The sequence below is a fragment of the Centroberyx gerrardi genome, chromosome 8 (genome assembly GCF_048128805.1).
Source record: "Centroberyx gerrardi isolate f3 chromosome 8, fCenGer3.hap1.cur.20231027, whole genome shotgun sequence".
Classification (NCBI taxonomy): domain Eukaryota; kingdom Metazoa; phylum Chordata; class Actinopteri; order Beryciformes; family Berycidae; genus Centroberyx; species Centroberyx gerrardi.
Window position 1 is genome coordinate 4,507,457 of NC_136004.1, and position 285,651 is coordinate 4,793,107.

Genomic DNA, 285,651 nt, shown 5'->3' on the forward strand with positions numbered 1-285,651 from the left:
CAGTTTGTTCTGACAGTCCTACACTGATAAGTCTTTGCATCAGTATTGCATGATCCACAGTATCAAAAGCTTTAGATAAATCAATGAAAAGGGCTGCACAATGTTGCTTGTTGTCTAAAGATTCAATAAAATAATTTACTACTTTTAAAGCCGTTGTCACTGTGCTGTGTTTTTTCCTAAAACCTGATTGAAAATCAGATAAACTATTGTTAGTAGATAAGAACTCTTTCAGTTGTTCACTCACAAGGGATTCCAGAACCTTAACCAGGACAGACAATTTGGAGATGGGCCTGTAGTTGTTTAGGACAGTAGGGTCACCCCCTTTCAACAGGGGAAGAACAAAAGCAGATTTCCATATATGGGGAATTTCGTTTGTGTCCAGGGAGAGATTAAAAAGATGTGTCAAAGGTGGTGCGATAAAATCAGCTGCTAGCTTTAAAAAGTAAGGCTCCAGGTTGTCAGGACCTGCCGATTTTCTAGTGTCTAAAAGTTTGAGGGCTTTACGCACCTCTGAGACTGTAACCGGACTAAAACTAAAGGCTTGACCCACCGTAACATGACCGTCAGAACAAACAGCAGGGGAATTTCCATGGGCAATGTTGAGAGAGTCGAACAAGGAACCAGAGGCAATGAAATGCTCATTAAAACAACCAAGCATTTCGGCCTTATCAGAGATTTTATGTGAGTCCTTAACAATGCATGGGGGAAGCTCTATGCCGTTTTTATTTCCAGCTAAGGATTTAATAGTCTTCCAGAATTTCAAGGGATTGTTTAAATGATCAGCTTTGGCTTTTCTAATTGCAACTGTGCATGCGTTGCGCAGTCGCCTGAAAAGCAGCCAGTCTGAATCAAGACTTGTTCTCCTGGCTTTTGCCCATGCCACATTGCGCTCATGAAGTAAGTTGGATAAATCTGATGTGAACCATGCATTGTTTTTCGGCCTTTTACTCTGTACTTTCTGAGGGGAGCATGCTTGTCAACAATTTCAGTAAAACCATCATAAAAGAATTTCCAGGCATTTTCAACATCAGCAATGAGGTTAATTTTCTCCCAATCAAAGTAAAACAGGTCATGAAAAAACCCTTGCTCCATAAAATGTTTCATGTCACGCTTTATAATGATGCGTGGCTTGGTTTTGGGTATTTTTGTATTTCTAACTGTGGCAACAACACAGTGGTCACTAATGTCATTTGCAAAAACAGAAGCATCTGTGTATTTATGAGGAACATTGGTTAGGATTAGATCAATTAGAGATGATTTTTCAGGACATTTCAGATTAGGTCTAGTAGGACTATCAACAATCTGAAAGAGATTTAGCGAATCACAATAAGCTTTAAAATCATCAGATACTGGTTGTAGCCAGTTCCAGTTTAGATCACCAATAACAACAATTTCATTAAATTAAATCCCGATAGAAGCTGCATTAAAGAGGGTAGAGCACCACTGACAGCTGAAGGTGTCCTATAGCAATTACCAACGACAGTAATATGGAGAGTTTTAGAGACCTCAAGATCAAGAGCTAAAAATTCGAATTGCTTACCCACTGACGTAGAGAGAAGCACATTCACGTGAAACTTACTTTTGATAAAGATTGCAACACCCCCGCCCCTTTTGGGTCGGTCAGTCCTATATACATTATAACCATCAATTCTAATATCCTTGTTCAGAACAGATTTGCTTAGCCAAGTTTCAGATATAACAATTACATCAGCATCAGTTGAATGTGCCCAAATACGGATCATATCCATTTTAGCGATAAAACTGCGTACATTCAAATGGATGAAACCAAGACCAGTCCTCGATTTAAAATCGGCAGGAGTGTTAAAACTTATAGCAGAATCTGGGCCTGGATTGGGTTGCACATTCCTGGAAATCAGCAGCAACAGAACAATTAGACACCTCTGCTTAAGTGGTTTAATGTTAGATTCTTTCTTAGTATTAACTTCTAATAAATAGTCATGAAGACAGCTTAAAGAAATGGTAAAATTGTCTTGTAGAGCCATGACACTGATCAGACGGGCCAAGTCCACAGAATCAGAGGAGAAGAACAGAGGCAGGGGTAACGATTTGACGCCCGGCGGACAGCCAGATGCGCACGTTCCCCGGCATGTTGCATCCGGATTTGAGAGTACTGCACGGGAGTTGTCGGTCCCGTGGAGGCTACCACCAGTGCCGCACAAAATTAACAAAGACAGAACAGCAAAGAGCAGCGACATTGTACGGTTCAATCCTGTGAATCGGGGTAATCCAATAAGAGCACCAGAGATTTAGGCTGCCCAAGAGAGCCAACTCCAAAACCCAACCAGGCGCCGAGTTTCAGACCACCACCACACAATGCAGCCAAGTTTAGCCTCGTCAGCACACAGTCAGATACAGTACAGTCAATAAAAGCAAAAGAGGTGCTGAAGGAAATAGGCTGAAGATCGGCGTGTGGTAGGGAGCAGGTATATTGAAGAAATCCAGGTCAGTGCCGTAAAATCCGATCGGTGATTTTTCGTCCTCCTGAGTCGGCTGATGTCGTTGCGTGTCATCACACGTAAACAGGAAATCAAACCCAGTGAAGCAACACTTTATCATGAGAAGTTTTGGCCCATCAAAATTAAGCGGTGAGTCGACATCCCAGCTCCGCGAGGTGAACAGGCTCCATGGTCCAGACAGACGGAGCGATCCAGGTCCTCCAGAGTCGGCGAGAATGTAAGCCACACTTCACATAAGATCCAAGTTAAAATCGAAACAGGTGTAAAGTGGTGGTATTAGCCGAACAACTTGCAGAATTGACCGGTAGTTTTTCAGAAACAGCGGATATCACTGTCACACTAGAACAGTCACACAGACGTACGGACAGGTAGAGACAGGTAGAGACGTGCTGACATGCTGCCATCTTGGGGAGGCAAGGTTGATGTTGTGTTCCACGATTTGAATATATGAAACTTTAATTTATATAATATTCTGTTCCAGCTTCTTGAGGAGAACATTGTCACTTTTGTGAAGAATGAGCTGAAAAGGTTCCAGAGGGTTTTGAGTCCAGATTACACAGAATGCTTAGAGAGGCAGAGGGAGGATGAGGAGGTGGTGGATGGTGAGGAGGAAGAGCAGAGGAGGAGCAGCAGAAAGGCTTTTCTGCAAATCACAATCCACTTCCTGAGGAGAATGAAGCAGGAGGAGCTGGCTGACTCTCTGCAGAGCAGTAAGAGGCTTTTAACAGGTTTAACATGATGGAAAGGGTGGAAAAATGAGAGATGTTTATATTTCCAAACTCTGCTGTAAATAAGCTGTATACACATAGTCAGTTTGTCCGCTACTGATGAGCTGAATAGATATCATGGAGTGGGAATATATATACAGCCACACTGAAATCCACTCATTGATTTCATTTGTTGTTTGTTCATTCAGAAACTCTTGCTGCCATCTGGCAACATCAACTCAAATCTAATCTGAAGAAGAAGTTTAAGTGTGTGTTTGAGGGGATTGCTAAAGCAGGAAACCCAACACTTCTGAATCAGATCTACACAGAGCTCTACATCACAGAGGGAGGGAGTGGAGAGGTCAATGATGAACATGAGGTCAGACAGATTGAAACAGCATCCAGGAAACCAGCGAGACCAGAAACACCAATCAAATGTGAAGACATCTTTAAACCCTTACCTGGAAGAGATCAACCAACCAGAACATTGATGACAAAGGGAATGGCTGGCAACAGTCTTAACACAGAAGTTCACTCTGGACTGGGCTGAAGACAAAGCCAACCATAATATACAGTTCACATTTCCATTCACTTTCCAAGAGCTGAATCTGCTGAAAGGGAAAAAGTACAGCTTGGTGGATCTTCTTCATCACTTCTTTATTGAGACCAAAGAAACAGGAATCTGCAGGTTTGACAAGTTCCAAGTTGTTTTCATCTTTGACGGTCTGGATGATTGTCGACTTCCTCTAGACTTCCAGAACAACGAGATCCTGACTGATGTTACAGAGTCAACCTCAGTGGATGTGCTGCTTACAAACCTCATCAAGGGGAAACTACTTCCCTCTGCTCGCCTCTGGATAACCACACGACCTGCAGCAGCCAATCAGATCCCTCCTGAGTGCATTGACATGGTGACCAGTTGATTGGGGACGGCTTGTGCAATTGGGGACAAAAGCCGTATCCCCAATTGGTAAAAAGCTGATTTTTGGGTCAGTGGTTAAGGTTAGGGTTAGGTTAAGGTTAGGGTTAGGTTAGGTTTAGGCAAGTAGTGGTTATGGTTAGGGTTAGGGTAAGTCTCCAGGAAATGAATGTAAATCTATGTAAATACCCCAAAAGTGACTTAAGACTGCACGTGTGTGTGTGTGTGTGTGTGTGTGTGTGTGCAGGCTGTCTGCTCACAGAGGAAGGCTGTGCTTCTCTGGCCTCAGCTCTGAGCTCCAACCCCTCCCATCTGAGAGAGCTGGACCTGAGCTACAATCATCCAGGAGCCTCAGGAGTGAAGCTGCTCTCTGCTGGACTGGAGGATCCACACTGGAGACTGGACTCTCTCAGGTATGGAGAGGCAACATCTGCTAGAAGACACATATATATAGTCACACTTATTTTCTCTGTCACACTGAGAAGATGAGGGATACTGTTTAATGTTTAATGGTGGACATGAGTGATGTATGGAAAATCACTCATATGGAAGATTATGAAGGTTATTTGTTTTCATTATCAAAGAGATTATGCTGGTCTGATTTTATTTAACCCCCCCAGTGTGGACCATGGTGGAGCACAGATGTTGCAACCAGGTCTGAGGAAGTGTAATTAGTGTATTTAGCTTCATTCATGAAAACAAAGCAGCACACATTCAGTTTATATTTAAATAGAAAGCTCATGTATGTGACATCTCTGTATTCAGTTCCTACTCTGAAAAACAATGGCTGACAAAATGTGTCATCATGAAACCGTGAAGAAATCTGTTAATAAATCAACCAATAATAAACATAACCGGTGTCTTGGATAAAAATCTGCTACCTGTATTGAGTCTTGTTCTCTCCATCAGATGCCTGTGAACTCACACTGGACCCAAACACAGCAAACAGAAACCTCTTCCTGTACAGGAGGAAAACCAACCCACCGCATCATGTTATTTTACACTAGTTGGCTACACCACACCACAACTATCTTATATCACATTTATGATGCATATTTTAACCAGCATGTTCATATCTCATTAGGACATGGACAAGGTGAATTACGGCTGTCAAAAGAGCGCCACATAGCTTTCAAAAAAGGTGCAAATAAAGCTATCTTAAAAAAGTACATTTCAGGATTTAGCTTCCCAGCAAACGTTTCGACGTCGATCAGAGGTCTAATCAACATTGGTCCTGGAGGTCGATACGACGTCTAGTGGAGGGGCTGATATGAAAGTTTTTCTGACGTCGGTCTTTCGACCCACGTCGTTTCAACGGCACATAGACGACATCAATCCACGTTGTTTCAACGTTTTATAGATGACATTTCAACCTATATAAAATTTACTTTTAGGCGAAGCCACTAAATACCCACATACTTATGAAAGAAAATAGAATTAAGCTAAATTTCACATCTTTCTATGATACCTTGTAGTTTTTTTTTATGGAATACTTTAAATCTTTAACCCATTTAGGGCATAGACAAAGCATTAATACATTACATAATTCTCTTCAACAAAAGACAGCATTCAGGATATAAAGAAAACACAAAAAACATTTTGAAAATAATGTTGCATTTGCTTGTTTATTGAGACAAATCCCAAACCCCTTCCCCCCAGTCCTTGCTGGTGCAAGTTTCAGGTGAAGTCCTATGGCTGCTTTTTTGTTTTCTGTGGCCTTCAGCTTCTCTTCACAGCAGCTGGAAAAAAGGCACAACAAAAAAAATTAATATTCATCTTTCCAGAGCCTCTTCTGATGTTGGAGCATTTTTTGACTGTCAACAGTGGAGGCGCCTGTCTGCGGCCAGGTCAGCGTTGCCAGATGTACGATAATGATCGTATTTGTATGATAATTTTGCCCTCTGTATGATGTACGATCAATAATGCCAAAAGTCCCATAATGTACGATAATTTGATCCTTTTGTGACACTTGTATTAGTAGTTGTAATCAGTCTATGCTATCGGATAGTAAAATATGGATCCTACGTCTGTGTTTACACATCTCTTCTCACGTGACGTCTTTCCAGCCAATCATGCTTGTTGTGATGATGAATGTGAGTCCCGTGATGTGAACGTGAGTCACGTTCATCATCACAACAAGCATGATTGGCTGGCTGGCTCGCTCATTTGAAGAGAGTTTACGAGGGACACATTTGTGTAACGGTAACAGAGTAACATGTGATGTGCCAATGAGTAGAGGTCCGCTGTGAATCCGTACTGATGCCACAGCCCAGAGTGACTGGAGAACGCTACCCACTAAGAAATCAGGGTTACAGACACATAGAGTAGCCTATTTGAAGATTGCACAACGGTAGGCTCTTGTTCTCTTGGTTATGACTCGCGTACAATAATTTTCCTCAAAATACGATCATTTTAAGCCTCTGGTACGATACTTTAACATTTCCCATCTGGCAACGCTGGGCCAGGTCCTGTTGGAAATTAACACCATCTAGTGCCTCAGCCTAAAGGGCTTTCTGTCGGCTACACCAAGTCCATTTAGCTAGCAACATCAGAAGCTACCACGCTATGAATAAAGACAGGAAAAATAGAGAAGAGTGGGTCCTAAAAATAACTAAAAACTCACAGGATTAATGCATGGGAAAACTGCTGTGCCACATATGCACGTGTTTAATTTTCCACTACATAACACATAGCTAGCATGCTAGCTGTGTTCCCCCCCCCCCCCCCCCAATTCTTATTTACAAATACGAAAACCAGCTATCTAGAAAAAAAGCCATGTAGCCTTAATCTCAAAAGTTTTGAATGCAAAAGGTAAAAGCATAACACGTCTTTGCAAATACATTTGCATTTTAAATCTAAGTGCCTTTTGTTAACTCACCTGACCAGTTCGCCTCCCCTGTGGAAGTGGCTGATCTCACCGTTGGCGCATGCGTCGGAGGCCGAAGGGATTAGTGTTGATGCGCAAGGAAAAATAGTTCCTATAAAGGCAACTAGACGAAATGTGTTACATATAGACATATGTTTGATGCCTGTTGTTTAGTGACACCTAATAAAAGTTACCAGACTGAAACATGGTGTCAGAAGCGGTTTAGCTCCGTCAAATAAAACCATGCCATGGCGAGTATTAGCCGCCTCAGCCTTGCTGAGACGGCTAATGGGTAACGAGTGCCGTCATATTTACATGCATAGCCTCACATTGACCGAGGAACAAAAGAAAGACCCAGTTGCTATCTTGGATGCTTTGGGGGGGTTACTTCAAGCTGGCGAAGAATGTGATTTACGAGAGATACACGTTTGGATGTTGCAAACAAGAAACTGATGAACCAATAGACAGCTTTCTAACGAGGCTAAAGGAAAGCCTCATCTTGTGTCTAGCTAAAGGACGAACTGGTTCGAGATAGGCTCGTGCTAGGCATTGTAAGTGAGGGCACCAGAAGGCGCTTGCTGCGCGAACGAGACCTGACGTTACCTGCGGCAGTAGAAATCTGTCGGCTTGCAGAACAGACAGACATGCATGAGAATCGTCGAGGGCCCGCAGGCACAGACAGACAGTGTGAATGCCATGGACAAGCAAAGCAAGAGGCGCAAAACTCAAGGGAAAATGGCGGGGAGAGATCCACAGTGGAACTGTAAATATTGTGGAAACCACAATAGTGGAAGTGGAAGCCACAAGCGGGGCAGAGAGCAGTGCCCAGCCTACGGTAAGACTTGCCGAACATGCGGCATTTCAAATCACTTTGCCAAAGTATGTCAGGCTAGCAGCAAGTCCGACAAAATAAAAAAAGTGAATGTACTTGAAGATGTCGAGCAAGGGGCAGGGGACTCAGGTACAGACGATAGACTGTTTCAAGTCACTGAATGCATTGGTACTGCGAAATCCCAGGGGCGCAAATGGTTTGTGCACCTGCGTCTGAATAAGAAAAGGCAGCTATGCCAGCTAGATACAATGTTATGGGCCGCAAGATCAAAGAGAAGCTATCACCCAGAACAGTGTTAAGCCCGAGCACCCTTATGTAACTCCGGTACAGTGCGCACCACGGAATGTTCCAGTTGCTTTGAAAGCAAGAGTCAAGGAAGAACTGGACAGAATGTCAGAGCTGGCAACATCACACCGGTAACCGAGCCAACAACGTGGATAAGTAATATGGTGACTGTTGCAAAGCTAGAAAAAATAAGACTCTGCATTGACCCAAAGCCTTTCAACCAAGCACTGCTGAGGTCTCACTACCATATGCCAACACTGGAAGACATGTTGTATAAGCTGCCCAAGGCTCGCATTTTTACGTTGGTGGACGCTCACGATGCCTTCCTACAGTGCAAGCTTGACGATGCAAGTAGCCGTCTGACGACCTTCTGGACACCGTGGGGCCGAATGAGATGGCTCAGTAGCGCCTGAGATCTATCAGCGCAAGCAGCACGAACTGCTATCAGGCCTGGCTGGCATCGAACCGACAGCTGATGACATCCTGGTGGTCGGGTGTGGTGATACAGATGCGGAAGCCGAACTGGACCATGACAACAACTTGGGTGCTCTCATGGAACGATGCAGGGCAGTGAAGCTCAGACTGAGTGAGCGCAAGCTGCAGTTCAAGCTCAAAGCTGTACATTTCCTCGGTCACATACTATCCTCGGAAGGTCTGAAAATCGACCCTGAGAAAACACGGGCTGTGTTGGAGATGCCGATGCCCATGGACGCAAAAGCGGTGCAACGCTTCATTGGGTTCGTCACATACCATGCAAAATTCCTGCCAAAGCTCTCAGAGATCTGTGAGCCACTCCGCAGGCTCCTGGATAAGGGCACTGAATGGCATTGGTTGCCCAAACATGAGGATGCGGTGCGTGAAATAAAGCGGATGGTCACCAGCACACCTGTTCTCAAATACTATGACATCACGAAGCCTGTTACGATCCAGAGCGACGCTAGCATGACCGGACTGGGGTGCTGCTTGTTGCAAGGGGGGCAACCCGTGGCTTTTGCCTCAAGAGCTCTGACACAGACAGAGCAAAACTACGCCCAAATAGAGAAAGAGTGCTTGAGCATAGTTTTCGCCTGCCAGAGATTCCACCAATACTTATATGGCAGGGAAACAATCACCGCAGAAACAGACCACAAACCACTGATCACTATTTTCAAAAAGCCCCTCCTGAGCGCACCAAAACATCTCCAGGGCATGTTGCTGCAGCTGCAATGTTACAATCTCGATGTTGTGTACAAGCCAGGGCCCGAGAAAGGGCCACGCCACCGTGCCACGGGTCTGACACCCCATATGTGCGACATGCTGTGTGTACCATGGACAGCACTCAGACTGGGTACTCACAGCTAGACCAAGCACAACACCTGGATGTTACGGCCTTCAGATTCCGCCAAATTGCGCAGCACACAGAAACGGATGATGTACTTCAAGAGCTGACATCTGTGATCCTCAGTGGGTGGCCTGATTTCAAGGAGGACACCCCACTGGCAGTGCGGGAATACTGGCCCTTTAGGGATGAGCTGAATGTTCAAAACGGGGTGCTGTACAGGGGGCAGTGCGTCATTATTCCGAAGGCCTTGAGGGCAGAACTGCTCAAACGCATACACACTAGCCACATCGGTGGGGAGGCATGTTATAGACGGGCCAGGGATACACTTTTCTGGCCAAACATGAGAGCGGAGATAAAGGACTTTGTGGCAAACTGCTCCGCATGCAATGAGTACGCACGAGCCCAGCAGAAGGAATCTATGATGTTGCATGATTTACCAGTACGTCCGTGGCATACGGTGAGCATGGATGTCTTTTCATATGCTGGCAAAGACTTTCTCATCCTTGTGGACCAGTACTCAGATTTCTGGGAAATCGACCATCTGCCGGATCTATCAGCTGACACGCTCATCACGCGCTGCAAAGCCCAGTTTGCGCGTTATGGACAGCCAGACAGAGTGATCACTGATAACGGCCCGCAGTTCGCTTGCGACCGATTCAGGAGGTTTGCAGCGAGCTGGGGATTTACCCATGTCACGTCCTCACCCCGACATCCAAAATCGAACGTCAAAGCCGAGTCGGCCGTTAAGATTGTAAAATCACTCTGCAAGCGGGCGAAATTGGATGGCACGGATGCATGGTTGGCCATCCTTCACAACACACCCACAGAGGGGTTAGACAGCAGCCCGTCCCCCAACGTTTAATGTCACGCATGCTCAAAACTTCACTGCCGGTCGCGGACAGTTTGCTTCTAACACGTGTAGTGGACGGAGTGACAGAGAAGTTGCGGTGGAAACGACGGCTTGCGAAATCATTCTACGACACATCTGCCAGGGACCTTCCAGAGCTGAATGTTAGAGATCACATAAGAATGAGGCCTCTTCCAGGTGATCGCACAGGACGATGGCGACTAGGCCAATGCCTGCCTTTGTGGTGGATGTTGACGGCACACTTTACAGACGCAACTGAGTGGATCTGCGTGTTGCGGAGCGCTCAGCCCAAACACAACAGTTGGGACTGCCAGAGCAGAGCAGTCCTGACCAGGGTCATGTCACCGTGGAGAGATGACCTCAGTCGAGACGAGGCGTGTCTCAGGTCAGGGCGACGCAGGCGAAGGGGAACCTCCTCACACTCCAGGGGCACCGGCGCAAGGACAATGCTTGACGCCGGGGAAATCCGTATGCACGACAGGCCGTGCCGTCTACTCACGTACAGCACATATACAAAGACAATGTTTACAAAAGACTGCTGGACTGCTCCTTATTCCTTGTGAAAAAAAAAAAAAAAAAAAAGACATACATAATCTGTAATGCTATGCAGTTTCTACATTGTGAAATGTTTGCATGCACTTTAGAGAAGTTAAAAGGGAATCGTTTATAAGTTAAGCATGCTAATATTTCCAACAGCTAAAGGAAAGGAGATGTTACATATAGACATATGTTTGATGCCTGTTGTTTAGTGACACCTACTGGTGCTTTGAGAAAGTACATGTTGACCAGGATGTGATTGTGGGGGGAGTTCAAGGCCCCGGATACTGACATGTAGGCATGCGCAAAAGCTGCGTTGTTGTTGTTGAATAAAAGTTACCAGACTGAAACAAAATGCTGGAATAAAAGATAAACCTATTTTAGCCCCTATATTGGCCATATAGATGATAGCATACTGCATTTAGAATAATAATAGGGCAGTGGTGGCCTAAAGGTTAGAGAAGCGAGCTTGTGACCAGAAGGTCGTCGGTTCAATCCCCTGGACTGGCAGGATAAATCTGGGTGGGGAAAGTGAAAAGCAGCGCTTTTTTTCATTACCACCACTGAGGTGCCCTTGAGCAAGGCCCTTAACCCCAACTGCTCCAGTGGAGCTGCTCAGTGGCAGCAGATCAGACTGTGGTTGTACTGGTCAGCTTCCAGGTGTGAATGTGATCAGGGCGTTCCTGAAAAAGAGAGCATTTCTCTCAGTGAAACTCCCCTGAATAAAGGTGAAAAAAAAAAACCTTTGCGATTCATATGTAAACACTACTGTTCGCACTCATGTTACAAAATTATATCCTTGTAATTTAATACAGTGTTTATTCGGTTACACCACTGTAAAACAAGTTTTCCTCGAAATCACTATTTCCCTAAGATTATATGCTGTCATGTCGGCAAATGGTCGAAATAAAGTCACGTTGTGACTTGACGTCTATTAGACTTGCTGGCCTCGACGCAGGTTGAGAAAATGTTTGCTGGGTTGCTGACTCAAGTTCGTCAAACACTGAAAATCAGAGATGAACACCGCACCACAACTAATTTAACAGTTATATCACATTCTATCATACATATTTTAAGTTGATATCTCATTAGGACGTGAACAAGGTGCAATACAGACCGCCATTTGAGCTAGCTAGCTAATGCCACCATTTCACCGACTAACATAGAGCATTAGCAATATTCAGCTAGAACTGCAACATGCATGCTGAAAGTAGTACTGTAACATTACATTACAAATACTACTAACTGAAAAGCTCTGCAATTACGTTCAGTTAAAATATGCTCACCTGCTCCTTGAATGCCGTCAAACCCAACAGAGATTTCCCACGGTGACATACACCTCCATCATATTGGAATTGGGCAACACTGACTGGATGATATTCAATTGTTATATAAAGGCCAATATCAGCTCAATATATCTCCAAAACCAATATATCAGTCTAACCCTAGTCATGGATTATCAATACTTACGAAAAAAGACCTTTTCTGCCTTTCTCTTATTTGTATATTTTAACATCTCCATATCCTTGTAACTCCAGTCTTGGTGATTTTCAGGTTTTAACTTCATTTGAAGGATTATGCTCCTGTATGGGTTGAGAAAATTCTACCACACTTGGGCTTATGAAACCCTTTCAAAAAACCCCTTTGGATAAACACAATAATGCATGGTGGTCAAGCTAAAAACCAGGCTTTTTCTCAGTTCCTGAATAGTTGACATTTTATGTTACGTCTCTTGTCTGGATAAATGCAGCTTTGACCTTTGCGTTCCCTGCTATTGATTGCTTATAATATTTGCGATCAAGGAATTTAGGGGTTTTACTGTTATTGTCATTATTTTACTGTGATTCACTATGAATGCAAGGTTCAGCTAAATGCCTAAAATGTTAACTGTAAATGAAATGAACTTTTCTGATTTGTGATTCACTGTCTGCTTTGTGTTTGGAACACATTACCATATTCAAAGAATATTCCACGGGTCAGCTAAGAGGCATTATAAAGATCTGTTAATGTCTTTCATTTATGTCAAAAGTTGTATGTTATCATGTTGTTTTTCATTTTATGTCAGATGGTGGGGATAAACCTTCCCATGGGCCAAGTTGGATACACACAGTTGTGTAGTATTGTGTATGTATAAGGCTTGTGTGTGTGTGCGCGCGTGCGCGCATGTGTGTGTGTTCTTGACTCATCTCAGAGACAGAAATTTTAATAGACCTAAACATAGAAAATAAATATTAGAACAACCCGCAAATATTAAACAGATGCAATTATTTTCTTTCAAGAGGTGAAACTGATGTGAAGACATTCTTTACACATTTTTACGAGGAGCCTACGAGGAGCACCTGAAGGCAGCATTCACTGACGTCACGTCAAGGGGCGGGATGGAAAAGTCGTAAACGTGCGTGCTGCTGTTTGTGCGTACAGGTGATACTCGGCCGACCGCGGTGGCCTGGTGAAGATGGGGAAGCTTCAGGAGTTCGAGCTGACTTTTGACAACAATAAAGTCGTGTACAGTCCAGGCGAGTCCATTTCTGGCACCCTGAAAATCAAAGTGGCGCAGTCGTTCCAATGTAAAGGTAAGGGTACCGAAAATAGCGCATTTATTTAGCCGTTTTTGCGCACCTGTGCGGAGGACGTCGCCGTCGCCAAACAAGGAAGTGGAGGATTTAGCTAAGACTACATGGACTGTAATGTAAGCAATTGACGCTATGATGTTAACTAGGGAAATATGCCTGTGTTCAAATCACTGTAATGTTACTATAATATTCCAATAGCGACATATGTATTATTTAAAGTGACCATATGGTACTTTATGGTATTTTTCTTTATCTCCTGCGGTGTCACTATAATATTACTATAGGGACTTACAGCATGTCTGGTTCACAATAATGAGTTTAAAGTGACCTAATTGTCATTTATAGTATTTTTCTTTATCTCTTATGGTATCCCTATAATATTCCTATAATATTCCTAGGGACTTATTGTGTGTCTGTGGTACTCAATAGTGAATTTATAGAGACATTTTTGTACTTAATGATAATTTTATCTTCTATTGTATCACTATAATATTCCTACAAGGAGTTCTGCTGTGATATTTGTATTGTTGTCATAGTGTTTAAACATTTACTACAGGACTATAGATCTTTTTTTTTTTTAAAGGTTGTTGGATTTTCCCATGATCTGCTTTAGTCTTCTGTTAGTTTGCAAAAGTCTTCCAGCTGTCTCATGTGTCCCATGCTCTATGGACTGTGAATAAGAGGACAAATGTCGTTGGAGACGGTTGTTGTTGTTGATGTGGTTCAGTTTCAAATATGCCACATGTTTGAGATCCATTCTGAGTCTTGGATCAGATATCTGACAGGTGTTCACCCTCACCTCCAGCACCAGGACAAAGGGACTTCAGTTCCTAAAACTCATCGATCCACAGAAATTCACACGTTGAGATGAAACTTTAATGAGTCCCATGGGGAAATAGGGACTACTTTACGTCAAAACTAACGTATATCCTGATATCAAAACAGTTGGAAAAGGAGGAGGAAAAAGAAAGTGAACCATCCTTCCATTTCAGAATAATGCTATCTCATCATCCTGTTCCTGTTGTGAAATACAGATGCACACTTTCCTCTCATAAAGTGGTAAAGGAAACCGGTGTCAGGAAAAAGGAAAGTGTGACTGGTTTAGAAAGTCACACCTTTCCTAACCGACGCTCATTCACTCAGGGGAACATTCCAAAATAAAACCATATAACCAGACAAACCCTTGGCATTGTTCTTGACAAGTCCTGCAATAATGTATGGGCCGCTTTTTGTCGCTTTTAACGACACCAAGATCCCAGCTAGGAATGTCGCAAGTGTTTGCTATCTTTCCATGGGGAATAGAAGTTTGAAGAAGCTCAAAAGCACAAATTCATCTTCTTCAGAGACTTTTTAGTACCATTTTTCCCCCTGACATTGTTCCTCCACAAGATCATTCCCAAGTGGAAAGAGTAGCTCTCCCTCCTGACTTTGCCGAAAGCCGCTTTTGTGTGGGTTTGGAGTTTCTGTTGAGGAGCCTGTCGGGCCTCCGGTCTGTTTACATTCCTCTTCAGTTAAAGCTGGTTGGACTGTCAGGCTTCACAATGTCAATGCTGCCTGCCAGGGAACACACTCTCACCGGCAACAGTTTTAATCACTGATGGATTATGAAGAGGGTTGGGCCTCTCACTAGGCTCCTGAGATATGAGAAGGAGGGTTAGACCGATATATGGGGCCAATATTGTTAAAAAATCAGATGCGGTCCAGTCAGTCGTTCACCTCTGATATGATGGATATGATGCAGTTTGATTGATTATATATTTATTGTAGAATTGATCAGTACTACACTGGTTGTCTATGGGAAGACCTTAACCTGAATTGATTCTAATGAGATGTTTTGATCAGATTCCACACAAGTATGCATGAATATGTTTATTGTTATTAGCAGCAGTAGTAGCAGGAGTAGTAGTAGTAGTATTATCCTAGGTTTCAGTGGAGAGTTTTAGTGTCCCATGAAGGTCTAATTGCTGCTTCAGAGGCTTTCCCACCCTGACAAGAATAACATTCCAGAGGAAACCCTCAATCTCTGTAATTTTTTTGTATTTTTTGGCATGAATGGTCATGGTCAATTTAACTTGAATATCAATCCAAAAATATCAGTATTGGTCTTCAAAAATCCTTATCAGTCGAACCCTGATGTGCATTTTCAAACTCTTCCCCAAATTTTGCACTTTATTAATTTTTTAACACTGAAAACAGTTACTGGTATACTGAGGGTTTTTTTTCCAATACAGAAAATTACAAAAATATAACCTATTGTACATATAGCTTGGGTGAGGGTGCTTTAAATGATATGAATTAATGATCATAATCTGCTGTCATCATAATTGTATAGAAAATGTTTTGCTGGCTATCTACCCCCCTGTCAGGTTTATGGTCCTGTTTTTAAACTCATATTGACCCAGGCAAGTTCACTAAGAACACACTGTTATTGACAGCAGTAAACAGCCTGCGGGAGGAATTCCAAGAGGAGGAAGATACACTGAACATACTTTCACTCTCTTTTGCACTTTATGGCAAACCTGCTTGGTTCAAAGCACTTGATAAATCAACCACTCAAGCCCCTCATTATATCATGTGTATCAGTTTTTTTCTCTCACACGCACACTTTTTTGTCTCAGTATGTTCTATTGCTATTATTGTGCACACACAGGTTACATGCTGTAATTATTTTAATCCTTCCCATTCATATATTTCTACTTAATACGTTCTAATGATGGAATTGTCAGTTATGTTTAGTACTCTCCACTTGTTCTACTTCTACTATTTATATTTAGATCTTATTTTTTCTTTGCTGTATTCTATTATTATTTGCTGCTGCAGCAACCCGGTTTCTCTATGGGGATCAGTAAAATTTCATCTTAACTCTCACATTTCTGATTTCTACCCAAATAATCTCATTGGTTGAGTTACACCTTGATGGGTGGAGCCAAAGAACCACAGTTTTTCAAATCGGGAGTTAGCTAACTGGCAAACTTGAATGACGAAGGAACTCTGGTCAAAATATTTAGAAATATAAATACTAGCTTACTACACAGCTATAGGCTAGTATGGCTAGTCTGAACTTGGAAGGTCAGCTAGCTAACTAGCTAACCTAGATAACTTAGTATGGTTAAGTTGCATTTTTTTTAGTTAGCAGCAGAGCGCTAGACTTCATATTATTAGCTTCCTCCTCTCTTACCTCTTGTCTTTTTCACTGGGCTTCAGTCTAACGTTACTTAGCCAGAAAAACTGTGGTTCTTTAGCTCCGCCCACTGAGGTTTAACTCAACCAATGATGTTATTTCAATGTCTGAGAAATGTTACTGTAACTAAAAGTCCAATATATTGTCTATGCATTCTCTGCTGCAGCAATCAAGGTGAATTGCAACGGTTTCTGTGGCATCACCAACAAAGTGAACGACACGGCGTGGACGGTGGAGGAGCAGTACTTCAACAGCACCGTGTCTGTGGCGGACAAAGGTACCGGACAAGTCCCAGATCACACAGATCACACATTTAGTCCACAGTATTAAACTATTTGGACATAGTGTTTGAGCCAGGTGTGGAGTTTGATAGATCTATCCTGCTTGATAGTCTCACAGAGCCTGTAACAGAATAGAGGGCCTATTGACTTTCAGATACTTCCTTGTGATTGCGTTAGCTTTATGGGAGTTGTCTTATTGTGCCATGTGGTATCAGGTGCTTAAAATAGGCCCAAAAATAACCACATTAGGCCCACAAACTTTTTTTAATAACATTTAGTCCTAGCAATTCATATGGGAAATTTTTGGGTTTAATTTGGTATTCAATTGGAGAATCGTCTATATTGTACATGGGAAGATAACAGTGGTGAGAGTAAAACCCTTGATTAGAACAGTCATTCTTGTTTATTACTTTCTCTAATTGGGACTATTTCTAGCAACAAATTATAATTAATTTCAACTATTCCTCATGTTTCTGGGCGATCCTCTTTTACTGCAGCATTTGATGAAGTCCTTTTAACTTTACACTTTCTAATATACTGTTTTATACTTACACTTTTTAGCTGTTCTTATGTCTCTTTAATGTTGGAATGTCTGGATATTAAATGTGCTCTCTATACATTTGACTTGGGACAAGCATTTTTCCCATATTCCTCAATGTGGCCCCATGAAGTGATTGTGTACACTGTAATTAGCATACGGCCCCGGGGCAGGTCTGGCTCTCGGGAAACAACAGAGCCACTGTTACTGTTTTCCACTGACGGCTGCTTATCTGTGCTCTCTGTGTCCCAGGAACCCTGAAACAGGGAGATCACTGCTTCCCCTTCAAGTTTCTCATACCAGGTAGGATCGCGGAGTGACGGGGGATTAACACCTGTCGCCGCACATTCTTTCTTATGTGTTTTGCCCTCGCATGTCACCGCTAGACAGACATGTCCCGGCATGTTCCTGTTTACCCTCCTTCTCCTACGGTACCTCTACGAACCAGTAATCCCTTAAAATGACCTTCACACATAACATTCACCCCTTAATTCATGCAAAATCCCCTTAAAATGAATTAAGGGAGTTATTAATGGAGGAGATCCCATCCAAACCTCCTTAAACACCCCCTTAATCTTGACTCCTTGCTTTCTAATGTAATGTAAAATTCAGGGAGACAGGAACTTTTCCATTAATTTCCACTTAATAACCCTGTAAACCAAAAGGCATGAAAAGTCCCTTAATTACTAGTGTCTCTACGAACAAATCCATAAATAAATCCGTTATAAACCCATGATACTAACCTTACTTTTTTAAAGCTGTTATTTTTAATGGATAATTAATGTTTATGTAATGGAGAAATTAAGGACATTTCAGGGATAAAATGAAGGGGTTTGGTTTCTTGGTGTACAGCAGCATGTAGATCATAACATTTTTTTTTTTTGCATTACTCATTGTCTTATCTAGAGCGACTTAAAAGGGATTGAACGCGTGACTTTCCAGATAAGTGTAGCATCAATAAATCATTACCACATTCATTTTGAGACATTAGTATAATTACTGTCAACAAACAAGATCATTGCTGAGAAGATTGGCAGCCTCTACTGGCCTCTACACTGTATTTTACATTGTGTGCCACCGGGTCAGATTCAAGGAGTCTGCTGGATTGCTTTACGGCACAAAACAGGAAGCGCTGTTCTTCCACAGCAAACAGAGTTTCTGGCAGATGGTGGAAGGAATGAAAGGAAGATGGAAAAATCTCTTCCAACATGTTTATCTTCTTCAGGGAGGGGGAGGTGGGCAGGAAGCAACAGGATTTATGGGAAATGTAGTCTTAATTTGGAGAAACACTAGAACTAACAACACCACTGGTGTGAGATAGAGGTTACCAGTCGTCTCCACCATGGTCTCATTTGTTTACGGGAATTATACCAAGGAATCACAATGAATTTGACGATGATATATTGATGTTTAAAATTAAGGGACAGTCTCTCTAACCAATAGGCAGCACTGCCCCAGTATTATCAGTGGTATGGTACTTCAGGTGCATATACAATCTTTGTGGCAGCTATACATATACAGTATATATCCATGTATCCCACATGCATCTACAACATAAGATAGTGTGAGAAACACTGCAAATGCCATAGGAATGTCTTGTGTCTGCATTGCATTCTGGTCTCTCTCCTGCTCCTGTGGGTGGAGAAATTGGTCTCTCTCCTCTTCTACGATGGATTTCTCCCTGTATGATTGTTGAACGTCTCTTGGTGCAAAATGGCGACTCTAGAAAGAAGCCCTCACTCTTTGATTCTGAGGTACTGACACCAAAACCTGACGTTTACCACTGATGTTTTAGATCCTGAAACATTTTCTGCTATCAAACTCCATTGTAGCTGCTGAAAATACCTCAACATGACATCATATTGTCTATGTTTGGCCAGATAGCTAGGGGAATAAGAAAAATCCACCGCCAAACAACAAAAATCCACCCTAAAACATTTCAACACTGTTAAAAAACTGCTACTGCGATATACCTTGCATTCCTACATCCATTTTAGGGTGGAATTTTCCATTAACAGTGTTAGTGTTTTAAGGTGGATTTCTCCTTTAAGTGCTTGATCACTGCACTTAGTAACAATTTTAGAGCCTGGATCTTCAATATTTTATCGACACTGAATGAGAAACTTAGGTAATGACTTTTTCAAAGTGTTTTGGAATAGAGCTCTTAAAGTGAAAGCAGAGAAGAGTGTGTTTCTGCCGGTGAGATCCTCTTCTCCTCAAGATTTCCATCTGCCACCGCTACCTATCACCTGGTGTCCGTAGAATAGTGTCAGTTTGTTCCACTTACTCACTATAAGGCAAACATGTCGATTTTAAGTGTCATTCAGTGTAGTATTTAGTCTTAGATTTTAATTTTTTCTTAAAACAAGTGAAAAAATCTGATAATTACACTTGTTTCCAATGCAAATCAACTTGTTTTAAGAGTTTTCTTGAGTCAAGTGTCATTTTCATGATAATAGTGCAGTGATTCTGCCTTGTTTCAACATAATGACACTTGTTTCTAGAAGGTTCCAGAAGTGAAACAAAAACTAGTGAGACTTGTTTGTATTTGCATTGGAAACAAGCATTGGACTGAACTCATTTTTCAGTTGTCCTGAGTAAAATAAGGCTGAATATAAGACTAGAACTGTACACAAAAGCCACTGACTCACTAATTATGATTAAATAATTTCTCTGTTTATTCATCTTTTTAAAAAATATTGCGATATTTCCTGCTTATGAATGGATAAAAGGCCAATCAGCCGTCTGGAAACATGGAGTCACCACTCCTGCAGGATCCTGATGCACAAAAAATGAACAAAAACATTTCAGTCAAATGAAAGTGACGAGTAACAAAAAGAACCGTACAGAGGGAAACTATTGAATTACCAGACAGTAAGAAGGACTGTTCACAGGGCGGCTGTGTTTACAAACCGGTAGAACCGCTTTGCTTTCCATGATGATTTATTATATCAGCCATATCATATTTATGACATCATTATTAATAAATGTTTGTCACATTTCCAGGCCATTGGCCCGCTCTGGCCTCCTGTTGCATATTGAGTGCGCTGAAACTCTTTCATGGATTAGACTATTTTTATTGTTTGATTATTATTTTCTACCATTATTATTGCTTACATTTATATTCTAGTTGTGTGCTTATATATTTCCTTTTCCCTGCTGAATCATATGACTTTGGCCACTGCAATGACCTAATTTCCCTAACAGTTTCATCTTACCTTATCCAAATCGTTTGATGTGGGTCTGTCCATGTTGCATGTGATTTGTTATGTGTTACAAGCCCCGCCCTCTTTCATGTGAGCGTGCTCATAGCTGATAGGTAGATCCTGCGCTGACAGAGCCAGTTGATAACCAGCTTCATGAGTTATCTGGATCAGTTATACATATTCCTGTAATTATAAAGACGCCCCAAAGACATTGTATTGTAGTAATTCGCATTGGGTCTTGAAATCTTACGCCTCCTATGTGTACTTTCCACTACTGTGGATCCTAACAGCATAAATGACCTGCATGTATTCAAATCCAGACAAGGGTTAGGCTTGCTGCATGTAAATATTAGAATATCAGTCGCCACAGACCTGGCCATGTAAATATGCCTCTACCCCGAGCTGACCCTGACAATAAAATCCAGGAACACAATGTTAGGCGATGTATTGTCAAGACTACAAGGGTAGGATGTGTTTCATCATAAAATTGCCCTGAACATCGATTAACAGCTGAGTTTAGGGTGTGAACCCCCTTTAAATATTGTTAAGACCAATGGGATGTTTTCTAGAGCTAAGAATATTGATTACAGTAGATTCCATATTTACTCTTTGGCATTTGGATTGGTAACAAACTTGCCTTCAAAGCTCACATTGACAATCTTGTTAAACAGTTACGGTCAAAACTAGGCTTGGAGCCGATATTCGATATTATCCCGCGATATTGAATATCGTATATCGCGATATTTTGGCGGGACAGTATCGCGATATAAAAGTTTGGATATCGCCCAAGCCTAGTCAAAACGAGTCAAAAGAAGAGAATAGTCATCAGTTTAGGACTATGGTGATGTCATTTATGGACATGCCCCATGCTACCAGCCTTAAACCTGTAGATGCTGTCTACCACTCTGCACTGGTTTATTACTGGTGATAACTATGGCACGCATCATTGCCTTCTTTAGGATAAGTTTGGCTGACCCTCTGTGTCTGTGAGGTGTGACCAACATCTATATCTCATCATTGTTGTTTGGGATGTTAGTGCTTATCATATCCGCTCTTACTCATACTTCAGGTTCCTCCATTTAAATCTGAACTGTGAAAGACTGAGTTTTGCTTCTTCTTTCACTTGGAATGAACTATAGTGCATTTTGAAATGGACTGTGTTCTCCCTCCATGTGTTCCCATGGTTTAAATAAAGTGAACCCACCCCAACTATTATTTGTGTGCTGCTCTATTAGGCCACTAGCAGGTGGAGTTAATGTTCAGTCTCCACAGTGTGACTAGCAGCGGCACAGAAACTCAAACCAACCCAACCGGTCTTTTTTTTACTGTTGTGAATCTTAATCTGTCATTTGAAACGTGCGCCAGCGTGTGCTGTTACCTTCTGAATGCCTGCACGTCTTTCTGGCTGAAAATGATCTGGAGCATTGCAGACTTGTTTGCATGGACAGCAGCGCTTATAGGACAGGGTTCCTACGCCTCCAGTGAAATGAAAAATGAAAGATGCATTTGTCAATTTCAAATTTATGTTGAAGTTTTGGAATTGGTCAAGACTGGAAAAGGTATGGCAAAGTATGATTTTGAAGTTTCTGACTTGCTGTCATTCATCTTTGTTGTGAAGAACATTTTTCACCAATGGAGTAATGTGATCTACTTTCCATTATTCCTATGCAGGCCTTGAAAGTCTGTAAAAATACTGAAATGAGTTTGTGCAATTTCCAAGCTATTCAAAATCTGCAAATGATCAAAGTCTGGAAAAATGTTGTTTTGTCCCAATATACATGAAGTCATATTTTATGTAGTGGTGGACCCATTGTCATTTTACATATTGTGATGTTGTTGTGAACAACAATCCTATAATGTGATATGGCCCAATCGACAAAATGGAAAACGTACAGGAACCCTGTTATGACAAACCAGTTAGTATTGTATTTGTTCTTTTTGTGGTAAAACTAATACATATTTGACTCCTCCCCCACAGCCACCGCTCCTACGTCTTTCGAAGGCAACTATGGGAAGATCATATACAGAGTGAGGGCTTTTGTCGACACGCCGCGATTCGCTAAGGACTATAAGGCAGAAAGACCCTTTTACCTGCTCAGCCTCCTCAACCTGAACGAAGTGCCTGACATACTGGTGAGAAAGACCATGACTGAATCTTCTCACCAAGATCAGTGTGGTCCACCTCTAATATGATGGATATGATGCAGTTTGATTGATTACATATTTATTGTAGAATTGATCAATACTGCACTTGTTGTCTATGGGAAGACGTTAACCTGGATTCATTCTAATGAGACATTTTGATCAGATTCCACATAAGTTTGCGTGAATGTGTTTATTGTTATCACTATTACTATTATTAGTGGAAGTAGTAGTAGCATCCTGGTTTTAGTGTCCCATGGTCTAAATGCTGTAATTCTCTTTTTATTCATTTTGAAATACAAAGTGATTTAATATGACACTAGCGGTACAAAATGATTGCATCAAGAAGACATTATAAAATAACTAAAAATAAAAGTAAAATAAAACCACTTAAGAGGGAGGTCCATAATTACAATAGAAGGTACTTTCTTCATGCAAAGTATTTGTTAATACAAAATCTGGTCTTAAGGTGTAACATATTAAGTCACCCATTTCCTCCAATTTTCATCAAATTTGTCTTTCTGAATTCTCAAATTAAAGGTTATCTTCTCCATTATAAATATACAATACACTAAATGAATCCAGTCATTTTCACTGGGTATTTCTGACAATTCCTAGTTAATGACTTTTTACATGGTATTCTTAACAGATATTTATCCCCCATCTCCACTCAAGTCCCTCTAAACACTGCTTCAAAGGCTTTTCCACCCTGACAAGAATACAATTCTGGTGCAAACAGCAGCTTCAGTCCAGATATATCTGTATACTCATACATCTGTATGAGTCTTCAGAATCCCAAATATCAGTCTGACCCTACCTTTCTCCGCGCAGGGACCCAGCTCCTCTGCGGTGACCCGGCAGTTCACCTACCTGCTGGTGAAGACGGGTACGGTGGTCCTGCAGGCCCAGAGCGACATGAAGGGATACACGCCGGGCCAGGTCATCCAGCTGACCACCAACATCCACAACCAGTCTGGGAAGACCACCGGCACCGTGGTGGCCAGTCTGATGCAGGTAAACACACTGCTGTTCCATATATTGAGATTATATTGAAATTCACTATATCGCGATACATAAATGTGACAATACGTATCGTGGAGCAGAAAAATTAAGCTCCATTTTATTCTGCTGTATCACAAATGAGACGCTTGACCATCACAATTTCTCAAGCTCTCCATCCAAATTATATTATTGTCACTTTGTAATGACATTTTTAAATTGTTGTTTACATTCTAGCGAGCCAATGCCATAGCTAGAAAGATTTGTGGCTCAGAAATAAACATAATTCTGCCCAGTCAGACTTTGTTGTCATTGAACTTTTATTTATTACATCATATCCTGGTTGTATTGAATCATGAACCTCATATCGCGTATCGAATTGTATGGTGAGATAAACATATTGTCCCATCCCTAGAAATTTTGCAATTTTTTTTGCATTGGCTACATTCACATGATGTTTCCATGCCACACTAACCTGTTTAATATTGGAGTAAGACAGTTTTCCCATAATCAGAGTATGATATTACTGTGTTATTCTGACCAAGTTATGATGTTTATATGCATCGACCCAAACGCACGTTACTTGAAGGTTAAGAATGGGTTTTCCATTCATGTAAATATGACCAGTGTTACTTGAGTTAGAGTTTTACTTGGTCCTTTGTGGGCTGAGCAAGTTTCAGAACCCAGCGGTCAATGAAACCCATTCAAAACACTTTTGTATCATTTAATAACTGCGTCAATGTTACAATGTTTTGTTTTTTTCTGTTTTACTTTTTTAAAAGTTAACATTTTGGAGATGCGTGGTTTTCATCCGACAGCAGTGAAAACAAGAATTGTTGTTTTTTAAGGCAAAGAAGTAACAAATTATTTCCTGCCTATTGAAAAAGGCAGAGCTGTAATTATTTTTGATAACATAGACACTTAGTGTAATTTAATGATATTGACTGCCTCTGTGTAGACTTTTGAGATGTTTTTTTTTGCATGATGTTTGCGTTTCAGAGAGTGACCTACGAGACCAAGAGGCCCACCCACGATGTGAGGGCAATAGCTGAGGTGGAGGGTGCTGGGGTGAAGGCCGGCAAGGAGGCAGAGTGGAAGGAGCAGATCATCGTCCCTCCTCTCCCTCAGTCCTCCCTCTCCGGCTGCGAACTTATAAAGATCGAATATTATATCAAAGTAAGAAGCACTTCTGTCACATTGTCAGTTATGATTTGTTTCAAGTTGACTGGTCATGGTGTTGATGCCAGAGTTGGGGTCAGTTCAATTCTGAAGAATATCCACTCCCTGAATTAATTGGGATTAAAGAGGATCGACCCCAACACTAGACTGTGGGTGTAAATATGTTTTTCCACAATAAACTTGACTAACGTTCTCTTTGTCTCTGGATGCCCAGGTCAGTCTAAAATCTCCTGAAGTCATGCTGACGTTACCCATCCACATAGGGAACGTCTCACTGGACAAAAGAGCACGCGCTTCCTCCAAAGCGGCTCCTTCTACCTCCGCTCCGGATGGAACGACAACAACTTCTGCCTCAGCCACCGCCGACGCCCCCACCACCCCCACCATGCCCCCTCGCCCCGCTCCCAAGCCAGCGCCGCGTCCCGCCCCTCGCTCCAGAGTCTCCTCTTACATCTCCCCCAGCGCTCCTCCGGCCGAGGACCACGAGGGAGCCGTGGGCGGGACGACGAGCGAAGCCATCCCCACCAAGAGCCACTCCCAGCTGGGCGCCTCGGGGCCCCACGCCGCCGTGTCGCCCAGCGCCTTCAGCTACGCCCCGGGCCTCACGTTCTCCCAGAACCAGCGGCACAATGGCCCCGCCGCGGACTCCAGCGGGCCTCTGTTCTGCGTGTCCACCGGGGCCACCATACCTTTCTTCTCTGAGAGCAGCGCCACCCCCATGCCAACCTCCTGCCCGCTCATCCTGCCTCCGGACTACAGGAACTCTGCATACCCGCAAGGTCAGTCTGCACCATTCAGGCTGTTGATGAATGCACAGTAGACTGTATTATATACTTAGAGGTAGCAGTAGTAGCTGTAGTAGTAGCAGTACTAGCAGTACTCCCAACTCAGTGTCCTCTTTGAAAACACCTTTAAAACACTTTTTTAAGGCTTGTGTTAACTTGATCGCAGTCTGCATTCTGTTATTCTTATTCCAGTTATTCTATGTATTTGTCCTTTTGTATGTTATTATTCTTCATGTACCACCTCTGTCACAATACATGATAGAAACTTCATACTGACACCACAGGTTCCCCCTATAGAGTAGATGATCTGATTTAGATGTTGGAACGCCTTGCTGCATACATTTGCATATTAATGAGGATAAACTGATTTTCTTGAAACTACTGTAACACCTTAATGCTTGAAGATACAGAGTTCATATTAATACCACTAATCTGTGAAGAAAAGTATGTTGAAATATTTTCTAATTACTAATGACCTCATTAGCATAACTGGTTATGTTTAATACTGTACAGTATATCATGGTGATTCTGGTGGGACAGGCAAAACATGCTGTTGGAGAATCAGAACAGTACTTTTTTTTGCAGAAAACGTTACTTCAGTCATCATCATATCTGTTAAGTAGGGTTGGGTTTGGTTTGTTTCTCCATTTCAGTCAGCTTTATGGGAGTCATGAGACTAAAATAGAGAGTGTGTGTGTGGGTGTGTCTACATTAGCTGGAACATGAAAGCTGCCACTCCCCAGGCTGATACGGCTGTGGTTGTCTTTCTCACTGATGACATAATATGTGGAAATTGGGATATGTAACTGAGTGAGTGTTTGGGTACATTGAGTAATACTGTAACTCTACTCCTGTCTGTTGCAGAGGCGCCTCCCTCCTACGACGAGAGCTGCAACACATGAGCAGCGGGACGGAGAGGCAGAACCCGCCCAGCAGGACGAGGGTTAGCACACTTTGATTTCAATCGGTTCACGATTTAAGCTGAAAACTCATGTCAAATCGGAGCATTTCCAAAATAAGAGTCCCACCATTTTGAAAAGTGTGACACGAACCGAAAGTAAAACTCATCATTGAATATTAAGTTATCAGCTAACTTCAGCCCTTAAAGGAATAGTTCACCCAAAAATGAAAATTCAGCCATGATCTACTCAGAGTAGATCATGACTGAATTTTCATTTTTGGGTGAACTGTACCTTTGACATGGACACACAGAGGATAATAAGATGGCAATCTTCAGCAATGAGCATGAGGTTATATTTGGAAATGAGAAAGCGTTCAGTCATCTAGTAGATTGGGTGAAATAAACTTAGAAGCTTTTCTGAATCTTGAAAAAAAAAATCACCTTTTTGAATTGAACTGAAAGTGAATTGACCCCCAGACCTGCCGCCCAGCGAACAAGTAGATACACAAATCACACTGGACCAGCCATGGTCAATCCACGCTGTATATTTTTTAAAATTGTTTGGAACACCATTTTAGCACTTTGAAAAGAAATATGCAGAATTTTATTTGCCGTTATATGTATACTGTATATATGTAAGAGGAGCCACGTTTTTAGCTTTAGCGTTTTTTAGGTGGCATCTGTGATGTCAAGTTTGGAAAGTGTTTTTATGTTTGGAAACCTACACAGAAAAAACTATCCTTCACAAATCATTTCATCATTTCAGATTTACTTGTTTCAAGAACTTACATTCTTGCAACGAGTTGATTTTCACTGGAAATAAATAGAATTATTGTTAACCAGCTGGCATATTTTTGACTGGATAGTAGATGGAAATGGTTTGTTAGAAGGGTTTTTGTGATGTGAATTTGCCTTTGGTGACACGTTAGGTTTTTTTTTAATATAATGATCCTGTTTTTGTTTCGGCTCTCAAATGATCTCTGTAGCGTTTGATCATCTGTTTGACACTGACGGTGAATCTGTATTGTATTGATTTGTAGGATTGCTTAGAGAAATAGTGTTATGTAAGGTCAGAGGCATCTAGAAAGTGTTCTGCACCTACTGAATGTGCATTTGTACATGTGAGGTATCACTTCCTGGTTTGATTTCCTTTACCTTTTTTTTTTTTTTTTTTTTTTATTACTGTTGGAAGTTAAAAAGACATTACTGTGATTCTGACTTTTATTCGGACCATAAATAAAACTGTTTTGATTGTCTTGATGCAGTTCACCTCATCCGGTCATGCCATCATATCCAATCATAGAAAGTTTTGTGAAAATGTTTAATCTTGCTTACATGTAGAAAGGTGAATGTTGCCTGTATTTATTTACTGTTTTGACTGTTTGCCAATCGTCAACTTCTGCCCGGTATCCTATTAAAGCCATTAAACATAATCAATTTATGATTGTTTCGTATTCTTGACTCAAGCAATTTGTTTCTAGTCTTATTTTAATGGCTTTCAGTTGAACTGAGCATTAGATTGTATTGTGCATAATCTAATCTTTTACACTCTTGGATTTTACTTGTTCACAGTAAAAAAAGGAAACGTAATAAGCAGGTAGAGAAAATTAACACATGGTTGAGATGCCAGAGGTGTTCAAGCAATTTCAATTAGACAGTATATAATTGTTATTGTGACTATTGGTTGTCTTGGGGGAAAAAAATCCAAACTGCAATAAAGCCACTGATGCAGCATTGAAATACATTTTGCAAAAACAATGTCCAGGCAAAAGATTCACATTTTGGATGATTTATTCCATCATAGAAATCAGACAGACAAAGTTTCAGCTGCCTATCTCTGCTGTGTTAAAACACCATTCAAAGCAAATCAAATACTCTAATAAGAAAGAAGCTAAATACGCCCTAAAATTATAATATTTGCAATTTATTATAATTTCCACTAAGTAACTGTAAAATCATGCACAAATGGAACAACTTTGGAAGTACAAAACTATAAACACACAATACTTTAACCAATCCAAAGGTATTTATATAAAGTTGTTGTTCCATATCCCAAAGCTGAAAGTCAAAGCTGTGTACTCTATATCCAAGCTGAAGAATTTCATTCATATCAATAGTGTATTGGCTAATCCTTTGCCAGTCCATGTGGCTTCATTCCTATCGTAAAGCCATCACATTAATCACAGTGAATGGTGCCACTTACTGGTCGAGTCACAGCACTGCTGCTACATGCTGGATATAAAATGTCACACATTTATTTTATTCCTGTGAGATGGTACATTACTTCTGAAAATAAATAAATAAATGAATAAATAATAATAATAATAGGCATGTCTATAATTTTATAAATACTTCATACAAACCAAAACTTTTGGAAAAACTACCAAAGTTTGCTTTTCTGATAGAATTTGAATATTCTATAAAATCAGTACAGATAGTCAAAAATAATAACACTGGAACCTAAATTCTTTAATGAAACATGCATTGACAGAAATTGAAAGAAAGCCTATTTTATTTTTTTTATTTTATTTGCACCCCTGCATGTTTGCACCTTAATATTATGGTGATGTTTTATGTACTTCATGCACCTAGGTCCACTTGGGGGTCTGAATTTGCCTTAATTGTGAAGCACCTCAATAAAAACAAACAATGGACTCACTGCGCATGCTCCCGCTCAGCTGTGAAGGTACCAGACGAGGCAAGAGGTTTCACTGCCGATTACTTCCGTTTTCGCTTAAATCCCATAAGTCAAAACTAGACCGCTTCTTTCTTTTTTCTTTAGAGCTTGTGGTCAGTGAAAGTCTTAACTTCCTCCGCATCTTTGTTTCTGCGAGAATGTTGAAAGTTTTACTAAGCTACTAATGGCGTTATGAGCCCTACACATGACTTTATATTAGTAAAAAACTATTTTGTTTTGCCAGCGCCGCTGTTCTGCTATCAATAATGAATATTCATGAAGGTTCTTGCATAATAAAGCTGCTGTATGTATTAGCCTAGCTTCAAGCTAGCTAACTGTTCATTAATATTCTAATTTTAGGCAGTTGTACGCGTGTGCGAGATGATTTCCCGCCCTGTGCTGCCTTCATATGCTCCACGTAAGCTCCTACTTCTACTACTTCTCATGTCGTAAACAACAGGTTGTGCATTCAAGTGCTTTTGGTCAGAAATTGGCAGAATGAAGAGGAGAAAATGCACCCAAGGCATGCAACAGATTCTTTTTTTTTTTATTAAAGTAGTGAAAACAAAAATGGCTGCCACGGGTTTAAAATAGTACAACAAAGAGTGGAATTACAACACACAGCAATACTTATTATTTGCAAAGAATGTCAAACAATAACATACCGTAACAAAATACATACATTTTACCATCAATTGTTGACACGGCTTCCATGCTCTCCGCATCCTAAACGTCAAATCAATGGAAAATATAGAAAACATCAACTTTGCTAGCTGTATTTACCACTTGTTGGGTCGATTATATGCGCTCAAGTCGTAGTTTCAATATTTCCGACAGCACACGAAAGCAGCGAAATCCGGAATCTTTGCGCTAACCAATAGGAAGCGGCCTAGCGTGTCACATGACTAGGGCTTCGCGGGTGGGGGCGGAAGTGGAAACACTCGGCTGTGTCGCTTCCTCCCACCCCCCCACCTTCACTCTGTGCTGCTACACCGACTGGAGCTGGTAGGATGGAACTCTGCTGATCTAACTTTTCACCAGGGCCTCGTTTTCGCTTTTCTATCTGTTTGCAAACTGTTTACTCTGTCTGCATGATTCCTCTGACGTCCTTCTGGGGTTGTTTGCCTTGTTTGAGCTTTGTTTTGCTTTTCTCCCATCTTTAAACCTCACTTGATAGTGAAAGATGTGGTAGTTTTGTACTGATGCACTATTCATTGTCTCACAAGTAAGAAAGATGCATATGTGTACTGTGTAGAGTTTCTAAGAGGGTTAGTTTCTCTGAGAGGCAAACTGTTGTGTGCTTGGACTCCAGATTTTAAACAGTGGAAGTCAACTTTTTCCAAAATGTCTAAACTCCTCAGGTGCTGTTGAGGCCCCCCCAGAGTCTCCACGAATCAGCCCTACAGACGAGCCATGGATCCCAGTGGAGTCGGCGAGGGGCCCGGACCGGGCAGAAGACCCTCCAACCCCAGCCCCAGCCCCAACCCCACCCTGGGGACACCCACGGGAGCCAAGGGCGGTCAGAGGCCCCACGTCAAGATCACTCCCTTCCACGGCTCGCCCATCGCCAGCAACGGCGGGTTTCCACGCAACAAGCGGCCAGCAGCGGCGGCCGGGAGGGCCCACACGTCTCCCCGAGGTCTGTTCTCGGAAACACCTGGAAGCTCGCCTGTCGCCACTGCTGGGAGCTCGGAGGAACAGACTCTCAGTTCAGCCTCCCTGCATCCCACACCAGTAGGAAAGGCCAAGGCTATGAGCAAGACTGCCCTAAGTCCTCCTGTTCTCAAGGTAATCTTTTATAATAGGGTTAGACCCGTGTGGGTTTTGGAAGGCCGATTTGACCAGGTTCAATCAGTGTTTTCCCCCCAGAATTGTATTCTTGCCAGGGTGGAAAAGCCTCTGAAACAGCATTAGAACATTATAGGACACTCAAACTCTTATTATAGCCAGGATAATAATAGCCCCTTTTCCCATTAAGGAACTTAGTGGAAGCCCAGGAACGAATAATGATAGAATCAAATAATTAATGAATAATGATAAAACATATTGATGAAAACTTGTGTGGAATCAGATCAGAATGTCTCACTAGAATCAATTAAAGGTTTCCAATAGACAACCAGTGTAGTAGTCAGTCTAACCCTACTTCATACCAATTACAGTGCGTATTGATTTAATGACTGGATTGTAATTGCCTTCCTTTTGTAATATATTAATTAAAACCGCCATAAAGAATGACCTGGTCTTCTTCCCCCCCCCTTCCAAAGCCCGTGGGCAGGAAGGCAGCCAAGTCGAGTTCGGCAGACGCACCGAAGTCCGAACCGCCTTCTCCTCATGCTGCAAAGCTTCCTCCGAGCCAGAACGGCAAAGGCAGGAGGGCCGTCTCCACCAAGCCTCGGCCAGGTGGGTCGCTCTCACGGCGCTTTCAGTTGCAGACTGTATTAGATTGGATGAAACTTTAATGATCCCTGAGGGCAAACTGGGTCGGTGCAACAGCAGCAGAGAGGACATGGATACGAACAGAGCAAATACAGAGCAGTGATGACAATACAACAAGCAATTACAACAAGAGAACATGTTGAAAACAGCATCTTCATTGACAGATTTACAGGTTAGAAACGGATGTGCATCGTTGGCTGTTCACATTATCAGGTATAAAGAGGGAAGAACCTATGAACAGAAATGCGTGTAGACATGAAAATGTGCATTGTAAGCTCTTCACGTTATCAGAAATCACCAATGGAGGGAACTTAAGTACAGAAATGTATCCAAATTTGTATTGTCAGCTCTTCACATGATCAAAATAGAGCATATAAATATAGAAATTTGTCCGCTATATACAGAGATATGTACAGATGTGTATTTTTGTTATTTATAATGTTTATTATTAATACATTTCCACTTCAAAATGTCAACTGTTTAAAGGAGAATTGGTGTCATTTCGAGTTCTAGTTGTTTTTCATGCTGTACAAGAATGAATGGCAGCAAATGGCTTCTTCTGAAGGGAGGAAAATGAACCCTGATATCTCCGACTGTGTGCAGACAGCAGCAGGAAGAATGGAAAGGAGAGGTGCAGCCTAGACCACTGGCATAAAAAAAACACTGGTATTATCCTTTATCTTACCTTACTCAATGTGCTTTTCCCAAGCTGTGAAGAGGAAGAAGAGGAAGATGGGGATGTACAACTTGGTCCCGAAGAAGAGGGCCAAGGTTCTGAAAGAGAAGCAGGAGAAAGTAAGTCCGTCCCTTTACTCCTCCATCTCAGACTTCCTACCAGTCACCTTTCAATGACTCAGAAGAGCAAATGAATGCCTCAAACAACATGTTCAGCCATCAGGAGATGTTTCATTTAAAGTACATTTACATGTACATGTACATTTATCTTGCGCCCTTACCTACAGGGTGTCTGAAAAGTCAGGAGTCATAGGGATCAGTAACAGCATATATTTTTAGCTGTGACCACCAGCTAGTATAAGTCACTCTGTCAGTCTGTCATCGACATGTCACTTTAAAAGATAGCATTTTCCCACTGAGATACTAAGAAAAACATTACATCACACACCAAAATGAATCTTTTAGTTTGATAACATCGATTGATGTTGCACCCCATCAAGAATAGGCCCAAATAACAGATCATTGGCATATTCTGATATTTGTCACTGAAGAATAATCTTCATCTATAGAGTGAATGAATGAATGAATAAAATTTATTTTTGTGTCTTGTCTTACGACCCATCCCTTACGGGATTTTAAGACACCAAAAACATAATTAAATACAATCACTTCCCAGTAAACAATAGCTGCACGGCAAACATAGCTTCCAAAAAGATAGATCAAGGAAATAATACTAAAATACTTGTAGATTTAAAGATCCCATGCTTTCTCTAGGTAGACGGCAAATGCGAATAACTTGTGTTCAAAGAGCCATTTGATATGTCAGAGTTAGTGGAGACAAGATTACTATCTGCGTAAACCACAACGAACAACAAAATCTTCAAATCGAGAAATTAAGTTCTGGAAAAAGTATGAAATTTTGAAGTTGAAACTTTGTAGGAACCCTGGGATTTGGGTTTGAATCCCACTTCCGACAACCAACTGTGATACTTGTTTAGAGTGACTTACAATGACTGAGCAGGTAGGGGTTCAATGTCACGCTAAAGGACATTTCAAAACAGACATATGTAGGCTATAGCAGGGTTCGAAGTTCAAACCTATGTATATGTATTTAAATTCTCTCCATCTTCTCCGATTAGAAAGAGGACCCGGTCACCAGTGTGGAGACAAACCGAGCCGCGGCAGACCTAAAACCAGCGATCCCAGTAGAGACTCTGAAGGCCACGGAGCCGACGGCCGTCAGGAATGAAACCACGACGGCGGCGGAGCTGGAGGAAGGCAGCCATGTCGAATACACCGAGCTGGCCTTGGACTGTCTAGACCTGAAAGCCCAGGAAGAGCTGCTGTCGCCTGCCCTCTCAGGTGCCTGATGGATCTGACAGCATCTCACACATGTATACTAGGATAGTTTCCTGCTTTGAACTGTAACTAAATATTGGGATGTGTGTGTGTGAAGGTTTACTGGCGGACTCTGAAGCGGGAGAAACAGACCTGGCTGAGGAGTTGCCACTGTGCTGTTGTCGTATGGAGACTCCTAACACTGGAGGCAGCATCTCCACGCCGGATCAGACCTGCATGGCCACGGAGAGCGTGGATGGAGTGGTAAGCCTGGCCTGGGTTAGTGCTAGGGTTAGACCAGTATCTCGGTTTGGCGATATCCAAAACTGAGATATCAGCCAGTCAGTGTCATCCACCTGTGATATGATGGAAGTTCTTGACCAGAGGAATCATTCCAGTGTGGTGTGGCAGGATTTTACTCAAAAGTCTGTAAAAGCTGCAGTGAAACCTGCCTCACCCTGCCTTGCCATGGCAATCAGTGAGACTTTGCTGCCCCATAGCATATAATGACCATAATAAATATATGATAAGGTGCTGATAAGGTTGTTGATCAATACCAATGACTCAGTGATTACTTGGCCAGCTGCTGAGAGTTCAATTTCTTTTCAAAGCTCACTTTTCCACTTGCCAGTGACTTGTGTAAGTGGAAATAAGTTCTAGTGATGTCGTTGCAATACCTACTGGTCGCCAATAGAGGTTGATAGAAGTCATAGGTTACTTTAAGGAGCTGCTAATCTAGAAGAACTTCATTAGTAAACTAAAACCTGGTTCAGAGGCTTTTCCATCCTACCCGGAATAGTCAGGGAATAAATAATTATATGGGAAACAATGAATCCTTGTAATTTTTTGGGCATGAAAATGGTCAAATTTAAAAACATTGAATATCAGCGCAAAATACCAGCGATTTAATTCCAAAAATATCAGCATTGGCCTTCAAAAACCTGTATTGATCGAGCCCTAGTTTCTCCATAGGAGCTAATTTCTAAATATCCCAAGGGATAGTTTCATCGTTTTTCCACTTGTTTCTCTCCACAGGTGAGTCGTTGCCAGCGTCGAGTGATGAAGCAGGAGATGATGCGGCCCTCCAACACCGTCCACCTCCTGGTCCTGTGCGAGGACCACCGGGCCGGCATGGTCAAGCACCAGTGCTGCCCCGGCTGCGGCCTCTTCTGCAGGGCGGTGAGTGGAGGCAAATCACACACACGCAGTAGGCATAATATAGAGCTGTTCAAAAACCCACATGGGTCGAACCCTAATGTGAGGGTTTCCCGGTCTCTCCCGCAGGGCTCCTTCATGGAGTGTCGGCCGTACGGCAGCATCTCCCACCGGTTCCACCGCGGCTGCGCCTCCATCTTGAAGGATCGCAGGTTTTGCCCCCACTGCGGGGAGGACGCCAGCGGGGCCAAGGAGGTCATGGTGTCCAAGCCCGATCAGCCGCCCTCCGTCCCCAGATCGGAGCCCGGGCCGGCTCTACCGGCCGGACCCGCTGTGCCCGCCCTGCCGTCTGCACCCGCCACGCCCGCTGTTCCACAGATACTCAGGGCGAAGAAGACCAGCGAGCCGCAGAGGACCAGAGACGACAGCCCCAACATGTAACACAGACATGCTGCTGTTTAGCTTATCTCATCATCATTTCTCTGTCCCGCTACATAATGCTGCATTCGTCATATGGGAAAGATGGTAGATACGACTTCCTACAAGAAAATACTGTTCTCCTCAGCTTTCAGATTGTAAATACTACAGAAAATACTGTTCACTCAGCTTTCAGGTGTTAAATACTACAGAAAATACTGTTCACTCAGCTTTCAGGTGTTAAATACTACAGAAAATACTGTTCACCTCAGCTTTCAGATTGTAAATACTACAGAAAATACTGTTCACCTCAGCTTTCAGGTGGTAAATACTACAGAAAATACTGTTCACCTCAGCTTTCAGGTGGTAAATACTATAGAAAATACTGTTCACCTCAGTGTTCAGATGGTAAATACTACAGAAAATACTGTTCACTCAGCTTTCACATGGTATATACTATACATGGTATATACAATACTTGGGAACTAGTGGACTCTCTTTTAAAATATCATGGCAGGACACAACTACTTGCTGGATTTTTGGTTTATTGTTGACACTCCAGAGTTTGTTTTGTTTTATCATCACTAACTTCATGTGTGTTGAGTGTGAAAAAGATGATCAGGGCAACCAAAGTCTACAGACAACTACAATCATGTACAATGATGTGAAACAATGGGTTTAAACCCATTTGAAATGAGTGAACACTTCAAAGTGGATGTTTTGAATCAAGGTGTTCCAACAGTTATTCCCATATGACATGAATGCAGCAGCGTAGTTTATTTACCTTTGTCAAATATTCAGAAGGAATCATTCAGGTTCATTATACGTTTTTATCTGTTTCTACATGAGAGTTCTGTTCAAATTTCTGTTACACTGATCCTAATCATATCTACATCCACATTTTAAGCTTTTAGCTGAGTTATCCAGAGCAGTTTATAATTAATGCAGCAATAGAGTAAGCTTAATTTCCAAAGATCACAGACATCACAAACCACCGATAGTAGGGTGTTACATGACTGCAACATAGTTAATTTGCTAATGTCCAATAGTCAAATCCTGTCTGAGAAATTCCTGTCTGCTGTCTTGCTGAAGGTTGAAGGGAGACGCTCTGAGTGCTGCAGATCGACTGCCTAAAGAGTCACTGGAGAGCATTCTGATGGCACTGGATGATGAAAAGTAAGGCTGCTCACGCAATCGTTTGGCATCAGTTTGCAAAAATTGCAGCGTGGGATCAGAGTTTGCACTTTGATAAAAACAACTTCTTATTCTTTTTAGCTTGAAACCAAAAAAAGTGAAGTACCCCACCAAGCAGCTGTACATCTCTGCAAAACAAGGAGAGCTCCAGAAGGTTATTCATCTTTTAGGTAACGAAAGCATGACTCAGCATTTTTTGGGTGGGATTGGGACCCCTAACTCTGGCTATATCTCTCAAGGTGTAATACACACCGCAGGCCATAACACACACCAACTGCCAAACCTCTGTGTATTGCAGTGGATGGCAAAGACCCCAACTTCTTGATGGAGGGACAAAACAAGCGCACCCCTCTGCATGCGGCAGCCGCTGAGGGCCACCAGGAGATCTGCCACATGCTGGTCCAGGTATGGAGATCCTGATCCCGCAATAGATGCTGTAGCTCAGATCTGTGCTTCATTCAGTTTGGCAGGTCCAGTGTTAGAAGTAGTGGCTCATTATAGTTCTCTCAATCATCAATCAATCATATAGACAGTATACAATAGCTATAAAACGTAGTCACCCCTGTTTGACTTTTTGTGCATTTTCTTGTGCTACAAAATTAGTTCAAAATACATTTATTTGGGATTTGAGATCTAAAAACTACAAATTACTCTTGTCTAGTGTGAAATGTGAAAGTATATAAAATTGTAAAAATAAAAGTATTACTCATTTGGGGTATATTGTCTCACTGGAAAAAATATTTCCTAACATAGATTATTCATTCTTCATCTTTAGGTAATAGTGAGAAATACATACTTTTTTGTTTCCGAATTGCTCTAATTTGACTTTTCTTGGTAGGAAGTCTTACCCCAGGTTCCTTCAATATATCATTGGGAGTGTGTAGTGTGTATTCATAATGTGGAATACCTGTCACCCATGGAGTTAATGCATTTGATTCCAGTGTCTGGGCTTTCAAATGAAAAATAAAACTAAACTTAATAAAACTTGAAATCTAAATCTAGTGTTTTAAATGACTGCAAATGCCTGTGTGTGTGTGTGTGTGTGTGTGTGTGTGTGTGTGTGTGTGTGTGTGTGTGTGTGTGTGTGTGTGTGTGTGTGTGTGTGTAGGCCGGCGCCAACCTGGACACGTTTGATGAGGAGCAGCGAACGCCGCTGATGGCTGCCTGTGAAAACAGCCATCTGGATACAGTGAAGTACCTGCTCAGAGCCGGGGCAGCTGTCAGCCACAAGGTTGGCCAGGAGATAAAACACCCTAATGAATACATCTGTCAGTGTTACCTGTCATATCAGCCCAACGCGGGCTTTTGTCTGAAAAACTGATGTGAATTTTGCTTCTCCATCCACGGTTCAATAAAATCCCATTCTATTAACCACAGCCACAGAGCTCAATGCTTTTGTGCTACTATTTTTAAAGTCACAATGAAATGGAAAAACGACTTTTTCGTCTATCTTGTTAGCTAATTCTCCACATCCTAATATACACCTTAGTTACTTCATCGCGTACCAGTAGACATCCTGGTGGCTAATTTTATTCATTTAGAAGAATCTGGAATTTGTGAAGCTCAAGATTAGGAGCAAAGCATTTTGAACACTTTTGAACATTCCCTGTCCGCGCCAAATTATGGAAGCAAGACGCCGTCAAAAATGCAATTTCCTTGTGACTTTTAACAGTAACGGAGGTAGAGTGTGACGTTGTTCAATGTGAATCATGTTGTCATCCCAGGATATCAAGGGTTCCACCTGTCTGCATCTGGCAGCTAAACTGGGACATTATGATATAGTCCATCATCTGCTCGCCAAGGCATCCAAATACATCAACTGTCAGGTACACACGCATACCCGCTCACCTGCTAACCGCTGCTTCACTAACTGACTATGTTCATTTATCAGGTGCTAATGCTGAGTTCCATCAAGTAAATATGGACAGCTGAGAGATTTTCTTTGCCCAACTTAAAGTACTGTTCCCCATGCCACAGCTAATGTTACGATATTTGGCAACGTTAGCTAGCTAGTTAGCATAGAACGTTAGCAGCTGTAAGTGCATTTCAAATGTATATTTTGAACCGTTTACCTGGTCATGTATTAAACAAAGTGTATTTTGAGCATTATAACATGTTAAAGTAATGCTGTGTAGTGTTTACAGTGTATGCCACCATATTGATGTTGATGCTAACTGCATCTTGTAAACCTCTAGGTTGAGAAACCTTGCCTTAGCATTTCGACTTGAATGGGCGTTCCACTGCATTTTCTGGCATCTCTGGAACGCAGCATTAAATCAATGATGTGTGACTGACCTAACTCCCTAAATGTCCAATGTAGACCTAGTGAATGTAAATGAAGGATCAAGCATGGCTCCATTGTGCCGTTTCCCAGCTAGACAAAGGCATTAAGGTGCTCAACTTAGAAAAAGAGAAAGAGAAAAAGAAAGAAAAAAAAAGAAGACTTAAATCATTTCTGAGGTGGACGATATTGACTGGCTGCTATTTGTTTTTTGGCTTCTTCTTTTTCTTTTGGAGTATTGAAAACCATGAAGTACAGTAAGCTTTTACTTAAAGTTGAAATAATTGAATCTGTGTGCAAAAAGCATGCTAAGCTCTAAGCGCTGTAAGGAATGTGCCACACCGCATCTTTTCCATCCAAAGTAATGCAAACGGAAGCTACTGCTGTCGGGAGAGATTCCTGGTTAAAATGCAGCCTTACTGAAAGTCAAGGAATTGTACAAATGGGTCACTTTACAGGAATATAGAGTGTATTTTCCAGTTTGTTTCACACATTCATTGCATTAGATGGTTTTCAGCCCAACTGGAGTGGAAACCAGAGTGAAAAACATCATTAACAAGACTTTCTAGATTTAAGTTCTTTTTTGATATGAATGTAACCAGGCTCAGTAGGGGATTCTCAGCATGAAGCTTTGCATCAGTTGTGTGTGTGTGTGTGTGTGTGTGTGTGTGTGTGTGTGTGTTCCTCTGCGCAGGACGACGGCGGATGGACTCCGATCACCTGGGCCATCGAGTACAAGCACAAGGAGCTGGTACATGTGCTGTTAGCCAGAGGAGCTGATGTTAACATCAGAGACAAGGTCAGTGCCGGAGACGCGCTGTTCACTGTACTACACACACACTTTCACACACACAACCCCATAACACGCACACACACACACACGCGTCTGTTTTCACACCCCATACAGGGCCGCAGCCCGTCGAGGTCGACCCGCTGACAAGTGTGATCTCATGGGATGCATAATATTTTTTTTGTACCTCACCTCTCAACTGAGTGAAAATTTAAGTACAGTGTGTGTGTGTGTGTGTGTGTGTGTGTGTGTGTGTGTGTGTGTGTCTGTCTGGGAGGGGGGGGGGTTGCTATAACACCCTGAGCAAGGAAAGAAGTAGCCCTCACTTTTACTTGATTAAATATGATTAGAGATACTTATAACTATGGCAGACTTTACTAATTGCATCATTTTATGCAGTTTGCTATTCGGTAATTATGTCACAATACCATCTATTGTCCTGAATGTAAATCAGTTTGCAAAGGCCAACGCTGAAAACATAATGTACATCAGCATATAACATATAAAACAACATTAATCAGCTTACAAACTTCACAGTATTGATATCAGTTCTTTTATTGATCAGAGAAGAGATAGAGTGCCTTGGACTATTTTTTGAGATTCCCTTTTGATGACCTTTCTATGCATATTCTATGGAGCCCAATTTTTGTTGTTTCCTCCTGAATTGACACCCACTTTCCAAAGAGCACCTATCCTTCCCACACTGCAGCGCTCCTCACCTTCTGTATTTGCTTTAAATTGGTTTCCAGGAAGAGAACGTTTGCCTCCACTGGGCGGCGCTGTCGGGCTGCGACGACGTGGCCCAGGCGCTGCTGGAGGCCCGGTGCGACCTCGGTGCCGCCAACGTCCACGGAGACTCGCCGCTTCACGTCGCCGCCAGAGAGAACCAGCTGGAGTGCGTGATGTGAGTCTGCAGTCTAGCAACACGGTTAACTTGGGTTAGACCGATATAGCAGATCTGATCCACCTCTGATATGATGGATATGATGCAGTTTGTTTGTATGTGTTTGTTGGATAATTGATCAGTATTACACCAGTTGGCTATCTTGACCTGAATTGATTCAAAAGCAGCATTTTCTTCCTCTTCCACTCTTCCTCCTCCTCCTCCTCCTCCTCTTCATCCCGAGTTTCAATGGAGAGTTTAATGTCCCATGGTCAAGAATAAAATTCCGGGGGAAACACTGATACATTTTTGGCATGAAAATGATAAAATTTGAAGATACTGAATATCAGCGCAGAATATCAGCTATAGGCATTGGTTGATCCTTATACTCAATGTTCCATGTGGATCCACCTAGATTGGTGCTGAAGACATCAGTCTAGTGTATTGTTAAGCTTGCACTATTGTCATTGTTGTTATCCTTAGACATTATTTATCCGTTCATGTCACAAAAATTGCATTGCATAATGGTGTAAATATATGGTATAGACAAGGTAGCATAAGCATACCACAAATAAGTTGTCTGTGTACGGGACCACATGACATTTATATTGACATTTTTATGCAGTTAGTTGACACCAGAGTGACTTACAATGAGTGTGACAGTAGAATAAGCTTCCTTCCTTCAGTCGATCACCAAAAATGACAAGGAAGGTGCTATTAGTAATATTACTGTCTCCGTATGGTGATCATCGAAGAACAAAGTGCTAGGAAAAGAAATGGAGTAAGAGCTAAGGAGGGAGACCATATCATGAAAACTCCCTTAGATGAACCTGACTCGCGGCCTAATCCCCAGACTTTCTAACCTCAGCGCCGTCCGTGTCCCCCGGCAGGTTGTTTCTGTCTCGAGGAGCTGACGTCAACCAGAGGAACAGGGAGGGAGAAACCGCTCTGGACTGCTGCGTCTACGCCTCAAAGGTCTGGACGGCGCTCAACACCAACAAGAAGCTGACCGACGCCAGGAGAGGCAGGGATTGCCACGGAGAACGAGTCCTGAGCAGGTAGACGGAGGGGATGAATTCAAAAATGCATTGTGATCAAGCGAAAAACAAGGCTGTTTTCAGGTTTCCCACCTGTCATGGAATTTCTGGAATATCACGGAATCTAGAGAGGTGTATTCCAGACATGGAAAGTCAGGGAATTTGCTAATTTCTCTGGGGAAGTCAGGGAGTATAAAAGAATTTTACAAATGGGTCGCTTTACAGGAATACAGCAGAATGTGTTTTCCAGCTTGTTTCACACATGAATTGCATCAGATGGTTTCCAGCCCAACTGGAGTGGAAACCAGACTGAAGAACATTAACAAACCAGGAAGAAAGAACATTTTTAGGTCATGGTAGTGTATGGTGTGTTTTCTTAATTCCTTGACATTTTGGACAATAGAGGTTTTCACCCAACAGTGTTTTCAATACTTTTATGTGTGATATGCATTTCTATGGGTATTTTACGGTCATAATTCTAAACTTTAATCTCAGAACTCAAATACATTTTTCACATGTGGCCCTAATCCTCTTCCGTAGTATTTACTTCTTTTAACCAAAAATATTCAAATCAAATTAAAAAAAATATGCTTCCTTCTCCCTAGGGACATCTCTCGAGGGTACGAGGCGGTTCCTATAACCTGCGTTAACGCCGTCGACGGCGAGCCCTGCCCAGAAAACTTCAAATACATCCCAGACAGCTGCGTCACCTCCCCGCTCAACATAGACAAGGACATCACCCACTTACAGGTCAGACTCCACCGCGCTCCCTTCACTCCAAAACTGTCTAGTCTAGTCTAGTCTTGTTTCTAGTTTGAAAATTATGCCGTCATAATACTGTAATGTTATGTTCTTTGGATAAAAGCGCTCCACCAAATGCCGTATGTTACCTCTCTTATGACAATGCGCTGTTTGTTCATGATGGTCCCCCTCTCTCATTCAGCACTGTGCCTGTACAGACGACTGCTCATCCAGCACTTGCATGTGTGGTCAGCTCAGTCTGCGCTGTTGGTATGACAACGTAAGTTAACACACACACACACACACATACATATATATCACAAAATGTATCTTCAGTTTTCATTTGAATGAATTGTCATTTCACCAAAAGAAGCAAATGGGACCAGCAGTAATGTTGGTTTTATTTTCTTATGTTGTATTACATTACTTCATTTCCAGTTGGTCACAGTAAGTTTGATCCACATGCATGTCCACTCTTGGATGAATACAGAACAGAGTTAATACAACATACCAGACATGTTTTGTTTATCACATTAACTAAAAAATATAATTAGACTTCATGTACCTTAACAATTCATTTCTTGTTGTCCTTTCTTATATTTCCCATTTATAGTTTCAGAACTAGTTTCCAGATCTAGTTTTGCTGGCTTTGTTTCTTTATTCTGATTATTTTTAAACCGGTAATAAATCTAGTTCCAGGTGTCATTAAAAATGTCTTAAATGTAGCTTTCTGAAAGCTGCAGATACCCTGAGTAAAGAGAAAGGATGTCCTGTTTTTATCTGTCATAGCATACGGTAACTTTCTTCTTCTTGTGTGTGCAGGAGGGTCGACTGCCACTGGACTTCTGCCAGCGGGAGCCTCCGGTACTGTTTGAGTGTAACCATGCCTGCTCCTGCTGGAGGACCTGCAGGAACCGAGTGGTCCAGAACGGACTGAGGTGAGTCCATAGTCCCATAAAACCATAGTCACTCAGAAAAATTGTTTCTATTTGCAAAGTTTACGCATTTCAATTGTATGACAAATTCCCGCTAAATTGGATTAAGTTGCGCTAACTTCAAAGTATTATCATTTGTGGAACTGACTCAAATAGGACTAAAATACATTGACTGAATGAATTCCAATGGATGCAGTTTATACTCATGATGCCAATACATTTCAAATGTGTTAATTTCATTAGTGCCTTAATGACAAATAAAATAATTGAACACTATGTTATCGGATCAAATAGATCCAATTGCATTTGAACACTTTAAACAATTTTAGTTCATTTTATCCATTTCAGTCTCATTGATGGTAAACTGATACGACATAAGAAAGCCACAGCCTCAGACGTTCCCCTGAAATGACCTGCTGCTGTCAGCTGCCAGGTTAGCTGGAGTAATGGCTGTTGCGCGGTTGTTGTTGTTTGTTTCAGAGCCCGCCTGCAGCTCTACAGGACGCAGAAGATGGGCTGGGGAGTGCGGGCGATGCAGGATATTCCTCAAGGAGCGTTCATTTGCGAGTGAGGACGGCCTCTCCTAAAAGAAACAACCTGAATGTAATGTTTTGCGTCATGAAATATTGAACGGCAGCCGAGCTCTGAGCTTTCCTCTAACCCCGTGCTTCCACAGGTATGTTGGGGAGATCATAACGGATGGAGAGGCCGACAAAAGGGAGAACGACTCGTTCCTCTTCACCCTTGACAATAAGGTGATTTAATTAGTCTGCATGAATGTTTATTGATTTAGTGATTTTTTGGGCAAATAGGGTCTCAATTAGTGGGAATGAGACGCTCTTCTCTGTTTCAACCCCACTTTGTGATTGAGGCTGGTAAGATGGCTGGATTTTTACATAAAAAAAAACTTGCCTAGTCAAACTTGTCTGATGCAATAACATCAATGACATAGGCCTATGACACTGCAAAAAACATCACAGTAATAGTGATTCAGCGCCTGTGCATTCACTTTGTGGTCACGAGGTGGCGCTGCAGAGTTGCTCAGCCACACACTGGGCAAGAACGCATTGGATTGGCTTTCCTCTGTCAGCATTATTCATGGTTTTATGAATTTTGATTGATTCTTTTTATTTATTTACAGATAGCCAGACACATCCATTCATACCTATGGTAACACAGATAGACAGACACTCCCATTCATATCTATGGTAACGCAGATAGACTGACACTCCCATTCATACCTATGGACAATTTAGAATCTCCAGTCTACCTGACTATGGGAGGAAACCCAGGAGAACATGGGGAGAACATGCAAACTCCACACAAAAAGGACCCAATAGATGCCTAAAATGTAAATGTAACTTGTAGTTCTGATCTCTCCTGACTGCTCAGTCCACTAACTGTGTGTTTGATCTGCAGGTAGGCGATGTGCACTGCATCGACGCGCGGCTTTTCGGCAACGTCGGCCGCTTCATCAACCACCTGTGCGAGCCCAACCTGCTGGCCGTGCGGGTGTTCACCATGCACCAGGACCTGCGCTTCCCCCGGATAGCCTTCTTCTCCAGCAGGCCCGTCAAAGCTGGAGACCAGATAGGGTGAGTGGTGGAAAACCGACATTAACAGGGTCTTAAAGACTCGCAGAGACCATAAGGAACGTTTTTAGCCGTAGAAAATGTTAACGGACGAGTGAACTCTATCTGAATGACCAACCAGATGACGTCTCTTCCTCTTTATTCCGCTGCCAGGTTTGACTACGGCGATCACTACTGGAGGATCAAGAGCAAGCACTTCAGCTGCCAGTGCGGCTCTCCAAAGTGCCGCCACGCATCTGCTAACAGATAGATGCAGAACTCACTGATGACTGTTCTAGCACTCCCCCTCCCTGTCTCCACACACACACACACACACACACACACACACACACTTATGAACTCGCTCACAGATAATAGCAGCGCTTTGATTGAGCAACCACCATCAGATATTCAGATATTCACTCTTAAGATAAGTTATTTGTCAGTACTGATTGATCTATGTTGATCTTCCAATCCAATTTTGTGAAGCAAGGAACGGAAGCCATCTACAGCTGAAAAATGTTACATTCTGCCATCTACCAGTACAGGATCTAATTTATTTATACACTTAGCAACTGAAAGAATGCATTAGGTCATTTTACCATCCGAACCGCACTGCAGCCTGCCTTGAACCAAGGAAAATGAACAGCAGCCATTGGTATTGACCGATTTTTAAAGAGTGAAAACACAGTGATCAGAATTGGCTCAATCAGAGAATTTTAACAGATCATTTTAACCCTCATGGACTCTCACTGTAATAATGCAAAGTGTCACGTTAGTGGATTAATGAACTGAAATCATGTTTTTGGTAGACTGTGTTCTGTTTTATGAACCTCCTTTTTGAAAAATGAACTCAAATTGTCCTTTGTGGCAAACTCCACCCACTGATTAATTAAACAAACCAGAAACTACTGATTTCTCTAATGCTTTTTGACCCAGGTCTGTTTAGCACAGGGGTTCTCAACGTTTTTATGTCACAGACCCCCAAATAGACATGGACCTCCAATTAATAAGATTTTGTCCCAGGGACCCATATGAGGAGATTTTAGCTGTTTAGATTTAGCATTGGGCTGTAGAACTGTCTTGACTGTATGTGGAGAGGTAATAGTGGTCAGACTGAAACCTTACATCACAATAGTCATTTGTTAATTGGGATAATTTCTAGTGAAATAAATGATAGTAAACTGTTCCCCATTTTGCTGGGGACCCCTGGAATCTCCTCAAGAACCCCTGGAACTCCCTCAAGAACCCCTGAAATCCCCACACAGACCCCTGGAACCTCCTCAAGAACCCCTGGAACTCCCTCAAGAACCCCTGAAACCCCCTCAAAGACCCCTGGAACCTGCTCAAGAACATCTGGAACTCCATCAAGAACCCCTGGAACTCCCTCAAGAACCCCTGAAACCCCCTCAAAGACCCCTGGAACCTGCTCAAGAACCCCTGGAACCCCCTCAAGAACCCCTGGAACTCCACCAATAACCCCTGGAACTCCCTCAAGAACCCCTGGAACTCCACCAATAACCCCTGGAACTCCCTCAAGAACCCCTGGAACTCCTCAAGAACTCAAGAATTTGTTATTAATTAAAAAAGAAAACAGAAAAAAAAGCTTTAAGTACTTTTGATAACACTGTGCATAGTCAAGTATTTTTTATTTGTTCTCCCTGAAATGGCGTCCATTTACATTTCTTTTCATATTCTATTCGTCCTTGCCGTTTCCTATTAAACTATTACTAGTATTTGCTGGGCCAACAACCCAATTTCCCTGCGGGGCTCATTAAAGTTTCATCTAATCTTATCTAAAAAGAAACGTTGCAACAGATGTGCGTCAACAGAGACTCTGATTTTGAAATGCTTGAACGAAAGCCCGGTTTGTTTTATTGTGGCTATTTTGATACTTATATTGCCTATCACACCCCGCACCCACCCATTTGGTATATCCTTAGTTATGTTCTATTTTCGTTGTTGTATCGTATTACTATTTGCTGTTGCAACGACACCAAGTCGCGTTAAATAAAACGTTGCAGCCCTTTCGTAAATAGCGTTTTACTTTGAAAAGTGTGTTCGGCCGTCCTGTTGTTCCGGCTAGCTTGACACTGGTGTGGTTCTCCTCCCTGTTGCTATGGGAACAGGGCCGGTCCAGGTGGAGCCACTGGCTGGCGTCTCCTGGGTCACGTGGGGTCTCTCCATAAGGAGCAGTGGAGAAAGTGGTTTCATTAGACATTTACATTAACGGTGATTCAACGGACGAAACTTGTGTAGCCCTGCAGTTTCCTCGCTCAAGTGAATTAAAAACAACTGACCGAGACCGAAAAAAAAAACCCCAACAAGACTCATTTAACGTTCAAACCGCAACGGTTAAAACGAGTCTAGGCGGAGGGGAACATGCACTGAAACGATGCATCAGTTGTTTTTGGATCTTATAGACGAGAAAATGTATTTTGAAGCCACACTTTCGCGATTCGCGAGGTTACCTCTGCGCAGTCTTGTATGTTAAACTGACTGGGGGCTTTTCAAGGGTTTTGGTAAAGGCATGGACTTGTAGCGGCAGTACATTATATACCAGAAGATAGGAGCAGTCAGCCGGAGGAGGAACACCCATGGAAAATGATGCATCATGGAATCTGAAAATATAAACTTTGAGCAACATTTCCATGTCGGGGAAATTGAAAGCATGGGAAGCCAGAGCGAGGAAGAGATAACAGACTGACGTTGATGAAGAAGAGACCCTCTTCTCTCTTGATGGTGTTGTGAATGTTTGACTCTTATTCTCTTGGACGTTACACACACCTAAAGGAACTGGTGGCCGGGACGACTGTGTGTGTTGTGATGCTTCTTCTCCATCTCTTCTCTGCTGTCAGTTTTGGTTTCTCCAGCAAGATCCGCGCTATCCGAGAATGGCTCGCTTTGAAGACGAACTGTCCAGCCGGTATGGAGGCGGCTGTCCTGCGGGCCCGGCCAGAGGGGCCAGCCGGCAGACGGTGCCTCCGGGGGGCCAGAGGATGTACAAGCAGACGATGGCCCAGAGAGCCAGGACCATGGCCATTTACAACCCCATTCCCGTCAAACAGAGCTGCCTCACCGTCAACCGCTCTCTGTTCATCTTCAGCGAGGATAATATCATACGGAAATATGCCAAAAAGATCACCGAATGGCCATATCCTTACAGTCCACCAGTCTACAGTCTAGCCCCTATACGTGCCGTTCTATCACGTATGGTGAGACCGCCACGCCGAACTCCATTCAAAATCTAGCCGTTTATTGTTGTCTTGCTTACCGGCAAAGGTTCATACCCAGGACAACATGACTTAAGATCTTTTACGAATCATTAGAAGGCACACTTAATTTCGGCATACATGCAATACATAAAGAAGCAATTATTTAAGTGCAATTTAAACTTTTATATTGGTTCGCCTGTTGTTACCTCAATCTTCGTCCGCCAAAATATACCGTGGATGGCGACAGCGAGCAGCCTAAACCACTTGTAAATTTAAGATTTTATTGTGATTAAGAACTCATTGGTCGATATTCTATAGGCCGAAATTACTAGTAGCTCTTCATATTTCAGAAAAGCTCTTAAGCCATGTGCTACGAGGTATTTACGTTTGTCAGTAACAAGGTGACAATAAAGTGCCAGATGTTTTTTTACAGAGTTCCGCGTGACGTTTTCGCTTTACAAGAGAGAACGGCTGGGATTAATCGTCGCCTAAAGGTAGAGCCGTTGGGCAGAATGTATAACATGTTGCGTGTGTTTCAGTGCACTGTTTGACTTAATGTCGAGATAATTTAAAGTTGTTTTAAGTCGTCAAGTTTTTTCATGTCCAGGATCCCTACATACATATACACCCCCATTTGATATAGGTTTTATCCCAGGAATCCTAATCTGAGAGGATTGTTGTTGTCTGTCTCTACAGCAGGTGCACAGATTGAAACCACTGATTAGAATAGTCATCATGCATTCTCTCCTTGTGCTAATTTACAGTAAATGCAGGAATGCTGAAAGTAAACTAATCCTCATTTTTGCTGGGGATTCTCTGGAACCCAGATACCATATGAAAGCCACTGCCATAGCAAATGCTGTCAGGATGGTGGCCCTCCTATGCAGTCTGTAGCTTGCACAGAGAACAGGATTAGTTTCAAAGTTGATTTATGGACTTTATGTTGCCAACACCTTTCGCTTTGTTTTGGAAGGCCGCTGTCTGACTCACATTTGTCTGAAATCCTCTTTTCTTGTGCTTTCAAGTGTATTTTGCATCTTTTTTTCTGAAGCCTTGTCTTCAGGAGGGTGCTGTCCATGGTGCTGAACTCTCAGCAAACAGCAGGCTGGCGGCAATCTGCATGGGTGTGACACCAAACAAACAAGCCATAACAATAAAATGCAGGGGGATGCATGTTTAAAATGACTCACTGGCACCTTTTGATTTGATTCGGCTTGCATTACGTGATTATGTGACAGTGGATGCCACTTGTTGAGTTTTGTGTATTGACTCACCAGCAAAATGTTTTGCAGATGTGCAGATTTGGATATTTTTTTGAGGAAAAGTCAGTGGTGAAACACTGTTTCTCAGTTAATGAGTGCGCAAGGTGTTGCAATTAATTCACATTAAATTGTGTAATGGCTTCCATTACTTAAGTAACTGGTTGGTTACCCCCAGTGCTGAGCAAACATTTATCATGCATTGACGTAGCAGTGCATTACTAAGCCTTTTATCCCGATGCAGAGCAATCATGGCAACACTGCAGAATGATCCATTATGGCCCCGAGCAGCTGGAGGCCAGCGGCTGTAGTCCATTGGCCAGCTCGCTCTCCTGAGGTCTTCCTCCTCCTTGCAGAGCTCACACAGCCCCTGAGGGGAGCCTGGGGTGGTAGCGCTAATAAACAACAGCGGTGCACTGCAGGGAGAGCAGCTACCCAATAATCTTTGCAGATACATGTACAGTTTCTTGAAATTGTCAGAGCCACTCCTCTTGCTCAGTACTGCAAAATTGCTATCTATTGTTAAGGGGAGTCCCAGCAGGCTTTTGACTGTGGCAGATTTAGTGATTACTGCTGTATTTGTATCACTCTTAAAGGAAGAATCCACCCTGGGATACTCTTACAGTTAGATGTCATCAATCTGCGATGCTCAGAGCATTCCAGGAGTTATTTTGTGATGAAGTGCTATAATTTGCTTTTTTGGTGACCCACTTTCCCTCCACCTGCCTCATCTACTTCTACTTCAGTTAGTGATTTCCTACGTTTTTACAGAATGCCTAGAGAAGTGGTTCCTTTCAATCAAAGGTGGGCATATGGCCGTATAAATTTAACTAGCCAGCTAACTAGTTTGTGAACACTGGGGCGTGTCTGTGATTGTGGCCGAGCCCCTTACTCAAAACACAACATGCCCTGTGGCTGCATTGCATTCTGGTCTCTCTCCTGCTCCTGTGGGTGGAGAAATTGGTCTCTCTCCTCTTCTACGATGGATTTCTCCCTGTATGATAGTTGAACGTCTCTTGGTGCAAAATGGCAGCTCTAGAAAGAAGCCCTCGCTCTTTGATTCTGAGGTACTGACACCAAATCCTGACGTTTACCGCTGATGTTTTAAAACTCCATTGTAGCTGTGCTGGAAATATCTCAATGTGACATCACCAATTACCTGACAGTGTTAGTGTTTTAGGTTGGATTTTGTCTTTATATATTCCCCATGCTTTGTTGAAGTGGTCTAACGGTGTGGTTGTGTTTGCATATGTAGCAATGTATGCATTCCTTTTCCCACAAGTCTTCCTTAACAGTCTCACTCCATTTGAGTACATGATCCTGGCCACCATCATAGCCAACTGCATTGTGCTGGCTTTGGAGCAACACCTACCTGCCTGTGACAAGACGCCCATGTCAGAGCGCTTGGTAAGTTTGTTTGAGTAGTTATTTACAAGGCAGAGGAAGTTTCATGACCATAGGGCTTTTAAATATCATTTGTCAATCTGAAACCAAAGCTATTTTCCCTACATTCCTGAAAAGTTTTTTAGAAATGCAGGATTTTGAACAGACAGCAGGAAAACATTTCTTTTTTTTTTACCCAATGGCAGAGCAGATCCGTCCTCCACAGTTGCTGCGGGTTAAGCAGAACCCCCACAGAGCCGCCTCTGATCCCCCTGTGTATCATCACCTCAGGTTCCCCCGTCCCCTCCCCCCTCCACCCAGCTCTGTTGTTAAATCCTTCCATTAAAGAGGCAAGTGCTGTGAAGCCCCTCCATCCAATCAAAAAGCTAGTAGGGCCGTTTTTAAGAATGAAATGTCACTCCCTGAGGCAAGGAGCCTCCCAGCTGCCCATTTCCATTGATCCGCTCTCTCAGACGGGCAGAAGCGCCGTCTGACACATCGCTGTGTTCATGATGATGTGAAGCGATCAGATGTGTCATCACGACTAGGCTTGGACGATATCCCAAAATGTAATATGGTGATACTGTCCCGCCAAAATATCACGATATACGATATTATTGCGGGTTTTTTTTGTTTTTTCAGCTTTTTTTTTTTCAGCAATTTTATTTTATTTCTTCCAAATTACATCAAATTTCTAGGCTATAATAATAATATTATTAACAGCCTAGAAATTTGATCTTACTATTCAAGCATTGGAGGAAACAATGGTCATTTGGTGTAATTTGCTCATTCCTGCTATTTCCAGAAAAACGGGCTGATTGTGGAAAAGGGAACCCACTTGAATTAAAAACACAAAAATGTTCACTTCAAGTATGATTATTTTTGTTTTTTTACTATCCTACCACTAATAGATTGCACAGATGACACAGATGTTTATATAGCATTTATTTCTTTACTTATGTAGGACTTGAAGCTTATTCTATAAGACATAAAAGCATTAGCTCAGTACCTAGAACCTAAATTAGAAATTGCTTGATGGCTTCATCTAATCCAAGTCCAAATCAAATTTTATTTCAATTTTATTTTATTTCACATTTCATACAACAATGTAATCCAATGTGCTTTACAAACATGGTTATAACAGTTCAGAGGCATGAAAAAGAAAGCGAATAACAGAAACAAGATAAAGTGACACAACAAGAAAAGTAATATTTAAAAAGTTAAAAGGTGTCTGTCTTCTTTTTCTTAGTTAAAACTTACTTGAAATTGATGAACTTCATTTTTGGATTGAAGCTGTTCTGAAGCTTTTCTGTGTTTCCCCCAGAATTGTATTCTTGCATCATGGGACATTAAAACTCTCCACAGAAAGCCAGACTAATGAAACTCTTTTAGGTCAGCTCTTTAAGGCAGGGTGAGGCAAGCTTTTACACACTGACATCCATGAAGCTGTTGAGTAACATCACATCCTCACCTCCATCATATAGGCTGACAACATTGACTGGCCAATATATAATATTTTTATTGAAAGGCCAGTGTATCGTAAACTGATCTATCTGTCTAACGGATGTGAGTCTGTGATTTCTCTCTTCTCTGTCCCAACAGGATGACACAGAGCCCTACTTTATTGGAATATTTTGCTTTGAGGCCGGCATCAAGATCATCGCCCTGGGCTTTGCCTTTCACAAAGGCTCCTACCTGCGTAATGGCTGGAATGTAATGGACTTTGTGGTGGTCCTAACGGGGTGAGTAGCGCCAGCCTAATGGTTAATACAGCTGCTAACTGACAGCGCTGATGGTCAGCGCCGATTAATGAGGGGAGAACAAAGCTAATGCGTGTGTGTGCATGAGCGTGTGTGTGTGTGTTGTGTTTCTAATGATGAAGACGCAGTAGAGCCGAGCCATTCCAGATGGCAATGTGTTCTCACCCTGTCTGAATAAACGGAGTCTTGATAAGGTGGTATTGTCTGTGTTAGATATGTGCAGGGAAGCAACAAGGAAACCATTTTGTACACATTTTGCAACAGGGAAAACGTACTGGCATCATGCTGATTTCCACATAGCATAGTGATGACTTTACTGTGCTGTGTATCATGTGCCATGTGTATCGAGGCTTATGCCATAGCAATGCAATAGCAAATTAAAATTGTTACTAAACCAATTCTATAGAGGAATAGGAGAGGGTCCTGTGGAGTGGGATGAGAAAACCAGTGAGGTGGTGTTGGTAGCGGGGGTGGGAGGGTGTGGAGACGGAGAGAGGATGGGAGTCGGGGGTTGGAAGGGGAGGGAGGGGGTGGGGGGGTTAGTGACGAGGATGCTGTTACGCTGGAGAAAGTCCCTGGGTAGTTTGCCGGCAGCGCCAGGGGAACGGCCTCCGCTACCTAATGGCTCAGAGATTTATTTGGCCCATCTATTGGGGCTTACGTCAGAAAGAAAGCTCATCGCAATAAACAGAGCCTCCTCCACCGCCACCAACCCCCACCCTCCCACCCCACCCACTAGGAAGTCACTGGGAGTCACAAACCTTTGTCGTTCCTGCTGGCTGAGAGAGAAGGGGAAGCAGGCGGTGGGAAATGTAATAAGTGGAATGAGTCTGGTTTTGCTGGAATGGTTGGAGAGTGTGGTGTGTATGTTGTATGTGTGTGTGCATGTATGCAGCATCTGATCCGCAGCATGTTGATGGGTGGAGGTGAGGCTTCTCGACAGGTTGTCAGAGCCTGTGTGCGCTTGCAGCCGGAGCCTCCTCTTCCAGTGTGTGTGTGTGTGTGTGTGTGTGTGTGTGTGGATGGGAGCGGCCCATGCAGGCAGGCGGGCCTGATTGAATTGGGGCTGAGCAGGCTGACATGATAACCATAATTGAAGGGCCGGGGCGGTGGATGGAGGGGGGTGCCATTACTGCGGCGGTCTGGACATCTTATCACTGCCGCGCTACACTGACGGATTGAGCCGTGTCGTCAGCCCCGGCCCGGGCCAGATACCGGATCGCTAGTACGGGCTGGAAGACACGCATACACACTTAGTCATGCATGTGCACACACCCCCACACACACTAAATACGCACAACAAATCACTGCCCCGTGATGTGGCCATTTCCTGCAGGATGTGCTGTGTAGAAACCCATTGCAATTAGTCATTAGCAATGACTCATTGATTATCAGCATGGACCTCAGTTATATGGATGACAGGGAGGTGGAACACAGCATCACTGTCAGCTACCTGTTTGTTTGTAATATGGCATCAGAGTTTCCCTTACCATTGAATAGGTGGGTGGGTCACCCTGCCTTATAGGAAAGATCCCTCCTCAGGTTGTCTTGCACTGTTAGATGTCATCAATCCATGATGTTCAGTGCATTCAGGAGTTATTTTGTGATCAAGTTTTGTAATTTACTTTTTTTGGTGTACCCACTTTCCCACAACCTGCTTCGTCTACTTCTACTTCAGTTAGTGATTTCCTACGTTTTTAAGAATGATTTTCGACAAGCCACAGAGAGAGAGTTCATGAACTTGTCGCATTCAGCTGTAGGTTGTACAGTAGAGAGAGCAATGGCGAACGAGAGATATCCACTCTCGAAAAAGTGAGACCCAAGCATTGCATTCTGGTGTACTGAGGCTACTGTTGGTGGAGACATTGGTATCTCTGCCTCTTCTGCGTTGGATTTCTTTGATTTTGAGGGACTGACACCAAAGGCTGACGTTTACCGTTGCTGCTTTAGATTGCTGAAACATTTTCTGCTATCAAACTCCATTGTAGCTGCTGGAAATACATCTAGGCTATAATAATAATATTATTAACGGAAAAAAATGGAAAAACATGTTACATCGTCTAAGTTTGCCCACTTATCCACAGGAATAAGAAAAATACACCACCAAACAACACAAAGGACTCTGAAATGCACGATACTTCACCAATAGCTGTAGTGTTAAAGTGTTTTAGGGTGGATTTGTGATTTAAGGAGCTGCTAACCCACCTAAAAGAATTTCATTAGTATGGATTTCAGTGGAGAGTTTTAGTGTCCCATGATGGTTTAAATGCTGTTTCAGAGGCTTTTCCTCCCTGACAAGAATAACATTCTAGGGGAAACACTGATGGACTGATGGACAGAATATAGGGCTAAATGTGTGAGGCAGTTCAGGGTGTGTCTCGTTCTAACGCCATTACCGCTAAGAACATGCCATCAATTGATCCCGGCGCACATCGCACACGTGTAGGGTCTCGGGACATGGGGCCCGGGTCATCTTTCACGGGCTGCTAATCAGATCTGGTGGGCCGTGTGAATGAAAGAGCTCGGATTTAGGTCCCGCAGGCCGGGCCAGACCTCTAGCATGTTCCAATAAGACGTAGGGAGTTGCTAATAAGAGCATATATCTGCCTCCCCGCGCTCCCACCCAGATCAATAGCGTATTGAACCGAACGCACAGGGAATAGATTCACTTCAGCGCTCCTCTTTATAGCTGGCTGGATCAAAGCAGCAGCAAGGGCTGGATCTCTGCAGCGGCTCGCTCCTATAGCCAGCCCCCCACACACACATGAAGATAGTGTTGATTGGTTGAATGATGGTATGATATAATAAGTACATTAAAGGGGCCCTATTACAGGAATTCAGATTTGCTTCTATTATATATGTGTTTATATACAAGGTGTTTAATGAAGAGATTTTTTTGAGTAGTTAAATTTACAGGCAGATTCAGACTCCAGTAAACGCATCACAACTGGACTTGGTTTTGATTGCCTCCGCTCAGCAGTTTTACCTCATTAGATTAAGAGGGACTACTGTTGTCGGCCAATCAGGATCCAGTATTGTGAGGACTTAGTCTTCACAATGATTCAACATATGCCTTTTAACTAAACCATATTTATTTGCGAAACATCATTATTCTGATCCTGAGTCATAGTAAACAAAATCATGAAAACTGAATCATATGGAACCTTTAAATTCATGGTTGACTAAATGAGACAATTTTACAGATCTTCTATATTTTAGAGATAATGATGGATATTACATACATAGTGTTTTAAAAATGAAATTCATTGTTGTTGACATTGCATTCCGCTGGTCATTTAGGGATAACAAACTGTCCCAGCTGGGAATAGTCAAGGCTTTTGTTAAAAGTTGTTTTCAGAAATGACATCAATTATTAATACTTTTTCCTGTATGCAAATTCAGAACGACTTAATTAACGTGATTGAGGAAATATTCGTACATGTTGTTTGTCTAGCAGCTGAGAGTACTCCCTTGATCCATTCCTACTCAAATCAATGTCTTATTGTGTTCAGCGTCCCTGTACTTTGTTGCTATTTTCATGTTATACATCTAATAGCCTTGCTCTATTTTTCTACCCAAAAGAAATAGATTTTTTTCCCACAGTGGCTGCATTTCTTAAAGCAATCTCCCACTTTCTGTCCCTTGCTCTATTTCCAGACCTGAGAGGAGTGTATTATTTTGCTGCTGCACCCTCAATGGACGTCTACTGTCAATATTGTAATAGTCCTGTAGAGTCATTGGGTTGGATAAATCCTGGTGAGATGTTATGTTCCATAGGGAGGCCAATTTTCACCAAAAACTATAAAATCTCCACAGCTGTGATCTGGGTTTCCTGGGAAAAGGCTATTTTTCGATTGGAGACAAAACTGTAATAGAATAATTCTCATTCTAGAAGTCCCCCTCTGTTCTATTTCATCACCACCTGCAGTCTCAAATGCACCGTGGAGCGCCACAGCCTTAGCGACGGGAATACTGGTACGATTATGATAAGAACCGGTCGTGTGTATTTGCTGTGTAAATGCCTTGCGATCAACAGAGGATCCTGGCTCTCTCTCAGCAGCATCCACACCTCCCCCTGAACCAACACCAGGGACTGGTGGGTCTCCATGTTTGGCAAACACTCTTACCCGATGAGGCTCAGAGTGCCAGCGGTAGTAACAATGTGTGATACAGCACCGTGCTGCAGACCCTTTGTAGATGCATGCGGAGAGGCGAGGCTGAGCAGAAAAACAACAAGAGAAAACAGAGCGTAGTCGGATACTAATGAGAGAAGAGTAGGAGCGCACTAGGGTTAGACAAATATGGGGTTTTGAAGGCTAATACTGACATCAGTATTTTTATATTGAAGCTGCTGATTGCCAATATTATAATATAAGTGATATCATTTTCATGGCCAACTAAATTACAGGGACAGTGCAGATGGAAAAGCATCAGAAGCAGCATTTAGACCATCATGGGACACTAAAACTCTCCATTGAAACCCATAATAATGAAATTCTCTTATGTGGCTTAACTGCTCTTTTAGGCACCTATATTCAATGGTAGCGGAAATACATTTGGAATACATTTGGCCTTTTAATGAAGCATTAATTAATAAAAAACATTATTGAATGATTAAATGATGTTAATAAAATGTGCAAAGAAGATAAAATGCCATTGCAGGTTTTACAGGCTGTTTGTTTTATGTAGCTCTGGTCTGGGAGGAACCTCCATCATACTGTCAGTGCACGACATGGACTGGCTGGTAATTAATCTTTCATAAAAGGCCAATAATGTCCCGATAAATGTCCCCATCCAAACCATATATTTTAAATCATCTGTGAACCAAATGTATTTTGTATTTTGGCTAGAAAACGGCAAGAATTAATAACTTTGTGATACAACCATGCAGGGCGGACTTAGAGATTTGGGGGGCCTAGGCAAAGGCAAGCATGGGGCCCCCTGAATCCCCCCTGAATCCCCCCTGAATCCCAACTCTCTTGCTTTTTAATTCATACTTTCTATATATAAACTTGTGTAGCTTTGCTAAAGTCAAGTGGCAAAATCTCACTAGAAGTGGAATAGCCCACTATAGCCTGACTGAGTAGGGGAGTGACCATCACTCAAGATTGTAATAATTTATTGTAACCAAAAGAGGGGTGTAAATTTCTTTTAAATTCATTCAAATAAGTTTACATTAGTTGTATTCTTGTCTTTTGTGGGGCCCTCCGGCTGCGGGGCCCAAGGCAGTCCCCTACCTTTGCCTAATGGTAAGACCGCTCTTGCAGCCATGCATAAAGCCAGACTGAGAGCCTCACAGTAGCTGTGCGATAGGCATCTGGACGTCCCATGTGGATCTGTTCTGAATGCTGAACACCAATATTAGCCAATCAGGTGTTCTGGCTCCAAGGCACTTCCTCCCTGATGTAAAGAGGGTTATTAGGATCCAGACTGTGGATATCGTGATGATGGCTCTGCGGTCAGGGCTAATGCACACAGCCCAGCACATATCTCTACAAGAAGCTCGACCGTGCCGTTTGTACGGTGTGCCTTTTGTACAGTGGGATCCTTTCTAATCAGCCTCTCTCTGAAGAGAAAGGCAGTGGAACAAATAAATGAATAATTGATTAGGTTTCACTGTAGATGAATTAGCCCAGTTAGAGAGAGTGTGCATTTAATCCTCTCTGAGAAGTACTGTGCAGAGTATTGCTACAGTATACTTTACCTGAGGCGTATTATACATTCTACAATAAATATAGTGCTATAAAGCATCCGGTTTTATTTGACACTGTGTATTGAAATAGTAAAACATGTTAACAAAGAGCATTTAATACAACCCCCCTTCCTTTTTAACCCTGCCTGAGCAAAACATTCCATTTGCTTCTCTTCCTATGACGTTCTTATGCAAAACGACAGAACTGTGTGTGACATAACAGTAGAACTTGCACTTTAAGATGATATAAACACAATGTGATTACTTTAACCGAGAATTATCAGATCTTAAAAAAACACTAGACATCTTAAAAGCAGCCTAAAGGCAATTCTGTCTGAGAAAACTACATTGTAACCGGCGTTTTCTGGTCAAATTAGAGAAGAACTTAGAATGTGCGGAATGGAAGGGGAGGGAAGGCAGAGGGAGGGAGGGAGAGAATGAGCAGAAGAAATAGAGCAGTGTGTGTGCTCTAGGTTATACTGATATATCGGTTTGGCCTTTTGCCTCACCCTAAGGAGCTGCTAAGTTTCATAAATTCTTGGGGAAACACTGAATACTTGTAATTTTTTGGAATCTTTTGGATATGAAAATGGTTCAAATTTAAAGATATTGCATATCAGCTATCGGCATGTTCAATCCTAGAATGTTGGGCTAAAAACCCATATCGGTCAAACACTATTGTACTCCTATCCTCTCCTCATTTGCTGTGCTCAGTGTAGCAGTGAAGAGGAACAGCAGGGAGGTGCTTGACTGGCAGCTTGACCAGCAGCCGTGTTGTGTGTGACTCTCCAAACCATTTATTGAAGTGGGTATTATTCTAGGGAAGTGAACAATTATACTGGGAAATGTTCGCGATGCCTTGATTTGATTTTTATTCTGCATTTCTGTATTTTGTCATATTTATGAAGATGGAGTTATGGTGGAGTTGATAAAGCATTACTGGAACTTTTTTTGCTTTTCAACCCTTTGGTATTGATACCTTAATGTGACATTAACACCAAAAAAGGTCTTTTTATGGCTGTCTTTTGATGTTGTCTGCTGTTCTGTGACTTGAATAATGATGGCCAGGCTAGGTATCATCATTACAAATAAGGACAAAGGAGGCAGGGTGCCCTAATGGTTAGAGAGTCTGTACTTAAACCAGAGGACTCGGGTCATGAAGCCCCATGTCGACAAGCATCTGCCTTGCTGAAGTGTCCTTGAGACCCTACCAGCTCCAGGATGCTGTACTGTAGCTCAACAAAGTATCACGTTATTATATTCTAAGAAAGAACTTGGTAAGAGCAATAGAGTGAAAAGAACTTTCTCATAGCATAGCATTCCATTTGGATCTTTACTATAGCCAAGCCTCAGTTGTGAATAGCAAAATGCCTTAATCATGATGATTTTCTATATTTCACATGTATGGAGTATGGTTGAATTCCCCCAGCTTAATCCTATCCTCAGGTTATTAGACTGAAGTTCATGTGCAATGCTTCGTAGGAGGCGCGGTACCCTGCCGATCCCTTTCCTTCCTGACGAGTGAGTCCACGCCTGATCAGCCAGCTCGCTGGAGTGGAGAAAGAGTTAGTGATTTTGCTTTATTCACTCCTATTGCTGCACGGCCTCGTCCCGCCACCCAATGAGCAGCGCACTGAGGTTTTTGTTACAGAGACTCATTGGAATGGCAGCTCATATTTCAGCGAGAGCTGCTGGCACACCGACGGGCAGCTGGCCGCTTCGGTCTTGCTGAGTGGCGATCCCGCAGCGACACTGGCAATGCTCACCTGGACACTGGCCTAGTGGTGAGGAACCGAGTTTGCTTGACTCCTAGGGCGTTGTCACACGTAGTTAGTTTAGCCCTGGAGCGGTTTCCCCCTAAGTTGCATTCATTTGGACATATGAGAACACAGCAATCGGACCGAGACCTTGTTGAGAGAGCTTCTTTGTAAATTTCCAAACCAACCCTGGTGTTTTGTTTGGACTGACAATGTGATCAGATGGTGATGGGTGATGGGATGTGATGGGTCGGATCATTTGTCACTCCAAATGAAGCTGATACTTATGCTCCATGCTTGTTTACTCCAGATGAAAGTTGCTTTTTCACACCAATTTCTGACCAGTGAAGGAAATGACTGCCCCCACATGGTTTTGTTGATAAATTAGGGTTTGCTTGAAATTCTGCCATGTCAAACACAACAAAACCAATGCTGACACACAGCAAAGTAACAACTCGTCACACTTGCCAAATAATAATAACTTGTCAGTCATCAGTCATTATTCTATTATACCATTGTTCCCAGAAATGTAGTCTATTTATAAGCAGGTTTTTAAGTTTTGATGGCAAATGACTTTGGATAGGGTTTAATGGATTGAGTGTTAGCCCATTTTGAGAACCACTGACCTAGGACAGTAGCAACCTCTTTTCAGGAATTAAGGCTGGATCAGTCATGAAATCAAGAATGTATGATCCTCACCTACTTTGTTGATCACAATTTTTGGCCTGTTTACCATTGTGCTTTTCAAATACTCAACTGTTACAGCCCTCTGGATAGCAGCATCAGCGAAATGCATTAAAATGTAAAATATAAGTTACGAGGTATTAGGCCTAAATGCAGAGTTAGGAAATGCCAGAAAGGTCCTGCATTATGCATTAGTATTAGATAGTGTAAGTGGCTGGTATTTTTGGGGATGAACCAGCCGCTGAGGCCAAAGGACAAAAGTCTCTCTGCCCTAAGACCTATACATCAGTCACTTTGTTTCAAAACAGGGTCTCACAGCAGTGCAAGGCATCCGTTTGGTGCTTTTGTGCACAGAATCTCATCAGGCATGTCAAAGGAGGTGGGAAAAAAATCAATTTTGATTGAACTTTGGACCATTTCGGGGCACGTCTGGAGCATTTCCAGTCTGTGTTCCCTCATTACCGTGACAGGAGGGATCTCCTGCCACTCGACCGGCCTAACCGGCCTCAGCCTCTCTCAGCCCGTCAGATGTTCCCAGGAAATGGATGAAGTAGAGAATGAGACAGAGAGGACAGGAGGCAGACAGAGAAGCTGTGTGTTGATGTGTTTTTTTTGTCAGAGTGATGTGTCTGAGACAGTAGATCGATGGCCCGGGATGTGTCTCTAGCCAGCCCCCCCCCCCCACCCTCCACCTCCCTCCCACCCCCAGGGAGCTGATTGATCTGAGAGCTGGTTGTCAGGGAGGGTCGGGACCCCACAGGGAGCCAGGCGCCATCTCCTCTCAGCTACTGGCCGTGTGTCTCTGCACGCTACCTTGCTTGCACTCTCATCTACAGGGGAAGCCAGCCAGAGGGCATGCTGGGAAATCAGCTTGTGGCTGAGAGCTCGCATGAATGCGACTGTGTATATATGCAGTAGGATCAAATTAACCCATACGTCTAATGTATTTTGGCAGGGTGCCACACCCAAATTGGAAATTTTAAATAGGCTCTTTCCAGAATCTGTTATTTTGCCCCGTTCAGCCATGTTATCTCTTTGTCTAGATGCCAAGCGGTGATGAGTGCAGTTTATTGAGCGCGGCCTGTCATTATGTTAAGCTGATGTCCATTACATGACTACTGGCATTGGCCTCAAGCTCTGACTGAACTCAAAGCATTGATTTGCACTTACTGTCCATCACAGAGATGGTCCAGTCTCATTTTATAGCATCAGCACATAGGCCTCCAAAGGGAACCATATGACCTGTTTGATCGGGGAAATATTGTGGTCCTGTGCAGTTCAATGGCTAGAGCATGGCACTGGACACACTCATGTGAGAAATGAATGCACTTGTGGTACTGTAAAGCACTTTGGATAGTCCATCCACCAAGTGACAGATGTTATGTTTTGTTATACTCTAGTGTTGTGTTGTCTTGTCTGTTGTCTTGTCTGGCATGCAGTGTGTGCCAGCAAGGGTTCGGTGTCAAACCATGTTTGATACTATTTGAATTATTGACTACAACCAGCGCTTCTCTCAGGCCCAGATTCACTAAAGGTTTGCGCAGGGAGAGTTGATCACACTCGTCTGGCTTGCAATGCTACTAACTATGCATAATGAGTGGAAAGTGTGGCTAGTAGCACTGATCATAAAAGAAAGCCACTTTGTGCCTGCTATGGTCATAGCTGTGTAAATTATATGTAAATCTCATTATTTTGCCCACATAATATTTATTTGAGGAATTGAGATTCCACCAAATTCACAACACTTCACGGTACCAACTCACCCCAAATTATTGTAGAGTATATAAGATCCTTTGAAAGGCACAAAGAGTTTGTCCGTTCAGTATGGCTGCTATCATCTCTGCAGGATGCAGGCATCATCACCAGCAAGTCACACAGCACAGGAGAGAGTTTTCTGTCCCAGAATCTCAGATCAGATGAGGGAACGCTCCAATTATAAAGGGGCTTTAGGGCGCAAGGGTGCTCGGTTAGTGTTACAGCTGAAGCAATTTGTGCTTGCAATTGGTGATGAAGGGGGATATTTGCTTGCTTGTGCTCTTTTTGAGGGCTTAATTGTGCCACAACTTCATCTGCATAAATTTCTTAGTCAATACGAAGAAAACTTAAAAGGCGTATTGCTTCGCGGTCATTACCTTTCTCGCCGTTCACGTTAGCGGTGAGAGCGAGAGCAAGTTGAGGTTTACATAACCATGTGTCAAAGGTATTATTACAGGCACTTCATCATCTGTGAACCCATGCCATGCCCCCCTCCCACCCCACTCCCCCCTCCCCCCTCCCCCCAGAGATTTATTTGTTGCCATGGAGACAAGCTGGGATGGTATTCAATATGGATGAAGGCTTGTCTGGGTTCAGCGTCTATGGGTTGGTTGGTTGGTTGGTTGGTGATCGGTTGTGGAAATTTCATGGGTGATTTCATTTTTGCTTATTGACAAATTGCACCTATCTTGCATCTACTGCACACGTATATACACATACTCTAGCCCCCCCTCCCCTTCACACACACGCACACAAGCACACACACACACACATATAGGGCTGCAACTAACGATTATTTTCATTGTCGATTAATCTGTCGATTATTTTCTCGATTAATCGATTCGTTGTTTGGTCTATAAAATGTCAGAAAATGGTGAAAAATGTCATTGATCATTGATCATCATGATCATTGTTTCCCAAAGCCCAAGATGACGTCCTCAAATGTCTTGTTTTGTCCACAACCCAAAGATATTCAGTTTACTGTCACAGAGGAGTAAAGAAACCAGAAAATATTCACATTTAAGAAGCTGGAATCAGAGAATTTTGACTTATTTTTCTTAAAAAATTACACAAACCGATTAATCGATTATCAAAATAGTTGGCGATTAATTTAATAGTTGACAACTAATCGATTCATCGATTCATCGTTGCAGCTCTACACACATACACACACAAAGATATTGTACACAGTTTTCATGTGGCTGCATGCACTGTATGCCAACTTAACCACAACCAGCACTTGCCCCAATCAGAGTTAAAGTTCCTGGTAGATTGGGAGCTCTCTCTCTCTCTCTCACACACACACACACACACACACACACACACACACGCACTAAAAAAAAACACCCATGACAAGATGAGATCACAGAGCAGCTACTGTATAAAAGCAGTTTGCCATTCCACTCAGGCAGACGTTCAAGATATCTCATGTTTTGTTTTAAGCTAATTCTGGGAGAGAAGCAGCTACGGTGTCAGACACTGTGCAGCAACAAAGGCACATTGTAACAGAGTCAATTGAAATGGGAACTTCATGTCATCGCACTGTCTAACTACAGAGATAAACAAGTCAAATCCAGGAGCAGGAACTATCTCTCTCATTTCCATTCAATGGCTGCTCTGCTGGCATGACACAGTGATTTCACACATTGCCAAAGCGCAAGGTGACAAAATGAAAATTCGCTACAGAACAATAAAAATTAAATACGAACAGATTATATCTACAGTGTTAATCTATATTCAGTACTGTTGCCACACTTCCCCTTCATGTGTGACAATAATCTTATTGTAAAAGTTTTGCATTACATTTTAAGTGACTCTAGTAAGTAAATAGGGAACTTTTTGATGAGTCTTTCTCTTTGTCTATAAGGCAATTCACTTGGTTTTATTGGCATGGAGCCTATGTCGGCAAAGCAATATAGTAGCAATGGAGGTAATATTCTAAACATTAACAGATGGCTAGTAGCAGTTAAACAAAAATCAATAATTATCAGCAGTAGCACAAGAAATAAGCATTCAATAGCAGTTCCAATCAATTCGGCTGTTCCATTCAATTAATCATAATGACCTCCCTGTATAGATATGTTGGATTGGGGATATATATATAATGGATATAGACACAGAGTCTATTCTCTCTCTCTCTCCTCATTTCACTATCTCTCTCTCACCCTTCCTCCCTCTCTCTCTCTCTCTCTCTCTGGTGCATCCCAGTCTCCTGGCTGCTAGTCTCTAATGAGATCAGTGGAGCCTCCTTTGTTTCTATGGCGACGCCTCCAGTCGTCTCTGCTGTGGCTTCCCCTCCCTAAGCATCCCTCCCTCCCTCTCTCTCTCTCTCCATCTCTTTCTTTCTCTCTTCCTATTCTCTCTCTGCCTTATTGTCTGCCTTCCTCGCCATCTATCAGAATCAGAGCGGCTTTACCAACAAGTCTACTTGCGTTGCCAAAACACTTGTGGATATGTATAAGAATTAATGAGGGATGTAGTGGTAAATAAAAAGGAGGGTAAACTATGACCTCCAGTCAGTGATCGTCATAAGAACAAACAACCACCAATATGAACAAACATCAAGTAGCCTATATTTTAAAAGCAATAAAATGTGACTTTTTTCCCTTTAAGGGGCAATAAGAACGGTTTTTACTGCCCTCCATAGGACAAAATGACCATAATATATGTGTGGGGGTTGATAGGGTTGTTGATCAATACCAATGACTCAACCATTACTTGGCCAGGTGCTGCGATTTCTGGCTTCATCATTCGCCCCCACCCCCCAATTTTGCCAATGTTGTTGCAATCCAGTAGAGATCAATAAGATCAATAATAGTCATAGAATACCTAATGCCCCTTTAACAGATGTTATCCTCATGTAACTTCCATCAGTTTGATACCACTTACTATGATGCCTACAACAAATCTATGTTATAAAGATTTATATTGGCCTAAAAAAGGTGCTAAACTCCACTACATCCCTGGAATTAATATAAAATGCATGCAAATAAAAGAAAGTCCATCATGCTTACATTTACCAGCAGAAGAAAATGAATCAAAATGGACAATCATACCAAAACAAGTCTAGTAGCTGAATGGGTAGTGCATGGCGCTATCACTGCTGAGGTCGGGGGCTGGATTCCCACTGGGGGCCGCCCGTGATGTAAGCACTCACGGCGCTGTGAGATGCTCTGGAAAACAGCATCCAACAAAATGGTATGTAATGGTATCATACCTGTCAGGGATTACAGTGTGGTTTTTCAGCAGTGTTCTGTTAGACTGGTAAATCAGATGGGATGATACGCTTATCTCACGATTCACGATACGCGATATGCGATACACGATACACGATTCAATACAACCGCGATACGATGTGATAAATAAAAGTTCAATGACAACAAAGTCTGACTGTGCAGAATTATGTTTATTTCTGAGACACAAGTCTTTCTAGCGATGGCATTGGCTGGCTAGAATGTAAACAACAATGTAAAAATGTGACATGAATGCACAAAATCCGCAGTGGCATCAGTTGTACGGCTCTCCTCACTGAATACATGTTTTATCTTTTCTTTATCTGTTAGGACTTGGAAGGCCTTGATTCTATCTGAAATACAAGTCTCTGATCGGCAGACGTTTAGGGGAAACGTAAACGCATCTCATCTTCCATCTCGTTTGTCTGCCTCTCCCCCTCTCTCTCTCTGTTTCTCTTTCTCTTTTCCCCTATTCTTTTTGTCTCCCTGTCTGCCCTTCTAGCCATCTATCTCTCAGCGGTGTAATCTAGTTTCCCCCCTCGCTCTCCTTTTCACGCCTATCCCTCTCTCTCTTTTCCTGCCTCTCTCTCTCTCTCTCTCTTTCTCTCTCCACCTTTCTTTCTTTTGCCTCTCTTCCTCTCTCTACCAATCTCACACCGCAAAGAAGAATATTCAGCGGGGGTGGGGGGGGGTGAAAAAAAAGAAGCAAACGAAAAGAGAAGCACAAAGCAACAAAGGCAGCGTTTGCGGTGTGAGAAGGCAGCGTTAATCTGATTTGTCACCCAATCTGAACCCTAACCCCCCCCCCCCCCCGTTCTCGGCCCCGAGCCAAGTCCGAGAACGGTGCCGCCATGAATATTCAATTGAATATTAAATTTCGGGGTCAGTCTGATCTGAAGCTGCAGCATGGAGCGATTCAGCTCTGCAGAAATCACAACACCGCATCAGGCTGCATGGGATGTTTCGGTCGCACAAGAGCCTTGGGGGATCGGTGAGGGGCCCGATCCGTCGTGGAGTTTGTGCCCTGGCAGTGAAATAACAGCAGCGTTCCGATGTACCCTTTTTCTCCAGACATGAATTTCTCGACACGAGGAGAAAATATTGAAAATGACAGAGATATTACAACTTCATATTAAGAGTTCTATTCCTGAATAAATCATTACCTGAAGTTCAGCATTCAATATTGCTAAAATCTGGGGGAAAAAGAACTTCAGTTACCTGCTATCCTTTAAAATACATCATGTATTTTCACTTGCACAATGAATTAGTGGATTAAAAACAAATGATGCTCTTTTAAAAATGTGCAATAGTTATATTTAATAATAAGGGGAAAAAAATGACAAAAAGTAAAACTGAGTATTATAATACGATGACAATACAATATGAATTTATACAATTACACACTCATTTTAAGTTGTTTGAAACAGTGATGGCAAAAGCCAAACATTAAGTTGTTAATACTCTGTTTACAAAGTAAGCAACACTTTCCACACATTTTTAACACTCTGTAGTCAATCCTAAACCTCCAGCCTGAAGAAGTAATGACAACAATAGGGAAACCATCAATTCACATTTGGGTTCAGCTGATATGGGATTTTAAAAACAGTCAGCCAGGTTAAGGTCTTCCCATAGACAACCAGTGTAGTATTGATCAATTCTACAATAAATATGTAATCAAACAAACAGTGGATGGCACTGACTGGCTTTAATAAAAGGCCAATTTTGGCAAACTGATATACTGGCAAACATATTTAAGTTGCTTTCTTCCTAGAGATTCTTTGCCTGACTCCAGTTCCATTTCCATATGTGGGTATAGACGTCTGTATATTTATGACAGTTTGCCATACGTTATTTGTTTGCATATAGAATCTGCTGTGTGTGTCAGAGTTTGTCTGGTGGAAAATCCCGTTACCATGGAGACAGGACTGACCTATTATGATGTGACACTGAAGTCATAAACTTCTATCATCCAGACAGCTGCTTATTCAGCAAGATTTGGAAAGAAATAGTGGAAAACAATTGTGTACAGCAGTATTCTTAACAAAGTTATCAAGTGCTGTTAAATAAAAGGAAACATTGACATATACTGGATATGACTCTGTAAATATTGTCATATTATTCCTCCATACCAGACTCAACACACATCTTTGGAGGTTTACTCAAAATAGAACAGTAAACACAGTAGTATAAATTATCATTACTGTTGAGTCAGTCTAATGCGCATCTGAGGAGAGTGAGGAATAGCAACTTATTATTCACTGTCACATTTTTTAAATAAATAAGGGTTCAGAAACATCTGATCTTATTCATATACAGTTGAGATAATTAATTCATATGATCCATGGCATGAACTCAAGCGCACCTTAACGGAATATTTATGTATTTGTATGGGTGAAAGAAATAGAGGAAGATGGAGTGTGCTGAGGAGTCATACAGATATTTAGTGTTATTTGTTGCCAGCCAATTGAAACTACTGTATTCCTTTGTATAAATATTGAACATCATCATAAACATTATTATATGGAAATCTGCATTTATCTTCATTGAATTTATTATACAAAGGCAGTCATAAATCAGGGAGCAAACCATGAAATCAATTAAAATATGCCTATAATGAAGAGAGCTTATGATAAATAAGGAAATGGTGATAGAAACATGTTTTTTTTCTCCAACTTGAAACCACATCAAGGGTATGGTGGTAGAAATCCTTGATTTCATGCCATCTTAAATGCCTTGTCTTATATCCATCGTGCTGATCTGGGTCATTGCTTTCAATACCTATTCTCTAAGTGTCAGAACAGCATTAAAGAAGTGTCAAAATGGAATCAAGATAATGTTACAATAGCATCAAAATAACGTCAAGATGGCATCAAAATAGTGTCCAAATAATGCCCAAATAGCATCAAAATAGTGTCCAATTAGTATCCAAGTAGCGCTGAAATAGCATTGGTTGTGCATTAGCCAAAATCACGTCAAAATAGCATCAAAATAATGCCAAAATAGAGCAAATATAGCTCAAAAATAGCGTCAAAGTGTTACAAGCACAGATCCTGTACAGACCCATGGCGGGAGACTTTTGGATTGAGTACAATTCTATTCGTCTGCTGGTCTGGGTTAGGGTTAGGGTTAGGCTCATTAGAGATCGATTTAGATTAATTTCTATACATTGACCAACTTTTGATTTTGTGGCGATGTAAGGGAAACACTGCATCTCACAGTTAAAGCTGCCCTCTAGAGGCCATCTCATGAAACATTCACTGACTGACTGACCTGAATTTGCCTTGTGATGCCCTCGGCTGCGCTGTGGGAAAATCATGTCAGAATAGCATCAATTAGTGTCAAAATAATGTCTAAATGGCATCAAAATAATCTCTAAATAGTGTTAAAATAGCATCAAAATAGTCATATGTATACCATACCTTTTTCCACACTTCTCCAAACTTTTTTGCCCAATTCCCAATTTTTTTAATACCTTGAACTTACCAAATTCTCGTTGCATGCATTTCCTGACTCATACCAGAGCTGTATAGGAACCCCGGAGAAGGCTTGCCACCCCTGCTGGGAGTCTTGCTACTGTAATGTACTGTACTGTAGTCGTGAATAAAACAGGGGCAGCTCTTTGCTTGGCTGCACTCATCCTTCACCTCACACCGGGCTGATTTCACACCACGGGACGCTCGCTCAGGTGCAGCTGCCCTGCCTGGCCGTTCCTCCCAGATCTCAATCATTCTGCTGTGAGCTTCTCTGCAATATGGAAGTGCTGGGATGCTCCGGCAGTGTGTTACCAATGCAGTTTGAACATATGCTGCGAAAAAAAGGCCTATCGTTGTGTTTAGGTTTAGAATAGACCGATCATGTGAGCTGTGTGTGTGTGTGTGTGTGTGTGTGTGCTCTTGTACTTCTAGGGTAAGGTTTAAGGATAAAGTTAGTTTAGGGTTAAAGTAATAGTCTGTTATTGTCTGCTACTCTCTATGTCTGATTAATATAACACAATAGTGTTTCAACCTATATCCAGTTCATGAAAGCTTTTCCACTGTCTGTTCTAAACAGCCGGTGTCTGGTAGCTCTTTCCTGCGAAGGAATGTTTGGAAGTTTTGGAAGTTTGTTTGGAATAAACAGAAGAAGAAGAACTGGGTAGTTAGCATGAGCAGTGATAGCCACCATGGCTGAACAGACAAAGAAAAGAGAAACTCAAACTGCATCAACAGAAAGTCCAAGCTCCACCCCCACACTGTTTGACTGAGAGGTGATCTGTCTGACCTACACCATGCTGTGTGTAATAGGCGTCGTATTGTAGTTGAATGAAATATCATAGTATTGTAGTTGTCTAACAACTTTCAGTGCTTGACATTGACTTTAAATCTTTGTTGTTCTTTTCATCGACAACAAAGATCAGGTTTGAACACCAGCTTGCATCATGGCGCCCCAAATGAATCTACGACAAAAATTGACATGGGTTGCTGTTAACTTCCCCGGGCGTGCATGCCTGTATGTGTGTGTGTGTGCAAGCTTTACGCAGTTGAGCTCTATCTCTCCTCTCGGCATAATTGGCTGTTTTCCACTTCACCTGCTGCAGCCCGCTGCTAATGGAGCTCCCAGGTCGGGCTTGTGCGGGATGACGCCGGCTAAGTGTGTGATGTGATGTTCTATTCTGGAGTCATCTGATTCAGCTTGCCTATATTACCGCCTGCCTGCCTGCCTCGCTGGGGTAGACGGGGTAGTGAGGTGTGTGTGTGTGTGTGTGCGTATGCATGTGCTATCCTCAGAAGTCAGCTGCGAAGCTCACGGCTGTAATTACTGAGTCAGTGAACCTCCGCTGGAATGCAAATAACGGACTTGTAATTCATGTTGAATGAGCTGTTGGACAAACTGTTGCAAATGAAATCTACAATGTGCACCGTGTTGAGCACCTGTACGCCGGGGCAAGCGCTGTTGTGTGTATCAAAGCGTTGCGTGAGGTAAGGGCCTTCAATGGACTGTGAAGGATGCACTCGTTCACTAGAGGTGCTGTAATAGGCAGCGGTAGTGATGAAGTGGCTCGGCGTCCCAGGACAAAGCTCCCTGCTCTGATGCCGGCAATAAAGCTTATCACTTCTCATTGTGCGGCTTCACATCTCACATGAGAAAGTGGAAATTGATGATATTTCCAATATCTACTGAAATGACTTCTCCCCCCCCCCCAATATTGAACTTTAAGATAAGAATTTCTCATTGGGAGGACACTCTGCTGCTTATAAAGATCTACGTTTGAAATAGTGAATATGTGACAGATACAATCTGGAATTTATTGGGTCGTCCGACTTTTAGCTAGCTTTACAGCATTTTTACTACGAATGCTTCCAAATAGTATAAATGTCAAAGTTTGTAGGGCATCAGAATGTCTTGTAAAACTCACTTTTAGCTATCAAATACTGTCAGCACAGGCACACACACACACACACACACACACACACACACACACAAAAGAGCTGAAATGAAACGTACACCCTTGATTGTCAACCCCCTTGTATCAAAAGCTGAGATGATAAAATTCACTGGCAAAGAGCTATCTCAAATGTAATAAATCTCTATATGCAGTAAACAAAGTCATTGTAGGGGCGACAGCATTTATGGATTGGGCCTTTAACCTGGAATGGGCAAAAGGCTCTCGGTGAAACGGGCCATAGAGTTCCATCTCATACAGTTAAGTATTACTAATTATTCAGTTCCTTAGTACTAATAGTATTTCTAGTCATACAGCACAGTGCCATTTGAGTGCGCAGCAAGCCTGCCATAAGCACACTTAGGCAGTCATTGGGAAATGTATAATTCATCAACGTAGAGAAAGTCAATAAATTACAAAGCAGTGACTTTGTCAATTCTCTAAAACCACGCTCTCGCTGGCATTGCATTAATTGCAGAGTATGCTGGCACCGCACTCCTCCTGGCCTCTCGTTCTCCTATAATTTGTTTATGATTGCGGGGCTCGTATCGGGTCCCTTTTGAGAAAGCGATCTCCGACTCCTGCTGTCGATGGTGCTGATGAGTTGCGGGGATCCTCCCCTCTCTCCGGTCCGAACGGGATGATGGATGGATGGCTGCTCGCTGTTTGAGGGGAGGGGAGAGGGCTGGTTATTACCTGCTGCTGTAAACTGTATGGCGGGAGAGGAGAGGGTGGTGGGAAGACTGGGAAGTGGAGTAAACAGGCATAATTTAATGGAGTTAGCTATGTAGACTCACATTGTGTGTTATTATTGATAGTTATAGATTATAATTATAATTATAGTTTTGCGGGTACTTGCGAGTACACCTGTTAGCATTACAAAAAAAGCCAACTTTCTGTCGCCCATAACTCTGTCTGTGATCACTTATTTTGTGTTTCAGCATAACGTATAACACAATACAGGTGTTGTCACTGACATATCTTTCTGTTTCTGTTGTCAGACGACTGCAACACTATAAAAAAGTGATTTATCGAGGGTCACAAAATGCTAACAGCTAACTGCATTAGCCTTGGTTAGCCAGTTAGCATTTTGTCACCCTCGATCACAGTTACTTGCACAGTCGTCTGACTTGTGACAACAGAAACAGAAAGATATGTCAGTGACAACACCTGTATTGTGTTATACATTATGTTGAAACACAAAAAAAGTCATCACAGACAGAGTTATGGGCGACGGAAAGTTGGCTTTTTAACATTGCTGGCAATGGTGAGAACCGAGCTATAATATAGGCTATATAAGTACAGCAGCCATGTTTGTGAAAAGGTTATAAAAGAAAGTCTCAGATGGTGTCTGGGGCGAGTTGGACTCTCCCATCTGTATCTGCTGACATGAGCGGATGTCAGTGCAGACAGATTTTTATCGCCAGTACGTCAGGCAGCTACATGCAGTACAGAGCAGCTGTCAGAAAGGTTAGACATGTGGACAAGAATGTCCTTATTATAATCACACCAGCAGCACAGTACCCACTACTGTCTATCACAAGCTCCACTGAAGAAATGTGACTCAGTCTGTGTAGAGAACCAATGCGGCTTGAATAGTATTCACATTGAATCCATCATTTTTTGACACTTATTTTTGGAATATGACACCTTTTACTCTTTTTTTCTGCATCTGCTATGAAATTCATTTGTTTTTGTTTTGTTTTGTTTTTCTTGATCCTGCTCTCCTCAAGAAGATATCTGTTGTTGCAGCTTAATCTTCATAATTTCTTCCCCAGTAATATTGTTTCATTCCAAAGTGAGATATCTAACCATCTGAAAAAAAAAAGTGACCCCTACTCATATAAAATGATTGCTGAGGCGATAGTGTACCTTAATTTGCAAAAACATATATGTATGATCCTGATGTGGCAAACTCCACCCATCTGGCACTCTGAGCAGATGAAATCAAACGAGCACTGCTATGAATTTCTTTGGCCTTGTGGAAGAGCACTGATATTCCCCACACAACCTTCTTCAGGGAGGAGCTGTAAACAAACAGCTTTTACTAATTGATAACGGAGCTAATTTGTTTGACTCCTACATTTCTTTCATGTCATCTGAGTTTATGTATGCGAGCACGCTGCATTATTAGGCTGCCCCGGGCTCGCTCTTTGATAAATGCTTTTGTTGTTACATATTCAAGTCGTCTTCCATATCTTCCTGAAAACTCATTTAGCCATTTTCGCATGGATTAATTTCATTTTTCTGAAATTTCAGCTACAGCTATTTGTCAGTATTTTATAGTCAATGTCACGGTCCATATTTTCTCTGCATCGTCCATATCCCTTATGATCATTTCTCCAGGGAAGTTAAGCACTTTTCGCTTTTTCGGCAATTCCCTGCTTCACATTTGTACGGTTTTTCACATTCACAACTGGGAGCTGCCCAGTACAACCTGTTTACCAGCTGAGTATGTTGGCCACTGACAAGTTGTGCAGTAGGGAGTTAAATGCCTTGCTCAAGGGCAGCTTGACCTCATAATTGTTGAAGGAGAGTGATACTTGCTTGCCCCTTTCCCTAATCAATGAACCTACATTAGGTGTGGTTGTTTCATTACATTTACAACATTTAAATGACAATCTAATCCAGAGTGACTGGAGAGCTGGTTGAAGCTGATTTGGGTTCAGTGTGTGTTGATCAAGGACACTTCACATATTTGTTTTAGAAAAACAGATTCTCATAAATGACTTGTGGACTCTACACGAGTTTCAGTGCTGACTATAGAGAGACCTCTGCTAGTTTCTTATAGCTTTGGCAGAAACTGGCTGCATGATTTTGATTGGTGAGGATGGCTTATTCTCCCAATGACCTGCAGCTCCATTAGCCAGCTAATCTCCTATGGCAGAGAGATGGGCCTCTCTCTCATCACCCCAGATGCTGTTATGCTGCATTCTTGTCATATGGGGAAGATGGTAGATGTGAGCTTCCTACTAGAAAATACTGTTCACCTCAGCTGTCAGATGGTAAATACTACAGAAAATACTGTTTACCTCAGGTTTCAGATGGTAAATACTACTAGAAAATACTGTTCACCTCAGGTTTCAGATGGTAAATACTACCAGAAAATACTGTTACATTTTCACAAAGATGTTTTGCATTTACAGTTTCACAGCAAGACACACAATCATTGGGGAAACTACGTTGGACCAATCAAAAAATCTGTTCAGGGGCGTTTTTAAATAAAACATTAAGTAAATATCATCAAGAACAAATAAATAAAATCAATGATTAATGAAGACGTCATATGGACGCATCATATGAGCCGGCGCTACTTGCTACTAAGTATATGAAACGTGAAACTGAAGATGGGTGGGAATTTCAAGCAGGACCTACAGTTCGTGCTCACAAAATACTCCCTTGGATGGATATTAAGGCATCTCCGCATTTTTTCTCACACGTTCGGCAAATGCCTGATACCTTCAATTCATAATCTCTATCTTGTTATTTTTTCCCTACTGTGGAAATATGAACCGAACATGAAGTTGAAGCAGCTGAAATATTTAGCTTCTAGTACTTTCATTCAACAACGTGTTGGTCATGGAAATGCGTTGTGTCCATGGAAACGCAACAGGAGACAATTAACACCAAGCGAAAAATATGTCTCTGTCCACAGAAAAAATATTCAGTTTACTTTTCAGATAATTTATCACTGCATAGCTCATAAATGTTCGTTCCAGCGTCACACATGGTTAATATGTCATATCATTAATATATGCGCAAAGCTAAGTAAATGGTTACTCAGGCACTTGACTCTATGTCAAACAGACATAGAGCAGTAGCTGTAGTAGAGGGGACAGAAGCAAGCAACAATACAGTCAGATGCAGCCTGCATTAGAAAGTGAAATTACCCTTAAAAAGGTAGCCAGCTGGAAACGACTTAATAGTCGGCTATCTGGCTGGCAGCCGGTGCTTGTGGAACACACAGCTACTTCACATGCTCTGATTTGTTAGGGAACACCTAGAACACAAAGTTTAAAGCTTTATTACAGTGATCCATCAAAGGGGAAACGGGACACGAAGACAAAAGCCTATAACGGCCCGCTCCTGACTTTCTCTCTCTCTCTCTCTCTCTCTCGGCAGTCATATTTATAGGGCCGTCTGCACGTAAACAGGATGCAGCCTGGCCAACACCCCCCCTTTAGGCCACGTCGTGTTTAACTTCATCATTTACTGGAAAGGGCCGAGTCGAGGGTCAGGCCGACCTGGCTGCGTCCCACTGTTGGAACCCTGTCAGCCGCTAATGACCAGCCAAAGGAAATACTACATATCAGAACATAGATGAGGAAAACAAATGATAACAAACGGTAACAGAAACCAGATGATGACTTGGAACAGTAGGCGCCCCAAAAAACTGAGCTAAGGTCCGCATGGAACTCACTTGAATTATACAGGGAATACATTGCTTCACCACATGAACAGTCTGATGTCTGGAATGTCATTGCTTCACCGCTTATCATTTCAGATTTTAGGAGTGTACACAGAAAATTTGTTTTCATAAGAAGGGTAAAATCTCACTTGCGCATCGATCATGTAGCAACACAAATCAATAACCTTGTGATGTATAATTTGTTTTTACCTATTTTAAAACAAATGTTTTATCTATTTTAAATTGAATGGGCTGTATGTTTTCTGATTTTGACACCCGGAAGACTTGTTGCATCAGCTAATGGAAGATGCTTTTTTTTTATTTTTATTTTTTTATTAATAAATATACACAATATAATTTTGCCATCACTGTTTTATTTTGCGTTCAAGTAGGCTGATTTTCATCTGGAAAATCCGCTGAGCTGTGTTTGTTTGAGGTAATGTAATGGGAGGTTGGAGGATTATGTTTCCTTATGTCAACACAGCAGAAAAACCTAACATCAGGCCAGTAACAGTGGCCTGGGGTGCACTAATGGGACATTTGGCTTTATCTGATGTCCTCTGTTATTGGGACAACATGTGAAGAAGCTGGATGGACGGTCCTCAAAAGCCCCAATCCCAATGTCTCAAAAGACAAATAAGATGCTCCATGCACAACAAGTGAGAGAAATCCATTTCCCTACCAGGAAAGGATTGTAAGGTAGAGATACGACTAGAAACAGGCAGTAGTTTGATATTGAAATTGAAAAAAAGTAAGGGAGGTCGGAGGTGGCGGATACATTTACCTTCTTACTCTTTAAATCCAAACTCACGACAAGTTGGAAAGTTTTCATATTTTACCATGACAACATCTTAACCAAATTGTTTTAGTTGCCTAAACCTAACCCTAACCTTAAAGCTGGAATCCGGGATTTTTTCCCCATTAATAAATAGTTATTTTATCCATCTGGACCATGGAGTCATGATACACAATACCAATTGGCAGTATTACCATGGTTGGAGACGCTCTCCATAGACTGCTATTGAAATTTTTGACCAGGTAGGGTTAGGGTTAGGTTTGCTAACTATCCAGCTAACGTTAGAACCAAGTGCTGCTAGCTAGTTAGCATACTAGCCTAGCTTACACTGAAAATAATTTTTGCCCAACCTGACTGCTAGTGGTAATAGTCATAATATTTACACCATCATAAGCGATGTTATTGTCTAATTTCATTCCAAAAGTTACAGTAATTGAAAGTCAAATGACCTGGTCCGGGGAAGCCATTTTGACTGAGGTGGGAACTGTTTACTGAGCGAGCTGACGGCACACGAGTGACACTGACTGCTACCTTCTTTGATAATACAATACTTCCGTGGTTGTTTGGTTGTATTCTGAACATCATTTCAAATACTTTTTGTAGCCAGACGGGGAGACCAAGCGGGGAAATCAAGGAAATTTCAGCTTTAACCAAAATGTTTTACTTGCCTAAACTTAACTGTTGCTAACCTTTTCATGTGACTAACAGGTGAGAATTGTGTGCCCAATTCATACTATTGTCACATAATCCTTTCATGGTGGAGTGCCTACTTTGAAACACTGTCGCCTCGCTATTGGCTTTGTTTCATGAAGTGTTGCATTTGATTGAAGGGATTTTTTCGCTCTCAAAGTGAGTGACTGAGCTTTTGATGGCAGCACCGATAGTATGTCAAACATGCAGTTAAACGTGAGTTGTGTGTGCATTTTGAGGCTGTAAAAGGTTTGCTCACGTTTACTATGTTCACATGTTTGTGAACATAGTAAAACAGAGTTGTATTTCGAGTTATGATGGTCTGTAAAAATGAGCAAAGAGCTTATTTTTCATTGGCAAGTCAAATACTTCAAGAATCTATGCAGAACAGAGTTTTTAAAGTATAGTAACAGAGTTTTTAAAGTATACTTTGGTAACAGAGTTTTTAAAGTATGGTTGAAGTCCTTAGTTGACAAAATGGTAGCACTTTTACAGACTGGATGTTCTGGATTTTTGAGAAGTTGAATGATGACCGCCTGTTGTGTGTCTGTGTGTGTGGTTGTAGTTGTGAAACCAGCAGCATCAACAGACATACTGTCTCCTAGCAGGTCAGTTTATGGTTGGGAAGGGAATTAACTTGACATTTGCTTAACATTTCTTTATCTACATTACATAATGACATCCAAAATATTACGTCCGCAGCCAAGCATTTACAAGTACTCCCTGCTCAGTGGCCAAGAGTATATGACTGTGGTTGTACTGGGTAGTTCACAGGTTTGAATCTGCATGTAACTCCCTCAGGCTGTTGCTGTATATAAGAATGTTTAGAAAGAAAATCATATACTTCTTTTTGCTGAATGTCGTTTTTTCCTACACATTAGATTGGAAAAGCACACATCTGAGGACAAAACATCATTCAAAGATATGGGTCAAAAATCATTACCTGAATTTCATCATTTAACAGTTCTAAAATATACAGCATCCATCTTTTTTTTGTGTCAGTTAAGGACTTAAGTGACTTACTGTCCTTGAAGAAGTACAGTAATCTGTTTTAACTTTGTGCTGCCAGTCATTTTCTAAGAGTAGGTATCAATTTGTTCTTTTTTTGGAGGATTAATTTTTTCGGTGGATTAATTCTGATTTTGGAGCGAAACTCTTCAGTTGTACATGCAGTGTGTCTGTCCCGCTCACTCTCTTTTGAGCTGTAGTAGTAGAGGGAGTCTTGCATTACCTGAGGCATGCAGTCTTATTTTCTGCTCAGCGGTAGAGCAGCACAAGGCTGCAGCAGAAGCAGGGAAGGAAAGAGAGAATCTGGGGAAGCTCATTTTCTAAGCAGATACAGTTGGTGATTTATATTTCACAAAGCCAGCCGCAGGTCTGGAATACATGCATACATACTGTATGTGCAGATGTGAACAGCTTGTAATGCACATATGCAAATCTGCACATCTGCACATCCTGCACACGTTATCTAAATTTGTAAACTGAATAGATTGATATGCTGACTAGTTTTTACAAAACACATTTACGTGCCCAGACAATTTATGTACAGTATATCTATGGACTTCTGTTAATGTGAATATGCTGCACATGGTTAATGTGAAGTTAACACACGTTTTATACATCCCGTATGCTGTAAATTCATATATTTGCTTTTCTAAATCCATTTTTTTCACCCGATATATGTTGCATATATCTTGATATTTTTTCTGATTTTTGAATGTATTTTTTTTTATACATACATATTTTTCATTTATTTCTTTGCATTAGTATGCTCTGCTGCTGTCAGTTTTTGTCGTTTCATACATGCTGTTATTCACATTTTTCATACTTTTCCTTCATACATTTCTACTTAAATTGGTATTAAGTAATTTATGACCTTTATCAACCACTGTTGGACTTATCTCCTCTTACTTAAGTTAAAAAAAAATCATACTTTTTGCCCCTTTAATACGTTCCAGTGTTGTAAATGCTGGCTGCGGTAAGTTTAATACTCCTCATTTGCTCTATTCTTTTATATATTTTATTTTTCTTTGCTGTATTACTACTTCTTTGCTGCTGCATAGACTTCATTTCCCCACAGCTATCAGTGAAGTTTAATTCGATCTCATCTCATCATGACAGCAGACAGCAGCATTTCACTGATTGGCTCCAGTAGCTGTACGTCGTTTCTGTCTGTCAACAGTTAAGGTGTAATAATACCTTGAATCTGACACAGTTAGTCATGATGAGGTGTGTGTGTGTGGGGGGGGAGCAATTCCCTCCCCTCATTCGGCTGTTCTTCCTTCGCAAGCGAGCCGGCAGGGAGTGTCCTAAGCCAGGATTAATTACCAAGCAGCAGAGGCAGAGAAGGGAATTTCACTTTTAGTGGAATCAAATGCGTTAATTATGTGCTGCTGTGACGTTACACTGACGAACACACGTGTTCTTGAGGGATTTGGAATGGCTCATGATGGGGAATGAGTTCATGTTAAGGATAGCCTAGAAACAGAGATGTAGTAGAGGGTAAACCCATCCAAACTGTGTTTACCACTTGCTTATATGCAGGATAGAGTTGACCAACTTTTTAGGCCATTGTCCAACTGATGTATATTATTTGAAGATGGGGTCTTTTAAGGGAAAAAAAAAAGCATAAATCAGTGCTTTTCTGAATTATATTTTGATTCATATTTGGTGGTTGTTTGCCTCATGATGATCAGCACAAAGCAGATTCTTCTTCTTATTCTATTGTCTGTTTGTGCAATTGTGTGCATTAAGGTTAGACCGATATATCGGCTTGTCAGCGCTGTCCACCTCTGATATGGATATGATGCAGTTTGATGGATTACATATGTAGAATTGATCAATACTACACTGGTTGTCTATGGGAAGCTACAGTATGTGCGCACATACTCTAAGATGCGTCTTTGTGAGTATGTGTGTGTGTGTGTGTGTGTGTGAGACTAGTCGGCCATCTGTGGCTGTAAACACTCAGCTCCAGCGTGGTTGCGCTGGTCGCTCCCTGTGGAACCGGGCGGCTCACACCAGCTCCATTTGTGCAATAGCAGCCAGCCAGAGGGAAGAATAGAGCCGGCTGATTGGACAGACACTGGCTGTGTGGCGCTAAGTGTATTAATGCATATCCACCCTCCCTCCCACCCCCCTCTTCCTCTCTTTCTCCTCCACGTCTCTTCTTCTCCCCCACCCCCATACTACTTTCTCTACTTCCTTCTCCATCGCTCCTTCTTCTTCTGCTGCCTCATCTTCCTGTTTCACCGCCTCTTTCTTCTTCTCCCACTCCTTCTCCTTCATCGCTCCATCCTCTCCTGCTTCGTCTTCCTTTTCCTTCTCCTCCATCCCTACTCCTTCTCCCGCTTCGTCTTCCTTTCTGCCACCTCCTTCTACCCCCTCCTCTCCTCCGTCTGCTTCTCCTCTCCTCATCTCTCTCTTCCCCTGCAACCCATCTCCTCCCTCATCTTTCATTTTGCATTTTCTGCATTTAGCGGACGCTTTTATCCAAAGCGACTTACAGTGAGTGCATCAGAAGAAAAGGCTTCATTTCCTGGATTACCGGAAAGTAGAAGCAACCAAAAATAATGAAGGAGGTCAAAGGTCATTCCTGATTTTTTCCCCTTTAAAAGACCTATCCTTATATGACTTCCATCAGTTTCATACTTGCTATGAATTTCATGTCGTAAAGGTTTATGTCAGGCTAAAACAGTGGGGAAAACTCTTACTCCACGCTAAAAAGTTGGGTTAAGCGAGTTCAGGTGGGTTTGCCCTCCGTTTCATCCCCCGCTGCTCGGAAAAGAGAAAGCGCGAGTGAAAGAAATCTGTCTCCTCCTTTCCGTCCTCATCAGTGTAAAAAGGCTGAAGTGCAGGCAGATGGTGGCTAACAGGAGGAATGGTGGATTTTGGGCAGAATTGTCTTGATTATGCAGAAACCCCCCTAGGGGAAGAGAGAGAGAAAGGGAGAGAGAGAGAGGGAGAGAGTCACGCCAGGCTTATGAAGAACTTCTGGTCTGAATGATTAACATTTACATTCGGAGCTGCTGTCCTCCTCCCTCCTCCACACTGAATTCCGACCCTGCATACCAACATGCATGTGGGATCATTCCTATTCTACATGCTGTGCTCCCTGGCTGATAAGCAGGACTGTATTAGTACTGGATGACTGTCTGTTCTCTAATGTGAAGTTCCGGTGGAAGCCTGTCTGTCCAGCTGACATTGGTAGTAGTAGTAGTAGTAGTAGTAGTAGCTTTGGTTTCAATGGAGAGTTTTAGTGTTCCATGATGGTCTAATTGCTGTTTCAGAGGCTTTTCCACCCTGACAAGACAAAAATTGTGGGGAAAACACTGAATACTTGTAATTTTGGGTGCTTTTTTTGGCATGAAAATGGTCAAATTCAAAAATAATCTGTGCTGGAAATGTCAGAGGGAGATAGGCACACTATTACATTTGGGAATGCCAAAATATCCAGTTGTTTTGGAGGAAAGTTTTGGAATGTTTGAGTAATTGGCTCGGAAAAGTATTACCAGTATCGCCAAGGTTATGTTTATTAGTGGATAGAACGCAAATACAAAAAATATCAAATGCGAAATTTTCTATAATTGTGGTACCACTACTGCCGCCAGAATATCACTTAGATATTGGAAAACACCAAAAATGCCAGAGTTAAGAGAATGGGCCAATACAATGACAAAAACAGCCTCATATGAGTCAATGCTTGATAAAATGAATAGTGGAAAGAGGAAAGAGGCACCATCTTGGGTCGATTTCTGGAACTATATTAAATTGACAAACTTATAATATGCCTTACGTAGATGGATTTCCTTCCTATTCATTTATTCACTTGTTTAGTTGCTCTCTTTTTTTTTTGAGATCTATGCCATTGGAATTTTCATTTGTAATGTAAGAGACAAAGGAATGTATAACTGCACTGTCATGTACCATACAAGTTGAAACAATAAAAATTTTAATAAAAAAAAAAAGAAAATGTCCAAATTCAAAGATGTTGAATATTTGTATAAAATATTGGCTATTGCCAGCTTCAATCAAAAAAAATATATATACAGGGCCTAAATGTCTGTATCAGCCTTCAAAAACCCATATGGGTCAAACTCTACTTAAAACTTGAGCAGGTCACTGAACCTCTACCTGCTCTGTCTGGATAAAAGCATCAGCTAAATTCCCACTACTGGCATTTTCTTAACTTTTGTTTTCACATGGCATTGGATCCAAGATGTCTCTTTCATCTCTGAAATGTGTTGGCTGAGCTTTGGATACACTTTCTGATAGCGTGTGACAGCTAAAAACGAGTCTTTTATTTTGAAGCTGTAAAAGATGTATTTCTATTTTGTTTACACAGATGATGGTGCAGTTTGCACGGTGCAATATGATGTTTGCCGAGGTAAAAGGAAGCTGATGAGTGTTTATGTGTGTGGGACTGTGTGTGGAGGGTGTGATAAAGTCTGATATTGCGGTATTTCCCAAATGGTATCGTGCAGTTCTATTGACACCAAACACTGATTGCTTTCTTTTATAAATGAAACATCACTTGAAGATGCTCAATGTCAATGATCTTGAAATGACCAAAAAAATTGCATTTGAAATACTGAGTGAATGGATATTATTTCTGTTTTACTGCCCCGGAATGGAGAAGAAACTTGACAAATACATCCCAATCCCCACTATCACACAACAATACATATTTCATCACCTGAAGCATAACAATATTATTGTATCATTGCCAGTGTTGGATATCATTGGACATTGATGGCGATACCAGTTATGAAACAACACTTTTTTCAATAGGATTCTTTGTTGCATTATTTTCTGTCCATAATGTGTTTTTTGGACTCAGACCAGGTTTAGTTCATATTTAAAGAATACAACATTTTGAAGCTTCTTAATACTTTCTGGTACCTTAGAATTGATGTCATTATCAAAATTCAATATATCGCGATACAAAAATGTAACAATACATATCGTGGGGCAGAAAAATGAATCGCAATATTAGCTGCATTTTATTCTGCTGTAGTAATCACAAATAAGACGCTTGCCCATCACAATTTCACAAGCTCTCCATCCAAAATATTATTTGCACTTTGTAATGAGATTATTAAATTGTTGTTTACATTCTAGCAAGCCAATGCTATTACTAGAAAGATTTGTGTCTCAGAAATTGAATTTTTATTTATTACATCGTATCATGATTGTATTGAATCGTGAACCCCATATTGCATCAAATCGTATTGTGAGATAAACTTATCCCTAGTATGGAGTAGTCTGTTGTAAACCGCTCATGCTATTGTATGCTATTATTCTGTTAAAAAACAGCAGTGCGTCTGCAAGAGTCCAGCCTATCCACATCCAAATCTATTACTGCTCTTCAATCCGTACTGTTGTTGTGTGTGCAGGATCCTGGCCACCGTGGGGACCGACTTCGATCTGAGAACGCTGAGGGCGGTGAGGGTGTTACGGCCGCTGAAGCTGGTCTCCGGCATCCCCAGTGAGTCACCTCACCAAAACCTCAATGTCACATTTTTAGAGCTTTTTATGGCTTTTTGTTAGTCTATTTTAATTTTTTTTAATGGTTAACTCACTTTGTAACTGTTTTGAAAACTGCTACATTACATTTCCTCCACAATATGTAGAACATAAAGTTAAACTGCCAATATTTTCCCACTTAACAAACTGTAATTTGTGTGTCATTATTAACATCTTCAACCATGATCAGTCATGTTTATTTTCTTCTGAGTAATCCAACAAATCATCTCCTATTTCTTCAAAAAACATCTGTCGTCTGAGCCAGCTGACTGAGATCTCTCTCCTGTCTGTGTCAGGTCTGCAGGTGGTTTTGAAGTCCATCATGAAAGCCATGGTGCCTCTGCTGCAGATCGGCCTGCTGCTCTTCTTCGCCATCCTCATGTTCGCCATCATCGGCCTGGACTTCTACATGGGCAAGTTCCACCGCACTTGCTTCAGGACGGACACGGGTAAGCAAGAGGATGAACCGGGGAGGAGGTGATAACGGGGAAACAGTTTGATCCACAGCTACTTAATATTATTGGATATCAGCCAGTCAGCATCATCCACCTCTGATATGATGGATATGATGCAGTTTGATTAATTACATATTTATTGTAGAATTGATCAATACTACAATGGTTGTCTATGGGAAGACTTTAACCTGAATTGACTGGGACATTTTGATCAGATTCCACACGCAAGTATGCATGAATATGTCCTAAAATTCTGCTAGAATCACTGAATATTTGTAATTATTTGGCATGTAAATGGTTAAATTTAAAGATAGAATATCGACAAAAAAGACGAGGCGATAATTCAATATTATGGTTTATCGTCTTTCAGTGGAATCATATGGTGATGATATGGTGATTTTGGGATATCGTGACACACAATTCTGCTGTCTGAATTGATGATAAGAAGTACATTTTATTTAAAAACTCAGACTAAATGAGGTACGGTAGGAATATTATCTGTTTGACATCACATCTAACATTACCATTCGGTTAAATAGGATGAACATTCATTTAATTATTCAACATGCGATTTTGCATATGTGAGCCATATCCTGATGTATATAAAAAAAAATCCTTATGATTATCCTGATATTGATTTCAACCATATCGCCCAGCCCTAATTGTAAGTCACCTAAAAATGGGATATGTAATGCAAAACATACTGCACTGTAATGTAGTCATCTTGTGTATCGTTTTACTTTAACCCATATATTATGCATATGACTGCATGTTTTCCTGTATCTCATCGCGTATGCTACTTTTACATAACGCGTCCCCAGCCTATTCTAAAAATACCCCGGCGTGTTTGTGTGTGTTTATGTAAACGCGGCTCTCTGTATACTGTATTTATGTTTGTGTGTGTTTGTCGCTGTAGGCGAGCAGGCGGCAGATTTCCCCTGCGGTCAGGAGGCCCCGGCCAGGACCTGCGCCAACAACACCACCTGTCAAGAGTACTGGATCGGACCCAACTTCGGCATCACCAACTTCGACAACATCCTCTTCGCCGTTCTCACCGTCTTCCAGTGCATCACCATGGAGGGATGGGTGGACATCCTCTACAACGTGAGTCCGCTTATATTACTCAGTTAGCGATTGCATCTTCTCTTCCCTTCCAAAGTCAGGTTAAGTCAGGTTTTTCTCCTGTGAACGATCAGGAAATCAAGCGGTGTTGATGTCCAGTGTTTTTGTCGTCTTTTACTGGATAAAATCAAAGATGTGGGAATACTTCCACCCAGAGAAAGTCAACTTTTCTGCTGTTCTGCTTTCCCATCAAAGTAGTGGGAATACTACAACAGCTATTTATGAGCAATACCAAAACATGGTGGCGATGGTAGAGGGATATACGTTGCCAGTCACAGAAAAGTATATCAAATTAAGTGTCAAATATTTCCTATGATTGTCCAAACCATCTGGGACTCATTATATAGTCCTATGTGGCAAACCTCAACCATCTGGTATTCTAAGCAGATTAAAGAAAACACTTGGCCCAGGTCTAACCTAAAACCATATGGAATTAACGTAATCAAAAATGCTCATTTTTTTGTTTTGTCTCCATCTTTGTTGCTCAGCATTCATTGCTGTGGTGTTTCTGCACTGCTCTTCCCAGAGATCACTTGTCAATCAAACAGTATGTCCAGTACTGTGACATCTTTTTCCTTGGAGTTTCTGTTGATGCAGTTTGAGTTTCTCTTTTCTTTGTCTGTTCAGCCATGGTGGCTATCACTGCTCATGCTAACTACCCAGTTCTTCTTCTATTTCTTCCACGCAAACTGTAGAAAACTCGCTGTCATGAGTTGGGAATTGAACCTGAGTCGCATGATGCTACTTTGACCTGAATGATGGCTTTTTTCCCTAGCCACCATTAAGAGACTCCTGTTGGTGGCTTGTTATTATTTTATTCATTCGAGATGTTCAGACTCGGAGTGGCAAGGGAAAAGACAACAGAGCCTCTGTGGCTGCGTTATTCGTTTGTTAGTTCAATTTTGTTCAGTTCATCCACTCATTTAGGCCGTTCCTCCTTAGACAGCTATTATTTATTTTGTTTTATGATATGATATCTACTGACATTCATGTTTAATTTCTTCTGTGCCTGAAATGTGAGTCAAAGTGAAGGAGTAGTCTAGGGACACACAGTCATCTTGACTTGTAGGCTACTTGCCCATAACATTCAAACAAATGTTCACTTTATCTTTTGGGGGTGCATTTTATTTATGGATTAATAGATTCAACATTATTATGCTATTTTCTGGTTAGTGTTCCTGTGTCATGTAGGCAACTGCTATTAAGCTATTGGCTATTATTAGGCTATTTCAAAAGCTATCCTGTTCATGTTGCTTTTATGTCTTTTCAAAAATAAATAAATAAATCACCATGGTAGCACTTTAACAAGGCAATAAGTGCTTATGATCATAGCCCCGCTCCCCTATGAAGATGTAACATTAGTCATAAAGCATAAACATATGGTGCTACTTTGACCTGACACAAATAGAATCAGAAGCAGATAGATGAAGATATGGGTTTTGATTTTTATTGATACGCTGTGTATTTGCACTGTATCATGGGAGGGACTCCAGGTAGAGTTGCTGTCCAGAGCTGAAGTTTGTAAGCCTGACATTTACTTACATGAAAATGTTGCGGATTATTCCTTTCTAAAGGAGTTAAAAACAACTCTCTGGAAAGCGTGTCCCTGTTGAAGGTCCAAGTGAGCGTACAGTTGCCGAACAGCGTCTGTCCTGCGCATCCTACCGAGCCGCTGTGCTTTTTTCCCCCTGACTGGTCCGTCCCCTCCCGGCCTTCCTCGGGGGGATGATTAGAGGCGAGTGTAAGAGCCGGCCGATGCTTCTTGCCGGAGGACGACTCACGCAGCCACGGCTCCCATTAGGACCACAGCGCTACTGGTTTACTGCCGGCGTGAAACGAATCACAGCTGTCCGGCATTTGCATAAGAGTCGAAATTATATCATGCGAGGGAAAGGATTACGCAACGGGGTAAATTATTAAAACGGCTGTAGTGGAAGAGCGAGTGTGAGTTTCTTATTGTAGGGCTGAGAGAGAGAGAGGGAGTGAGGGAGAAAGAGAAGAGGTAGAAACAGATCGATAGTTGTTTGGTTGCTGAGAGCGAGAAAAGGCGGGGTGGAGGATGCCGCTTTGATGCTTCTTTGATGTCAAATAATTGTTTCCCCACTGTAACAGTTACACAAGTATTGGACACAGGAACATGGACAGCAGGGACGGAGCTACAAATGAACAGACTTTATTCCCCTTTCGGGAGCGACTGAGTGAAAGTGAATCAAGCGCCGCGAGTGCTTAGGCCAACTGACCAAGTCCACTGCACTGTCAGAAATAAGGGTACAGTACAGGACCAGGTACAGGTCCATTTCCAAAACAGTTATCATGAAAATCTGCACTAGTGGTCCTTAAAGTATTAATTGTATACCTTTGTCGCACAAAATGTCAGAACAAAGGAGAAGCCGCACACTCATAACTCTGATGCGAAATTTTTAATTCAATTATAATCTACGTTTTGGCACATAATGCCTTCTTCATGATTGAGAAATCACATAATCTCAATGACATATATACAGTATATATACACTCTACAAATCGGGTGTTCCAAATTAATGACATCACAGGGCAATCAGCGTGAGCCTAGACGTAGAATGTCTAGAGAGGCCATTCATAGCCAAGAAAGGCCATTCACTTCCCTATGTCCATAGTGTTCAAGGAAGCAGATTCAGTATAGAAAGACACAGAGTAGGAAAAACAATAGACACAAAATGACCATAATATATCAGCGAGGGTTAGCAAGTGTCAGGTCAATGCCAGTAAACAAGCAGTCTGCTCCGTACTCTCTGTTTTGGTAGAAATTCTCCCCCCCCCTTTTGGTTCTGAACTTCTTTCAGTTTCATTTGTTCAACCATGGAAGAATGTACTGCAATGAAGGTTAAAAAACCAGCGGCACTTTTGAATGACTATAGAAACACTATAGAAAACATTAGAGCCGATGGTGTTGTAGTTCCTATGGCCGCCATAAGATGTTACTAAAGAGTCCGTATTACTGATTATTCCTTTAAAAGGTATGCAAATATTTCTGTCCACTTTAAGATACAGACTGGCTTGTTGCTGGGGTGGTGTCCCTGCAGGGCTATACTGTATCTGTAGCTTTTCAAATGGTACATTTCTGTACCAAAGCACCACATTTTATCACAGTCTGTGGGTAATAATTGTCCAGCATACAAATATGGACCACGCCTAAGGCCCCAGTGACAAGCATTTGTACCCTTTTAAGTACATTCCCCTACCTTGTTTTCTATAGTGAATCTCTTGCCGTCTGCCCAGTAGCTCTACAGGAGAGAATTAATGAGGTTCAGATGCCGCTTGTTGTCCCATTAGGTCTCTCTCCTCCTCCACAGTGACACACAAACCCCTCCCCAGCTCACCGCACCCACATTTTCTCTGGCAAGTGCTTCACTGCTCCCTTAACATGCTCCTCATAGGGACCTACTTCTGCGTCCAGCGGTTGCAAATATGACATGTATTCAAGTGCTTTAGGTGGGAAATATAAACAAAATGGACACTGTAACAAAAGTAATTTTTTGGTGTTCCTTGAAACTGAAAAAAATATGCCAATGGGGTGAGGTCATTTCACTTAATTCCAATGCAGTTTTACCCAAGTTGAGACATTTCATGAAACAAGTGACAATATCCAGAAATAAATTGCTCTCACACTAGTATCAAGATGTCACTTGATTCAAGAAAATTCTTGAAATAAGTTGATTTGCATTGGAAACAAGTGAAATGAGCTCATCCCCCTGGCAGATTTTTTCCACAGATTTTAACACTCAATACTAGATTAAATGACTTGCATCGACAGATGCGTTGGCTTTTGCTGGGATCAGAGTCGGGACCTTTTGGTTACAAGATGATCTCTAACCAGTAGAACCACCCTGTCATGCTAGATACAGGGAACTGTGTTGTGTTAATGCTGTAGATCATTATTCACTCAAAGGGATGATGTTTGTGAGGCTTATTGAATGCTAAATCATAGGCTGCTACGGTCTGTCATACGCCTTGTCAGAATCTCTCAAAGACGGCCGTCCTCCGCTCTAGTCTAGTCCTGATGGGAGGCAGCATATGCCAGTCTGCTGGTGCCCACTGTGCCACGCTCACTTCAGCCTGCTGAGAGACAGGAACTGGAAGAGACAGTGGGGGAGGCTGCCAGTTTAAGGGGATGGGAGGATCCTCTTCAGTAAGCCACACCTCTTGACTTGCTGTAATGACACTGTAACTGAATTTACAGTATATAAGTCAATAGTAAAAAAACAACTTATTTGAATTTGATTTGATCTTGAATTTTATCATTTTAACTGTATTTTTTGATGCTCTGTTGTACTGTTAAATGTCCTGATTTAATATTACTATAATTTCAAATTACATTATAAATCAAAATTCTGAATTAATCATGCAAGGCAAGCAATGGTGAACAAAACTACATTTATTACAACAATTAATCAAATTCAAATTCATTTTTTATTGATATACTTGATGCTGCCCATTTTATTCATGTAGCAGTCAGTGCCAGCAGAGACACATTACTGATTGGGACTTGTGATGACTCTCTTGGCCAAGGCATTACCACAGATAGCCAACTGTTACAGTTTCCCTGCTATCAAAACATCATAAATCAGTTGCTGTAGAATTATGCATTGATGTGTAACTTTGCCTTACATTTGTAACTGTTGACATCAACTAGCCTGAAACCACCAAGGTTTTATCTAACAAGAGTAATTTATCACATTTCCATATCAATTAGTGAACAGCTGCCTCACAGCACCTCCAGGAACACAGTCAGCATCTGAGTCAAGCAGGCGCAGATAGAAGAATTTTAGGCTTCAAATTTAAAGCCTAAAATCAGGTACTTATAAAAAAACAAAACATTTTGGAAAATAACGTCAATTGTATGTTAATTTACAACATATTCCTCCTCAAATGTATTCTTATTTTCACATTGGTACTTGGCATTACTTAAAACCCGACATTTCAATAAGGCTTTTATTTTGAAAACTGTGACCGGAACTCCTATTTCTTTTACTCTGGCTGATTTGACACTGGTACAGTTAGTTTGCCTGAACACAGAATCAAACCCTGTAATACTAATGATATTCACAATATGGATATGACTTGAATAGAGCATCAATTCACTTTGAATTGATTTAATTCAGGAAAAATTTAAAAATATGTAAATATTTTGCCATAAACAGTTCTTACGTCCAAACCATAGAGAAATGCTTGTGAATGAATGCTTCTTTGGCACCTATTATGTTAATTGTGGCTTTGATTTAGATTTTGAATCAAGAGAACTGAAAGTGAATTGATCACAACCACGATGACAGAACTTGAAAGCATAGGTGTGCATAAAGCCCCTCTCATTTCAAACGCCTCTAATTCAGTTGAAGTGATTGACGTTGGCTCTCTCTTCATCGATTTGATAGGGGTTCTCTTGCTTATTGACTTGATGACCCTACTCGTAATCTCGATCCTGGTCCACTTTCTAATACTGCCCATTAACATCTTCACCTCCAACGGCACACCAAGATTTAGCACCTCGGCTCCGTCGGCATTAGACCGCGTCATCATTCACATGATGAATAATCCCCATTAGACCGAGGTGTTAATCCAGAATTAGTCCATATGGGAGGCGAGGGGGCGAGGGGGAGGTGGAGGGGTTAAGATCACGCCTTCATCTATCATTAGCGAGCTGTTTTTCTTCTCCTCTCACGGATCGTTGACAGACTGGTAATGCGCTCCGACCGGGGGCGGGCCGAGGGTGACGCTTTGGCGCAATGTGATTGGCGGGTTTTCTGATTGAATCGTCGGAAAGGAGGAGTGACGGCTGTCTCATTTCCCGCCGCTCCGGGACCCGGCTGCGCCCTCTTCATCAGAGCGGTCATCCATCATGGCCTCGATGAGCACTCGTCCGTCTCTGCCAAAGCAATGACGCTCTGATGGGGACGGAGGGCAAAACTCAGACCATCAGTTCCTCATTAGGAGACCCCAAGACCCTCTTAGTCATAGACTCTCTTGTCTTTTTTATGTTAGATTTTGTACACATAAAGTGCCATTTACAACTTGGGGGTTGTAGAATCAATATTTCTTCATGATAAAAAAATGGAAGGAGTGAGCTAAAGAAGAGGACAGTACCCTAAAGCTTGTGCTGAGTCATCCACAAAGTAATATGGATTTCACATCAAAAGATGAGACAAGAAAACAGACATTCCACTTTTACGTATGGGTCTTACTGGTCTCCAAGTTAAACATGTTAAAACCATGTCTGGCAGGGCGCTTCAGAGGAAAAACAGACTTGAGACAGCCATCTTAAAGAGACTGCTGTTGATTGTAGATATATAGTCGCTGAAAATCACTTGATGGATATAAATATTCAGTTGATTTGGACATGTCTAAACCATTTTGACGTGATGCTTCCTCTGCGTCTCATGCTTCGCTCTGTAGCATTGTGGGACGTAAATTGAGAGAGACAGCTGTCAAAACTGAAAATATATCCCCTTGGAGACACTTTGTTTATTGAGACTGGGCCAAAATGCAACCAACTGCCCCTCTTGGCTGATGCTGGGTACACACTACATGACTTTAGGTTGATTATAGCCATGATTTTGCCATCACAACTGATTTTGGACAAAGTCCTTGCTTTTCAACCTGGGCCTGCTCTCCAATACACACCCAGAGGCCAAGCACAATCTCCAACAGTTGAATCCAAAAAGTGATTAAAACACGTCGTTTCAACACAGTCACACTCACACTGCAGTAATACATGTCTTTAAACAGCTGTGATTGAAACACGTCATATTGGAAGAAGTAGAAGAACGGGCTTTCATTGCTTCAGCTTGAAAGCTTTTTTCTTGGAACACCCACATCCAAAATCATTTGTATTAATGAATTTAAAATCAACCATAAACAAACTGCAGCTGATATTTCTTGCTTTTCATAAGTATGGTTGATTGTATTAGGTGTGAATATAACTGATAATGATTATTTCTAATACCTTGGACTGCCAATTAGCTTACGCTAGTTAAAATAACATATCTAATACTGCAATATAATTAGATGTAGGCAGGTCCCATTGCAGTGTGAGTGTTATTGTGTTGAAAGGGCATGTTTTAATAGTTTTTGGGGTATAACTGTTGGAGATTGTGTTGGTCCTTTGAGTGTGTATTGGAGAACAGCACTCGCCAGCGAACTGCAGGTACATAAAGTTCTACACTTACTTCACTGTAGAGCCTACAGTAGACTTGGGCGATATCCAAAATTTAATATCACGACACTGTCTCGTGAATATCATGATATTTCCTGCGATATTCACAACATATCGAATATCGGCCCAAGCCTAGCCTACAGTGAAGTAAGTGGCAAAATTTTGAGAACAATCAATCGTCATGATGGCAAAAACTAGGAAAATACAGCCCAGGTCGAAAAGAAAAAAGAAAAAAACAGGGCAGCTGGTGGCATCGCTACCCTTTCCCAGCGCTTGTCAGGGCTAGTTAGGGTGAGTAGGGTGAGTTTCCCTAGGTGACACAGTATCCACTCACCTGTAAACAGCAGGTAGCATTTCAGATGCTATCAGACTGAGTCCTGGCTCTGGGGAACAGGATGTTTACAGGCCTGCTAGAGGACAACAAGAATCAGATACAGAGGCGGCCATTCAGCGCCACTTGTCATCCGGGATAGCTACACTGCTTCTGCTTCTCTCTCTCTCTCTCTCTCTCTCTCTCTCTCTTTCTCTCTCTCTCTAGTCTATTCAGCTCAACTCACACAGTGACACAGTGATTCCATTCACTATGGAACAATAACAATTAACAATTTAGCGATGTATAGTGTTATTTCTGATTCAGTATTCTGGTCAATATAATGGGTTGATATTGGCCTTTTATTAGCCAGCCAGTGTCATCCACCTCTGATATGATTGATATGATGCAGTTTGTTTAATAATAATGTTACTAATCTTAATTATTTCTAAATTATTAATCCATATTACACTGGTTGTCTATGTGAAGCTCTTCTTGGATAGAATTGATTCTATCCATTTTAACTCAATTATTTGATCAAATTCCACACAAGTATGCATTCTACACAAGTAGACATAAATATGTTTGAATATTAGTAGTAGTAGTAGTAGTAGTAGTAGCGGCAGCAGTAGAAGTAGTAGAAGTAGTTAGCAGAGGTATTAGTATTATTATCTTGGGTTTTAATGGAGAGTTTTAGTGTCCCATGGTTTAATTGCTGTCTCAGGCTTTTCCACCCTGACAAGAATACAATTCTGGTGCAAAATTCTTGTAATAATTTGTATTTTTTGTAATGTAAATATATTGAATATTTCCATAAAATATCAGCTATCTGCATCCTCAAACCCAAAACATTGGTATTAGCGTTCACAGACCCATATTGGTCTAAACATAATACTGTGACAGTCATCTTGTTAGTATAAGAGTTGATATCTGTTATTTCATAGCCTGTCTACAGCCTTACGAAGCCCTCTCCTGGGCTATGTAGGTGCGGTGCTGGTGCTGAATTGATGGCTGTCCTCGGGCTAACCGTTTTCGGGGCAGAACGGGGCTACTAATGGCTTTTCTATTGCCTTGTGTGCTCTCTCCGGTGTCAGCCAAGGTCTGAGGCAGCCTCACCCTGACACCAGCTAATGCACCGATACACCCAGGCCTCTGCAGCCACTTCCAGCTGAGAGCTACATTATGACAAATGCTTCCACCGTTCTAATACAGTGCCTTCTTTAAGGGACTCACTGGCACCGAGTTCAGCGTAGATCCTTCACCCGCATCCTCCACCGCCCCGCCTGCACTAACCGATCTTCCTTGTCAATAGAAAAAATATCCACGTCCCAGTTCTGACGACTTCAATTTGCAAATCGCGAGAATACAGCGTTTTATCTTGGAGGGAAATGTGTTTCAGACAGCTTTGTGAACAAGCTATTCCTGGCATGCACAACATCGCCTATCAGAGAAAGTCTTTCAACCTCTCCAGCTCCAAATCTTGACATCGTTTTTATTCAACTTGAGGTTTTTACCGGTACACAGTATCTTACGTAACTCTCCCTTGTGCTATTCTGGATGGATGAGCACCTATGTAGGAACCTGGCTTGGGTTTAAGAGGGGTTGGGTGTGTCGACATATAACACAATTCATATTATCACATTCATTTGTCAATACGATACAGCCCTGCTCTTCCCTGGTGGGTGTACTGTAGTTTTTGCAGTGAAGTGCCCCAGTCTTAGATCGCTGATTGGTCCAGCTCTGTCACCCTGCACTGAGCTCTGCTGGTCTGATTGCACTATTGATTAAAGACTGGTTAAAAGTTTAAAAATAGCCCTTTGGGGAGCAGAGATGGATGATGAAGCCTTTCGAGGCCGATTCTCTGTCTGGGAGTCTTTGAAATTGGGAATTCACACAAAGCTGCCTGCTGCGATCGGACAGAGAATTCAGATTATGTTTAGTATTCTGTTTTGGGACAATACACAGTTGTGTTACTTTTCAACATTGTTGATGTTATTTACATAACATTTGTTGGAATTTTTCTTTCTTTCTTTCTTTCTTTCTTTCTTTCTTTCTTTCTTTCTTTCTTTCTTTCTTTCTTTCTTTCTTTCTTTCTTTCTTTCTTTCTTTCTTATACCTACCTACCTGCCCTCCTTCCTTTCCTAATAGTCATAGCAGCAAATGTGCAGTTTCTAGTATTTTAGTTGAAACAATTCAAACAGATGTGTGTATGAAGTGTAGCGTGTTGTCCAAATGAATGAATGTGTGGATGGAAAGTGATCCTTGTGTACTGCCAGGAAGTTGCTGTGAGTCAGAGGCAGCGATTCCTGGATGCTATAGCTCTGTGGTTCCCAGATCCAGGACTCTCATGTTGTGTGAAATCCCATTTCCATCCTGGCCCTCGCCTCTGGGGGGGGTTACAGACACTCAGATCTGGGAGCTGCCCAGTACAACCATAGTCTTCTACAGTTTGTTATTGAGCAGCTCCACTTGAGCATTTGTAGGTGAAATGCCTTGCTCCCAGCTGGCGTACGAATCTGCAGCCCTCTAGTCGCAAGCTTTGCTTTTCTAAACATCAGGCTGCCCCCGCCCTGATTAGGAAGAGGAATAATCAAGAAGAATGAAAGCTGCAGAAGGGGAGTGATAACCAGGAATGGCAACCCAATCTAGGCCCCTGCTGCTGCAGCCATAATCCTGTTATCCTGGATGCTAGAAGTTTGGGTCAATAAAAATGCAAGAAAGTGGGTGTGAAGAGCGTGGGAGAGGAGGGGTGTTTGGGATTGGAGTGTCTCAAATCTACCTTTATACTGAACGTCATTTGGTAAAATGACATATAGTTTATGACCAGCGTTGTTGTATTTCATAAATACATAATACTAAATACCAGTTTACAACTCAAAAAAACTTGTTTTAGTATGCAAGTTTTAAAACAAAAGAAAAAAAAAATCTTCTAATAGGGTGAGAGAATGTCACTTGAATCAAGTGTCATTTTCTTGACACTAGTAGAGTTATCTGCCTTGGCAAGCCAAGACATTGGCTATATTTACATGTACAGAGAATTCCTGGTTAAGATGCCTGTCTTACTCCCATATTAAACAGGTTACTGTGGCATGGAAACATCTTACTGCTTTCACTTTTGGGTTGCACTGTTTGTGCAAACTCGCACAGCATTACGGGTAGATTTTGATTGGTAATTTTGATGAAAAGAATTGCTTGGAACATCAGGTTATTTGTCAGTAGCATCAAGTAGATCACACAGATTACTGTCTACTAGTCTCAGTCACAGGGTATGAGAGAGAGAGAGAGAGAGAGAGAGAGAGAGAGAGCAGAGTTAAATATAACATTTATAGATGTGCGTCTTAACATCCTTTTTCTGCAAGCCTGATTTTTATTCTAGCGTGAGTAAATAGCTTTACATATTGTCACCATATCGTACAGTAATGTGGGCATAAGAATAACGCACATCCGATCATAAATTAGACCTACTCATGTGTGATCAATCAATAGGCTGTTATGGCTCACAATATATAGCAATGCATAATGGCTGTGTGTAATGATACAGTGTCTGCTGTGGCTTGAATTGAACAGTTTTATGTGTCTGGCCCCAGGTGATGCCAGCTATGGTGTGTGTTTGTGGACAGCAGCAATGCTGACTTTAATATGCCAAATACAGGAATGACCCTCAATTTAAAAAAAAAAGTGCAGTTAGCCAATCTACCACAATAACTTAGCCTATAGGCCATCATTATGCCTAATTTGTAGCCTAAGATTTTTCACATACTATTCTTTTAGCAAAACAATTTTAGCAAAACAAATGCACCCTGGCAACATATAACAACCAACAGAGAGAAAGGTCTACCTGAAGATTGTTATGGTGTGGATGTAGGTCCATTCTGTGACATCAAGTAAAAGGAAGATTTGTTTCCTAATTTAGGTTACTGTGGCACAGTAAACTGTCTTGTCTTTAGCTCTACTCCAAAACTCTGACCCTACCCCTAACCCTTAGAAGGGTCAGCTCAGTTAACCTGAACAAACTGTTCCCTAACTAGCCAGCAAAATAATTAGCAAAGCATCCAATGTTAATATTAACATGCGACTATTAGCCACTAACACTAGCTTCTACTAAATACGTTACTATGCAGATACTATGGTTGCTAACAAGCTGACATTATCTAAACACTAAATCATTCAGATATATCAGTGATGAAATGATCAGTTCCCAGTCATAAACAGCACAGAAATGAACCATGTTTACTCAATTCTGTTGAGACGGTCAAGTCGTTGTGAAATGTCACCTGAAAGAGCTTTAAACTGCTTCATTGTACCGCTCATACTCCATTTAGTCCAGCATTTTAGCTTAATAATGATAAGTGGGAAAAAAATCCCAAACACATTATAACTTTATTTACTAACTTATATTGTACCATAGAACTAGTGAATGTGCATTGTGCCTTTCTCTATTATTTCAGTACGATATTTCATAGGAGAATGGGGGCAAAACATTTGACAGTAGCTCTGGCAGCATGCTATTTTGTTGTCAGGCGTGTCTGCAGTCGCTCTGCACTAATGCCTCTGTGCTTCCTAAGTGGGAGTATGGCAGGAGTTAGGCTGGATTTAATTAGGAGTGACCTGTTTTTGTAATCTACTGCACTCTACTCCACTGTATTGCACTGCTAGGTCAGACGATGCTTGATGCTGTTTCTCACAAGTCAGAAACATCTGAAGGGTTTCTTTTTACCCATTTTAGAATTTCCTGGAGTTCATTGCTCAACAACTCCAAAATCCAAGTTATTGCATTCTCTCTTTTGTTAGCAAAGGTCCTTTGCTAATATTAAAGAGTTTTATTTTCGTGTGAACTTGTAAGAGGTGCTGTCACATTTTTTAAATGGCTGATATCTCATTTTTACTTCGAGTTTTTTTCTCTCTGTACTGGTTTGATGCCTCTTGGTTATTCTCCTGTCAATGTGATTTGTAGTGGAGTGTATTTCCATGTCTTGCATGCCATGTGTAAGCATTTTACCCTGTAAGCCAACTCTATAATAGCTCTATTGTGTGGAAGGAGCTATTGTGCTGCTCAGTTCAAAGACATTAACAAGACTATTCCCTCCCTGTGAGAAAACAATGAACAAATCCATAGATGACAAATGAGAAACGAACGACTGTCACTGGTTAAAAGTGTGACCTAATGACTGATAGGAAGGCATTTTCACAATGGCTTTCAGTGAGATGAACGCACAGGCACTCATCCGCCCAGCGTGTTGAGCCTAATTTCCAGCAATCAAATCATCCTCACAAAGCAATAATGCGAGTGTGAATGCCCGCTGTAAAAAAAAAAGACATAAACGTGAATACATAAAGCCCTCCGGGAGGTTGGATGGCACTCTGACATACAAATCCAATAGAGAACAGAGGCCACAGACTGTGACTTGAGCTGCTGCTTCTGCCAACACTGCTCCAATGACAGACCACACACACACACATATGCAAACACACCTCTCCTCCCCACCGAAGCCCATACCCATTTTATTGTCTGGTATTTCCAAAGGGAGCCATTGATTTTGAAGGAGAGAGCGAGCAAAGTGAGGACAGTATCCATTACAGCAGTAAAGCCTGGCATTTCTCTCTTAAGCCCTGCGCTCAACCTCACAACTGAATGGAAAAGGCAAGAAAGCCGCTCAGCAATTGGCTCCCGTTAGCACTTCTGTGATTATGGGTCCTCAGAGGTGTGGACATTATCTTCAGACCTTAAAGACGCACAGCTGTAATGTCTTCACTCGCGCTAAGCGGGATATCTTTATCAATAGGCTTATGGAGCTGAGTAGAGTGCAGCGGCGACCATGTTATGAAGTTAGTTGTAGTGAAGGGAGTGATGCCGTCACATTGTTGACTCACTGGCTCTGCAAAATAAATGTATATAATGTATGTATACGTATATATATACAGTATATATATATATATGCACCTCCCAAATAGGGTTTGACCGAGTTTTTGAAGGCCGATACTGATATTTTTTTGGATTGAAGCTGGCTTATGATGGCTGCTGATAGTCCGAATTTTATCTTGCATATTAAAGGTCAACTAAATCCACACAATCCATAACCGAGCCTCTAAACGAGCCGTTTGGACTTCTGTAACTTTGTGGCGTCACGATGGTTCACTCATTATCTTTTTTGTAAGAAATAATAAACTAAGTGTTTTTTTCAAAGCGGTTGAGCGGTTGCCATTGTTTCTTTACCGGAGAGTTTTCCCTACCTGTAGCTGCCGGGCTGCGGTGTCTCACGTTTCACTCTTGAAACGGTTAGCCAATCAGAACAGAGGGTCGTTAATATTAATGAGCCTTAAAGACACAGCGACAGAAACAGCCTGTTCTTGGTAAGGCTCAGAGAGATGCTGGAAAATGAACGTGTAAAAATGGATTGAGAGTGTTTTTGGTACATGACACCACACACACAGCTTTGAATGGACCTCAAGACAGAAAATAAAACACTGGAAAGTGGAGAATATGGGACCTTTAAATTCATGAAAATATATTAATTCAGCTGTATTTACTATGATCTTTTTTCTACTGAATGTTAGTTTTACTTCTGCTAATAGGTAATATGGTAATAGTTCATTTTATAATGCCTGCTGATTACTCTTACTACTATGCAAATCTTTCATGCTAAAAGACTATGCTGATAATGCAGTCTATTGTTATGATCTATAAGTTCCTCTAACAGTTTTAAGATGTTATTTAGGCCTAACAGATTTCATTTTTGTCCTCCTTTCGTCCCTTATTTCCTCATGACTAAACAGCTAAACTGTTCCTGGCCGCCATATTGCCGCTTGCAGCTATATTTAATGAAGCGAAGCCTGCGAAGCTATAGTTCAGGCAGACAACTCGAGTTGCGCTGCGGTCACGTGACACACGACTCATGCAACTCTTATCAAGCGCCCCCCTCTCAGTAAGGCGGTCTATTTAAGCTTCCTGCACCTGCTCACTCTCTTTCACATTGCCATGCTGCTGCTATGCTGCTCAGACTGCTGTTAGGTGTATGCTCGCAGAGTCAGGATCAGAGTCTAGACACCATACTAAACTCTGTATCTATATACGTGAGTTGGCAGACTGAAATAAGCATTCACGCTGTGTTGCAGCAACACAGTGGCTCTATTTATATCTAACTCCTATGAGTATTTAACTCTTGTGATTGTATAGTGTCTATACAGTGGCTGGAATAATTCCAGTAGTCCACTCTGTTGTCCACTCGGGGGCCGGGACAGAGGTAGCGGACTAGAGGGCGTTTTTGACTGTGAGATGCAGTGTTTCCCATACAGAGGCACAAAATCAAAAGTTGCTCACTGTAAAGAAATGGATCTGAATCGATCTCTAATGTGCCTGATGTGCGCATCATGTCATGTCTGTAATTTGGAGATGCACAGACAGCAGACCAGCAGCACTCAACTCAATCCACAGAGTCTTCCGGTGTGAAAACAAAAGTGAAACTTAACATTCCACAGTCAGTAACAGGATTTGCAGACAGTAATTCATCTTTGCTGCCCTACAAACCTTAACAGTAGGTGATGTCATCTTGTGGTATTTAAGTAACGTTAGTGGAATTATTTGTCATTTAATCGTGTCGCAGTGTTTCAGAGCATAGAATTGAACACACACGCCATGGGTCTGTACAGAATCTGTGCTTGTTTCAAATACCATTATCCTTTCGGTGGATTTAATTATATGCTGCCTTTCATATCTTGAACTCCTTGGACCCCTCTCCTTCCCTTGTTTTCCTTCATCCTGTGAATTCATGCCTGGACAATAAACTCACACTGTGTCCAGCCGCTCGCTGCTGACCGTCGCCAAATCTTGGTGTCCTGCTTGTGCTTAGGCCTTTGCTGCCACCAAGTCATGGATACAACTTTTGACTCTCATGCTTTGCTGCTGAGAACCAGGATGTTTAGGTCCAGATTGTAGCTTCTGGCAGACAGGTGTCTGAGTGAAAATGTAGAATGTTACATGTAACTGCTGACTTGCAAAAGCAGACATTCAAGGCAGCTTCCCCAACAATGCTTATTAATAGTAATGTTATAGCATAACTCCAAATTACAGTAATGCTTTACCCTCAACACTGGCAATCTTTCACCTTCTGTGTTCACAGCACAATGCAGAGAATCAGCAGTTTAAAGCAATCACCTCACCGACACACACACACACAAATCTAACACCAAAGAACAGTATTTTTAACACCACTTCTATCTTCTATCTATAATAGATGTATCCTAAATGTGGGTGTGCTTGTTAGTATTTGTTGCAGTGAATCTGAAGCAGAGATACGCGATCTGCATTGGAAATTCCATAATCAGTTGCATATGAATGAAAACAGCACACTTAAACCATTTATTAATCACAAAGACTTTATTTTTTTAATGCATAAAGCTACTACATATAGGCCATAGTGCTCAATTCTGATTTTTTGCTCAGATGTGATGGATTGATGGGAAAAAATCAGAATTGAGACTTTCAGCTGCAGTGTAGCTGTTACTCCTCGGCACGGGAACAGAGACGATGGAAGGCCTTCCTCACCCTGGAGAAGAATCGCCGCATCTTTTTAACAGGTCTGAACTCTGCAAGATAAGAAAAATTTGAAATTTTAGTAAAATGATCACCCTTCACTCAACATTAGGAAATATAATATGAAGCAGAAATAATACACCTCTACAGATGAAATTTGGACTTGTATCTTACTTTTTTTCTTGACCTCAGTGGGAATAGCGGTCGAAGCCTCGTCAGCCGGGTCAGTGGGAACAGAAATCTTGTCAGCCGGGACAGGGGTAGTGGATGCCTTGTCGGCCGGGACAGAGGTAGCAGACGCCTCATTGGCTGGGACAGAGGTAGCAGACGCCTCGTCGGCTGGGACAGAGGTAGCGGACGCCTCGTTGGCTGGGACAGAGGTAGCGGACGGCTTGTGGGCCGGGACAGAGGTAGCGGACGCCTCGTCGGCCGGGACAGAGGTAGCGGACGCCTTGTGGGCCGGGACAGAGGTAGCGGACGCCTCGACGGCCGGGACAGAGGTAGCGGACGCCTCGACGGCCGGGACAGAGTTAGCAGATGCCTCGTCGGCCAGGACAGAGGTAGTGGATACCTTGTCATCCACGTCAGAGCCCAGAGGCCAGTAGGGCAGGTAAGATCTGTTGAAAACCCTGACAGCTGGGACAGAAGTGACTGCAGCCATGACTGAAGCGCTGTCTTCAGAGAAATCAATCACATCTTCGACCTCGTAGTCGTCTTCTTCTTGGCTGCTGGTAACACTGTGGGTTGTGTTGATGTCCGAGTCCCACAGTGTACAGACGCTCATGGCCAGGAAAGACTTTTGCACACTGAAAGAAGTATGACAATCAAACAATTAATCCATCAATCAATAAATCAATCAATCAATTATATCATTCTTCCCTCCATCCACCAATCAAGCACCTGTCCAACCATTTGCTTTGTCTGTTAACAGCGTTAACGTCTACACACACACACACACACACACACACACACACACAACAGACACACACACGGACACACACACTTACTGAGGGCTGATGGTGTAGAAGGTCTTCAGGTGTCTCATGGTGATGAAGTCATGCTCCAGAGCGTCACTGGCCGTGATCCTTTTCTCAGCATCAGTTTCCATCATCTTTTGCAGCAGTTTTAGGAACACAAACACATCTGTAAACTGAACCGCTTCACTTCCTGGTGGCCTTGGGTAGAGCTGGATTTAGAAACAAAGTCAAAGACAGGTTAGTCAAATTCACTTCACAGCTCATGGAAACAGAGCAAATGAACACTATTAACTAGTGCTATTATCTGTCTATCTGTCTGTCTATCGATCTAATTAATTGGTAATCATAGCTTGCATGTTACAGGACTTGTCAAGTGCCAAATGAAAGGGAGAAAGGAAGGAAGGAAGGAAGGAAGGAAGGATTAGTCTGTCCATCTGTCCATCGTGCACCAGTTCGTCCTTCCTTCATTCCTTCCATTCATTTGTTACTTGACAAGTCTTGTAACATTTAAACTATGAATACCAAATCAACACTGGCCTTGCTGTGCTGCTCACATACACACACATACAGAAACACTAGACCACTACTACTACTGCTACTACTGCTACTACTATTGCTGCTGCTACTACTACCGCTGATAATGCTAGTACAACTACTATTGCAACTACAACTACTACTGTTAATGCAACAACAACTACTAGTAGTAGTAACACCCTGGCCACCATTAGTAATTACCAAGGAGCCATAAAACTTTATGAAGTCAGCTTTCCATTTCATTTCATTCAATTGCGTAAGCTCCAATTAATCAAATTCTAATGCATTTTTAAACTCTTTCTAATGAATTTGAATTTTTAACTTTCAAGCTGACGCAAGCACACAGAGTTTCTTCAGAAAATTGAACATTTCTAGTCCTTTTTATACAAGAAAGGTGGTACTACTTACGTGTATCATGTCAAACAGCGAAGGCAGAATGTGAGTCCTGCTCTCTCTGGACTTGATTCCTGTTTCGCAGGTGAACTCCTCTGGCGTCTAAAGAAACACAGAATATATATGAGTTACTTCTTCATACAGTTTTTAAAAATTTTAAAAGGATTGTTGAATCTTCTGGAAAAAACAACCTGTCCAGACAGAGCCAAGGCAGGAGGGTGTTACAATACCTTCAGCCTCCAGACATCTGGGTCCCGTCTGAAGTAGACGTCCGTATAGAGACCAGCATCCAGCCGGTGCTGGTCTGGGAGTCCCTGCGTCTCCACGATGAATCTTATCTGGAAAGACAATACAGCATCACATTAGCCTATATTCTACATCACATCTCCATATGGGTTTGAGACTTGTCTGTGGTGGAAACCACCTGGTGGTCTTAGAGTAACTGCACAATCAAGTATTGGTATGTTATGTTACTTACTGCGTCATATTCACTGGTGGAACTGTAGATAGGGGCGCCCAGGAACATGTAGGCCATGATGCAGCCCAGGGCCCACATGTCGATGGCCTCGGTGACTGGGAGGCCCAAGAGAACCTCTGGAGCCCTGAAGGTGGAAGACAAGAGCCAAACATAAGAAATGTTAGAGAGACCAAGAATACAACATCTGACATGGTACCAATGCAGACACAGGACCACACTATATCAGCACTAAATATCAATTACAGTCAAATTCAACATTTTTCCTAGTAGCTACAGAGGAATGACAGAACCTCAACTACTCATTTACAGTAGTGCTATGAAACTCTTAATAGAACTTACCTGTACCACAGTGACTGAAATGTGTCCCCAGGAGTCACTCTCGATGCAGGGATGGCCAAACCAAAGTCAATTAGCTTGACTTTTAGTGGCTGATCCACACAGTTCACCAGCATGATGTTATCCGGCTTTAAGTCTGTGTGGAGGACACCAATTGACTTCAACCCCTCAAAAGCAACAGCCAGCTGCTGCACAATAGGTCTCATTTCAATGAGAGTCAGGGGCCGGTTTCGCTCTTCCACGAAATCCTGAAGACTCTTGTCCAGCATCTCAAATACCAGGCAGGGGTGTCCTCTGTGCACGAAACCGTCGTGCCAGTTCACCAAGTTGAACATGTCTGTGTCCAACACATTGACAATATCCAGCATGGTCCACTGGGGAGAGAAAATGAGATGTTAGTCAGGTTCATTGACAGTTAGGTATAAACAGTTCATGTTACACATTTTAATAGACCAAGCAAAATTTGAAACATGTTACCCAAAACTTTCATGAGCATTATCATCAAAAAGAATAAAATGATCTTACCTCTCTTTCGTAACTCCTCATGGCAGCAGCCCCAGTCCTGAGGACCTTCACAGCCACTGTTGTTTCTGTGTCCAGGTCCAGGCACTGGGCTACTTTGCCAAAACACCCCTCCCCCTTGAACACCTGGACCAGGTAGTCAGAGATGCTCTCCAGCACCTCATTCTGCACTACCTGGAATTCCACAGGTTCCTCAGGTGCCTGGGTGAGAGGTGGGGTCGTGATGCTCCAGGGACTGGATTTCTTCCTCTCCTCCTGGACTACCTGGATCCAGGATGAACCAGGATCCAGGAAGGTGAACTCACGTTCCGGAGGGAGAACTGGTGAACCTGGGGAGAATATTTGTAAAAAACGTTGTTAGTCAGAGTCATGCAGTCAACACAACACATACAGACACATAACTAAACCATTAATTATGGGCTTGAATTTAAATGCTTGCTTCTCAGTCTGAGACTATATGAAGTCGATACATGTATCAAATGCAGAAGATACTCTGAGCATTTTAATGAGGAATATTCCCAAAGAAGTCTCTGTGTGTATATGAACATATGTGTGTATGTTAAGTAGGGCTGGGACCACTTTTCGATTTATCAATAATTATCGATAACAGGTGGGAAATCGATAAGTAAAGCATATCATTTTTTTATATGGATAAATTATAATCTGCACGCCGATTGGTTATCCAAACTCTCAAGCCCTGGTTTTCCCTAGTAACTGTTGACAGCAGGCCTGTTCTGCTGTGATTTGCCGCTTAGTGAGCCACATTGTGACTGAGCCTGTAACAGCAATCAGTCGACCTGCTGCACAAGAAAAATGCCACACAGCATGCGTAACGTTTGCATATTGTTGCGGCCCACTTGCCGCAAATTGATTTATTGCTGCAACACCAGCATTCTTGTTCCGTCTGCGGTTTGCCCGTTCTGTTGCGCTATCTGCATTTTACCTATGGGTAAGTGAACACAATTATCTAGTTTGCTTATTGCTCCATAAACAACTGTACCGTGAGGAACATAAATATACCATATACAGTAGCCTGCTTGCGTAACTGTTTTTATAGTATAGGCGAAATAGCCTAATAGAAGGCTTCTCAGCGGCTCCATAGAAAACCTCATCTCCAACATTTACATATTGGTTCATGTATCCTGTATTTGGTTTACTAATATGGTGATAAATGTCTGCAGTAAACAAAATCTTGCATTATACATTTATATGGCTAAATACGGAACAAGCAGATTCGCAGTCCGTCTAAAACAGAAGGTATGCGCAAACGAACCGCAACGGTTCGTACTGTGTTGACGGAAGATGGAGGAGCGCCCGGACCACCTGTGTCTGGGCTAGCAAGCTAGCGCTAGCTACCTGGAGTTAAAGACGAGATTAAATGAAAAATGCCTTTTTAACCCTTTTAGATCACATCCCCGGTCATACTGTGCATTTAACAATAGATGCCAAAAAAAATACCAAAAATCAATTTCATTGTATTCTTATATCAAAATTCAATCATGTTTTCTTCCTGTAAAACAAAATATGCCGTGTGCTTACGTAAGCATGCCCGTAACTAATTTCACCCAATAATATCATGACATCCACCCATCAATCAATCTTCAACTTTTAGCGCACAGAGCTAAGTCACGATACGGAAGTTAGATACTCTCGAAATGCCGTTTCATCTCGACTTTAAGGTAGCGAGGCACCAAGCTGTCGTGGCTCCGATCCGGCTCCGGTTCAGAACCGGCAGCGTGTTGTCTGCGCTGCCAGTGCAGCAGCTGTAAACAGCTGCGTAACCGACCCAAACGGACAGAACAGAAACGCAACCGGTGTAGCCGAGAAAGCTGTTGGCATGTCTGCTGAGTTTATGTTTATGTTTAAACAATTTAATTTCTCTCTCTCTATGATAATGTTAGGTTAAAATCAAGCTGTTTGTCTCCTCCGTGAGCCCAGCATTGGTTACTGAGAAACGAGTTATGTTTGTGCAAATAACTGTTTTACATGGCGGTAGTTTTCGCCAAATTTGTTCTCTTTAATTGAACGAGTCAGGACATTTAAGGAGATTTCTTTATTTGTTAAGCTGAGACAGTTGAGAGATTTCGAGTGTTTAGTCGCCGTGACTCAGGCTTTGTCGCCTCCCTCTGGCGAAAATGAAAACTGTCCTAGAAGTAGACTACTGAAAATTGAACTCTTGTTGACTACACTCTAAAAATAATAATAAAAATATTGATAACTATCGATAATTTTGTCCCAATATATCGATTTTTCAAAATTGCTTATCCCACTAATCCCAGCCCTAATGTTAAGTCTCACTCACCTGTCCTGCTCCAGTCCTCCGAGTCCTGCTGGATGGTCCATGGTTTCCACATGGTCCATGCATGTTCCTCCACTAAGTCTCTACTTCGAGACATCCATCCTGATGATGATGATTGTTTGTTGTGCTCAGCTAGTTCTCCTGAAGTCTCCATGGCTCTCGGTCTGTCTTGTCGGTCGTTGTTTTAGCAGTATGACCGGTTTCCACCTCAACGTCGGCTTATAAAGAAATCTGCTGCTGTGACTCCATAATGAGCTGTAGAACCTTACCAGCTCCATTCTAAACGGGCTACCATAGAGATAAAGCGGTCTTGCTTTATCTCTATGGGGCCTACCTACAGAGTGATTCTTGTCCTAGAGCTCTTCAGTGATGTCATAATCTTAGGTGTGAGCTGTGTCCATTTGAAATGAATGGGGTTTTCACATAATTGTCCCTGTGTTTAATGCAGGATTTTTAAACTTGGATGTTTTCATCTACGTACGTTCATCTCTCTGATGGCACTGGATCCGTTGACTTGTGTAACTGTTTTCGAGTGTGTGTTTGTGTCTGTGTGTGCCCAGAATTATAGAGCATACAACACGCATACATTACATATGTCACTCTACCAAGGATGTATGGCTGTATGTGATCTATTCCATCCAAGCACTATTTATCGTCTCATTCCACTTGAGTCATTGGATTGCAGTATTTACTTACTAGTCAAAAGATAATTTCTCTGTGTAAAAATTATAGTTTTACAGGATCTGAACTACAGTAAATCCACCCTCAAGAGAAATGTATTTTTGTTAACAAAAGTTACTTAGAAGTACTTCAAACTATGTAAAAAGGTTTCTTTTGTATTTAGTTTCCATCACTACATGTTCAGTCAGACATCTGTCTGCCAGAGACTAGTCTGGACCTAAAGCCCAGGTTGTTCAGCAGTGTGAAAATCCAAAGTTTTATCCAGGAAGTAGTCTTACCAATGCATAAAAGCACAAGCAGGACACCAAGACTTGGGTGACGGTCAGCAGTGAGCGGCTGAACAGTGTGAGTGTATTGTCCAGGGAGCCTTCACAGTGGTCACAATGAAGGAATAAATAAATACATTTCTTTTATAGCCAAAAATAGTCATAATGTAAAAAAAAAAGATAAAACAGTGAATGAATGAATGACACTAATGAAGTTGAATTACCACCAAGTTGTTGTGAAACGTAGTTAACCAACAAGACATGTCCATGTGATGAAACTCCTCCCCAACACTGCTGAACTGAAATGGGTCTGGTTGGTTTGGAGTAAAATGGCAAAAAAAAACTTGAACCAAAGTTCCTCTAATGGCTGTGGCCACTGGTCTAGTTTGTTTGTTCCATTTAGTAATGCAGCTTTAGAATATCAGTTTCTCACCTGAATCCAAAACACTTAGAGCACTATTTTCATGATGAGGCTGGGGATCAAACCCGGGACGCTCACCCACCACCCCGACCACAACACCCTTACTTTCGTTGAAATCACATCCTCTGTGGCCAGAATGAAAGGTCAGGAGATGTATGTCCATACAACATCCATGAGACATCCGACACGCCCGTATTATATTGTCAAGATTGTTCCTTTTCAACTGTAGGCTTATGATCATGACTTCTAAATGTGGCCACTCATCAGAAAGATAAAGACAAGATCACATGTGCCACATCAGATGTCAGTGAGACCAGAAGTCATGCTCACACAGCTGAAAAGGACTCGTGTCAATAGAAAGTACACAATGTGTTCAAAGTCCTCTACTATGAACGCTACAGATTAAATTCATCAAGACTAATTTCACTTCAGTTCAGTTCAATTTAAAGTTCAGACAGTAAATAGTCCTGTACCTGTTTCCAGTTGCTCCTAGCTACTGGAAGAACCCACTTAGCTTTGAGTTAAGCATATAAGTATACGCTGACAAAGACAAAAGCTGACAAAAAAATCATATTTTAATGATGTAACAAAACAATGAGGAGCATGTCAGTCTGTCTCTCTCTCTCTATATGTCTCTCTCTCTCCAATATGCTCTTGGGCCACTGTCACGGTGATGCCCGATGCCCTATATTAACATACACCGCCAAACATTACCTGCATTAACTTTCATTTCTTTACCATAGATTACATCTTGGCGCCACTAAGAGATGTTAGTTAAGTGTTACTGTGTTTTGGTTTTGATTGTTAGATTCTCGCATTTTCATTGTAGTCTGTGTCTCACAGCAGTGTTTCAGCCATACTGGGAGGCCTACCGGCATTGGCGTTATTTAACATTCCCGCCTGCATTGTTGACGTAATTCCGCAATCTTTACACATTATATAATTCATTCAAAAGTTAAATAAAGAAGCGGAGACATTTCATTATTTATCATGTTTAATGAAACAGTTTGCAAATTACTCTTACCCCGTGTATTTTTCTTCTCCTGCACTTGGCAGTTCCAGTTTTAGACCCAGAGTGCGAAACTGAGGCGGAGGAGTCCAACCTCATTTGTAGAGAGGGGTGGCAGTGGAATGTGCCAAGTGTGGTTGAGTAGAGGGGGGTCCAAATTGATAAAAGTATACATCTATTTTTTTATGCATCAGACTGATGATAGGGTCATTGCAATTTATTATGTTTGTAACGTGGTTATATCAATGTAATAATAATTGTATTGAATCAGACCCTTGATGTATTGTTGCATTAATTGAAGACTAATTATGTTTTGTCTTCATAGGAGGGGCTTAGAGTATATAGGAGGCCAGCACCCATGGGTGCCCGCTCACTCTGCCTTGCTCCAGCCAGGAATTGGGACCAGGACTGCTGGCCTAATAGCATAGGGCCCACATCAGGGGCTTAGCCTATGTTTTGGTTTATAGCTTAGTTCTGCCTTTGTTCTTTTTGTAGTTTCCTTGATTCATTATCTATTTCTTTATTTTTCTTTCAAAACATTTTGAGTATTTTTCATTTTTGTGTTTTTTTACAACTCATCTTGTAAATACTCCTGGTTTCTCCACAATAAATCCCACGTGGTGATATTGAAGCCTGCCTCGGCCTGTGCCTTCCTCTTCTACCCACTCGCCATCCTAACAGCCACATACACATCAAATGGTAACATCAGGCACCTGGAGTGTTTAGGGGGAATATACAGATTGTACCTTCCCCCAAACTGATAAGTCATACATAAAAATGTCAGCTCTGGATTCAGCTTTGCAGAAGACACTTGCAGCTCAATAAGATCAGCATGAGAAGAATCATATATTTGATGACACTTTTTTCTTCTTTTTGTGATTTTCTATTCTCACTATATTCAGTTGGCTAAGTAATGTTTGTTCATTTTACTTTATTGACAGTGCTTATTTTGCATACACAGCATTGAAATGACTAAGTGTTCCGCCTGATTTTTTTGATTACATTGTATATGATTACATGGTGTGATCACTACGAATGATTATGTTGTTTTGTTTCTTAATGATTCAAATTGTTACTAGAGCTAATAGATTTTGTGTTATTCCTCCACACTATGTTAGAGGATTTGCTGATTAGATGTCTGACCAGAGAAATCATTCCAGCTGCTAACCTACCTAAAAGAATTTCATTAGCATGGCTTTCAATGGAGAGTTTTAGTGTCCCTTGATTTTTCCTTTACCCGTTATCTATACATTTTCTTGGGTTTCTCCTCCTGAGTGAGTTTCTGTTGCCCAATGCACTTCTCTCTTTGTCATCTTGATTTTTTTAAATTTTTTGTTTTTTCTTTCGGGATGAGATGTTTTCATAAGCCCCTTGAGGTTTCGTTTTCTCACCTGGACAGTGTGTATGTCTTGTTCTTCTGCTCTGCTTTTATCGGATTTATCATGTATGTATATGCAAATAGTGTTTTTAGGTTGACAGTAATGGCATGAGGCTGAGCAACAAGTGTGGATCAAGTTTTGCAGTCAATTCATTCACAATTCAGTCAATTCATGACTTGGTTTTTCTTCAGAGTTCAAACAAACAGACGTCTTTTGCACTCCAATGTATAAAGAACTTCTTGAAAATACTGGCTCTATTATCATATCAGCAGTGTCAGTTTGTGAGTTTTGAATTATAAGGTTCTATCTGGGTGCAGTTCTAAGATACTGAGCATCAAAGATTTGAAATACCATGTGGCAAAACTGTTATGTACTTTATAGCTTTTTAAATATTTAACCCCAAAAGGTTCTTTGAGAAAAAAAATAAAAATAACACCACACAAGCATAAAGTAACATTCCAAGATCATGAATATGGGGATAACTCAATTTTGATAAAAACAAAAACCTTATATAAACATTCTGACACTAGATTTTACATTTTGAATTGAGTGAATTTAAGGTGATTCGACCCCATCCCAGGTTTGTGGATGTGATTTTGTTCCCAATGTAATTCAGCAGTAAAAATGTGTGTGTGTGTGTGTGTTTTTTGTGCGTGTGTTTAGGCCAATGATGCCTCAGGGAACACATGGAACTGGCTGTACTTCATCCCCCTCATCATCATCGGTTCCTTCTTCATGCTCAACCTGGTGCTGGGCGTCCTGTCTGGGTGAGTACACACTGTAAACAGGGCCAAAGGGAAGGGAGTCTTTCCACTTTTCCGTGGTGTGCGCCACCTCTTAACCGGTCCTGTCTGGTCACGTGACAGCGGCCTTTGCCCGGTAGGAAATATAAAATATGCTTCGGTAGTTTCCCGTCCTCAGTCTGTTTACTTGCACGCTGCATTCTGAGTAAGAGCTCATATATCCCTTGCAAGGTGTTATTCGGGATAAGCTGTTTCTATGCACCTTCAAATCTCACTCCCTGCATGCATGAAGCAACTGAATATTCTAAATATTACCATGGAAACTGAGCGTAAGCAGACCGCCTCAGACTGAATGCATGCCTCACTGTCCTGGTTAATGCTGGTGGAAGCCGGGTATCTTCGCTTTCTCATAGTCAGGATAAAAGGTGATCTGGCTTGAAGTAAGCAGCCTATAATGTTTACATGCAGCAGCTCAAAAGTGGAATACATGTATTCCGAGTGAAAATGGCATGTTGGTGTGCATGTGTATGCAGTTGATGACAAAATTATTGGACAATATACAATAAATAACATATAATTGACAGGAATGTGCTTTTGTAAGTATAGGAACTTGTTGCTGTGTGAATGTTGGAAATCAAAATAGCACAAAGTGGATCTGCACTGATTTAAAGGATAAGTTTTGTGATTTTGGACCTCTGTATAATTTGTCTCTTACATACCTGTAGTACTTGGACCCGCAGAGACAATAAGTCCAAATGGGGTTTGTCAAAATATCCATGTCCAAAATCAATGTCAAAAACTGGGTCCTGAAAGACCCACAAATCCAATGAAGACTACATGCAAAGGGAGCTCACATTAAATTTTTTATGTTTAAATGCAAACTTTCCAGTGAAAAAGTGCAAAACGTTCATCATAAGCCAAACAACCACCAATATTAAGAGAAGTCTATCATACTTTAAGAAAAACATCAATTTATAGCAATATACTAAATTACTATAATGTTTAACATAAAGAAGTTTTGTCAGCCTAAAACAGTTAAATATAAATAAAAAAATATAAATAAAAAGGTGGGTAAACTGAGTTTAGTCTCCATTACAGACTTTGTAATGGATCTTTTCCAGTGATTATGGAGTAACTCAACAACGCCACTTTACTGGTGAAATGTAGAATAAAATGTAAAACTTGCATTCATACATCATCTTAGAAGTTTTTCCTACCTCCCCTTGCATCTAGCTAATACTGGGAAATTCCATGTCTGTGGCTGCTATAATGTAACATTTCCAGTCTATTTATACTGCATTTTCTCTTCGTGTGTTGCTTGTGACCGGACGGTTTATTAGAACACAAATTCAGCCTTCCTCCCCGGCACGCAGAGCCTGTTAGTGTAATCCTGCGGTACGCTCCCTCATTTAAGGCCGTACATGACAGAATAGAGGAACGAGTGCATCTCATCACCGTCGAGAAGAGCGTCGCGGGAGAAGGCTTGGCGCTTTTATCGCCGTCTTCCGCTCGTGTGCAAGGTGGAACGCGCAGTATATGATCCATACAAATCGAATCCCTTACTGTCAACTTGATCGCCAGTGTTTTGTAAATTAGAACTAAGTTTTTCGGCTTGTTAATTGGTTTAGGGAAAGGCCCCCCCCTTTGTGCACTCACTCACACACACACACACACACACACACACACACAAAGCATTGATGGGAGCCAGGGGATCCCCCCACCCTCCCCCACTCCAGGGTTGAGTGCTCTGTGGCGTACGATTCCGTACTCTCACCACTATCAATCCCTCTATTTCTTCTCGGAAAGCTAATATAATTCTCACCAGCCTCTTCCACCAAATGGTCTCGGCTGCTTCCTTTATGGCGTTGGGCTGTGACATTAATGCTCTTATTACCGCCACACTCTCTCTCTCTCTTTTTCTTTGTTGTGTCTGAGCTAACTCCTCGCTTATTTAGATCTTCCGCAGAGCGATTACCTCCCCCTTGAGCCTGCGGACGCACCCCGTTGTTTAACGTTAAGGTCGTAAAAATTTTTTCCCGAAAAAGAAGCCGCGGTTGCTCTAAAGTTTCGGTCTGTTTGCTCTGCCCTCGCCGATAAGGTAATGTCTCTCTCCGGCGGTGTGAAATCTATTCCCTCAGCGCTTCTTTTTGAGCTCAAGGTGAGAGACCGTCCCTCAAAGACTTAAAGTCATTTGTGGAATATCTTGGGGTTTTTTTTTTCCTTCCAACCTTCCAACCTTAATTCCCGCGTCTTCTGGTCGGGTAAAATAATGAGTCGCAACTTTTTCTTGTTTACTTAATTTTAACAGTAATTAATTGGCCGCCGTCGGGAGAGGAGGATGATGACTAGAATGAACTACAAAGTCAGCAGAGGCATTAATCCATTAGTCCATCATTACGTGTCCGTCATTTTCCTCTCAAAGTTTTTATCTAGATTCCCTCTTTCATTTAGGCATTTAAAGGAAAAGTTTGGCGATTTTGGACCTATATATAATTTGTCTCTTACATACCTGTAGTACTTGGACCCACAGAGAATATTGACTCCAGAGTCAGCTGTCGGTTGGAACAGCGAGCTCCTTTGCCTCTTGCTGCGTCCAAATGTCGATTGAAACGGCCTCTTGCTGTTAACAATGAGTCCAAACGGGGTTTGTCAAAATATCTCCAAAAAGCCATTTGTAGGCTCCACAGGGGAGTTGAGAGTAAACGGAACAGTTGCAAAATGAATATACAAAATTAGCTCTGATTTCATGACACAGTTCCGCAGTTACGCACACTTTCACAAATCAGAAAATCACAGAACTATTTTTCTCTGCCGCAGCACATACTGCTGTGGGGTGATCTAGTTTTGGACGGTCAGGTCAGATTGTAAACAGTAGAGTTTGGTAGGAGTGGTGCGGAGTCAATATTGTCTGCGAGTCCAAGTACTACAGGTATGTAAGAGACAAATTATATACAGGTCCAAAATCACCAAACTTATCCTTTAAGTTGATGCTTTTATCCAGAGCGACATCCAATAGAGTGAAGGGTGAGGTGACTGATATGGGTTATTGAAGAGTGATACAGATATCTTTAAATTTGAGTATTTGAGGTTTAGGTATTCAGTGTTTCCCCTAGAGTTTTATTCTTGTCAGAGTGGAAAAGCCTCTGAAACATCCACGTCAATAAGCTAGCATCAATAAAAGATGTACAAAATGAGTGTAAACCCACCATAAATATACATATCACATTGAGAAAATGGACATATACACATCTTATAGAGTAACTATACCTATAGCATGGTGAAAATACACATGAACACACACGCACAGGCAAGCATACATACACACACACACACACACCCATATATACACAGTGATAAGAGCTAAGTCAAAGGCTTTGGAGACCAGATAGCCTTTAGCCGCCCCCTCTGTGGCTATCTTGTCCTCCCTGCTCCCTGATCTCTCTATAGAAGCTGTCAGATGGCCTTAAACTTACTGGGGAGGTGAAAGGTCACTGATGCAGTCTGGCAGGGCCGTGCGGGGGCCATGTCATTGTTTAAAGGCCACGATCTGAGCTTCAGACCGGGCAGGAAGGCAGATACATGCAGGGTTTAGAGGCTGCAGACCCCCGGGGGAGATCATGGGAGGGCTCGCTCAGCTTTTATCCTGTCGGCGTGGGATGAAATGTGGCGCTGATCAAAGATCAAACCCCCCCCTCCAACCTCGCAATGCACATCTCCAGGTTTTCTAGTTTGTATTTTTACCATACCCGAACTGACATTGTGTCTCACATAAGGTTTTATTTATCGGGTAGAAGAACTTGGTTTGTCTCCGTTGAACAAGTTTCAAGATGTCGGCCATTTTGAAATGTGCGTGTTCCCATATGCTCCGTCTTTGTCTCGGGTTTGCTGCCTGGGATGGGAGGGTCTGGCTATGTTAGCTTAGCATAAACAGTTTGGTTTGTTTCTTTTTTAGAGTTTTGACAACCGCATCGATACTGCCAATAATGCTAATGCTAATAATGCAGCATAAATAATCAGTTTGTCAGTGATTTGCGGTAAACCATAGTAATATGGTCTTATCCATGTAAGTTAGTAGTCTTTTATCAGAAGGTAGCAGTGCTTGCTAGCTTTAGCTACTATTGAGAAATCAGAGGTAGAGTGGAAGTGTTTATTTAACTTTCAGTGTCATGGGCGGCCATATTTGATTTAAGTCATATTCAGGCTGGGACACACAATCGCAGAAGACACCGAAGCAAATGGCTCACTCAACCAGTCTTTGGACAAATTTCAACCAAAACTATCCTTTGATATGAGTCCAGCTGGAGGCCAAATTAGCCAAGAAGGTCCCAATGAAAGGATACAGCAACTGGATTGAACAGAACATGATGTTGAGGATAAAACCTGTTCGCACCAGGTTCACCTATCCATAACTTAAGCTAGTGTTACCAGTCAGCTATTTCATTTTGTTAACGATATCCAGTTTTTAATAAAAGGTTAATATCGGTCTAACCCTAGTTTCTTTACTTGAGGAACCAAGCCAAGCCACTGAAAATGCATGGTAAAAAACTGAAAAGCTGCCTTTTTGGAGATACCAGGTTACTGCAGGACGCTATGTGGTTTCAGCAGAATGAGCCAAACTGTTTATTTTCTCCTAGTACAAGATCTAACTCTCTGTTTTTCTCTTCCCCGCACACGCATCTAACCTTTGTTTCCTCTTTGGTTTACTCTGCCCTTCTGCATGTCTGTGTGTGTGTGTGTGTGTGTGTGTGTGTGTGTGTGTGTGTGTGTCAGGTTTACATGCACCTTTCCAGTGGGAGAATAGACACATGCACCTTATATACATATGCATTATATGAAATGCTGTTGTTTGATGAAACAGTACCACAGATTGTTGAGGAGGGCCAGGGTGTGTGTGTATGTGTGTGTATGTGTGTGTGCGCGCACAAGTTTGTGCCTTTATCTAATTTTGTGTGAATCTATCTCTGTATAATGTGTAGTGTGTGTGTCCATGTGTATGTTTGTGCGTATGTTTGCATGTGTATCGCTGTGTGGGTGTGTGTGTGTGTGTGTGTGTGTGTGTGTGTGTGAGAGTGTGAAAGTGTGGATAAGTGAAGCTGCAGCAAGGCTGGGAAATCCTAGCTGCCACAACCCCTCCCGGCCCCGCCACACACACACACACACACACACACACACACACACTGATACACATGCACTAACAGGCACACATGGACGCACACACTACACATTATACAGAGAGATATATACACACACAATTAGATTTAGACACACTTGCGGGCACACACACACACACGCACATACACACACACACACACACACACACACACACACACACACACACACACACACACAGGAAGGCAGGCAGACAGCCACTGCAATGCAGGATAGAGCTTCCCCCGGCGTTGTGTGGGAGACACACCAATCACTGAGCTGTGGGGGTGGACTGGAGATCCCTCACTCTGTTACTTCAATAGTCTCTCGCTCTCGCTCTCTCACTCTCCCTCTGTCCTTCTTTATCCGTCTCTCTCAGTCTCTTTCGAGCTCTTCTTTTCCTCTCTCATTCTGCCTCCCCCTCTCTTTTTTTTTCTCCCTCTTTTCGCCTCGTCTCTCGCCCATCTCCTTTCCCACTCGATTCAAATCAAATCTGCTTTATTGGCATGACAGGACAGAAACCTACTGTATGCTGGCAAAGCGATATAGTAGCAATGGGGGTGAGGTTATAAACATTAAGACATTTCTAGTAGTAATATAACACAAAATCATGAAATATCAGTAAAAACAAAACAGAATCAGCCCATGTTATCAGTAGTAATATAATAAACATTCAATATTCTCATAATAATCAATTTAACAATTCAGCTGTTCCATTGCACGTACACATAAACACATTTTCTTTCTATCTTTATATCTCTTGTTCGCTGGCTTTAGCCACAGTGGAGATGTGACTGGAATAGGGGAAGTAAATAAAAGCATTGTTGTCAGAGTCTCCATCAATATACATGCAAAGAGATAGCAGCGCTGTGTTGCATCCTGTTGCACAGCCGGTTAATGAAGGTTCTGTCATTTTCCGCAAAAGGAACAGGACACAGAACTTGAATGGATTGAACGTTCATTCCACTGTTTGTCATGGTAATTTGGCTAGTACAGCATAATATGGCGACTATGGAATTTTAAGGGTTAGTTGCTATGGTGACAATGCAAGTCTGGTCATTTGCTTGAGAACTGTGCAGATGTGTCTGTTGTATGAGTGCTTAGCAAACTGTCAAAACTCAACTGAAAGCTGCTGTTTGCGCTGAGGTTAATGTAGCTTTATCAAAGATTGTGCTTCTCTCGCTAGCTCTTCCAGTCAAAATCAGCATATTAGCAAACCAAGCTGGTAAGCATCATCAAACAGGTACCTTTAACTTAATATAGCCCCTTAAATGCTAGAAAGTAACGTAGCTTAGCCTACCTTTAGTGGAGAAGAAAAGTTAGCATTCGCTAACTTCAAACAGCTAGCAGACATCGGCTGAAACTGAGATTAACTCAACTATAAACACTTCTACTCACTGTACAGAGATGTCAAAACTTTTGACCTACTTAAAAAGACAGCAGCAACTAGTAAAAGGCCACCACTGACTGACTGACAACTTAATTCAGATGCCATCAATGCCATTTTCTCACTGCTCTGGTCCTTGCTGCAAAACCTCTCGCCTCTCTAAGTCGGTTTATACGGAAGCTAGTCCAAAGGTTCACATAAAAATGGCTGCCGCTCCGACCGTCCAGGAACGTTGATTTGAATGGAAAGAACATTCTATGCATTCAAGTTCTGTGGAACAGGATCTATATTTTTTTTTGAGAGAGTGACTTCTGTCTCAATAGTTAAAGTGATGCTACTGAACCAAGAAGTGGGTTCACTTTTGAGGAAGAGTGCTATCTAGACCAGTAGTTCTCAATCCTGGTCCTCGGGTCCCAGAGTACTACTAGTTCTCTATTTTAGTCAATTACAGTTAATTGCCTTCATCTTGCATCCCAGGTGTAAATCAGTCCCAGATTAGATGGCTGGAACACTACAAACAGTACAGCAGCTGATTTCACTAGCTAGTTCCTCCTGTCTGGTTTATTGTGTGTTAATCAGTGAAATCAGCAGCTGTAGTGTTCGGTTGGAACGAAAACCTGCAGACTGGGTCACGATGGCACACGACGGAAAACCAATGTTGTGTTTCATGCAGTGTATTTGTATGCACTCTAAGGTGTATTGGTAGACTAGACTGTATAATGTTAAACTGTAAATTTGGTTTGGACTGAATTGAACTAAGGCACATACTATGTGCTTGTGACATGTGCCTTTTGTGGTTATTGTGTTATTAGTATTAGTAGTAGTAGTGGTAGCAGGAGTAATAATGTTAGTATTAGTAATAGCATTAGTGTTAGTTAGGGCTGCCCCCAAATAGTCGACCAAGCGTTAGTCGACGAGAAGAGTCTTGGTCAACCAAGTTTTCATTGGTCAGTTAGTCGCAGAAAAAAACAAAAACAAAAAAAAACCAACCTCAAATTCGGGAGCTGCGCCTTGTCGTTAAAAAGTTATTAGACCAGGGTTGCACTTGGCGGGTGTATTACTGGGGACCCAAGGATGTGTAGTGTCGGATTTGGTGCAATTTGGACACGCGACACGTTCAATATTAATAAACTTTGAATAAACAAGTGGACAGCGCTCTGTGCAGCAGCGGGGCTCAAAGCAAGCGACTAATAGCCTACGCCTATTGTGTGTTTTTTCCCATGAACCAGAGTGTATTTCACCGGTGTTTCTGACTGCTAGAAGCCGCAACTTGGGTGTGTTTTTTCCTGTGAACCAGAGTGTATTTCACCAGTGTTTCTGACCGCGAGTAGCCGCGACTTGGGTGTGTTTTTTCAAAAAAAAAAAATTAAAATAATTAAATTAACATCATAAACGTGCTACGACTAGTCAACGAATGGCTTGAACTAATGACTACTAGTCGACTAGGAAAATCTTTGGTTGGGGGCAGCCCTAGTGTTAGTATTAGTTGCTGGTTTCAATGATGAGTTTTAGTGTCCCATGATGGTTTCAAATGCTGTTTCAGAGGCTCTTCCATCCTGACAAGGTTAAAATATCTTAATTTTAACCAAATATAATGATTATGATATTGGTGCAAAATATAGAGTACTGGCAGTTTCAATCCAAAAATATCAGTATTGCCCTTCAAAAACTCATATCAAACCCTAGCTATTTTCTAGGCAAGCATTCTCCTTTGCAGCATCGCCCTGCTTCACACTCATTCACCTACATATGTTCTCCATCAAAGCTATTGGAGGTTGAGTGCCTTGCTCATGGCCACCTCGACAGTAGTTGTTAAGAGAAAGTACAGAGAGCCTCGTTCACTGCCACCACCCAGACAGTCACAAGCTTGTCTCTCTAAGCGTCAGGCCGCCCCTGCCGTTGACAGTGAGTTAAGCTTTCCCACAGTGTGAGCAGACGCTAACTCTGTCTTACCTGCTGCAAGCCAGCCTGCTGTATACCTGTCAACAGTGGATTGCTCCAGGGCCTGTACATTTGCCTGTCAGATCCAATAAGCATTTGTGTGTGTGTGTGTGTGTGTGTGTGTGTGTGGTTTCTACAGGGAGTTTGCCAAGGAGAGAGAGCGGGTGGAGAAGAGGCAGGAGTTCCTGAAGCTCCGCAGACAGCAGCAGATAGAGAGAGAGTTGACCGGCTACCTGGAGTGGATCTGCAAAGCAGGTCAGACCCACACACACTCCTGTCAGTCAAACCCTGGTGTTATGATATATTGACCTTCAAGGATCACTACACTTTAGGCATGGAATTAATACTTTTATTGAGAGGGTTATGGGTTAGAAAATAAAGCTGTAGGCCTATAATTTAACTTATTTAGTCATTTAACAAAATACTTCAACATTAAATATTCCATAAATAACAGGTGTACCTGGAAACAGGACAAATATTTAATAATACAGTGAGTATTAATAAAAATGTATACCTACCTTTGAAACACACACACACTACAATTTTTTTTAGGGTGTCCATTAGCATTGCATCAGGAACTGTTGTAATTGTAATGTAAATTGCATCAAACCTGCACAAGCATGAGGAAGAGACGTTAACTAACTGTAACATTAAATGCTCAAATTTATTCATGAGAGTAGCCTAGTTAACATTAGCCAAAAAACCATCCATCCAGCTACAGTATTATTGGTTTACATTAGCCTAGGTGTTCGCTAGCTAGTTGGCTAGCCTTACTAGCTTGTTGGATAGCTGGTGGAAAACATAGTAATGTTACTGAATTTTGGCGATAGACATTTTCAGGTTTTTTGTGTATCACAGATTGAATAATGACATGAATTTTCTTTAGAACGTTCAATATAATATATAACAACATGTGCAATATCACATTAAACTGTCTTTTACTCGAGTATATTTTAAATGAGCTGCTTTTCCAAAAGAGTTTTACAACAGTAATTTTAATTTTACTTGGGTAACATTTCAGCAAAGTAACAGTATACCTCTGCTTGATAAGATTAGTTGATTTAGTATTCTCTACACTGTTTGTGGGGAGATAACAGTGATGATCTCTCATTGGGATAATTATCTAGTGAATTACATTATAGTGAAATTAAACTATTCCTCATTTTGCGTGCGGCCCCCTTAAGGACCCCTGGGGGTACCAGGACCCCAGTCTGAGAACCAGCAATCTAAGCTAATTTTGTGTGTGGCTGCGTCAACTGAGGGGATGACAAGTAATTCTAACCAAAATGAATGGGGGATGGGTGGGATATAGTTTTTGGATAAAAAAATTATTTAGAGGGAGTGAAACTGAAATGACATTACTGTGTTTGTGTTGCAGAGGAGGTGATGCTGGCTGAGGAAGACAAGAACGCAGAGGAGAAATCTCCTCTGGATGGAGCGTGGTACAAGAGGAAACACAATAACTCTGGTGAGAGGCAGAAATGAACCTGGCATCCTGAGAAATCAAAATATTAGCAGATTTCAATGTGCATCATTTTACAAGTTAGCTAAACTGTAACAACCGCGTCAGAAAATCACAGATATCTAAGAAAGATACGAGTTATTAGAGCAGTTCCACATAGTCATGTTATGGCTGAAAGTATTCTTGTGTTCTGTTAATGTAGATTTGTTTCCAAATTTAGGTTACTGTGACTTGTCTCTTTAGTCCTAGCTCTTTTAGCCATAGCTCCTTTAGCTCTAGTCTCTTTAGCCCTCAACCCTTTAGCCCTCGCCCCTTTAGCTCTAGTTTCTTTAGCCCAAGTCTCTTTAGCCCTCGTCCTTTTAGTCCTAGTCTCTTTAGCACTAGTTCCTTTAGCCCTAGTCTTTTTAGCACTCATCCTTTTAGTGCTAATTGTTTTAGTTCTAATCCCTTAGCTCAAGCCCCTTTAGCCCTAGTCTCTTTAGTCTTGGTCTCTTTAGCCCTAGTCCCTGTATCCCTCATCCCTTTAGCCCTAGTCTCTTTAGTCTTGGTCTCTTTAGCCCTAGTCCCTGTATCCCTCATCCCTTTAGCCCTAGTCTCTTTAGCCCATGTCCCTTAGTCCTAGCTAAAGGACTAGGACTAAGGGACATGGGCTAAAGAGACTTTAGCCCCTTTAGCTCCAGTCCCTTTAGCCCTAGTACCTTTAACCTTAGTCCATATATACAGTATATATATATATGTATATGTATATGTATAATTTATCATACTATATATATACAGTATATATACAGTATATGTCAATTATGTTGAAAAAAATGTATGTATGTCCAAGTGTTGGGCTTGCTCCATTCTGTCAGACCCACCCACACAAACATCTTTGCATGAGCATCTCCATAAGTGAGTGTACAGTATGTAGCTGAAACAGACTTAGTTCCACTGCCTTCCCCCTCTGATATGAGTGTGTGTGTGTGTGTATGCATGGCTGTGTGTGCACACACTCTCCTCTTATCAAGGCCGTGCTGCCTCTCGTCTGTAGTCTCACCCGGGGTGACACCCACAGTGATTATGGGTGTCAGGGTGGCGGGGTAATGAGATTAGGACCGAGCAGAGAGTGTGAGGCTCACCAGAGTTCAGAGGCAGCGTGGGAGTATGAGGGCCCTTCGCTCCAGTCTGAAGCTCCGCTCAGTTAACAAGAGCTGAGAGCCTGAGAGCCGGCTGCGTCTTCCTCAGCTGTAATGCATTCAGATTGTGGCTGGGAAAAAGAAAAGCAATACTGATCGGCATCCCGGGATGTTCTTTCAACCACAGCGGCAAAGTGCCTTCTTGGTGCCAAGGGGATTTTGATAAACTGGTTTGACCATTCCGTGTACACTGATACAATAAAAAACGACCCATTAAAGCTGCACTAGGCAAGATTTTATATGTATAAATGCACCTGTCTTATCAGTCTAAATCACAAAGTGGGACTATAACAGAAAAGAGCGGCCCATCCACCCCGCCAAGACGCTGTTTAATGAAATTTTGGTGTTGGGTATGTTCCCCCATAGGAAGTGCCAAATCGGAATTTAAGAGTGAAATCCAAACTGTCTCCTAAACAGCAGCGCTCCGTCCAGAGAAATTTGGACTCACCAACGTAATATTTTCCTCTCTTGTCTCTTTGGTATCCTTTGGTATAAAGCATCACAGAGCGGCTGGGTTGGTAAGCACTGACCTCACCTTATATTGCTGGGTATTAAAGTTCAGATTATTCAAACAGTTGCCTCTTGCTTCTATTTGGAGCCGCCAGTGTGCGAAGTTGCCTAGTACAGCTTTAAATAGCATTGTGTGACTGTTCATTTTCAATATTTCATTTGAAAATAGATTACATTTTGCATGTTATTAAATATTATTCCCACTCTAAATGAATATGAAGCGAAGCAGGTAATTGGAAGAGCCCAGCCAAACCAAAATTTGGCAGTACATCTTTTTCTTCTGGATGCTGACAGGCAAAGAAAGCTCTGTGGTTATTCACTATTGTATTTTCTTGGAAGAGGAGGCAAGAAGAGTAGGTGGAAAAACACATGGATGCATAGATTTTTGTTTTTTCCGCATCTGGTTTGTCTTCACCGTTGTAGTTGAAGGCAAAAGTTGGGAAAATCCAACGTTTGTTGCGAGATTGCGTCTGCAGGTGTGGCAGGTGATAGCACAGGTGGTGGTTCTTTTCAAAACAATGAACATCTGGTTTGCTGTCTACCGCATACCGCCACAATGTGAATGCAGCTGAACTCTCTGTATTCATGCCTCAGTCAAAAATCTCTCTGTCTCGTAGAAAATGCAGCAGCTAGGATTCTTACTGGAACAAAAAGACCAGAACATATCACCCCAATTTTGGGATATTTACATTGGTTGCCAGTTAGTTTTAAAGCAGGGATGGGCCTGGCACCAAGCTATTGTGTGAAACAAGAGATTCCTATTGGCTGTTCCACAGTCTCGCTGTGTGTGTATATATACTGTATATACGTATATAGACTGTGTGTATAGGTCTGGATAGTAGGCTTGGGCCGATATTCAATAGTTATATTCGGAGTATTTTCTGTGGTATTGAATATTGCGCTGGACAGATAGATGTTCTTGCCTTGCTTTTACAGCTTTTGCAGTCAGTTTTATCTGGTTTGGCTTCTTTTACTCCTTTGTAAAGTAAGTGTTTTGTAACTGTTTTGAAAAGTGATATAATAATGATAATGATAATAAAATTACTAAAATTGTTGTTGTTGTTAACTAGATGTAATGTGAAGCACCCAGGTCCCTGTAAAACTCAGGGGCTGGGTAGCATTCAGTACCTTCTCATCACTACACCTAAAATTAAAAAAATAAAAAAATAAAAAAATCATCCACCTAATAACATTAACAAATACGTCATAATCTCAATTCAAATCAAGAGTATCTGGTAATCCTGCTTCATGTTTTGTATGTTTTTTCCTCATATTTGCAGTACTGAAAAGAGCCAAGAAGAGTAAGAATGACCTGATCAACGCAGAGGAAGGCGAGGACCATTTCACTGACATCTCATCAGTTGGTGAGAATGATACCTGATACAATATCTGCCATGTTACTACAACTCACTATACTGTCCAACCTGCAAACTCCATTATGTTAAAGGCAGCACACACATAAGTGCTTCTCCACTCAAGCAGTCCACAGCAATGGCTGGACTTGCTTCTTATTGGTCGGTGAAGACCCTTGTCCCACCTAAACTTTCCCATAATTCATTGCGCAAGTACCAATCACTGCAATCTGATGCTCCCTCCTCTGCTCAGACTGCATTAATTGAAAAAACAAGTTTAAAATCTCTTTATCCAAGGAGAGGGGCAACAAATTAAGATTTTAGAATATTGCACTCAAGTTTCTATTTTTCTATTTTCAATTTTGAATTGGAGTGTTACATTGATACGCTTTACATGGGCTGCGGCTGTTTTAATAAAGTCTCCCAGTGCCGCCTGTCTTTGGTCCAGCCCCATCACTGGTTATTATTAGAGCCCAATAAGGCGAGCGCCGCTGCACACGATCAAGATGAGACATGGGGTTCAGCCCTGGAGAAGAATCTGACCAAAAATGTTTGATTAAAAGATTGAGAAAATAGAGTTTTAGATAGATAGAGATGGAGGGATCAGAGAGCGGTAGGTGGATAGAAGAAATAAAATATATAGCAAGAGAAATATAGCAATCCAATAAGAAATTTAAGAAGGATACTAACCAGCAAAACTATCAGTCCCCATAGGATATGATACCATGAGAGATAAAAATATGCCATAAAGTATGATAAGGTCACTATAAACCTGCTATTGGATAGCACAGACACATTATACGTCAATAGGACAATTATAGGAATATTACATTGACATCACAGAACTATAAGAGCACTATGAACTCACTACTGTATCATCAACTCACTATAAACTCACCACAGACACACTTTAAATCCCCATAGGTAACATAGGTAAGTTTATAGAGTGTGAAAGAGAGGTAGAGACAAACAGAGAGAGAGAGAGTGTTAGTGTGGGTCGTCAGGTTATAGGAGTCAGATGTCTGGATTAAAATAGACCAGGAAATGATTAGCCCACTCGTCTTCCTGCGCCAGTAATGAAATGCTAATAGAACAATTTTTCTCCTTTCTTTTTTCGTCCAGCCCCACTTGACATTTGGGCTTAATTTAAGTTACAGAGGGTTTAATATGGCACAGGCAGGATGGGGGGGGGGGGTTACTGCACTGTGCTCTAATGGTGCCAAGGGCTTCACTTTGGCTCTGACACAGACAAAGCTCATCAGAGTATGAGAAACCTTCTGTTCAGAATTTATAAGTTAATTATATCCCATTCAGCCAATTCATCCTGCAGCCGCGGTTCTTCGTAGCCATTTTTTTTTTTTTTTTAACTCTGTGCCGCCATTATTCACCTTGACAAAATGTGCACCCCCTGTAAGCTGGGCCATGTGCCAGTCGATTTAATGATAATCATAATAACATAATAACTTTATTTTATATAAGATTAGATTTGATAAAACTGTATCGATCCCTGTGGGGAAATTGTGGTGTTGCAGCAGCAAATGGTAATAGCAAAGAAAAATAGAATATAAATCAGAAAACAGCAAAGACGGTGTTAAATATAACACACCCAGCAATTCCAACACTATTTATATGTAAAAATATAAGAATGGAATGTATGAGAAAGAGCATGTAGAGCAAACTGGGATACAGACCCGAGTTAGGGTAAGAGGTGATGGGGTTATACCAACAAAGCAATATAGTGGAACAATAATGGAAAGATAAACATCATCACATGGATCTATATCTTTTATGCACAGTGCATAAAACTGCACTGTGCTCTACATGTGTAGAAATACTTCCGAATCAATACCATAAATAATACTACTGAATAAATATAACATAAAAATTCACCCGTAGAAATAGATGTAGTAGAAGTGATGAGAGCTTAGACAGTAGACACCAAAATTATAGGGATGGACGAGTTCACATTTTTTGGAGTCAATTCCAACTCCGACTCCTCGTAGTGAAATTGATGAAAATGAAAATCAACACAAAAATTTAAGTTGTACAACAAAACAAATTTATTACATTACCACAAAATGGTACAAAACTTGGTACAAATGTTCTGTAAAGTCTGGTTAGCTCAACAAGTTTTGTAGCAACTGTCCAATTGATGAATGAATTAATTACAAATTTGTTTAAATTAAACAGTTTCTTCGATTCCAGAGTTTGGAGTCGAGATCGCAACAGGAGTCGACTCCAATTCCATTTATTAGTAGAATTGATTCTCAGAATGGATGGGATGGAATCGAGAATCAACTCTTTTGGAGTCGACTCTCCATCCTTACAGACTCATCACTGTGTCCTCTGTAGATTGTTGGCTCCAGTGCTCCATGTTAACACTATGTTGAGTGATAGTAGGCTCCATGCTAACAGTTTAGCATACACTATGTTGAGTGATAGTAGGCTCCATGCTAACGCTTTAGCGTACACTATGTTGAGTGATAGTATGCTCCATGCTAACACTTAAGCACTTTAGCATAACGTTAACACTTTACCATCTCTGCGCCATTGAAAAAGAGGTTTCCAACCCTCAGTGTGTCTTCCGAGAACTAAATAAAGGTTGAATGAATGAAATACATTATATTGAGTGATAGTAGGCCACTAGCAATATCTAAAAAATGAGAAAATGAGAACTTGTAGCAGCTCTGAAGCTATATGGTAAATAATCTTAAATGATATGCTGCTAAGTCTGGCAGTTTTGATGTTTGTAAATTGACCAACAAGACAATCTCCCAAAAACTCTGCGTATTCCTTTAAGACTTGAATGTGCCTTGCTGTGTGAGGACTCTGTAACTTTATCGCCACTTTGTGCATTTTGTCCCAACTGCCCCCCCAGGGTCGCCGTTCGCCCGGGCCAGCGTGAAGAGTAGCAAGAACGAGAGCTCGTCGTACTTCAGGAGGAAAGAGAAGAGGATTCGCTTCACCATCCGCCGCCTGGTCAAGGCCCAGAGCTTCTACTGGACGGTGCTGTGTCTGGTCGGTCTCAACACGCTGTGTGTCGCCATAGTACACTACGACCAGCCCGAGTGGCTCACCTATGCACTGTGTGAGTACATGTTGTGTAATTAAGCACACTGTAATGCAATCAGTTGAATCAAATACAGTATTAATGTTTTGGATTGAAGCTGCAGATAGATGGGTTTTTTTTTATTATTTTGTGTCAATATTAAACATCATATTAAGTATTCAGTGTTTTTCCCAGAATGTTATTCTTGTCAGCATTTAGACCATAATGGGACACTAAAACTCTCCATTGAAAGCCACACTAATGAAATTATTTTAGGTGGGTTAACAGCTCCTTAAGTATGGAAGTGCACAGTTAACTTGATTCAAATGTTAATGCAAATTGGAAAATGAAAATGCAGTCCCACAATAGCATTTTTCCACTTCTGCATGCATTATATGGGTCAGAATAATAATTTAAATGCAATAATCCAGTGGTTCTCAATCCTCCAGTAGTATAGCCCTGCTGGTTTTCTATCCTACCTGGTAGTCAATTCAATTCACCTGGTGTAATCAGGGGCTGAATGAGAGCTGGGACACCAGGTGAATTAACTACCAGGTAAGATAGAAAACCAGCAGGGCTGTGGTACTGGAGGACCAGGATTAAGAACCACTGCTAATCCAATTTGTATTTGAATTTTCATTCTAATATGCACATTTGCTGACAATTATTAAAATGTCAATGAAAAAGCCACTGTCACAAACAATTCATGAATACATGAAACATAGTCCCGCCTTCAAAGAATGACTGACAGTTCGGTAGACCATGAAAAAAAAACAAATTAGGGAGACGGCTTAACAACAAAGCGGGTCAAGTCTTTGAAAATGAAATGTCAAATGGCTTTTTCATTTGCATTTTCAAATTGTCCGGTTACACATGACAGGAGCATGAACAAAGCAAATGCAATGGGATTACTGAATTTTAATTTTAATTATGACTTAAATGTTTCACACATGAATGAAAAAATAGGTTGCAATTGTTTTATTGCAGTTGAATTTTCAAATTTGAATTAGCATTTGAATATTGTTAACCATTAAAGGATAAGGCTGGTGTTTTTTAATGCATTGCTTACCGTCAACAAATCCTATGAAAATAACAAAATCAGCAATGATTTTGTTTTGCCAACAAATCTCGTCCATGTAGCTGATGCCCAATTGAAGCCATGTCCCAGCAGCCATAGAACTCCATTGTATTAAAAAAACGATTAAAAACACATCACAGAGCCATGCCGTTTCTCTGGCAGCATATTTCATCATCGCGATGCACCGGGCCGGCCGACTTTTTCCTCAAACAACTTAATAAGCCGGCTGTAAACACTTTGCGATCTCAGGAAAGTAGTTCCGTAGCACCGAAAATAGTCCCCGGCGTAATCAAGAATTTGTTCCCATTTGAATTTGATTTGATAATAACTACAACAGCCTGACTTTTCGTGGTGACAGTTAGCGATTTTTAAAATTGAAACTATGTCTTTGTGAGCTGTATTTCAAGGTTTTTAGCTTACAATTGGAGCCAGTGACTTCCGGGTTGACGGCTAAAAACGGTACGTGGGAAGTCAGAAAGTAACGGGAGTAGAGCAAACGCATTGTTGATTTTGTTATTTTCATAGGATTTGTTGACGGTAAGCAATGCATTAAAAAACACCGGCCTTATCCTTTAAGCGGAGCATGTCTTTGAAAATGAATAGCTGAATGTTGAATAGCTTTTTCATTAAAATATTAATATTATCAGCAAATATGCATTAGTAGTAATAGTAGGCTTACATGAAAATTCAAACACAAATTGGATTATTTCATAAAAATTTTGACCCAAATAATGCGTCCAAAATGGAAAATGAAAATGCTATTGTGGGATTGCATTTTCATTTTCCGAATTTGCACTGAACTTAACAGTACGCTTCCATACTGCAGGATCAGGCAGTTTTCATAATAATTATAATAAAACATACCTTTATATTTGCTGTGTTCCTGAGATTTACCTCCATCATATCAGATTATATGACTGGCCAATATCAATTTTTTCATAAAAGGTTAGCCTACCCCTGTATATAATCTAAGTCTAACCCTGTATATAATATGCCTGCACTATGGATCCACATATGCACGCAAACTCATAAACACACCCATGTGCAAATATACATCACATACAAATGTAGATTTCACGCGCACACACGCCAACACACGAGTAAACACTCATCTCACACACTCCACCATGGGAGAAAACAGCAGTTATTTCTTCAAACAATAGACTCTATCTCTGTCTATTTGCTGTGGGTGCAGCTGAACAGGCAGCAGTAGCCCGGCCCTACTGAATTGTGGGAATCAGCGGGGAGGCCCTATTTGACCCGGGGCATTGATCTGTGTGTTTTCTCATTCTCCCCGGGCAGACCTGGCGGAGTTTGTATTCTTAGGCTTGTTTCTGACCGAGATGTCCATGAAAATGTACGGCCTCGGACCCAGGAGCTACTTCCACTCCTCCTTCAACTGTTTCGACTTTGGGGTGAGTCGTCACATTCCGCCGGGAGCCAAATCAATCCACAGCGGCAGAGATGGTTTTGAGAGTGTGAGACGGTAGAGTCATTCAAAGGTTTTACTGTGTAGGTCTGGAAAGTCTGTAAAATGAGAATTGAGTTCGGGAATTCCACAAAAATGTCCCAATGCACATATGGCCACACGTCTAGTTGTTGCACTCTCATTTCATTTTATTTTGAACTTGAAAATGTGTAGGAACCCTGACTTCAGAAGAGTGTGTTTGCAGGTGATTATCGGCAGTATTTTCGAGGTGATCTGGGCTGCCATTAAACCCGGGGCCTCGTTTGGGATCAGCGTCCTGAGGGCCCTGCGACTGCTCAGGATTTTCAAAGTCACCAAGTGAGTGAACCTGTCAAGTCCCAAAATACATCGCTGTACTCGGAACTGTGGTATTTATGTATATATTTATGTATATGTGTGTGTAGGTACTGGAACTCTTTGAGGAACCTGGTGGTGTCCCTGCTGAACTCCATGAAGTCCATCATCAGCCTGCTCTTCCTCCTCTTCCTCTTCATCGTGGTCTTCGCTCTGCTGGGCATGCAGCTGTTTGGTGGCCAGTGAGTACCTTGTTTCACCTCTATAGCTTGTTGTAGAGAGGTCAAACTAAAGCACATTGGTTGGCTAGATCGACCGTTTCCAAAGTGGGGTCCAGGGACCACCAGGGGTCCTTGAGGGGTTTCCAGGGGGCCCCATGCAAAATGAGGAATAGCTTAATTTCATTGTTATTTCACGTTCTATAAGATAGCATGGTGAGGGAATGCATAAATCGGACTATTTTTATGACAGGTTTCACTGTCCCTACTGTTACGTCCCAACCTACAGAATAGACAGTTATGTAATTCTGTAACTAGTAATTAGACCTTGCCTTCCATAGATCCATCAGTCTGACGAAGGCCTTCTTGGCTGAAACGTTATGTTTCTAATATTCTCTAGTTAAACAAACATCTATTAATGGAGAGAGTGTGGAGCCCATCCATTTTGTACAAGCAGCCACATAATAACAGTGCACATGAAGATTAACGATACTTGTTAAAATATAACAAACAGTGAAAGATAAAAGTGTTGTTAAATTAAGTGATATATTGACTGAGACAAGAAAACTACATTATTGTGTTTAAAAGCGCTTAGAAATATGTAAAATTTGGATTCTGGGAAAACTAAAACTGTAAAATCCAAAACTGGGAAAGAACCCGTACAGCATTTGGCAAAAATTAAAACAGATTTCACAGGCTCCTGAAAATATTTGTTCATTCCCCTGTCTTCTTCCTCAGTGTGTCCACTAATGAGATACCGACTAAAGAAAAGAAACCAAGGACTTATAGAAGGCAAGGGACAAATTCAGTTGCCATTGGAATCCCCTCTATCTGCCTCCCTCACATTGTGGGGAGATGTAATTAGGTCCCAGTAGATACACAGAGAGAGATACAAAATGTCAGCATTAGCACAACTCATCCATTTGAGGAGAATAAACACTGAGATCAGCCATAAGGTCACACAGACTAGGCACTCAGAGTGCTAAAATGCACTGGGCATATATTGCACTGGGATAATATGGTGCTGTCTGCACCAGCCTAATGGACAGGACGAGACTGTTCTCCGTTTTACAATAGCTGGAGGAGCGAATGTGACTGTTGCGGCTCGGGAAGCTGATTACCTTCAAAGAATCGGGTTTGTTTTCTCCCCGCAGGTTTAATTTCGAAGACGAAACGCCGACAACAAACTTTGACACGTTTCCAGCAGCGATTCTCACCGTTTTTCAGGTAAAGGTCAACGCCGTCACGCTTTTTTTTTTCTTCTTCTGTTTTAAAAGAACACTTCTACTGAACTCGACTCACAAACGCCTCTCGTTTCTCTCATCCAGATCCTAACCGGGGAGGACTGGAATGCAGTGATGTACCATGGGATTGAATCGCAGGGGGGCGTTCACGGCGGAATGTTCTCCTCCATTTACTTCATCGTTCTCACTCTGTTTGGAAACTGTATCCTGCCCTATTGATCGGAATCGATTAACCTTTGTGGCTGTCGGGCAGCGCGACTCCACGCCGTATACCATATTGAAATGATTTATCATTGATTTCAGAATGGCAACGAGAACTGCCGCGAGTGTAAATATTGATTCTGTATTTATCGATTCTTTTCCTGAGACCGCAAAACAACCAGACACTCTCCTCAACGTCTTCTTGGCCATCGCCGTTGATAACCTCGCAAATGCCCAGGAGCTCACCAAGGTACCGTATTTCTTTACACCCCAAGATGTCTCGGCTCCATAGGAGTCTCTACCGCAGGAGCCGGTGGAAGTAGGAGAGCATTACCCAGAGCATCCATCAATAACAGTCCCTTACCTTAAATTACACGCCACATGCACACTTCATCCCCTTCCTTTACGTCTGTTGAATAAAACGATGAATGTCCTTCTCGGGACATACGGTACCTTGCTTTTATCGGTTTCATAATGCCGTCCTCTGTGGGGGTGGGGGGCAGTTGTAGCGTGACTGATGTATGGCCTGGTCAGTAACTCAAGGTAATGAACCGGCCCAATCGTTTGTAGGATTTGCAGTTGTTAATATTTCACCGCTGGGGAAGTACCTCGCTGCTTGTACACACTGTGAGCAACGTGCTTGATGGGTCGCTCTATTCTGACCGATTGTGGGCAATGCGAGAGGCTCCGTTTGCATCTATGTAGCGGTCTTGTGCAGCTACAAAGCCTAGCTAGCAAGCGCTAAGCAGGTAGTATTAATAAAAAATAAACAGAAACAATTTAAGAAAATGGATTAGGGTTAGGGTTAGAAAAGAAAATTCTGTCAGAGCTTACCATCGACCCCAACAATGGTTGCAAGCATTCTCCACGCATCATTTTTGAGATCTTCATTTCATTCCTGTCTTCTTTCAAATAAAAGTTGGAGAGAACATGCAAGCTTTGAATGGCTGTAATCATCTTCTTGTCCATTTTGCTATTGTTCATGAAACAAAATCATATCAAAAGGGAAGCAAGGAAGCACAGAAAATTCTTCCTGGTTGCTCAGGTCTACAAGAAATGACTTCTGGTGACTTGGTGATCATGTTGCTCACAGTGTAGAAGCACAGAAGTATCTACCGCAGTCAACCGATCAAGGTCATCGTCATGCATGTATGTATGTATGTACGCATTTGCACATACTCTCCAGGATGAAGAGGAGCAGGAGGAGGCCATCAACAAGAAGCTTGCCCTGCAGAAGGCCAAGGAGGTAAAGGAGGTCAGCCCCATGTCGGCCGCTAACATTTCCATCACTGCGTAAGTCGTAAAGCCCGTTCAAGTCTTTCACTTTCCGACTTGCATGCACACACCCGCGTAAAGAGACAACATCTAACAACATGCTAACAGTCTCTTTTTACGCCTGTTTCTGTGTAGCCCTGTCTCTCTCTGTGTATTTACACACACATACAATGTAGTCAGAATATTTGTCCGGCATTCTTTCTTGATACGTTCGATGCATGATCTCTATGTTTGATTTAGCTGGTTATTTGTTTTCCCTAGAAGACCACAGGATGTAGTACTGTAAATCTGAATGTAGAAAAATGTAAAATGTGTTGACTGAACTCCTCAGAGCGAATGTCCCAGTGAAAGTTGATTTTAAGCACACTGCCCACACATTTATATATTCTTTACTCTTTCCTTTTTAAGTCAGATCCCCATTCGCTGTCTCCCAAGTGGCTGGTACAGTAGATTTCTGCGGGGTCCACAAGAAAAATCATACTTTAAATAGAGACAAAATACACTGATATATAGCACAAATTACTATACTGTAGGCTCATATCTTGTTTTCTTAAGTACAAATACAAATTTGTTTTCTTTACTGTCTTTCTCCTCTTTAGTCAGATATACATGTATGCATATATATTCAGAGTTGCCAGAGCACAGTTCAGCAGAGTGACCTAGTGGTTAGAGAGATCGACAGCCAGTGTGTCCATGATATCCCATTTTATTTTTTATGTTTTCTGTTTCTGTTTTTTTCTTTATTGAGTGTTAAGCGCAAAGTCACAAATTTCCAAATATTTTTTTGCTATGATGAACTATGATGTGCGCTGGCTCACAGGTGCAAATGCACTACAATAGCCCAAAGCAATTGGACTAAGAGAAACGCACTGCAACTTAAGAAACGATGCAAATTCAAAAACACGTACGAAAATCCAAAGCAAATACAACAACGGAAACCCGCTGCAAAAGAAGAAACGTGCTGCATAATGCCAAAGCAAATACATGAACAGGAAACATGCTGCAAATTCAAAAACACATACAAACCACGAGAGCAAATGCAACAGAAAGCACTCCAGTCAATACAACAATACAAGGGAAACACTCCAGGCCTCAAGGGGAGCACTAAGTGGAATATGTTGATTTGTGTTGACTGGATATGCAGCGCTTTTCTGTTGCATTTGTTTTCGTGGTCTGCATGTGTTTTTGACTTTGCATCATTTCTGAAATTGCAGCTCATTTCCAGCTAATGTATTTGCTTTGGCATTCTGCAGCGCATTTCTTATTTTGCAGCACATTTCCGTTGCTGTATTTGCTTTGGATTTTCGGACGTGTTTTTGAATTTGCATCGTTTGCAAATTGCTTTGGGCCCTCGTAGTGCATTTGCACCCATCGGCCACCGTGATGATGTGTCATATTAGAAACGCTGAAGAGAAACAGTAACATTTGATAAAGTTCCCTCAAAGTTTTTACTCATTTGAAGCGGAATCTTTTGTCTGTAAAGAAATCCACATTCAGTCCATTTGTTTGGCATGTGATAGGAGGTTAAAGGACAAAGACGAAACAGAGAAATGTAGAATGGTGTCTGGCTGTTTTTCTCTGACTTCATTCTATATGATGTTCCCCCCTTCCCCATTTTTGTTTTGTGCATGTACAGTTTTCTAACGCGCAGTCGAGGTAATGCGCACTCTAGCAGCTCATCCGTCTGCAGCGTTAACTCACTGTGAGTTATTACCTCTCTGTTACAATTTATACCATCTAAATCCTCCCGTCATCCTCCTCTCTCCTTCCTCTCCTCTTCCAAATCCTATCCTCTTCTGGTCTCACCATTACGTCATTCTTGTGTGTTGAACTGTAACAGAGGAACATGGCAGCTCTTTCTTGTCCATACCTCGTGATAGAGCTGTGTACTTGTTTCAATATTTTCCATCTCTGTGTTTTTTTAATTATTGTCCTGTGATTGAGTGATTGTGTCTGTGTCTGTGATCATGGTAACCGACTGTAATTGACTTCCTTCTTTTAGAAAAGTGATTTTCCACTGACCGTACCTCTCCTTTTCCGCAGATCCAGAGATACTTCATGTCATTGCTCATATTACATGTGCGGTATATGTACAGTATATTTGCAGTGGTGATTGAGTTTCCCAAGCGGGTTGTAAACATGCAGCATCTTATTGCTTCCTTGTTGGCTTCAGGCCTGTGTTGTACAGATGAAAGACAGAGATTGAAAGAAGCTCTGCTCAGTAGAACCAGAGGCAGACGCTGGGTGACTCAGCACTTAGAGACTGTTGAATGACCAGCGTTTCTCCTTTATAGGGTTCGACTGCTGTGGGTTTTTACAGATGCTGTTTTTACAGATACCTTTAGATTGAAACTGATGATAGCTGAAATTCAATAATAGAACCATTTACATGCCAAAAAAAAAATTACAAGTATTCAGGCACAATTTCACTGGGTGCTGGGGACCAAATCAGAATGCTTTGCTATTCACTAACCATGCACAATGAGTGGAAAGCTGCCCAATAGCATTGACTGCACCCAATTCGGTAATAACCAACTCCCCCAAATGCATCGTCGCCAGCAAGTAGCAGAGCAAGGGAGAGGGCTTCCCATCCAAGAATCTCAAATCAGATCAGACAACGCTCCAATTATAAAGGGGCTGTAGGGCGCGAGGGTGCTTGGTAGATTAGTCTTACAGCTGAAGCAATTTGCACTTGCAATTGGTAATGAAGGGGGATATTTTGCTTGTGCAGTGCTCTTTTCAAAGGCTCGCTTGTGCCACAACTTCATGGAAAAGCCTCTCAAACAGTGTCTCAGTGTTTAGACTATGGGACGCTAAAATGCTTCCTTGAAATCCAGGCTAAAAATAAGAATAATAATGTATCAGCAGAACAATATATCAGTCTGACTGTACCCCTTTACATTGGACATCTGTAGAGTTCAGGAACATGTAGTCACACACATCAATATCTTTGTCTCCTATCCTCATTCTTTCCCCCCCTTCCTCTCAGCGAAAGCAAATTCTTTTGGGTTTTTGTTGTATCATTTTGCATCTCTACTGTATGTGTCTCTCCCCTTGTCAGTCTCCTGAAGCTTGTTTTCCCCCTTTGTCCTTTGTTTGACTGCTTACCGTAACCTGTTTCTGTCACTTTGAAGTTACTTGCTAGTCTCTCGCTCTGTTTGTTTCAATGTTGCTCCCTTTTATGTGTTTGTAGGAGTTATGTCTGCACCCCAGTCCATCACTACCTGAGGTAAAGCCAACCGCCTGCTAGCGAGGTGGTCGATGATGATGATTACATGCGTAAAAACATTCATGTCCTCATAATCTACATTCTCGGGACAAGACAGCATAAGAAAACAGAGCTGCTCCCGCATCCTTTGCCATACACTCCATGTTGTGGACTTTTCTGTTCATTCAGTGACTCCAGTTCCACCTTTCCATCCAGAAGCTAGAGTTCTTATAGTGTGCTTGTTGCTGAGATCTTTACTGTAGAAGGTAAGGAACAATATGTACATGCATCGCCAAGTTGATGGACCGCTGAGAACATGCGATAATCAAGAGCGACCGCATATTTTGTTAATAAGCAGCGGAAGAAAGCTAGTTTCTCTTCCTCATTGATAGGGTAGAGTGATAAAGGTCTCTGATGAAATGTCACATGTCAAAAAGAGACAGCATGGTTTCCAAAGCATATCAAAATTGCATGCGTTCAGCCATTTCAAAGTTCCGTATTATGTCAGACATTGACGGGGCAAAAGTAGCATGTCAGAGCATGGTCATGTGGCCATGCTTGGCTTCCGTTCAGGTCCATCCATGGACGAGCTCTCTCCACAGTCGCGAGGGTCCTGAAGAAAGGTCCCAGTGATGTGCTGTGTTGAAAGCTTCATTGCACCTTGGTCATACTGTAAATCATTCAGCATGTAGGGATTATGTGTCATCATGAGGTTTGAAATGGTATACTGCTGGTTTTATATGCTACTATACTGTAAGCTACTGCCATTAAGGCATGAAGTATAAAGTACATACTGAATGTTTTACACCTCCAATAAAACACTTTTATCCTTATAGAAATGACAAACTAGTAACTGCTGAAAAAAGCGGACCATGTAACAGTGACGCTGACCTGAGTAGTGAATTTAGAAAATTAATTATAGGGTGTTTAAAATTTGCTATTTCAAAGTCCCGGCGATGTTGATTTGTCCGGTTCTTCTACCCCACCCCCAGTAAGGAGCAGCAGAAGTCGATGAAGATGATGTCGGTGTGGGAGCAGCGGGCCAACCAGCTGAGGAGGCACAACCGGGCGAGCTGCGAGGCCCTGTACAGCGAGCTGGAGCCCGAGGAACGCCTCCGCCTCTCCTCGGCCCTCCACATCCGGCCCGACATGAAGACGCACCTGGACCGGCCGCTGGTGGTGGAGCCCCGCGACGGGCCCCTGCTTGGCGGCCACCAGCACCACCACCACAAGTCCTGTGCGCCCGAGGCTGAGGGCGAGACCGCCGACGACCCCGCTCCTCCGCCTCAGCAGCCCCGCCGGCATCACCGCCACAGAGACCGGGACAGAGACAGAGATAGGGAAGAGATAAACGATAACGGAGAAAACGGCAAGGACGGGAGGCACCACGTCCACCACAGCCGCTCCAAAGACCACGACGGCAGCCGGGGCAAGGAGGGGAAGAGCGAGAGGTCCCGCAGCCGAGAGGGAGGCAGGAGGCACCACCACCAGAGCTCGGTGGATGAAGGTGGAGGAGGAGGAGTGACAGGCGAGAGAGAGCATCGGCATCACCATTCGCACCGGCAGTCCCGAGAAGGCAACGGGACGGTGAACAGCGGGGGGAGGGGTGAGCGAAGGTCCCGCCATAAAGACAGCCGTTCGTCCAATAGGGACGGGGAGAGGAGTTCCAGGGGAGAGAGCGGGGCCAATGGGGAGAGGAGACGACACCGGGCTCATGGATCCAGGGGCCAATCCACAATGGAGGGAGAGGAGCCCTGCGAAAGAGACAAGACCCACAGTAACAGGTATGAACTGAAAAATGTTTTTGCCCGGCCATTAGTGTGAGATATTTGAGTATATTATATATATTAGTATCTAAGATATTATCCCTGTTCCTGGGACAGGTTTGGTGACTCGGAGGGGGACTCCCTGGCCATCTCCCCCCAGCAGGGGGGGCCAAACTGGCCTTCTGACAGACCTGAGGACTCAGACAACCAGAGGAATGTCAGACGGACCGGCCAGACCTCCATCCACATCCCTCCTGTGACCATCACCTCCCCGCCTGGAGAGACCACTCTCATACCTAGTCAGTATCAGCTGATGCACATTTAACACTTTACATTTTAGTTAAATTTCAGGTACTTAGCTGAAGCTCTAATCCAGTCTAATCCACTAATCAGTGAAATCACCTGTAGATTTCACAGTAAAAGATATTGTACACACAAAACTTGAGAAGTGCGTACAAACAGAAATTTTCACCAATTGGGCGGTCTGTTTAAGCTGTCAAACTCACTTGCTCATTCTCTGCTGCTGCTCGCCCTGCTGCCACTGTTGCTGCTCCTGCTGCCTATGCATCTCACACCCCACCACCGCTCCAGCATCCATCTGTGAGCTGTTTCTTCATGGTTCCCCATGGGGGTTGCAATTGATCTCTCCCTGCTCTCGCTTTTGGTTGCCTTTTTAAATTGCACTGCGCAGGAAGTCATACAAAACAGAATCTTGACACCAAAATCTGTTTTTACATATTTCTGTATTTGTATTTATTTATTTTTTTTTTAACTTTTTTAGTGGGTGCATGAAACCAGTATTTTTGTGAAAATTAAGGTAAAGATGCTGTTGGTGAATTTATTGAACTTTTAAGGTGATTAGCCAACAGTACAAACTGAATTTGAAGTCACCAACGTGGGTCTTTATCAATACAGTATTTTACATGGTGATATGTTACTTCTTCACTAGACGTTTTCTTTGAATCTCTCCTCTAATTAGCTAGCTCACTCCTCTCTATTGTGGAAAGTTTATTTTTTGTGTCGATTACAGGCCATTGTAAGCCAAAAGTAAAGGAGGGTTGGAAATTATTACAAATACAAGACCTCCCCCAGAACTACTAATCTAGTTCGAAAAGGACTTACATGAAGGTTTCAGTGTCAGTAAAGTGTAGGTGTACTTTAGTTTAGTATGTATCCGCTCAGTGTTAAGAGTGGGTAGAGTGGAGGTAGAGTTTACTGTTCAGCCTTCTGGAGGTGTTGTGGGCCTAAATTAGGATGAAGCATCTGCGACGGGATTGATAACTCATCCACCTCCCTTTCCTCTTACATCCAAGTCTCTGCCGGCACTCGTCCTAAATAGCACAAGGGATTGTTACATGAGAGCCTGTGTATTTGTCAATGTTAACAGTGCTGTAATCGAACCATCTGCCTTCACAGTGAACAGTATCGACTCCGAGATGATGCCTATGAATGAGAAGACTCTGGAGGATCTGAGCCAGTGCGGACCCAAACCTATCCTGCCTTACAGCTCCATGTTCATCTTTGGACAGACCAATCCGTAAGTCAACTGAGCCTCCTCCATCCACTGATGTACCTCCGTATAAGACCTACATAACAAGCTATGGAAGTGACACTACAGTACGTTTAGGCGAGATCAGTTTTTTCATATCACGAGAGTGTTTTCATATTTTACTTGGGATATACAATTTTATCACAGTACTGTGGAAATAATATCCTGGTGATAGTTTGTCTTAAAGAGTAACTAAACACCAAACCCAAATCTGTGGTGAAGCCTGAAGACTGACATGGCCATCTGCTATTGGCTGATCTTAGGTGCCCTCTACAGAGTACGACAGGTGGTGACGTCACTTGGCACCAAAGATCAGCCAATAGCAGATGGCCAGTTCAGTACCCAACTTTTCATTATTTGGTGTCAGGCTTCAGCACATATTTGGGTTTAGTTAGGCTACTCTTAATGCCTTGTTTATATCATTCTAGATGCTTCCTGCTACTGTATATCATTCACCGTGAGAACAGATACTGTTTTCACATTTTTTGTGTATCTAGTGAGCCAAAACAAGCTTGGATAAACCACGATGTGAGATGTAAATAGGCTGGGAAATCTAAACATGCCCAAACATAATGGGGCTCTGGCAGAGCAGTCTTACTCCAACAAAAAAGTCTAATACAGGCCACTATACCTCCAGGTTTCTGGAGACAAGCATGTTTACTTTGTCCAGTGTGAACTGTGTGTTAGATTTGGTCAGTACATTCCCTGCTGTATTGAAGCAGCGTCTGTTGCAGAAGTAGTTTTGTATGACTCTGGCCATTGGATGGAAAGCGCTCTGCATTTACTTGTTGTATTTCCAACCCTTGCTAAAATGTTGTTCATGCAAAACTACATACATCTTGATCCAAGATGTTGAGCTGACTTTCTGATATCATCAGACTTGAAGCTGAAGAACTGTTAGACAGCTGCAGTAGCATTTCTTTTTCATTTCCCTCACCTTCCCCCCCCAGAGCGGATGTTTCAGTGTTAGATGATGAATGTTAGATGAGAGGATAACAGTGTGTTTGTGCTGCAGCCACAACTACTAGTGAGCCCTATTTTCTTGACAGCACATGTCAGAGGTTATACGCTGGCGAAGTGGTATTTTCATCGGGTGCACACAGGTTTTTTCTCACCTGCGTCCTTTTGATATTTTGGTGACTTCCGCAAACTTGACTGTGCCGAAGTGGGAGGAGAGGCACTCCTAGGGGGTGTGTCAGTAATGATCAAGCAGTGCGGTGCAATTTTGGTGTCAGTGATTACCAGGATTTGCACTACCGCCTCCCACTTGCTCAGTTGAGGGAACAGATCCTATTCAAAAGTTTACCAACCGTTTCTGTGGATGATATGTTGGCCAATTTGACTTTGATGTTGTATAGGGAACACTGAATCTCGCAGCCAAAGATGTGAGGCCATCTCAGGAAGCGTCAGATGACTGACTGACTGACTGACTGACTGACTTGAATTTCTGTGGGAAAAAGGCTCCTCTGAAACGGGCCAATCAGTACATGGTCAGGTTGTGATGTAGAAAGTTGACTTGGAGTCGACCAATCACCTTATGTTTGGGGGAGGGGGAGTGGACGGACCTCTATTACTTCCAGCCAATCAGAGGAGTGTCTCTTTCTGGCTGCTGGAAACGCCGCCAAAAAAGCCTGAAGCTCTTCAGGTGAGCGAGAAGCTCTAGAGAATAAATTACTAAAAATAATCAGGAATTATTTTCACATTAAAAAAAAAAAACGTAGTGTGTTGCATACAAATGTGTAGAAAAAGGAACGTAAGTGATATCACCCTGCATGTAATTACCATCTGTCCACCGAGCCCCCAGGAAAAGCTGCAATATTTAAGTGCACTTCCTCAAGAGAATACAGTAGCGCTTTCCTTTCTGCCTCTCACTATGTCCATCTCCTCAGTGGGCTCGTAAACCTTCACATAAACCCACTGTCAATTAACCATGCGCACACACACACACACACACACACACACACAGCATCCAGTAGCCGGGCTATATGGCAGACATTAACAGAAACAGTGTTGACTCTGGGTGATGGCTCTCTGGTGGCATGTGTGCTGATGGGATGAACTGTGTTTATAGGGTTAAAGTATGTTTGTGTGTTTGGCTGTACCAGGAACAGAACTGCAACATGGAAATACAGTAGGTGTGTGTGTGTGTGTGCGGTTGTGTATCATATCTATCTTTACTATAGTATATCTATCTATATCTACATACCTAGACACTCTCTGTACATAGTTATGGCCCTGTGTACACCTGTTAATGTGAATACGACCATTTTGCACATTATGTACAAATATGTTCACATATTCGTTTTCTTCATATTCCCATATTCCTCTAATTTGTTCTATATTGCATATATTGATATTTCTTTACATTTTGTCACTTGTTTCATACTGCATGTATTTTATTTTATGGTATATTATCATATAACATTCATTAATTTTTCTTCGTGTCACTATGTTGGACAGCTGATTTTTTTTGCGCACCCACATATTGTTGTAGTTCATATTTTCTTTATACATTTAAATTTGACTTTCTACTTAAATTGTTCTTGACATGTTGGAATCTCTCTCTCTCTCTCTCTCTCTCTCTCTCCCTCTCTCTCCCTCTCCCTTCCAGGGTGAGGCGGCTGTGCCATTACATAGTGACCATGCGTTATTTTGAGATGTCCATCCTAGTCGTCATCGCGATGAGCAGCATCGCTTTGGCAGCAGAGGACCCTGTCTGGGCGGACGCCCCTCGCAACAACGTGAGACACACGCTGTACATGAACCTTACACACACGCACACACACATAGTATACACAGCTACAGTTTGACCGATGTGGGAGGCTGATACGGATATCTTTTAGATATATTTTGATATTTTCAATATCTTTAAATTTGACCATTTTCACGCCAAAAAATTACAAGAATTCAGCGTTTCAGTGCCGAGAACTTTATTCTTGTCAGGGTGGAAAAGCCTCTGAAACAGCATTTAGACCATCATGGGACACTAAAACTCTCCACTGAAACCCAGCTAATGAAATTCTTTTGGGTGCGTTAGAAGCTCCTTAAAGGAGGTTTTGGTCGATTTTCCTGTTGGTCAACTTTCCCGTTAAGTGATGACACTAAAATCATCCAAGTGTCCCTCCTGTGCTCCATGCTAACACTTGAGCATGTGGTGCCTACGAAAGGAAACGCACACACATACAGAGACTCATACGCATGATTACTACACACACACACACACCAACTGTTCAAAGGCAAAGGAGAATAATTAGTTTTGCTTCACTTCTCCACAGTTTGTTTCTTTACTTTAATCTCTCTGTGCAGGTGCTCAAGTATTTGGACTACGCCTTTACGGGCGTTTTCACTTTTGAAATGGTGATCAAGGTAAGCGGCTAGAAGAACACATAAGAGATCCCCCATTGACTTTGACTACACTTTTTCTTCCTGAGCGTTTAACTATGATGACTGTGAACTTAACTATACTATATCAGAATTGATTTGCTGGTGTTTTCTCTGTTGTTCCTGGTGGTGAGCCACACAACTCATTCGATTTTCCACTTACTGAAAATGCTTTAGTGTGATGAATGGGGAGAGGACAGTAAGGCAGTCAGAGTCAGAGCCTCGCCCTCACCATGACAGTCATGGTGCTTTGTGGTGCACTTAACCTTCCATTCTGGCAGAAACTAGAAGTAATAATCCACAACATTTTCATTTAAATTACTGTCTTTTTTGCAACTATCTATTACAAACATCGGTGTCTGGTAGGTCTTTCATGGGAAAAATCCAACAGAAAATCCAAGGAAAAAGACAGTAGTCACAGTACTGGACACACTGTTTGATTGACAGGTGATCTCTGGGAAGAGCAGTGCAGAAACACCACAGCAATGAGCGCTGAGCAACAAAGATGGAGACGAAATAAAAAGGAACTTGCTGAATCGCGTACCAGTCTCTCTTTTTGAGTTTTTTAGTCGGATCTTCATCAAGATTTCTACAAAAACATTTATCTCCAAGCTCAGTGTTTCTTCTTTAGAACTTTCAAACAGTTAAATAACACCAATTTTATTACAAGGCTGGAGTCTGGTAAATTATTATATTCTGTTTGCCCTGTCATTAGTGGAATAAATGACAACAGTGTTCTACTGTGACAGTGTGCGAAAAGAAAAATGCTATTTAAATTAGTCTGAGTAATTCCGTTTCATATTTCTGTCTCTAATCAATGAATAAACAAAGAATTATGAAATGGAAATATTAATTTACTCATCTCCTTACCATTTTATGAATTGCTTCATTCTTCAACATTAATTGCCTCATTGAAATGTAAATTTAATAAATTGCTTTACAAAATATAGTTTATTTATATGTTAATCAATAATAATTAATTACCAAAATATTCTATACAAATTCAGTGCCACACTCCATGCTCCGTACATTCCATAACAAAATTAAGTTAAATTAACATAAATAAAATTAAATTGAATAAATAAGAATAAAATAAGAGGTTAAAAAATGAACAGGTTACCACAGCATGACAACGAATGCTCCGAGTTTCCTGATTGGCAAGGCATTGTGGGTATTTCAGTTTTTGTTATCACAACACAGTTGAACTTCTTGTGCAAATTTATTTTTAAAAATTGATAGGTTAATAACTTGTCCATTTTGATGTGTGTTTCAAAGAAAAGCATTTTTAAAGATTATTCAAAGAATCCAAAATGGTGCCAAAACTTTTTGGCGGACATTGAGTCCTAGAGTCAGAAATGAGAAATGAGGAAGAGTATGGTATAACAGTGGTGTGTTTGGTGCAGATGGTGGACCTGGGCCTGCTGCTTCATCCCGGTGCCTACTTCAGGGACCTGTGGAACATTCTGGACTTCATAGTGGTCAGTGGGGCGCTGGTGGCTTTTGCATTTTCGTAAGTCCAATAACTCAAACACTTTTCTCTTAAAATGAGCAATGGTTGTGTTCATATTTCCAAAGTTCTGGTTGGTTATCCATTATTGTAATTCAGCTATCTGCCATGTTTTACTGTTGTATTAATGTTTATATTATACTTTATAATTTTTATGTTGTGTTTCAAATGTGTATGAATGTGATGAGAGGCTCTGTAGTTTTGTTAAATAATCTTCTACACTATGTAATTTAGCTACCAGGGTTATTAAGGTAAAATGTACCATGATTTAACAAAACAAGGACTCCTTCTGAATCAGTGAGTGCATGCAGTATGATGAAGGCTCATTTGTAGTGTTTGCAAGCAGTAACATGTTCTATTAAGGGTGGTAATCACATTAATGAATTTCTATACTGTTAATATGTCTGATTATACATGTGAGTATGTGCATATCTTATGATAAAGCAGGGATGTGATCAACACAAAAAAGCAGCAAAACGATAATCTTCCATTAGAAGTGAATGGGAGGTGAACTAAAATCCTGAACAAATCCTGGAAGCGAGATGTGTGTGTGTGTGTGTGTGTGTGTGTGTGTGTGTGTGTGTGTGTGCGCGCGCGCGCGTGTGTTGTTATGTTGTGCTGAGTGTGTTATTGACATGATCCTCTCCCCCGTTTCTGTGCTGGGATCGTTTTGAAGGAGCTTCATGGGGTAATGCCTCCTCTCCCTCTCTCATCTTGCCTGTCTATGTATCTGTGTGTGTGTGTGTGTGTGTGTGTGTGTGTGTGTGTGTGTATGTGAGAGAGAAAGCTAACATGGCTTACACTGCAAAAACAAGTAATTTCGTCACATATTAATTCTTAAAAAAGATATTTTTTGGTGAAAAATAAGTGTGAAAATTAACCAACGGGGTGAGATAATGTTACTTGTCTCGACTTTAAATGGCAATGTCATGAAATAAGGAATGCCACTCCACTGGTAACAAGATAACGTCATTTGTTTCGATAAAATCCCTGAAACAAGATAGCAATAATAGATATTGGCCCTTTCCCAGTTGGCTCCCTACCCACTACCACTTCACCGCAAAGTGTCACTCCAGATGAAGTCACACTCGGAGCTGTGAAGGGCCTTCCTTACTAAGGATTGGGGTATAAATGAACTGGTAACTTTGGGACTGGAAGCAGGAAGCAGCCTGCTACCGATGGCTACCAATGGACGCCTTGATCGCCCAGCTGTTGTTATCAATGGCTTAGTCTTGTCGACTGTCCCTGCAAATGCATGATATCAACAAGATAATCAAAGGTTATAAAATGAGATTTGTGTTCTTTCAACTGATGCGTGCGTATAGGGGCAGAAGATATTACTATTATTATAGACGGTTCTAACTTGAAAGTCAGGATTCAAATTATTGTCATCACATTCCGTGATTTTGTTTAAAGTCACTGTTAAGTGCAAGGAAAAGGCTGCAATACATGCATTAAAAAATCACAGTCGACAGGGAACTTAGATTCGTAAGATGCTTCTTTGCCATTACACTTCCGTTGTCGTAGGGGTAAGTGGCGTATCGCAGGTCCGCATCGATGCACACTCGCTGTTGGAGGCTTCTACAGTCTACTTCCCCTCCCCGCTAATGTTTGGGATTCCCTTCAATATGCGCTTCACATGAAGCATTTCGAGTTCATGAAAACGGAGGCGGAGTGGAAAGGATTTGCGAAAACGGAGTTCGCAAAAACGGAATTCGCAAAAAGAAGCGGAGTGGTTAGGGTGAGGGCGTAGGGGATGGATTTAGACGGAGCCATTATCTCACCTTCCTTGGCAGATTTCTAACTTATTTTACTTATTTTAAAGGAAAAAGCCACCCTCAGATACTCTTACACTTACACTCTTAGAAGTGTAATTTGCTTTTTTGGTGTACCCACTTTCCATCAACCTGCCTTGCCCACTTCTACTTCAGTTAGTGATTTCCTACGTTTCCCAGAATGACCCACGCCCCCTCCTCAAAACCCAACATAGCTTGTGGCTGTATTGCATTCTGGTCTCTCTCCTGCTCCTGTGGGTGGAGAAATTGGTCTCTCTCCTCTCCTACGATGGATTTCTCCCTGTATGATTGTTGAACTTCTCTTGGTGCAAAATGGCGGCTCTAGAAAAAAGCCCTCGCTCTTTGATTCTGAGGGACTGACCTCCAAACCAAACCTGACGTTTACCGCTGATGTTTTAGAAGCTGAAACATTTTCTGATATGAAACTCCATTGTAGCTGCTGGAAATATGTCAACGTGACGTCACATTGTCTACGTTTGGCCAGATATTCACAGGAACAAGATAAATACACCAAGCAAACATAGATGCATTCCCATTAGCTGTTCAGTTTTTTAACAGCATTGAAGTGTTTTAGATTGTGTTTTCCTTTAAAATAAATTAGATTACAAGACTTATATGAGGTGAAATTACTTGTTAAGATGGGTGTGTTTTTTGCACTGTGTACTGTTGTGCCTGGGACACATTCACATCTCGTCGTCCATCTCCCACCTTCCCACGTCTTAACCCTCATTTGCTTGGCTACAGACCCTCTTTTCCATGCTCCCCTCCACCATAGAGGGGCATGTCACCTCCGTCTGTTCATCATCCTTATCTTCCCCCTCGCCTCTGATGGGAGGCATTTTCACCAGCGCCTCGCCTCGCCGGAGTAATGGATGTGCTGCTTGGACTGGAATGATACCATCAATTTCACATTTTCTATTATTTATTCACCAAAGGCACACTAATGTAGCGGCCGAGCTGCCGCCGGAGGGCATGAGTACACTCCCAGTGAATATCGATCTCCCCTGTTGATCCGAGCATGCCCATTAGATTAGACTGTTTGACATGTATGCTGTCACCCGTAGGTTTTTAGCGACTGCTCTATGACCGTACTGTCACATAATTTCCATGTATGTGCAGTATATGCTACACTACTTTGACCTGAATCTGTCAAACTCAGTGTCACAAATAAGGATGTATATGGCTTGGTTCCAAACCTGTGCTGAATAGCGTTTGTGAATTATTTCTGTGGTTTGTTTTAGTCCTACTTGCGTGCCAGATGGGTGGGGTTTGCCACGCACGGCAGTATCACGACTGCCAGAAAGTTTAGACATTCACAGGAAAGTCAATTTTGCGACTCACAATCTACCCGACACTGTCTGAATTGTTCCGATGCGGTAAACTCCACCCATCCGGTTCAAACCAACCCCGAGGAGTATTCGCAAATGCTGTTTGACCCCAGGCCACGCCCATATCGGCGGTGACAGACAGGAAGTACTGTTTGATGGACAGCCGTCACTCATCCTCCATGCATGTCTCCGGAGCCCGTTCCGCCTGCCATCCATTCGACTGACTTGCCTGTGGCGAGGAGGAGGACGAGCCACAGCGCAGAGTCTGTGAATCTGCGTCATCTCCCCCCTTTTTTCTACTGGAACCGCCGGAGGGCTGAGCTCCGTCTGCAGCCTTTCCGGACGCGTTTCACATTTCGACGCCGCAAACTGCAGAGCTGCCTTTTCACGTCAACCTCAGATGCTAAGCGGCAACCTGTTTTTTGGGGTTTGGGTATGAAAATTGAGATTTTTTTTCCAGAAAATCTCCCCCAAGAAGCCTGTCATTCTCGCTCTTGTTAGGCATTTGCTCGTCTCCCCCTGATATTTTGGTTGAGACCGAGAAGTTGTAGCAAGAGAACAAGAGCTGAGCAAGGAGTAACAGACAGACTTGATTTGTGTGTTTCTTCAATGATAGGCTACCTCCAAAAATAACAGGCACATTCAGCATCCAATCACCCTTTATTTTCTGTCATTATGGCCTAATATAGTTTACTCCGTGTTGTCCGTTCTCTACTGGGGCTTAATTCACCCAACTGTGCTACCGATCATCATATATCTCTACGCATATTTTTACATCTACTGTCATCCACAGAGACTATTATGGTGTTTTGTCACTTGATGCAAACATATGCTTTATTTTGTTTGTGCGTACGTGTGTGAAGCATCCATAAATGTGCTGTACCTTGTGTTTTACCACTGTTTTCCCCCAATTAGATCGCAACAAGGTGTGACCAGGTGGGGAACCCCCCTATGCCGCCCCCCTCCCTTACCCCCTCACCCCACCCCATACCCGACCCCCCACCTTACCTAACCCCCACCTTACCTAACCCCCTTTCCCCAACTCCAATCCCCTCTATCTCTCATTCTTCTTCTGCTTAGATCAGGTTCATGTATAACAATAAACCCATTCTGCAGTGAATCACATGCCTTTTCAACACAACAGGAACCTTTGTCTGACAGCTTTCAACTGAAACCTGCCTCTGTCAAACCCTGCCAAAAACATTATAAGATTTCAACTGTTTTATTCCAAAATGCAACAAAGACATTTTTTGGCATGAAAAAACAAAACACAAGTCTTAATATTTGATGTCCTATTTAATCACTTAAATAATAACCAAAAGGTCCAAAGTGGGTTTTACATTCATGATTACATTCATGATATCCCATTTTGGAATGAAACTCTTCATTTGATAAGCAGAGTCTTGGAAAAAAAATATGGTCATTCTATTCACCAAGTGTCATAGACTATCCTGATCTTCCCCCACAATAACCAGTTACAGCAGAAGCGTCTGTTTATATTTCATTTCCCTCTTTTCTATCCGTTTCACATAAAGTACTTTGTGCTACAGTATTGAAAACACACTTAGAATTAGAATCTATTAGATGCTTTTAAGCTTGATGATAGATTACCTCTATAGGGAGGTGGACAAAATAAGGGAAACACCTAACAATCTATGAATATGAAGTATCTAATAAGCAGGAGGGCTAACCTTCAGTCCGACTACTGGATACTGGACCTTTCTTCATGAAGGAAAGTAGGTGGAAATCTACTTCCCATAAAGGCTCAATGATGTTTAGAGTTTGATTCATCCTTCATCCTGGTGCTCATTCTTGAATTGGTTTAGCAGTGTGTATGGGGGCATTAACATTTTGGAATATCGGAACGTAATAAGGGAACAGTGCACCCTAGGGTGCCCCTCGTTGTGTAACATGGCCTCATATTCTTTGGCTGTTATACGACCGTGTAGAGCAATCACCAGACCTAATGACTCCCAGTAGACACATTAATATGATTTGCCTGTAGCTGCCTTTGTAGTTGTGATTTAGGTACCTCAAAATTAAAGGTGAAGTACAATTTTTCCCGCCCCATGAGACAAAATGACCATAATATATCTGCAGGGGTTGATAGTGTTGTGGATCAATATCAATGACTCAATGATTGGAATCCATTGGAATTTCAAGACACTTGGAATCTTAATCTTAATGTCCCTTTAAAGTCCTTTTTCATGTGGTGTTTCTGTTATATTGTGCACCCCCTGTAGCGTTCTTACAATAATTAAAATACCCTGAAAACAGAACATAAAATAAAACATTTGGTGTCAAAGCTGAATTTACACCAGCATCAAAGGCATTGTTCGTTTCTTGGGGTTGCGAGCCGAAAAGGTTGAGAGCAACTTTTCTGTAAGGCAGCTGGCTTGCTGCGCAACACAATCCATACTCACCTAGAGAGAGAGAGAGAGAGAAAGAGAGAGAGTTTGGAGAACAGTGGAGATAAAAATAGAGCAGTGCTGAGACAGTAGAAGAGGGATTTTATTTCCAGGGCCCAGCTCTCTGTTCTTGTTCCAGGAAGATGATGAACAGCCTTGGCCTCAGCCACCTTTGAAGCTGATGTCCTTATTATCAATTTAACCCCCCTTCCCTCCCCTCCCCCAGCCTCTTAAGGAGTTTTGTCACATCTCAGCCCCTGTAGAAAGCCCAAACCACACTCCCGGTGTTACAGAGGCTCCGCGTCACCTTGCGTGTTCTCCTCCTTCAATCTACCTGGGGGGGTTCTTTGAAAGCTATCAGAATGTCTTGTGTGGTTATTCCCCCAACTGTGCGACTGTCTGGCCTAAAAACCTCTGGCCCTACTTTACTGTGAAAGCATGCTAGACTAATGTGCATCAGAGCATGAAGCTGCTTGCATGCGGGTGTTGTTAGAGTAGAGGGATCTCAAGAGGGCCGCAGAGAAAAAACAAGAGACTGCACGGTCACATCACACGGATGCCATGCTGCTTTGGGAATAGCCCGCAACTAAAGGCCCTGACACACCAAACCGACTTCAAAGAACCAGCGACAACGAAGGCCGACTGTTGCGTCGCCTCACGTCGCCGGCGTCTGGTCCAAAAAGTTGCACTTGAACACACCGCAAAGACTACACCCGACGGCCAACTAGCATGTACGTTCTGCGCCTGCGTGAGGGGAAATAACTCTCCATACCTTATGTCTGATAAGAAGTTGCAAATGGCACTGGCGTTGTCAGCCCTTGGTCTTTTGGTTGTGGAAGAAGAAAGGAAGAGGCGGAGGCGAAAAATAAGGAGAAACCGCACTAAATGGGTGAAATCATGAATAACATTACTCCAGCCACAGGCTCAAGGGGCTTTCCCGAACCTGTGTCGAGAGCTGGAGATAAATGAAACCTCCGATTTTAAAAATTTCGCTCGGCTCTTTCCTGTTCAGTTCCACATGTTGAAGGAATTTATCAGTCCAATCATCCAGAGGCAAAACACGAACTACCAATCAGAGTGATCTCTCTCACCGACGGCTCCGACGCCGATTCAACATGCTCAATCGGCCGAAAAGACGCCGACAGGGTCCGACTAGTGCCGACAGTGCGGGACACACCGCAAAAACTAGGGACACCGACGCTTACCGACGACCCGACATTGCCCGACGGCCGACCGTCGGCCTGGTGTGTCAGGACCTTAATAGGCAGTGGTTCTCAAAGTGGGGTCCAGGGTCCTTCACAGGACTCCAGGGGGTCCGCAGCAAAATGTTGAATAGTTTCACAAGAAATGATCCTAATTAGAGAATATATACAAATGACTATTCTTTGTATCACATATCTTTATTGATTTTGAACTCAAATGACTATTCTAATCAGAGGTTTCACTTGCATCACTATTATCTCCCCATGTACCGAGTAGACAGTTAGGGTGCGTTCACACCAAGCATGTTTGGAGCAGTTTGTTTGAACTCTGGAGCGATTACACCTTTAGTTCAGAAAATGCGGGTCTCAGTCCTCTTCCAAGAGAACTCTGGTGTGGTTCATTAGAAGCGAGAATGTAATCCGAATACACGAAACAACCCCATAACACAAGGGTTTATGGGTATAAGGAGATCTGATAGCCAGCAGTTCCTCATGCTTGAAAAGCCACGCATAACAAAATGAACCAAGGGCAAAGCTCAGTCTGGACTGGTGCTCATATATAGCTATTTCTTCATGTGTTCTTAACTAGTAGGAACACCAGAGAAGGTCAGTTACGGCAAATAGGTTTCGGCAAAGTTTTGACCAAAATCTCTAACCTCATGGGACGTCAGGTCACCAAAACTCTGTCCAATAAACAAGCTACTTGTGAGTCCATGTGACTTTTGTTTACAAGCCCTGGTTCGATTGCAATTGGGCCGTGTGAACCCAAACCAAAAACAAAAATTTAGAGAACAGGGCTTTTTAGTGCTGTGTTGGAGTATGAATGATATCAGGGTGTACACCAGTGAGAGACATAAAACAGGAGTGATTTACTGATGGGAGTTCTGCGGCTGTATTCTGTCAATGTTCGCCTTGTTGGCTTCATATTTCTGTCATCTTGTGACATGCGGAGATGCTTACAAGATTGTTCATCGAACAGCAGACAGGAAGCACAGACTGCAGCGTTTAGCTGATTTATTGGGACAAGAGAGGACAAGAACCGCTCCTGTAAACTAAGATGTTGCGGGTGATTGACTCTTTATTGAAGTGTGGCTTTTATTATATGCATGGTATTAATGTAATTTTATAAGCCCTCAGTGTCTTTTGCTTAGGGTGTTTTAACCGCAAACCTCATTATAGCTTTTGCCCCCTTAATGTGAGATAGATAGTAAGACGGGACCTGTGACATTTGCTATCTGCATGTTCTATTTTACCCAGAGTCTCTTCTATCCTGCTGATTCAGCAAAGGCACATCAGAAGCTGTAGGGAACACTCCCGTACATTTTCCGGGAGGTTATTAATGAAATTCTGCAAAGAACTCCGACATGTTATTTCAGAAGATTTTTGGCTTATCCTTCCTTTGTGGTTAGGATTTCAGATTCTGCTCCTTTTTGTCATTTGTCGTTTAAGACTCTCTGTCCTCTATGTCTGACATCCTCTTTTCCATTTTACTTCTTTCGTGGTTGTTTCCCATCCCAGCTTAAAGAGGAACACCGCTCAATTTAAGAATTCACATAGGTTATTCCTATGGTCTGTACGGTCCAGTAGTGTTGTCAGTTTATCCCGTTTCCCATTCTTACTTTATTCTGTTTCCCATATCATTCTCTATGGAGCAATTCCAGATGGGTTTTGTTTCTCTTGTTTCTGGCTTTGGGAGAGACTTGTTCATGCTATTGAGTGGACTGTCCTAGACCATAATGACATCTAGGAATTCTTACAGTATCTTGACTGGTGGACTTTCTAATGGCTTAGACTAAAGGGGAGATGTTTATGAAAACAACATTGGTTCCTTCTGAAAAGAAACATTCTGGTTTCTTTTGAATCGCTGATTATAGGTTGTAGCAAAGAAACCTTGACTTGAATGCATAATGCTTCAAGGAAGTACTGATCTGGGATCAATGAGTAGATCAAATGGTTAAGGTTTGGAAAATGAATTTAATCATTTCCAGGTCTTAAAAAGTTAGTGAATTACACAGTCTAGAAATGATGGGGAATGTGTTGTTGTTCAGACTTGATACACATATTACTTTAGTACTTGATACACATATTACTTTAGATTTAATGTAGTTGTAGACCCATAGTTATTTTACGTATTATGGCAATTCTTTCAACTACTGTATAGTGCAGAGGCCTTGAACACTAAACAGAATCTTAAAATGCAGTCAAGGAATTAAGGTCTGTAAAAAAAAATGTGTGCAAAATGTGTGGGAATCCTGAATTCGGGGCAGGGTTTAAAAAAGTTTTTCATAGGAAAAATACTTGAAAGTCAAGTACACTCTTCTCTGATTAACAACTCAAAGGAATACATTGACTTTTTGACAAATAAGCTTTGATGAACTTTATTGTGAAACAAGGAGATTGGTAGCACGTTCACCGCTGTTACCAGGATTGAGCAGTCTCCGGTGGTTTTCATGCGGCACTTGCTTGTATTGTTTGAACAGTGTGCTGAAGCGTTAGCATGCCTCAGTGTGAAGTAAGACGTGGCCAAAATATATGCGAGTCTTGAGCGCAAATTATGAAAACATTGGGGGGGGGGGAAGAGAAGAAAAGAAATGTAAACTGTGTGAGACAATGAAATCCTGAGAGGCTTATTAAAATATCTCACCTGACTGCAAAACTCAACAAGGAGGAGAATGGTGCAGTTCAGAAAATATATGAATAACACATAAGTGAATTAAAATGAAACCAGATAGCCCTGATTAATTTCTTGAATGTTATTTACAACAATAAGAGATAAATAAAGCTAGTTTTATTTCTTCATCCTCTTGTTTTTTGTTGATCAAATGGCTTATTTCCCAAAAATGTCTGTTTTCCTTTAAGTGGCAACTTGATCTCAGATCAGCACTCCCATTCAAAGCTTCTTTATGATAAAGAGCCCTGATGCACAGTCTTTAGTGTGACCATATTTGCATGCCGTGTTGAAACGGAGCTCACGTTAAAAAAAACATCTTTCTGTGAACTAACCACTTGATTTGCATGTGCTAAATTGCAGATTTCTGACCGAACGGTTCATGTAATCCAGGATTACATGATACACATAGCTAGATGGTTAGGAGAGGCATGTCCCTGTGTGAGTTTGTTTCTATCATGGAGAGCGTACTGCTTGAACAACAATGTGCAGCATAAAGAGTAGTTCTACCCACACTTCCAGGTACCTTCATGCTTACCGTGCAGCATACAGCAATGCTCATGAAATCAGTTTAAACATACAGTGCTAAATAATTGAAAAGAAAGATAATTTTACTCAGGTTCTTCATCTTACTCTTTTACACTACAGTGGCAGGGGTGGATTAACAAAATATAGTACACAAGTGAAAGTACTGTTACGTGGCTAAAATTTGACAAGTAGAAGCAAATTTACTGGTGTAAGTAGCTCATTTAAAATGTACTCAGAATAAAAGTTACTTTAAAAAACAGACATTTGTTACATATGATCGTTCCTATGCAGTGTAAAAAGGACAAGAAGTAATGCATGAATCAACACGATATACGATTACGAATGGCCAGTTTCTGATGCAATGCTTATTGAAAGCCTGCAAGATTTATACTCCGTAATGGATGCGATTTAAAATGTTGCGAGGTACAATACTTCAATAGTAAAAGTAAAATTCCTAACTTAAAAATATTTCTCTAAAGTACAGGTGCACAAAAAAGCTACCCTATTACAGCAACAAGAGCAATTGTAATTATCTACCATGCGTTGCTTTGTTAGAGTCTACAATAGTGGGTAAAGTCATGGATTGTTCTATGGATTGCTCTGTGACTATTCTACTGAACATATTCCAAGTGAACTTTTCAGTAGCTGGGTTTCCATCCAACTGTTTTTTGCAAATTATGATGTATTGTATTAGAAAAACTGAATGTGGAAATTACAAAATGAAAGATGAATTTCCTCAATATCACAAAAAAGTTTTTATGCTTGCTTGAAGTGGATTATAAAGAAATGATGTGATAAATAGAAATGCATAAATGGAAACACATTTGTCAAATAAATAATTATGTAGCCTTGGTATAATTGTCTTATAATTGGATTCAATTTCGTTGCAAAACTAGCCTGGCCCCAGACTCCTGAATCCCGCCCACTCTTCAGATTTTGTCGAGCGATTCAGAGAGTCTGGTGTTGCTCTTGTCAGTGGCTTGTTCTTGCCTGCTGTACGAGCGCACACTGTATTTCCCATATGCAGGGCTCTTAGGGCTCTGCGTGGCCTAACTGTGCATACCATAATTCCCCTAACCACTGTGCATTGCAAAAAGCGTTGCGCACATACGAACCAATTTTTTGCTACATTTCAAAAGTTTGCAGAAAAGTCACTTGATAGTCGGATAGAAACATAGCAAGTGTCACAAAATGTATGTTGGCTATTATATCAAATTCTAGGCTGAAAACGAATTTATCCTACTTTTACAGTTCAACAATATTAGTAATACAGGAAAAGATTTTACAAACTGAATGCTCTCTGCAGATGACATCAAGTAATTCTTTGTAAGGTCTAACTGTGTTTGCTTTTCACAGGGGCACCAAAGGCAAAGACATAAGCACCATCAAGTCTCTGAGGGTTCTCCGAGTCCTACGGCCTCTCAAGACTATCAAGCGTCTGCCAAAACTCAAGGTTCTGCCTGACGTCCACCACACAACAGCACTACACTTTTAGTTTGATTTTGAGTTATTTAATCTTTATTTAACCAGGTTAGTCCCATTGAGATTTAGGGCACTGTTTTCATGACTGCAGATGGTGGGGCTTTGCGCCAGTGAAGTGTCATTTTCGCAGAGCGCACTGCTTTTAAAGGGAAGGAAAAGAGTTGATTTGATTGGTCATGACTAACACCAGCCCCTACCACACCTATTGATAATGTATTACTCCTAATCCCACCCTGCCTTGCCCCTTTGACTGCACTTTGTGCCATGCGCAATTGATTCACGAAAATAGAACCCATATGAGTCTCTTTTTGAAGGGAGACCTGGACAAGAAAGCAGCATCGAGACAAACAGAAAAGTTGCCTCAGACTCTGTGCTCAGAGCCTCCAGTTTATCCCTAAAACAAATATGTGTGTGTGTGTGTGCTGGTCCTCAGGCGGTGTTTGACTGCGTGGTCAACTCGTTGAAGAACGTGCTGAACATCCTCATCGTCTACATCCTCTTCATGTTCATCTTTGCCGTCATTGCCGTTCAGCTCTTCAAGGGAAAATTCTTCTACTGCACCGATGAGTCCAAGGGCCTGGAAAAGGACTGCAGGTTGGTCCCCACACTGCAGTCTGAAATCCCCCATTTCATGATGTCTTACCTCAGTATCTTTTATCTTGTAAACCATGTCTAACCATGTAGTGGTTAAAACCACCCCTGTGCCCCACCCAGGTACCCCTACTGGTCTAACCCTTCTCAACTGTACTATTTCTTTGCACAACCTCACTGATATTGTTTCCCATATGTGATCATCATCCAGTCCACTAGATGTCTTACCCACATCTTTCCTTAAACAGGTAATGGGTGATATTGATCCTAGCCTTCTGGTTATTGTGAATAGCTCCCTCACATCTGGCTGTGTTCCTGATTGTTTTAAGCAGGCCATTATTCAGCCACTTCTAAAAAAATAACGGTCTAGACCCATCACCTCAACATTTTAGACCTATTTCTAAGGTTCCCTTTGTATCTACGGTTCTAGAGAACTCACACCTATCAAACAGAAACTTTTTAGTCTCAATTGGTGACTATGTCTGATGTTGTGCTCCATTAACATGTGGAGTTCCCCAAGGGTCTATACTTGGCCATATTCAGTTTTCTCTCTACATGCTTCCCCTGGGTCATATTATTTGTTGTTCTGATGGTGTCTGTTATCGCTGCTATGCTGATGATACACAGCTTTATCTCTCATTCCAGCCAAAGACCTCAACTAACTGAAAACTCTTCATGACTGACAGAATCTTGAGAGAGTTATTCATGCTTTTGTCTCCATGTCTTGACTACTGCAATACCTTGTTTTCCTGCCTTAGCCAACCTTCAGTGGCCCAGCTCCAGTTGCTGCAGAACGCTGCAGCAAGGCTCTTGACTAAAACAAGTCGCAGGTCGCACATCACCCCAATAATGGCCCCCCTTCATTGGCTGCTAGTTAAATATAGAATTGACTTTAAAATGATTTTAATCACCTACAAGGCATTGCATGGTTTAGCACAATAGAGCTTTTAACCAAATACGAGCAGCCACGTACTCTTGGGTCCTCTGGCAGAGCTCTTCCTGAGGTTCCAAGGTCTAGAATGAAAACGTAAGGTAATCACGCACTTGCTGTAAAGGCACCTAGACTGTGGAACAGCCTTCCAGCCTCTGTCAGGATGGCATATACTGAAAACCTACTTTTAAAATCTTGCAATATTATAAATATTATATATATTATATATATTTCTCTATATACTTTACTGCTTTTGTGTACTATTTAAATTGTTTTTGTTTGTGTTGTGTTATCTCATCTTACTATTGTACAGCAATAGATTACTGTGACACAGGAAACTGTCTTTCGGTCTAGCCTCTACTCCAAAACACTCTGGTCCAGATTTACAAAGATTACCTTGCAAAGCCATTCTGCTAATTTTTTGCACCTCAGTTGCTTGAGCTAAGAGCACAGAGTTTTTGTCTTATTCACTAAGAAATGTATGCAAATAAAATTGTCGCTAAACTAGCTTGAGAAGAGTCAGCTCAGTTAACCTGAACACGCAGTTGTTTTTTCACACAGCTAGCTAACTTAGCAAAGCAACTGATGTTAATGTTAATATGCAACTACTTGCCACTACTAATGCCAGTTTCTACTAGATACTTTAGGTAGTATGCAAATGCTTATAAGAAGATGGTGATGGCTTGCTGGCCAGATACTGTGGTTAGCTAGCTAACAATCTGACATTATCTAAACACAAAATTGATTTGATTTATCAATGGTGAAATTAGCAGTTTCCAGTCAAAAACAGCCCAGAAATTAACCATGTCTATTCCGGATTGTTGAGATGGCTGAGTTGTAGGTATAGAAACCTAACCAGCTGTTCTCAGTCATTGCTGCTCAAAAGCTGAGGACCTCCAATATCGCCACCGGAGGGTGTGTTGTGGTACCTGAAAGGTACCTCTGGTAAAATAAATAAATAAATAAATAAAAAATCTATGGGTAGTGAACTGCAAACTCCCCTTACAAAAAACAAGGTTAAGGCTGAGATCAACTTTCAGTGGCAGTTTTCCTGCATGGCTTGCAGCTTTTTAGAAAACTGTGAAGACAGTTACTTTAACTTATCAGAGAGGCAGCCCAAAGCTGCTCCATTTCATGTTGTTCTTAGTTCTATCAAAATGTTATATGTATAATATCATAGTCCTTGCAGTCTTCATTCCAAGTTCCTATTCTTCTACTCTTATAATTAATCCAGAGGGCAGTTCCTGGACTACGACAAAGACGAAGTGGCCGCCATGCCGAGGGAGTGGAAGAAATATGAGTTCCACTATGACAACGTGCTGTGGGCCTTCCTCACCCTCTTCACCGTGTCCACTGGGGAGGGCTGGCCAACGTAAGGACAGCTATTGGCCTATCCCAGACCAGCACAGATAATAATTACATTCTATATACTATATCATACGGAGACTCTTGCAGAGTCTCTTACAATGAGTGGTCTCTATAGCCACTTGTCCATCCTGCCTCTCTTATTCAGGGCTTGCCGTTCTTTCCCTTAATTCTGTCAGTAGATGATTTGCTGATGAATGATAAATATGCTGGACTGGGGATTCTTCATGTCAGAAATGAAAGTCACGTCTCATAACCTGAAGGCTTGTGTGGCCTAGCATGGGGTTGCTTTTGCTGTAAAGACTATATTAGCTCTGTTAATGAAAATAAGCCTTCATATCTCCAACGCTGAATGTTAATCTCATGCCTGTTAAGTATTCACAAAAGAGTATTAATTGTCAATCTCTGCTTTTAGGGAAAGAAACTTATGCCATGTCATCATTTTGAGTTTAGTTGTATAGAACATACTCCATAATGTTTTTTGACCATGTAAATATTGGGTCTATTCACATATGCTGTTAAAGAGATTGCTTTGTCACTGGTTAAAAAGCGTTTTAACATTCTAAAACTCATGCTTCGCAGAATAGATTGGGCCTTTAAAGTTATTGTAGGTTACTGCGGGTATTGCGGTTTTACTATTTTTCACTATTAAATTATTATTACATTACATTATTATTATCATTATTACAAGCTTAGAACATTATATTAAAGATTGCATACTATTTATTCCACTGCTAAACTGTTGTGTCCTACTGTGCCCCTCTCCTTCCAGTGTCTTGAAGCACTCTGTGGATGCCACCTTCGAAGACCAGGGTCCCAGTCCAGGCTACCGGATAGAGATCTCCATCTTCTACGTGGTCTACTTTGTAGTCTTCCCTTTTTTCTTCGTCAACATTTTCGTTGCTCTGATCATCATCACCTTTCAGGAGCAGGGAGACAAGGCCATGTCCGAGTGCAGCTTGGAGAAGAACGAGGTAGAGCAGAAGAAATTACAACCAACTATGAGTTTTGTGGCTAACATCATGTCCGGCTGATGAAAATACAATACAGGTCTCAATATGTGGTTTGGATAGGAATCTGCGAGTTTGTATCCAGCCTGGGTATTTTCCCCACTTAGCCTCACCTACTGTACCGCTGTGTATCTATTGCCCTGTTCAACTGTGTAACATTGAAAAGTCAAAAAGGGTCCATTGTTTTCCTGGCCTGGAAAAAATATGGGAAATCATACATATCCTGAAAGTTTTGTAAATTTCAAGGAAATATGTTCATAATCATCATCAATCATGCTGGTTGATGTAGTTACCTTTGATGGAATAATTAACCCAAAGCACTTCCCTGATTACAGATGTCCTAATTCACACTGAAGCCAAAACAAGACTTGGTACATCTGAAGAGAGATGCTGTCAATTATTAGTCCAATTGAACTTGATGTCATGGGACAGTCATAGAATTTGATTAGATAAAATGGGTCCCATCCATCCATCTATCTATTCATTCATTCATCCAATCAAGATTGCGTTTGTCTTCGTTGCAGAGGGCTTGCATTGACTTTGCCATCAACGCCAAGCCTCTGACTCGCTACATGCCAGAGAACACCCAGTCATTCCAGTACAGGATGTGGAAGTTCGTGGTCTCAGCTCCCTTTGAGTACTCCATCATGATCATGATTGCCGTCAACACCGTGGTACTCATGATGAAGGTAAGCACTTGTTGGATCTTTCCTAACCCATCATAACTGAAAATCCCGGTCTATGTTCCTCATTTTTACAGCCTCTGAGTTTCTGTAGGTGGTGTAGTGTCTTTTCTTTGTCTGTTCAGCCATGGTTCGGCCAACTCTAACACTCTGTGGGTGAAAAGTAAAAAAAGGTCTCTTTCCCTGCGTCTTCCAGTTCCACGGTGCTCCGGACTTCTACGAGGCGATGCTGAAGAACCTCAACATCGTCTTCACCGCCCTCTTCTCTCTGGAGTGTATCCTGAAGATCATCGCTTTCGGTCCACTGGTGGGTACAATTTGATAACAAGATGTTACTGCACTGAATAATAATAACAACGAATTTTGAATCTGTTTCCTCCCCCACCAGAACTACCTGAAGGACGCCTGGAACGTGTTTGACTTTGTGACAGTACTGGGGAGCATCACTGACATCCTGGTCACTGAAATCAATGTAAGAGCACCCCCCTCCCTCCACACACACACACACACACCCCCCTCACGTCCCCCAAGGCTGAACGCATTGTATCCATGCTACCCCCGAGTTCGTGATAATGAGCTAGGGCAGTGACAGCGAAACACAAAGCAGCCTGTACACCACGCTTTGTGCAGACACGCTAACTAGCCGTATCAGCAAAGACGACGACTTGGCCCCAGTCCAGAGAGCCTGATAACTTAGACGAGGAGAGAGGGGGAAGCTGGGAGAGCGAGGGAGGATTGCGAAAGAGACTTGCGTTGATAGCATCGATCTATCCCCCAGGTCTGATATAGGATTTGAGGATGGACGGCTTCTTTGAATCCAGCTTAGAGACTAATCAAGGCTATCTTTTATATGCTGTGTAGAGCAAGGCAGCATGCTGTTGTGCTCTTTGTGTTGTTTGATACTGTTTTCTTTATTCAGTCAAGGCTGTTCTTTATAGTGTATATGTGTATAAATGTTTGTTCCGACTGATTTACATGTGTGTATATTGTATCAGTTTATGTTGTGCAATATGACTGTTACTGTTTCTCGCCTTCCTCTGCTCTCCTCTACTCTGCTCTTTTCTCTCTCTCTCTCTCTCTCTCTCTCTCTCTCTCTCACTCTGTCTCTGTCTCGCTCTCTGCATTGTCATCTTGTTGATTGTCCTCACCGGTGTTGCCATCCTCTGGTCCAAAACGTCACTAGACTACGGTGAGTGACTTTCCATTGTGATTCTCTGCTTTTAACTCGCACATTAAGATATTCACCATGTCCTGCTCTCTAGAGAACTGTTAGGATCCTACCATCCTACTATCTTGGGTCCAGATTGTGTTTGGATATGATTCAGCTGGATTACATTTACACCTGACTTTAACATGCATCTCCGGTATACACACTGAAATCTGATTTCTCTTTCCCTCGCCAAAATGCAGACTGTTGTGCATGTCACTTTCTCTTGTAATACTTACATCCTTTGAAATTGACAGTAAACGCCTCATCTTGCTCGTTCTCCATTCATGAGAATCCTGACAATCCATTTTTGACAAGGATGTTTATTATCCAAGTTACTTGACTTGTGTTTGATTTGTATTCAGTTTCCATTTTACATAGTTGCTATATGTGGATTGGAGATGTGTTGCATTCACAAACACTCTCACACACATTAGTGAGGCCAAATGCATCTGGTTTTGGTGATCAGAGTGGATCAGATTACAATCCAATCACCCAAGATGCACGATAAAGGGGGTCAATATGTCGCCATTGCGATGGTGTAGATAAGTGGCAACCAATCCAGTGACTGATATTTGAAATAATTAGATGCTGATGAGGGTGTATTTATTAGTAATAGATAAGGGTAGCTGATTGGTAAATGCTTGATGTCCTAACAGGACAGGCTGTTGAACCTGAGCTTCCTGAGGCTCTTCAGAGCCGCTCGGCTCATCAAGCTGCTGAGGCAGGGCTACACCATCCGCATCCTGCTGTGGACCTTCGTCCAGTCCTTCAAGGTACTCACACACACACACAGTCACACATATTGCATGTATGCACGCATCCACATGCACACATGCTTACACATATATTAGTGTGCACATGCACAAACACCTACTGTATATGCACACACAGGCCCACACTTGCACCCACACACACAGCCACATGCACACACACACTCACACAAACACCCTGGGCTGGAGTGATTCTGAATGAATATGAATAATTAAGTGTGTTTTGGTTTCCTATTGTTCCCTTTAGGCCCTGCCCTATGTCTGCCTGCTGATTGCGATGCTGTTCTTCATTTATGCTATCATTGGGATGCAGGTGGGTGATGCCTCTCTACTTTGGTCACATAGGCTGCAGTAGTCCTACAGTGGTGCACCATTAAAATGGAATGGCGTGAACATAAATAAAACATCTATTGCACATTAATTAGACAATAAACATCCCTTTACCTCATTGTGTCTCCTCCCCTAGGTGTTTGGCAACATTGACCTGAATGAGGACACGGCAATCAATCACCACAACAACTTCCGCACTTTCCTCCAGGCTCTCATGCTGCTGTTCAGGTACAGGCACTGGGCACATAAGGTCACGGTGGCCAAATCCAAATCCAGTTTTCTATCAAAAATCGTCATCATTCATCATCATCATCATTGAAGTTTGTTGTAAATTAATCATGCTCAGTCTGTCCTGATGATGTCACCTTCAATTTTATCCCTTCCTGAACCTTCACAGTATGGCAAATATCCCAATATACCCATATCACCACCCACTGGATCTTTTTCAAATACTCTCAGATATAGAACAAGAAGCACAACCCATTCGATTGCACCAGGCGACAATATCTTCATGTAGTCTGTCTCACACCCTATCACTTCACATCAGCCTTACCCTGCATTCACTTCTGGCTATATCTAACTGATCTCTATGGCCGTGACCATACCAGATAACGTTAGTAACTACTAGCTAACAGCTAACTTGTTAACATGGTCCGCAAACTGTTACACCTGAGCACTTGTCTCTTTCTATTTAATAGGAAAGTGAATAAATTGTGAATGAAATACCTACAAATAAAAAACATTTGTGTTAGCTAACTTACCTCTGTCTTTGACTTTGTCTTTCAAATTGGCCCACCTCCTCTCATTTTTGATTGGTCGCCTGATTGAACCAATCATAACAGTTTCTGCCCTGAGAAGATGTTTCAATAAGCAAAACTACTATCTGCGCATGTGGTCATCATTAAAGCGTGAGAAGCATTAATGTCTACATAGGTGGACAGCATGTCTCCGTTCATACAGAGCTCACGCAGATAACATGAACCAAGCATTTACCCCTAGTCCCTTTCTTCCTAGCTCTTTTAGCAGTTGTCCCTTCTCTAGCCCCTTTAGCCTTAGTCTAGTCCAAAACACTCTTGAGATGTAGCTTGAGAGAAGTCAGCTTAGTTAACCTGAGCAGTAGTTGTTTTTTGGCTTTGTTAGCTAGCTAACTAGCCAGCAAGCTAATTCAACAAAGCAACTAATGTTAATGTTAATGTGCAGCTACTAGCCAGTACTAGCTACAAACAACGTAACATTTGCCATTGTGCAAATCAGATGTGTTAGAAACAAGACAGTGATGGTTAGCTGACCAGATACTATGGTTAGCTTAGCCAGCTAACGAGCTGACATTATCTAAACATGAAACTGATCAGATGTACCAGTGATGAAATGATCAGTTCCCAAAACAGCTCAGAAATTAACAATGTCTATTCCACTGCTGAAATGAAAGCCATAATTGTAGAGAGGCAGTCAGCTTTTCTCAGCTGCCGTTAGCAAGAACTGAAGACTTCCAATATGGCTGCCAGAGGACATGTTATGTCACCTGCAAGCCCTCCATAGTCTCTTAGCTAATCTATCTGTCTGTCTGTCTATCTGTCTGTTGGTCTATCTGTATCAGGAGTGCGACTGGCGAAGCGTGGCATGAAATCATGTTATCGTGTTTGAGTCGCCGAGCCTGCGACGAGAGATCAGGATCCCAGGGGAAGGAGTGCGGCAGCGATTTTGCCTACTTCTACTTTGTCTCCTTTATCTTTCTCTGCTCCTTTCTGGTCAGTGCTATAACATGATTTACTGTTGCCTCTGTAACAGTTGGCATGTGAATTATTCAGACAGTCCAGGCGCATTGGCCGGGAAAGCCAATGCTCAGATACATTTGATTTGTTAGGATTGTTAATAAATGTAATGTGAATCTTGGATTGTATAGCCTACCCAAACTGGGTCAAATAGGAACTCGTCAAAATCTTGAACTCTCAAACTTTTTTTTGTGTGTGATTTTCGTATTTAAACTTAAATTGATGGGTTGAGAAAAATCCTATTACCCTTGAGTCTATGAAACCCTTTCAAACCCCATTGCATAAACTCAAAAAATGCTTGATGGTGAAAAACAAGGCTGTTTTTCTTAGTTCCTGAAAAGTTTACATTGAAGATGTGAGACAGAAAACTTTGCTATAGTTTGTAGTTTGTTTTAGCCCACCTTGGTGCCAGAAAGGTGAGGTTTGCCACATAGAACAATACAATGAATATATGTATTTGAAAATGATTTTACTATAGGCTACTACTATTTTTGTGATTGGCAGTTGCTTGACACTGTCTGGATCGTCCTAGTGTGGTAAACCCGCCTCCATCTGGTACTCCAAAATGATTAAAAACCATGCTTTGCGACTGCCGTTTGGCCTAACTCTGGACTAAACTCATCCCGTGTCTCTGTTCCAGATGTTGAACCTGTTTGTGGCTGTCATCATGGATAACTTTGAGTACCTTACCAGAGACTCCTCTATCCTGGGGCCTCATCACCTCGATGAGTTCATCCGGGTTTGGGCTGAGTACGACCCGGCTGCGTGGTATGTTCATGCCTCCTTCTGGGTAGCTGGGCCTCGGAGAATAGCATACAAAGTAAAGTGGAGGGAATAGAGGCCCCCTAACTTTATCCCCCTCTGCCCCGTTTGTGACTATGGTGACTGAACGGGGCCTCGTACAGAGGCCTCGCTCTTATACCTTGTTGTATGCAGTCAGCCCACTGATGATCATTGTTCTTTTGAAGCTGTCCTGAACGTGTTTATTTATGTGCTTGTTCTTTTTCACAGCGGACGGATTTCCTATAAGGATATGTACAATTTGTTACGCGTTATCTCGCCCCCCCTTGGCTTAGGAAAGAACTGCCCTAATAGGGTAGCATACAAGGTTTGCAACCACCAGACATCTCCGTCACTAGGGTGCTTTGTGTACCTCTATGCCAAGAGACTTTTAACTTGAATGGCTGTGCACCAATGAACTCGCCTATACACTAGCACCCGCCCCTCCAGACTGACTGGCTTTGGTTGATGATGCCGGAGTGGAAACAAAGCTTTCAAAGCCACGGCATTGTCCCAACATGCCGCCTGCCATGCCTACTTTCCACAACTGTCTCTTATGTTTAGACAGTGAACACATTCTGCTTTGGACCTTCCCATTTCTAAGACCCATCCAAATGTTGAGTCATGAAAGAAAACTGATCGCTACATTCAGATCGTGAAAAGATCTGAATCAGATCAAAGGGCCTTACGAGGCTTGTGTTTCGGACCCCGTCTTTTTTGGGAAGACGTCCGCCAGAGGAAAGGAAGGCTATGAGTGAAAACCCCAAAGAAAAGCTAGGGCTGGCTTTGAAACCTTTGTCTCCGTGCAACCTGGTTGAAACACCAGTGGGATGTCTGCAAGCATGCCGAGGCAGACATCCCCCCGTTACGATGCTGTCATTTCTCTCCCCCCCCTCCCCATCAGCATCCTGTGTGTTGGGTCAACCCCACCTTCCCCTCCCTCTCCTCCCTCCTCCCCCGTACCACCGAACTCACTCTCTACCATCCCATGTTTCCTCTCAGGGGTCCTGAGTTCCACAGCGATGCATCCCCGCGCCCCTCCCCCCCACACAGCGGCCGAGGATGGCATCCACCTTCCATCTCACTCTGGGAAATCTAAATAACAACAGATTTCTGTTTTTTGTTCTCTTCCTCTCCATTCTCCTCTGCTTTTTTGTTGATTTCTTCCCTTTGTTCCTCTCCTCCTTCTCTAACTCCCCATCCTTCTCTATTTGGGTTTCTGTTTTTTTGTTTTTTCTACCCTGTGAAGTGGCCGTATCAAGTACCTCGATATGTATCAGATGCTGCTCCACATGTCCCCACCCTTAGGTTTGGGAAAGAAATGTCCGCCGAGAGTCGCCTACAAGGTAGACCCTCCTCTTCCTCCACCCTCCCCCCACCCCCTGTGCTCCACAACCTTTCTCCCATTGGCGTGAACGCAAGCCAATGTCTGTGCTCTGCAGTGTTCCCTCGTTTCTCCACTTTGTTTTGCTAGCGCTCTGATCTTTTTGGTGTAAGCCCCCTCCCTCTTATTCCTCCCCTTTACCCTGTTTCTTTGGGCATAGCTGCTTATGTGGGGTAATACCCAAGGTAGAGCTTAACTCAGAAAACCTACTGTATAGTATTGTGCTCTCTTTTGTGACAAACCCCAAGTAAAGTAACATGTACATAGTATACATAGAATACACTCAACTACAGCGATCACTGATTGTTTATTTACTTCTTTGTAGAAATGATAAGAATATTGACGTACTGCATATATAAGTAACACATAGCGCGTTTGTGCAGTCTCTAAAGATTTAAGTCGTGTTAATTACAACAAACAAACATAGTATGTCTATGGAACTTGCTCCCTTATGTCATTATTTCCCTTGAATGGTATGCCCTAGTTGGGGGGTTTATTTTGTGGAGCAGTGTGTGTGTGTGTGTGTGTAGCTTCTGTTGCTTTTCTGTGGGAGAAATACTTTCTGTGTATGCTTCTCACTTTGTGGTTCTGTCTTCGCTGTCCATTCCCTTTCATCCTTTCTCTCATCTTCTCTGTCTATCCACTGGTAGAAAGTGTGCGTGTGTGCGTGTGTGTGTTAGGGCTGCACAACTATTGACAAAAAAATCATTCTGTGATTTGTTTTTGTGTTGAATATTGATCGCAATATGAATTGCAATCCATGTGGACAGATCTTTTTGTACATATTTCCTTTATTAGCATGTAAAAATTGTTGTTAAAAAATTCAACAGTTATATTTTATTTTGTATACAATAAAAGATTTTCTCCAACGTTAAAGTTGATTTTTTTTTTTTTAGATAAACATTCTATCTAAAACAGCTCTCCCTAGTTGTCAATATTCTAGTTGTCAAAACTGTGATTTTGTTATATTTCTACATTCATTGTGCAGCCCTTGTGTTTGTGTATATGTATCTGTGGGTGAGTGTGTGTGCGCACATGCAAATGGGTGTGTGTGTATTTGTGTATGCATGTATGTGTGTGAGTGTGTGTGCGCGCCTCAGCCCTCCCTTCCCCGCCTCATTCAGACTCTGGTCCGTCTTACTTTTTGCACTGCCACTGATAGTACATGTAGGTGAATGCTTTTTGTGTTCAGGGGAGCTCAACTCTTACAGCAACAATCACACAGCATCATGTATGCATGTAGTGGTGCCATTAGACCTATATATGAACCAAGTCTTCCTGCTAAGGCTGCACAGGCTTTGTGGAATGGACACTCTCCTTATCGATAGCTTTGCACTGTAGATGCTACTGTACTACTCAAGTTGACGATTTCTAGGATGGCAACCACAGAGTCGAGCTCCTGCGATTGTTGAGGCACCTCCATGGTTATGCGTTACATGCCTTCTCTCACCTTTTTTTCGGTCAATGTCAGTCTTGCACCGGTGCACTTTGACTTGCAGCATAGTGCATACTGTAGCCAATAGCAGTGAATGTGAATGTCTAGTTTGTCTCTTCTGTATGTACTTTGTCGAGGAGGCTTTTTGTGTGCTGAACCGAATCTCAACTGAAGTTTTTTTTTACCAATGTGGCCAAATTTACACATATTCATCCAAATTCGTGAAGCAACTCACATGCATGCTATCAGAGTGAATATAGTTAAGTATTTCAATACTTACAATCCCAACAGCACACAGATTGATTTCTCTGGGTTGACTTGTATGTTCTGGATTGGGCTCTGTACTGTTAAGTCGGTCATCTGACATCTGACCCCCTGCCCCCCCCCCACCCCCCACCCCCGCCCCCACTTCTCCTCTCCTCAGCGGCTAGTCAAGATGAACATGCCCATCGCTGATGACAACACCGTCCACTTCACCTCCACCCTGATGGCGCTGATCCGCACCGCCCTGGAGATAAAGCTGGCCTCAGGTCAGAGACACGCACCTCGCATCATCCTACAATAGAATAGATGTCAACTTATCTTGCATGTAAAGAGAGCTCCATAGCATATGAAGGAACAAATAAATATCCAGTAACACTTTCCTTGAAGTGGTGCTCATAAGGAATCATAAGCAGATTATAAGCACATTGTGAGTACATGTTAATTATTATAATCAGAGCATGATATAATAAGTGTGCAAAAGATTTAGGGGGTTGAATACCTTATGGGGCATCTGTGTAGTTAATGACGTACATTAAACTGCAGTTTTCTGATGTTTGTCTGATGATTATATTGTAAGTAACATTTATCTATGCTTTTAATGGGCTTATAATCTGCTTTGTAATGCTTCACAATACGCTTCAAGTGTTACCCTAAAAACTATAACATGTACATATAGACTACTGCATGAAAATTAAAGTTAGACTGAGGCTAAGCCACATCAAGACAAAAAACTAGGTTTACTACATCAGAACTAAAAATGAAGGTTAGGTTTACAGTATCAAAGACAAAAAACTAGGTTTACAGCATAAAGACATAAAAGTAGGTTACCAAATATCCAATAACAAAAAATATTCCACCCTATATTTGGAGTATAAGTATTTTATGTGCTGGGGTGGTGTGCATAATGGAGCACACAACCTCAAAATTTCCACTCAAACAAATCAGAATGTCACATTCAGCAGCCAGAGATTCCCAGCCAGAGTGACAGATGTGTTCAGGAGCCAGCTGCTAGCTTTTTGTTCTCTCTTCAGAGCTGGAAATGAGTAAATATGGGTCCCATTTGGACTCATTAGAAGGCTTTGTGCTGCGCAGGGGGCGTGTCTGCTGGATCCTCTCTCCCGGCTTCACCGCCTCGATCTGCACTTTTAATGAGGACTTCTCTTTTGTGCCTCACCTCAGGAGCGGACTCATTTACTGCTTTGCTTGCTTGGTGTCATAAATCTAGAATTAACCGGTTAGGAGTTTCTGTTTTTGTTCTCTGTGTGGATGTACAGGCATGGTGGCCCAGCGTCTGTCTGATGCTGAGCTAAAGAAGGAGTTGTCCACAGTGTGGCCCAGCCTGTCTCAGAAGACCATGGACCTGCTGGTGACGCCGCACAAACGTAAGCATTTCATTGGTCCAAAGAGTTTGACTCCTAAACATGTTTGCACTTTCTGGCCAAGCTGCAAAGTTAAAAATAGCTCAATCTCCTAAAATCGATGATCACGTAAATTCATCTAGGATTGGATGAAACTTTAATGATTCCTGTGGGGAAAGTGGGTTTTTCACTATATCACTCCTTTACACACTGTCAAACTCGTATTTGAGAATATCGTTTTCTGCAAATGACGTCTTTTCTTAACCGAGCAGTATCTAATTAACAAAAGGAAGTTGTATTGTGAAAGTTTAACTATGAATCATCACACCTCATTCCCACAATCTTCTAATATTCAGAAAGAACTATGCGTCATCGCCTCAAATGTGTCATGTTGCTGGACACCATCTGGACTTGTTTCATCTCTTGTTCAGGTTAGGGTTTAACATCAGGTTGGAGAAAAGTTGGGACTTTTCATATACCCAAGAATATGAATGAATTATCAGAAAAGAATTTCAACTCTAGGCTTGGAAAAATGGATAAAATCATCCAGCCAATGAAAGGAAAATATTTGACAATCTGTGGAAAAATTACACTTTTACAGTTGCAGTTTACTCATTTGGCATTGCCGTCTCCCTCTGAGCATTTTTTCTAATTATATGAACATAAAATATTTAAATGTATCTGGAATCATAAACCAGAAACAATTTAAAGAACATGTATTTACAAAAAGGTGGGACTTATAAAAAACAAACGCGCATACCGGGAATGCGCATCCGTCTCCGGAATTTATGACCCATGTGTCCACACATTTTGGACACACTGAGAAATGGAGACTCCTAAATGGAAATGGAGGCTGCATATCAAATTACACAGACTTATAATAATAATAATGAGGAACAACCAGGCCATAATCATTTATTTGTTGCTTTAGTCTAAAAAGCCGTCAAGTTCCGCCAAAAAGCGCCTCCCTATTTGCAATGAAATTTTATTATGGGCTCATAAGTTGGTGTCCCAATTAAATGTGATACATTTAAGGCGTTAAACAATTGAACTGTCACAGGATTATAAAAGGCTTGTAATGATGGTGCATAATGATGCCTTCTGGCTACTTTCATGGCACATGAGGTGCATTGGCCACCTGTTCACCACCAGTCAGAATATGAAAATAAAATTTGTCAAGTCCTCCCTGTTCTTAAATCTGTTATGCATTTTTTTCAGTCAAATCAAATGAGTGTGAAATGTTGAATACATGGTTAGGTTCACTCTTTCCAAAAACAACACGGTCTCATCTGCCTCTGATCTCATGTCGGAGTCGCCTTCTTTTTCTGGCAGATGCCTCTAATTAGGGCTTTTCCCATTATCGAGGTGAGACAACCTTTATATCAGACCATTCCTGTTTTTTTATTAATTTTAATAAAGTGTCCGGCTCTCGGAGCTCACAGCATTAACTGCTGCTGTGACATGTTGCCACTCGTGATACGTGATAACTAAGATTCAAAAAAGGAGGGAAGTCGGCACTACCAAATAAATTACAAATGTTTATTATAAGCAGACCAAAAACAAATGCGTTTCAGCACTAAGCCTTCATCGGCGTTCCCTCCTCTTTTGAATCTGTATGCATCTCACCTCACTTCGACCTCCCAAAAGGCACAAATTTCCCTTTTTAGTCTTGCGCTCCGAATTTGACATTTTCTCACACAGAGAAAATAGAAGGACAAGCACATTTGAATGCATATCACTATTCACGAAGGGCATTTCATTAACCATTTATGGCTCATTGTGGGAGTTCACGTACGCACTTTCTTTTGCACGTACGCAAGCTTTTAGTGTGGAATCTACACACAGTTTTATAAATGAGGCCTCGGGTCTCTAGTGAGGTTCATGTTTTTAGGGGACATTAGGGGAACTTTTTAGTTATTTTTTTCCCCACCTAGACAGGTGGGGAAAAAAACAATAAGTAGGGTACACACTCATCCCCAGTTTATTATTTATGTTTTTAGTTGTTGATGAACCAAATCTAAACATCAATTTTATATATTTGTTGACCTATTATGTTGTCAACCATGTCAACTTTTACATACTTGGCTGTTTCCATTGTAAACGGATTGTAAAATGATAAGAATTAATGACTTTGTAATGTTAAAGGGCAGAGAGAGAATGTAGCAATGCTATTGAGTTAGCTGTTTCTTGGTTGTATGTGCCATCTGCTGTTCGTAAGTGTTTGGAGTATGTGTTTTTACTGTCTAAAAACTGATATAAAAAATCTGAGATGAGGCAAATTTCTTCTTTATGCATCGCTGTTAACAAAACAGGTTTATAACTAAATGCTTTACAGCACAAAAACGGACATAAATACAGATTTAATACAGTTATACCTATGGGTTACATTAATGTGCTGTAAATGTCTACTTACAACAGCTTCAATACATTTGTTGAAAAAAAGAGGGAACAAACATCACTAATTTTAAGATACAGTATTAGGCTGGAGTGTGTGTGTGTGTGTGTGTGCGTGTGCATGCGTGCGTGTGAGTTACTGTGCAGGTGTGAGCTTTGCCTTTGCTGCCATCTTTTGGTAGGAAATGTGCACCACCTGACTGTACCGAGCCATTTCCAGGCAATCCTGTTTTGATGCTTCTTTTGTTTACCTTGAAAATCTATTTTAATTACTTAGCATGAATTAATCAAATCATCCACTGTAAGGAGTTCCTTTCTTAAAGCCCAACCACCAGAGAGACAAGCCGGCAAATAGAGATGAATGGGGGGGATGAATGAGTCAGCAGAATTACTTCTCTCCTCTCTCTCCCTCTCTCTCCTCCTCTCCTCACCTTTCCTCTCCTCTCCTCTATCTCCTTCTCTCCTCTCTTTTCCTTTCCTCTCCTCTCTCTCCCCCTCTCTCCTCCTCTCCTTTCCTCTCCTCTTTTCTCCTCTCCTCTCCTCTCTCTCCTTCTCTCCTCTCTTTTCCTTTCCCCTCCTCTCTCTCCCCCTCCTCCTCTCCTCTCCTTTCCTCTCCTCTCCTCTCTCTCCTTCTCTCCTCTCTTTTCCTTTCCTCTCGTCTCTCTCCTCCTCTCTCCTCTCCTTTCCTCTCTCTCCCCCTCTCTCCTCTCCTATCCTCCCTCTCCTTCTCTCCTCTCTTTTCCATTCCTCTCCCCCTCTCTCCTCCTCTGCTTTCCTTTCCTCTCCTCTCCTTCTCTCCTCTCCTCTCCTCTCCTCAGCCAACGAGCTGACGGTGGGGAAGGTGTACGCCGCCCTGATGATCTTCGACTACTACAAGCAGAACCGGGCCAGGAGGCTCCAGCAGCAGCAGCAGCAGCAACAGAGCGCTGCGGGCTCCCAGGTATAACACACACACTGTAGATGCATGCACACACACACACTCACTCACACACACTCACAAACATGCACGGAAGTACCCACGCATTAATGCAGCAGTGCAAAACCTGCATGCACGCAGCCACACACATTGATGCTTGCAAGTACGGAAACACACGGTTCCTGTATACATGCATGCATACGCACTTTCAACCACCTTCACAAGCAGCAACAGGCAATTCAATACAGCGATTGGTTGCCTGCCAAAGTGGCTTGTAGACTAGGCAAACTTACCAGCCACAGTCAAAGATTAATCAGCATTTGGCTGGTGGTAATTCGCCACCTTACGCACCTTGTACACTTTGCACAGATGCATGTGTATGCCCCCACATGCACAAGCGCACACACATACACGCAGATATACATAAATGCAAGCATGACTGCGAGAAGATGAATATTCCGGCCCGAGTCTCCACGCGTCAGACCCGGGGTCCGGCAATATTCTGCCTGCTGCCTCTGAGCGTCTTCAGCATGGTGCCATCCGTCTCTCCTCCACAGAGCAAGGTCGGGGCTCTGTTTAAGCCATTGCTGCCTCTGACTCACATGCAGGAGAAAGACCTGCCCATGATGCTGAACAGCGTGGAGCCTCCTAGCATGCTCCAGCCGCAGCCCAAGTCCCACGCAAAGTCGCAGCCGCAGACCAGGCCCAGCTCCAACTCCCTCAACAACGGAGGCACTCTGTAAGTTCAGCGCGTCGGGACTTAAGACTGAGGTCGGGTTTACCGCATCGAGACTAAAAAATAAGGTCAGGTTTACCACATCAAGACTAAAATTGGATCTTCGAATGATGATTGGATACCAAAGTAGAAGAGTAGACAAGATTGGCATTAGCGTTACTGCATTGGGGTTTAGGTTAATTTCACTATAATTTAATTCACTAGAAATTGTACCTGTTGGAGAATGTATAAGGATGAATATGAGAATCATAAACAACACAAAGTGAAAGTGAAAATGTTTGATAACCCCTGACCTATCAGACTTAAATTGTATTATTGCAACGGTGTCTGGGGGCTGCTGTAACACTCAGGCCAGGTCACGAGCACAACATCAAGGCGTCGTCTTCCTGGGTGACGGAGAAGCCCAAGGAAGGGCCCCGAGCCAAGACTAAGCGAGTCCTGTCCAGGGGCCCGTCGGAGGACACCCCGGACACTGCTGCTGTTCAGGTACCGCGGGTGGAGATATGCCTAATATGTAGTTGTGGTGCAGAGTTTTATTCATTTTTATATATATTATCATTTTTACAGCACTGTTACATACAATGTAATGTAACAGAGAATCACGTTCTCTGGCTGAGTCCCGTTCAAAGCTCTTGTAAAATACCCAATAAACTCACACCTGAGACTAAAACAGGCGAAAAATGACCATAAAATTACTCCAAACAACTTGTGCAGCACAATCCAAGTGTTCTGAAGCCAAACGACTACACTGAGTCCAAAAGACCTGTCAGTCCAGTCTATTTCCATTTGTGGTCTACTTTTTATGAACCCGTTTGTGTCTGTGGATTGTGCAAATATACTATTTATCCAGCTCTTCAGGTGGTGGCATGGGCCAATCCAATTGCAGCAAAGGCTCTTTTCTTTTGTTGGCATTGCCTGACATATCCCACAATTACAGATTTCCAGTGTTTGCCGCTGCTTCGTCTGTCTGCCCGAGTTCCTCGCCCGTATATTCAGGTTCAAATAAATACGGTTGGGCAAAGAACTGTTGTTCAAAGTCATCAGCAGAGACCCTAACCCTAACTCCAGTGCAATCGTTTGGCTTCAGAACATGGATTATGCTGCAAGAGCTGTTTGGAGTAATTTTATGGTTATTTTTTTTTGCCCATTTTGGAACTCTAAAGAACTAGTTCCCAGCCACTTCAGTTGTTTTGGAAAGAGGCCGGCATGGAGCTGCGCTACTATCTCTCTGTATGTTACGTGGACATAAAATCTTCACTAGTGTTTTGACTGACATTAACATGAGTAGGTAATGACAATTTTTAAAATTTGGAATTAACTATTCCTTTAAAGTGTCATCTTATTCTAGGACGCATATTTTTTAACTGCTGTTGAAGAACTATTTTCCTTGGCGGAAGAGTACCATTTAATTATTATTAACTATTATCAATTACAAAGAAAAGATGTATTGAACATTATTGACCTTTCTTTTTTGATACAATGGCATATTACTCCTGTTTATTAAAAGTCGACACGGTGCTTTACCGTGATTTTAGAAGAGGTGAGAGGGTTTTAGGCAACAACAACTGTAAAGCAAGGCGTCAAGTTGTTTATTGCTTAAGATTATTAGGCTCTGTGTTTGCATTCGTTGTGCGTTCATTGGTTTGTGTGTGTGTGTGTGTGTCCAGGAGTCAGTGGAGATGAGGAAGATGGAGACCAGTGGCGGCGGCATGATCCCAGCGCCTGGCTCAGGTCTGGAGAGCCAGGGCCGGGCTGTTTCCATGCCCCGGCTCAACGCTGAGCTGCAGGTAGCCCAGCTCTCCACCATGCCTTCTCATCAAATACAGCATGTCAAATATTGTTCTCTTTCATGCTTCATTACAATTCATCTCTAGAAACGAGTGGCATTATCTTAAATTACGGCAGATCACTCTTCCTGTTGGAAGTATTTCTTGTGTAGAACCTTGTGAACTTGTATCTCACTTAAAGAAAGTAAGACTTCAGGTCTCAATACTACCTTAAGTGACTTATGAATACTACCTTAAGATGTGTTTTTGCAGCATGTTCCAGATATTTATCAGGTAGAGAATCTCTATTTAAGAAGCAGGGAGGGGCAGGGGCTCGCTTCCCTCCACTCTTCACGCAGCTCCGGCTGAAAAACTCAAAACGAATCCTTCACTCGGTCCCAAGAAATATAATCAGCTCCTCATTTCCTGAGCGATGTTGATGCTGATCGATCGGCGCATTTTAAAGTGCATTCCTTTCACGGCCCAATTGGAAGCGCCGCTGTTGATCCCGCTCTTAGTGCAGCGGAGAAGTCCACAGTAATCTGATTAGACCCTGGCGGGCCGCCAGCTGTTTGTCCCCGGATCGTTTTTCCTCCCACTGCCAAACCCAAAAAGATGATAGTGTCTCAAAATGGCTGCGGGCCCAAGATGCGGCGGGAAGAGGAAAGAGGGTAATTGGGTTACTATAGAGAAGAGAAGAGAATTTGGAGTGGGGGATTAATGAAAGGATGGATGGAAAGGGGGTTCCAGCCTTGTTGACTTGCTGTCTTATTTTTCTCACCTTTCAGAATGGAGGGGCAGGAAATCCTTTAGCCAATGCAATTAGCGCTGCCCTTTTTGGAAATTGCTCTGCGATTGCTGGAGCGCGATGGGAACCGCACTCGATGCCGGCAGTTTGTTTTTCACTCCTGGCAGATCGCTTTTCCATTGCTTCATTCGAGCCGAGCTTGGCCATCCCGGCCAAGCTCGGAGTCGATATCTCTCCCTCAAGATCCTCCTTTGTGATGAGCCCCCACAGAACGCTAAGCCCACCCTCCGTCCCTTTAACCCGGCCGATATGGGGCATTAGATGCTGATTTTGCAGTTTCATCGCCCTTTAATATGTGCACAACCCCCTTTTTTTTGTTATTTGCCGGGCTTTCCCTCGCTGGCCCTCGTCCAGATCACAAACTTGGCAGGCGAGAACAGAAGAAATCGAGACAGATGTGTTCTCTGAGATATCTCCGAATGTCACAGAGGCAGAGAGCGGAGATGTGCTGAAAGAGGGCGGGGGGGGGACAGACGGACAAACTGGAATTTCTCTCTTGCAGTGGGTTACTCCGTCTTATTGCGAGGTGCTGAAATGTGTAATACAGATCCCAGAACAGCATTCAACCAGAGATTGTTGCGGCTGAAGGCAGCCGTCGGACTTTACAGGACGATGATTAATTTGTGATTTGCTTATCATCCCACTGACTCTTCTCTGGTCTTCTCTTTGTTTTTACTACTGCTCAATATCACCTCTCTCCCTCTTTCTTTCCCTTCTGTCTACCTCTTCCTTCCTTCCTTCCTTCCTTCCTTCTCTCTGGCCTGTATCCTTCTCCTTCATGACAGCGGAGCCATTCACGCCACTCTCCAGGGACCCAGCTGTCTGTATGTACATGTTGACACACATCATACTGATAATTACATGTTTGTGGTTTGACACTGTGCCATTAAACACCTGCTGAACTCATACTTAGATGCACAGCATACTTACTGTAGGTTTGAATCCAGGCACGCTGTCATTGTCACGAAGGTACAGTGTTGTTTGGGATCAACTGGGTACAGCGAAGTGCAGCGCTTGCCATACCTTAAAGCATAAATCTGGTCATTTTCAACCTGAACCCTTTTTTTCTTGTCATTTTCCATCATGCCGATCTTTATTTTGCACTATTTTACACCATGGCACATATAGACAGGCAGTGCTAAAGTTGTAGCCAAGGTAGTTTCAAAACTGCACAAGAAAGGCATGACTTGAGATTATTTTCATTTCCATCTTTTTACCAACATGTCTCATTACAGAGCAAGCATTCAGTGTATTGAAAGACATGCTGTGGGTGCTTTGGGGGTTGATTTTGTATTGTATAGAACTGTATTAGAGATCCGCAGCAAGACGCAAGTAGCTCTATAGTGCTACTGTGGAATTTAATCAAAAAGACAAAATTATAATTATAGATATAGAGAGGAAAATAGTCTCCCTCCACTGTCTTTAAGAAGGTCTTTTTATACACATAGGGTGGTGATACACTCATCTTGAAAGAAAATACAAGGCATAGAAGTCAAAAACAAAGCTCATCAAAGTGATCAAGGGAAAGTCAAAGGATATTATTTTTCAATCAAACAAAGGTTAGCAAAGAATATCTTCAACTGAAGCAATTGACCCGATTTTGATCAGAATCAAGACATATGATGGAAACAGATGGTAATGTAGGGTCCAGGTCGAAAATGGCCAAAATTATGTTTTAAGTGAGTCTAAATTTGTTCTTGGAGTTTTTATGATTAGAATTGAGAGCAAAGATAGAGCAAAAATTGAAGAATCTATTTGGAAGCCATATCTACAAAAGTCACATCAGGGAGCATTCAGGACCAATGTTCCCCCCATCTAATAATTTATCATGTTGACCAAATAATATCTTGTCAGTCATCACTCATTGCTCTACTTTGTCAGTGGGTTTTGACATTTTGGTGGCAGATGATATTAGATGCAGAAACTTTGCCATAGCTTAGGGTTTAGTGAATTGACGCTTCTGTTTGGGACGGGACACCTGTTCTTTTATCCTCCTATAGGGAATAAATAACGTGCTTATTAAGTGGGAGCTGTGGGTTTAAGCGGGCCAGGTGTTCCCACTGCTGCAGCGTTAATGTATAGCTGACAATAGCTTTTGTATTTGGCCCATAGTCATTACAAAAGAACTGTTTGTTTAAGTGCCAGTTGTGTGTCTGAGTATCATTAGAAAATGTTCTAATACCTGATACCTGGGCAGATGCTAAAAATTAATATCTGGTTCTACAACAAGTTTTTTAATACCTTTTCTTTTGTCAGTGCCTTTATTCAGTGGAGGAAAGCACATTTCATTATGTAGTAGAGTAAATATAATTTTCTGTTTGACATGTAAACATTACCACATGCCGGAGTAAATAGAATTAGACCCTGCTTAATTGATGTCTGTAAATGAGGAGGAAAGTTGATTTCCAACTGTAAGAATCAACTATTTTGAAGCTTTTCAACAACTTAAAATACCTGAAAATTGATTAAAAAAAACAAAACAACATCCACAATACAGTACTATTTTCTGATACCCAAGCCTAACTAGCAGTCAAGTGCAATGGGGTGTGGTGAGTCGGTATGATTCCAGTCTCAATAAGCCTCCCTCTCTCTTCCCACAGCCTGTCCCCGACACAAGCCCCATGAGGCGCTCGGCCTCCACCGTGGCTCCGCAGCGCCCCCAGGAGGTCAACCTGAGGGACTACACCCTGGAGAAACCCAGCCAGGACAGACCACACCACCACCACCACCACCGCTGCCACCACCGCAGAGACCGGGACAGGGAACGAGACCGAGACAAAGATAGGGATAGAGATAGAGAGAAGAAGCAGAGATCCCTGGACAGGTCCCTGGGTGGACAACCTTCCAGCACTGCTGGTTAGTCAGCAGCAATACACACACACACACACACACACACACACACACACAGTCTAGACCACCATGTACTAACACACCTGGCAGAAAAGTCCCATTTGGAGGAGTATAAAATAAATAAAAAATAGATAAAATTGACAGCAAAGGCAATGAAAGCAAGGTAAGAAATACAAAGGCAAGAAAAAAAAAAAAAAAAAAAAAAAACATAAAAGGGAGGTCAAAAAATAAAAATAAATAAATAAATAAAAGATCATTACATGAAAGCAAGTCTGTAAAAATGACTGAGTCTTAAGAAATGTTTTAACCGGCCTGAGCTGGTTAAAGGGCAAGTCACTCCAAAGTCTACTGGCGCTGATGGTAAAGGCTCAACTGCTTCTTATTTTTTAATCTTACTGTACTTCACACCCATAACTTCATCACAATTATGAAACAATGTAACTTGTTCTTCATCCTCACCTACATGGAGGAGATGTATGTGGCGCTGCAGCACGCCGGGCCTTACGTAAGAGCGTTACGGCCCCGAGTCCCGGCCCCCCCGCAGGGTCTCATCTGTGATAGAGATCAGCGTCAGTCTCAGCGGGTCCGGGTGTGAGGCTGCAGCCCCGCACAGCTGCTCTTTATTACTCAGATAAAAGAGACTGACAGACATGAACAGCCAACGACCCGATAATTTATGGCCGGCCTCTCGGCAGGGCAAAGCTGTGGAGAAAAAAATTGTCGGCGGGGCCGGGGGGGTTGAGTCTTTGGTCTCTACAGTCTGTCTGAGTGCTGAGGAATCCTCTGTTTTGACTGTGGGGATCCAAAAAAACCCTTTTGGTCATGTAGCTATCGCCATGTAGAATATACGGTTTGACCGATATGGATTTTGAAGGCCAATACAAGAAATACTTAGACCAATAAACTACAAACTAGTAGTAAGTAAGTAACTAAACATTATTTGTATAGCAGCTTTCAAAACAAGAAGTTCCAAAGTGCTTCACAGAGAAAAGAATAATAAAAAAAAAAGATTAGTAATAATAAAGTATTTAAAGTGCTTAATAGAGCAAACAAACAAACATTAAAACCAGCAAGTAGATATACAGACAACAAGACATTTGATTAAAATTAAATTTAAATTAATATTCGAATTCTGGGCAAAGCAGTTCCCTTATGTAACTAGGGGCAAGACCATGCAGTGCCTTGTATGTGATAAGGAGTATCTTAAACTCAATCCTGTATGAGATTGGAAGCCTTTGCAAGGAAGAAATAGGAGCGATGTGGGACCTGCATCTAGACTTTGTCAGAAGCCTAAAATTCATGTGCTGGTCAAAGATAACACCGAGAGTCTTGGAAGTTTAATGCATCATTTAATGCCAGCGGTGCAAAAGACTAACTGATGTTACTGGTTATAATATCTGGACCTATAAGAAGAATGTGTTTTTAAATGAAGGAAATTTTGAGACATCCAATCCTTAATTGCAGATATACAGTTGCAGAATGATCAGGTTATTGAGATTGTTGGGTTTGACCAATATATATATATATATTTGTGTGTCGTCCACATAGCAATAGTAGAGGATACACCCAAAGCAACAAATAACATGCTCACAGGGAAGCATATGTAACGAAAATAAAATGGGACCAAGAATCGACCCATGGGGCAGCCCACATGTCTGGGAGGCTGGCGATGAGACAAACTCACCGATAGAAACAACAACATTTTCTATTAGTTAGATGTGATGAAAACCAACTAAGAGCAGACCCAGATATGCCAGCGAGTTCCCAGGCATTTGTGACCCTCAAAAGTGCAGTTGCAGTACAGGTTTGAGTGCATTTGATGGAAACCAGACTGAAATTGATCAAACATGTTTCTCTCAACCACACAAGGAGTCCGCCCAAGATTCAGAAGTTTGCTGGTTCCATCACCAGTACTGATTGTGCCTCATATTACAAAAGTGCCCCTAAGCTAATACAGCTTATTAATGATCAAAGTGATGGTCAACAAACAAACAGCTTAATGAAACAGAATGGCATAGTCGAGGCTCCTCTTCTAAATAATAGCTGCTATATTACCATACAACAGTATTTTCCCGTGACAGCAGGCATTGTTCCTCTTGCCAGAAAAGTTTCATATTAGAGTATAGCTATCGGGAAGCTGATCTTTTGCTGGTCTGAGTATAAGCACTTGGGACCTGGATGGACGCCGATCCTGATACAACAGATACTGTCTGTCCACATCTATTGATGTTCAACCACACAATGAAGCTATACCCTGGCCAAAACAGTGACTTAGTAATTACTGAGAAGCATTATGAGCTGTGTAATGTCACTATTTTGTCTACAACATTAAAGGCAAAGTCACCTCCACCGTTTTCCGTGGCATTTTCCTCCTCTACAGGCACGCCCGGAGACCCGGCGTCCGACCCGGCCGCCTCCAGAGAGCGGGCCGACGAGCGCGGGCGCTCCCACGAGAGGAAGCACCACCACTCGTCGGCGGACAAGCAGCGCTACTACTCCTGCGACCGCTACTGCAGCCGGGAACACTGCCACACCAAATCTGCCACCGCCAGCTGCGCCACCTCCCCCAGCGAGGGGCAGGAAACCAGCTTCAGCAAGCAGGTGGGAGGGCACGGGCCGAGCCCAGCAGCCGCTAGAGAGGGCCAGAGGAAGGTGTAGCTTCCACCCATGATCAAAATGTTGCATTAGAATGAATTCAGGTTAAGGTCTTCCCATTGACAACCAGTGCAGCATTGATGAATTCTACAATAAATATGTAATCAATCAAAGTGCATCATATCCATCATATCAGAGGTGGTTGACATAGATATATATCGCAAATCAATATATTGGCAAACCAATATATTGTCTAGTCTTAACCTGGACAGTGTAATATGAGGCAGATAAGGAGTGCTGGTTATGGGAAAGGCAGTTTGGGATAAAGAAACAGAAATACAGTGAGGGTAAGAAGTAAGGAGTTGAACTCTTGACAGCGATGTCTCTGCATGCTCTTGCTACTCAACTTTCTGTCTGCCTTTAGTGCAGCCACTCATGGCCTTTCACTTCTCTTTCCGCTTTCTCTTCTCTTTCTCTTCACCATTTCCTGTCCATTTTGTCTTTCTGTCGCTTCCTTTCCATTAGCGGTTGTTATTTCCCTCTCTGTCTTCCCTGTCTGTGTCCTCTGTCCGTCATTTGTGGTCTTTCATCACATTTCACATTTTGGTGTCTTTCCTTTCCTTTCCTTCTTTTCCCTCCGGTGGCCCTGTCCCTATATCCTTCCCCTTTTCCTTTCCTTCTCTTGCACATTTCCCTCATCGTTCTATCGTTTCAAATTGCTTGTCCAATTTTCATCTAGGGCAGTGGTTGGGTTAAAGGCGGCCCGGTGGCGTTGAGCTCCAGTTGTAGCACGCCGAGCCGCGGACGCCGGCAGCTCCCCCAGACCCCCCTCACCCCCCGGCCCGGGGTGGCCTACAAGACTGCCAACTCCTCCCCCGTGCACTTTGTGTCCGGCCCGGCCTCCCTGAGCCCCGGCAGGCTGAGCCGCGGCCTGTCGGAGCACGACGCCCTCCGGCGCAGCGGCTCCCGCCACTTCCCCTGCCCCGTCACCCGCATCAGCTCCGAGCCCTTCCTGGGCCGGGGCCACGGCGAGGCCCCGGGCGGCCCGTACGGCGGCCCCTACGGCAGCCTGCGGGAGCAGCTGGACGTCCTCCGGGACGCGGCATCGCCCTCGCCCGGCCCGCGCTCCGGACGCTCCCCTCGGACCGCACTGCCTCCCTCTCCGCAGCGGAACCTCGGGGTGCCCAACGGGTACCACTTCAGCTTCGGGGGCGGCGCCAGCCCGGGCTCTGGCGTCAGGGCACCCAGGTATTACCAGGAGGCAGAGGAGGACGAATGGTGCTAGCATGGCTTTAAACCGATGTTTTTAATGCATTTTTGAGGAATCGTGATGAGTTTTATCATCTTCTTTGAAGGCTTTAGTTTACATTGTCACCGTGTGTGTGTGTATAATGCTGTATTTTAATCCTAATGCGGAGAGATGAGGGGTAGGGAGAATATTTAATTTTGAAGGGGATAATATTTGAATGTGAACAAAAAAGTATCTATATCTAGGGCCTGTAGGATAATTAAATGGCAAAGTGAGTTTTGGAATTCCAGTCGAATTTTTGCCAATATCAGATGTCTTACAGTAGCTGTCCATGACTTGCAGTGACATCAGTGTTTTGTTGACACCGCCTTATTGACTCCCAAACAGTGTTCTGTTATAAACACAGTCTACACAACAGGTGGCCATGAACGAGCAAACGTCTCACGTCTCAAATCAAAGATAATTTAAAAAGATTGTAGTCCTTGGAGGTCACATCTAAATTCACCTAACAAAGTGTTTTTTTCAAAGCAGTTGAGCGGTTGTCATTGTTTATTACCGGAGAGTTTTCCCTACCTGTAGCTGCCGGGCTGCGGTGTCTCACGTTTCACTCTTGAAACGGTTAGCCAATCAGAACAGAGGGTCGTTAATATTAATGAGCCTTAAAGACACAGCGACAGAAACAGCCTGTTCTTGGTAAGGCTCAGAGAGATGCTGGAAAATGAACGTGTAAAAATGGATTGAGAGACACCACACACACAGCTTTGAATGGACCTCAAGACAGAAAATAAAACACTGTAAAGTGGAGAATATGGGACCTTTAATACACACTTTCACTCACTAACTGTGAACATTTGTTTTGGGAGTCAGTATGGTGGCATCAACAGAAAAGTGACGTCACCGCGAGTCATGGATACAATTAAGACAAAATGCAATTCAGTCGTCCAGTGACATGATGATAAAACGATTAGGAAAAGCTCAAAGACATTATTGACAATGTACAAACAGCTGTGTTCTGCTTTAGTTTAGGACTCTACCATTCCATGATGTTGCCTAATCCTTTACGACATTCCCTTTCTGCCAGTCGATCAGAGAGACTGTGGGGCGCGTCGTCACAGTGATGATTGTCAGTTGTGTCTGTTAACCGTTTCTCTCGACTATTGCGGTACTCGAGAGAAGCGAAGCACGGTCGTGAAACGTGATCAAATGACTGATTTGTTTTCTATGAAGTTTACTCGTAGGTGTTACCTTTTTCATTGTGTGCATTTTTTTGTATGACGTTAAAAAAAACGACAACAAAAACGAACGCGTGTTTAATGTGAACTGCTTTACGGTTTGCCATCGTTTCAGGTCTAACGTTTTCTTACGGACTCCTTTGCGACGTTTTCCAGACGAAGTGCCTCTCCTTTTAGATACACTGTAGAAAAAAAAAGATGCAACGTCGACTTTTTTGACGCGCGGCACGTAGTCGTTCGGTTCGTTCTGTCGCTCTGCAGGAAAACAAGTTGTACAGAAAAGCCTTATCTGCACGCAGAGAAACGACAGCTACGCTTAAAAACAGAGGAATGAAAAAAAAACGACCTTATGATAGTCGATATTTTTCTTGTTTTTTTTTTTCGTTTTTGATAAATCATGAAATCATGTATGGGTAAAGGGGGTGGGGGGGCGGGGGTGGGGCAAGACTCAACCTTGCGCAAAAAGCATATGTGAGCATTTAACAACTATGAAAACTGCATTAATAGTATATCAATCCAGTTACATTAATACCAGTAACACAAGTGCATGTTTTAGATGGTAGACCTGGTCGACAACCTGCTATGATGACCTTGTAGAGTCTGTTTCTTCTTCTTCTTCTTTTTTTTTTTTTTTCTTCTTCTGGTGAGGATGTCACCGCTGTGTGAGCCTCGCAAGCTCCTGTATTGCCTTCTATTCCATTGTTAGGACTGCAGAGTGTGTCTGTCAGCAGGAGTCTCTGATGGGGGGGTGGGGGTGGGGGGTGAAACATGTCGTGTGCACTTTCAGATTTAGGACTCACAATAGCCAGAGGTAGATCCAGTCACACTCCTGATGGCCGTTTGAGTCAGGCCGGGCCTCTGTATGTGTGTGTGTGATTTTAAAGGAACAATCCACCCTAAAACCCTTTAACACCCCAGCTATCGGTGATGTACCTTGCATTCCTGGGCCCCATTTTGTTGTTTGTCGAGATATTTTCACCTTTGATTGAAAGCAACACGTTCACTCCCTTTCTCCGGGGGTTGTCGAAAGGCATTCTGGGAACCGTAGCACATCACTAACTGGAGTAGAAGTAGTCAAGGAAGGTTGAGGGAAAGTGGGTCCAAAGTAAAATTACAAGATAACTCCTGGAATGCACTGAACATCACAGATTGAGATCGAACAGTGGAAAAACTATCCAAGGGTGGATTCTTCCTTTTGGCCCAAGAGCTGAACCTGCTGCCTCCCTGATCTCTGCTTCCATTATGGAGGAACTTCTCCTGTCTGTCAGAGCTACGGGGGACTATCAGTGCCCGACGCTCCGATCTCCACATATTATATGCAACTCGCTTGATATACAGGACCGTCGTCAGCATCGGACCGCCTCGACGCAACGCGAGAGGACGTTCTCGATCGGCAGAGAAAGTCCGACCCTTTATGTCTGGTAAGGGACAGACCGGGGCCCGGTTTGACCGCAGCAAACACCCACACACGCACACAGGGGCCCGTCCGCTTCCACACACAAGGCGAAGGTCAGAAAACGAGAGTAGGGCTATGCAACAAGACAAAAACATTTCTCCATCCCATCCTGTAGCTTTACATGCTGGTCTCTTCCGATTCGGGCTTCAGCATGATTGTGACCAAATGTTTTCTAGAAAATGCTACGAAGAGAAAAAAAAAAAAACGACGCATACAGAAAAACCTATTTAAAAATGCATAAAGGCACAATGTGTAAACAAGAATAGAATATTTAGAAATACAGCAACTTTATATATTTGCATGCATAACATTTACCCACTTTGACGATTGTCAAAAGCAAAAATCGCGGCTCAACATGGGACATTTTCTACCTGTATCCTGTTGTTGGGTCACAAGGGTCCTGTACTCATAAATTATCCTTTAATCCACTTTAGTTTTGTTACAAACAGGAACACATCTTCACATTCTTCCACAGATACACTACTAGTCAAACGTTTGGACCCACCTGATTGAATGTTCTATGTTTTTCATTCTCTTAAAGCCATTTTGATCTAAAGGCTTCTGCTTAAATGCTTGAAATTTGTTTCTTAAGGCCCTGACACACCAGGCCGACGGTTGGCCGTCGGCCAATGTCAGGCCGTCGGTAAGCGTCTGTGTCCCTAGTTTTTGCGGTGTGTCCCGCACCGTTGGCACTAGTCGGACCCCTGTCGGCGGCTTTTCAGCCGATTGAGCATGTTGAATCGGCGGCGGAGCCCGGCGGTGAGAGAGATCACTCTGATTGGCACGAGAAGAGAAACGGAAGTGACGAAAGCAAGCAAACGACCAAAAGACTAAGGGCTGACAATGCCAGTGCCATTTGCAACTTCTTATCAGACATATTCTCGATTAGAAGTAGCGAAACCGTCTGTGATGAGTGAGAGTGGTGTGAAAATGGTAAGCAAACGCTGCTTTGTTTACGGTTTGTATATCCGCAGTCCTAGGTCTTCCGGTTTCCCTTTTTGAATGACGAATACAGACTACCGCCACCTGCTGGTATGGAGAGTTATTTCCCCTCACGCAGGCGCAGAACGTACGTGCTAGTTGGCCGTTGGCTGTAGTCTTTGCGGTGTGTTCAAGTGCAACTTTTTGGACCAGACACAGGCGACGTGAGGCGACGCAACAGTCGGCCTTCGTCGCCGCTGGTTCTTTGATGTCGGTTTGGTGTGTCAGGGCCTTTAGACCAATATAAATAGTGAAGTTGATCCTATGTATGAATTTCTTTCCAAAGCCTTTGCCTTTCCATCAAGGCAAAGGGCGGCTACTTTAAAGAATCTAAAATATAAGATAATTTTGATTTGTTTAACACTTTTTTGGTCGCTGCATAATTCGATTTGTGTTATTTCATAGTTTTGATGTCTTTACTATGATTCTAAAATGTGGAAAATAGTAAAAATAAAGAAAAATGTGGTGTCCCCAAACTTTTGACTGGTAGTGTACGTTTATTTTCCTTTGAATTATTTGTCATGGTGGGTCAAGAAAAATCATATTGAATACCTTCCTTCATCTATGCGGCCTCTGTATTACTTTGTGCCCAACTCTGGAGCAGTTGGCCGCCAAACATACAAGTGATCCAATCTTTCTTTCTGCATACCAACAGCAGTGTAGATGTTGCTTTTTTTTTTCCCTTGAGAAAATACAAATGTTTGCATGTTCTAACAACATATGTGCATGTAGGAAACTTAGTACTTTTTGATACCATGTGTTATTTTGTTGTTGATTTTTAACGATATTTGATAAAACTGTGGGGTTTGTTGAAAAGACAAATTTATATGAAAAAAAGAGAAATCAAACAGTATTGAACATTGTTGGTGGTTCCACCCGTGCGGCAGAGCTGGAACATTCCTTTCTTTGGGTCTTGGGATTCAGTGAATTGTTTGTTTGCCTGATTTCTGTTTATCGGCCAGACTTTGAATTCTGCAGTTGTTTCTACATTAAACATTTTGTATGAAGCAAAGTTCCTTGAAATAAAAAAGAATGAAATGAAACTTTGTGTCTGCATCTCAGAGTAATGCCTGGAGGGTTTGAGCAATCTGCTGCATGTAAAACTAGTATATGGATGGTTCCAGTCCTCAGTTCTGAATGGCAGATTCAAAGCCTCTGTAATTATTATAATTTTTTTTTATTTTTATAACAAAACAATTTAGCCTACAAAATTACAGGCATTGTCAAATAAGAGTAAAACATATCACATATTACTGCTTTCATAAAATGATCAAAATTAGGAAGAATATTGCAGAAAATAAATATAAATAAATGTGTTATAAAATACACCATAAACACACACCTATGACCATCAAGTGTATAGTTAATTAAATGAAAGGAACAAAATGAACAATTTTCATCACATAGTCAATTTGGGATCACAACTCTTAAAATGCCATGTCAGGACTCAACTGCTTGCTTGATTTTTTCGTTTATGGTCGATAGTGCAGTGTTTGGTTTGCTGTAAAATATATCATCGCTAAGTACGTGTGTGTTAGGTGTGGAAAAAGCTGATTGGGAGCAACTAAAGTCTCCATAAAACTTCAATCATGACGTCATTACGCCTTCAAACCAATTTGATTGTGTGACCAATTCAAAGTCATTACTTTAATAGTCAACTCGTTTCCGACTCTGAGTTTTCCCACAGGTCGGGAACGCAGCATAAACCACTGCCTCGCGCGGCTTATTTCTTAAATTTTCATTGGTCCGGAGCACGGAGTCCAGAGCGCCTTCCAGTGGGCGGAGCCAGAACGCACCAGGTAAATGATAACAAAAAACTGTCAAGTTGCTGGAGAAAGCTACGATAAGACCGGAAGTTAAGCGGCGTTTCTTTCAAAATAACAGCATGAAAAAAGTATCACGCTTATAAAACTCGATTAATTCAGTATTGGGTGTACAGAACATAACGAAATATCATTTGTTGTCATTTACTATATATTCCTCCTTGAATATTTTAATAATTTTAATGTTAATACTCTGTAGGCCTATTACCCAAATGTTCGCAGTACGGGTTTTATTTTGGAAAATTTTGACCGGAAGTCATATTGTTTCATTCTTGTCGGCTTGACACTGGTGAATAAAACCATAATGGTCAATTGAGCAGCTTGTGAGTTTCTGAATGGAAATGTCACAGGATGTTTGCAGTTATTCTACAATGAAACCTAGGGAAAAACATTGCTAAAAAAAAAAAATATTGATATGAGGCAATTTTAATGTTAATGTTCCTTGCATTGCCAGTGTTTTTATTGTACGAGGGAAACGACAATATGTTTCCATTAAGGCAAATACAGTTTTGGGTGGTTTATTTTTACACACTTGGATCTGCTGTGGACGTTTTCCCCAAGTCGTCTGTGCATGGAAACACGTGGAGTTTTCAACAACGAGGTAAGATGAGAGAAACCCGGACAAGACTATATTAATCCTATAATAATTTTCATCAGGATACTTCAGGATACTACTAAAATCACAGAAATCCTACAATTATATATAATAAGAGCTAAAGAGAAAAGTTAAGGTCAGTAAATCTTTCTATTGAATACCATAAGTTCCTATAAAGGAAATTACACAAATGTTATAGTGATTTCTTATAGTGATTTTTGCTTGGGGAAAAGGAAATGTCATGCTAATGCTATCTTACAGGTAATGACACACTATATAGATTGATTTCCGATATCATATAAATTATTTGCCATTATTTGCCATCATTCACCAGATTTTATATTCTTCACGAATCTCCTAAAATCTTGTTATGAAGCTGAATTTTGCAGTGATCCTGTGTTGCAGTACCAGATCCTGCCACTGGGGGCAGCTGTTGCAGTGCTAAAACATGATCTCCTGTTATAACCCACTACAGTGTTAATGAGATTTTCCTCAAGGGAAAAAATCAAATAGATATCCACTGATTTTCTGATTCTCTCTAGAGCTCGACATTAAAGCAGCAATTCAAAATAAAAGCCCCCCCCCCCCCCCCCTCTCAGTTTGGGCTGCAGTAGTTTCCCATGCCCTATGTCACTACCCCCAGCCTGAAATGACAAAGTACAAACTTCTCCATATGTAGAGGGGTAATGTATTCCCATAATGCTTTCTGACAGTGCTTGTGTTAGCTCTCCAGAGTGTATTCTCTCCTCACTCTTCCCAAGTAGGGTTTTCTTCTGGGACCAGGCCAGCTGGACTCAGTATAGGGTTCGACCGATATGGGGCTTTTGAAGGCTGATACTGATATTTTTAATTGAAGCTGTATCTGACCATTTTCACGGCCAAAAATGACAAGTATTCAGTGTTTCCCTGCAGGAATTGTATTCTTGTCAGGGTGGAACAGCCTCTGAAACAGCATTTGGACCATGATGGGACACTAAAACTCTCCACTGAAACCCTGACTACATAGGAATGACAGTAGACAGGGTGCCAAAGTGATTCATTTCAAGGACAACAAGTAATTTACACACTCAATTTGATGCTGAGCCACACCCAAAAATGTCTTGCTGGTTGGATTGATGTTGTTTTTGTAAGTAGAGGCAATCGTTGCTTTGAAGAACTGCAGTTTTAAAGGAGAAGTTTGGTGATTTTGGACCTCTTACATATCTGTTGTACTATATTCTCTGTGGGTCCACAGGTATGTAAGAGACAAATTATATAGAGGTCCAAAATTGACGAACTTGTCCTTTAATGATGCTTCATACATAATGCCTTTGTAATCCCTACTGAAAACTCAATAGAATATTCCAATAACATACCTGACCTTGTTGTACTTGCTACTACTGCACTATACAGTGATATTTGTATGGTATACTTCTTCTAAAGTTTATTCTAGGATTACTGTAGTGGTTGAATTCCTTCTCTCTCTTGTAGAAAAAAGCCACGGATGCTTTTGATCTGTGACATCGAGACAGTGCGCCGTTATCATCTGATGTCATGTTCTAACAGCGTGCCGGGCAGAAAGCTGATCTGTAGGCCCTCTGTTCCCGTATCATGTCATTAGGAGCAGATCAAAGCGCTGTCCGGCCCGCTCCGTCTGCCTCTGAAAGCCGGTCGGGGCATCGGTCCAAAATCCAGACTCGGCGTTGACGAACAGACACCCAGTAATTAATGTCATCCCTTTGTTTCATAACCAAGCTTAGTGCGTTGCCAGGAGGAGCCGTGCCTGTGTGCGTCTGCCAGCTGATTGTGGGTTTGGACAAATAAGAAACACCTAATAGAGCCATAGGTGGATGGAGGGGGAATTGTACTGTATTTATACTGTATTGGACAGGATTTAATGTTAAAACTATAGCAAACAGATGGAAAGTAAGTGTATACAGGGCTTTGTGGTTTGGATCATGATAAGATAGGGGAAGGCTTCACACGCTAGTTTATCAAGTCTGACATGCTGATAGATTATTGTCAGGTTTAATGTAATCATATTTCTAGATGTCAATTCTTCTTCTCTCTATCACTGTTGGATATAACACAACAGTGATTCAAACTATAGCCAGTTCATGAAAGCTTTTCCAGTTTCCGGGTTGTTCGGAATAAGCAGAAGTGGGCGATTCTTTTAACTAACTCGATTCTTTCGAGCTGTCCGACGGCAGTGAATCGATTCAAAACAAGCTAGTTTGCGGTTTGGGTATCACAGCAATGAATGAATGAAACAAGGAAGTTTGAATTTGCTGTGTCTGTAGTTGATTAAGCCTCTTTTCTGGAGAGTAGCCAGCCAGCATTGAAGTCATTGCCAAGGTAAGCAGATAACAGCTGTCTCTGGCCCAAATGCTCACTTTGTGTTCACAAGCAAACCGACGTTCACACTGAACCGATTTGAAGTTTCGATTCAGTTCTGTTGGAGAACCGATTTGACTTGTTCACTGTAAAGTATCGTTCAAATGAATGATTGATTCGGGAATTGACTCATCACTAAACACAATGGTGCAGTCTACCAACCTTTCATTGATGACACCTAGCTCTCACTGTCACTTCCTCATCAACAGTATTTGAGACTGCACAGTGATAATACAAAATGAGTCAAATTAGTTGGCAGCACACAGCTTCATAATAAAACCCATTGTTTTAACACAGTGAGCAAATTAGCTCACTACTAACAGTTAAATCTTCTCTAAAAACTTAGTTGGATATAGCTACCTGCTGCACAGCAACTTACTTCACTAACTAGTTACAGTCTTACAGTGCTAACATGATTAGCTAGCAGCTAACTTAACCTTTGGTAACATAGCCTACAAACAATCTGCCAAGTTCAGCCACACTCACCTTCATAATTGAAGAGATCCTTTAAATAATTTATAGCCTTTTACAAGATTTGATTTTTTATTCTCTTTTTTTTTTGTCAAGGAAAACAGGTTTGTCTGATTTTGGGCAGGTTGTGGAGGAAGAATACATCAATCTTGCATGCTGATGGGTTATTTACAGAATATTGGTCTATATTTGCCTTAAAGTCACAAGAAAATGTAACCGCTAAAAGTACGAGGAATAATTTTTTTTTACAGGGAATAAAAGTATTGGAATTTTGATGTAAAAATATGAGAAAATGAACATTTTGTCAAATGTTGTTGGCATTTATCATAATATAGGCTAGGTGTACACTATGATATGAAGAACTGATAACATGCTGAAAAAGTCATTTTCATTTCATTGTGACCCGGCCTTAATTTATCTTGACCCTCAGCCAGTCCTCTCTGAGACTCTGTTCTGTGTCCTTTAACGTAAACCTTCCCCAGCCCGAGTTCTATCACTATCTCCTTGTCTTTGGGTCTCGATCCTGACGTCAGCGCGTTGGCTTTCCAAACACAAGGCGGGAAACGCTGCTCTAAAAGCTGTTGTGTCTTTTCAATTACACCTCACAGGCTGAGGCTCGGGGGACATCCAAGAACAACAGCGGGCTGAGCCGAGGCGCTGAGCGGGGCTTTGGGTTGACGGAGGATCTCTTGTGGTTAATAACGCTGGACGAGTGGGCCTTGGCGCTAACGTCTCTTTAGAACCGCAACCTCGAACCTCGAAGTCAAACACAGCAATTTATCATGACTTAAGGTGGACAGCGGTGACAATCACGCCGTCCCGATCTTACGGCTTCGTTGCAAAGAAAACAAGATGAACGTTCGCCCCGGCCGCCTCTGACCTCTGATATCATAACACACAGCGCCAACCGAAAATGAAAATGTCACCGCATCTCCAGACGGTTGGCTCATGTTGCTGTTTGGAAACCCTTGGGGTAATCCCTTCGCTTGGGGTTAAAACGCGCGGTATCGCTTTACTCTGCAAACACGACGGGCGGATTTGAGTGTGACAGTTCTGGCATTAAAGGGGGGGAAAGCCCTCTTGTGCGTCCTTGTGTTGAGAAAAATCACATTTTCCAAGCTCTTTACCCTAAAGAGGGTAATGTCTACGACTTTTGTTGTTGGTACAGTATCTCTGGCTTGATGCTCGGCCTAACTCGACACTTGTTCCTCTCTCGAGTCTCTGAGAGATCTAAGCCTCCCGGAGTCCTTTAATCACCGAGAGCTTTTTGCTTTATCTCCGCTTTGCCTTTGATCTCGACAGAAAAGCAACATTTCAACCGGTATACAAAAGCTCTGTAATCAGTTTCACCAGCATGACGCTCTTGAAAATGAGAGGATATCCTTTCTTTGCTGTGAGGACGACCTTGTGTACCGTAAATGTGTACAATCTGTAGTTTGCGATGTATTCGGTTACAGTCTTGTAAACTTGAGCCGATGGCAGCTGGAGGGTTCCGAGCGTGGCCTTGATCTGTCTGACTGATGGCTTTCCTGATGCTTGGCAGTGTTGGCTGGCTGGCGTGGCCGTTTGGCTCCGAGGCGGCTTGTAGCCATCGGGGGGGTCCTGGCACTTCAGCCGCCCCCGATGTCATGTTGGCAACGTAGACTCCCCCGGCTGCCGCTGCCATCGGGCTGCGAGAGTCCTTTGTTGACCCCCGTAAAAAGGTGACGAGGGCTTTAACGAGGGCTTTAACGAGGCTACGCGGCGTTTCTTTTGGTGGGACGCTTGTGTTTAGCGCTTGTAAATGCCTGCTGTAAAAATGAGGGTCAGACGGGACAATCGCAGCTAGTCAATCTGTTTTTATTATTATTTTTATATCAGATGTCAGAGCGGAGAAATCATTCCAGTGTGGTGTGGGAGGATTTTACTCAACAGTCTGTAAACCTGCCTCACCCTGCTTTAAAGAGCTGCTAACCCACCTAATAGAATTTCATTAGTATGGATTTCAATGGAGAGTTTTAGATGATGATGATTAGATGATGGGCTGAATTTAGAGATACTGAATATCAGCACAGCATATTGAATAAGCTTTAATCTAAGAATAGCAGTATCAGCCTTCAAAAACGTCAAATACAAGGCCCCTTTGTTCATTGTAAAGCACTTTGGCGTTTAAAGTGAGCTGTTAAAACTGGAAAAAAACTGCCATAAGAATTTCATCATAATTCAGATTCAGATTCAGAAACTTTATTGCCTATCACAAGCATGACAGAAAAAAGGAAAAAGACCAGAAAAGACATGCCACATAAAAACAAATAAACAGACATAAGGGTTAAAAACATACATAAGATTAGAGGTAAAAGTAAGTGAAAGTGCATGTGACAACGTGCAAATATGACAGTGTGCGAATGTCTTTCATTGTTTGTTTAAAATACTGATGGTCATGAGCCGGTCAGTGTTCATATATATGTGTAGAGCTCCTTGTGTTCCTTCCACACAGGAATGCGGTTCTTCCTACTGTAGGTGACCTGCGATCCCATCAGTCAGCACAGAGCCTGACCAGACTGACCCTGTCACTCAGACCGACGCCATGTAGCGTACTGTACACTACAACACTGGGTTCAGCTATATAACCTCTGTTTTACCATCGCTAGGCCTAGATTACTCAAGATTATGTTTTACACTAGAAAGGCCAATGGATTTTGGGGGTCTAAGAAGGCCAAGAAGCCATCAATTGAAGGGGGTGAATATAATTATTACTATTTCCTTGCATGATTTGAAAATGAAAAATGAAAATCCAACAACACTGATATGTACAGAAATTGGGTTTAGGAAAACTCATGGAGGGACATTTTGAAAGCTAAATTCTATAATTCAGTTCTGTTGATTGTTCATTGTTTTCTTTAATCTTTGCTGAAATTACAGGCTTCTTTCATGTTGCAAAGTTACAAATATTCAACTAAATGAGTATCAAAACTGCTTATCAGAAGTGGGATTTCAACCCACACCTCCACTCAGACACCAGAAACCCTGGAGCCTTAGACCACTCTTTTTCTTTCAACCTTTATTTACTCAGGGAAATTTGACGGAGCGGCATACCCTTACACCCTGCTTCATATTCATACAGTTCCACACATTCACACTGGGAGCTGCCCAGTACAACCACAGTCTTATCGAAAAAGTGTCATGCAAGGTTTGTTGTCTATTCACCTGAGGCTTCTGTCTCACTTGTTTGGCATTGGAGGAAGCTTGAGAGCCAAAATCCACGTTCCTCCTGCATGAATGAAGTAATCAAAATGTGTGAAATCTAGAAATAAAGTGAGCCTGAACATTGTGAGATTTTTGTGAGTGCAGATCATCTTGCCAGAAATATCAAAAATCCACCACAGTGTCCAGTTTGACATCAGAAGAACAAAGCTTCTCTGCTGTTGTATGTATAGTGAAGAGTGTTGGAATCACTCCTAAAAGACTGATTACTGGAATGTCTCTAGGAAGATTGGATGATGAGCACCAGACTCATTCGCCTGGTTACTGTAAATGCGAACATTATGTTTCTATTACAGAATGTCTAGCCATGAGCTCATTAGTGTGGAGTGGTACGGGTGGCGCATGGACACGTGACTGTCCATGTGGTTTTCAACGTGGGCTCCGGGGACCACCAGGGGTCCTTGAGGGGGTTCCAGGGGGTCCCCAGCAAACTGATGAATTGTTAAACTTCAGGATTATTTCATTCACATGAAGTGAACACAATTAGAGAATGTAGAAGAATGACAGTTTTGATCATAGTTTCTCTGTTATCTCTCTACCTACAATGCAGACAGTCATGGAATTCTGGACAAAATCATATCTAACAATAAAAATATTCTCAGATTTGGGTCAGAGAGACAAAATCTCATCAAATGGGGGTCCGTGGCCCTAATGTGGACTAAATTAATCACACTTCACCACCCAGAAATCCTGTAAGGTGACGTCAGCAATGTGTCTGGTGGGGTGGAGGAGGTGAAGAGGTTCAGCCATCGCTGATGAGTCCAGCTTTCTCTGGACTTTTGGATTTCGCTCTTCAGTTTGGATTGGTCACTTAGTTCCCACCAGTGACCGTACCTGACACCAGAAATTATTGTGGACAAATAGAGTGAATCTACGCTCTTCTCTGTTGAGGCTGTTACCCACTGGTCCTGCAACTGTAGTTTGCCGCTGTCCCATGCAGTGTTTGGTGGAAATGCATTCCAGTAATATTATTACTTTCAATTTCATTTGTAATATTACAGTTACGAATCAAAAAAGTTTTTACTTTTGTTATCACTACCTCTAAGTATCAGATTGAAGTTAAATTACCCAAAAACGACAGTATATCCACATCCCTGGATTGTTTTTTAATCATATGAGCACACTCTGAGCAAGATGAAAGATTTGACTATCTGGGTGGAAGTATTCCTACTACTTGGAGTTTATCAGCTAAAATTCTAAGCACTAGATAACTACTTATTCAATATTATCTGCTAAGAAATGAGTCCTCTGCTGATCTAAGGCTGTACAAATTTGGGTCAACTCACTTCCAGTTCACTCAGTTCAAAAAGTAAACTTCAACTGCAATAATAATAATAATAGAGACTGAGCCTTCATTCCCATTGGTTTCTTCAGAGATTGGATATAAGATTGTTTTCATGTGGCACAAGTTTGTAGTTTCTGAATTCCAAAGAAACTTAATGTCCTAAATTGAATGAATTGAGAATGAATAAACCCCAACCCAGGTTTTTCCAGTGTCAGACTGGCCAACAGGAAAATTTCCCTGCAGTTACACTGACTGCACAATGCACTGTATGTATTTTTCACATGTATTTTAGAATGCGAAGCACAGATTCTTGAGAGTATTTCTGAATTAGGAGCTTTATGTGACATATCAGTCTTTGCAAAGTCAGGTACGGCCATTTCTAAACCTATAATATCCTAGAAGTGTTGGGTTACTGTCACCTTGGGTCACCCCTTCGTACTTCAATATTATTCTTCTGGGAGGGGGGAAATGAGGAAATATTTTAGGGTCACACTTAGTGAAGGCAGAGAATGCAGAGAATTTGAAACCAAATGCTCTTGTACCTGTACACAGGCCATGGGGTTAAACCTCTTGTCCAGTCTGAGTGAATTCGAAGGACCTATAGGAAAGAAACTCCCCTGAACTTCAATATATTTAAATTATAGATAATCCAATCTGCAAAAGCACTACCATTTATCAAGTGGGGGATATCTCATTTTAGGAGAAAACTCTTATATGCATCAGGATGTTGACTGCAAATCCAAACACCTCAATCATACATGTAATACTTGATGTAGTGTAATCACAGAGGATGTAGTGTAATCACAGAGTGAGGTTACCTGACTATCATTTTGCATGTTCTTCCACAAAGAACTTTATGTGTAGCCTACAATATGTTTTCCCCAAGCAATGATGAGTAACAATTATGTCATCAAGAGATAAGGCTATGTATAAGCTTACAGTGCTACATGACACTGAAAATACAGAACACGTCTTTAAGTTTGGAGTAGATGATTGTCCTTGTGAACTGCCGCCCTGTAAGTGTCTGTTTCCTTAAACTGTGTTTGATTACCTTTATAGCCACAATTAGAGGTGGGAAACAAAACAGCAGAGGAGTTTTATTCCCCTTTTATTTCCCAGGTCTATATAATCACTCCCACTAGACTGAACCTCAGTTAGCCACTTGTGTAAATGTAACACTAACTAGGGCAGGGGGAGCTAATTGTTCATTACAAATGGAAACCTAACCCTAACGCTAACCCTAAACCTCTGCACCCAAGACACTGAACCCAAAAGGTTTTCTCAACCTCTTCACCTCAAATGGGAAGACATCACAGCTTGGCGCTAAACACTAACTTAGAGCTAATGCTGTATTCCATTTAAAGTTAAAGTTGGAAGTGGGAAATTTGTAATTACAACCTGTGTTCCAGTGGTCCAGTTCAGAAAAACTAGGGAAGAAACATGAACAGACGCAAGATTTAATTTGCCCAACGTAAAATATTGTTTCCGGTGCAACAGATAATGTTATGTCAATGATACTGTATATAGCAACATTAGCTAGCTAGTTAGCATAGAACTTTAGCAACTGTAAGTGCAACTTTGCATTTCAAATTCATATGTTTAACCATTTACCTCACAGGTGTTTTGATAGATTTAAGGTCATGTGGTGTATTTTGAGGATTACAAACTTGTTAAATGTAAGGCTGTGTTTACAGTGATAGGGCGCCATGTTGACGTGACGTCAGATTACTGTAAACCTCGGGGGAGTTTCCTACATGGAATTCTGACTTGAAGGGATGTTCCACTGCATTTCTCCTATTAGGAAATGGGAATTTCTGACTTTCCAACATCTCTGGAACGCAGTTTAAGTATTTCCAACAATTAGCAGCTCCAGAAGATACACTATGTTTTACTCAACCATACTGCTACAGCCTTGGCCGTGGTCAAGACAAGACAGCTGAAGCATCTGTATATGAGGGCCAGTGGTGGCGTAAATGTTAGAGAGGCAGACTTGTTACTGGCTCAAATTCCGTACTGGAAAACCTGGGATTTGGAACTTGAATAATAAACGTTCTCCCTTCCCTCAACAACAATCATCAAAAGTGCCCTTTAGTAAGGTAGGTGGCAAATAACATCAGATCAGATGCAGGGACTTACCTGACTATCATATTTGCCATAACTTGGGGTTTAGTGAATTCACATTCAGAATGAAAACATGGAGAAATACCTTTATGTCCTGCTTATTGCTGTTTTTAAACTTTATTTATCCACAGAATGTTCCCTGAGCAGTTGACTGAACTGTTTCACATTCACACCTGGGAGCTTCCTAGTGCAAACAGTGTTCTACTGTTGACCACCGGGAGCTGGCCAGTACAAGACTGGCAGCTCCCAGATGTGAATGTGAAACAGAGCGTTGCTGAAAATCAACACACATTCTCAGCCAGACTTCCCTGGATGAATGAAGGTTAAAATTGAGCAACAAGTAAGACATACTGGTATTTCTCTATGTGTTCTGTCTGCACTTCTATCAGCAGTAGAGGATTGCATTCAAATACACTGATAATGTTGCCTTCTGGCAGCTCCAGACGCACTTAGTCATGAAACTGTTGGTCCTTGGCTCTGTTACTGGGAGCGAGTTAAGTCAGAATTTACCTCTCATCTTCTCTTCTCTCAACACATGGACTCAAGATGCCTGTCTCTCTGTTTCCACCTGGATACATCAAGTCAGTCTGTCTGCTTTGAAAAAGAACACCTCTCCATCTCTGTTTCTGTCTCTCTCTCTTTCTCAGTGTACACTATAATGGAGATTCTCAAACATTTTCGTGTCCCAGACCCCCAAATACACCCACATGGAACTGTCTACACTGTACATGGGGAGATAGTAGTGGTGAAAGTGAAACCTAGGATTTCACTAGGGTATGACATGAATGCCTCCATATAGGAATGCGCGGCCTCTTTTCAGCACTTTACTCAAGCTCACGCTGTAAAATATACAGCCCGCTGACTAGTGGAATGCAGTTCATGGTTCGTGGCCGGACCTTTCATCACATTATCAGAGCTCAGTCATGTGCGACTAGAGGTCCAGTAGTGGAGGAAGAGAGGAAGGATGGGAAGGACAAGAGGATTGAGTGATGAAGTCGGTGCACAACTAGACAGGTAGACAGGTAGACAGCCTGGTCTTTCACCACACATATGCAGAAAAAAAAAAAACGGCTTCATAGGAATGGGTCCACTAAGCCGTATGAGCTCCTGGTAATGCATCCTGTTGGCACCAATACTAGACTAGATTAGATTAGATTAGATGAAAGTTTAATGATCCACATAGGGAAAATTGGGTCATGGCAGTAGCAGAGAAGAGGATCCAGATTAGAATAAGACAAATAGAGATTACTGAAGATAATAGAGCAAGTAAATGAAAAAGATGCAAGCTCAAGTTTCATGCAGGCATGCAGCATTATCGTTATCATCATCACAACCACCCAGAGATGTGACCAAGTCAACTTTGCTCGAGTCCCAAGTCAGTCTCAAGTCTTGAGGCACAAGTCTCAAGTCAAGTCCCAAATATATATGTAGATTGCCATGTCAAGTCCAAGTCAAGTCCATGTCATTAATGTCAAGTCTCAAGTCTAAATGTAGATTACCAAGTCAAGTCCAAGTCAAGTCCATGTCATTAATGTCAAGTCTCAAGTCTAAATGTAGAACAGCAAGTCAAGTCAGAACAAATCAAGAGTCCAGTATCAATTTAATATCGAAATATCTAGGACTTTTCAATGCAATATGGTTTTAATAGGATAAAAACTTGGTAAGAGCATCATGAGTTTGATTTCTATAATCAGTTTCAACTTCAATAAATTCAATCATTCCATACAAATTCAGAAAACAGAATTTAAATTCAGTCGTCTGCTGGAACAAATCTCATCACTTTCAATCTAAGTCATTTACACAAACACAAGATCTCAAGTCAAGACTTTAGAAACCTTTTCAAGTCGTCAAAGTACAAGTCAAAGTCAAGTCACCAGAACCCAAGTCAAGTCTCAAGTCTTCTCTTCATGCATCAAGTCTCAAGCAATTAAAATTGTTAAGGGTGCTCCAATCAGGATTTTTGGGGCCGTTCGCTGGAAGCAGTATCGGCCGATACCGATCACAGATCACCGATCACGGGGTCTATTTGAAGCCTTTTATTCATCGTGTAGCATTAGTTATGTTTTTATTTAACTATTATTAAGAGATGAGAAAGTATCATGAATTGACAACTGTTTATTGGCAGGCAACATGTGCAACATATTCCACTCTCTCTCTTAGAGACACAACTTAAACCATAGCAGCCTACGCTTGGTTACTGGGAGCAGCTTAGAGCTTAACAAATATAGCTTTCCTGTGGAATAAAATAAATACAATTTTATAAAATATAAATTAGAATAAAAGCTAAATGTGCACAACACACCAAGTTAGAACAATAAATTATATATAGGCCTACTGAGGCAAAAAAAATCAATTCCAATAGACGGAAAACACAGGGCCTTTCTCAATTTACTCCAACTTTAGAGACTATAAAAACTGCAACATAACAAAATATTTTTCAATATTAATCTGGATTGAGGGAGCAAACATTCAGAGTCAGAGTTAAAAAGTAAATATCATTTTCAGTCCACTCAGTGGATACTGACTAGCACCTACAGTAGCCTATATACAGCTAATCTGCAAGTCTCGGAAACCCAGCTGTATTCCGAATAACGTTAATAACCCTTAGTTCTTCTTTTTGGAATTCAGCCGGTCGTCTTCTTGGCATGGAAAAAAAATTATCCCTCACGCCCGCGTGTGCAATGGGAGGCAAACAGACGGGTCCGGGGAGAGAGAGAGTGAGCGAGCGAGACAGAGCGAGAGAGAGCGCGACACACACACACACACACACAGAGAGAGAGAGAGAGAGAGCGAGAGACAGACCGCACAAAGAGACTACTTCTGTTTGGATCTCTTCCCAACTCGTCTCTCTCTAACATTTTTGCAAATTTATTGTCTTTTTCAGACACCTGGTAGAACTGCCAGACCGGTGAAGCCATTTTAGCGGCGCGTAGAGAAATTGTCTCGCGTGTTTTGCGTCATCTTATCGGCTCTTCTGATCGGCCTTTATAGAGACCACCGATCAAACTATTTAGAACGAATATCGGCCGATAACGATCGGTGGCCGATCGATCGGAGCACCCTTAAAAATTGTGACTCGAATCTGACTCGAGTCCAAGTCATGTGACTCGAGTCCCTCTGCAACCAACTCATTTCAACTGAATTGTATCGTCAGTCATGTTGTCTGCCCAGTCCCTGCAATGAATGGTCAGCACAAAAAGCTAATCAGGAAGGTCACAACCCTGGCTATATGATAAATGAATTGTGTCACAGGAATTTCCCTTCATAACCATCCGTTATGATCCTGGCAGCAAGGTGAGGAAGATAGAAAGTAGCATGGTCAGGACAGAATAAAGATGCACACAGGGTCAGCTTATGGCTGATAGGCCTATTGTCTCTATATATAATTAGTGTTTTGAATAAAATTTGACACCACACACTTTGTAGATACTTCACCAACCTCAATGATAGTGCCAGATACATGCTTGCCACTATCCAACACTAGCTTGTATGTGACAGAGCGCTGCTAACTCCTTGACTGCTGTACTTCTTCCTCGGTGGTGATGGTGCACGTGTTCCCTCCTAATCCTTCATCCATGGCTGTTACAATGCTGCCGAGCTCCAGCCCAGCAAGCAAGGAACGAATGAGCGCTATTAGGACCCTCCACCCCCACTGTGGGAGTTGGGTTTCACTGCCATACCGTGCTAAATGACTGCGTCGGCTTTGCTGCGGCATGTAAGGAAAGTTCAAGGGTTGGGTCAGGAGTCAAGGGAGGTGAGCTAACGGTGAGGCATTCTTGTAGCTCATACCACAAACTCATGGCATTGTGAGATTGTATTCAGGTGCACTGGACCATTTATTGCAGTCAAAGTATGCACTACTGCTGTATATAACAATATTCTTTATATATTACATTATATATTTTAGATGCTTTAATTCAAAACACCATGGACCATGAGTGCATACATTTTTCATGTGTGTGGCTTCAGTGGGAATCAATACCCTAACCGCCACCAGTTTTCAAACTTCACTGCCAGCTCCTTATGGAGCTATTTCCCCCCCAAAACAAATCGTATATAAACCCAAGATTGTGAAATGGTTCAATCATAGAAAAGTAACTTGAAAACCAAAAGTCAGTTCTGTAAATCTATACACAGGATTGTATGTTTTGCAAATTCAATCCTACGAATAACTGTTTATGCCTTCAGTTCTCATTTTGCATCTCCATCCGTAGGTTGCCAAAATATTTGTTTCTGTTCAGACTTTTGACTGTTTGTATCCTCACTTGTAAAGCACCTAAAAGTGCCTTACATGTTACGTTTCTCTTTTGGCTGAGATATACCCGCTGAAATGTAATCGAGTGTTGAGTTGTAAAACACAATCTGTGTCTGGTCTGTCTTTCTAAATGTAAATCAGGATTTGTAATACAAAATGTGGATTACAATCCTGTTTATAGATTACAGAACTGACTGGTTTTCAAATCACTTTTTCACACTTGAAGCATTTCACAATGTTGAGTTTACGTACGATTTGTTTTGGGGGAAATATAACTCCATACCATTTTTAAAAAACCATGCTATGGAGGTATGATATGGTATCCCATACTGACTTTTGGCATGAAGGTTAAGCACATTATGGGTTAGTATTGAAGTTATAGGAGTGATTTTAAGACCTTTGCTTCTAACACAGTTCATTTTTTGAGGACAGAATCATTTTTGTTTGTATTGCCGGGTGAAGTCCGGGTATCACAATTTTGGAATTAAACCTTTCCATTACAAGGGACCATAAGGTTCCAGCCTCTTAAGGACTGTGCATGCAGTCCTGTAACCCTGACAAAAGCTACTGGGTTCAAAACATGTTGGTTGTCAATATTAAAGCTGTGTCAATCGCAGATTGTCGTTTTAGTTCTACAAACATTTCTAGGAGCCAGAGCTGCTCTGGAGACAAACATAATCTCATTGGTTGAGCTAACACTCACAGCCAAAGAACCACAGTTTTTCTGGCTGAGAAACGTTAGGCTGAGGCCCAGTGAAAAAGATAAGAGGTAAGAGGAGGTAGCTAATATTGTGAAACCTATATGCTCTTGCTACTAACTGAAAAAATGCAATCTAGCCATACTAAGAAAGTTCAGACTAGCTTACCTAGATAGCTAGTATGGCTAGTTTGCTAGCTCTGCTATTCAACTTTACCAGTTAGCTAACTTGCGCTCTGAAAAACTGTGGTTCTTTGGCTCTGCCCAGTAAGGAGATTATTTCTGCCTTCGAGAAATGCTTGTAGAACTAAAACTAAAACTCTATCTGCTTGCCAATTGTTTTCCAAGAGTAGCTATTTTTTTGTGCACCTTGGAGGAGCTGCAAGTTTTTTTCCCACCCTTTCTACCCATTGAGCTATACAGGGAATGGAACCCTGGCAGTGTTAGTGCCATGCTCTACCCATTGAACCACAGTACACAGCTTCACAGAATCACAGCGTTGTCTTACTTTCTCCACAGAGAAGGTGGATTTGCTGCAGCATTTCTCCCAGATGGCAGTCGACTCCACCAATGTGTCTTTATCAGTGGACAGCCGGAGGTGTTCCACGCTCCACATTGGCCTTTATGCCAGCCTGACGATGGCCACACAACAGGCATTTGGACCCAAGTACTATGTTTTTTTTTATCATTTTGAATGCATGGATGTTTTTTGAGTAAGTCTTGATGTATGTGTTGTACATGCATTTTTGTGTGGGTGTGTGTGTCTTCCCTGCAGGTTTGCAGAGGAGTTCAGCGTGCTGATGGAGCTGCGCAGCTCTCAGGAGGAGGACAGCAGCCTGGTGACTCTGTTAGACTCCCAGCATCACATCCACCTGCAGCTCCGCCTCGGCCCCCATTCACTCACCTTCATCTCCACCCAACACAGAGACTATGAGTACGTCCGACGCCCCAGAATACAGCTCTCTACTGTTCATGATAAACCAGTTCATGCCTTAGACCAGGAGGGTCCAAACTATTGACATGGGCTTTTATTAAAACTCTGATCTGGTTCAGTCAGTGTCGTCCACCTCTGATATGATGGATATGATGCAGTTTGATTGATCATAGAACTGATCAATATTACACTGGTTGTCTATGGGAAGTCCTTTACCTGAATTGATTCTAATGCAGCATTTTGATAGGAGTCAACACACGAGAATGCGTGAATATGTCCCACATCTATGGAACCCCTTTTAGACATTGATTATTTAGGAAATGCCACATGAAAGCATTAACTTCTTAAGTCAAGAATGTAGTGGATGGTAAACCCACCTCCGCTCAGTTTGCCCACCTTTTTATTTGCAGAGCAGAGTTTACCGCCTTTTTAGCCAGAAATAAATCTTCTTGACATAAAGTAGACATTCTTGTAAGTAGTTTCAAACAGATGTAAGATATATAAGGAAAGTCTGTTTTAGGGGGTATCCACCTTAGTTCAGAGGGAACATTCATTACTGATCTCTCTTCCCTCTCTTCCCTCAAACGCAGGTTTCCGGTGAGCTCCCTGTGTGATGGCCGGTGGCACCAGGTATCGGTGGGCGTCTCCCCGTTCTGGCTGGAGGTTTATGTGGATTGTGTTCTGGTGGAGAGGGTGGACTGGGCCCATCCCGGGCAGGACATCACCACTGAGGGCCTGCTGATGATGGGGGGCATCCTGGAGGGCTTTGAGACTCCTTTTGAAGTAAGGAAGATCGTCTGTTTAACCACATAGTTTGTTTGCCTTGTAATCAGTTAGCTGGTAAACTGCTGCAGATGGCTGGATTCACTTCACAGATGTTTCTGCCACTTGGTGGCAGTAGAGAGAGGTTGATTGTATCCTCCGTTTACCTAATTTCAGCTGTAAATAGTGGAAGTGACTGTGTACACATTAGTTTCATTGTTTTCTATGGAAGATGGTTGATTCTTTACACTTTTTTTTACACTTTTACATTATATTTAAGGAATTTAGTTGACAATGAACAATGAGTGAGCAGGTAGAGGTTCAGTGTTTTGCTCAAGGACTGTTGGTTTGGGAATGCACCGCAACAATACACTTTTCTTTGTTTTTTCATTGCCATTGAATTGTGTTACAGAGACCAAATATGTGACCTTTTGCTTATGGGACAATCTCTCTAACCGCTAGGCCACCCTTGCACTGAAAAATGTACCTAAGAGATGAGTCATTGAACAGATATAGTCCTGGGTTATCTTGCCACCCTCACCTCATGCTCATAAATCCTCCCTGCAGTGATGATTGACTGCTCCTCTGCACCTTAATTGAATCCAGAGCGACTGACCGGAATATTGTTTCATCACTGACGGACAGTCTGGATACCATCCTCTGTCTTATTGGCTGAATCATGTCATATCCGTGAAATGTCTGTGCCAGAACAAAGTATGCTGCTTTTTCAGGCTCCAGGGTAAGACTTCAGGTCAAGGCCATGGGAATGGAGTGGGAAGATCACAACAGTAGGGAATTTGCATGGTGATGGATCTATTTCCTTGTCAAGGGGAGATAGGAGTCTATATGATAGGAGGGGTGAAAGGTGGAGTTTCCTGCGGTTCGCCCACGGTTGACCTTTGACCTTTCGGCAGTGGCTCATCTTCCTGTCGGTGTCCCCAGGGTGCTGTGAGGCAGATGACCTTTGTGATGGGTGACCCAGACGCTGCCAGAGAACACTGTACACTCCACCTGCCTGCCTGCAGTCTATCGGCCTCTGACACCTTCAGGGTAAGAGAGTTAGACCAAGTTATCGGTTTTGACAATTATCGATTAGTGTTGTATTTTTATCTGGGTCAGAGTTTTCGTGTTCCATGATGTCTAAATGCTGTTTCAGAAGGTTTTTCACCCTGAGGGGTAATACTGAATAGTTGTAAACTATCCAGTTGGAAAAACAGAATCTTTGGCAAGAAAATGGTCAAATTTAAAGATACTGAATATCCAAAAACGTTGGTATCAGCCTTCAAAAGCCTGTATCGGTCGAACCCAACAGACTAACACATTCACATCTTGTAAAAAAAAAAAATGTACTCAAACACTTGATGTTATTTTTTCCTATTTTTATTTGTGGTGATTTTATACTCTATAGTTTAAGGTTGTGTGTATTTGGTAGCACTTTACAATTTTATTCCTATTTAGTCCTATTTTTCATATACTTTTTAGGTGCATTATCTTTAGATTCTTTGTGCTTACATTGTGTGGTCGTACCCTTGTAAATACAATATGTACAGTATTGGGAAGATTTTCATGATGTATATTTTTTGGATATTCAACTCGTTACCAGGATATTTCTAGGGATGTGATGGTGGGTAATCCCATTTTAAAAGAGTTAAACCACCTTTTTAGGTATATAAATGATAGAAATCTATAGGACATTAATTCCTAGAAAAAACTAGTAGTATCAAACTGATGTAAGGTAAATGAGAATAGGGCCTTTTCTGAACGTATAATTGATTTTTGTTTATATTGGTGGTTGATTATCTTATGATGGCTGGAGGTAATAGTTTACCCACATTTTCATTTACCACTCCATCACTGAGGATAAAATACACTGCAAGCGTTACCAGATATTTCCATTATCGCCAGACTTTTACTAAATACTACCAAATAATCTGAGGTTGGACGTGCTTCTTCTCTCTTTTGGTTTAGAGTTTAAACTTGTCCTCTGGCACGGGGGCCAAAGACTTGTCCAACAATGCAGAAGGATCCGCAGATGAGGAGGACGTCCATATGGTGAGTCCACAATGAGGAGACTGTGTACTGTTACACTGCTGACAAGCGGTTGATGTAATGGATGTTTGGACTTCCTCCACATTTAGTCCAAAGACACTGATTTAGGTTGGAATTCTGTTATCCTGTCTGAGTGATGGCTCATATGGGGATAGCGGTGCTGTGTTTGCTCACATCATGTGCGCTACAGTGTGGTAAAAATGGCTACATAATTGTTGTAACACAGATAGAAGTGAGATTGACGAATGGAGGGAGCTGATGAATGGCCTGAAGTGTCTGGGAAGTACATTAATGGAGGTGAAAGGGATTCTATGGATTTGTTGTTTGTCCCGAAGCTTTGTTTTTCCTAATGGGGAAGGACAGTGTTTTCTTAGCAGCATGGAAACAGGCGTGTATCAGCGCTCACCACATCACAGCAGCATGTAGAGTGTGTGTGCACGTGTGTGTGTGTGTGTGTGTGCAAGCGCTGAAAGATGTGCTGGCTCTGATAAACACCCCCTTAGGGACGATTATGGTTTGGCCCATGATTCATTCATTACAGCTCGTTAGCTGCATCCTCAGCGCTGCTACCATCCGGCCTGAAATGATATTAGCCAACTTTCCATGCATAACAGTGGATCAACTCTTCAGGGTGGTGGTAGCCTAAAGGTTAGCGGTTCGAATCCCTACGCGGTTTGGGAAAATCGGCACGGAAAAAGTGAAATTGAGTGACTTTTTTTTTGTCGAAACAGCGCTTCTTTAACCGCAGTTTATGCTGATAATTTGAGAAAGTGGGTTATGCCAGAACAAACAGCTGCCACCATACTGATGTCCAACTGTCAGACACTTAGAAACTCCACAACACAGCCAATGTGCTCCATACTGACTCTTTATGATCAGTCACAACTACTACCACCTTTACTTCTACTACTCTCTCCATTTGGTGTGAAACCCCGCCTCTTCTTCCATGTGATTGGTCAGCTCACAAAAAAGCTCTTCACATCATGTGGTCTCCTCTACAAAGTTATAAACATATTTAAATTGACTGATTTCATGTTGAGTTGAAGGCATATTCTATTTAGACCGGAATCCAAGCTCCACACTTTGAACCAGGTGTTTTGTTTTATTTTTTCTGTACAGAAAATAAAAAAGGATGAGTATTTCCAGTAGTTTCTGTGATATGCAGTATGCTTAATGTATTATTGTTATGTGTGACTCTTTCTTTATGGGAGGTAGTTGTAAAAATGTGAATTTTGCTATGTCTTTAGTGCATCATCTGCTGCAAACACATACAACTCTGCAAGCCACTGCAGAATCAAGCACTTTTACTTGCAATAACCACTAAAATTGGTAATAAAAATCCTGGAGAAAGTAAAATTTACTCTAAGTAGCATCAGAGCTTACGAGGGGTCAAGGTGCATGACCTATGTTTAGTGGTCTACATCAGTATCCTCGGTCCTGATTTGTGTCTCTAGAGTGTTGAGACTTGCACTAGTGCCCCTGGCCTCCACCCCCACCTGCTCTGAGGTCAGGCACAGTGTGACCGATCTGTTGTCAGGTCAGATCCTCCGGGCCACAGAATGTTTCTGACCGTCCCGTTCCAAGAGATACGGCCTGGAGAAGAACTGACACATGCACAGCTGAGCACCCAGGGGTTCCTGCATAGCTCCAGAAATCCTCAAAAGCATGGGAAATAATCTGAATAATTTTCAGGTGTTGGTAAACTTTGGGAATTGTGACCTTACATCTTTTGATGTAAGGCATTTCCATTAAGATATTTGTTGCTGTTCAGAACTATATTCACATTCAAAAGACGTTGTTTTATGTCAAATAAAATATAAAAAATCATGAAATGGAACCAACACAAATTCGTTTGAACTAATTTGTTTCAACTAATATCAATGGAAACAGATAAAAGAACTGAAATTGCATTTTTCACTGTTATTGGAACTATGTAACCCCATAACCTAAAATTTAATTATTTCAGTTTGATGGAAATTTATTATTCAGATTCTAATAAGACACATTCAAATGCATTGGCACTATGTGCACAAATTGCACAAATTCAAATTCATTCAATTTATTTTAGCTCTACTTGAGTCAGTTTCATAAATGATATTGATGGAAATCTGTCATACAATTGAGCAGAGCTATAAAGCGATAGTCTGTAATTTAACAGTCAAGTTAACAGTAATATTGCCCAACCACTGCCAGCATACATCATACTTAACATTGACCAGAAATCTTCAGATCTAGTCAAGAAGTTAAAGGAATTTAAAAAGAGTGTCTAGGAACCCTGGATAAGCAGCCACTCCAGCTGTTAACATTAATTAAACCCATTTACTGTATGCTGAAGTGCCGTTGAAAAACGCTGAACCATGATGCAATGTTCCAGCTGTCACTGACACACATTTGAATCCTGTGATGATGTGTTGGGTGGAGGGGCGATAGTATACACATTTAGGTGGGAGGTCAGAGTGGGGCTATTTGCTGCGAGTTGAGGCAAATCTGCATCAGACATCAGCCCTCCAGATGTAGCCTTTTACAACAGTGACCCATTTCATATCCAACGCAACTGTGAATGTGTTTCATTAACTGCAAAAATTGATTGTCTTGTCTCTCTCTCTTCTGTGGTCGACTTCATTCAGTCATTCAGATGCATTTATCATCTATCATTCGCATTGCAAAGAGCTACCTTGCAATGTCTTAGGCCATTTTCACACTGCAGCTGAAAGTGTCCCATTTTTTTCCCTTACTTGTGACACAGAACTGATGTTTTTCTAATCTGTGTTAACCGCAAAAAGCTGCATGGAGTCACAGTTTTTCAATTCCAATCTGAACCACATGGACATGTGGTATAAAATCGGTACCGCAAATGTGCATGTATCTGCATCAGTTGTACCTAGTGTCCAAAATGAACTTAATTTTACCAGCCAAAATAATTAATATACATTTTTCATAGAAATGTGTCGCCTTACCTCTTTTCAATGCCATTTCATGTACAGAATCAGGTACTTATCAACGGATCGAGTTTATAATTCATCATGAAGTGCAACAATTCAGATGATAAGAGAGCATTTTGCTTTGGGAGTCAACACATTAATATTATTCCCCATGGTCCAAAAAGGTTGCTAGGTTGTTGCTAGTCAGGTTTCAGAAACAAAGTCACCGGGCGGGGTGAAAGTAGGTAGTTGGTCAGTGTTACCATGCTGACAATAAGCAAATCTTAAGTCATTTGCCTGAGACAATCATAATTTTGGTACCCATGGCAGCTTGACTGACGCAGCATTAGCATGAAGACAGCATTAGCATGGAGACAGCATTAGCTTGGAGACAGCATTAGCATGGAGACAGCATTAGCTTGGAGACAGCATTAGCATGGGGAGACGCTTCAATTCAGTCAAAACCGTAACTGAGATGTGTTCAAAACGAGTATACATCCGAGAATAGATATGAACATCCCCTAAAAAAATCACAATTGAGCAGGAAGGTCTGCAGTGTAAACCTAGCCAAAGAAATGGCAGCTCTGTAAACCAGATCACAGAAATGTAAAAACCCCCAAGAGAAACCCCATGCACGTCTGCGAGTGTATACACTGTAGCATGAGTCAAGTCTCTGGGCCTGGCTGCTTGTCACTGCTTGGCAGAGGAGACAGGCAACAGAGCGTGGGTTTAAAGTGGGGCTTGTGCTCTGTACTTGTACCATATCCCAGATGTCTGTGCTCTTGTCTATTGGCAGCGCTTATCTATCATCTCTGACCTCAGCCCATTTGAAATCATACTCTCTGGCCTGTAATTTACTGTAACCAACCTCAGCTGAATACAGAATATGCGATAGCAGAAACAGTACGACCATGTTAGACATTTACCAATACACGGGATCTAGCCGTGTCCTTTTCGCACCCAACGCAAACCTTCCCTGAGAAAACCTATCATATCTTGACCCTGTGTTGTAATAGAAACCACATGTCAGATATATTGGCCTTGGTATGGCTAGTGTTGACAGATATCCTATAGTCCAAGTGGCTCTGTCATGGTTAGACTGTGTATATTTGTGATGGGACTTACATCTGCTTATTTGCTAAGGGATTTTCCCCTTTAGCACAACATATAGCCAAGTGATGAAAGCCCGGAGGAGATTTTTTCCCACTGTGTCAAGCACTGAAAAAGAGAGACTCTTAATGTGCTGGACCCCCACCCCAGCAGATGATGTTGCCTCCATAGTTTCTCCTTATTACCCATGATCCCACTGTTTAATGCCCATGAGGTTCCCCCGCCACTCCTCGTGCTTTGATTTAGGCTGCTGTAGGTCTCCTCTGTAATTCTTCCATTTAAATCAAATTACCCTCAGTGAGATCATTAGCAGATTGTTGCTGCGGTTTTATGCTTGGAAGCCCCATATTACATGAATGGGTACGGCTTCTGTGGGCCGTTCGCTATCACTCTGAAGTTACATTTCCATGGTAATTGTCTTATTCTGTTTGACAACAGCCGATGCGGTGAAACCGGCTTAAAGCTTACAGCTGCAGCGTGGTTTACAGCGATCCTGCGCAGGACTGGAAAATGAATGGAGACTGAACTTGATCATTTACAGGTCTTGGAAAGTTTGGGAATTGCATCAAAAATGTACACACTCTTCTCATGTTGTGATATTTGTTGCTGTGAAGACCAATCTGTAAGCTATAAAACTTCAAATCCCACAAAGTTATGGTTCATCTAACAAGAAATTAGTTACCATTACATCAAGAACTATATAAAGTCTTAGATCCACCAGTATATGGAAGATAAAATAGAGCATATCAGATCATACTTCGTGATGCAGTGTCATGAATCCATTTTTGGTATTTTTCATTTATTAACGTCAATTGAAATTTGATTATTATATATTTTATTATATTATATATGTTATATATAATTATTTATGTTCCCTTATATATTAAGTGTGGAATTCAGTCAAAATCCATTGTATTTCACATTTTGTTTTCTTTCATGTTCTCATGTTTTTCTCATGTTATGAATTGCATATACTTATAATTGTTGTATACTTTCACATCATACACATCTACATTAATTTCTTCGTCTCAGTATGATTTCCTGATACTTACAGTAATACATTATAGTGTTCCTCTATATAGGAGGTAAGTATCCATCCTCAACAGGACTGGGTTAATAGCTTGGGGTGTGGCATTTAGTGGAGCAGGACTGTATGGCAGCAGAGACCTGGGTGTGTCCCTCTGTTCACTTCATGAGGGAAGTGCAGTGGAGGGGGAAAATCCTACAACCCCTGTTAGGATAGGACCAGTGAACTGCAGCATATGGTCTCTGGTTGACTGTAGTACAGCTGCAGTGAGTGTGGACATGCTGTAGCCATGTGGATTATGTTAACCTGGGTGCTGGGCAGCCTTTGGCTGCAGGATCCTCTCCACATGAGAATGACTGTGGATGGGCAAAGGACAGACAATCATATGGTATGTACTGTAAGGGGTGGAATGGATTGTGGTGGTGTTACTGATGGTATCATCAGCTTTAACAGAGCAGAAAGTGGTGAGATGCATGTTAAGGTAGCGTCAACAAAGCAGAAAGTGGTGAGATGCATGTTAAGGTAGCGTTAACAGATCAGAAAGTGGTGAGATGCATGTTAAGGTAGCGTTAACAGATCAGAAAGCGGTGAGATGCATGTTAAGGTAGCGTTAACAAAGCAGAAAGCGGTGAGATGCATGTTAAGGTAGCGTTAAAAGAGCAGAAATTGGTGAGATGCAGGTTAAGGCAGCGTTAACAGAGCAGACAGTGGTGTATCCAGTGGTGACTGTCAGTGAACATCCACCCTGTGATGTATGTTTCCTTGGTTTTTTATTCTGATTAGGCGGTAGATTGTGTTCAAGATCTATCCAAACTGACACACTTGTTCTTGCTGCATGTAAGGGTTCATTTAGCTATTTTGTCATGGTTCTTTTATAGTCCAGCCAGTAGTAAACGCCCTTTATTCATAGAGGCCCTCTTAAATCGATCCATATGAAGCAAGTTCTTCTCCGCCAGCACATATGGGCACTTGTAAGGCTTTTTTTAGTCTCTCATCAGATGTTCTCTGATGATATTAAACAGCATGTGTGGAGCAAGAGCATGGGAGTCGAGCTGAAAACTCGGCGCGGACATTCTTCGTCCAAAGCAAAACGACGTGAGGGCAACTCGTAGGCTTCAGATGCTTCTGACCTCCCTGCCGACCTCCCTCTGTGTCGTGTGTACACATCTCCTCGCACACCCCTTCGTCTCCTCCAGCGAAATCCTGGACACAGCGTTTCTGCAAAACCACCCCGGTCGTTATGTATAGCTCCAGATGATGGAATATGTTTGCCCAGCTGCATTTTGAGACGCATGGATCAGAGTTCATTTCCTTGCCCAGAGATATAGATTACTTAATTTATTGCAGCCCGTGCCTCTGTCACTCAGTCTTGATTTATGCAGCTCATCAGTGTTTACAGCCTCATTGGCCTGCTGGATACAGATTACCCCCTACTAGAGGCCAGCCTATCACAGGGCTCGTATGATAATCAGTCATGCTAATGTCTCTGGGAGATGTGGTTTGGTTTACATTTAAGTCCCAGTATGACCGATGGGAATAGGTTTGTCAGCTACATGTTTTACCTTTAATGAAACTTTTCCCCAGCTGCAGAATACACTTCCACACGCTTCCATTCATGTTCCATAGTTTGACAGACATTGCATTCACTTCTCATCAGAAATTGTTCAATCAATCATGTACTGTACGATTGTTAGGCAAGGGATCTTTGGCCTTCTGTCACTTAAACAGAGCTGCCTCCCTAAAAATCATGAAATCCTGAATTAATCCTTAACTGCTACTCTATTAGCCTCCCAAATATGCGTAATAACAGCTGAGTGCATGTTTTTCCATTTGTGACTTAAGTGCCATATAATTCAAGTATAGTATAGCTATATGACACAGTAATATTATGCATAATTGACAAGTCAGGTTGAAAAAGAGAATCATTTTATCATTCATATTTATTACAGCTGGGGTAAAAATGTATATGTGGGCCAATTTTGTTACATAAGACCTGATAGACTTTATCAATGAACTTTCACTTTACTCTACACTAATCCTACTCACATGTGTGCATATGCAGGAAATTCTCTCCATATTTTACTACATGCCTCGCCTTTCCATGGCCATCGTTGCATCCAGTGAGGATGAAACCTTCTCTGCCTCTTCTTTTTATATTCTCTCCCTCTCCCTTAGCTCTGCCTCCCATGTCTTTCTCTTTGTTTCCCTGGCATCTGGCCAGCAGACAGGGGCTTAAGAAACATTTGTAGCCCTGAATCTATCTAGCTAGCTAACATACACACACTGTATGCTGTTGTGATTGACTGACAGAGCAGTGAAAGATGCTGCCGGTTTGTATGGAGCCACCATGAAGTTCTCACTTCTCCTCCTCCTACATGTGTGGGCATTCAGCATGCTTGATAGCAAACCAGAAAGCATTTCCTGAAGAGTTAGTTATTCTGTCATATCATTTCAAGACCCGACAAAATATATTTTTTGATCACTGGCCAAAATCAATATTTACTGACCCAGAGTTCTTAGAAAACACCATTAGGCCAGCAGGCAAGTGGCAGTGTCAAGCCCTGGTTCTAGTATAGGATGTTGTGTGAGTGCTTGATGCTTTGATTTACAGCTTTTTCATTTTCTCTAAAATCGGAGAGCATTTAGAGTCCAGCCATATTTCCCTCACCGTGGCTGAATTGAATATGAAAGGTCTGTTACAGCCCAACTGCAGAGATCAAAGGCTCTGGTACTATATGCTGTACTCCGAGCCACATGTTCACCTCCGCAACAGATTGTCGAGCGGAGCGCCAGGCCAAGCCAGACCCATGGCTGCTTTCATATTGTCCTGCAGAACACGGGCGGCGGGACAATTTTAGTGTCCCTGCAACAGATGTACCTATAAAACGTCTGTCCCAGATGTGCTCAAACATGACATGCATGGCCAAGGGCTGAGCGTACAGTAAGAGGGTTGCCAATTAGACATTCATTATTTAGAAATGTAATTAGAAATGTGATTGACTGCAAATACAAAAAAGTCAGTGGGTTAAATACTTTCTGAAGGCAGTGTGCCATCCTTCTGTCATTTGTGTTATCTCAAAATCACTCCTTAAATTTAATGAAATGGTATGAAAGTAAAACAAATAAAATATCTTGACAGTCTCTGGAAGCTTTGAAGAGACCAATAAGAACACTGTGGTGGGCCAAAACTTTGGGGCGGTCATGGTCTGTATGGTAGTGTTGGTTTAACATTTACTGTTATTGATAGTCATTTTGTACCGCTATTCTAGTCTATGCGAGCAATAGTGATGAGCAGTTTGGGCAGATTAGCTGGACAAATAGGCTCAGGTGCAGAGCGATCAAGTGTCTGCTTATTGCTGGGAGAGCTGCAGCAACAATTGCCAGCTTGTCCGGGATAAAGGAGCATTGTGTGCCTCTGAAAAAGGGGAATTTGTGTCTGTAGTGCGCCTGTATTCCGCCTCATCTTCGTGCCACTCAGCTGTGCACTACCATCTCTCCCATATTGTATCAGGTGGTCTTTGAAGTTTATCAGCTCCAGACTTACATTATTGACCTACTTCTTTAGTAGTGATGCAGCCAGAGTCTTGAGTTACATCGGCACGCGTGCATGATGCGTTACTTTCTACCACGCTATGCATGAGCCTGTTCTTTGAAGTTCGAGTTTCAACTTTATTTGTCCCAAACAGCAATTAGTTTTGCAGCAAGTATTAAAAACCTTACATAAAAACATGCAACTGGCCTACAGGTTAGAGAAGCAGGCTTGTGACGGAAGGTTCCCAGTTCAAATCCCTAGACTGCGTGGGAAAATATGGGCGGGAAAAGTCGACTATCCCTGAATATAGATGAAAATATAAAATGCAATGCCAGATGTCGATGCAGTGTCAGTCAAGCAACATAAGACAAATCATCAACATCATAACTGACAAACAATCATGGCCTTCCTACTTCCAACATTTAGAAGCTCTAAGAGTCCTCTACCAACATTTAGGAGGTCTAAGGCAGCAGGTATAAAAGAGTCCATTACCAACATTTAGGAGATCTAAAAGGGCAGTCACACCTAAATTTGCCCAATGTTTTCTCTTCGCTTATTGCAACGAAAAAGGATGTGACGTATGCGCCGTGTCGGGCAGCATTTCAAATTTGTAGTAAAGGAGATCACTAGAATATAGCTACCATGGTTTCTACAATAAATTACAGTTTGTGAACAACCTCACATCAATTGGTTATTCATTGTTTAGTAGCTGGTTAAGTAGCTAACTAGCTATCAATCGGGTCCGATTCTATGCTATTTGGTTAGCAAGTTAACATAGCTAAGTAGCAGTCAATCGACTCAGATGCTATGCTATGTGGTTAGCAAGCTAATGTTATTCGCAGGTCAAATTTCACCAAATTTTAACTCATTTGGGAGAAATCGCCTTGCAACCGGAAGGGATTGTTTTTATTCGTCCTTCACGTGGTTTTCAATTGACGTCAGTGGGAAGCAAAGTGAATTTCTGCCTTGGTTTGTGCTGGTATGACCGCGCCTTTAAAGCAGCATGGATGAAGGATTCCTCTACCAACATTTAGGAGGTCTAAGGCAGCAGGGATAAAAGAGTCCTTATACTTGATTTTCCTGGCAGCAGCGAGACTTAAGCAGTGACCAGAGGGTAATACCTTAAAACAGAATGTTAGGGATGTTACACTACCTCGCTACTGCCATATGCCACTCAGGCTACTGTGCTATCTCTTTTTCAGAATCATGTAATAAAAGTGGCATGCCGTTGAAGACAAAATTGTATGACTGCAATATGTTTTTTTCTGTCCCCCTTCCCAGTATCCATCGTTGGAAAGAAACCCTGTAGACTCCGCACATACAGATGCTGCTGAACAGGGGAATGGCTTTGCACTTGTTGATGAACCTTACTTCCCGGAGGCCACTGTCCATGAAGGAAGAAGACACCGTGACATTAAATCCCCTCCGACGATCCAAACCTTAGATGAGAATATCACTGCGAAAAGAAGCGCAGCGGAGGACACAGCCTCATATAACATCGTCGACCTGGACTTTCCCTCCCCCGAGTCCTCGAGACAAACATCTGAGGTGGAAACGATATCTCGCAACGTTAGTTTTCTCACAGAGGAGAACATGATACCATCGATGGCATCGAAGGAACATGGGAAGGCAACCAGAAGTTCCCCTAACAATGAGGAAGTCAGGCGTTCTAGTCTCCAGCGTAGAGACTCTTTACCATTGGTACCCAGAACAGGGGGCACCGTCATGGGATCTGACAAGAGGATGTACCGGCTCCTCAGAGGCGCTCCTGGTCCGACTGGGCCATGGGGAAAAAGAGTAAGCATTTCTTTAGGATGGGGTTCTCAAATGTTTTCATGTCTCGAACCTCCAAATAGACGCACATTAGACCAAGGTTCCACATTGGATAAGATTTAGTCCCAGGGACCCATATGGGAAGATATTTGCCGTTTTTGATTTTGTATTCAATTGTAGAACTGTCTAAAATCCTATCCTATGACTAGTCATGCTTACACATTCTCTAATAATTTCTAACAAATTGAATTATAGAGAGATTTAACTATTCCTCATTTTGCCCTGGAGCCCCTTGAAGGACTCCTGGAACCCCCTCAAGGACCCTTGGGGGGTCCCCGAACCACTGCTTTAGGAAACCTCTAGCCCTCTTTGGGAAACCTCTAGAACAGATATAGCTCTTGTCACTGGTGGTAAATCAGCAAAATATCAACAGTGGCATAAAGCTGTTTCTAATTTCAATACAGAACGTTTTCCCCCAGTGGCTTATGTAATTCCCCAAACTACTTCTCTTTAATCGGCCCATATTTTGGTTGTAAGTGGGGGTTATGGTCTTGCTGTGCAAACAGTGCGGTTGTATTGTCCCACGTGACGCTGACTCACACTGGTTTGCATCCAACCTGTGAAATTACAGGGCAGAAATGGTGCTTTCAAAATGTGTGGCATTAATGAGGTCCTGCAGAGACCACAGTGACCTTTTCTTTGTAGGATCCTCATACTGTAGACGTTGCCAGACAGCGGCCCCTGCAGTTTGTGCCAGTAGGCTGTAAGCATATGTTAAAAATGGCTCAATGGCTTATTGTTCTTACAGGGATGTGCTGGGAGAGAAGGCTATATTGGGTTTAAAGGTGACAAGGTAAGATTTGAATAAGTGAATTGTTGAATGGTGTTCGATCATTGCTTTGATTCGTTCTTGTAAGTGATTATGAGTAGATCTGTTCCAAAATGCTATATAGTCATTTAAGAAAAAAAAACCTCATGTGCATAATTCACTGTATATGTAAAAGTGTCATGATTTTGTCAATTTTGACTTCTAATTATCATAATTTGTTTTAATTTTCAGTCATTTTGTAAGAGCAGGTGTCACTTTTTGAAAATGGTTGATATCTCATTTTTGGAACAAAACATCTGTAGAATATGTGTGTAACTTATTGTCAGTTGTATCTTTTCCTCTCCAGGGCTCTCAAGGTATTCAAGGCTTGGATGGGAGGAGAGGGGCTCCGGGGCCTCCAGGGCCTCCAGGACTCCCCACTCTCTACCTATGGAGGAACTCTGAGGAGGACTGGACTGCTTTTAGGGTAAGACTCAGTTAAAAAACACCCAGCTCACTCCTCTAACACTATAATCTGTCTGGAACTGCTCTGAAACCTTGTGGGTTTGGAACATATTATGCCACTTGGTCAAACAAACAGGCCTTTAAGTCCCAGCTCACCAGGACACGGCGCTGTCCAACTTCCTCTTGAGTTCATTTGTCCTCTTGAGGTCGTCCTGGGCCGACGTCCTCGCCGCACTCTGTCTATTCCTGACTGCTAATTTCACCCTGCTTCAATACCACAATGCTCAGCTCCCAGCCAGGTTGCTATGATTCAAAACAGTTGTTTCGCTAATACGGCGATGACGATTCCTAAATAAGTACGATTCAATGAACGCATAGAAACTGGTACGATAATGCTCATGCCACGGTGGCGGGAAGCAACTAGAGAGACCTTCCCATAGGTTACAGGTTCAAATCTATTATCATTGTAGGTTGGTTTCTATTTAGAGCATCAGTGAAATGCTTAAAATGTAACTGAAGAGTTTTAAGTAGATATTGACTATTACATAACTAGATATTGACCAAATTACATCTACTTTTGAAAATGATCGATTGCACATAATTGGAGCAAATTAAGTATAGTAGGTTACTTGATGGTGATAGCGCTTTTAGAGATACTGAATGATGCAGGTAAAAGATGTTTTTCCATCATGGATATATAGCAGTTTTGTAAATTAATACTTGTATTTATGTATGTATTTATTATGATGTGTTCTGACTATTGTTAACTTCAGAGTGTATTGCTGTTTCGGCTTGTGATGTGTTTATTTTGTGACTTTGGTCGCTGGTGTTTAGTGTTCGGGACAGTGTGCAAGCTTTGAGACATGGATTTCATTGGAATTTGATAGATTATTTATGTAATAACAGTGTTTTGTCACAATTAACCTTCATTACAGCAATTTTCTGAGTACTTCAACATGGCTAATACGTTACTGAGTATGTTTTTGTGGTAGGCATCAACTGGAATGTGAAATTGTGACATGACATAAAAAATTATACAATCACAGAGTATGGTGTATGTTTCACACATGCCTGTATCTCGTTTTGAATTAGTTTGCGTTTAAACTAGATATTAGTCTTATTTATGTCTAGTGTAAATATATTTTAGAATTCCCCAGCATTTCTCACAGTGACAGAGATGCATAGCAGTTTGATTAGATTATCCGATTGCCTCTGTGTACTTGCGTATTGTCGCATTGTAAAAACTTTGTATCTCCAAAATGTCAACTTTTAAAGAACTAAGAAAAACAGCCTTGCTTGCCCTTGATGACAATGCAGCTTTGAGTTTTGAAAGGGTTTTCCAAGGTGTTGGAGCATTTGCCTAACCTGCAGAGGACCGTATAATCCTTCAATTGATGTGAAAACATTGGAGTTACGAGATTTTCACACAACAGCGGCGATATGTAAATGCTGCTTGGTCTTTACAGGCGGCGAGCGGCTCTGTGACCACACGGAGAGAAGTGGGCTTCTATTTCAGGCCGGGCTGAGTAATCCTCTCGCTGTGTGTTTACAGTGTGTTTAGACGGCCACAGCTCAGGCCTCACAGCTCGCTGCGCTCTCATGTACAGTAATGAGAGTTGATGTATCTGCCAAGCATTGTAACCAGACCCCCCACCCCCCCACCCCCGCCGCCCAGCCTCATGCCTGGGTCAGGTCCCGCGCTTTAGGTTTTGGAGCAGCCACGAGAGCGGGGTCGAGCTGGCTGTGAATGGCCTCAGTGTTGCCGGGCCACACGGAGCACACTGAGGGCTCTGACTGCTTGTTAACCCTCACTCAGCTTCAACCAGGCCCGCAGAGACGCGGCGAGGGATCAGGGGAGGTCCGGACGTCCCCCTCCCGTCTGAGCTTCACCTTGACTGGGCTGGGCCTGCCTCCACCTCTTACCCCTGGAGCGGAGCCAGAGCCCGGGGCCAAGACATATATTACCTGGAACGGCGGAGCTGGGTGGTTTAATAAGCCAGAGGGCCTCCTGTGTGCTTTAGTTGACCGGCGCTTTCCCCCCCCGGCTCTCAGAGTGCAGTGACAGCGCGCTCTGTGCCATATCGCTTATCGGACCGATCGGAGCGGGACAAGGCGCTCCGCATGGGGCTCTCAGCACTTTGTCCCGGACTCATTTCTTTTGGCTCCGTCTGACCGTGCAATCTCAAGCGTTACAAGACATGAAGTGTGAGAGCCGAGTGGGCCGACCTTGAGCGAAAGAGGCTGTCTCTCACTGCATTGCATTTGTACTGTACTGTGGCTTGTATGATCGATCTGGGAATCAAGCTGCACTAAGCAAGATTTTTATGTAAAGATACACCCATCTTAGCCTAAATCACAAATTAAGGCTACAACAGAGAAGAGTCTCATCTCTCGTAACTGAGTTGCTGTAGATTCACCCGATTTACCCAAATTAAATTCTGGTGTTGGTATGGTCACTGGTGGGAAGTCTTCTCACATAGAAATCAAAAACGCTCTGTCCAGAGAAAGCTGGACTCGCCAATGATGGCTGAACCTGCCGCCAAAACATTTTTTTTGACTTTTCACCCCCCCACCAGCCATAATGAAGTGCTTCAAACTTTCAATTTTTTGCTCTATTTCGATTTAGGTGCAGTAGTCTACACACCCTTTCAAATTGTCTAGGTTCGATTTCCTTGAGGCGAGAAATGAAAGCCAATTAAAACAGTCTCATAAGAAATGAGTGGACTTTTGTTTTTACCTTTATTTTGCAGGCTGCTATATCCAATTGAAACAAAAAAAAGTCTGATTTAATGAATTTGCATTTCAGGCCTTGAGGCAATGGAATATCATTAATATCCATTGTACATACAGCCAAAGGACTCCAGTGTCACATCTCTCATCTCTATGAATCAGTGCATATCAAATATATAATTTGCACTTTTAATGCTTGTTGCTTATTTTCCAGAGATCATCCTTCTATCATATGCTGAGAGCAGGCTGGCCGGTGAGTAGCTCAGCTTTTAAATTGGATCAGAGATGCTGAATCGGAGTGAGTCGCTAATTTATCTTCCCCTTGTATCTTAAGGTGGAGCCCGGCCCTCCTGGCCCGATCGGCGAAATAGGAAAGCCTGGACCTACAGTGAGTTTTACATCCATTGCGCACACATATCAAGGCTTAAGTGATTTAAAATTAACACATTTTTATTTTAAATAATTATTTAAATTTGTGTGTGGGGGTTATTTCATTCTCTTTTCTGTTCTCTTTCTTTTTTTGCTTTTTCATTCTTAATAGAAATGTCTGAAAAGAGATTTATTATTATTATTATTATTATTATTATTATTATTATCATTATTATTATTATTATTATTATTATTATTATGCAGGGTATTCCCGGAAACCCAGGGAACAGAGGAATGCCAGGACAGAGAGGAGACATGGTAAACGTTGAAACTGATTAATATCCTTTCTGCAACTTTCCTCTCATCCTGTAATTACACTTATAGACCTTGAATACTATGTGATCTTGTGTGTGTGTGTGTGTGTGTGTGTGTGTGTTAGGGTTACCCTGGGCCAAAGGGTGTCCCTGGCCAGGCAGGGAAGTGGGGCAGTGATGGCAGCCAAGGGGTGGATGGGCATCGTGGGCCACCAGGACTACGTGGGCTCCAGGTGAGAACAAACTGGGACGTACAGCTCCAGTCATTGGAACAGTGCTTTGCCAATACGCTACATCATTCGGTAACATTGACAGTTCCTTTTTCCTCCAGGGTCCCAGAGGCTTTAAGGGAGATGCGGCTCCAACAGGGGAGAAAGGTGACGAGGTGAGCGTTTCTTGTTAAAGGAATACACCAAGTTTTTAGGAGACGGTCCCATTGGTCAACTTAGTCCTTAAGTGATAAGGCAAAAACTGTGTTGAGTGATAGTAGGCCGCTAGCATTGAGAAAATGAGAAATGAGCAGCTCTAATGCCAAATGTTAAGTAATTTTAAATGATATGCCGCTACATCTGGCAATTTTGTAATGGGTAAAATTTAAACTGAGTCTGATATGAAGATATCACGCTTGGTTTCTGATATCAGGGACTACTTTCCCTGTTTCCATAGTGAAGGTGGTGGGCGATGGGAGACTGTGTACAGCTAAATATCACTGCACAGTGGATGAATATGTGGTTTCTTGCATGAAATAGTTCCAAAAATAAATCTGGCTTCATCAGCTATAGTGAGTTAATGATATTTAATTTATTAAATGTACTCAACATAGTGTTAGCATGGAGCCTACTATCACTCAACATAGTGTTAGCATGGAGCCTATACTATCATTCAACATAGTGTGTGCTAAAGTGTTAGCATGGAGCCTACTATCACTCAACATAGTGTAAGCTAAAGTGTTAGCATGGAGCCTAAGTCACTCAACATAGTGTACGCTAAAGTGTTAGCATGGAGCCTACTATCACTCAACATAGTGTAAGCTAAAGTGTTAGCATGGAGCCTAAGTCACTCAACATAGTGTACGCTAAAGTGTTAGCATGGAGCCTACTATCACTCAACATAGTGTATGCTAAAGTGTTAGCATGGAGCACCAGAGCCAAAGATTGACTGGGAATCCATAGATGATTTTGGTGTCTGTGTTCTCATCATTTAATGGGGAATCTAAAAACTTGGTGTATTCCTTTAAATGCATGGAGGTAAGGTCTGAGGTCAGGCTCAGCTATAGAACAGCACCCCTGGAGCTGGTAGGGATTCACTGCCTTGCTCAAGAACACTGCCCTCTCAGTTCCTCAGTGGAGTGCTACAGAGTTATATTAGCCTAATGGTTAAAGAAGTGAGTTTGTAGCCAAAGTTTGGTGGTGGAAAACCTGGCTGGGGAAGTGACTGAGACACGCTCTCCCCTCACTCAGCCACTGCCAAGTTGCCCTACAGCAAGGCACTTAATTCCCAACAGTAGGAGACTGTGCACTGGGCAGCTCTCAGGTATGAAAGTTTGTAATGGAACGAGTGCAAAGAAGGGTGTTGCTGTAAAAAGTAAGAAAATAAAGGTTAAGAAAAAGAGTAATCGTTTTGTTTTCTCTGTGCGCCGAACGGCAGGGTTTCACCGGTGAGCCAGGACCATGTGGAGACAGAGGGAGGCCTGGGGAGAAGGTCAGTACATATATTTACGTCAGAAAATAGATTTTGAAGAATACGACCCTCTTCTGTAGGCTACTGCTCTGTCCCTCTGTGTGAGCTGCACACACTTTAGAGGCTTGACTGCATCGCCCTCTAGTGGCTGGAGAGGCTGATAGCTTTTAAACCTCAGCCAAAACTATTGAAACTACTACTGCTACTACTACTACTACTACTGTTACTACTACTACTACTACTACTACTACTACTACTAGTACTACTGCTGCTACTACTACTACTACTCTGGGGATCATTATTTCCTTATAGTACGTCACATTCATTTTACAACGTTTCACACTTGACATGCAAAAGTTTTCACAAAACATATGTAACATCAATACATTAATCAAGTAGAATAGTTGATTGGTAAATACTCCTGGGCAACCTCATCCTGGTTGAGTGATATATGCGATCAAGAGACACTCAAGACATAATCAACCTTCACTTCACTTGTTAAAAAAATAGTCCATTTGAAACAACAGGAATGACTGTTTCTCTGTTACCTGTTTTGCAAAAACGAGGAGATAAGGTGATGGGAAAAAGTTTGATGTTAATGATACAATGCCACTTACTGTATGTCTCACAGTGATAACAGTGTCTCTAAAATGTGTTTGGAAATACAGTATAATACACCAATTGATGTCCATTGCATGTTGTTTGTGTGTTCTCCAGGGATTTAAAGGGGAACCAGGAGATGCTGGACCTGTCGGCCCTCCTGTAAGAGTGACATCTAGTCAACACCATTTTCATTTGATGTATCACACACAATATTCACTAGTAAACAACATCCACAGTGAACCTATTAGCCTGATCAGTCTTATAATGCCATGTCAGAAAGTCAAGTGGAAACTTTTCTGTCCTACAGCAATGAACAGCACTGACAAAACTCACGTTGCCTTCAAATGCTGTCGGAAATATCATAATTATGAGTTCAATTCACATTAAGACCCAACAAAGTGGTAAATATGAGTGGGAAAGTGGGATTTTCTGTGATACCCAAGTTGCCAAAATGTGATGTTTAGAGGGTGGAGAGCATGGAAGCCGTTCCAACAACTGATGGAAAAAGTGATATAATTATTATGTTATTGTTTGGCATTCTTTTTAGAAAATAAGTATTCATGTATGTTTCTATTTTCACTCTCTCTTTAACTTTTGGCGTTTTCTCCCCTTTGTTCTTCCATTGTACAAAGTAACTCAGTAACTGTGCAGTGTAATTTCTCAAGCAAAACAGCAGCCAACAAGAACTACTTTGTTACAGTGCCCATTTTGTTATTTCCCACCAAAAGTACTTGAATGTATGGCAAAATGTATTAATGACTTACGTGTTTACAAAAGCAGGAGCTTACAAGGAGACCCTGAAGTTAGCATCATAAAAACTCAAATGAGCTATGTGACGGATTTCATAAAAAAAAAAAGTGTATATGCATTTTGGAAAAAGGCTCCCTGTTGCTTAGAAACCAGCATTTCAAAATTAAAACGTACTGCAGCTTTAAAATGTTACTATTTTGTCATCAATGGTCTGCTGTTCCACATGAATTAACTTTACCTTCAAGCCAGCAACAATTTTGAAAGAGCAAGTCTAATTCAAATAGTGAATTAGCTTACTTAGCATGAACAGAGTTTGCAGTGCACTCTTCCAATCCATTTCTTTTTTTCAGCAGCCCTTGACTTCAATTTACTGTATTCTTTCAGGGTCCTTTTGGCAAAAAAGGCCTTCAGGGGCTTCCTGGACCACCAGGGCCACAGGTAAGAATCTCTAATCCAAAGACTGTTCTACTCTATTTCTCCGATTAATTATCACTTGATTCTCCTGACTGAAATTTCTGTAAATGTGTTGATCAGGGAGACTCTGGACATGATGGATTGAGGGGTCCTACAGGACCAATGGTGAGCATGCAGTAATATACAGTAGCTTCTTGACTCATTATGTTCATATGCCTGTTAACTGCGGCTGACATGTCACTTGTGGCTAAGAGATGAGAAGAATACTCAAATTTGCAGTGTGAATTCACCAGGGTGCTCCAGGGGCCACTGGCATGATTGGACCACGGGGGGCCAACGGCTCTGAGGTGAGTTCACATGTAGAGTTCTGGTCCAAAATGTAGTAGTGGAAAAAGTACTGAAATCCTTTACTTAAGTAAAAGTAGCAATACCATAATGGAAAAACACTTCATTAAAAGTAGAAGTTCTGCATTCAAAAGTTTACATCAGTAAAAGTATTAGCATTAAAATGTACTTAAGTATCAAAAGTAAAAGTCCTCATTCTTTCAGAGTGTTAAATTATTGAAGCATTAACCTGTAACATGTTTTCTAATGTTCTTGGTCTAACTGCTTTTATGCATACTGTTGGGGAGTTTAAACTCTAACAATTCAACATATTTTATGCAAAGTAACTAGTAACTCCAGCTGTCAGATAAATGTAGTGGAGGAAAAAGTACAATATTTCCCTCTGAAATGTAGTGGAGGAAAAGTATAGTCAAAGAGATAAAGTCTCACAAAATGAAAATACTCAAGTAAAGTGCCAGTACCTCAAAATAGTACAGTAGCCTACTTGAGTAAATGTACTTAGTTTCCACCTCTGCCAAAATTAGATGGCCACCATTTTAAAAGTGTGATATCAGTCAAAAATGAGAGGAGAGGAGAGTCCATTGTGAAGCTCATTGGATCCTTCCTAAGTGCTTGACTGTGTTTTGCCTTGTTCTTCACAGGGGGATCCAGGTCCAGCTGGTCTACGAGGTCGTAAAGGCCCTCCAGTATGTCCTCCAGAACACTTATTAGACTTAGCAATGCTGACACTCATTGATGGAGAATCAACAAGGCAACCTAGGTATTTATTCTTATTGTGTCTCCAACAGGGCCCCTCGGGATTAGCAGGAGAGAGAGGCTCACCTGGACCTCGAGGGCCCCAGGTAAATTTAATCTGGGAACCGCACCAACCACAAACTTCTGGGATTATTCACAGTCAATGTCATTTAATATCAACAGAGAGAATGACCGTGATTTGGGAAATCTATCATGTTCTCTCTAAAAATAAGACCTAAATAGTAAGTATTATTAGAATGCTTTCTACTTATTCTCCCAAGTTTTTATTTCTTTACCTACCTCTCTATTATGTTATGATCACTCAAGGGTCTAGGAAGGAATATTTGTTCCACCTCTGCTATGGTTCTGACTCTTGCACTCCTTACTGTACCCACTATTGGTTGCAATGTTGGTGATCTGATTGAGGAAAAGCACTGAATAATTAAAGCTTATTCTATTGTTGCACTCATTGAAAGTCGCTCTGCATAACAGCAGCTAAATGCCAAAAAATTTAAATGATGGCTTCTTTGTGACAAAATATCAAAAAGCCTTTATTCACTGACTAGTCCATATTGGAACAGTTAAAAATCATGTTTGGCCTAACGTGCCTTCATCAGGGAGAGATACAAATGCCAATACACTCACAGAAATGACTCTAAGTAAGTGAAAGCTAGCTTAGCCCTAGCTACATGCTTGGTGTGATCGTTTTGGCTAACAAGATGTCTAGATTGCTACCAAACCAAGGCAGCCACACATGGTGCAGCTTCAGCTTATGAGAAGCTGAACACACAAAAAGCACTCCTCACATTCTCAAGTTTTAAAAAGCGACCTGAAATGTTACTGCTAACATACGGAAGGCAAGGCCTACTATGCTAACTTTCCATCTTCAACAAAGAATGACAAGTTCAACAAACAATATGCAAAAGCTAAATCAAACAATTTAATATTGTACAGTGACAGTGCTTACCATGTCAGGAAACCAGGGAGGTTGAAGGGAATCTTCTACCAGCTAGCCAAACGCTTCCACAAGCAATTTGAATTGTATAGAAATGTGAAATAGAAAAAGCAATCTTCCAGTGCAACTGCAGTGAAAACTAGCAACAGCAGGAGTAGTGACTTACGGTCCATCAGCTGGTCTACTACCACAGACATTTCAGACATGGCAGTTCAAGGACCTAATGAAAATACTACAGTCTTGCAGACACATCAGTATATGACGCTTGGAAAACATAAAAACAACTGGTCCATACGGCCCAATGAAAAGCCACTACCATTTGGTTATTGCTTGTCCAGTACTCACATGGATCGTTATTCAATTGTTTTACATTTTTTTGTAATGTATTTATGTTTTTTACTGCTCTCAGGGACATCCAGGAATTGATGGCCCTCCTGGTTCGAAAGGGGATGTGGTAAGTTTTCATACGGTAATCTCCAAAATAATTTTTGTCACCCACAATGAAATCGGGGGAGGGACTATGAATTGGTGGCCCCGGTCCGTCTATCTGTCTGTCCATCTCACACAATTTCAGATACCACTGATCGGATTTTGGCAAAAATATGGGGAATGATTAATCTCACCGCTGCATTCCAGCACTCAAAATTTCACTGATTGGCCAAAGGGGGAACTACAATTACAGCTCAAAAAGGTGACATACTTGTTACTGATTGGCCCAGACGAGGACTTGATCATTCGTGGGGAACGGCATGTTCACTGTTGCCTTGTTTTTACAGGGGCCTTTCATTCGTTCAAAATTGCACTGATATTGATCTTCTTGGTTTCTCTGATAGGGTGAAATAGGGCCTATGGGAACAAAGGGATTGCCTGGCATTGAAGGAGCCATGGTGAGTCTATTTTGAATCCCCCTTGCCCTTGCCATGATCTCCTATGTGCATCCGCTGTGTTAAGTGACTAAGAAAGATCTGATGTATCGCTTATGTTATTTAACTAGGAGTGCCTACTATAAGTATCTTTGTTTTTGTATCTGGATCATCTGAATGTCCATTGACAGCTATGTTGTTTGAATTATGGCCTTTCTGGAGCAATGAAGACTGTCTCTATGGATTCTTCAAATCTCCATATGGCTCACATCTGACTGGGCCACTCCCCCTCTTAATACACAAGGGTCTATTTCTCATCCCCTTATCATCCACCATGCTGCCAGCTGCTATTTCCCTTCCATGTTCAAAGGCCTGGTTCTGTTGAAGGCCCAGAACAACCCAAATTCTGGAAATATTAATTGCTTTCTTGGGGGTTTTCCATATTTTGATGAGGTCACCCTTGAGTCCAAACATAGTGAGGGAAGTTTGGCTTCATTTTAACTTCCAAAAATGGTAAATAATAAGCAAGCTATCGCATCTACTTCTGGAGACAGTCTCCATCTGCATATTGTTATGATGGAAGCACATTTATATTTCAGCATCTCCACCTTTCTTCTAGGGGATGACTGGAATTCCTGGTCCAAAAGGGTTTCCAGGTGGCACAGTAAGAACTGTATTCTTCTGTTTTTAATTAGATTTCTGCGGTAACATTCAGGGTTGGGGTCAGTTTGCTTTCAGTTCATTAAACTGAAACTGGGAGCCTTCATTCTATTCTTTGTTTATGGGGTTTTGGTTAGGAAATAAGGATATAAGGAGACTCCTTATGGCCCAAACCCTGGTAGCATCACAGAGGAAACCCATGCTATTTTAACTATGTGATATGGTATTTATGTCTAGGGCCTTAGAGGACTGGATGGTGACAAAGGGGACGCTGGACCCCAAGGAGGCAGGGTAAGAAGAAGAGATCATTAGTGATGAAATGTAAAATGAAACTAACCCCATATGTTTTGGGTACATCTGAACAATTTCATTCCAATGTGACGTGCAATTTAAAGCATTTGAAAAATTGACAGAATGTTTTCCTCACATATGTTCACATATTGTTTCCTCAGGGCCCACCCGGGGCGGCAGGGATCCAGGGTCATCAGGGGGAAAGGGGTGACCGTGGCCCTACAGGTCCCCCGGGGGTCAGAGGTCAACCTGGGCCCCGAGGAAAAGCGGTACAGATCATTATATCATCGGAACGTCCGATGTTTTTAGCATGAAACGCCTCCTGATGCTGCACTCTTACATGTTGACACTATTGTATGTATACTGTATATCACTGCTGTGGTGGAGACCCTTCATAAATACTGATGTTTTCATGTTCGCTACTATAATATACACTTCCTGAACTGGAGCTTTATACTGTATGATTCCTTATATGAAACTTCCAAAGCGCATGGGCATCAATCTGAATTTGTGAAAATAGGTTTTCATCCAACAGGAGCAATATTTTAGAATTCTACACTGTGCTTTTCTTATCTTGTGCACTTTTATGAGTTGTTTTGGACTGTGCAATGGTTTGGCTCCAAGACAAATTCCTCCTCTGGGAGATAAACCATAACCTTAACCATAACGATCTGAAATTTATTGAAGTGATGAAGGCTCCTTGTTGTTTCTGGCGTAGAAAAATGGAGGAACGTGGTATTGAGAGGAAGAGGAAGATAAACTTTATTGATCCCCTAGAGGATATTGGGTCATTGCAGTAGCAATAAATAGGATAAAGATAAAACATTCAATGTGATAATCGTGCTAATAAAGGATTGCTTTTTGAAAGAAAGAACTCTCACTCAGTTGACTATCAAAGGTTTTAAAGATATACAGTTTACGGATTTACAAATTTACAAATGTATAGCCTAGTGCAAGAGCATATATGTACTGTATGTTAGTTCTTATTAGTTTCTCTGTCATTTATCCTCTCCCAGGGTGAAGAAGGGGAGGCTGGCCTCCAAGGAGTGGTTGGGAAAGAAGGGCCAAAGGTCAGTGGTTTTTATTGCTGTCTGGTCAAGCACTACCAGTAAACTAGAGCTATTACCTGTCACACAGTGCTGACCGCATGCACCTTTGTTATGTTGTATGGTCACTTTGCCAAGCATGAAGAAGCCTTTGAAACAAATGCAGAACAACCATAACAATAGACTACTACTATTACTATTACTATTACTATTACTGCTACTGCTACTACTAGAACTACTTCTACTACTATTACTACTGCTACTATTATTACTACTACTAATACTACTACTACTACTTCTCCTACTACCACTTGTACTACTGCTACTCTTAACAAAATTACAAAGTGCCATAAAATAAAAGGAACAAAACAAACATTAACAAACATGAACAATCAGCTGTAATAAGACGGGTGGACATTAACAGCCATAGCTTGTTAAAGCCTATTCAGACTCTCTAACACACAGATTAACAGTACTACTGGAGCATAAAGAGAGCAAAAGCAATCAGGTTAAATGCTTTTATAAAAAAAAGATTATAAAAATTTGTTTCACTTGTGTTTTAAAAGAAGATAGAGACTTTGCTCTTTTACTGTATGCCATGCATGGTTATATAGTATAATATTGACTGTCTGTTTTTGTTCATATTCAAGGGCAACAGGGGCGCCCTGGGACAAAATGGAAAGCTAGGAGCCAAAGGACCTCGGGTAACTGCCACTTGGACAGTATATACTTAAAATAATTGATACCTAAGACTTGCAGTGTAATAGTAAATGATTTTCTCCCTTTTCTTATCTGCTTTACCTCCAATTGCAGGGTCGTGCGGGACTCCCTGGCCTGTTCGGCCTACCTGGCACGCCGGTAAGAACGGAGGCAAAAACCTCACCACAAACAGGCACATCAGGGTTGCTAATCACCAGTATTAACGGATATACATCAGACCGTGTTTGTGGCTTTGTCTGTGTGTATTGCTGCAGGGTTTTAGAGGCCATGTTGGGATTGAGGGACCAGAAGGAAAGCCCGGTACACAGGTTCCCATTTTATAACTTTTAATCTAATTGAATTCCTACTTTTCTGCTGCACTCCTCAGCTTTCATCCAGCCATCTCAATATTTTTCTTGTTTTTAACATAGTGATACAATTGTAATGTTATGTGTCTGACTTCTAGGGTGGTCCTGGTTCAGTCGGCGTCTCCGGGCAGAAAGGAGACAGAGTGAGTCGCATTCTAACATTTTGCCTGTGGGCGAAGGTGGCCAGTATTGCCACACTCGTTTCCCTATACAAGCCCGTAAATGTCACACAAGACATGAGAGGCCCCTGTTAAAGTGTTTACAGGGTCGGAAGCAATTTCCAGGCTGTGGGGCCTCGGTCAACATCGTCTTGACTGACGTCAATTGCAGAATTTATGTAAATATCCCATGTTTTCCAGCTAGTGATACACGGAAACATGTGGGTGTCTGTCACAGCAGCTGCTGTTGTCTTAATGAATGAAGCATCTGTCTGTCTTTGTATTTTGAAGCTGTATTGTCTCTGTTCACATTAAGGGATTTCCAGGTATGGCTGGTGATCCAGGGCAGGCAGGTGCTCCAGGTTCTCCGGTATGTCAACCTTTTAACTCTTACTGATGATAGTCCCAATGTAGTAGATAGTGCCAGTGTACTACTTGACAACTTAACAACATGTTGACTTGAGTTATTTGCAACTCCATCAGGGGCCACTGGGAAAGCCAGGCCAAGATGGGATTCCTGGGCCAAGCGGTGAGATGGTGAGTAGATTGTAAACGTATTTAAATGATATTCAGCCTCTTTACAGGGTTTTTATGCAGGTATGGAAAAGTATTGAATTGAATTGCCAGGAAAAGTTTGGGAATTAGACAAAAAGTCTTTAAAAGTAGAGGGAAAAAATTACACATTTATGGTCATATGTAGGTGTTATTGCCTTTTATTCACTGCAAATCAATCTGTGACTACAATAAATATTGATTTGAACTGAAATGAACAAAGTGAACTTGTGATTTTGAAGATTAGCAAGTTTCGTAATTGATTTTAATGTGTCCTTTTAAGGGCCTCACAGGGAAACCAGGAGTGGTGGGGCCCCAGGGGCCAGTGGGCATGTATGTAAGTGACCTTTATGTACATGGTTGTATGTTGTTTCTCTGCAACTTTTATGTTTGTCAAAATACTGCTTTCTTGGACAGGTCTGTCTTGAAAAATAGATTTTTTGTATCAGTGGGATAACCTGTTTAAAATAAAGGCTAAGTCATAATAATTATTAAAAAGTGTGTCTTACGACTCCCATTCTGACAAGGAGTTAGACGGTTTGGAGAAATGATGAAGTTGATTTTTCTCCTTTAATAAATTAAATTGGATATGTTTTTGTTTTTGAAATCATACTGTGAGAGTTCATTTGTTGTAGGTTTTGCGAAAGTAGTTCTCCATTCAGTGTCTGAAGGCAAACCAAAGTGAAGTGTGATTACATTGTGTAGATGTTAGTATCGATGCATTACATTTTTTTTTTCAATGTAACCAACAAACCTGGGCTAAATAGTATTTTACAATATGCAGCAAAGAAGGAAAGGACCAAGGCAACTCTTCTGCAATTAAAAAGTTAAAAGCCTTTGTTGCACGGATATTTAACTCAATTAGCCTCGGTCCATTCCTTCTGTTTTGTATAATTTTGATATACCCTTACCAACGAGCACCTTCTTTTTTTAATATGAATTCCCACTGAAGTGCTTTTTCTGCTTTCTGCTTTTAGTATTTTACAATACTAACAAAACAATGACCGCCAGAAAGTTTAGATCATCACAGAAAAATATTTGAAAGTCAATTTCACTTTCAAATAATTCCATTACTCTTTTTTGACATATCCGGCATATGAGTCTGATATTTTTTCTAAAGTCTGAACAGCAATAAATGCAGAATAAATGCAAATTCCAAATCTCAACTGATCCACAGGGTTACCCAGGAGCACTGGGTTTGATTGGGAGACCAGGCCACATGGGGCAAAGGGTAAGGCATGATGGTTCCTGCTCACATCTTACACATCAGAATCAGTATCACAATCACAATCATTTCATTTATCAAGTATAATGAATAATGAATTAGTCTTGGTGACATAAGTGCAAGGACATGTTGTTCACCAACCAACACAGTAACACATATAAGCACACATGGCACAGGAACAACAGGACCTCACATATATTGATAATTACACAAATTAGGCTTAGACTGATATATCCGGCTGATATTGCCCACTTATTTTTGTATATTACACTGAAATGTGATTGGTTTGCTATGTTTTATGTCGTCTGTTTTCTGGAAGGGAGATGCTGGTGTCAGAGGCCCTACTGGCACCCCAGGAAAGACAGGGCCTCCAGTGAGTATGCATTAATGCCTAAAAAACATAGGTGGATATTGGTTGTGTTTTGCCTATACTATATACGAGATGTTGGTTTTACAGGGCTTGCAGGGCCCTCCTGGTGAGAGAGGGGCTCCTGGACCACAGGTGAGAAAATGAGTGTTCAAGAGACTTTAATGATCAGTCACCCTTAACCACAGTAATGCAAGAGGATAACCTGACAATATTGTTTTCTCTCATTTCTCCCCTTTAGGGCCGTCAAGGAGAGATAGGACCCAAAGGCATTCAGGGACTACCAGTGAGTAGCTGGTGAAGTCATTTTAATGTCATATTGAGTCCGGCGCCCACACTGTTTGATTGACAGGCGATCTGATGTACTGTAGTTTCACTCATCTTTTCCATTATTCTCTCATTCCCCATTACAAATCATTCCAGGGCCCACCTGGCCAACTGGGACCGGAGGGCAGCATGGGGAGCCCCGGTCCCCCAGGGAGTCCGGGGCCTCCGGGGCTACTAGGTGTGGCTGGACCCAGAGGGTTTCCAGTGAGTGGGTACTTTTCACCTTTCTCTCTGTTACACAATAATATAAATCAAACATAACGTCCTATGTGATGCTGCGCTCGATAACGCATGTATGCCGATGATAGCGTCATGTATATTTGGTGTGAAATCAATGTTTTCTTCAACAGGGAACACTGGGGATTGATGGATCGATGGGTCAGGCTGGAGAGAAAGGAGAGCAGGTAACAGATTGACATGCATAGCTTGTGTCAATACATGTTCTCCTAGCCAATAGGTTTTTATTCTGATTATTTTTATATCCGATGTCTGACCAGAGAAATCATTCCAGTGTGGTGTGGGAGGATTTTACTCAACAGTCTGTCAAACCTGTAATGAAACCTGCCTCACCTTGCTTTTAAGGAGCTGCTAACCCACCTAACGTGCTAACCCACAAGAATTTCCTTAGTCTGGCTTTCAATGGAGAGTTTTAGTGTCCCATGATGGTCTAAATGCAGTGCAAAAATAATGGTATTAGCCTTCAAAAACCCATTTCAGTCAAAGCCCAGGCAGAACTATTCAAGTGGTCCAGGTATTGAGGTGTATTTGTTTTTCTCTAGGGAACACTGGGTCCTGCTGGGGACGTCGGTCCACTAGGACTGGACGGGCAACAGGTCAGTCAGAGACACAACTGATCGTCTAGTCTAAAATGTTACTGTCAACATCACTATCTCTTATATTATTGTATAGTGTATAATCCTGTGTGTCATATTAGGGTGCTCCGGGTCCAGCAGGTGAAGAGGGGCCTTCTGGAACAAAAGGTGACCAGGTCTGTGACATTATTGCAGAATTTTACAAAAATAAACCCATTTTCCATGAATGTACTTTACTTTTAGTATAGACTAGGGTTAGACTAATACATTGGTTTGCTGATAGACAGTTGACAAAATAACTTGAGCAATAAAATAACTCAGCAGCCAATGTCAAACACCTGTCAAACAATTTACCGTCCCGGTAAGACAGGGAGCTCCGGGCCCCCAGGGACGACCAGGGCCAGAGGGACCGAAGGGAGAGCCAGGACCCGAGGGCTCCCAGGGGCTGCAGGGTGAGCCTGGGCAGAGGGGCAAAGAGGTCAGCTGTGTTGTCGTTTCTATGCAACCATTTTATTCCACCGCTGTTCTGGTAGAAGGTGTCATGGTGGTCCCTTCCTTCCTTACTTTCTTTGCTTTCTTTATGCAGGGAGATGTTGGAGAGCTCGGCATTGTGGGGGATCCAGGTGCCAAAGGATCAAAGGTCATTGCCATGTTATGATTTCACTGTAAACGTTGTTAAAGGTGCTACGTGTAGCATTTTTAGCTTTAGCTCTGTTTGTTCTGGAAGAACAGCGTCCTTTTCCTGTTTTGTGCCGTAAAGCAATCCAGCAGATTTCCCGCCAAATCTGACTGTGATATGTTTTTTTTAACCTTTTATTTAAGCTCTCAGGTCACTCAAGAACAAATTGTTTTTCATAGGGAGATGTGGGAAATCGTGGAGTGTCGGGGTCAGAGGGGCCTCCAGGGGTCCGGGGCGCCCAAGGACCAAGAGGGTCAAAAGGAGAAAAGGGTTATGCAGGGTTGATGGTAAGGAACCCTATCTATCTATCTATCTATCTATCTATCTATCTATCTATCTATCTATCTATCTATCTAGTACCCATTCTCATCATCATGTATCCATTTATTTATTTGTGTTTATTTATGCTGCATATGAACCTTTGCTATTGTCTGATGTGATACTATAGTTTAGCTGTGATTTTTTCCTCAGGGCCAAGGGGGCTTGGTGGGTAAAGTTGGACCATCAGGCTTATTAGGACTACAGGTAAGCACCAAGATGAGGCTGGTGGTATTTTACTGATATTGCAGACTATGATGATCACAAAATGGATGAGTTGCACTCCAAATGCTGTAGATCCATTTTGATAAAAAATAAGAAATTAAACATTACCCGATGTTCATCATTGTCTAAAATCTAGAGGATCCAATCTCAGCCAAGGACTAAAAACAGCAAAAAAATAACCATCATAAAAAGTCATTCAATGTAGTATTTTTCTTAAAACAAGTGGAAAAATTATGCCAATGGGGTGAGATAACAGGTGCAAAGAATTTTCTTGAATCAAGTGTCATTTTCTTGACACTAGTGGAGTGATCCGCCTTATTTTCTTCATTTTGTGGCATTTATCTCATTTTTAAATGAAGGTTCCGTTGTTGTAACTGGTAATTCCTGTGAATGTGCATCTTTTTTTCCAGGGTTTTCCAGGTATTTTTGGAATGGCAGGGCCTGATGGACCACCAGGACAGAAGGTAGACAATCTCACAGCTCTACTGTCAGAGAAAACACATTCAAGTCCAATTTGGTGTTTTTCATAGGGATGGGATGATATATCGAAATTCAATATATCGCGATACAAAACTGTGACAATACGTATCGTGGAGCAGAAAAATGAATTGCGATATTAGCTGTATTTTACTCTGCTGTAGTAATCACAAATGAGACGCTTGACCATCACAGTTTCACAAGCTCTACATCCACATTATATTATTGTCACTTTGTAATGACATTTTTTAATTGTTGTTTACATAGTAGCAAGCCAATGCCATCGCTAGAAAGACCTTTGTCTCAGAAATAAACATAATTCTGCACAGTCAGACTTTGTTGTCAATAAACTTATATATATCACATTGTATCGTAGTTGAATCCTGAACCCCATATTGCGTATCGAATTGTATCGTGAGATAAGCATATCATCCCATCTCTACTTTTTCACGAGTTTACCCAAGGTTGATGTGGTCCTTTATACTTTATACTGTAGATAGGGAAAGTGCCATGACCCTAGCACCCATGAAACCCATTCAAAAACAATTTGAAATTTAAAATGCATTATTGTCTGTTTTTTTTTTTTGACTCTCAATTCTTGAAAAACAGCCATTTTTGAAGATACATGTTCATTCAACATCTGTAATGGAATCCTGTACAATAAAATATAATGTGAAAATGTAACTTTTCCTAAACTGTGCCTGTCCTCTCTCCAGGGAGAAAAAGGGCCTGCTGGTTTGACTGGGATCTCTGGGACCCCAGGTCCTAAGGTAGAGCACTGCTGCTGATTAGAGTCATAAATCACACCCATCTAACACCAATATTGTAATAACCCATTTAACACCAGTATTGGCTCGACTGTCTTCACATTGTGCTCTGTGTAACGGCAGGGGGTGGCGGGGAGCCAAGGTGTGAAAGGTGACATAGGAAAACCTGGACCAGTGGTAAGTAGAATTCAATACAATACCATTAATGTGTTGTTATTGAGGGAAGCTGAGTTTGCAAGGCCAGAAAACAATGTGCATGACAGACAGCAGAGGGCAGCATGGAGCTTAGTCGACTCTCCCTGGATAAATAAAGGTAACAGCACTAATCTTGCCCATTTAGAAAACTAAACGTGTTTATATTTTTATGTCCAAGGCGTCTGCAGGGGCCGTGGGAAGAGCGGGTGACATTGGTCCAAAGGGTTTTTCTGGACCCGAGGGCCCAAGAGGAGACCCTGGAGAGAAAGGAGAGCCAGGAGAGCCGGTGGGTATCGCCAGTGGTTTCGACTGCTTCGTCAAAAAAAGATACTCATCACCTGAGATTGTAGATGCTCTGTGCACAACTGTGTTTTTTCTTTTATATGTACTGTACAATGCTTACTGCACACTGGAAGGCTTCAGACAGATTCCATTGCTTTATGAATGACTGATGGGGTTGATTCCCCTTCCTGTTTGCAGGGTCCCGATGGGCTGCCAGGTGATAAAGGACCTACAGGATCACTAGGATCAGAAGTAAGACCAGACCGCTAAAAACACCTCACTCTATGATCGGTGTACCATGCTATGGATACACAAACTGAAAACTAGGGCTGCTCGATATCAAAATCTGACTTTTTACTCTGCAAGTATCAAATTGCAATAGGCTACAGTTTTTTCATAAAAGAAAACATTACAAAAATTCCCTGCCTGCACAAATCAGCTTTCATCAAGACAGAGAAAATCTTTCATTTTTATTAAAACTTGGGCACATTCTAAATTCATCCAGTACCCATTTTAGACCAGGAAGCAACAGGGTTTATGGGAATGTAGTCTTAATTTTGAGAAACACTAGCACTAACAACACACACACCTCCACCATGGTCTCATTTGTTTATGGTAATTACACCAAGGTATCTCAATTAATCTGACAAGGATATATTAATGCTTATAAATGACACGCATAGCACCTTTAATGTCAACATTATGTAGCACTAACAAAAAGATATTCATGATATATAGACATATTGCCTGCTCTGACTCACCCCTCGCCATTTCATCATTGCTTCTGTGTAAATGTAATGTGACATGAGTCAGTACATCAGTGCATGTCTTGTGCTTTCATCCCGTCCTCAAGGGGATGGAGGGTGAGATGGGACTTTCTGGGGCTGTTGGCCCGCCAGGACCACAGGTCAGTGTTGCCTCTTATTATATCAGAGCACACATTCCCACACGCTGACATTTCCAGGATAAGTTTGTTGCATGTGTATTCTGAATACCTTGAAATAAGATGCTCCATGCCCCCCACCTTACTCTCTTTAGGGGCCAAAAAGTAGACCTGGGCCAGAGGGAAGGCAAGGACAGAAAGGTCAAAAGGTCAGATCAAACGTCTCTGTCTGTCTGTTCATATGTACCTCTTACTTTTTCTGTCATACAGTTTGCTCTTGGACAAAAACCACACCACTTTTCAGGGATTAAGTATAAGAGCCTTTCAAATTGAAGCCCACACTGCAAAAATATCCGTTTTAAGAAGCCATTTAGTCTAATATTATATAAAAAAAATCTGAGTAAAACAAATTGAACACATAAACACAAAAAATACATGCACTGCAAAATACATCCATCTTAAGAAGTCATTTAGTCTAGTATTGAGTGTTAAAATCTCGTTTTCCTTAAAAACAAGTGAAAAAACTGCCACTGAGGTGAGATAATTTCACTTGTTTCAAACGACAATCAACTTGCTTCTCAAAACACGTGAAACTGCATTGCAAACAAGTGAAATTACCTCTCTCCATTGGCATTTTTTTTTTTTTTTTTTTTAAGAAAACAAATAGGTTTCAAATGCGTTTCATGGGTCCCACACTCATAACTAATACTCGGCACATAAAGGACCATGCAAACCTTCAATTCAAGTAAAAAGACATACTAAAATTGGATTTAGGGGGTCTTCCCATGACATAAGCAATGTGTAGCTCATCCTCATGAATCGCAGTTCAGATCGGACCGGAGTCTGACATTAGATCTCACTGGATTGCACTTCAGGGCGACGACGGTCGAAGCGGAAGACCGGGGAAGACCGGACGCGGCGGGAAGAGGGTAGGATGACACCGCCGGCTTTTGAACTGAATACGAACTTGATGTGATAACTAAAATCTAATGTTGTTCCTTTGCAAAAGGGGAAAAGAGGAAAAGCTGGAAGCAGAGGCTTAAGAGGAAAACGAGGCGAAAAGGTCAGTTGTGACCGTCTGCAAATCTGGCCATTACAAGTACAAAGCTTAACCTTTAACATAATGCTAATGTTTGTCAGCTGTGAAATGTCTTTAAGGTTAATGGGGGGTATCGCATTTAATCAAGTCTTGACCTTTCTCTGGCCTTGCAGGGAGAGAGGGGAGATTTCGGTCCATTTGGTCTTCAAGGGAGACAAGGGGCTTATGTGAGTTATATTTAGCTTCTCATCTCATCTGATGTTTGGAACGACTGTTTTCCCTCTGCTGGGAGTAGTCATACAACTCAATTCAAATTCTCTTCTCTCTCACAATCCGTCTCCAAAGGGTGAAGGTGGCCCACGTGGAGAAAAAGGTGAAATGGGTGGACCGGGCTTGAAGGTACGATTCCTATCTACTAACTGGACATGGTAGACATGAAGATGCTGAAGGGAGTGTACGATACGATCCGATCATATTCTTTTTTTCCCATGATGCAGGGGGAAACTGGAATTCTAGGATCGCTTGGCCCGCATGGAGGAGAGGGGTTAAAGGTACTCCCGTTGTCAGAAACATTTATGGATCAGTGTAGTATTCCATGTCATTCACTGATAGACAAGACTGCACGATGCTCACATGTATGTGCCGAGTTAAGTATAACCTCTCGCCTTTTCAGGGGGTGCAAGGCCCTGTCGGAGAGCCGGGGAGAGCCGGTCCAAAGGGAGAGCAGGTGAACTAATGCTGTGTTCGCATCATATGGGAAAGACAGTAGATACGAGCTTCCAAATACAGTAGATACATAATAATAATATGGTATCGGTCGTTTCTCCTCAGGGGGACATCGGTCCACCTGGGGGATGGGGTGCTCCAGGCCTACCTGGCTTGCCTGTAAGTCATCTCCATTAATCGATGTTTTAGGCCAAGAATGACAACTGCACTGATGTTGGGATGGAATAAGCATTACTCTAACATCTGTCCATTTTTCTCTCTTCAGGGTTTGTTCGGACAGAAGGTGGGTATGAGCAAAACAAAGCCAGGCTGCGTGACATGGAAGCTGTTGAAAGCCACGTTTACTGATTTTCTAATTCGATGGTATTTGTGATCACCAGGGCCTTAAAGGATTTACTGGACAAACAGGTGCTGTTGGAGAGAGAGGCTTACCCGTGAGTATATGTCCTCAAATTCAAGCGGTAGACATTACAGCGCAATTTTGCACTGCATAAGCATTCTTCTTGAATTCAGTATTAAGTGTGTGCTGTGTCCTTGGGGGCGATTGTACTCACGAGTTGCATTCTGTTTGTCAGGGTCCACCTGGTCTACCTGGGCCACCAGGAAGCTCACTGAACCTCACACTAACTCAGCTGAAGGTAAGTGAAACTGGTAACAGGATAGCCCACTGGTTAGAGAGACCGTCCTGTAACCCAAAGGTCAAAGGTTCAAAAAAACCAGTGAAAACTAGCTTAGTGCTAGTTTCAAGCTTGCCACTTGTTTTGTCTGTGAAGCTGACCAATATAACAGCTTAAAGTACCAAACCCAAATACAGAAATTGTACATTCAAAATTTCCAATAATTCCCAACATCTGGCTGAATCACCCAGAAGAGTAGACACTCCAATATCAAGTTTTGATAAACAACCTAGATTAATAGTGAAATAAACCACTCAGAAGCATTAACTCACACTAAACAAGGCCTCGTAACGCTTCCACCTTCCACGCCACAGGGACTATGTGCAGATATACTGCCAAGTGTAAAGGGCCATTCCACCACTTAATGCCATTAATAGGCTGACATTACAATATGCGATTTCATCACGCTGCTGGACATCTTTGCCCCCAAAAAGGGCGACTCTACACCAAACCCAACACATAGACGTTAGAAATATATCCAAGAAGTTAGAAATTTATCCATCAAGTCATTCAATTTAGTGCTTAAAAGCTTATTTTTCTTAAAACGAGGAAAAATCTGTCAACAGGGTGAGATAATGTCACTTGTTTCCAATGCAAATCAACTTGTTTCAAATATTTTCTTCAATCAAGTATCATCAGCCATGTGTCCTGTCACATGCATCCTGTTACATGACCTAAACTCAGTTTACTCATCTTTTTACCCAGCCTTCTCGGTTATTGTTTCATTTGTTTACTGTAATTATACTAATGTCTCAAAATGAATGTGTAATGATTTATTGATGTTAAAATGCTTCATGTAGCATCTTTAATGTATCTGGTCCGGACATTTGAGAGCATTCTTCTATGTTTTCTATCCAATATCTCAGGACCTCATGTACCTGTCGGACAAGCCCAATTACGTCCTGGTCCAGACTCTGTTGGACTCCCTTCAGAGAGAGCTACGCTGGTTCATAGATCCACCAGACGGCACCAAGCAACACCCGGCCACTACATGCCTGGAGCTCTGGCTAGCCCACCCCAACTCCTCTGATGGTGAGACTGTCATAGGATTGTTCATTACTGCTCTGAGAAGGATATTTACATACCATACTGATTATTTGTTTATGTCGGTGTTTGGGATGCCTTTTGATCATCACTGAATGGAGGTCATTGTTTAGCCCTTTTTTGTTTACCACATCACCACTGTGGAAAACGTGCTATCATCATGTAGCTATATTGGAGAGTATCACCACTAGAGTGAATAGTACAGGCTTGAGCAGAAATCGACACATAAGGGACAATCTTAAAGGTCCCATATGGTGTAAAACAGGATTCCCCTTGCCTCTGTGATTATAAAGGAGTTGGATGTGCTCTCTAAACATGGTGAAAGTATCAAAACGCACAGTCGCCAACTAAATCCACACAATCCAAATTAGAAAAGCGAGCCTCTAAACGAGCCATTTGGACTTCCGTAACTTTGTGGCGTCACAAAGGTTCGCTCATTATCATTTTTGTAAGAAATAATAGACTAACAAAGTGTTTGCCATTGTCTATTAACTGGAGAGTTTTCCCTACCTGTAGCTGCCGGGCCGCGGTGTCTCACGTTTCACTCTTAAAACTGTCAGCCAATCAGATCAGAGGGTCGTTAATATTAATGAGCCTTAAAGACACAGCGACAGAAACAGCCTGTTCTTGGTAAGGCTCAGAGAGATGCTGGAAAATGAACGTGTGAAAATGGATTGAGAGTGTTTGTGGTACATGACACCACACACACAGCTTTGAATGGACCTCAAGACAGAAAATAAAACACTGGAAAGTGGAGAATATGGGACCTTTAATATGTTACTGGTGTATTTTATTTTATTGATGAATTATACTTATTATAATTTTTCAGGGATGTATTACATTGATCCTAACCAGGGAAGCCCAGCCGATGCTTTTCTGGTCTACTGCGACTTCACAGCTGAGCCAAAGACCTGCCTGTCTCCACTCCGGCCTCAGGTATCAGCAACACACACTCAGAACATTTTAAACATCAAAATATCACTGTCAAATAAATTGGGATACTTTGGTATAAGTACATTAAACAAATGAGACCATGGTGGAGACGATTGGTAGCCTCTATCTCACGGCAGCAATATTGTTAGTGCTTCTCAGAATTAAGACCAAATTTCCCGGAAACTTTGTTGCTTCCTATCACAAAGAGGATGTTGCTACTTGTCCCCCTCTTCCTCCCTTCCAAGGATCGTAGGTATTGGCTGCTCAAAAAGTCTCTAGTAGTCGCCAGATGACATCATAAGCTAATGTGCATATCAATATATTTGCTGCACCCCCCCGATCTCAGCAGAGGGAGGGGTTACGCTGTGTATGGGATGCGCAGTGATTAGACCTTTTTGGACTGGACAAGCAGGTTTATCGCCAAATGTTGTAGGAGTCAACACATTAGCATTGTTCCCCACAGTCCCATTTACCAATACACAGGATTTGATGTTGCATTGTTGAATTGTGTGGACCTTAATAGTAGCTTTCTCTTCGGCTTTACATGTTGGAAACAGAAACTCTGAAAGCTTTAGCTCTGTTTGCGCAGGGAGAACAGCATCCTCTTCCTGTTTTGTGCTGTAAAACAAACAGATCTGAAAACAAAATCAACAAATCCAACCCGGTGGCACAGAATGTAAAATGCAAAAGTGTTGATGCCAGTAGAGGCTGCCAATCTTCTCGCTGATGGTCATGCTTGTTTACAGTAATTATACTAATGTCTCAAAATTTATGTGTATGATTTATTTAAGTTAAAAGGCTACACATTGCATCTTTTAATAGTTGGTAATAACATGATATCATATTAATGTAATAACATATGCATAATGACAAACCACAGGTTCCAGTAAAAGCTTGGCTGAAGGATTCTGGCACCAATAACTCATTTCATTGGTTGAGTGCAGTTGCAGAGGGCTTCCAGGTGAGTGTCTGATCCACAAATCGCTCTCTCTGTCCTATATTTCACAGTTTTTCTTGATTTCTTCCTCCAAATCACATCTCCTTATGCAACCCCCCACCGCCAGTTTGAGTATCCGGGTGCAGGCGTGGTGCAGATGAGGTTTCTGAGGTTGAACAGCAGATTCTCCACCCAGAACATCACCTACTCCTGCCAGCCAGGGAGCAGACAGGGCCTCGGGGAGAGGGAGGTCAAGTTCCTGGCTGACACTCGGAGGCAGAGTTACTTGGGGGCATTGCAAGACTGTGTGGTACGTGATAGTGATAATGACAAATGTGGGTGAGGTGGGAGTTGTATCCAGAGGAATGGGGTCACACTCGACAGCAAGGATATTTATTATATCCCCGAAAGCGATATTATGGATTCACCCCGACCGCTATAAAACTGCTATAAAATCCCTGGATTCAGTTGTTCTCTGCGTGATTTCAAACATCTCCTTTCCCACAGCCCTCGGAGGAGCTGGAGTCAGGATCCCGGGAATCTGTCTTCCAGTTTGAGAGTGAAGACCTCCAGCTGCTGCCCCTCAGGGACCTGGCAGTGTTCGGCAGCAATGAAGTAACCCAGGAGTTTGGCTTCACCGTAGGGCCTGTGTGCTTCAGCTAGACACGGGAGGCCCGGTGTCTCTTACTGTGCGTTCATACTGCAAGCGACCTGGTTGATGGGTCGCTCTATTCTGACCAACTGTGGGTGGTGTGACAGGCTCTGACTGCATCTATGTAGAATGAAGTTTTGCGCTAATTAAGTAGCATTGATTGAAAATAAAACAAGAAATCTTTACAATGACTTCAGAGCTTACCATGGACCCCAACGATGGATGCAACTGTTCTCCAAACCTCATTTTTGAAACATTTATACCTGTAGTCTCTACACCCATCTCTATAGGAAATGAATGGACTTCTGACTTGTTGATCATGTTGCTTGCAGTGTGAACACTGGGTCAGGAATGACCAAGCACAGCCTCTTTGAGAGAGGAAAGAGACTACAAAGCAGGCCGAAGATCCTCCGGGAGCAAAGTGCATCTTTCCCCTTTTATGAAGGTTTCCTCTTCGAAGACAAACTGTTGGCATGTCCACTTTTCAGACCAGGGATAATTTGAACCTGAAGTTCTTGAGATGAACTGTCTTTTTGTACATTCTGTTTACGTGTTATTTGTGTCGTTTAAAACCGGTGCTTATTTATGTAATTGCTTGAACTGACATTCATTCAGTCGTTTTGATTTTTGATTCAGGTATATTTTGACTCAGATCACTGTGGTTAAGCGGTAGTCTGTATTGTTCTATGGGGTGTCTGAAAAGGCTGGAATCACAGGGACATGACCAGCGGCAACTTCCAAACACATACAAAAGTCAAACCATGTTACATTGTATGTGACACAACATATTGAGCTCAACAGCTGTACTAGTACTACAGTACCATTTGTTTGTATCCAACAAAGCATATCAAGATTGACATCAGTGATGCAGGCATCAGTGATTCGCTGCTGCATAGAGCTGCTGGTTTTGGACGTTCAGAATAAACTTTTCTCCTTCAGGTAGCCCCAGAAAGCAAAATTGATATGTAACATACAGTAATTGAGATGCCGTAGATTCACCCCGTTTGACCAAATTACATTCTGGTGTTGCTATGGTCACTGCTGAGAAATCTTGTTCACACAGTAAGTGTTGAATCAAAACTTCAGAGTGAAATCCAAACTGTCTCCTAAACAGCAGCAGAGAAAGCTGGACTCATCAACATTAGATCTTTTCCTCTCTCATCTCTTTGCTTTCCTTTGGTATAAAGCACCACAGACTGCTGTCACCCTAAAGGATTTCAGGTTTTCAAGTTTTCAAGGTTACTTCTTGTTGCCAATGTTCAAAGTTGCCCAGTGCTGCTTTAATATCATGGCTCAAACTTAAACCTCCAACATGAAAAAAATATAAAAAGGTGCTTATCCCTATGATTCCAGTGTTTTTGGACACTCTGTTTTAATTAACAGTGTGTCCACATTGGAGACATAGCCAAAATCTATTCACTGTGTTCACTCCACCTCATTGCCTTCAGCGGTGCTACAAGGAATTGTGGGCCCTCCACCACAATGCATCTACTTTAAAGGAAAAGTCCACCCTAAAACACTGTAAACACTCAAAAAACAGCTATTGGTGGTGATGTACCTTGCATTTCTAGGACCATTTGTTTGTGTCTGTGTCTACCATGGTACTAATGTAAATACATAATGCGACTGCTGTAGATATTTTTTACAAGTTGATTTCGCATTGCATGTAGGCTTTATTAATAATGCCTCAGTCAGTGTGTAAAGAGATATTATTACATCTCTGTCTTTTGTTTTCCTCAGCTATCTCCTGTTGTGCGTTTGTACTTTGTTTGAAAGTTCTTAATTTATGTCGTCTCGATTGATTTCAAGTTTCCTCATTCGCTTGAGAAATGATTGTTTTCTCCGTTTCATATTTTCCCCAATAATGCTGCACAGAAATTTTAAGCAACAAATTAAGGGATTTTTCTGTTTTTGTTTTATATGGTTCTGCATAGCTCAGCGAAAAATTGTATGCATTCATTAACATTATTTAAATAGATCTTGTTGCATATTGTTTCACTCAGGGGACAGCGCTCAACCCCATGACCTTACGCATCCTATGCACTACTACCAAAACATAGGGCAGGATAGTCAGAACCATGTCGTTAAGTGATGTATACAACAACTTTTGGATAATAAATATGTTAAAATATCAATTACATGACTGATGCACATTTTCATTTTGCACAAACAAAACAACTCTGCATCACTTGTTTCAGCCAACAAAAAATATTATGCTTTGCTATGTGGACCACTTTTTTCTCGCTGTGTTTACAATACATGACAAAAAAAAGAGTGCATATAAACATAGAAAAGCAGACAGCTGTGACAATACAATGCAGAAAAGTTACAAAAGCTGGTAGGCCTATTAAAAAAAATAAGGACAGACGGTAAATAATTACAGATGGAGACAGCTTCTCTACCTTGAAAGCATTTAAGCTTTGTTTACGCTCAGACCATTTCATTAATATTTAGACTTTATATTATTAGAATGAAGAATATTAGCTGTGTGGTTTTCAGCAATACTTTGGGTGGAGGAATATTCTGAACGTGAAAGGACCCCGAGGCAATGATGCTAACACTGAGCTAACAGTAGACATATAGTAAAGTTATATGGCATTTCCTAATTAATCAGGGCCTTATGAAAGACAAATTTTATACTAAAAAGTAAGATTCGCCAACTCAACCACAAAATATATTCAGGATGACTTGGGAGGATGACGTCCGTGTTAAATGGTGTGAGTGAGAGCTTTTTCACAGCTAGGGTGAACGGTGATGGTGAGGAGAGTTTTGGATCAAAAACTTTTGATAGAGTTCTTCCTCTTCAGACTTTGGAATCTGTGTAAGACTGACAGATGGATTGGTTGGAATGATCAATGATTGAAGGGAATCAGGTGCAGGGTTGACATCGTAGTCGTAGTCTTGAGGTCTCGACTTCTTCTGACCAGACTTCTCTTCTCTACATGTTCATGTCCAACATCTCCATCACCCTCTTCTCCTCCTTCAGGACCTAAGAGAAACTTTATTGATCCCCCTCGATTAATTAGGGATCTAAAAGAGGATTAATATTAGAATAGAAATAATTATAATAAAACAAAAGAATAAAAATATAAGAATATAATGATAATGAAGGATAATAGAAATAGTAGTAATGATGATAATAATATAAAAATAACAATATATAATTAGATCTTAGTGGTGTGTTTGGTTATTTTTTGAGGGGAGTAATTCTTGATTTGTTTCTGTGTTTGGGGTCAGGTTGGCTCTCAGGTGGAGAGATGGAGAGAAGCCCCAGCAGCCAAGAGGCGAAGAGGAGAGGGAGCGCTGCTGGGGTTTCTCCGGAAAAGGCCAAGGAGGACGCATATATAGCAGGCTGACCTTAACCCGCAGAGTCGGCGTCAGAACAAATCTAATGGGAGGGCAATAGGCTAACCGCGGGGGGGCACAAACTGCCGTTCGAGAACTCAATCTATGATGTAAATGCTTGATAATATGAATTTGCCATCTTTCACACACTGCACAAAATATAGCCTACATGCAAGCCAAGTCTGATCCAACTGGGCCTTTCTTTTTTCTTATATCAATTTTTCTCTGTTCGAAGTAGTCTGATAATTGCTTGCTCTCACTGAAACGTATTAACGCCGTCTGACTTGTTCACTGCACGTGCATTATCTTGACGTAATGACAATAAATAAAACCAGTAGGTCATAGGTCAAAGCACCACACCAATGAGCACACCCGACAGAGTGTATTTTTTTATTTTTATTTTTTTTTCTGATTTTTGTTTTTATTTCATTTCACAAAAACATTTAGCGGAAAAGGGGGGTAAGAAAAGGTTAGCCACAAAGGTATACTTCAAGGAAACTGACAGACATGCTTTATTGCATAAACAGTTATCATCCAAAGCATACCTTTAAGGGCATCATTAAATCACAACTAATTCGGTTTCATCAGATCTGTTCCTACCCTCAGCATGTGGAGAAGGCCTCGAGTGTCCTGTTGGCCGCCCTCAGACCCAGAGGCTATACTAAGCGGTTTCTTAGGTCTATTAGGAGCGAGGTCCAACGCTCATTTTCTGGTAGCGTAGGGGCACACAGGCAGCAGGATATGGAGCAACAGCTTATCCCATTCGTTGTCACCTATTCTCAGGAGCTGAAGCCTTTAGATTGGAGCTTTAAGGAGCATTTCCAGCAGGCTCAGGAGGATTATCCAGGATCCTGATCCATACGCCGTTCAACAAAGGGCAGCCAAGACAAAAAAATACAGTTTACACAGCAGAAGTATGTTCAGGGCAACATGACAGGTACAGGGCCCCCAATTTGGCAGTTTTTCAATCTGCAATCGAATGCAGACAGTGCAGTAAGAAGTAAGAAGTATGTCGGCGAGGTTTCATCCAGTAATGTGGAAGCCTATGGTGTATAAACTGGAGCAGAATTTAGAAGTGTGTTGGAAGAAGGAGAAACGTATTGTTTAGGAAAATGGATCCTGTGATCGTAAGAGAACTGATGGACTTCAAAGTCTATAACAGATTCCCTCAGGGAATAACAGAACAGAAATATGTGATTAAAAGAAGAGCTACAAACTTTACAATAAAGGGTAAGTCATCATATAAACCTACAATATCCTGGAATTGTAGTGTTAGCCCAGTTTGTGCTCAACAGTTCATGAGTCCCACCCTCACCAGATAGAGAGCTGCACTACATACTGTATGCCGTAGAAAGCAGAATAAAGAGGAGCACCTGGCTAAGGTGGTTCAAACTGCAAAGAGGCTGATGCAGTTTTTAGAGAATTCCATTGCAGTCATTTTGGGGCCCACTGTGGTGTTGACAAGACACACCATGCTATAATCAGTTACTACTGGCCTGGTGTGGAAGCTGATATCCACAAATGGGTAAGTTAACAGGGGAATTCAGTTTACCCCAAAATTTCACATGCACAAAGTTTCACATGCACATAGTCGAATGGAATCTGCATTTAGGATTGATGATAAACTGTATGAAGTTCAATCATCATCATCATGCATGTGGAAGCACAAGGCCTGTCATTTTTTCAGATTGCCAATCCAAGCGGGCAAATCTGAAGGAGAAAACCCAGTACAACCCAACAGAGGAGAGTTTATTTGTTTTACTAAGTGTTCTTGTCAACACTCAGTATAGAGTCATACCTCCTGCTCATCTGAATATCTATTTCAGATCACAGAGCCATTGAGCTTGTGGGGATGGACCTGGTCAAACTGACAGTAACTGAGGGTGGTGACCATTTGCATAATGGTTGATTATTTCACTAAATGGGCCGAGGCTCACCCTCTAAAAAGGTCACCACTTGTATTCTTGATTTTGTATACAAATTTGGTGCAGCTCAAAGACTGCTTACAGACCAGGGCACGGAGTTCAAAAATAAGGTCCATTTTAAATAAACAACATTCATCATATCCTGGTATGACATATCCACACTGGGCATCCAGAGAAGCTTCTGTTCAGCGTACCATCCACAGACAAATGGCTTTGTGGAAAAGCTTAATGGCACCATCCAAAGGTAAGTAAAGCCTTGCTCAAATCTACACCTAAATCTACCCACATGAATATCATGAATGCTGATGAAAGTCAATCAAATTGCTTATATTAATGTCTATGTATGGAATATTTCAGGTCTCTCGACAAGCTAGTGAGAGATCACCCCAACAAATGGGACCAGTATCTTGCCCCAACCATGTTCGGTCTCCGGACAAAGAAACAACAATTTTAAGCCTGGGGACATTGGGCCTCATTCACAAACAGTGCGTACGCACAAATCTGTGCTTAAACCGTGCGTACGAACGTTTTACGCACAAATCCGGGATCCATCAATATTTTCTTACCTGAATTTGTCCGTACTCTGCGAACAAATTTAGAACTGCCTCAGACCATGCATACGCACAAATGATGAAGGCCTGGCTGTCTTAGAAAATGTAAACACACACCTTTTAACTAAATGCATAGCATATTTAAACCGCATTCTGGTCATTCCTGGCTATTGACTTTTCCGTCCCCAGGAAATAACTCTTAATATTTTACTTAAAATAGATGAAATGTTTATTACGAAAGGCTTTTATTATAGATTGAGGTCTTCTTTATAACATTAACACAAAATAATGCATGTAAAATATTTTTAAAATTTTTTAATTACCTTTCAATGAGACACATTTGCAATATAATTATAAATAAATAGAAATATGCCTTTATTATTGTATAGATCAAGTTAAAATCTCTCTAATTATAAATATATATCAATGGAAACAGTAGTTATTATTTATTATTTTTATAATTTACTGTGTGTCCCCGAAATCGCATTCCAATTTGTTAGTTTGTGGTTTTTCGCCTTCTGAACAAAAAAAAACTACAATTCCCATGAATCCACATTCAGGAAGTGACATCACTCTTTTGGAGGGAATTCAAAAGGAGCAAAGTGAGGTGAGCACCAACTTTCTGTCTGCCTTTTTTTGCAAGTTTTATGATGTTAACCTGTATGTCCTACTCTTAAATTTCCACCCTGTCAGGCTAAATTATGAAGAAAGTAAACCACATTTTAAAAAATTCACAAACATGTTTGATATATATACTAAAGTACTGTTTATGTGTGGAGAGCTAGCTAACTAAAGTTTGCTGCCTCACAGAGCAATGGCTAATGTGGTTTAAAAATGTCCACCCTGTTAGGTATATAAACCTAACAGGGTGGGACATGCACCTAAGCGGGTGGAAAATCTATTACAAAATGTAAGGAAATGCATATAAATGCTGATATATACATATTCAATTGTCATTTAAACTGTTCATGTAATTTACCAATATGTATAAAAGGTAACACTTTATAATTATAATCAGTTATAAGGCATTTATTTGGCTTTACCTCTGTCCTGCCGCATCACAGCCATGATCAAGTATCAATTGATCACACCCTCTTGTGTATAATCAGTTAATATGCATTTACACAGTAATTGATCATTATTATAAAGTGTTGTCTATACAATTTGCATGATAATATAAAGTTAAATTGTACATATTTGTTAGGAAATGGCTCCACCACTAAGTGCAGCAGAAATGCAGCGTCGCTACAGAGCAAAGCGAGACGCAGATCCAGAGAGACAAGCAGAGTATCTTCAGAAAGAGAGGGAGAAATGGCGGCGAGACCGAGAGACAGGGAAAAAGAAAAAAAATGTTGATCTCAGTGAGTGTGAGCAGCGAGCCCAGAGGAAGAAATGGAGACAGAGGAAGAGGGAAGCAAAACTCAGGGAAAAGGCTAGGGCAGCTATACCATCTTCACCTATAACACCTCTTGGATTGCAACCAGTGGCAGGGCCCTCAAGGTTAGAAGTGTAAAAATTCAGTTATTACATTGTTATCAGGTATTATAACTCTGCAGGTGTTAGGGTTAGAGTTAAGGTTAAGATTAGGATTAAAATCAAGGTTATGGGTTAGGGTTAGGGATGATTGGATTTTGAATGAAAGTCAGTGGTACGTTGCTACAATGATAGTAAAACATAGATAAAATGTGTGCGTTTATTGTGTTTTAGGCAAAGGCAACAAGGTCAACGCCTTCAAAATATCAGAAGAAGAAGCTGGAAAGAGAAATCAAACTACTCATAGCTGCCTTGGCTAAAGAAAAAAGTAAAAAAGAGAAATACGAGAAGAGGTGGCAAAGAAGTCAGACAAAGGGACAAACCCAGTCACCTCCCACACAACTTAACCAGTTGTTAAAGCATCCTGTCCTTCCCAGCTCGTGCAGAAAACTGCTGCTACATGCCTCTGTGGTTGAAGAACTAAGAAAGAAGTACCACAATACAAGAAAACAAAAAGACAAGCAGGTGCTTGCTAGAGCCACCATGGGGAATGTAATTAAGAAATACAGGCTTCAGAGGTTAGCTCAGCAAACCCTGGGCTTCTCAAAGAAAAGAGCACGGCTGCAAGGAAACCTCTGCAGCTACCAGAGGACAACACGAGACAAACCAAAAGACAGGCAGTAGTAGCGTACTACTTGCGAGACGACGTTAGCCGAATGACAACCGGCAAAAAGCAAACCGTCACTCTTCAGAAAAAAAAAATGCAGAAGAGGTTGCTGACAGACACCATTAAAAACATATACATGAAATTTGTCTCTGAAAGTACACACCAGGTGTCGTACTCCTTTTTCTGCAGTCAAAAGCCATTTTGGGTTGTAGCACCAACTGGCAGATACCATCGTCTGCGATCCCAATTTGAAGGATTGTGCCTATGGTGTTTGTGGAGAGTGCCACATAACTACTGTTGCATTGGTTAGGCCCACGACAACAAATTCCATTGCTCTCACCCAGTGGTCTACTGAAGTCAATAACTTAGATGAAAAAAAGTCCACTGTGACAGTCAAAAAAGAGATAATGCTGACAGAGGACGAAGCAGTAGAACAGTTCCAAAATCGGATGGCAAAATTTCGTCAACATATTTTCAACATCCGGTGGCAATACAGGCCGTACAGGGAGCTGAGGGAGAAACTCACGGACAACGAATGCCTCATTCACATTGACTTCAGTGAGAATTATGTGTGCAAGTACACAAATGAGGTCCAGTCTGTCCACTTTGGGGGATCCAATCAGCAAGCCACCCTCCACACCGGTGTGCTGTACACATCATCGCAGTCCCCTCTGAGCTTTTGTTCCATCGCCCCTTCTCAGAGGCATGACCCACCGGCCATCTGGGCCCACCTGGACCCGGTGTTGGAGATGGTAAAGGAGAAGTTCCTCCAAGTGCAACGGCTGCACTTCTTCAGCGATGGGCCAGCGACACAGTACAAACAAAAGGGGAATTTCTTCCTGCTATGCACCGAGCCGTTCAAAAGGGGGTTGATATCTCTCTGAACTTTTTCGAAGCCAGTCATGGCAAAGGGGCTCCAGATGGGATCGGTGGGACCCTGAAGCGATCGGCCGACAGACTTGTTCGCTAGGGAGAAGACATCCCCAACGCAGAAGTGCTGTTCCAAAAGCTGAACATGCAAGAGTCCTCAGTTCAGCTATTCTATGTGACGGAAAGGAGTGTGGAGGAAATGCTGGCGGTAAGTGGAAACGTGATGTTTATTTTTCTCTCTTGCTTATTGTCATAGAGGAATCCTCAAGTGACCACCAATGTATTGATAAGTGTTCTATATTCATCCAAGAAAAATGTAATGAAAAGTCTTCTGTACAAACCTTAAAGGGATTGAAGTGTATATATACTTACCCAAAATGTAGACAATTTTTGCAATTAATCATTACAATTATTAATACAATAGAATGAAATATAACCATATGTTCACCTAAAACAGAATACAAAGTATTCTATACTTACCTGAAACAGAATTAAAAGTATAATGAGAAACATCAAATAAAATCGAGACAGAATGATGAGACTTGCTTTCATGGATAACCTACATATGATAAGCCATGACCTTGTTCTGTTCTCAGGTACCCCCTTTGACTGCTGTCAAAGGGACGATGAAGATTCATCTGATCATGAGCACCTCACCAGGCAAAATAAAGTACAGAGACATAACCTGTCTGGGCCTGGGAAAACCCCACCGGATCGATAAGACGGACTGAAACACACATCCATCACTCGAGAGTGATTCCCAAGTAAGAGGCTTTGGTTCTGGGCAGAGACTAGAATAGGTGTGTTAAATAAGCTTGACTGATCAGAAGCTATAATTGTGCTTATTGGGAAGCGCATCGGACCGCCGCGTCCATATTATGCTGTATGAATAATACCTCAATCATTATGCTTGCTGCTTGATTTGATTATGTTAATGTAAAGCAGATTGTGTTCAATTGCATGCCGCGGAGCTTGCATCTATGTTAATAGCCACCGTATAGAGCCAATATACTGCATTTTACCAGTTCAAAGACCAGTAACCCGGTGTACTATTTTCAAGTCGTACCCCGAGTTTCTGCGTGGTAAAAAGCTATTGTTGTGTCTCTAGACGGCGAGTAGAATCTCTAGGTTTACCCTGAGTGCTTCCCCCTTATTCTCCCTCTCTCTCTCTTACTAACCCACACACACACACATCTCATTACACATTCATTGCTACCTAAGAATTAAATGGTGTTGGTTTAGCTACCTAACTCCAATCCCATTTTGGTTCCAAACCCCCTTTGTTCAAACTGCGCGGTCACAGCCGCCATTTTGAACTCTCGCAAGACGTCCCACTCACGTGGTCACGTCCGCCATCTTGCCCTCTCTCTCTCTCTCTCATCTCTCTCTCTCTCATACACACACACACGTACACACACACACATACGCACACATCCATACGTGCCATATGCTGTTTGTGCCTTTATGCTTGCTAGTTTAGACCTATAATTATAGTTGTGTAATAGTTGTTGATTAACTGAAGTCTTATTGATTATTGATTGATATTGCTAAAGTTAAATAAACTCTGTTATACTTTTAAAGAGAAGTTGTCTGTGATTTCTTGTGCATATGTGTTGTAATAATGGCTGGTTGTGAGGGCCTGTGTACGAATTCACCCTTCACTGTTCACTCATAAATGTACAGTGGTACTTAAACACTGTCATTTGGGGGTGAACAGCCATTTTGAGACTACATTAAAGGTTCGGTTATTGGTCCCTGATTCCAGGGTGGTGCCCCGTTAATGTTGACTCCCGTCAATAATTTTATGAATATTAATAATTTCACGATTATTAAGTATTGATTGCTAATAACCAAACCTGCCCCTATCAAAGCCCAACAGTAGGCTACCATACTGTATCTGGAGCATATCTACATTTTTCTGAAGCAAATGAAACACACAACACTTGTGAGGACATCCAATAATTGTTTCAATGTTTCATTAATGTCTTTTATGCCTGTCGCTATGTCCTTCACGGCATCCAGGAGAGCCAGCTGGTTGTGGACAACCTCGTCGGTCAGGACGCGGGCATGCCGACGAGATTCCTGGGGCGTGCTTTGGGAAGTGGACTGTGTGGCTGGCAGCTGGGAGTGAGAGGTCGACGGCACCTCATCCTCCACTCCAGCATCATCTGGGCCTACAATTCAAATTTGAAGTTTTGTTTGCATTGCTATCTTCATTTGAATAAAATGTAAATGTTATTCTGATTGCATTGTGCTCGTTAATTACAAAAAACACAGGCAATTGCAAATATCATCTTACAATTATGAAATAAATTACCTCTGGGTGAAAGTCCTTGCTGGATGTCATCACTTTCACCCTCATTTCTTGGAAGTATCCCACTTATGGATGTTTGTCCAATAATTGCGGCGAGTCATCTTGGGCTGACAGATCAGGTGGTCCTTGTCCTCCACCTTTTCCTTCTTTTTCTTCTGGTCTGTTATTTTTTTTCGCATCAACTTTAATGTCAAACCATTTCTTTTTTACCTGAGCCACAGTCCGTATCTCAGGGGACACAACATTCACTGCCTCGGATATTGCAGCCCAAGCCTCATTTTTTTTTACCATCGTCACTCCCGAGGAAATACTTCGGAAAAGTGTGCCTTTTCTGGCTTCCACCCCGGACACTATTGTTTCAATTTCTTCAGTTGTGAAATTCTTTTGCTTTTTTGCTTTAGGGGCCATGCTTCTTTCTTACAACAACTTCACCGCTTTCTCCATGATACACCTCTAGGCAAACGTATTTCCTTATATAGAGAAATGGGGGCGTGGCAGTATGCTGATTGCAAATAGCGGGCACGTGCCTGTCAATTTAGAATGATTCTGATTCACTAACATATGCACGATGGTAGGAACAAAATTGGCCGGTGCGCATGTGTCATGAATCCTATGATAATTTTGCGTGCGCACTTATTTTGTGTGCAAAGTAGGAACATTTCTACGCACATATTAGTGAATGAGGCCCATTGTTTTCAGAAAGAACATAAGGGAGCAGCAGCGGAAGGGCAGAGAAATGGCAAACGATATGCTGGGGCCCTTCACAGTTGTCAGCCTTGATGGAAAAATGGCCCAGAGAGGCTCCTCAAAGACAACAACGACCGCCAGTATCGACCAACTGACACATTTCATACAGCCAGAGGAGAGGATTCCAGCAAAGCTGAGAAGATCTGAAGGGTCCTCTCCTCTGGCCTCTCCAGTCCATGTTTCTGCCAGTATATTGTCCCCCCCTGGTCTCTCACTCAGCACCCAGAAAAGCACCCTGATGCTGCCAGCACCCGTCCCACCAGCAACTCTCCTGAACCTGCACCAGCCACATTGTCTCTCCTAACAGAGTCATGTCACACACCCCAGCCAAAGCAATGCTATTTAAAGCTTTCAGTAATGTCACATACTGAAAGCTTTAAATACAAGTCATTTATTCTCAACAACCTCTTCCTATCGAAGAATTTGGATTTCTTGTTTCTAACTGAAACTTGGCAAAGGAGTATGGAATACGGCCCTCTTTTTGAACTGTGCCCAGCGGACTGTAACTTCATCAGCACTCCCAGGACGTCCGGGCGGGGAGGAGGGCTTGCTGCTGTGTTTGGGAGCCGCTTCGCCTGTCGCTCCGTCAGCACTGGTTCGTTCTCCTCCTTTGAGGTACAAATGAGTTGAGTACAAAAGGTGAACAGTTGTATCCGTTCTATTGTATTGTAATCTACCGCTGCCCTGGCTGAGTTTTTAATTGTCACTGAGTCTTTTAACTTTCAACATGTGTCTGGTCCAACACACAGTAGAGGGCATACTCTTGATTTGGTTTTTACACTAGGGTTGATTGTTAATGCCCAAACTCCGCCAAATGCGAGCACAACTCGATCAAGAAAATTCTCCTTAGGTGCACGGCCAAAGATTAATACATGAAGAAAGAAAAGCCAGCACTCATAATGTCCTTTTGTCATATCTTTGAATGGGCAGCTATAGAGCACAAACGACAGACGCGTTTCAGCAATAAGCCATCATCAGCGTTGCGCTCTGTACCGATGACCTCTGTGTTTCTGATCATAAATGTATTTTGTTTGATCTCATTTTAAACTTGGACTCTCAACCCTGTAGACGTGTCACTGGTTCTCGCTTCCCCAACAGTCTCTCAGCAGAGTTTTCGGCAGCTTTTGTAAGCTGTGACCCAAGTCAAGTTCTGCCTCCTCATGCACACATTAATGACTTAATGCAGTCTTTTAATGAGGCTTCTTTGTCTGTGTTGAATGATGTTGCTCCTGTAAAAACTAGATTGGTTCCCTCTGTCAATTTATCCCCATGGATAAATGATGACATTCGCTGTTTTAAGCGGGAATGTAGAAAGGTGGAGCGGTTGTGGAAATCCACTAAATTACAAGTTCACTACCTGCATTTAAAAGGAGCTCTTATCCACTTTTAATGATACGGTTGAGGATGCAAGGGCTGCCTACTTTTCAAATCTTATTTCCTTCAACAAACATAATCCTAGCCGTTAATAATATTGTGACTCCTACACCTCCTGCAGTTTGCCTGATATCAGACAGAATTGTCAACTCGTCACACTCCAGGGGGAGGGGGGATTCGATTTTCCCTAACCAATCACTAGAGACCAACATATCCGCCTGAATCTAACGCATTTTAAGTCGACACTGATGTGAAAAAAAACATCTCCCCTTTGAATAAATGCCTTCAAAGCAGAGTGCTGTTCGGATTTCAAAGTAATTGGTACTTTTAATCGATTTAGAACAGCCTCGATAGCAGTGTCTACCTTGTCTACAGCGGTCGCCATTGTTGTTATTACTCCTCCTTGGTTCCGGCGCACAGCTTGACAACGCTTGACAACAGCTTGACAATGGTGTTAGTCCCGCCCGTGGCACTGATTGGCTAATCATTAGTCCCCCCCCGGCGCTCATTGGACCGATCATTTTTCAACCGAGGGAAATCGCTGTTTCATGTCACGATGCCAGACCCGAAGCAGTCAACTCGGTGGAGTGGGCGGATTCAAAGGTCTGGACCCAGGCAACTCCTGCAGTGCCAATTTATTCAATGTTTCTAATTTCCTTTCCCATTCTGTGGATAAAATTATCAATATAAGGGCTTTGATTCTTCCCTCCTCTGCCCCCCCTACATATCCAACTAGGCCTGTAGTTTTGGATAGCTTCTCACCCATCTCTTTTCAAGAGCTCACTAACATGGTTTATCAAATGCGATCATCGTCCAGTCCATTAGATATCTTACCCACCTCTCTGTTCAAAAATGTACTGGGATCCATTGGCCCCTGCTTAGTATCAATTATAAATCAATTATAAAACTAGGTCTTGTTCCTACCAGCTTATGAACATTGTTAAATGAAGGCGGGTGGTGCCTCAGCCACAACATGAAATGATTATTCATGCATTTGTTTCCTCTTGACTGGATTATAGTAATGCCCTTTTTACAGGCCTTAACAAGTCTTCTCTGGACCGTTAGTCCAGAATGCCGCTGCTAGACTTCTTAGCAGATCCAGTCGACGGCTCATATCACACCCATACTGGCCTCCCACCACTGGCTACCTATTAAATTCAGGATTGATTTCAAAATCCTGCTGATAACTTACAAGGCATTGCATGCCCAGGCTCCGGCCTATATCACTGAACTTTTGTCCCCACACCTTCCTGGTCGGTCTCTAAGGTCCTGGACCAAGGGCTGCTGGTGATTCCTCGGTCCAGACTCAAGATGAAGGGTGATCGTGCTTTTTCTGTTGTCACTCCTAGGCTGTGGAACAGCCTTCCGCTTGACATTAGATCTGCCAATACTGTGGAGAGTTTTAAGCGGCAACTCAAGACCCATTGATACAGACAGGCCTTTCCTAATGTGTGTTGTTGACTATGTTGTTACTGTATCTTTTTAATGTTTTTAATTTGTGATGCACTTATGTGTGTTGCCTGTATTTTTACTGTGTACTTGTCTTGAACTTGTCTTGTCTTGAACTTGTCTTGTGACTTACTTGTTTACTTACTTAAACATTATATTCCATTTTGACATTCTACTCTATGCAAAAGACTTAAATGGTTTCACTTTTCAGTGACTGATTACATTTGGAATGGGACAATGGGCGAAATATTGTGGGCAAAATTGGCTCCTACAAGGTCTTCTCTGCAGATCTTCAGAGTGAGGTATTGCATATTTATTTATTTGAAGCTTTTGATGGCCTTACTTCATATTTTGACTAATTGAATTGTAAATGACAGAATGTTCCAGTTAATCATTTCTATGTGCAGATCCTAAATGCCTGCTTCACATGGCTGGCAAGAGGCAGCGGTGCGGTGCGAGGGTCTGTGTCACTGACACATTTGAAATGACATATGACCATATAGAACGCCACTTCCAGGGGAATGAGGAAGCTGAGCATCACCACACTGCTGCTATTAAAAAATATTTGGAATGTGTATCCCATTTTAACAACTGGAATGATTGCTTGTAGATTGATGTAACAGAATACGATTTTTTTTGTGATCAATTGTTTTTCATTATTTATAATATAAAACAAGGATCAACAGAACACTTCTATTTAGTATACGTTAGTACATAGTTGCAGACATTACACCTTCCCTAAAATACACCGTATAGGCTATTACTTGCCTCACGCATTAATCAAGGCGATGATATGCAATAATCAAGATATACATACATTAAACAAAGCAACAACAACAAAAAATAGATAAATAAATATATTAAAAAAACAATTTTAGTGAGGCAAGACTAAAGAGAAAGGCAAACACATGAGAAGAGCTAATGTCAAACATAGGAGAGTGTTTCTGGCTGAAAAAATAAATCACAAGAGCATAAGTCCATTATAGGTTGTTGAGGGCAGTGATGGCAGACTAAAACGTGCCTTTTTGCATGAATTCGTGAACAACTTGAGTAAAACTCAAGACAGCTGAATGAATGAGAAATGCGGTAAAAGGTGTTATTTGTAAGAATTACCCACTCGTTTTAGCATGCTAACGTGTAGCCTAGCTTGCGATCCTAGCGAGGTTTAGCCAGATGGCCGGGTATTCTTTTATATGGTAGCTGGTTAGTTAGGTACTACAGTCTTTTAGTTTAGACTTTGACTTGAGCTATGATACCTTTTGTTGTTATTTTCTTTGTGTTGTTTGTGTTGTGAAATGCGAAGTGTCCAGTATTAAAGTGAATTTAGAGTTACTGGAGAGTTATCAGTACAACATAAAATCATTACAGAAATTGGTAAAGCCATGCTGGTGAACCAGGTAGCTATGTATAGAATGAGATATGAAGCACTATTGTTCGGTGATAGTTGTTAATTGAAGCACGTTTCTAATGCAAATTGTGAACCTTGTATAAGTTATAGGGAACATTTATTGCATTCTAGTTATTATGTTTTAGTTGTGTTATGATCATCATTGAAATATGAACGACATATATGCAGAATATGTGTAGATGCAGCTATTGGAACATAATTACCGTAATTTCCGGACTATAAGCTGCTGCTTTTTTCACATGCTTTGAACCCCGCGGCCTATACAACGATGCGGCTAATCTATAGATTTTTACAGCTAACGGCCACCAGGGGCGCTCTAGCAGGAAGCGCAAGCGCGAGACAGACAGTTCGCGCCAAGGAAGACGCTAGTTGTATTTTGAACAGCAATTGTATTTTGAACAGCCATTTTTCGTTTCATGCACACACCCTCATTATGGAAAACACACAAAGAAATGCATATGATGCAGCTTTTAAGTTAAAGGCAATCGATCTGGCTATCAAAGAAGGAAATAGAGCTGCTGCACGTACGCTTGGCATCAATGAATCAATGGTGAGACGTTGGAGACGGCAGCGTGAAGAACTGACTCAATGCAAAAAGACGACAAAAGCTTTCAGAGGTAATAAAAGCAGATGGCCTGAACTTGAAAACGTTCTTGAAGACTGGGTGAACACACAGAGAGCAGACAGCCGAGGTGTTTCCACCGTGCAGATCCGACTGAAAGCCATAACAATCGCCACCGAAATGAAGATTGAAGATTTTAGAGGTGGACCATCGTGGTGTCTCAGATTTATGAGACGAAAAGGCCTGTTCATCAGGGCGCGGACGACTCTGTGTCAGCAACTCCCTCCCGACTACGAGGAAAAAATTACAAACTTCCGCAAATTCACACAAAGATAGCCGAAAATTCCATCGGACCGGACGAGATCATCATATGGATGAAGTACCTTTGACGTTTGACCTGCCTCTCACTAGGACTGTTAACAAGAAAGGTGAATCGTCCATCACGTTAAAAACAACTGGCCATGAGAGAACGCATTTCACTTGTGTTCTGAGCTGCACAGCATCCGGACTAAAGCTTCCACCAATGGTGATTTTTAAGCGGATGACTATGCCAAAGAAAAACTCCCGAAAGACATCGCCGTGAAAGTCAACACGAAAGGGTGGATGATAGAAAGTGTAATGAAGGAATGGCTGACAGAGTGCTATGGCAAGCGACAAGGAGGATTTTTTCACAGAAAAAAAGCATTGCTCGTTTTGGACAGCATGAGGGCCCATATAACAGATTCTGTGAAAGCAGCCATCAAGAGGACAAACTCAATTCCAGCTGTGATTCCTGGGGGCACAACGAAGAATTTGCAGCCACTCGACATCAGTGTGAATCGTGCATTTAAAGTGGTACTACGAGTTCAGTGGGAGGCTTGGATGACTAGTGGCGAGAAATCATTCACCAAAACTGGTCGCATGCGAAGAGCAACTTTTGCTCAAGTCTGCCAGTGGATCCTGACAGCGTGGAGCAGTGTGAAAAAATCCACGATCACCAACGGGTTTCGAAAGGCTGGACTGCTGCGTGATGAAGAGGATGGCGCAAATTCGCCTCGAGACGAAAGTGACATTGAGAGCGACAACGAAAGAGAGACTGAGAGAGTGGCTGACGAAGCCATTCTGAGGCTGTTCGATTCTGACACTGAAGAAGACGACTTCGGTGGTTTTAGTACGCAGGAAGAAGATGAAGATGTGCCTGTTCTCTCTCCCCTTGGCAGTGAGAGCCATTGAATGCTGACGGCAGGACTGTGAGAGGACACACGGAAGAGTTCTATTGCCTCGTCACGCCGTAACCTTTGTTTTTTGTTAGATCACTGCCGGGACTTAGCGCTGGGAGCGCACCGTTTATTATTATTTGTGCTTGTGGTTGGCCAGTGAGTAAGTTTCCCCAAACAGCCATCTCTGTCCCGACAATCCCCTCTGTGGTAGCACGAACCCTTACATACGGTAAGTAAAAATTAAAAAAATCTTTCTGTGTATCATCTTTCTGTGTACCGTAAATATCTCGTTGCAACGTGGACACCTGCGGCTTATAGTCAAGTGCGGCCTGTATATGTACACATTTGTTTTTCTTTCTAAATTTAGTTGGTGCGGCTTAAATTCAGGTGCGCTCAATAGTCCGGAAATTACGGTAATGTGCAAAGAAAAAGTGATATTATACATGTATTTACCGTAAGTTGCATTTTGATTTTGATTTTGATTTTACTATCTCAGTATAATTGCAATACATAGTATTGGACAATTTTGAGTAATGTGTTTTGAGCCAGGATACCTGAAGAACATAAAGAGATATGTTATTTGAAACGAAGATACATGATAAAAGAAAGAGTAAATAAAACAGAGCATTCTACACGCTAACGTGTGACTTCTTGTCATTGTTCTCAGCCGTCCTCATTCCTGAGACCGGTAACATCATGTCCTATGATAAGTGCTTTACGAGTGATGGCAGTGTCAATGAGAGCTAGGAGGTTAGGAGTAGGGAGACCGATGGTCTTAGAGGCAGCGTGTGTGATTTTGAGGAGTTTGTTTCTGTTGGTGACAGTGAGCATGGTGAAATAGCATGTGGAACAGTAGAGGAGAATGGGCTTCATGATGCTCCTGTACAGGAGGAGCAGTTCACGTGAGTTTTCACGTGACGCGAGTGAGTGAAGAAGTTGGAAAAAGAAAGAGAGCGTGCAGGCAATGTGTGGATGTAAACATGTCTGTGGTTGGGAATTATTTTAGCCCCAAAGATCTTTATCCAACTCAGTTACAGAGAACTTTATGTAGCCTTCCAAACGCCGGCTCCTTGGCTCAAACTTACATGGAGTGTCCTTGGGCTTAGTATCATGTCCACGCCACCATAAAAGTTTCAATAAAGTCTTCTGTTTTGACAAAACGCAGCTTTTTGGAGCTGGGAGCCACAGCTAATGCTGCCTGCTGATGACGCAGACATGACCTGTGCGTCAGTGTAGTGTGGAGCCTCCAACCAGGGCCGTAGCTAGGAACTCTGGGCCCCCTGAAAGAATATTGCTCTGGGCCCCCCTTTTTTTAATAAAATAAATGCAAGTATTTTTTTACATAAAGGGCATATTTAATGCAGTGAATTAATACTCAGCTTGAATATAGAGGTTAAATCTATTTTCCTCACTGCTCAATCTGTCTTCCCCTTCCTTTTCCACAAGCCACTCTCTTCTGGCTCTGCACATGACTAATAGCATCATGCTGAAATACTTCTAGTACCAAATCAAGACAAGAGACATCATTCCATATCAGTGCAATTGGCAGGTTGCTAACTAACATTCCAAAAACTCACAAACAAACCCATACAGCCAACAATTAAAGTCCTCAATTCCATCTTCAGTAACATTGGATTATAAATTGAACTCTCTCTATAATGAGTCAGATTCATTAATAACTACTGAAAAAGAATCCAGCAGGAGACATCAGGGTCTGCAGCAGGTCCTACAGTGCATCAGGGATTTTTCACTTGTATCTTGCTTTTGCATGTCGGCTCAAAACTCAAATGCATGTTCTCAACACAATGAAGACACGTCCCAAAACTGGATAAGTCAACCAGAACAGCAGATACTGTCACACTGACCAAAGAAAACACTAAGAGCAGCGATCAATACTGCAGTGAGCCTTTGTGTTATATGTATCTTGATGGTTGATATATGAGAGAGAGAGAGAGAGAGAGAGAGAGAGAGAGAGAGAGGGAGGGGCTGGTGACCGGCTGGAGTGTTTTCTATCAAAGTCCAATTATCAAACTCATTCCATTATTATTCAGAATTGTGTTATTCTCACTTTCATCCCTTAAATAGGGAACTACAGAACAAATCGCGGTCCATTTTGACTCATTAAGGAATGCAACATCTTGCTCTTCATTATTCCATATTTTTGTCATATCTTTGTCAGTCTTTTTAGGCTTCTCTGCAGTTTGTTCTTCCATGGTTGTGCACATGGACCTGAAAGAAGTTCTGAACTCAAGGGTGTGTGTGGAGAATTTCCACCAAACAGAAAGAACAGACCTGACTGCTTGTTTACAAAGCTTGAAATCTCAGCAGCCATTGAGGTAACAGTGGAGTGACTGGCACTGATCAGCAACACTGCTGAACCCCTGCTGATATATTATGTTCAATTTGTACCACGAGCCAGTAAAATATTACTGATCGTTCCTTCATAAAATGATGTAGTCTTCAACTGTTCAGAATCTCACTTGAGACTGAGGTAGGACTCTAAGACTCTGTAGTAAATTACTGCAACAAACAACTACAATATTGTGACTATAAAAGAAATCTATTTAGTTATTTATTTCTTCTTTCATTCTGACCACTGTGAAGGCTTCCTGGACAATACACTCACACTGTTCAGCTGCTCACTGCTGACCGTCACCCAAGACTTGGTGTCCTGCTTGTGCTTTTGTGCATTAGTAACTCCACTTCCTGGATAAAACCTGATTCTCACACTGCTGAGCAACCTGGGCTTTAGGTCCAGACTAGTCTCTGGCAGACAGGAGTCTGACTGAACATGTAGGAGTGATGGAAACTGATCTTTTTACATAGTTTGAACTTCCTCTAAGTAACTTTAGTTAACAAATATATTTCTGTTGAGGGTGGATTTACTGTAGTTAAGCTAACCCTAACCCTAACTTTTACACAGAGAAATCATCATTTGACCACAAGTGAAGTGAATACTGCAATCCAATGACAGGGAGTGCCATGTGTTATGTATGTGTGTTGTATGTTCTATAATTCTGGGCACACAAAGACACACACACACACACACACACACACACACAAAAAAACAGTTACACAATTCAATGGATCCAGTGCCTTTAGAGACATAAATGTATGTTGGTGAAAACATCCAAATTTAAAATTATATAAATGTTTATATGAAAACCCCATTCATTTTCCTCATAGAGAAATTACTGTAGATATGGAAGATTGTGACATCACTGAGGAGGTCTAGGACTAGAATCAGTCTGTAGGTAGGCCCTTTGAGGATGGAGCTGGTAAGGTTCTATATCTCACTATGAAGTCACAGAAACAGACTTCTGGACAAGTGGACACTGAGTTGGAAACGCCATTCCACCAACGCATGAAGACCAACAAGCACGGAAACTTCAAGTATGGATGTAACTGAAAACATTGAATGCACCTTCCTGGGCCCTGGTTCATCCTGGATCCAGGTAGTCCAGGATGAGAGGAACAAGTCCAGTCCCTCGAGCGTCCCGATCCCACCTCTCCTCCAGGAACCTGAGGAATTCCAGGTAGTGCAGAATGAGGTGCTTTCTAGCATCTCTTCTAACTACCTGGTCCAGGTCTTCCTGGGGGAGGGGTGCTTTGGCAAAGTGGCCCAGTGCCTGAAGACTGACACAGACACAACAGTGGCTGTGAAGGTCCTGAGGAAGGGGGCTGATGCCCTGCAGGACTACAACAGAGAGGTAGATCATTTTATTCTTTTTGATGATAATGCTCATGACTGTTAAAATGTTTAACATGAACTGTTTATACCCAGCTGTCCATGAACCTGGCTAACTTCTCATCTTCTCTCCCCAGCGGGCCATGCTGGAGACAATCAGCATTTTGGACACAGACATGTGTCACCTGGTGAAGTGGCACGAGTGCTTCATACACCGAGGACACCCCTGTCTCGTCTTCGAGATGCTGGACAAGAGCCTCCACGATCTCATGGTAGAGAGAAAGCGGCCCCTGACTCTCATCGAAATCAGACCCATCGTGAAGCAGCTGGCCGAGGCTTTTACAGGTCTAAAGTCAATAGGGCTGATCCACGCAGACCTCAAGCCAGATAACATCATGCTGGTGAACTGTGTGGATCAGCCCTACAGAGTCAAACTCATTGACTTTGGTCTGACCACTCCTGCCTCAAGAGTGAATCATGGAGACATCTTCCATGCTCTGTGGTACAGGTATGTTCTATTGACAGTTTCATAGCACTACTGTAAATAAATAGTTGAGGTTCTGTCATTCCTCTGTAGCTTCTAGGAAAAATGTTGAATTTGACTGTAATTCACAGTTGGTGTCAGCGTTTATTGCTGATATAGTGTGGTCCTGTGTCTGCATTGGTACCATGTCAGATGTTGTATTCTTGGTCTCTCTGTAACATTTCTTATGTTTGGCTTCCACCTTCAGGGCTCCAGAGGTTCTCTTGGGCCTCCAGATTACCGAGGCCATCGACATGTGGGCCCTGGGCTGCATCATGGCCTACATGTTCCTGGGTAATCACCTGTACATTTCCGAGAATGAATATGACGCAGTAAGTAACATAACATACCTATACTTGATTGTGCAGTTACTCTGAGACCACCAGGTGGTTTCCACCACAGACAAGTCTCAAACCCATATGGAGATGTGATGTAGAATGTAGGCTAATGTGATGCTGTATTGTCTTTCCAGATCCGATGCATTGTGGAGACACAGGGACTCCCTGAAAAACACCTGCTGGATGCTGGTCTCTATACCAACTGGTTTTTCAGACGGGACCCAGACGTCTGGAGGCTGAAGGTATTGTAACGCCCTCCTGCTCTGGCTCTGTCTGGACAGGTTGTTTTTTTCCAGAATCCTTTTAAGATTGTTCAAACGTGTGAAGGGATGCAGCCTTTGTCAATTACGCCCCAAAGCTATGGAACACACTACCTATAGATATCAGGGAAGCCAGCTCGCTAAATATTTTTAAAAGAAAGCTAAAAACTTATCTCTTCACTTTAGCCTTTAACTAGCTATGACTTTCCCGATACAGGTCTTAAACTCTTTTTTTTTTTTCTCACTTTGCTTCGCACTTATGCACTGCTGCACTTGATTTTATGCATCCCATGTACTCTATTTTTTAACTTTATTTTTATTATTATTTTACAGTGGATTTTATTTTCCATCTTATGTTATGCATTCCTCATATTTTTACTATTGTTATTCAGTGGGTTTTATTTTCCATCTTATGTTATGCTCATTCTATGTCTATTTTCATGTGAAGATGCATTTTATGTATTCTATTCTCCTCTTTATCTTATTCTCACTATCATTATCAAGTTTTATGTGAAGCACTTGGTGCATGTAATTTCTCTGTTGTAAAGCACTTTGAGCTGCATTTCTTGTATGAAAGGTGCTATACAAATAAATAAAAAAAATAATAAAAAAAAGTATCTCATACATATTCTGTGTTTCTGTTGTGTAGACACCAGAGGAGTTCACCTGCCTAACGGGCACTGAGTCCACAGAGAGCAGGACTCACATCGTGCATGGGCTGCGTAATTTGATACAGGTAAGTGGTCCCTGTTTTCTTGTAGAAAAAAGACTGAACTAGAAAAGACTGAATTTTCTTAAGAAAATGTGTGTGCTTGTTTCAGCTTGAAAGGTTAAAAATTCAAATTCATTAGAAAGAGTTTATGGCTGTTTTATGGCTCCAGTTGCAGTAGTAGTTGTAGTAATAGTAATAGTAGTCCAGTATTTCTGTATGTGTGTATGTGAGCCGCACATCAAGACCAGCATTGATTTGGTGTTCATTGTTTAAATTAAAGACTTGTCAAGTGCCAAAGGAAAGGACGGAAGGAAGGAAGGAAGGACGGACAGAAGGAAGGACAGACTGACAGATGATGGACAGACTAACCATTCCTTCCTTCCTTTCATTTGGCACTTGACACGTCTTGTAACATTTGCTATGACTACCAATTAGATAGATCAATAGACAGATATTAATAGTGTTCATTTGTTCTGTTTCAGATGAGTTGTGAAGTGAATTTGACTGAACTGTCATTGACTGTGTTTCTAAATCCAGCTCTACCCAAAGGCAGCAGAAGCCATTGAGTACCAGGATGTGTCGGCATTCCTAAGCCTCATGGATTGGATGATGGAAATAGATGTTGCACTGAGGGTCACGCCCAGCGACGCTCTGCAGCATGCCTTCCTCACCATGAGACACCTGGAGGACTTCCACGCCACCAGCTCTCAGTAAGTGTGTGTGTCAGTGTGTGTGTGTGTGTGTGTGTGTAGGTGTTAACGCTGTTAACAGACAAAGCAAATGGTTGGACAGGTGCTTGATTGATGGATGGAGGGAAGGATGATAGGAATGATTGATTGATGTATTGATTGATGGATTAATTGATTGATTGTCATACTTCTTGCAGTGTGAAAGAGTCCTTCCTGGCCATGAAGGCTTTCTCTAAAGACAGCGCTTCAGCCACGACTGATACTGAAGACAGAGCTTCAGCTACTTCTGTCCCAGTTGACAAGACTTCCATCACCTCTGTCCTGGTTGACAAGACTTGCGTTACCATTGACCCGGTTGACGAGACAACTACTACCTCTGTCCCGGTTGACGACACTTCCTTTACCACTGTCCTGGTTGACAAGATGACTACTACGACTACTGTGACGACTACTACCACTGTCCCAGCTGACGACACTTCCGTTCCCACTGTCCTGGTTGACAAGGCTTCCACCTCTTTCCCAGTTGACAAGACGACTACAACTACTACTACGGCTACTACCACTGTCCCCGCTGACGGGGCTTCCACTCCCACTGACCCGGCTGACGAGGCTTCGACCGCTATCCCCACTGAGGTCAAGAAAAAAAGTAAGATACAAGATACAAATTTGATCTGTACATGTATTATTTGTGCTTCATATTATATTTCCTAATGTTGAGCGAAGGGTGATCATTTTACTAAACTTCAAATTGCTTTTTTTGCAGAGTTCAGACCTGTTAAAAAGTTGTGGCGATTCCTCTCCAGGGTGAGGAAGGCCCTCCATCGTTGCTTTCCCCGGGCTGAGGAGTGAGAGGCTTCATTTACACTGCAGCTGAAAGTCCCAGTTCAGATTTTTTCCACACACCTGAGCAAAAAATCTGAACTCAGCATTAAGCAGTGTGAATGTAGCAGCTTCATGAGGGCAAAATAATAATAATAAAAAAAACAGTCTTTGCCCCTAACAAATGGTTTAATTGTGCTGTTTTCATTCATATGCAACCGATTATGGAATTTCCAATGCAGATCTTGTATCTTTGTTTCAGATTCACTGCAACAAATACTAACAAGCACACCCACATTTAGGATACATCTATTATAAAATAGCAGTGGTGTTAAAAATACTGTTCTTTGGTGTTAACGGGTTTGTGACAGAGTTTGATCAAACAGATTTGATCAAACTCTCACTCAGGTGAAGGGAAGACAACATTGGGAAACACTTTAAAGCATAAATTGACCTTTACATGCTTGTAATGCAAAGTTTTCCTCCCATGTGGCACCTTGAGAAGCTTATCATGTCGAGCCATTTCCAATGTTTTCTACATTTCCAAGTCACTGTTTTCCATTATTCCATTATTACTAACATAAAAAAAATCAAGGTTCAGGGCCAGGAGGCGCCACCCTGCCAGCCAAGTGACAGAATATTTTCAGTCAGTAGTGGCTTTTAATGGAAAATGAGGTTTGGTGTCAGATGAAGAATTCTAAATAAAGTGTCCAGATGCCAAGACAGGTGAGGCTGAGTGAACCACAGGAGGAACCAGGTGTGGTAAACTGGTCTTGCTGAAAGGAACTAAGGCAGTCTGAGAGATAGAGATGTGAAACACATCAGCTTCATAGATACAACAGAGGAGAGGCCCACTCTGACCACACAGCAAGCCAGAAGGGACAAAATATATTCCACCTGAATGGAAAAGACTATCTACTGATATTGGACTAGCATTCAAACTACCGAGTTCACCATCTTTAACCTTTTTCCTGTGAATGTAATAATTATGACATGATTTTTTACTACATTAACAGGAGGGTTGACATTTTGAAAAGCTGTTTACAATAATCACTAAAGATCTTTTATAGATCTGATAAAGCCCCTGTCAGTGGATGGAGGAACAGGCTGACAGCAGAGAGGTGAGATGCTTCTGTTTCTGAAGAAAAACCTGCCGCTTGTCCTGAAGTGAGCAAAACTAGACTAGACACACACTGGAGGTTCTGCCCAGGAAAAGCCTGTGTGGCAGTATTTTTCTGACAGTTATTCACACTAAAGAAGAGGGAAAAAAATATAAGCAAAGGCTGTATGGTTGTTTCAAATATTGTTTTGTAGCAGTATGCACTGGTCAGTTCATTGCTCTTTTGCACTTGTAAGTGTTTTTGCACTGTGTCCCCATGTTATGTAACAGTACTTTATGTATTCATTTATTTTTTGGCCAGTTATTTACATTGAAGGTTATCTAGTTTTAAATTAAGAGAAAAATATAACCAAAGACTGCCTGAATGTTTTAGTATTGTTTTCTATATTGCAGCAGTCTTATATATCCTAGGAATTGTCAGTCCTATTTTGGTCAGTTCTTTTGCCCTTCTGCAGTTTTTTTTTTAAACAATAGAATTGTTGTTCCCATGTTATTTACATGTTGTATGCAGCTGTGTAATTACAGAAGTAAAGGGTTAATATCGGATCGGTACTCGAAAAAAAGTTTCAAAATTCTGTTATCGGTAGTGAAAAAAAACGGTAGGCTACTCGGTGCATCCCTACTTTTAGGCGTTTTATCCTGAATTTTGGTTAGGGTCTGTGGTTCACACAGCTAGAGCCCACAGCCTCTTGTTGGGGCAGCTTTTTCTTATTACCCTAATGAACCACAGGTGGATTGTTAGATTATAAAAAGAACCTGTGCATGCTTCTCACTCTATACTCTGATATGAAGACAGCAGTAGCTGTCGCGGCCAAATTTTGGGCTAGAGAGAATATTCTCCAAACATAAATAGCCTAGGTTTTAAACGTGTCACAACCTGGCTCTGGAGCCATGACAAAAGAGAGGGGGACGCAGGCTGAAAGCCAAATAATGAGTAATTTATTTAAATAAAGTATGTAACAATAAACACAAACTAAACTAAGGATACAATGAGGTGTGTTCAAGGCTAGGAAGAGGCAAGAGGAGAACCAAAGGAAGGAACACAATTCACCATTATCACTCCTGGGGAGCCCTAGACAACGCGTCTGCCACCACGTTCTCGGTCCTCTTCACATAACGAACATCCAGACAGTATGACTGCAAAAACAGCGACCACCTAATTAGTCTCTGATTGGGGCACTGCAAGGAGTTAAGAAAGGTCAATGGGTTGTGGTCAGTATAGACAACTAGAGGGGTACTACTGCCACCAACATACACGTCAAAATGTTTTAAGGCCAAGATTAACGCTAACGCTTCTTTTTCAATAACCGAATAATTCAACTGACACGAGTTAAATTTCTTTGAGAAGAAGCTAACAGGCTTGTCTATACCCAGGTCATCAACTTGCATGAGTACGGACCCCGCGCCTACATAGCTGGCATCCACATAAAGTTTAAATGGCCTGTCAAAGCACGGGGCAGCCAGAACAGGAGTGGAACAAAGGAGCGTTTTTACCTGTTCGAATGCTTTTTGACAGACCAGATAAATGGTCCAGATAAATTTTGCCTTTCCCTTAAGTAAATCAGTGAGCGGGGCCACAACCGTTGAAAAGTTTCTGCAAAAACTCCTATAATAACCAACGAGGCCGAGAAAACGCATCAGCTCTTTTTTTGTTGTTGGGACTGGATACTGCTCTACGGCCTGAACTTTTGCACCGACAGGACGCACTTGGCCTTGCCCAACCACTCGGCCAAGGTAGGTCACGGTCGCCCTCGCAAACTCACACTTGGCAAGGTTAACCATGAGCCTCGCCTCCGCCAAACGGGTGAATAGTTCCCGGATACGTTCCAGGTGAGTTTCCCAGGTGTCTGAATAAACAACTACGTCATCTAAATAAACCGCACACCCTTGCACATCACCAATAATGCGATTCATAAGACGCTGGAACGTAGCTGGCGCATTCCGAAGCCCAAAAGGCATCACATTGTAGGAGTAGAGACCAGTTGGCGTTATAAAAGCGGCTATCTCATGCGCTCGCTGGGACAAGGGAACCTGGCAATATCCTATTAGAAGATCAAATTTGCTGACGAATTTCGCCGAGCCCACCTGATCTATGCAGTCATCCATCCTAGGAAGCGGAAAGGAGTCTGGCTTAGTGACATTATTCACTTTACGAAAGTCAGAGCAGAAACGTGGCGTATTATCCGGCTTTGGAACAAGCAAACAGGGTGAAGACCAGCTGGAAGCACAGGCCTCTGCAATCCCGTTTTCCAGCATATAATTCACCTCCGCATCCAAGTGCTTACGTGTATCCACACTTACACGATAGAATCTTTGTTTAATTGGTTTAGCGTCTCCAACGTCAATATGATGCTCAATTAAGTGGGTGCGGCTAGGTGTATCACCAAACAAACATGGAAAACCATGGATCAGCTGGACCAGCTCCACCCGGCACGACTCAGGCAAATGCACCAATAGCTTATCTACGTTGCAGAGAGCTTCAGAGTTTTTCAAACGGCCGTGCACCAAGGCCTGGTCGGGTGTACCTAACCCGTCTTCCTCACACCCCAGCAGGTTGGGAGGAGACTCCACCAGCACCGGAGCAGCTACACAAGCCGCATGAGCCTGACCAACATCTGGCTGCGCGCAAAAAGAAGGTGGCGCAGAGGTGCGCGCATAATATGGCTTAAGCAAATTTACGTGACAAAGCTGAGTTGGCTTCCTACGACTAGGTGTTGAAATTATGTAATTCTGCTCCGAGATTTGTTTTAACACTGTGTGTGGACCAGTGAATTTCGCCTGAAAAGGTGAACTAACAATAGGGAGCAAGGCAAGCACTTGGTCTCCAGGGCAAAAAATGCGGCGCTCAGCATTACGATCATACAAATGTTTAATTTTGTCCTGAGCTGACGCCAGTTTCTCTTTAGCCAGTACACCAGCGGTGTAAAGCCTGTGTCGAAAACCGTTAATGTAGTCAATCAAGTTTTTAGGAGGTTGTGATTCCTTCCAATTACCAGACAACACAGCTAAGGGACCCCTTACTGTGTGTGCAAACACAAGTTCATTTGGGCTAAACCCTGTACTCTCTTGCGTTACCTCTCTCGCTGCAAGCATTAACCAGGGCAAACCCTCTTCCCAGTCTTTACCCAACTCCGTGCAGTATGCGCGCAAGATGGACTTTAAGGTTTGGTGGAAGTGCTCCAATGCCCCCTGACTCTGAGCATGATAAGCCAAGCTCTGGTTGTGCTGGACACAAAGCTGCTTCAACACCTGTGAAAACATGTGGGAAGAGAAATTTGAACCCTGGTCGGACTGAATTACTCTCGGAATGCCGAATATGGAAAAGAACTGGGAGAGCGCTCGCACTACAGACCTAGTAGTTATTGTGCGCAGAGGATACGCGGCAGGATAGCGGGTACTCTGGCACATAACAGTCAGAAGATAATTTGCACCTGACTTGGATCGAGGCAAAGGACCCACACAGTCAATTATCAAGTGCTCAAATGGTTGGCTGATTGCAGGAATGGGACACAGTGGCACAAGTTTTAGTGTCTGATTAGGTTTGTCAGTCAGCTGGCATGTATGGCAAGTTTTAATAAACGCAGAGACATCTCTCTTCATACAAGGCCAAAAGGAATGTCTTAAAATCCGGTCATACGTTTTTCTAACACCGGAGTGTCCAGACTCATCATGAGCTACTTTTAACACTGACTGACGAAGTTTAGCTGGCAAAACTATTTGGAAGCGGCCAAACCAACCCCTTTTACATGAGCACCAAAGGCAGCATTTTTAGGCTTAAACTTCAACAAGTGACAGTCTACCTTCCAGTGTCCTCGTTTGTGACAGTAATTACAAACCTTTTCTGGATCACGTAGGTTACCGTTACCTTTACTTTCAACTTGAAAAGTTTTACCATGCCGGCCAAATGACTCCACAGCACCGTCAGCACCATTGTCCCTGTTACCATTACCATCACCAGCCCTGGGCTCTCCAAAACTGCCTCTGTGCGTCAACACATAATCATCAGCGAGAGCCGCCGCTGCAGCCGCATTTTCTGCTTTCTGCTCACTGATGTACGTCGCCACACGCACAGGAACACAATTTTTAAATTGCTCCAGCACCATAAGTGCTGGAGCAATAGTTGAACATTTGTTGATGAAATGTTACGTTAAATGTTCATATACTGACAGATCTGTTGTAGGATGTCAGACTTCATCCAAATAGGCATAAGTAAATGAGCTTAAAGGATAAGGCCGGTGTTTTTTAATGCATTGCTTACCGTCAACAAATCCTATGAAAATAACAAAATCAGCAATGATTTTGTTTTGCCAACAAATCTCGTCCATGTAGCCGGTGCCCTATGAAGCCATGTCCCAGCAGCCATAGAACTCCATTGTATTAAAAAAACGATTAAAAACTTGTCACAGAGCCATGCCGTTTCTCTGGCAGCATATTTCATCATCGCGATGCACCGGGCCAGCCGACTTTTTCCTCAAACAACTTAATAAGCCGGCTGTAAACACTTTGCGATCTCAGGAAAGTAGTTCCGTAGCACCGAAAATAGTCCCCGGTGTAATGAAGAATTTGTTCCCATTTGATTTGGTAATAACTACAACAGCCTGACTTTTCGTGGTAACAGTTAGCGATTTTTAAAATTGAAACTATGTCTTTGTGAGCTGTATTTCAAGGTTTTTAGCTTACAATTGGAGCCAATGACTTCTGGGTTGACGGCTAAAAACGGTACGTGGGAAGTCAGAAAGTAGCGGGAGTAGAGCAAACGCATTGTTGATTTTGTAATTTTCATAGGATTTGTTGACGGTAAGCAATGCATTAAAAAACACCGGCCTTATCCTTTAAGGCTTCTGAATGTGATTATAGGGACAGAGGAAGAGACGTGCCAGCTGATCCTCCAGCGCATAGAGAGAGAACATGAAGAGAAATGCTGCCAGAGGTGCTTTGGGGTGAGTGTCTTATGTTTGATGCCAGCTATTGCAATATTGGGCTACAATAGCTATTCATTGTATATTTTATTTGAATTGCTTGTTTTGCAGTATCATTCTGAATGTCATTGGGCTGCGCGGGCAAGTAACCCCAGCCCAGGCAGCAAAGAAGTGGGACAACCTTAAAAGAAAGTACAAGGTATGCAACAAGTGATCTGTAGAACAACCTTACACCTAAACTTCATGACATGTGGTTATTGTGTCATGTAGCCACAAGAGGGCGTTCAGCACTGAAGATGTAAAATCAGTGTGCAGTTTATCAACTCTTGATGTGATTAGGCTCTCAATTTAGAATGTGTGGGGGCACAAAAAACGTGAATCAGTCATTTTCTAGGATTTATCATGAATATGAATGACATTCCATGAACTAATAGGCCTGAATGAAATCAGTCCATTAGATCATAGGCTATAAGCCTATAAATGCACACATGAGACTCTTTTACCATGCGTGTGTCTTTCTTATAGGACCTCAAGTCACCAGCGACTGGGACTGGGACAGAGGATGGGGAGCAAAACGGTTGCGACCAGGCCCTGCTTCTCCCTCATGCATGAAGCTATCAGTGGTGTCTCCTGTTTTAATAGACTCATGTGTGGAGGACCAGCAGCTGGAGAATAATAGCCTTAGCTTTCTTAAGCAGAAGGGTTAGGGTTAGGGTTAAAGAAAGCTTAAGAAAGCTAAGGCTATTATTTCAGATAGTCCTCATCCCTTACATTCTGAGTTTAAGTTGTTACCATCTGGCCTACGGTTTAGGTCCCCTGCTGCCACAAAAAATAGGTATAAGAACTCCTTTATCCCTGTTGCCATTCAAGCCTTAAATGCTGCTGGTAGGAGGAGGTAACTGCTATTTGTATTATTATTATTACTATTATTACTTTTTATTGCTGTATGGTATGTTACATTGCTAGTCGCGATGTTGCTTGGTTAGGATGACACTGCTCTGGTGGTGAAGTTGATGATGATAATGCACTGATAACCATACTTTTGTATGGTATGTTGATAAGCTGTATATTATATAGGCAAGGTATTGTGTCCAGATGGACACGTGCCACCTTGGCTCATCCTCGCCAGCAGGACACCACATCATGTGGGGTGCTGGTCTGTAAAGTAAGTTTGTCAGTCAATCATCTCTCTGTTCAAAGAGTAATGAAATGACACCAACCTTTATTCAAGGTGGCAGAGCTGGTTCTTAAAGGCGAGATGGTGGATTTTCTTGTTGACCTGGAGGGGGTCAACAGAATGAGTGCAGAAATGGCCCAAACATGAATTAATGATTCAGGTAGATATAAGATGATTTATTAGCTTAATTTAACAATTGACTGTACTGTAAATTCAACTGACATATCTTTAACAGATGCCTTGATGGAATATATACTGTGTTTGTCATTTTATTTCTTTCGGATTGAATGTACAACATATTGCCTCTGGTATCAGTAGGTCTGTGTGGGAAGGCCGTGCAGCAGAGTGGGTTACTGTATGATTTTATGTGTACATTTTCCTTTTCAGATCCTTGGTTGCATTATCTGGGTCTTTTTTTTTTTTTGGCTTCATGTTTGCTCCATGAAGCTTTTGCTTGATTGAGGATGGGTGTTGTTTAATGTGGGCTTGTGAAGCCCTTTGAGACTTTAAAGTGATGTTGAACTTAATTCTCTGTTATCTGTTGCTCCAGTAGAGGAGACTGGACAATTGTGTTTTTTTTCTCTCTCCATTCACTGCCATTGTATGCCGAAACAGGTCTCAAAATCACACTTCTAGCACATAAATGAACACCAACAAAGCAGATTCTGACAATATATATATAAAAAAAATAGTCATGCTGCTGAATTGTTTTTACGTGAATCTCTTTCTTTATGTTTATTAAACCTTTCAGTTTGAACAAGTGTAACACCGAAATCCGGTTGGAGGAAACTTATGCCGATGCCACTGGACTGATTGCCAATATGCCACACCTGCTCCAGCCTGCTTATAAGCACTCCCCCCCCCCCCCCCCCCCCCACCACATTCGCTCTCTTCCAGCAGACACTGCAGGAGCAGGGTTTGCCAGCCACCACCTTTTTTCGTACCCTTTTTCGTTTTTGCTTATTTTTTCGTAGACAATAAACCAAATCCTTTTTTTTTGCATATTCACTTTTGTGGTCTGTGTCCTTTATGTTGCTTTCCTCCAAGGTTACTTAAACACACACCCTGACATGGACCATTATTAGGACATAAAAACCTTTTGATGTCTTCAGGCACCCTTGGCTTAGGCCTACATCACGAGGTGCAGGCGTTGGGGCTTGCTTGAAAATGGTGATAATTTTGTTGTAGTCCAAGGATTCTGTGAGTTCCCTTTCAAATGACACGGGGGTGCAGTGATTTACACAAGTTGTAGTCATTGAGGTCCTTGGTCTTGTTTTAATCCTGTTGACGATTGAAAAAAGTCTTTCAACTGTGCAAGAGGTTGTCTGAGATGCTTCCAATCTTTTCTGCAGAAAAGAGAATTCCCTGTTCATTCCAGGGAAGTGCCTGCAAGCCTTGCAAAATACTGCATCTCTTGCTATGCTGTCCTCCAACTATTTAAACTCATCATACCACTGTCATTTCAAACATTGCTTTCAATAGTAAAAATCACACGACCAGTGACCCTTGTCAATATAAGAATAAAACGACTTCACACGGGATTCAAACCGCTGTCTCAAAAGTAAAAAAAAAAGAAAGCCTACTATCAGCAGCACACCCAAGTCAATATTTATCTTAATCCTAATAAATTGTGTTTATGATCTCGTCGTAGGTTGTTACAGTAGCCTAGGCCTAATACATCATTCTAACCACACACATAAGCATGTAAATATCAAGTTGTACAAGAATACAGTGGTCTGACTGGACTGATTTCATGAGTAAACACATTGGTTAGATATCAGTTCATATGCAATAATGTGACCCAGCTCATTTCATTATCAACCACAAAGTATTTGAAGAAATGACAGGAAAATGATTGATAAAAACAGTAATTTATTGATCACTGCATGCCAGGCAGAAATAGTCTCCATCAGTGGATGGGTTTCCCACACATGGACAACGGTACCATGCAGCACAAGCCCCACATCCAATCTGAAAAAGAGAAATCAAGATATTGCATTACTTTTGACAAATTTAATTCAAGTCAATACAAAAATGTATCTTAATTGGTACTGGCGTGGGAGGTAAGAAGGTCCTGGGTTCAAATCTTGGCCCTGGTCCTTTCTGTGTGAAGTTTGCATGCCCCCCCCCCGTGTTTCCATGGGTTTCCTCACACAGTCCATGACATGCACATCAGGTAAATTGAAGACTGTACATTTCCCATAGATGTGAATGGCCCGGTGATGGACTGATGACCTGTGCAGGGTGTTTCCCTTACCTCCACCAAATGCACGTGGGATAGGCTCCGGCCCAGAGTGGAAAATGAATAGATGAATACTTCTTACCACTGGTCAAGTTCAGCCCCTGTACTCTCCTCACCACAAGACTGACAGAGCTGCGACAGGTCATCTGTAACAATTGTATTGATGATCATTTTCAGTGTAATGTAAAGCTAATACACCCAGAAGCCTATAATATCTACATAGTAGACTGTACCTAGGTTTTTGCAATGTCCAGCCTTATTCTGACAACTCCCTCATGGTCCACAGGGAACTGGACATCTTCTTGTTTAAGAAGAAGTTCTGCAAGCTGTAAACGTCAGTTAGCCTAAGAATAATCCTGGTATCTTGGAATTGATGGATGGACAGAAACAATTACCTTACACACCAGTACCCCGCATGATGTTGAGTCCTGCTGGTCGGGATGGGCATGACCAATCTTCCAACCGAAGGCAATTTCCTTCTCATTAATGCTCTACACATGAAGAGTAAAGGGATTAGCTACAGTCTTGTAGCCTTAACATACAGCCATGTACACACACTGCTCCAACTACGGTGTTATATTTCAAAAGATCCAGCCAAAATGAATTTTTTTGAAAGGTTAGAATACTATGAATATCCTCGTCAATTTTATATTTCAAATCCAATAATTTTACTCACCCTCTTCAAACCTTTAGTTGATCCCTGCCAAATTGCTGTCATTTGGTAGGAATCTGTAACTGCTGTGTTCTCCGTCTTCCTTGCCAAGCAGGTCAGGTAAGCATTCAGTATCTGTGCATATAAAGGTGACTTGGATAGTTTTTCCACACAGTTCAGCAGGAGAGAAGATCAATATCAGAAATATCAAAAATAGTACCTCACTCTCCAACTCCCTCTCTGGGGCCAGATCCAGTGGATTTTCTCTTGTGAAATATGATACATATTATTTGTGGTGACCTTCATGTCAGTTCTGCATCATCACATGGGCTGGGGAGTGGGGACCTGGGTTGAGAGGCCTTCAGGGGATGGGCAGGTGGGCTTGATGGGGTAGATTGGCTGGCAGGGGAGGATGATGTACCTGGTGGGGGGGTCCTTAGCTTTGTCTGCTGTCAGATCAGTGGCAGTGTGAACCGGGCATGATGATGTCCAGAGATGTTTGTGAGGTGGGTGACTGGCTTGGATCTGACTGGGTGGAGTTTGGACCAGCCAGAGGAGAAGGGTCAGAAGTTCTTCGCATTTTGGATGGGATCCTCTCCTCTGGCTGTATGAGTTAACTGGTCTATATTTACTTTGTTTTTTTTCCCTTTCTTGGAAACAAGATCGGCGCTCTTGCCATCAATTTCAATGATGGTCAGTGGCCCCAGCATGTCGGCCTCCATCTTCCCTCCCTTCCTCTGCTCCTGGTGAATGTGTCTTTTTTGTTTGTTTTCTTTCATTTTCTTTAACTTCCGCATATACCTCTGCTTGTGTCTTTAATCCTTCACATACTTCTTTGTTCTTTAAAAGGTTATTCACCTTGTCTTCTGCTACCTGTACAAAGAAAAAACTAATGTTTTACTTGGATGACCCACCTCTGCAACCACGCCTTTTCAGCCCTCTTCATTTTCAACAAATTACAGTCAACATTATAGCATCTAACCTCATACTCCTTGGGCACTTCTGATGGATACCTCACCTCTCTCCCAACCATTTGGTAATATGGGCTGTGTTGGGTGGTCAAATGTTTTGTAGTTCTCAGACCAAACATTGTGGATTGCAAAAATTGATCCCAACAAGTTCTGATTCCCCTTTGCTGGTGTCGACGGCTCCCACATGTACAATAACTTGTTTGATTCCTGGGTGGTTAGACAGTACCTGGGAGAAAAGTCCCGTTATATCACTGACCATGGCACTTGGATAGCTGTATGCGATGATCCTTTCATTGTTCACAGCGCTGATAGCACCATCTCCCACAAGGAGTATATCTTTCTCTTTCACCTCTGGCCCAGATTCTTTGTCTCCGTGGGCCTTGTGCTCCTTCTGTGTGCCGGTGTTAATTCCACGTTTCCCCTTGTGAACGAAATCATTATTTCTTCCCAGTTTCCCATTCATAAAAGCGCTTTCCAGTTCGTTCTCACTTAGTTCAGACAGTGGTTGATATCTATTTTTGAGCCATATATCTGGCGATGTTGTATTTCCCCTTGTAACATTATCATTCGCTTTTCTCATTCTGTGGTTGCGTTTTGGCTTAGCACCAAGTGTATGCCAGGTGGCAGATTTAAAAGTTTTTCGCAAAGGCCACAATTAACCGTGACATTTTCAATTCAGTAGAAACATAACATAAGTTAGCACAGCAATAATTTCATATTGGAATTACATATCTACCATTATTGATACGATACCTTGTTGTCTGCCCATTTGGTGAAATAATCAACCATGACACACATGTACTGGTTGCCACCTGTCAATGTTAGTTTACCCACCAAGTCCATTCCAACCAGTTCAAGTGGCTCCGTTACCTTGGAGAAAAATGCATAGGATTAGGCTATTATTTATATTATAGTTTATTTATTTGAGGGAAGACAAGACATGTAATTTCCCTTACCTCAGTTGGGTTATAGGCCTTCTTTTCTTTAAGGTTGGCTCTCTTTGACTGGCGCTCTGGACACTGAGCTATCTAAAGCAGAAAAATATCAATATATTCACAATTATTTATAAACCAATAATAAAGTCACAAAATGAGACAAAAATAAATAGCAAGCAGTAGTAGTACTAGTCAATACAAACTGCATGTGGATAGACTTTTTCCATTCTGAAAAATACAGACTACATCCCCCTAAGCTACACAAATAATATTTTACTAAATAGGAGGTAGTCCATGTTATTACTTTAAAGATATGAACTTACCCACTAGCGAATGTCACCCTCCATTCCAGGCCAATAATAACCACCGAAATGGCTGGAATGAAACTCTTCAAAGATATCATGAGCCTCATCAGCACTGCAGACAACTTTGGCAACATGTTCAGTCTGCATCATGCAGAACAATAATAAAAAGAAAAGAGAATATTAATGTTAATCACAAGACATAAAAAGCATGCACAGTGAATAAAATACATAAATCAGTCTGACACAATAAAAGCAAAACCACAATAAGACATGCATGCAGGTACATGAGGGCAGACTGGCGATAGCAAGATAGCGACAGGTGACAGCAGACAGCAAGGGAAGTTCAGCACAGGCAGACTGAGGACAGTAAGGTGCAATTGAGTTTTAGTGCTGGCAGAGCTGAGTACTAATTAACCATTTCTTTAAATGAGCTCTAAATAAACCGTATGTGCCCAATTCTCTAATATTTGCTGGGATGGAGTTCCATTCTAGTGCAGCTTTAACAGAGAAAGCAGACTGACTGAAAGTACTTTTCCTGAGTGGGATAATGCAACCCCCTCGTGCTGCACCTCTTGTGAACCGATATGCAGTTGTTCTTATGTTGACAAACCGTCTGAGCGGAGAAGTCAAGCCATATATAATCTTGTACATAAGACAAACATTTACATATTTAATCATGTTTTCCCAACTCAGCAAGTTATATTTTTTTAATATTGGGCAATGATGAAAATATACCGATGTCTACACACAGTCTATCTCTTCCTGCTCTCTCTACCTCCTCTCCTGCACAGCCTCACAAACAAATGAAACAAAACAAACACACACAGCTCTCTCAATCACTCACTGGGTCACTCTATCACTCGCTCTTTGTCGCCCTCGCCATCACACACTACACCCTAAAAAAATGCAAGATTGAAAACAACCTAATCTGGGTAGTTTTCAACTACACCGCTGGGTAACTATTGGACCAACCACACGCTGGGTTAATCTAACACAGCAAGATGGGTTGCTCGTTTAACCCAGCAAGATGTGTTGAATATTCAATCCAAATGCTGGTTCATATTAGCTACAATGCTGGGTTAATTCTACCACATAAATTGGTTGAATATTCTATCCAAATGTTGGTTCATTTTAACTGGAATGTTGGGTTCATTCTACCCATTTTACTGTAACGAAACATGAAAGTAATAATAACCTATTTATGAGGTTATTATTACTTTCATGTTTCGTTACAGTAAAATCTGTAAAAAAAAAAAATATATATTTCAATAGACTACACATGTCTAGTAAACAGTTAAATTACTTGGATATACTGGCCTATTACAAAATACATCCAAGATTTGGTAATGCAAATCACACACATATGCAATAAACAACTCACTTTTAAACAATGCTGGAATTTTAGAAAAATATTTATTTTTCAAAAAGCCATAACAAATACATAACTGTTTTCAATTCATAAACACTGTAACACTTGAATCAACAACATTACTATATTATTACTACATGATAACATGCCCATAACCATTACTGTCAAGTAGGCTATTCTATTCTATAAAAATACTATGTAAAAAAAAAAAAAAAAAAAAATTCCCATGCAGGAGCACACTGCTTGGGGGTAGTTGATGTTAAACATATAAAATGCCTGGAAGCACATTACAAGCAGCTAATTAACTAAGGCCACTGATTGAACTGAGTGGCTAAATGTGCCGGAGTTAGCTAAGGAGCTAGTTTTCATCTGTAGTTCGCAGGATGTAGCCTAACAAACGAACGACAATACAATACATAAATACAGAACACGATAAAAAATAAATTTAAAAAAAAGACATGAAATATAGGAGCAGTGCCAGATAAGACCTGGTATGATTAATGACACATCTTAAGTTTGTATCTAAAAGTAAGGTAATCAGTACAAACAGTAGGTAGACTGTATATGCGAATTCACTCTCATTCATAAATGTGGTTGTCACTACCAAATTCTGGCAGTGTTTAAGTAGCTAATATGTTGCTATATAGACTCAAGATGCTGTGGATGCAGGGAACATTACAAAAAGGTAGGCTACTTAAGTGAAAAATGAAACATGATTAACTTACCTTTAAAACTATCTATCAGGTCTGGAAGCTGCCATTCTGTTAATTTCTCTCTGACAAAGCTGTCCATTAAGATAGGCTGTAGTCAACCTGAAACAAAAACACAAAGAGAGCTATACATAACAAAAATAAAATAGCTAGATAAGCATTTGCATGGCTTTTATGATAAATCTCCCTGCTGGGGGAAAAACCTCAACTCAGACCAGGTGATCTTGAATGGTTTTAAGCTGATCACCAAGTAAATGTACTGTATGCTGGTGCCAGTGTGTGTAAACCCCCCCCGGCACGTGCAAACTAAGCGAGCCATATTGACGTTACCCCGCCAGGCTAACGACTCCATTTAAGGGTCTACGGGCTACTGTTAGAACTTCAGTGTTTCAGCGGAATCATGGAATCATAACCAATTGTGGTGTGTGACAGTGCTGCCACCTTCTGTCTCTCTGGTCCTCCATCATCTGTCCTCTCAGCCGCAGACCTCTACAGTGTTGAATGTGAGAGGGACAGAGGGTAGGAAAGGATAGGACAGAAATGAGCTGCTTCTTGCTCCTGAACAATTTTCTCTTTCAAATGAACAGTTAACCAGTGTCCTTGGATTTTGTCTCATTGCACTATTCCAGCATTTTCTAAATTACGCCGATTGGCCAAAGAGGGTGCTACAATGTTTGTTTAATTGTCTATATGTCACACAATATCTTGGACTTTACTAATGGATTTTGACAAAACGTATGCATCTGATTGCTTGATTCAGGCAAAATTGTACTGACTGAACTTAAGAGGGGCCTACAATACGATAAGGTCATTGTTTATTGATTAAATGAAGAGGATTTGTTTGGGACAGCATGAATAAATGAAGCATAAATGAAAATGTCTGTAAAAGTTATATTTTTATGTTCTCATTTGTTTAACTTTAAGTACAAAATAGGTGAAAAAGTTGGTTGATACACCATATGAGGGGCTACAACCTCAGTGTGTGCAGCTTCATGAAACGGATAAACACCATAGTGGTGTTTGGAGTACATGAGAAAAGTAATTATAATAACCTATTGAAAAGTATCATAAGTACACAATATTACTGTGTAGGTACTTGATGAAACTCCTCAATATATAATGTACTTACAACCGTGTAACAACACAGTATAACTTCAAAGTGTACAAATTTAATGTACTAAAGTACTTACAAAAGTGTTCCAGCAACAGACATAAGCAGTGCTGAGCCATTTCACACTCTTGTCACGGATGCAGAGAAACTGGACTGGACCAGCAGAGAGAGAACTTGGGAGAAGCAAGAGCTTTAATGAAAACTAAGGCAGAGTCCAGAACTAAACAAGCAATCCAAAAAGGCAGCTAACAGAAAACAGGACAAAAGGCAACAAGAACATAAAGTCCACACCTGGCAGGATCGTGTCTTAGCAGATTAGGACAGGACAACACAGGTAACACACGCGTGAACACTGAACAACGAACTGGCACAGATTACAACCAAACAAGACTAGATATACACACACAGACAGATTACCAATGAGGGACAGCTGGCTGGC

General features: G+C 41.9%; 3 protein-coding genes and 1 long non-coding RNA gene across 4 annotated transcripts; all 4 read left to right on the forward strand.

Moving 5' to 3' along the window:
- The first annotated feature begins 4,352 nt into the window (after positions 1-4,352).
- On the forward strand, positions 4,353-5,059 carry LOC139913895 (uncharacterized). Its single transcript, XR_011784729.2, has 3 exons — positions 4,353-4,516; positions 4,724-4,770; positions 5,013-5,059. It is a non-coding gene; the product is annotated as an uncharacterized LOC139913895 (long non-coding RNA).
- An 8,194-nt stretch (positions 5,060-13,253) lies between these two features.
- Positions 13,254-28,312, forward strand: arrdc1a (arrestin domain containing 1a). The gene is made up of 8 exons (XM_071902055.2): positions 13,254-13,385; positions 16,733-16,843; positions 17,638-17,688; positions 22,570-22,724; positions 23,565-23,747; positions 24,732-24,908; positions 25,126-25,690; positions 26,561-28,312. The coding sequence occupies exons 1-8, from the start codon at positions 13,268-13,270 to the stop codon at positions 26,596-26,598; spliced, it is 1,398 nt and encodes a 465-aa protein (XP_071758156.2). The 5' UTR covers positions 13,254-13,267; the 3' UTR covers positions 26,599-28,312.
- Positions 28,313-30,687: 2,375 nt separating this feature from the next.
- Positions 30,688-45,604, forward strand: ehmt1a (euchromatic histone-lysine N-methyltransferase 1a). Its single transcript, XM_071902054.2, has 22 exons — positions 30,688-31,062; positions 31,539-31,674; positions 32,420-32,505; positions 33,525-33,747; positions 33,842-33,987; positions 34,759-34,902; positions 35,008-35,315; positions 36,388-36,471; positions 36,571-36,659; positions 36,788-36,894; positions 37,598-37,720; positions 38,214-38,315; positions 39,465-39,569; positions 40,310-40,464; positions 41,334-41,501; positions 42,086-42,230; positions 42,424-42,501; positions 43,044-43,159; positions 43,637-43,723; positions 43,833-43,911; positions 44,576-44,751; positions 44,902-45,604. Exons 1-22 carry the CDS (start codon positions 30,688-30,690, stop codon positions 44,996-44,998), a joined length of 3,129 nt encoding a protein of 1,042 aa, XP_071758155.2. The 3' UTR covers positions 44,999-45,604.
- A 2,017-nt stretch (positions 45,605-47,621) lies between these two features.
- cacna1ba (calcium channel, voltage-dependent, N type, alpha 1B subunit, a) lies at positions 47,622-182,814 on the forward strand. Its single transcript, XM_078285198.1, is given in 48 exon segments — positions 47,622-47,881; positions 50,503-50,608; positions 52,187-52,326; positions 83,180-83,271; positions 83,606-83,758; positions 84,681-84,868; positions 110,874-110,977; positions 119,569-119,684; positions 120,808-120,897; positions 123,860-123,941; positions 126,799-127,019; positions 129,361-129,473; positions 129,732-129,844; positions 129,931-130,062; positions 131,193-131,265; positions 131,367-131,484; positions 131,666-131,733; positions 132,670-132,776; positions 134,395-134,460; positions 136,959-137,750; positions 137,850-138,031; positions 139,149-139,269; positions 141,893-142,022; positions 142,588-142,647; positions 144,066-144,172; positions 155,456-155,552; positions 156,114-156,175; positions 158,338-158,475; positions 159,241-159,442; positions 160,003-160,167; positions 160,358-160,468; positions 160,550-160,633; positions 162,028-162,144; positions 162,389-162,454; positions 162,608-162,699; positions 164,069-164,219; positions 164,884-165,011; positions 166,273-166,369; positions 168,267-168,372; positions 169,381-169,488; positions 172,677-172,798; positions 173,332-173,517; positions 173,874-173,996; positions 175,178-175,297; positions 176,870-176,908; positions 178,685-178,940; positions 181,315-181,535; positions 182,269-182,814. Coding segments are annotated over 48 exon segments (7,071 nt in total).
- The last annotated feature ends 102,837 nt before the right edge of the window (positions 182,815-285,651 follow it).

Coding starts and splice junctions, on each gene's coding strand:
- ehmt1a (XM_071902054.2), top strand. CDS start 30,688: ATGGATCCCAGTGGAGTCGGCGAGGGGCCCGGACCGGGCAGAAGACCC. Junction 33,988..34,758: donor CGGAGAGCGTGGATGGAGTG/GTAAGCCTGGCC, acceptor TTCTCTCCACAG/GTGAGTCGTTGCCAGCGTCG. Junction 37,721..38,213: donor GGGCAGCTGTCAGCCACAAG/GTTGGCCAGGAG, acceptor TTGTCATCCCAG/GATATCAAGGGTTCCACCTG.
- arrdc1a (XM_071902055.2), top strand. CDS start 13,268: ATGGGGAAGCTTCAGGAGTTCGAGCTGACTTTTGACAACAATAAAGTC. Junction 22,725..23,564: donor ACGAAGTGCCTGACATACTG/GTGAGAAAGACC, acceptor TTCTCCGCGCAG/GGACCCAGCTCCTCTGCGGT. Junction 25,691..26,560: donor GAACTCTGCATACCCGCAAG/GTCAGTCTGCAC, acceptor TGTCTGTTGCAG/AGGCGCCTCCCTCCTACGAC.